At 44.5% G+C, this 287,248-nt stretch overlaps 5 protein-coding genes across 14 annotated transcripts; 3 read left to right on the top strand and 2 right to left on the bottom strand.

Annotated features, from left to right (window-relative positions):
• The first annotated feature begins 32,791 nt into the window (after positions 1-32,791).
• Positions 32,792-84,922, top strand: RLF (RLF zinc finger). Of its 3 annotated transcripts, XM_074894174.1 has the most exons (8): positions 32,792-32,994; positions 38,362-38,516; positions 44,227-44,308; positions 54,203-54,335; positions 64,300-64,502; positions 70,583-70,719; positions 77,029-77,170; positions 79,600-84,922. In XM_074894174.1, the coding sequence occupies exons 1-8, from the start codon at positions 32,842-32,844 to the stop codon at positions 84,337-84,339; spliced, it is 5,745 nt and encodes a 1,914-aa protein (XP_074750275.1). In that variant the 5' UTR covers positions 32,792-32,841; the 3' UTR covers positions 84,340-84,922. The 3 variants fall into 3 exon arrangements, with proteins under 3 accessions (XP_074750275.1, XP_074750276.1, XP_074750277.1); XM_074894175.1 differs by lacking the exons at positions 32,792-32,994; positions 38,362-38,516; positions 54,203-54,335 and having other exon boundaries at positions 44,229-44,308; XM_074894176.1 differs by lacking the exons at positions 32,792-32,994; positions 38,362-38,516; positions 44,227-44,308 and having other exon boundaries at positions 54,248-54,335; positions 64,341-64,502.
• A 6,534-nt stretch (positions 84,923-91,456) lies between these two features.
• On the top strand, positions 91,457-117,302 carry ZMPSTE24 (zinc metallopeptidase STE24). Its single transcript, XM_074894689.1, has 10 exons — positions 91,457-91,621; positions 93,237-93,383; positions 99,911-99,997; positions 100,657-100,773; positions 104,859-105,011; positions 109,010-109,151; positions 111,438-111,595; positions 113,044-113,148; positions 115,011-115,154; positions 115,460-117,302. The coding sequence occupies exons 1-10, from the start codon at positions 91,505-91,507 to the stop codon at positions 115,682-115,684; spliced, it is 1,395 nt and encodes a 464-aa protein (XP_074750790.1). The 5' UTR covers positions 91,457-91,504; the 3' UTR covers positions 115,685-117,302.
• A 274-nt stretch (positions 117,303-117,576) lies between these two features.
• Positions 117,577-167,472, top strand: KDM1A (lysine demethylase 1A). 3 transcript variants are annotated; one of them, XM_074894688.1, is made up of 20 exons: positions 117,577-117,864; positions 123,469-123,634; positions 128,464-128,523; positions 132,160-132,293; positions 136,448-136,526; positions 137,567-137,659; positions 138,426-138,532; positions 140,528-140,609; positions 142,876-142,970; positions 151,105-151,247; positions 151,786-151,876; positions 152,589-152,723; positions 153,994-154,067; positions 154,728-154,839; positions 155,217-155,349; positions 156,112-156,299; positions 156,727-156,841; positions 161,261-161,388; positions 164,464-164,610; positions 165,115-167,472. In XM_074894688.1, the coding sequence occupies exons 2-20, from the start codon at positions 123,484-123,486 to the stop codon at positions 165,298-165,300; spliced, it is 2,253 nt and encodes a 750-aa protein (XP_074750789.1). In that variant the 5' UTR covers positions 117,577-117,864; positions 123,469-123,483; the 3' UTR covers positions 165,301-167,472. The 3 variants fall into 3 exon arrangements, with proteins under 3 accessions (XP_074750789.1, XP_074750787.1, XP_074750788.1); XM_074894686.1 differs by lacking the exon at positions 117,577-117,864 and adding an exon at positions 119,572-119,899; XM_074894687.1 differs by lacking the exons at positions 117,577-117,864; positions 128,464-128,523 and adding an exon at positions 119,572-119,899.
• Positions 167,473-175,604: 8,132 nt separating this feature from the next.
• LUZP1 (leucine zipper protein 1) lies at positions 175,605-220,029 on the bottom strand. Of its 3 annotated transcripts, XM_074894335.1 has the most exons (4): positions 219,907-220,029; positions 187,556-190,828; positions 182,737-182,901; positions 175,605-180,423 (listed from the first exon to the last, which is right to left on the bottom strand). In XM_074894335.1, the coding sequence occupies exons 2-4, from the start codon at positions 190,709-190,711 to the stop codon at positions 180,385-180,387; spliced, it is 3,360 nt and encodes a 1,119-aa protein (XP_074750436.1). In that variant the 5' UTR covers positions 190,712-190,828; positions 219,907-220,029; the 3' UTR covers positions 175,605-180,384. The 3 variants fall into 3 exon arrangements, with proteins under 3 accessions (XP_074750436.1, XP_074750434.1, XP_074750435.1); XM_074894333.1 differs by lacking the exon at positions 175,605-180,423 and having other exon boundaries at positions 182,538-182,901; XM_074894334.1 differs by lacking the exons at positions 175,605-180,423; positions 219,907-220,029 and adding an exon at positions 213,450-213,589 and having other exon boundaries at positions 182,538-182,901.
• A 13,664-nt stretch (positions 220,030-233,693) lies between these two features.
• Positions 233,694-250,325, bottom strand: HTR1D (5-hydroxytryptamine receptor 1D). 4 transcript variants are annotated; one of them, XM_074894230.1, is made up of 6 exons: positions 250,215-250,249; positions 240,748-240,870; positions 239,937-239,979; positions 238,570-238,623; positions 236,626-236,791; positions 233,694-236,409 (listed from the first exon to the last, which is right to left on the bottom strand). In XM_074894230.1, exon 6 carries the CDS (start codon positions 235,546-235,548, stop codon positions 234,412-234,414), a length of 1,137 nt encoding a protein of 378 aa, XP_074750331.1. In that variant the 5' UTR covers positions 235,549-236,409; positions 236,626-236,791; positions 238,570-238,623; positions 239,937-239,979; positions 240,748-240,870; positions 250,215-250,249; the 3' UTR covers positions 233,694-234,411. The 4 variants fall into 4 exon arrangements, 3 of the variants coding, with proteins under 3 accessions (XP_074750331.1, XP_074750332.1, XP_074750333.1); XM_074894231.1 differs by having other exon boundaries at positions 236,626-236,825; XM_074894232.1 differs by lacking the exon at positions 240,748-240,870 and having other exon boundaries at positions 250,215-250,325.
• Between the last annotated feature and the right edge of the window lie 36,923 nt (positions 250,326-287,248).

Below are 287,248 nucleotides of genomic sequence, written 5' to 3' on the forward strand. Positions count from 1 at the left end.
CCGTGGGAACTGGGCTAAAGTTATCATATTGTTGTGCTGTGTAACACTGGTTTATGATATGACCAAAAGACTAATCTGGTATTTGTACTTGGCATTGCCATCACCTCTATACTGCAGGAGCCATTTATGGGAAACTATTAATAATTACACCTTTTACCTTCTCTCCTCGGAGACCCCACCTGTGAAGGAGATATCCTCCCAGATCCTCCCCTTCTCCACCAGGCTAATTACAATAGTGTTTGGAAAACTGAAAAATTTTTAATATCCTTGACATGTTGAAACCAGCACAGTCCTATTGCTAGTAACCCTGAATGTGGTTCAGGTCCCGTTTAGAGTTAAACATCAGTACAGATGAGAGTGTTGTGTGGCTACTCCAACTCCTGTGACAAGCACTGCAGCTGCTCAAACCGCCGTGACAGGCACTGTGACTACTGAGACCCCAGTGATGGGTGATGCAGCTGAACCAGGGATTCAACCAGTGCCAGTATCGGTCACCCCCATACAGAAGAAACGGACAGAAAAGTCAGCATGTTTATAAAGGGATAAAGATGCTACTCCTAGGAAGGAAAAGGAGGAAGATGAGATGGTAATCAGCACCACCCGATCTCTATCCCTGAGTGAGTTGTGGGATAGACAAAAAGATTTCAGCCATCATCAAGGTGAGCACATTGTCACTTGGCTGCTCAGATGCTGGGTTAACAGGGCCAATAGCTTGGATATAGAGGGTAAAGAAGCCAGGCAGCTGGGGTCCCTTGCTAAGTAAGGGGGCATTGATAAAGCGATTGGAAAAGGGGCACAAGCCCACAGCCTCTGAAAGTGGCTCTTGTCAGGTGTGAGGGGAAGAAATGCCTTCGAGGGAGAGATTACATGTAATCCAGGCAAGTGGGCCAATACAGAGAGAGGTATCCAGTACCTGAGGGAACTAGCTCTGCTGGAGCTGATTTATTATGACCCAAAAACCACACAGTTACCAGACAACTCCAGTGACATCCCATGCTCACAACTCATATGGTGTACAGAGTACACTATCATTGTATGCCAGCTCATGGCAGTACTGGATTTAGGAGGAGGCGATGAGGCACCAACCGTGAGTGAAGTGGCTACCTGACTCCAGCAATTTGAAGAGAGTCAGTCTTCCTCCCTACATGCCTGCATCTCAGCTCTGGAGAAACTGCCAGACATCCTGGAGAAACACGTGGAGAAACTGTCCTGAGAGTTCCAGCGATTCAAGTGTAAATTCTGCCCCACAACCTGCACAGACCAATATCTCAGCTATTAGGAACAAGCACTGCCCCTACTCAAGAGACCCAGTACACACCACAGGGGAAGCTGTGGTTTTGCCTGTGTGACCATGGAGAAGACATGAAATAATGGGATGGAAAACCTAACACAATCCTAGAAGAGTGGGTACGTGAATTGCAAGGAAAAACAATTACAAATGGCATTCTTTCAGGAGAATTGCTGCTCCAGTTTCCAGTAATCAGTTGCCCAAACAGAGTAGAAGGGTTGATTTTACTCCCGATACTATGAAAACTTCTGATTCGTATTCATGAAGAGTAACTAAGATGAGATTGAGAGCCACGCTTACCATGCTAACCCATTTACTGATGCCCGGCATTACACAGAATCACAGAATCACGGAATCATCACGGTTAGAAAGGACCTTGAAGATCATCCAGTCCAACCGTTAACCCAGCACTGCCAGTTCCCAACTACACCAGATCCCTCAGTGCTATGTCGACCCTACTCTTAAACACCTCCAGGGATGGGGACTCCACCACCTCCCTGGGCAGCCCATTCCAACACCTAACAACCCATTCTGGAAAGAAATGCTTCCTAATATCCAGTCTAAACCTTCCCTGGTGCCACTTGAGGCCATTCCCTCTTGTCTTATCGCTCATTACTTGGTTAAAGAGGCTCATCCCCAGCTCTCTGCACCCTCCTTTCAGGGAGTTGGAGAGGGCCATGAGGTCTCCCCTCAGCCTCCTCTTCTCCAGACTAAACCCCCCCAGGTCCCTCAGCCGCTCCCCATCAGACCTGTGCTCCAGACCCTGCACCAGCTCCGTTGCCCTTCTCTGGACACGCTCGAGTCATTCAATGGCCTTTTTGGAGTGAGGGGCCCAAAACTGAACCCAGGAATCGAGGGGTGGCCTTACCAGTGCCGAGTACAGGGGCAAGATCCCTTCCCTGTCCCTGCTGGCCACGCTAGTGCTGATACAGGCCAGGATGCCATTGGCCTTCTTGGCCACCTGGGCACACTGCTGGCTCATGTTCAGCTGGCTGTCAATCAACACCCCCAGGTCCCTCTCTGACTGGCAGCTCTCCAGCCACTCCTCCCCAAGCCTGTAGTGCTGTTGGGGGTTGTTGTGGCCCAAGTGCAGCACCCGGCATTTGGCCTTATTGAACCTTGTACAGTTGGCCTTAGAGGGGCCCTGCCTCCAGCCAGGTGGAGGACAGGGACAACTGAGTTCATTGGACTGTGGATTCGATGGCCTGGCACATCTGACCACCAGGGGTATGAGGCTCTAGTGGACACTGGTGCCCGATGCACCCTAATGCCATCAAATTATAAAGGGGCAGAACCCATTTGCATTTCAGGAGTGACGGAGGGGGGTCTCAACAGCTGACTGAATTGGAGACCAAAGTGAGCCTGACTGGGAATGAGTGGCAAAAGCAGCCCATTGTGACTGGCCCAGAAGCTCCATGCATTCTTGGTATAGAATATCTCAGGAGAGGGTACTTCAAGAACCCAAAAGTGTACTGGTGGGCTTTTGGTATAGCTGCTTTGGAAATGGAGGAAATCAAAGACCTGTCTGCATTGCCCAGTCTCTCAGAGGACCCTTTAGTTGTGGGGTTGCTGAGGGTTGGAGAACAACCGGTGCTGAGCACTAGTACAACTGTGCACCAACGGCAATACCGCACCGAGACTCCATAATTCCTATACATAAACTGATTAGCTGACTAGAGACCCAAGAGTGATCAGCAAGACTCACTCACCCTTTAACAGCCCCATGTGGCCCGTGTGAAAGTGTAATGGAGAGTGGAGATTGACAGGAGACTATCATGGCCTGAACGAAGTCACACCACCGCTGAGTGCTGCCACACCAGACATGACAGAGCTTCATTACAAACTGGAGTAAAAACCAACCCAGGGGTATCGCCAAGGCCTTTTTCTCAATTCCTTTGGCAGCAGAGTGCAGGACTCAAGTTTGCTTTCACTTGAAAAGGCATCAAATACACCTGAATCGACTGCCTCAGGGGTGGAAACACAGCCCCACCATTTGCATGGACTGATCCAGACTGCACTGGAACAGGGTGAAGCCCCAGAACATTTACAGTACATTGATGACATCATCATATGGGGTAATACGGCAGAAGAAGTGTTTGAGAAAGGGAAGAAAATAATCCAAATCCTTCTGAGAGCCAGTTTTGCCATAAAGCAAAGTAAGGTCAAGGGACTGCACAGGAGATTCAGTTTTTAGGAATAAAATGGCAAGTTGGACGTCATCAGATTCTGATGGAGGTGATTAATAACAGCTACATCTCCACCAACTAGCAAAAAGGAAACACAAACTTTCTTAGGCATTGTGGGTTTCTGGAGAACGCACATTCCAAATTACAGTTAGATTGTAAGCCCTCTCTATCAAGTGACCCAAAAAAAGAATGATTTTACATGGGGCCCTGAGCAACGACAAGCCTTTGAATAAATTAAATGGGAAATAGTTCATGCAGTAGCCCTTGGACCAGCCCGGGAAGAACAAGATGTTAAAAATGTGCTGTACACCACAGCCAGGGAGAATGACCCTATCCGGACTCTCTAGCAAAAAGCACCATGGGAGACTCGAGGTTGGCCCCTAGAGTTTTAGAGCTGGTTATAGAGGATCTGAAACCCACTATGCCCCAATGGAAGAAGATCTATTAGCAGCATATGGAGAAAACTCATCAGGCAGCAGCTGTGTCTGGCTGCGTAGGTTTTGAACTAGTCCTGGTGAAAAATCTGACCAGCAGATTGTCACTGGAGGATACTCAGGCTGCAAGGGTATAGCATCTTCCAGTGTTCACCTACCTGGAGGGAAGTCTGCTTTGACAGCCCGTGTGACCAAATAGTGCAAACTCAGCTGATTGATAAATATGTATTAAACATGCTTGCACGGGAGTTCTCATGTACATATATTCAGAAGTGAATGGTAACTGGCAATATCATGGCCAAAGCCAGTAGGGTGTGTAGATTGTAAAAATGAATATGTGAATAGCCGAGAGGTACCTTTATGGGCCAGCAATAAAAAGGGGTTTTTAGCTAGTGTGAATTTCTGCTGCCTTCTCTCTAGTACACACACACAAACTAGAAGAGAAGTAAAATACAAGCAAATCCATTTCAGTAACAGTTTGGTGACACACGTGGGACTCTGCGGGTTCCCGGCCTGGCGAGTGTGGCTACCACATAACACAGCCAGCACCAGGTGAGTTCACCTGATTGTCCTTACAGGACCTGCATTTGCTGGGAAGGCACTAAAACTGGAGGCAGCAGAAGTCACAGGGGGCTCAATAGATAAGGTAAAACAGGGTTCACCGCTGGCGGAAATTCTGGGAAATGAAGAAAGCTGACAGTATGTCAGGACTCAGCAAAGCTCGAGCTATCTGTCAGGATGAGCGGCCAGCTGGGACTCAAGAGGAGATGCCCTCTGAGCACTGTCCCCTTGAAGGTTCATTTGATATGAGCAATTGACCTTCTGGTGTCAACACTTGGAGGATCGGAAACCTCAGCAGATGGACTACTGGTTTGTCTTGGATAACTGGGCTTTTAAATGACATGGGGGATACGGGGATGCGGCTGAGGTAAGACAGAAGCTAGTGCAACAAATGCAGGGAGGCTCAAGACTAAACGCGACCCCTGCTCTGCTTTACCCTGCGCCTGTGTGTGCTACTCCTCAGATCCTATGCTGTACCCGCTGCTTCCTCCTGAAAATCACACTGCTGCTTTGAAGTTCCTACGATTGGGATGGTGGTGGCTGATCCAGCTGCAGGAATGCCTTTGGCAGCAGGACAGAAACCCCCCTCTCCTGTATTACATCCCTATATTTATCAGCCATGGGCTCCCACAGATTTGACTCAATGGGCACCACACATGTCCCAGGTGTGAGAGGATCCAGAAATGACTGCCCAACTATTCCCTACAATATGAGAAGGACATCACCCTGTTGAGATGAATGTTCAAGCGCTGTTGCAGCACATATTTTGGTTGGGAGATAGAGATCAGATATTGGAAAAAGATAATTATCAAATTGTGATGGAAACAGCCAGCCTTGGCCAGGAACAGACCCAAACTGGGATTATAATAATGCAAACGACTGAGCTGCCTGGTCATGGCAAAATAGGCTGCAGAAAAACCCAGTGGTAGCTGGGAAAGAGTTCAGGAAGTGAGGCAAAGATGAGATGAACACCCAAGCAACTTTTGGAATCACTTGAGATGAGCATTATTGTGATATGGAGGAATGACTTGGGATGATTTTAACGATAGATTGGCAGCGAGTGTATTCACTCAACAGACTGCCCCAGTCGTTCATAAATGCTTTGTAAAGCATGCTGCAGGGTGGGGGGAATCTACAGACAATACTGTCTCTGGCAGCATATGTATATGATGGCAGGTCAGAGACAGAAAACAAAGAAACGGAATGAAGAATGAGAGAGGAAGTGAATATGTTGGCAGTAGCATTGGGAAGAACTCTGGCGTTGAAAGGCAGAGGAATGAATATGATAGGACAAGGATGAGGAGGAAGGGGTGTGCGAACAGCAGGAGAAACGGGAAGAGGACAATTAGACCCACACTGTTGTGCATACTGTAAGAAAGAAGGCCACTGGAAGACAAGACTGTCCAGTTTGACCACAAATAACCAGAGGATTTGGGAATGCCCCTGTTTGGAAACTGCCAAGCAGAGAAAATGCTGAGGAGCCAGCAGAATTCCCTCAGTATGAATCTCAGTGACAGGAGGTGGGAGAGCCCAGAACACTCGCAGCCTGCAGACTAGTGGTCGGAGATCATGCTTGAATCACGATAGAAGTCCATAACCACACTTCAGCATTTCTGATAGACACGAGTGCGACCCACTCCATGATAAATCAAGTGAATTAAGTCAAGAGAAAGTTTAGATGCTAGGAATTGAGGGGCACCCTGTGACAATGAGGATAACAATCCCTTTATTAGAAGTAGGTTCACATTTATTGTACCATCAGTGTGTGATAAAGAAAGGAAGGCCAAGTAATTTATTTGGATTATGTCATTTTTATTTATTATGTCGTTAGTTAGTAATCATCTCACTTGCTACATTTAAAGCAGTTTTCACCATCCAGTTTCTGAGGTTTCACAAAGACTTCCAGAGCTGTGGTGACAGATGAGGCTGCCTGAAGGAGTGAGAAAGGAGAGCCCCGAGCTCAGGGAAATGTCCCCTCCTGAACACTTACTAGGAGTTTACACAAAGACCCAGGTAGCTGAGTCTGAGACAACCCACCATGAACCCACAAGCAGTGTCCAGGGGGAGGCAGACAGAGGGTATTCTGCTGAACATTTCCCCCATTTCCTGGTGCTATCAAGAGCTGCCTCTGTGGCACTGCAGAGTCATCAATAATGAAAATACAACCCATCAGCCTAGAAGCCAGATGGGTATTGAGGGAATCAAAAGGAAGAAGGATGAAAGTATGTCAAGGGTGCAGAAAGGACAATGCATGCTTGTGCAGGTTAAATGCAGCACCTACAGGCAGACCACTGCCATGGCCTCTCCAGAAAGACACCGTCCATTCCACATCCCACCAACCATCAAATTCTCTTGTGTTCACCGTATACATTTTTAAGTCAGCTGTGTGGATTCTGGAAAGCTACAGGGGCCCTGGGATGTCTCGAAGCACAATTACAAACCCTCTTACATTTTTATATCCAAAGGAACATCCAGGAAGGCTTTGCAGCTCAAGCACGAGACTGGAATGCTGAAAAGCTCAACACCAGGGGACATCAACTGGTTTCCATCCTTCATACCTACTACTCCAGTCACACGATCAGCTGTTTATCACAGGCAGACAGAAGGGCACAGACAATTGCAAGTTTAGAAACAGTTGTGGAAAAGTTCCTCTGGATCTCAGAAAGCCCCCAAATATGTGATGCACAATGGTAGTTTCTTCAGAAGAGGCGTCCAAGCTGGAAATAAATGGTAATCAGAGCTCAGAAGTAGAGCAGAGATATGTCCTCCAAGAGTTTTGCCTTGTTTCTGTCCTGGTTTCCATTCCATTGTCTTTCTACAATTACTTATCTATGATGCCAGATAACGACAGGGATTCACAAATGTGTCAGAGAGGCCAGGATGCTGGAATTACCTCAGTAGTCCAGGGGTATCCTTTCTCCCTTAGGGTGGGGACTGTCCTTCTCCTTGCAATGAGCCAGGGTCCTTTAGTCATATTTATTGAACCATGGCTATGCAGTATCCAATGTAAACTGCATAGATATCTTAAGTTCATACAATTTCATAGTATAAAGACTAATTGGTACAGTTAGTTTCTTTTGACTGTCAGGGTCACACTATATTACACTATTCGTTATTTTAGTCCTAAGTCAAATGCATAAGGTAATACAGTGCTGTAAGCACATATATATAATTACAAAGCAAAACAAGAGAGTGAATATAACCCCCCAAAACCTTTTAGTTCAGTCCTCTGCCTAAGTCTGGGAGTCAAGAGGTTAAAAACCCAAATAGATTTAGGGTACATCCTTGGTTTACTTCATGTGAAAAAATTTAAAAGAGTCTTTCTCTTCTTTCTATCAGTTTCATTTTTCTGGTTTTCATTTACATAAAAAGCCCAGCAGCTATTCTTCAGTAATGCACATACTCTGTCCTGTGCTGCTAAAAGGTACTCTAGGGCTAATAGAGTCTGTATTAACATTTGTGACAATAATTTGATTTCTTCCTGTAGGACTAGAATACTATCTGCTGTTTCACTAATGGCTTTTTCCAATTCTTTTGAAACAGTTGACAAACAGTTCTTTCTAGTTTTGCAACCCCAAATCATGGGCTAAAAGCTGTTACAGATAGGTGGAACTTAGTGCCACATCTTAACACATTTTAACACTTTTTCCTGTAAGTATCAGCAGTTAGAAGCTACAAAGGCAGAAGAGATCCTGGTCCTAACCTGTGTGGATGGTATTAATGCACTTAGAATGCACTTTTCAGCTCAGGTTGAGGGTAAATACTCAAATGTCCTTTCTCCACCTACCCAATATTGCCCTGGTAGTTGTGTAAATAGGATAGTAAAATCTTCAAGTAAGTCTGTATCATGTAAGGTATTTCCTGTAAAAGGGTTAGCATGTGCCAGATTTGGTTGTTTAGATAAACCAGCAAGGTTCAGACCCAGAGTAGATGACTCAGAGCCATCAGGATCCTACAGGCCTGTAGTGGCAACCACACTTTTAACATTATCTTTAGTTTGATTATGGCTTCCTGCAGAATACCAAGTTAATCTATCTGTGACATTGTCCCAGAGCCTGCAGGGCCTGATAAACTGCATCCAGGGACAAGTTACAGCACGATGGCCTGTTAGAATAGGTTTTATGTCAGAGCTTCTGCAGACTCTCACGCTCAGAGGCTGTGGTATATAGCAAGGTTTTGGAGGAATGTGTGGAGTAGTACCAACTGCCTTTAGGCATAGCAACAATCTATGCAACATTCCAGGCATAAGACTCTCCTTTTTACCTGTATAGTCCTAAGATCTGAACTGTCCATTTCCATTCATTTAATTAATTTTAGTATTATCAATTTTTATTCATTTTAATTCTATTAATATATGCTCATTTCCAGTTCCCAGTCCCCACAGAGTCAGTACGTTTGTCAATAGGTTTGCTCTCCAAGCATACCCGGGGTCTCCTTTCAGACTAGTGACAAACCCTTCTTGGTAGAAGGGCGGGATCCTTCCTTTCTTCAGTGAAAATTCCTAATGTATGTGCCCATCCTTGTACCACTGAGAATTCAATGGGACAGATACCCAGGAGACTTGATTTCCAGGAGAGGATGGGCTTCCAGTGCATAGCCAACAGTCAGGCTGCCTCTGCTGCTGTAGTTTGGACTGTTGCTATGGCCGAACTATGGAATGAATATGTATAATCCACCTTCCACCACAGGCTTGTAAGAAAGGCTACAATACTGAGATCTTGGCTTCCAAATCACTGTTAACAGGAAAAACAAGCAGACACAAATAGCAAAAATAACCATCCCTTGGTTGGACTCTTGCTCTGAGTAGGGGTATGGTTGAATCCATGTGCAAGTCGTAAGTATCAGATTACTTTCCACTTCCCTGCTGTTGAATTCTTACACATCAGTGGTTTCACAGACAATCCACTGGCTCTGCATAAGTTCCCAGCTGCAGGTGAATCAGTCTCTGCAGTGGTGGATGCTCCCTTAGTGGCAGGAGGGTTTCCTGGTTCTACCTCCAGACTGGCTACAGCTTTTAGGTGGGAGTGATGGATTCGAGTCAATTTTTCTTCCACCTTTACTAATGAGAAAGGTTAGCAATACCAAAAATGGTCCCTCCCATGAAGGACACAAATTATCCTTTCTTTTATGTACTTTTACCCAAATGTCATTCCCTAGATTGAAGGGGTGCAGAGTCCCCTCTAGAGGCATTGCTTGTATTAGCTGTGCAAGGGCCTGACTGCATTTTAATAATTGATGAACCTTTAAAATAGACTGGGTTACATTTTAATTTCCTGCTAATAAAATTACATGATCAGGTACATCAGTTCCAGGGAGTTGTGTTAGTCTTTCAAGTAGGATTTCTTAGGGAGAGAGTTTTGTTGTTTGTTGAGGTCTTTGCTAAACATTCATGAAGGCTGAAGGCAGTGCATGCAAGACACAGTTATTTATTTGGCTGCAGCATAAATTCCTGGCACCAGTCAATTCTTCAGCACTGTCTGGGCTAGTGCAGCAGTCCCAAAATGCCCTAGATGGTGATGCATTTTTGCTATGGCAATCAGGTATTGCTCAAGCATAATAGGAAGGGTTTGGATACCTGCTGTCCATATTCCCTGGGAGTCTTTGGTCACTTGTACATTTTCCAAGAGTCAATTTCTTCAGCAAGAACAAACATCTCTTTCAGGAGCAGGCAACAACAGGCCAAACCACTGGGCTTATAAGCCCAGTGGATGTACGGCGGTTGTGCTGTGGCTTCAGCAGCAATATCTGTCAGACTACTTCTTACTTCTTATTTTGTCCTTCCGCTGGTCTGGGCTGGCTGATGGATGATGATGGGACACTGGCACCTGAGGGGGAAGAAGATGCAGAACAGGGAGTGGAAACTGTTCTTATAACTTCAAGACTTCCATAAGGTTTTATGTTGCTATGGATATTTTGCTAAGCTGAGAAGTTTCCTTCCCTTTCTCCCTCCCTCTGTCCCTTTCTTCAGGTCGCCAGCAAGGCTTCTGCATGATGTGTGTAATGGAAATGCACATCTGCAAGGTCCTGCATTTCTCTGCCAGTGCCATCCAGCCTTGGGCTGTCAGCAGTGTCCTCACACATAAGCCATTTCAGGTGCTTTTCCATGTAAGTCACTTCAGGTGGCTTTATTTTTAGAAAGTGTTTGATTTTCAAAGAGCCCTTTGTGTAAACACCTTTGAGAGTTTAACTTTAAGGAGATCTCTTAGGAAGGAATGATTTCTTCCCTTCTTACCTGCCTGTAATAAACAGATCATGTGTAGTAGGTATGAATGACATAAACTGGCACAGTTGGTTGACTTCCCCTATCGCTGAGCATCTCGATTTGCAGCAGAATCCCACCTGGGCTCTGGCTAGGGTGAGGGGTAGGTGAGGGGTAGGTAGTAGAGCAAGTGCAGACCCCAGTGTTGGTGGTGTAGGGGCTGCCAAGGAAAGGTGACAGTGACCGACAGCTTTCACTCCTGGCCAGTTCTGTGTTTGAGCCTTAGGTGGTGCTGTTTCGTTTTAGACCTGGGCTCTGGTGAGGGTGAGAGGGTTTTTTCACCAACAGCATGACCATTTCTAACCTCTTTCGGCATTTTCCACACCTTTGGCCCATATAACTTTGTCACAGATTTCTTCCTTTTCACTTTTGTTTTAACTAAGCTTAATACTCTTGAATGTTGTGTTCTTAGCTTCTTTCATTACGATCTAACAGTTGAAAAGGTCAAACTTGGGAATATACAGGACATGGACATGGACCTGCCTCCAACATCAACAAAACACCTCGAGTGGCTTCCCTGGAGGAGTCTGAGGCTGCTACCTCTGAAATTCAGCTGTCTCCCAGGAAGCCCAAAACGTTCTGGAACTGCCTGGACAGCACCAGAGGAGTTACCAGGCATGGACCTGCCTCTATTATCAATAAAACTCCTCAGGTAGCTACCTTGAAGATGTCTGGGGCTGCTATCTGGAAATTCAGCTATCTCCAGAGGAGGCCAACACCTCCTCAAGATGGCTAGGAGAACTCCTGCAGACCTACTGGGCACAGACCTTCCCCAAACATACACAATGCTGTTCAGGAATTCCCTGGTCTCCAGAAGAAACGAAAATGCTGCTGGAGATGCCTGCAAGAAGTCCTGGGGTGCCACCAGGCATGGACCTGCCTCCAACATGAACAAAACTCTTAAGGCCTAGGAGTCATATGCGGCTTTTACCCAGGACTTCAGCTGTCTCCAGGCAAGGCAAAAACATTCCAAGAGCTGCCTGGGAGAGCTCCAGAGGAGCTACCGGGCATGGACCTGCCTCTAACATTGACTAAACATCAATAAAGGTTGCTACCTTGGAGGAGTCTGGTACCTGCAGAATTCAGCTGTCTCCAGCAGAGGCCAACACAGTCCTGGAGATGTCTGGGAGAATGTCCAGAGGGCTACGGGACATGGACCTGCCTCCAAAATACACAATGGTATCTTAGGATAGCCTGGGGCTGCTGGAATTCACTTGTCTCCAGAAGAAACCAAAATGCTCCTTGACATGCCTGGGAGGAGTCCTGGGGAGCTAATGGGAATGGACCTGCCTCTAACATCAACAAAACCCCTCAGATACCTACTGTGGAGCAGTCTAGGGCTTCTACCTGTGAATTCACCTGCCTCCAGGAGAGGTCAGCGCACTCCTGGATATGCACAGGAGAATTCCTGGGGGCTTGCAGGGCAAGGACCTGCCTCCAACACGAACAAAACTCCTCAGATTGCTACCCTGGAGGAGTCTGGGGCTGCTACCTGTGAAATTCAGCTGTCTCCAGGGGAGGTCAACACAGTCTTGGAGATTCCTGAGAGAATTTCCAGACACCTACTGGTCATGGACTTTCCCCAAACATACACAATGCTTTTTGGGGTTAGCTTAGAAGAGTCAGGGACTGCTGCCAGGGAATTCACCTGTCTGCGGGAGAAACCAAAATGCTGCTGGAGATGCCTGTGAGCAGTCCTGGCACGGACCTGCCTCCAACATGAGCAGAACTCTTCAGGTAACTGCCTAGGAGTTGTATGCAGCTTCTACCCAGGACTTCAGCTGTCTCCAGGGAAGGGCAAAACACTGCAGAGCCACCTGGGAGGACTCCCAGCAAGATACAGAGAATGGACCTGGCTCCAATATACACAAAACTTCCTAGGTAGCTTCCGTGGAGGAGTCTGTGGCTGCTACCTGGGACTTGAGCTATATCCAGGAAAGGCCAAAACAATCCAAATCTGCCTGATTGGAGTCCGAGAGAGCTACAGGACATGGACCTACCTCCAACATACACAAAACTCCTCAGATGGCTTTCTTGGAGGAGTCTGGGGCTGCTACCTGGGAATTCATTCATCTCCAGAGGAGGCCAAAACACTTCTGAAGATGCCTGGGAGATTTCTTAGAGAGCTACTGCTGGGCATGGACCTTCCTCTAACATACACAATGTTCTTTGGGTAGCTACCTAAAAACATCTGGGACATCTACCTGAGAATTCACCTGGCTCCAGAAGAAACTCAAATTCTCCTGGAGATGCCTCCAAGGAGTCCTAGAGAGCTACAGGGCAGGGACCTAACTTCAACATACACAAAACACCTTGGGTAAATACCTTGGAGAAGTCTGGGCTGCTACCTGAGAAATTCAGCTTTCTCCAGGGAGGTGAAAACATTCTGGAGATGGCTGCGAGGAGTCCTGGGTAGCTACTGGGCATAGACCTGCCTCCAGCATGAAGACAGCTCTTCAACTAACTAACTACAAAAAGTATGGTGCTGCTACCTGGGACTTCAGCTGTCTGCAAAGAAAATCAAAACACTCCAGCAGATGAATGGGAAAAGTCCTGAAAACAGGAATGTACCTGGCCCCCAACATACACAATGCTCTTTGGGTAGCTACCTTAGGAGACTTGGGGGCGACTACCTGGGAATCCACCTGTCTCCAGAGGAAACCAGAAGACTTCAGGAAATTCCTTCAAGGAATTCCAGAGAGCTACCAGGCATGGACCCACCTCCAACATACAAAAAAACTCTTCAGGTAGCTCTGGACTGCTAACTGGGACTTCAGCTCCCATCACAGCAGGACAAAACACTTTGTGAGATGCCTGTGAGGAGTCCTGGGGAGCTACAGGGCACTGACCTGCTTCCCATTCTTATTAGCAAACAATGATACAGTATCAATCAATAGTATGGCAGTAGCCAGTATGAGCAGCAATCAACCATATAGCAACAAGCAATCTTTTAGCAATAATCAATAGAACAGCAACAACCAAGGAGGTTACTGCAAACTTATCATTACTGAGCAATCCTATCCTTGATATAGCAGCAGATATTCTTGTGATAGATTATTCATACGGATATATAATACTGGTATAAAGTGAATTAGACAGATTTCAGAAATGGCCAAAGCATCCCAGAGGAGAGGACAAATCCATCCCAGAGGACCCAGCCATCCCAGGCATGGGTGCATGAACCTATCTGACTCCAAAAGTGAGCCCAAAGCGGGATCAACAAAGTAACATATGGAGTGTCACCTCAGATGATCCATGTCACAGAGTCTGGAGTCCCCGGTGGGAGTCTGAGATCCTGCAGAAAGTTCTTGTGGAGAGTTCAATCTGTTTAGGAAAGGAAAAGTTCATGCAGCATGGGATGTTCTCAGAGAGGCTCTATTTTGGATAAAAATTAAGTCCTTTTTATATCATAGTGACATCAGACAGCATAGAACATCACCACTTTGAGCAGCCCATAGGTGTTGTTAATTTCAATTTTCCACCAACAGCCAAGAGATGATGCTTCTGTTTATTCAGACCAATTTACATTTCCTAGACTGTTTTCACTTTTTCTGATGATAATGGTCATTAACTTTTCTTGGTTTTCTGATCATTGATGGAATTTCAGGAGGTGTCCTGTTTCTTGGTACCTAACTGGGCTTCACAGAGGCCAGATCCATGTTTCAAGGACGCTTCTGGTCCCCAGGCTCACAGCTCCCCGGATGGCAGGAACATTCTGCTCAGTGATTTTGCCTTCTAACCAGCCGCCTTTATGGCTGCTCACACCTGCCCTATCAGCTGCTCAGACACCAGTGACACCACAAGCATCTGCACAGCAGGAGTGGCTTCACTTCCAACACTCCGTTTTTCACACCTCCACCTCCACCTTTATCTCTCCTCTCCCCCAGGCACCTTTCTCATGCACTCCACAACCTCTCAGTGCCTCTGTCTGCCTTTGTGTGGCAGATGCTACCTCAGTAGCGTTGGCCCAGAGAGGTCACCTGCAGCTCTTTCTCTCCTCCCTTTGCTGTCATCATGACTGCACCAGCTGTCTGATGCACTTTTTGATCTCAGAGGCCCTTCCATCCTGTTTCCCATCTGCTGTTAAATCCTGTTCCTGCAAGAGAAATCACAATCAGTCGGCGTCCCCTCTGTGGCATCTTACCTGCATCTTCCCAAGCTGGACAGCTGGTGGGAACTGTCACCACCAGCCCCAGCTGTGCCTGAAGTCTTCTCCCAGCACAGGCGCAGCTCTGGAGGCACCATGTTTCCTGAAGGAGACCAGCAACACTCAGAAGTTTCTCCTGGGCAAAGTCCTGCTGAGAGATGATTTGAAAGCAGGTTTGATGCAGGTCCCAAGGCTGGTCCAGGGGTTATCCCTGTCCCCCAGCTCGGTCACAGGTCCCACATCTGGCTCCTTCCAGCAGGATTTTGGAAAGCCCATTCCCAGCTGTGAGCACCAGGCCAAGGGCGTGGGGCAGAAACAGGCCCCCAGCCAGCCTCTTCTCCAACTACTAAAACTTCCAAACAGACTCTCCCTCTAACTGAATTATATTCAGTTGTAGGAAAAGGAACGACATGCTTACGGATTAGGTAGTGTGACTAAGACTGTTAGAGGGCGAACTGGGCTTCAGCTCCAGAACAACAGAATTTGCATTACAGAATCTCAACCACCACCTCCACGATTGTCATCAGTGATCCACAAATGTTGCGTTGTAACAAAATCTAACATCTAATAAAAACTATCCTCTCTTCCCTCCCAAATCTTTGTTTTTCTCATTCCCTCAGACTACCACAGTAATTATTATACTGTTACTCTGTAATTACCACTGATCTGAAACCCCTCCAAAGCATTATTTACTGACATGACTGACAGCACTGCTGATAAGGGAGAACCATCACTAACCACGCACCAACCCATTAGTCTTTTTGCCTCTGTGACTGAGCCATTCCACATGGATATCTCTGCCTGACAGAAGATTGGCCCAAAAAAGGGCCAGTCTTGGCCAATGTCTTGGCTCTAGTGAAAGCAAACAATTTATGACAGTGATACAAATAAGTTTAAGGGAAAGCAGGATAGTAGAAGAGGTGGAAAATGCAATATGTCTCACCCACCTCTATATTTCAGAGGAAGTTTCAAGGGTGGTATTTTGTGTGTGGGTTTGTTTGGTTTTTTTTTAATTTGCACTGCAAAAAAACAGGTATATACCTGTTTTTCAAGGAGAACCAAAAACTACAAGAGTAAAACTACTGAGTCTGTGTAATTACTTTTCTTTGCAGGTACATCTGACATTTTTTTTATGTAAGTTCGGTTATGGAAACAGCAAAACGTCCTCTGCAAATCTTTTAAAAGAACAGTACATAGAAGTAAAACTGTCCATATAAACTGTAAATGACACATTTCTGCTGTCAAATGCTTTATACAATGCTTCTGAGTATCTTTGCTGTCTTCCTCTTGTCTTCACTTTCTTCTGATGACACTACAACTACTGTATCTCAACATAACATTAAATTGTTCAAATGCTCTTGCAAATTACACTAAATCCAAAATGCCCTCACAGATGCCTATTGGGTTTGCTATTACCATCACATTAACGACAAAAGAGATCCTGCCAAACCTATAACCTGCAAAACCTGAAGACCAATTTATTATAGAATCACAGAATGGTTTGGGTTTGAGTAGACTTTTAAAGGCCACCTAGTCCAGCACCCTGCAATGAGCAGGGATATCTCCAACTAGGTCAGCTTGCTCAGGGCCCCATCCAACCTGACCTTGAATGTTTCTAGGGATGGGCCATCTACAACTTCTTTGAGCAACCCGTTCCAGTGTTTCACCACCCTCATCATAAAAAATTTTGTCCTTATATCTAGACTGAATCTACCTTCTTTTAGTTTAAAACCATTACCCCTTGTCCTATTTAGTAGGGCTACTGGCCCTACTAAAAAGTCTGTTCCCATCTTTCTTATAAGCCTCCTTTAAATGTAGAAAGGTTGCAGTAAGGTCTCCCTGCAGACTCCCTCTTCTCTAGGCTGAACAACCCCAACTCTCTCACAGCCTTTCCTCACAGGAGAGGTGTTCCATCCATCTGATCTTGTTCGTGGCTTCCTCTGGACCCTCTCCAACAGGTCCCTGTCTTTCCTGTAACTGAGGACTCCAGAGCTGGGCACAGCACTGCAGGTGAGGTCTCACCAGAGCGGAGCAGAGGGCCAGAATTACTTCCCTCCACCTTCTGGCCACACTTCTTTTGATGCAGCCCAGGATACAGTTGGCTTTCTGGGCTGCGAGTGCACATTGCCAGCTCATGTCCAGCTTTTCACCCACCAGTACCCCCAAATCCTTCTCTGCAGAGCTGCTCTCAATCCCTTCATCCCTGAGCCCACATTGATACTGAGGGTTGCCCTGACCCAGGTGCAGGACCTTGCACTTCACCTTGTGGAACTCTGTGAGGTTCACATGGGCCCACGTCCTCCAAAGTCCCTCTGAATGGCATCCTGTCCCTCAAACACATCAACCACACCACTCAGCTTGGTGTCATCTGCAAATCTGCTGAGGGTGCACTCAATCCCATTGTCTATGTCATTAATGAAGATGTTAAACAGTACTGGTCCCAATACACACCCCTGAGGGACACCAATCATCACTGATCTCCCTCCAGACCCTGAGCCGATAACCACTACTCTCTGGCTGCAACCATCCAGCCAATTTCTTATCCACCAAATAGTCCATCTACCCAATTAATCTCTCTCCACTTCAGAGAGAAGGATGTTGTGGGAGACTGTGTCAAAGACCTTACAGAAGTCCAGATAGATGACATCCATAGCTCTTCCCACTGATGTAGCCATAGATAGCCACTAGGTTAGTCAGGTAAGACTTGCCCTTGAAAAAAACAAATGGAAAGTGGGAGAAGATAACTTTTTTAAAGTATTATGGCTGCTCCAGGAAAGCAGCCAAGAGCTGCTTGAAGCTTTGTCTTGAATGATTCCACAGCGTAGCAATCCTTGGATTTAATTTACCAGAATGGTTCATCTCAGCTGTTAGAGCTGGTTTTGCTGGAGGAATTGTCACAGGAATATATACAACCAATTCTCCAGAGGCCTGCCACTACATTGCTTCTGACAGCAAAACCAATATAATGGTTGTGGAAAATTGGAAACAATTGGACAAGATAATGCAGTTTTGTTTTATATGTGATTTGGAGGGAGAGAGATTTTTATAAGTATTCTGGAAAAACATACAATCAGACAAGCCTTCTTGAAGTGTCATTGACTAAATACCAGGCTATGCTGTCATGAATGTGGAGAGAATACAAATTGAAGAACTTGAGGGATTTGATTCATACACATTTCTCTCTAGAAAAAGAAAAGACAGCTTTACCCAGCTGAGAGGTTTTTGAAATTTTTTTTTTTTTAATTTGAAAAAAATAAAATATGCAAGACACATTTCAGCACTTCTCACACCTTTCCCCTCCCTTTCCCATCCAGCTTTCCAGACTGTGGGGGGAGTCCTCTGAGGGACAAGAGAAAGTGCCCCTTGCTGAACCGCCACGATTTCCTCCACCAAAACCACCCCGGGTCAGCACACAAAGACATATGGCAGTGGCAGCAGTTCACTCCCATTCTGCTCCCTACATACCCCCTTGATGACTTGAATGAAGTCTGCTCCCGGGATCTTCCTCGTGCCCACACCAGCCTCTTTGCAGAAGTCCACCACTGGCCACTTCTATCTGTGCAGGAGGTTATGCAGTTCAACAAGAGCCTGGGACGCACAAAGAAGGCGGGGGGGACAGGTTGAGATACCCTTCCTCCAGGGCTGGCAACTCTCTGGTGGTGAGCACTGGAAAAGGTTAGAAAACACCCTGCGAGCGCCTGTATCCAGAGTCACTGTGCCAGGAGGTGTGACACCAGCTGAGTAAGGCAGCATAACTCTTTCTCTCATCCTCCCCTTCTCCAAGCAAGGAGAGGGAAGAAAGGACTTGGCAAATTGCAGAATAGACAGAACTCAATTAGACAAACAATCATCTTCTCCTAGGACGGAAAGCAAAACACCCCAGAGGAGAACAGTAACAACAGCAATAACAGGGAAGTGGGGCAGGAGTGCTTTCAAGGAAGGTACCCTCTGTCTAGGGGGGCTTGCTTTGGAGAGCAGCAGTCTACAGTTTCCACAGTTCAAGGAGGAGACCAGACACTCTTCAGTGAGCCAGCAGAGGCTGCTTTGCTAATGCTCACGATCACTGAGCCAGACCCAGCTCACTTGCAGGCAGTCCAGCCTTTGGGACCACCAGGGCCTTGAGGAAGCTGCTGTTGCCTCCCACCACAAAACACTGTCCAGAGCTACTCCTCACTTCAGCCCACCACTGCATGTGGGACATGGATTTTCACTTCTGGCGACGGGAGTATTTCAGTAGGCAACTTCACAGCTAGGAACACTGACCACCTCCAGGGCAGACAATAGCAGGAATAAAATTTTCATGTGAGCTAGTGCCTGCACTTCTCAAAGCTCTTCACAGATTCAAACAGAAGGAAAAAAAAGTACTTGCTTGGAAACAAATACATTATTAGTTTTAGATGATTTGTGTGTAGAGGGAGAGGGGGAAAGCTGTCTCTTGACCGTGTTTCTATATTAAGTCAAAAGATAACTGCTGCTCCAAGACATGGAAAACCTTAACCCAGTATCTATATATATAGATATCTTCTATACTATGAAGATGTCATTCATAATAATCTTATTTGCTGCATTTATAGCCATTTCCACCAGCCAGCTGCTCAGGTTTGTGAATGGCAAGATGCTAACTGCAATATGACTGGCTTACAAGAAAGAATGCTACCTGAGACTACAAGCTTTTACCTCAGGGTCAGTGTGACCTGATGACTCAACCTAAGCCAGCTCTTGGCAACTGAAAACACCCCAGACCAATGACAGAACAACAGAAGATTTACCCTTCAGTGAAACCAGGCATATAACCACAGCCAGAAACACAATTGACCAGAATCCAGGATAACCTCCTCACTTGCACAGGACATCAGTTTAGAACAATAAAGACGAACACACCACTGATGAACTGTACGGCCACACCACCTGCACAGGACAAGCACACACCGATCCTGGGACAAGCACGTACCGATACAAGTGAGCAATAGTGACTGATTAGCCCAACCCTTGAGTGATTTGACTGGTCTACACAACTGTCCTGGAACACATATAAACCCTGCTTTTCTCTGTAGCAGGGTCCCCTATGCATTAGGCTGGGGCACCACTATGCACACAGCTCAAGTATTAAAGAATAAATTCCCTTGGTCATTCTATGCTAAGCATCCTTGTCTCGCTCCTTGGTCAGTGAAGGATTGACTGTTACAGGTTTGACAAAGTCTTCCAGAGCTCCATTAACAGATGAGGCATCCTGGGTGAGGAAGAAAGGACAGCAGTAAGTGCCTGCAAACTCAACAGCCCAATAAACACTGGGGTACCAGAGTTTTCTGTGGTGTGGTATTGGGTCTGCGGGGATGGAGTTACCTTTCCCCACAGTGGCCCTCATAGCGTTGTGCTTTGTATTTGTAGCTAGAAAAATGTTGATAAAACAGCACTGTTTTGCCTACAGCTAAACAGTGCTCACAGCATCAAGGCTCTCTCCAACCACCCCCCCAAAAGGCCAGTAGGCTGGGAGTGGGCAAGAGGCTGGGGGGGCACAAGGCCAGGATAGCTGACCCCAACTGACCAAAGAGATATTCCATACCATATGATGTCATGTTCAGCAATAAAAGCTAAGAGGAATGAGGGGGGCATTCATTATTAATGTGTTTGTCTTCTGAAGCAACAGCTGCATGTACTGAGGCCTTACTTCCCAGACTGTGGCCGGACATTACCTACTGATGGGACATTACCTACTGATGGGACATTACCTACTGATGGGAAGCAGAGGATAATTTTTTTTTTTTTCTTCTACTGCCAGGCACAGCCTTTGCTTTTCTTTATTAAACTGTCTTTATCTTGACCCATGAGTTCTTCATCTTATTTTCTCTACCCTGTCCCGCTGAGGAGGGGAGTGATGGAGCTGCTTGGTGGGCACCTGGGGCCAGCCAAGGACAACCCACTACATTTTGGAACTAATTTCAAGTAACTTTAAGCTTTCAATAACCGCTGCAAGCATCCTCACCTATCCTTCAGCTGTGCATTCTCTTCTCTACACGAAGATTCTCATCTTTCCCAAGTTGAAAAATAATTTCTCTGAAAATGTTTTCAAGTATTTTGGAATTTCTCTGACCTCTGAAGAATGGCTCCTAACAGTTCAGTCAGTTCACAGTGGTTTTACTTTTTTCAGGCTCACCTAATCTGAATACACTTCATTTTCAGAGATGCTCTGTCGTTTCCTAAGTTTTTCACCTCCTATTGTACAAAGTTTTCCTCTTTTCTTAATATCATTTATTTAGTTAAATGGAGCGCAGTTGTGGTTTTTATTTAGTGGAGCCTGAAACACAATGGCATTAAGCATTTGATTCTTATGGGAACCATATCAATGTTTCACCAGAAATAGCAGACTAACATTAATCCTAAACTCCCTGCAATTAATACACTTACAAAATGATTTCTGGTTCTTGCTGGGCTTTGGGACCTGTGCTCCATCCCATGCTTTTAGCTGATTCTGTGTTTTTATCTGATTTCTTCCTTACTTGTAGCAGTTTCTTCTAAGACCCACCATTAGGAATTTACTTACCTTGCAGTATTTAGCTACTTCCTTCTGCTGTTGAAGCCAACTAAAGCTACAAGAACATTCAGTTTTACATAGATAACCTTCAATTAACTGCTCCCACTCGTACAAAAGCAGTGCAGTGGGGACCACAGGCAAACATGCATCTCACACAGCCCAGGGTGAAATTTCACTTGGCTTCTCAGTCACTGGGGATTAGCAAAAGGTGCTGCATTATTGAGAGGAGAACTGGTTCTGTGTCGGCATCCTTCACAGGACATGGAATACTTCACTGAGATTGGTGAAGAATGGACCAAGGATAAAGCAGCTCTCTGGGCAGACATTTGGGTGCTCTGCCTCCTGTCTCATCCCTACCCCAGGCAAGGAAGCTCTTCAGGCTCTGATCTTACAAATGAGCTATTGACACTGGATGGGGAAGAAATGGTGCAGGACTTCTAATTGAAGGAGTCCCCTCCAGGCACACACCAGAGGCACAGCCCTTCTCATAGCTCCCTTCATCAGGCCTCTGCCTCCTGCAGCGATGGGCAAGGAGAGGCTGCTGGCAGGTCACTCACCACAGTCCCACAGCACAGAGAGCTTTGTCTCCCTGCCTGCCACCCCACACTCTTTGGGTGAGCACCCCCTCTCGCATGATCATCCTTTTGGATCTTCTGCCCAATACTCCTATTCTCTCTTTCCCCTAAAAATATTTGTCTTACATGTCACCCTCACAGCTGAAAAGAACAAAGCTACTTTATAACAAAATGAGAAACAAAAATGGGAAACAAAACACCTTTGAAAACCAGAGAATTTCAGAATTTTTTCTTTCCTACTGATTGTAAGCAAAGGCACAAGAAGGAACATGGAAAATTTGTTAACTTAGGTTCATACTTATTTTAAAGAATAATTTTAAGTAAGAACAGCAGCAAATTGGCTGCAGTACTGCAGCGAAGCAGCACTGGACACACATGCAGCCACCAAAACACTTAGGAGGCCACCACCCTTAGCTCTTGGGCTGGATGTCACAGACAACAGCAGAGACTTTCTTCCAAGGCAACTTTCTTTAAAGCCTCTCACTTCCTATATTAAAAATGACCCTGAGATTCCCCTTCTACTTTCTGATGAGACAGTTCAGTGCCCCAAGGAATTTTAACAGAAGTGACTGTAAAGAGTCCAGGTGCCACTTCCTGGGGGCAGGGATGAAAATGTTTCAGTCTGAGTCTCTCACTCACAAGGAGTGCCCCACAGTTAGCAGGGCAGCAGGATGTTCTTTTCTCATTTCTTTACTCTTGCCTACCCCATCCCAAAGCCCTGTCTGAACTACCAGCTGCCTCCTCCACTTTCCAGACTGAAATGAGACCCATGTCCCGAGGTTTAGTTAGTAGAGTCTGAGGATGGCATGTCTTTGGGAACTGGTGACTAGTTAGCCGGTCACCCTTCTAACCAGGGTCACAACTGTGAGCAGCTGCAGCACAGTATGGGTGTTGGGGCACATCCCATGCTATGGCTGTGGGATGGCTTCTCTCTGTGCAGGGGGAAAAGTCTGTTAGAAACTGCTGTTCTCCTCAGATTCACACACCGAAAGGGACTGATGAAAATACTCCAGAATTATATTTCTGCAAATCAGACATTGTTTCACATGTCCTCTGGGGGCCATCTCCAAAAAGCACAGAAATGTCACCTGCATCATGCTGCCCAGGAGGCAAACCACAGCTTGCCAGTCTAAAGGCCAGTCTAAACAGAGGCACCCAACAAGCTGTGGCCCACACAGTATCAAATCACTGGGGCTAGTTCTGCCTGCTGTCACTCACAAGCTCCAAGTGTCATCTGCAGACCAACCTCTCTCCCAGGGTGCAGTACCAGCCCTGCCCTTACCCACTCCCTTATCCTTTAGGCAGAGTCCAATCCAGCATGCAAAATTTTATAACTACAGTCCAATGACAGCAAGATGTCAGGGTTCACCTGCATCCTGACTTAAGGGGTAACCACATCGTCCTGCCCCTGCCAAAAACCCTAACCCTAACATCCGCACACATCCACCCTTCCAAAAGATAGGAGGACTATGGAAATTTCTGTCTGAAATCACATGCCTGGTAGCACAAAGGGCTTGGATATGTGTGCGTTTCCTGTTCGGGTAAAGATGGCAGTTCCAGCCATCCTTTCACCTGGGTTTGAGCTGAGAAACCCTCTAGGAAGGTCAGCTTTCCCACACCCATCCACAGCCCAGCAAATAGCAAAAGAATATCCCATCTGAGTATGAGTACCATTTAGACGAATCCTTGGCTCTTCAGAGTCTTCCCCACACTGTTCTTCAAATATATCCAATTGCAGTTTCAGGTCCTTTTTTTCCAGTGTTCGCAACTCCTGTCAAGGACATAAGCACACCCAAAAACACACAATGAAAACCGATGGTGTTGCAGTATTGAGAAAGTATCAAGCAGGCTACAGGCTAAGGCCTCTGAAGTGCATTGTTTGAAGATGACAAGGTATCAGAGTTCACAGTAAACCTTTAAGTAACATGGTCTGGATCAGGTATATCGATAATATTCCTACAGGTTTGAATAAGACCCTAGGAAGAGCATATAATCACATAGCTGAGCCCAGGAACAGACCCAGAAGGGAGGGCAAACTGCACATTCACAAGTAGAGATCATCATCCCAGGTTTCCAGTAAAAAGCACTACCACTGTTTAACAAAAACCCATGCTTGAAGCTGAATGTCCCTGCAAGCATGAGCAGCTAGAAAGACACTGAAAGGACTGCAATATGGCATGTCTCATCGCAGCAGCAGATCTCAGATCAGCTTCGCTTTGTGTCTGCTAGAAACACAGTATTTCTAGGTGTTTTCACACTGAAAACAGCTCTGCTACAGTTGTGGGGCCATCATACTCCACGGGTAAACAGGGAAGACAGCAGCTCCTTACCTTGAGGATGCGCTGAAGTCCAGAATGCATCAGCTCAGTACAAATCTGAACTCCCAAGTCAAGCTCACCAGCAGGACAGATCATGGTGCATACATGCCACCTGAAAACAAACCACACACACGAGAAAGCTTTTGAGCATGGACTGTGTGGGAATACAACAGAAGATTGGCGAGGAGGATTGCAAATACACTCAAGTGACTTGCAGCTGGGGTGCTGAAAAACAGACATATCACACTAATTGTTGCTTAGCCCCATGTGCTTGATGGGTAGAATGTCTGCGTTTAGATAACACAGGCCTGTGAGAGATTCAGAGGCACCTTATCAAACACCTTTGAGATTCCTGCCCTGCTGTGGGAAAGATTAAAGCACAGTGGAAAAGTATGCCTGCAAAAATCCCTGATATATACAGGCAATAGCAGCAGGTTAGAGATCTTTTTCTCTCTTTGCCTCTTTCTGGCTAGCAAGGAGCAAGCCCCACAGTGCCAGCATCCCCACTTGCGTGCCTCTGCCTGGGTGTTGCTGCAGAGATCCCCTGGGTCGTGTGGTAACAGGAATAAATTTACTCTTTGCATTTCATCCATGGTTTTGTGGTTGTTCCTGCATCCTGCCTGTGCCAGTTCACAGTCTGAGATGAGGCCAGCTCTAAAGAAAAGTCCAATGGGAATATCTCAGGATTGAGAGTGCTCTGAGGAATAACCATGAGAAAACACTTGACCCAAAATCTTGTCCAACTATCTTACCCTTGTTTCTGATGGGACAGAGAAGTGACAAGAAAGGGACTGACACATCTCAAACCACACGCTGCCAGCAAGAGAAAGGCTTTCAGCAACACTTAAGACGCCAGAAGCCACTGAAGGAATGTGTGGACTTGAGAGGAAACAGAGAGTCTCCATTTACCCAAGGAGAGCGGGGAAGAGCACATACAGGGACAAGGAAGTGCCCCAGCTCATTCACAGCGAAGGGAAAACAGGTACCCACTGCACAGGAGTGTACAGGAATAAAAATAAAAACCCCACAGATGCAGAGAAAGAGGAAAAAACACTGAAGCACATCAAGCTCTCATAGATAGGTTAAGATACTCAGAGAGGAGCAGAGTAAGCCATGGAAGAGGACAGAGCAGCTGAAGTCTCACAGGCCTGGATGAACAGATGTAAAGTATTCTGTAAGTCTCAGAAAAAGTACATGATGTGACAGTAACAGGAAATGTACAGCAGGGGAAAAAGCAGAACAAGCAATGTAATGATAGCAAGGATTTACAAAAGAGCAGGAAACTTCCACCAGCATTTTCCCTGCCTGTTCCAACAACTGTCCCAAGACATCTGGGCAGACACCAGGCAGCTGGAGCTGTGGCTTGTGTGAGGTCATCTTCAGACACTGGACAAGGCTTTTGCCTCATTGCATGTAAAAGCCTTCAGGCATCAAATGGTCCCTTGACTGCCCTGTGTACCATATGAACTGTGAGGAAGAAAATCAGCAAGCTGACAAACTTTTGGAACAAGACACTTCCCCTCTCTCCTCCAGAGAGTGTTCCGATTAGCCTGTGAGAACTTCAGCTCCAACAGTCACACTGAGGTTCCACCTTAACTGACTCTTCCCTCCAAAAGACAGTAGAAAAAGCTGTTTATGCAGGAAACCACCAGACTGAATTCCAATACAGCCAATATTCACACTGCTATCAATTGCTCTGCCTACTCACAAGAATCCCTCAGCTCAGTCCCAAACACCTCCCTTGCCAGCTCCATCTCAGAATAGATCTTTTAAACCCCCAAACAAACAACTGCCTCATCCCCACATGAGAAACATGCCCTGATCCTCCTTCCTTTCCCCTCCTTCCCTGACTGTACCACACTGAATTGACATTTTGTTCCATCCTCACACAATCAGGCCCCATACAGACACAGTAATAATCCTGCCCATGAAAAATGCGTGGTTACCAGGGACCAGTCTTCCCCAGCCTCACCACAGTGTTGCAGTGTGCATCACTGATGTGGTCATGACCCATTTTCCTAACACCCTGGGACAGGATAGCCACTCTGCAGAACACACAGGGAGAACGATCACATGGGAAGGAAAAGGGTTGCCATCAGACCGTGGAAAAGTCCAGGTCTGAACCAGGTTCTCCAGGCGCTACAGTTCTTGGCCTGATCCCAGGAGTAACCAGTCCTGAGGAGCTACGTGGCAAAGTGTAACTACTATCTGGTGGTCAGTTATTGCAGTATGCGTGTTCTGTGTGATTATAGTAGTTAAATTCAAACTCGGTAATATGGAAAGAGACAGGAAGATTAAGAACACCTGAAACAGAGATGGATGCACAGCTCCACATCTGTGGGCTGTGCTAGGAGAGGCAGGAAAAGCATGGAGAAGCAATAAGCCTTGTGGCTTTTCAGACACTGGCAGACACTCAGCAATGATGCCCCCTCGATCAGCTCCTCACCCTGCAGCATCTTTTTCTCCTCCTGGAGGCTCTTAAGATCTCCAGAAAGGCATGAAGCTGTCAGGACCAAAGCTCTGCATGCAGCTGTCGGGAACAGACAAAATCATCAGCACACACAAAAACCCCAAGCAGTTTCACATGCCCCCACCCTCCCTCACCTCTACTCAGCCACAGCGCAGTTCCCAAGGTCAAAGCTCCCAGTTTCTCATTGATAGCCCCAGTTTTGTCCAGAGTCCCACCCTTTCCAGCCTCACCTGACAGGATCGCTGCTCAACCACACTCACAGAGACTCCCAACAGCCCAGCAGCTGCCATGTCCCCTTTCACCTCCTGGACACACATCACCGCTGGCTTCCAGCTCTCTGCCTGGCTAGTGCCCTGCACCGGGGAGGAAGAAAGGTCCTGCATCAGCAAACTGCAGCTGCAGTGCCCGCACACTGGGAGAGAGCTGTAACGAGGATTTTAATGGGCACTAAATACAAGCAACTTGCACATGTTTCAGCCAGTGCCTGCTCCAGGGTCTGTGAGGCAGGCGGTGCTCCGAGGGGCTCTTTACAGGAGCTGTCTGTGGGTTTACACAAGGGTTACCTGAAAGAGGGAGCGGAGCCACGTCTGTCACTGTTTTACAGGACGTCCTCTTTTGCCTCTAGCATGGCTGTGCTGGTGTCATGCTGCACAGTACAGCACCTTCACACCCTTACTGTAAGCAAAGTATCACTCTGTCCAAAAGACCCATTCTTCTTAACTTTTATATTTAACCATGTGAGGTATTTAAATCACATATGGAAAGGACTATGGTCCTTTTGTAGCTAGAAAAAGGGCTTCATGGTGTGTTCAGAGAAATCAATCTTATATTCTGCTTCCAACAGCTGTGATCTGGGCCAGTCTACGGCTTTAGTTAAAAACTAGCACAGCTACATGTCCTAAATTGTCACAGATGCCCAAATCACTCTAATCTTTTCTTTTTTTCTTTTTTTTTTCTCCTGAAAACCACAAAGTACTTTTGATAATAATGAAAGATGTGTAACAATTTCTCTGTCAAGATTAGAAGCCAGTACTTGTCCATCTCCCGGTATTCTTCCAATGAGTTTCTGTTTAACACAAAGGTCTTCCTCAAGTATGAGGAATGATGTCTGTCTCCTTTAAAGGAAGAGAAGTTGCTGCACTATGCCTGCGTGTCTCAGCATTGGCTCTGCATCCCTGAAAGCAAACATGGAAAATCCTTAAGTAATGATGCACTGAACCCCAAACCCTGAAAAAAAGAAAATACATGCTTCTGGAACAGTGAAAGAGAAAAACACCTGCCTACCCGAGATGATACCCAGCATGAGCAGCTACTGAACAGGACCCAAAAGCTGTGACCTGTAATGCAGGAGTCACATTAAGAGACAAAGTCCCAGACAAAGCCCCACTTCCAGCCAGTAACTGAAACCTCTCTCTGACTCCAGACACCATCACCCAAGTCCCTGGCTGGCAGGCCTTGCTCTGCTTCATGAACTGGTAGCATCAGTCACCTTTGGTGTGAAGCAGCGAGCCCCATGAATGAGATACACAGGGCATTTTGAAAATAGGCTGTGCCAGATCTCCAACCCATGACCCTGAATGGGCTCCTGGGACAAGAACACTAACTAGAGAGCTGCTTGCATGGGCTTTTCTCATCCTGTAGACACTATGAGCCAGAAGCAGCCCTCAGATTGCTCCAGAGCCACTTCAGACCTGGCTATTGTTGCAGATGCTGGGGCTAGCAGTAGCTGTGTCAGGTTTAGAAAGGATGTGTTCAACAACATTTCCAACACCCTTGGATAGCTGGAACATGCCACATCCAGCAATGTATTCGTACTCCCTTGCTCCACAAACAGCAAGTTTAGAATCAGCTTTGCCATTTAAGCCTCTGCTTCCTCTTGTGCTCTTCCTCATCCCAGAGAGCTCACCGATAGCAGGGCGTTTGTTCAAGTTTAGCCCAGGCAGCCAGCACGATGAGCCAGGGAGAAGGCACTATGGCACTGAAAGAACCTACGTGCAGTCATTTTTAAAGCTGGGAAGTCAGGAGCCAGGTCTGCAAAGAAACAATACAGAGAAGCCAGCCAGGACTCCACTAGCCACGGGGTGAAGTCAGCTCTCGTCCTGCCTCCTCCATAACAGGACAAAACCATACTGCCAAAATTTACTGTTCTGACACATACAGTATTTTCTCCAGTAACACTGCAAAGAGCTCTTGCTTCTACAGGGGCAGGTATCTGCAAGTCCTGCTTCCTGACCCTCACCTCACCCAGCCTTGGCAGCACCTCGCCAAAGCTCACAGCTCCAATTGCATATGCCCTGCACTATGGGAAACTGCCACTAACTTTGCCTGCGTCGCCTTCTGCACTAAGGGAAATCAGAAGCGCCTTCACAGATGAAGGCAGGTGGGCAAAAAACAAAACTGCACAAAATTTTGTGGGCCCTGTGACTTTTTACATGGATCTCAAAGTGAAGAGTCAGAGCTCATATCCTGGAACCTCAATTTCCATGTCCCACCTTCAGAAACTGGGGGTCCAGAAGTCGGATGGTCAGGTTTAATTAACTGAGCACACTTACACCACAAAAAGACAGGGGTGAGAAGAAAAAAGGTGTGGTGTCTTCATGAACACAGCACCACACTGAAATTGGGAATCTTAGCACCTTCCAGAAATCTTGTGGAGAAAAAATGATGGGATCCCAAGACAGCAAGTCAACCCCAAGAACTGCAGGACAGAGGGATGTGTGACTATCATCAGCTGCCACTAAAAACGAAACAGCCTAAGGGATGGGGTGGCAGAAGCAGCAAGAGGAGAGGAAGCACTTGCAGGAACCAAGATTACACCCAAAGCAGGGACTGTCTGCTGGACTCAAACGCAGGACAAAAGGGCTGAGCTGTAACCTGTTAAAACAGAGCTTATAAAGGAAGAGAGTAAAGAGGGGGTGGGCGAGTTGAAAACAGCCAAGTAAGTGAAGAGGGTCAAGAAAGCAGATATTTCGTCCAGTAGCATATAAATACTTAGCTCTCAAATGCAACACCTCAATGCAAACTGCTCAGAGAGACTATCAAAAAAACCACCAAGTGAAATTTCAGAGAGGATACACCCAATAGCTTAGTCCTCAACTTCAAGATACTTGAGAATTACACCAGAAATCTTGTTCCAAGACACCTTTTTTTTTCCTCCCTGCCTCTAAAAATGATCTCTGGCTAAAGTTTTGAAAGGGTATCGCAGCAGTCAAGGCTTAATCCGGTTTATGGCATAGGATATTTGCATGCAGACAGCAGATGGCTTCACCCAAATGATAACGTGTGCCAGCAGGCTTGTCATCGGACTTTCCATTTCTTTTTTTTTTCTAATATATAAAAGCTACTTAATATCTAAAAAACTTTTAAAATACTGAAATTTGAGTTTCAAGAAGCAGAATTAGAAGAACCTGAATTAAATTAGCTTGCTTTTTTTGAGGGGTGCAGGGGTGAAATAGCCAGCAGAACAGAAAGCAATGTTTCCAATGGTGCCTTTAATGTTTCTCCAGGGTAAAGGAAAAGGTTTATCTTCCAGCTACTTCAATGGCTCTCATACACTTATAGAAATATAAACAGGCATTTTATCTACCCATATATATGTGTTCATTTAAACATGCATAACTAACATATACGTCTGAAGGTGTACAACACCTCTGTTACACACACCATACACATGTAACCGCACACTGCCATCGTCCACCACGCCCGAGCCGTGCAGTGTCTGCCATTCGCCTGCAGGTGTACTCAGATCCCCACTTTTTCCCTCTACGTGTCTTCAGTGCTCTGTCCTGCTGCTGGAGGATGAAATGAAGAGGCTTTCGTCTGCCCCAGCCTCCCTCCAACAGCAGAGCAGAATCAAGACCCGGGGAGAGGGGAGAAGGTTAAAAACACCAGAGAGGAGGGATGGAAAAGAGGCCTTTCTGCAAGGATCTGTCGTCCTCCTCCCTTCTTTCCTAGTAGCTGCTGGAGACATACAAGGCTCAAAGCCCTACATACTGGCTCTCACGTTGGCTCCTCGCTGCAGGCACTCCGTTTAACAGACGTCCTGCACGATAATGCAGCTGGCTGCTCTGCCCCAGTGCCCAGGAGTTGTCGGCATGCAGAGAGCCTGGCAGCAGGCTATGGTGGCCTATGGCTAACAGCGAGTCCCAGGTGCCTGGCAGGCTGCTGTGATTCTCTCCCAAGCATGGGGTGAGAAAGAAACCAAGGACTAACATTCCCCAGGGACCATCACAAGCCAGCCAGCTCTACCAACTGATCTGATGACCTGGTCACTCTTTATTGACTTTGGATCTGCCATGAGTCATCCATTCTGGCCTCCTCCCACTGCCAAAAGAGGTGTTGGCATGGACAGTGAAGGCCTGGGAGATGTCCCTTGCCTCTTCCAGCTGAGAGGAAGCACAGCGGGACATGAGCAAGGTCAGAGGGAAGGACGATAACCTCTCTGGCCACGTGCTCACCTTCTTGGGCTCCTGGCCCAGGACCCTTCTCTTAGTTTTCACTCACCTCTCCAAACGTTAAGCGTTCCACTTGCTTTGTACCACAAAGCTATGAGCTGAAATCGTACAACTTGCCTGCAACTAGGGAAAGCTTCCCAAATGGTTCCATGCCAATTCACCCTGGGTCTTCCTGATTTCTCTACTCTTCTCTCTTTCTCATTCGCCTTGCAGAGACTGAGGTGGAAAAAAGCAGGTAACTCTTACCAGGTGGACAGAGACATGTTTCCCTCTCACTGTTCATGCTCAATTAGGCAGAGTATGGAAAGGAAAAAGAGAGATTCCCATCTCATTGGATGGTAGAAACCCCCAACCATATGCTCGTAAGCAAGCCAGAGATGCCCCTGGCCTAAAAAGGAAATAGCACACCCAAACTAAAACAAAAGGAAAATGTTCCATTTGTTAGTTTTTGGTTGTGGGGTTTTTGTGTTTGGCTTTTTTTTTTTTCCCTGCAGAAGGAGCTAGAACTTCACTTCCTCTCCTTCCTAAGCAAGACAAATGAAGGAAGCCAAAAGGCCTGTCAGCAGATTTCTGGCCTGGAAGCTCCAGATGACTGTGTGCCATCTCAGCCTCTATTTCTGAGTGGACTTCAGGGATTCCCTCCAATGTCAGATGTGGTAAAAGCAAGCCTTACTAGCACTGATCGCTTCCTGTAAAGTTTCATGACCTCCACTGCTGGCCTTGCCCTCCTGTTTTTCTGCTCTGGCAGAGAGCTTGGCAACGCACTGCGGAGCTTCCTGGCCCATGGGAGTGCCATCTTATTTCACAGGACATGCTCCAGTTTGCAAGTTCTTTGCAAACATTATTTACCATTCTCCTGGTTCCTGTGTTTGGCTGGGCATCAGACCCTCCAGGACTTTCCTTAACTCACACGTGTTCTGCTTTCACCATGCCTTTAAACAAAAGATTAAAACAAGCACAATCTAAGTTAAAAAGTTGACTCTCTAGAGCGTCCATCATTGTTTTTCGGGTAATCTTGCTCTGCAATTAGCTTTATAATACACGGGTACTTAATGGTGCTAGTTCTGGGACCAGCAGCAGGCTGAAAACTTCCAGCCCCTCTCGGTCACCTTCTCCCAAGCGCCGGAGGAACCGGGGCCAACACCCGCCGGGGTGGTGCCGCATTTCCGCGCCGCAGCGGGGGCAGTTGGAGCGCCTGGGGAGACGCCCCATGGCACAGACCAGGCAGAGAGCCAGGCCCAAGCCACGGCCGGGCTCGCCCGCGCCCTGCCCACACCGGCCCGGCTGCCGCCCCGCTCCTCCCCTGCGCTCCCGCCCGCGCAGGACAGCCGGGGCCGGGGCCGGGGCCAGGGCCGGGGCCGGGAGCGCTGAGGCGGCCTCAGGACCGCTGAGGCAGGAGAGGGGCGTCCCCGCCCCCCAGGGCCCCGCGCGCACGCGCCGAGCTCCCGTCGCGCCCCTCGGCAGGAGGCGGCCGCGCGCGGCCCCCGAGGGCGGGTCGCGCGGACAGCGACGCGCGCGCCGTGTCACGTGTGCGTCACGTGACGCCGTCCCGGGACGATGAGGTCAGTGGCTGCGCGTCACGTGATCCTTGCCTACGCGCAGTGGGGCCGGGTGCAGATGGCGGACGCTGAGGCCGAGGCGGCTCCGCGGCCCGAGATGCAGCGGCTCGTGGCGGCGCTCCGGGCCCGCCTCTGGCAGCTGCAGACGGAGCTGCGTGAGCAGGAGGTGTCGGAGGCTTCGTCCCGGGCTTACTGCCGCGGCTTCTGCCAGGTAGGGGCCAGGCAGGGCTGGGCCGCGGCGCGGGGTTGCCAGGCCGGGTTGCTGGGGTGGGCCCGGCGGGCCTCAACCGCCGCGGGGCGCCCCCAGCGCTGCCGGCAGCAAGGGGCTCCCGCTCCGGGGGCTCTGCTCGCTCCTGTGGAGCTGCCGCGGCGCGGGGCTCGCGGCGGTGTGCGCGGCCGTTGAGCGGGGACGTGCGCGCCCTGCCCGAGGGGTGCCCCCGTGGGCGCTCAGCTGCCAGTCGGGGGCCGGGCCCGCTACACCGAGGGGGCCGCTCGCCTTTCGGCTCTGGCAGCGCCTTGGGCCTGGACAGCTGGTAGCCCTTGGGAGGTTTTCTGGGGCAGGCCGGCCCCACCGCGTTTCCTCAGTGAGGACTTGGCTCGGTTCCTAGGCCTCTGCTTTTCTGTTCTTTACCTGCCTTGGGATCAGAGCTGTGTGTTCCGCCTTAATCGAGATCTGCCGTGGAATAAGCAGCGCTTGCTGGATTGTGAAGGCCTGCAGTTCGCTTAAGTCACTGAATGAGCTTCTGTGGCTCAGTGATCTTGTTTGAATACTTGCCTAATGCAGCTCAGGCTAAGGATCAGCAATTCCTGAATCGAGCCACAAACTTCCAGAAGAAGAGCTGAACTTGATTAAAGTTACAGTGATGGGGATAACTTATTTTTAAATAAACTCTTTCAATGGTTAATTAGTTTTTTCCTTCCCCACAGCATCATCAACTGTGAGCTCTAAGCTTGAATAATTGTTGTTAGGTTGCTGGGTTGGAGAGCTGTCCCTGTTGAATCTGAAGAGATTGTGGTCTCTAAAAGAAAAAATAAAAATAAAAAAATCTGGTTTACAAGATAGTTTAACCATACCTCAGCTGTATTTGAATGGTGAATTGAAAAATTGGATGCCAAATGAGACAAAAATTCCTACTGATTCATTATAGATAAATGATATTAGCCTTCACAGTCTTCCATTTTACGTCCACAGGTTGTGTACTTTGCCATACCATTCTGGGAGGATGCTTAGCTCATCACTTACTGAAACAACAGAAGTTTATTTGTTAGGTTTCAAAACTCTGGCTTCTCCAACTGCAGGATGCTGCTGGTTCATGCTGTTATGTATGTCCCAAGTTCAGCAGACTGTTAAGATCTGTGACCTTGCATTTACACAGAGCCCAGTGTGATACTTTCCTTCATGTTTCAGGTTTTGCTAAAATTGTTACTAGTGTCATTCATTGCATCAGAACATTGAAACAAATATTAAGGTAACATTTAGTAGAGGTTGTTAAGATGATCAGAATATGTAGATGTCCAGTCACCCAGATTAGTTTGGTGCAGATAAAGCTTTAGAGGTACTTGATCAGAGAAATTTGATGGAAGACTGTTCTGTTGTCTAAAAGCCAAACAAAAAAACCCTCTAAACCCCATCCCACAAAAAATGTAGACCTCTCTAGATCTTTGTGGTGTCATTGAATGGAATTTTGTTTTAGAACACTGTGATAGTACAGATGAAAATGTAAAAGATCTTTCTTGGGTTGCCATCAGTTTGTGAGACTTGTGATTGTCATGACTGTATACCAAGAGCTACAGTAGAAAACATGAAAGTGCTAGTCTGTCATGCAGCAACTTCAGCGGAGTATGAGTTTGTGATGTCATTGTGCAGGCAAACCACTGGTTAGAATATGATTTTACATCTTGCTTTCTCCTTCTGAATGGGGATGTTTGTGAATGTTACACAGAGTTTGAGCGATAAAACTTAAAAATAATTTAAGGTCTACCCCTAAGTGAAATTTAAGGAGCTCAACTTAATTTTTTTTATTAACGACTTGATACCGCTGATATCCTGTCACAAGCTTATTAAGCTACAGCAGAACATGCCTAGGAAGAAGCTGAATTTAACTGGCCTTAAATATTGGGAATTGACTGCAATGAAGGTAACTGAAATGTTTTAGGGCAGCGCTGGATTTGCCATCCTGTGTGTACATCTGTGACACGGTGCTGAAAGATGCTCTGTTTCGCCGTGAAAGTTGCTGAGGCTGTTGGGACACAACAAACTGTGGACCAAATCAGTAGCTTTCCTGTGCTTTGAGCTGTCTGGATGCTGTGTTTTACTGCATGTAAACTTGTGCTGCCGTGTGGAGCTTTCCAGTAGCTCTTCCTGGAAGTGATGCTGTTGTGTGTGATTTCCTTGAAGCTCCCCATTTTTGAGCAGGGGATTAAGATTGGTGTCCAGGATAACACAATAAAGAAATTCATGAAGCCTAAATAGTGGATTGACTCTGCAACTTTATATTGTACAAGTGTGAATGCTTTGCATATTCACCTTAGAAAAAACATGTCTGTTGGGGAGCTTGATATATATGCAAACAGCCAACTGGAATGAACAGTGTGTGTGTGTTTGAGGTTGCGCTGTTGTAAATATGAAGAACAGTCACCAGTGAAGCAGAGGTGGTAGGACATCAGAGCATCCCATCTGCCAATACCCAGCACCTGTTGGCTTCCTGGAATTATTAAAGGTGACACAGTTGAGGACTGTCAGTCAAAAAAACTGGAAGATTTTTCTTAGAGAGACTTAAAGCTGTAATAACAGGTCAGGTGACTTGGACATGTTTAAGTTGGTTCTGAGCAAAAAATTGATGCTTCCGAGGAAATGCAGCTAAGCAGGTATTCCAGCATTGCTGCACACGGGAATCTACGCAGTGTTGAGGACTGAGGCTGGTCTGTAGGTTACACAGCAGGTAGATGTGCGTGGCCTCTGCTCTTCTCACCCCACGCCAGTTAGATGTGTTACTGCAGTCAGAGGAAGGAGGACAGAATAAAGTGTAAATGGATGTGTGTTAACCAGACTAAAAGATTTGAATAATCTCTTCAGGTAACTAGACTGTAAGGTGGTAATTGCTTATAAAATTGTTACTTGACTGTTTGTTAAGCATGTAGATTACATATTTCTGACAAGTTAAAAATATGTCAAATTTTACCTTGTATATAGACTGCCAGAAAAAGTCTCTAGTGGATACTAAAACTTCTGCGTATATTGCTTGTGAAACAGCAGAAGGGCATTTAAGAGCCTCTGTAATACTGTGTTTTGCTTATTTGTCAGTATGCTAATACTGATAGCATAATAATGTTCAAAAATACATATCTCTTGAATTCAAGTTATTAATAAGTCTCTTGCCTTGAATCTGTCTTATATGCTGAAACCATCATTGCTCATCTATTTGGGGACAAATTTCTGATTAACGGCTGCTTGATGAGTTGTTAGTACTAGCTGAAGGACTTTGATCTCAACGCTAGGATTGCACTCAGGCAAGGGTGCAGTGTTTTCTACTTTTTTTTTTAAAGTTAAGATTAAATAAGTTTACTTAATCTTAAGAAATATTCCACCATGTTTTATGGTTTGCACAAACCAGGTAGTTTATCTAAGTGTTTGTCAAAATAATTGAGTACTAAATTTGTCTTTTTAAATAGATTGGTTTTAATAGATATGTTTTTAGAAAAGTTTGGAGATTTGCATGTTTGATCTTCTATTTCTGTAGTCACTATAATGATAGTGTTACTGCTGGGTTTACTAAACAGATGACTTTGATAGTCATCGATTGAGCATCTCCAGGGATTGCAGCTTGACAGCCTTTGAATGTAATTTAATGCTTCTAATGCCATATATAATTTGAGTTATGTTCTCAAATCCTTCATTAATCTGTTAGAGAAGCATTTAGACTGGTTAGTCATTCATTGCTTCTGATAATGATCTTTCTGATAATGATCTGCTGTGTTTAAGGATGATTTCTGTAAACTTCCAATCTTCCCTTCCACACCCCCCTTATGTCTTTATTAATATTGTGTGGTTTTTTGGAGAGTTTGTAACTTTGATTCACCTAGGAGTTACATTACTGATACTGAATTCTGGGAGAATAATCTATGAAATGGTCTTGATTTTTATTGATTCTTAGATGTATTTTTTTATAGATTTTTTTTTCCCTTAAATATCACACATTGTTGTGCCAGTTTAGTGGATGTCTGCTTTTTTTTTTTTTCCCTAGGACTAGTATTGTGTAGTTAGATCATTGACATAACACTGGACAGTCCACAAAATAGCGTGTAGCTGGCCACTTATTTCTTGCTGTGTTGGAAGTTAGGCTTCATCTTAAAAGTTTCTGGCCATTATAATGACTGCACTTGGGTTTAGTAAGCTCCTCATAGGGTCTCTTCAGCAGTGTCCTCCTTCCAGTCATAATCTGATATGATTATGTGTTTAAGGTATTAAAATAAATTGGTTGTCTCAGAGTTCCAACTTGAAGTGATTTGAATCCTGATATCATCTGATCATCCTTGTAGGACATTTTGGCTTCTATTGAATTATAGGGTGGGGTGCTCTGAACTTTTTTTCCATACAGTCTTGGCCCTCAGAGTTTCACAAAGCAATCTTTTTCATTGGTTTTTGTTTTCTTCGCAGTGGGCCTTAATCAAGATTGGTACCTTGTTTGGTCTAGGGAGGGTGCAACATGAGAGAGGGATTGTAACTGGTAAGAGCACAAACATGACTGGTCTGGAGTTGTAGGAGGGCGTGCATACAAAGAAGGGATGTTACTTGTGAAGCAAGCTCTACGTAGAGCTACGGTGTCCTTAGTTCAGTGCCCCGCTTGCTCTCAGTATTACTTTATAACCTGTAGGAAAATAACATGGTAGCATAGTGAAGTTTTTAAAAGGTTGGGAGATACTACTGTTGTGCCTGTGTTGATTTCTGAAACTTATTTTGATTTCTCTTAAAACTGGCTAGATTTTACTTTGCTTCTGCAGTACTGTGCCTGGATAATGTAGGATTGCTATGGTCAAGTTATAAAATCTAGAGTAATTTTGCATTTGAAAAATGACTGCGTAACGGTCTGATCTGGGTTTTGTAGCCCCTTCTAATACCATCATGTTTGGTGTATGGGTAATGCATGTATCTTTAAAATACTACAGCTGGAATACTGTTCTTAATCTTGAACTTTTTGCCTATTTTCCTGCATTCTCACTAGTAATAAAGATTCCAGTGTTACATATGTGGTTCTGTCTACATGGCAGTTGGACAAAAGAAGCAGAGTGCAGAACTTCTCCCTGAATTTTTAATTTAACAGTTCATGTTTCTGCCAATTGCATCTAGCTTGCTCCCCAGTAGCAATTCTGATAAATTTATCAAAATAATAAAATACATGAAAATATTTTTTAATAAAAGGGAGAACTTCTGTTGAGGAAAAAAGCTACCATTTTTAAATCTCCTTCAGAGTAAAAACTTCTCACTTCCATGGTATATGCTTGATATTGCATATTGATATTTGTTTTTTAGACAAAACTGTGTTATGGGAACTTCTAATGATAATTTATTTTCTTTCAGACGCTACTTCAGTATGCTGGCAGTCGGGGTGCATCGGAACATATTTTACCTTTTTTGGAAGTATATCGAATCTCCATCCAAAGCTTTGCTAATGCACGACCTTACTTGACTACAGAATGTGAAGATGTTCTTTTGGTACTTGGCAGGCTAGTGCTGTAAGTTTTAAGTTGGTACATTAATATTTTTTTTTTTTAAAACCCTGTATTTTATAAATGAAAGGGCAAGTTGTTGAAATGGTATAATGCTTAATTTGACAACTGTATTGATGATTTATTATCTAGTAAATGTGTTTAGTACTCTTTTAATTATACCACAAAAGTGTACTTGAGCATTTTGTTAATTAATGTGAATAAGCGGTAAGGCTTTGTTCTTCTGTAGTTGGATAATCGTGCAGGTATTGGGAAGGTTCTGTTCTTTCTTAAACATTCTGAAAATTATTATTTTCTGTAGAAGAAGCTTAGTGTGGTCCTCATTAAACAGAAGCTTTAATATTAGATGTTCATGCATGGATTGATAAACATGTATCACTTGCTCTGCAGTTGCTGCTTTGGTGTGTCCTCTCACCTGTAAGTAATGCAAGGTAGTTCTGAACACTCCCTTTCTGAAAAGGATAAGCTGTTTTATATTCATGGCAATCTTTTTTCGTGTGGGCTGTTGCTGTAGGATAGCAAACCAGAGTACTTCAACCTGAGCTCTTTGACAAGCATCTGTAGAGGTGACTTAAAGCACAGCAATTTTTGAACAAAAGAGAGAACTGTTTTATAGTCCATCAGCTAAGTTGGAATAACTTGTAGTTCCTCAAAGTCTGTTTTAAGTGCAAAGCAGCTATTTGTAATTGAAGAGTGAAGCCTGAGGGCTTTCACAGACATTGGAGTATAATCAGTTACTACCCTTAGCCTGAGAAGGATAACTTGATGCGCTGGTCATTCCTTGCTGGTAATGTTTCATTCGAGGGGGAAGGGTGACGATCTAGGTCCTTGAATATGGATATCATCATAGAATAGAAGTAATTCTGTGGCAGTTTTTCAGTGGGCTATTTTTTATCAGTAGCTTCCTTGCTTTGTGGTTTGGAGTCAAGTGTTCTTTTCAAGAAGGGGTTTGCAATTAAGTCCTTGGTCAGATGCTTTTTTTGTAATGTACTAACTTGCAATGTAAATCAACTGCTCAGAACCAGATATCTCCATGTGATGCCTTGAAATTTTTTTTTTGGATTTGAGAAATATGTGAAGTGACTTTTTTTCTTTTTTCTTTTTTTAACCTTCTGTCAAGAAGGGAAAACATATGACATCAGGAAAAGTCTGTCTTAACTTCTTAATATGGAAACTGAACGCTTAAACTGCTAAATCATTTACCTGGTACATAACACATATTTTTGGCAAAATATCTTATTTGCTTTTGCAGACTGTCCCTCTATGGATAGAGTATTCTCTTCTTCATTGTATTATCATTAATTAGCTTATGTATTCTGCTGTTTCCTACTCATGTTGCTTAAAAAGTTTGTCTTTCAGTGTCTTTGTATGCAGGTCATCCATACTTGGAGTACTTTCTATATATTTTGCCACTGTTACATACTTCAGGGCAGGAATCCCAATTCTGTGTCAAAATGGCTTTTCTATTGAGAAAAATCAGAATATTCTGCTTCTGCTGTTTTCTTCCATCTTTCAGTACGAGGAGTTTGTTTGCTGTTGCTTGTATATTCAGAAAACTTTGTGGTGGGACAGTAGAGAGGCTGACTTGCTGCAATCTCCCCTGTTCTTGTTATGATTACATTTGAGAGGTATCTAAAGAATGAGAAAAACAATGAGTGATGTCACAGATAGGATGAGGTAAATAGCATACCTAACTCAATTCTCCCACATTTTTCTTTAACATAAGAGTTTCCAAGGGAGGGAGAGAGAAGTTAGAACAGGGAATTAAATACAAAAGTTAAGTTCCATAACGGAGGAGGACTGTACAGGGACATGAAAGTGTACTGTCCCCTGTAACTGTAATTTTTGGGGAGACAGTGGGTTACCCACAGCTGTTATACATGCTGTGTATTTTCAGACTTGAACCCTGATGAGAACTGAAATAAGCAGTTCCTGTTCTGAAGCAGAAGTGCTCTACTTAGTATTGAAATCCTCCTTCCCTTCCAACATCCCTCCTGGAGAAGGGGCAAAGAATCCTCAGCAGGGTGAGCCAGTAACAGCAAAACTCCATATAGCGTGGCTTTCCCTGCCACCTGAGCAGGTCAGCTGCGTGTTCACAGTACACCTGACATGCCAGAGAAACTGTACCCCCCATGAGAAACCGTTGCAGTGTGAGACCTTGTTGGTTCACTGTCTAGCCTTAGGAAATAAAAGGAAAGCTTGAAGTGATTGCTCTTGCGGTTTACAGATTTGGCAAATGATTGTGGGGGAATGGGGATGTTCTCTCTGGCCATGGCCGTGAAGGGCCATGCCTGCTTTGGTCAAGTAGAACTCAACACTGCTTGCTTCTACAGGCACAAAGCACAACACGTTCCCCTTACCCTCCAATATTACTATACCAAAGGTGTTGCCTCTATAGAAGAATTCATGAAGAATTAGCCATATCAAAGGTGTCTGTCTTTCACTGAGATTTGGTTAGCTGTCTATCTTCATGAATCTTAGGAAGCCCCTGAAGCTGATTGTTCTATCAAGCTTCTGTGAGTACTCTTTCTCTGAGGATACTGTGTGAGGGGGAAGATGCCATTCATGTTACCATCAGTATGAAGATTTTACTTCCATATGAAAATTGTTTATATGGTCCTAAGATTAATAGATTAAACTTTTAAAAAGTAGCAAGACTTGTTCCTAGTTCACATTGTTTGCCAGTAGCTAATATTTGACTGCTTTCTACTTTTTCCTCTTTGCTGTAATGGCACTGGTTTGAAAAGGAGTTTACCATTTCTACATCTTGGAGGTGTTCTTATGCTTTTTCAACCATAAAAAGAAAAAGGAGATCTGAATGTCATCTTGTCTAAGTTGCAAAACTGGTTTCAACTGATAAGACCAGTCTATCTTGAACTTCTTGAGCTGTATCTCACTGACTGGTTGTACCTACTGAGTCTAACACATTGCTTTCAGGAAGAGTGCTTGCTTTCTGTAACACCTCTGTGAGGAGGTACATGTGACGATTCACTGCTCTGTCTGAGAAAGCATTTCTCAACCTAATAAGCTGTTGTAGTTTGATTCACTAACTTGCATTTACCACTCTGCTGTCATTAAGAGCTAACTCAGTTCTTAACAAATGCAGGGTAATTCCTGGCGACAAGTGAACTATTCCTGTTGATCATCTGATGTATAATTAGTCATCTTTTTAACTCTCAGAAGCTTAAGATAAGAAAAGTTTTCTAATACAATCTAAAGATTAACACAATTCTTAAAGTTTTTTAAATTTACTTTTTAAAGTTTGTCTTAAAATAAATGAATGAGATATAAAGTGATTACAGAATAATTATATGCAAATAATGTGTTGATTCTTGCCTAAAGTTATTCCTTCCAAAATAAAGAAATTCAAACCTAGGAGGCCTTCTAAAATATATTCTGAAGTTGAGTGTTTTGAGATGAATGGGTTTTTTTTAGTAGTGGAATCATTCAAGCACCCATTACATTTTATTTGCAAAAATTTGGCTAAAATTTGGAATTTAGTTTTGTGTAGGTAGATGTTGTGGTGGTACTGGTAGAGCTGGGTGGAAAGACTTGACTTCATGACGTGATCCTGGTATTTTGATTTGTGGCCTTGGCAATGATACCTAAATTCCATTTAGTTCCATTACAATAAAGAAGGAAATGGACTTTCAGGGATAGAGGTGCATTTTGATGTATTGTATAATAAGGACCAAAAGGAAGAATTAAGCTAAATGGCCATTCCTCACCCTTGCCAGTAGGGAAGGCTGGCTAGTCTTTATGTAGCTATGTGTTTGAGTCAGTTCTTACAGCAAAAACTTAGGCAAGTAGCTTAGAATTCTAATTATTTTTCTGGCAAGGAAATTGTAATTGGAATATCCTGGATGTTAGTTTTGCAGTTGTGCTGTAAGTTGTTTTATGTGGTGGCTTATACACCCAGAGCTCCAGATTTCTTAGGATTTCCAAACTAGAGTGCTTGATGTTAGGATCCTGAGGAAGACTTAAGGACTCACAACAAAAGAATTTTCAGTTCTTGGTTCAGCTCAGTCCTGTGTCACTGCAACAGACAATAACTCTTGAGGCATAAATTCAGCCCTCTTGTCCTCATAGACTGTCATCTCACTCTGTATACGCAATGCTTTGAAAATCTAATTTCAGATTTTTTTCACTGTCCAAGTAGTACCCCAGGGGTTAAGTACATAAAAATTATTTATGAAACCTTGCTTTGCCATTTTGTTTAAACCTGATATTTTATGTAACCAATATGGCATGTATGAAAAAGTAATATTCTAGAAAAAATATTTCCAGGAATTAAGAGTGGAAGTAGACAGGATTGGTTGACTTCAAGTCTGAAAATGAGGTGTACATTAAAAGACTTTTCAAAAGCACATTGTCCATGAAGTTTGCAAATATTTTCTTTGATGAAAAGAGTCTCTGTATGACATGCATGTAAATTGGACACATACCTAGAGATGTTTTTAGTTGGTGTGGTTTTTGTGGGTTTTTTTATGTTAAAATAGAGTTCAGCTGCTGTGAGCCTTTGTGAAGTTGTTTTTGATAGTCTAGTCAAGACCCAGGTGGTTACTACGTTTGGACTAGGGGATTAATTTGTATTGCCAAGCTTGAGTACAAGGGAAAAGTCCTGATTATTTTATAATATTGTGACCTATGACAGATCTGGTGATCCTATTGCCTGCTTTTTCGTGGGCATAGTAATGACTGACATTCTAGTGTCTGATGTGAATAATTACTGAATGACTCAATGAAGGCTATCATATTTTCTGCCTGTCTAATAGAAATCTATTTAAAGGAACAGGTTTGGGCAGTGAAGGCAAACTTCTGAAATGTGAAAAGAATGGCTAGATGTTAATTCAGTATTTGTCCATTTGATCTTGTTTATGCATGTGACTACTGAGTCTGGCTAAAGACTGATTAGGCACAGCATTTTGCAGGTAACTGTTCAATGTATTTGTCAAAAGTCAGGAGGAAGAGGGAAAGGAAAGCCATTCTATTTGGGTACTAAGCAGTTTTGAAACTCAAGTTTGCTTTACGCTCATCTCTTCCTTTTCCCCTTCCCCAAACTCAGCTCTTCTATCTATGACTGCATGTGTTGTCCTGTCGTTCTGCTATTTAATATTCAGGAGTGGAGGTTTTGAAGAAAGAATAGCATGAGGTGGAACTGTGTAACAATGTAGGTGTAGTTTATAGCAATTATTCAGTATATTTATTGTATGTGGAGTCTTAGACCAGTTTTCTTACCTTATATTGTCATGAGAATGTTTTTGCTGTGCATAAATCTTGTGAATATCTAGACAGTGTCACAGTTAACACATTTAGTTTGATTAGGTCAGATTGTTCTGTGCAGCAGTTGTATGTCCTGTACCAGCTTGGATAGCCCCTGCCATTGCTTTGTCTCCTAGAAAACAGTGATTGTTGTTCTTCAAGACTTTTTCCTGAAATTAGATGGAAGTGCTAAATACATTCAGTTGTATCCTTTTTGTTTCTGAAAGGGGATAACATTGACCTGATGGTCTAAATGGGGGAATATCAAGTAGGTTTTGCTTTCCCCCCTTTCTGTTTTTGGAATTTGAACTTAACTGATCTGTGCAGTCCAACATGTTTCAATGCTATTGTGATTTCTTATCTGAATGATAAGTAATATGTGCCGCAAATGTTATTTAACGTAACAACAAGAGTGTGTTCAGGTAGCTTGCTTACTTGCCTCTTACTTTTCCAGGAGTTGTTTTGAGCTACTGCTTTCAGTTCCTGAAAGTGAATTGCCGCATGAGGTGTGGTTAGGATTCCATCAGTCCATACAGGTAAGTGTTCTGAATTTCTCTTTTCAATTTACTTTTTTTTAAAAAAAGCCAAACAAAAAAACCAAAACCAAACTGCTGTTGTGCTCCTCTTCTTCTACCTTCCCCTGAATTGCACCTGTCCTGCATTGCTGTTATCCAGGCAATGAGAGTTTCTGAGCAGCAGAAGGCTGACTGCAACAACAGTATTGGCAGCCTTAGGCCCAACAACAGATTTATAACTACACAACCAATGGCAACTACGGCAAGAGAACTGCAGCAGATCTTGATCTATCTAATGATTTGTGTGAGAGAAAGATTGAGTTAGATGGAGTGGTGTAACAGCTCTGAGGTATTACTTTGAAGACAACTAAAAAAGCTTTTGTTGAGATCTGAGTGGCAAGTTAGTGTCTATACCTGATTTGAGGGGGATGAAAATAGTAGGACAGGTCTTTAGTCCAGATGATTCCTAGAAGTGTTTCTTCTGAGTGTGGCATGTGCTTGGTAGTAGAAAGAAGTGCAGTAGGTACAGTTTTGATCCTATGGTCTTAGTGGTGTCAAAGATTTGTCCTTTAGTTTGAGTGCTGGTACATAGTCCTGTGAATCCCTTACTGACTATGGCAGATTATAATGGACATTGCAGCACTCCAGAACCAAGTTTGAAGGTATATCAGTTTATTTTGACAATTCCCAGCTATGCCATCTATTAGACGTAGTCTGTAGCTATTAGTCATGGTGTTGCAGAGGTTAGGTCTATTTTCCCAACCCATTCATTTGTGGGGATGCCCCAAATAAGGGTAGTGAGCCACAGGTTCGTCTTTTGTGTTTGGGCTGATCGAAGAAGTTGAAACGTACAGTTTCCAGGGTAGCCCTTAAATTCATTAACCAGTCATCATTGGATAAAGAGGAGTGACTCATAGAATCCCAGGTTGGAAGCGACCTCAAGTCTGGTCCAACCTTTCTTGGCAAAAGCACGGTCTAGACAAGATGGCCCAGCACCCTGTCCAGCTAAATCTTAGCAGTGCCCAATGTTGGGGAATCTACCACTTCCCTGGGGAATTATTCCAGTGGCTGATTGTTCTCATTGTGAAAAACTTTCCTCTTGTGCCAATTGGAATGTCCCCAGGAGTAACTTGTATTCATTAGCCCTTGTCCTTTCAATGTGACTCCTTGTAAAAAGGGAATCTCCATTTTCTTTGTAGCCACCCTTTAAATACTGAAACATAGTGATAAGCTCTTCCCTCAGCTTTATGAGCTTGTCATACACTAAAAGGCATACAGTAAGTTTGTATCTGAGATGGCCTAGACCTGAAACAAGATGTTCTCTCATATTCAGAGTATGGGAGGGCATATATAGGCTTTTTCCCCTTATAGCAGAGCTATAAAGCAGCTCTAAGAATGACTAGCTTTTCACTGGAGGGATCTGCAAGGAGAATTGTTGTTACCAAGGAGAATCATTTCTGTGATCTAACAAGCATGTGTTTCTAGGTTTCTGAAGCAAGTGATTGAGCTTTGATACTACTGTCAACAGAGCGCAAGTTTTTAGTCAGATGAAATTACTTTATTCAGGCTGAGTATGTTGGAAGGGAACTGTTAAATTCCAGGGGTAGAAGAGTGACACAAGCCCAGATATCTCATGTCAACTTTTAGAACTAAGGGAAAATTCAAGATGATTACTGCACTGCCAGGTGTAGTAATATACTTGGCGTTTTGAAACTGGCATCCAAGTTTAGCACTCATCTAATGCTTCCCATAGTTCAAACATTCAAAGATTTGGGCAAAGCTTATTAAACATGGTAGTACTCTGAAACCTTGCTGAACGGGTTTGTGGACTTTTACAAACAGGTGCTTTTAATGAGATTTTGAAGTAGCACTCTTGCAAAAATACAAGAATGAGAATGTTCGTACCCTGCCCTGGAATACAATAGGAATCCACTCTTCATCAGAGAAGAGGAGGGTAACAGAGGAGGAGTATGCAGTCGTACAGAGGGCAGTATAGACCTTTAGACAGGAATCACTTGTAGGCTCTCATGTCAGGACTTGTACATTTAAAGTCTGTGATGATGTTAATGCACCAATCTCCAGGCAAATCCAGTAGCAAAGCACCGCAAAATTATATATTCGCACATGCCCCAGATTGACAGATGTGAGTGTGCTTATTCCTTTCCTAACAAAAGGGGTAAGTGTGGCTGATGAGGAATATAACTCCAAATGTAACTGGTGGTTGCAGCAAATGTGGGACAGAAGTATTTCTTTCAGATCTGCCTGCATTAATTGTTGCTCTGTAACAATCTGCATAGGTAGTGAGAGTCAGTGAAACTTCAAATACCTTTTTCACTCCTGGGGTGAAAATTTAAGGGCTTGCATTTCAGAGCAGCAAGGTGTAGGGACTTTTCTGAAACTGAAAATGGAGTGTCACTGACATCAAGCTTATATACAAAATGCTATCAGAAGATTTATTTGGTGTCTGAACCTGTTTGTTCTAACAGTAGTTATACCCTGCAGTCCCCCATGAGTGCAGTTTTCCTTATCTCTAAGCAAGACCAGAGGCAGCCTGTGCAAAATGAAAACAAGTTGTGAGATTGTATGGCAGAAGTCTCAGCACAGATTTTATAGAGTGTCAACACGCAAAAGGATGTGGATGCAGGTGGGGAAGTGCTGTAAAATACGAGTGAAAGGATTGGGGCAGAATTACAATGGGACCCTTGTTACAGGCAAACTCAATTAATCTGGGGGATGAACTCAGTGGAGAGGTACTGTGGGGATGGATGTCATCTGGCCAGTTAAGGAAGATAAAACAGTGCATTCAAAGGTTGTTTTAGTGGAGGCAGAGATGTATTGTCATGGGAATTGAATACAGATTATGGAACAGTGTTCCCTTCAAGCCTTACAAAGAGCATAAATGCTTTCTTTAGAGAAGTTATGTATTGAGGATGTGCATAAAACAAAAACTTTTGTGACACTGTAGTAGTTGCTGATTGCCAGCACTGAAAAATCCTGGTATCTTCAGTAACTGTTCAAAGGATTGTGTTTTCTCTTTAACTTTGTCCATAGGCTCTTACTATATTATCCTTTCCTGACTTCATCTAGAATGAAATGCTTTGTGTCCCTCTCTTAAGGACCTATTTATGGTGTTGTCTTAACTTAATGAGATCTGTATACTTAAATTTTGCATTAGGTTTCTTCAAAGACTTTTGAAGTATTCGTAGTAGATTTTTGTAAATATTTCCATTAATAATCAAAAATTTTCCCTTAATAATTCTTCACCAGGTCCAATAAGAAAAGGTTTAGCTAAGCATCTAGAATAGAAGTGTCTTGTCAGTAGTTAGTTACTTATGCTACATCTGTTGGTGAATTTCATATTTGATATTTCAGTATTGATACCCTCAATCTCAAACACAGTGCTGACCCAGCAAATCAGGTGACATGTATAATAGGCCTCTTTTTTCTCACCTTCTAAAGTTATTCTTTCAGCCCTTAATGCAAAGGTGCTGAAATGTGAACGATCCTCAAAACTGAACTGGGCTCTGCTAGCTCGGTACTGCATCCCAAAGCCCTCACAGCGGGGAAGAGTGGCTGTTGGGAAAACATTATTTACATTGGATGTCTGGATCACTGAATGTCATAATCTGAGGAGTGGCAGTCTTTTCAGTAGTAGTACCTCACCCTTGTCCAAACTTTGATGATTAATTTTTGTCAGCTACTGTTATGGCCAGGAGAGTTGTAAAGATTCTGTGATCTGCTCAGGTTAAACTAAGGTGAAACAACACCAGACAAACACTTAAAATGTTTTACTTGTGGTAGAAATAGCTTAAACTTGGAAAAGGATAGTAAGCAATGTCGTCTTTTACAAATCTGTAAGAAAAAAAAAAAGGGGGAAGAGAAAGGAGAGGAAGAGTCAAATCTGTATCACCACTCCAGGTTCCAGTGTTGTCTCACGTCTGGTAATCTTGAGTAGTGGGTGCACACCCAGCAAAGTTTTCTGCAGCCTTCTAAGTTCATCTTATCAGCTGATTAGCATACTAGATCAAGAGAGGCAGGTATTCCATGAACTCCTTTCCATGAGAGACAAGGAAAAAAGGTGGAGCATGGGTTTGGTGGTCATGCTTGCCCTCCTCCCCTTTTTTTTTCCTCATTTTTTTGCTTAGGTCCATCTGGTGCTGGTTATTTATCTCTTATCAGTCTTTTAGCTCTTCTTCGAGGCTATAGTCGTAAATTAAGGTGCAGACATTAACCCAAACATATGGTTTTACTCCGTCTATGCCTCCCTGCTTCAAGGCTTATCTAAGGAATTTGGCTATAAAACTGCAAGGGAGTGGAGCTGTGCACCCTTCAATACACTCTGCGCTTCCCTAGGCAGATAATTCATTCCTCAGACCAACCACAAAGGCCACAATTTGTCCTTGAGGCTTTTCGTGTTGTTGAATGTTTGACCTGTTAATTCCTTCAGTTCCTCACAGCTATGTCATTCTGTTGGTGGCAGCAGATAAATGGTCTGTTTTGTCTTTCTCTGAGGCAGTGGCTTCTACCTCCTCAGAACATGCAGCTCAGCAGCAGAGGGACTTGGGATAAGTGTCACTAAGAGGCAATGAATCTCAGCCAGTGTAATGTGTGGTCTTTGGCACTTGTTGATTGGCAAGTGCTTGCTGGGGCCAGGATGGGTATAACCCTGCCCTATCAATACAGAGGGTGAATTCATACAACGAGGTGTTTCCCTCTCTCTGCCCTTCAGAACTGCACAGAGCTGAAAATCCTGTTTGTAGTTCAATCTTCTTCACTAATAAATATCTTGAAGTTGCTAGAACAGATATTTGGGTGACACCGCTATATGTAATACCTGCTCAGAGCTCTCTGTGGCTTCCTTAAAGCTCTTGCAGTACTGCAGTACATTTAAGTACAGTAAGGCACTGATAATTTAAGAGGTAATGCTTTGTCTCATGTTTGTTAAATTATTCCTCAACAGTAAGAGCTGGGAATGTCCAAGTTATATGCTTTTATTCAAATGATGCCAGGAAGTGGTATAAATTCTCAAGACTTGCAGTAAGATTGTTAATTTTTTATTGATATTAATGCTTTGTTGAAGCTCTTTGTGAATAATCTGAACATATAAACAGTACCCTCAAAGGAAGTGTAGGCAGATTACCAAAGGTCTTCTGATAACAAGAACTCTTCTGATTCGGCTGTTGTTGTGAGCTCAGTAAAGTTCATTGAGTTCAGTCTTCCAGGTGAAATTCGAAGTCATAGGCTGCTGTTAAATGCTGATGGGTTTTTGGACTTGGTCTTTGACCTGTTCTACACTTGAGACTGATAGAGGTTAAAGCTGTAATGTTAGTATATGGTAGGGGAATGCACAATGGATGTTTTGGCAACTTACTGTGTTGAAAAAACTTAATGTGTGTGCTGTACAGTTGAGAGAGGTCAAAAGTAGGGGTTGTCAAAATGGGCTTGTATTTATTTTGTGGGTAAGATACAGTATCCCTTCAACCTGCACACCCGTAACTGTTTTCTTAATCACCCAAGTCTGAGGATAAAATTACATACATAGACTTTCTATATGATCGTAACTGCCACTTTCAGAAACTCCAGACTGTGGTTACATACTTCATAGATCTAAATTTAGATCAGTTTGTTGTTTCCCACTGACATTTTTAAAGCTGTCCTGAGGCTATAACTTGAGCATCTTTTGGCAGCAGCACAGACTTAAGCATTAAGTCTGTCATTCACCTGCCTGATTCTACTGGCATGCCATTTAGCTGTGTGTAAAGTGGGGAAATTATCATGCTTTAATTTTTAAAAACGAAACAAAAAACTTACACTCCTCCCCTGAGGCTCTTTCTGTTGAATTTAGTTTCCTGATCCAGCTTGCACAGGAAGGAAAGACTTGAGAGGAGAACAGCTGTGTAAGCATAAGGGTTGCTTAAGTGCTGTTTTCAAATGCTTAAATACAGCCTGAAACCTTTGTGTGTTGTAACTCCTGTGTAGCTCATCATTCTAAGCCTCATACTTGGCTGTCTTTGCATCTGCAAATCAGCACCAACTCTTCTACTGATACCAACAACTGATTTTGAGGTGGTCTCACCGATAGCTCACTTGCTAGTTTCACTTTCTTTATAATAATTTTTAGAAGTAGCTTAGTCCTTTAATAATTGTTTGTACTTAGCAAGTATGCTAGGAACTAAGAGTTGGAACAGTTACAGCAGTTATCTAAAAATAAAATCACCATTGAGGCAATATTTACAGAAAATCTTGGGCATTGCTAAGGAAGATGAGATGATTGAAGTTATCAAAACTGCTTGATTGTTGCATTCAGCTATGAGGCTTTCAACTTTAGTGCTCCTTAGAAGGTGGAAGTCTGCACTATAGTTCTGCGTTTGGAAAGAACTCCTAATGTGTGTTCACTTCTGATGTTTGGTTTTGTTCTTGCAGTCAGAGAAGAACTAGTGTAGGGCAGAAGCACTGACTCCCACTAAGTGTGCTTTCAGTATGTCCGGTAATCCTCTGAATATGCAGTCCTCGGACTGCATTGAATATGCAGACTATTGTGGAAGAGTCATGAGGTAGCTGGAGCTGGAAGGTAGCTGAAGTTATCTGATCCACCTGTTCACTCAGAGTAAGGGCTATCTTGAATCAGGTTGCTTAGGATCCTGCCCCACCAAGTTTTAAGTGTCTGTAAGAATGGAGATTGCACAAACTTTGGGTAGTCCTTTCAAAGTGAGGGTATTTAAACATTGATACACACACCCCTCCCCCCTGTACAGAATTTCCCTTTGTGACTTGTCTGTTGACTCACTCACTAGACAGAGAGTCCAGCTCCAACTACCTCCTGGGGAGCATAGCAAAGATAAAGCCAGCTCAGAAATTTTCCTCTTAACCCACTCTTCCTAAGATTGTATAGGCCTTCTGGTGGCTTTTGCTGGACTTGCTCCACTCTGGCAGATGAGCAGTACAGGACAGCCACAACTGAGTGTTGTACCCCAGTGGAGTCTCAACAGTACCAAACAGATGGGAATAAACACTTCACCAACCTCCTGGTTATGTTCTGTTTGAAACCAGCATAGTCTGTCTTGTTTGCAGTAAGGGCTCACTGCTGACCTACACTTAAATTACAGACCCTAGAGGCCTGTTGTGCCGAATTGGTCACCAACCTCTGTTGATACTTGGGGTTGTGCCAGGTGCAGCACTTTGCGTTTGCCTGTGTTGAACTTCAGTGAGTCCCTGTCAGCGATGTTCTGTGACCTGTTGAATGTCTTTCTGAACGGCAGCCCTGCCCTCCAGTGTCAGCTGCTTCTTACATTAAAGACTGGTTATAGCTGGAAATCCTGTTTATTTAAGTCAGCACATCATGTTACTTTAATGTCATGACTAGTGTAGGAAGAAGATCAGCCTAGCCTTGGAGTACAGTAATACCAGTTTCTGGAATCAGGAATGCATTTTGTGCTCTTACCAGCTTAAACGGAAACATGCAAAATGTGCTTTACTTTTCCTTGACTTCCTCATGCTTCTTGTAACAGCAACATCTCCTACAGGTACTCAACTCCTGTGTTGCAGAACACCAGTCCGTGTTCTTGCTCATTCTCTAAAGTTTCACAATTCATTGTGTGCTACATGAGCAAGCAGGAAGGTGGTTGCTGTAACGAGCTTTGCAGGAGTATATGCATCTTCCTGTGGTCCCCTTTCGATTGTTGGAATCTTCACTTGGTACTTACCTGGGTTCTCACCTCAGTGACAGAATGCCCCAAAGTCATCTGGATGCACAGACTCCTTGAAGAGCCCCATACTCTTTGTTTCCTATTCTAGAGACTGACAGGCTCTCCAGGAGCTGGATGGATCCCTATAAACTTGCCAATGGACACAGACTTCAGGGGTAGAGTTTGTTCCATAGAGTGTACAAGTATGCTGTGGTATACTTGGAGCGGATACATGTAATTGGGGAGTGAGGAGGGAAGGGTGCTGTGTTAGCTATACTTTAATTTGGGATCTACTAAGTAGCATGTCTGGTACTATGGGTTCATAGTTATTCAAGAGGAGTCCTTTAAGAAACTTGAGACTATTACTTATGACAGCTATGGATCAATGTAAATGAACCCTTCCCAGCAAGAATGTAATTTTCCCTTTGTGAATCTTTTGCTGGAAATAAAGCTTCACTCCTTAGAGTGTAGGTGCTTTACCCAAGTTCTCCATGCACAGACTTACGGAGTGCAGTTTGCAGTATTAGAAAGGACATAGTTATATCAAGAAATTGAAGTTGGTCTGAAATTAGCAACTGATACTCAACATCAATATCTGATTTATTAAATGGCATCTAATCATTAAATGCAGAGATGCCTTTTACTGTGAATGGTTAATGGGAAAGTCTTGGGTGCTTTCATAGCAGATTCACTTGAAAAACATGTGTTGCAATGTGGAATGTAGTTTATTGCTGTCTTTTGACAGCTCATGATACAAGGCTGTTTGGTTACTCTGGTATTCCCAGTGGTCATAGCATTAGCCCCATTTAATTCTTATAATTTAGGACATGGAATTGATTCTGATATATATATATATAGAGAGAGAGATATAGAGATATATATATGGGATACAACAGAGGCTATTGAAAGCAAACCTGAAGTTAATAATAGTGTTAAAAGTACTGCCAACTAAAACACAGCTCATTAGAACTATGGGACATTGTCACATATCAAACTAAGTCTTAAACTTAAGATGTATTGTGACTGAGAAGCATTTTTACTGAATGTGTAGCCACAAATTGCCTACAGTTGGTTGGCCTCTGTGAGCGTTAGGAAATTCTGTGCAGTGATATTAATTGTTTTAGTCCAAGTCACCCTAGATTGGTTTTCCTGCTAGGGACATTAAGTGCTGGAATCTGTTTCCAGTTGCTTTTTCTTCTGTGTTAGACTCTAGACTTCTTTCCATGTGTAATCGTTTTCTTCCCTCCTTCACTCAGATTTCCAGAAGTGGTAGGGCCTTTATCACTCTGAGTATTGTGCTATGCATGAAGGTTTTGGTGGACGAACTTCAGCTGGAGACCTGTTTGGTGTGGAGGGTCTCTGGGTCAACCGTCACAGTATCCAAACTCTCAGGATTGGAAATTCCTGGATCTTAGAGTAAATGTACTGGACATGGGTTAGTTTCTAAGGAAATGGTGTATCTGTATCCAGTAGAAGGATACATGTTCATGATCCAGTCTGGACTGTGAGTGTTGTACAGCAGTCTCTACTGTGTGTGTCGTGCTCTGCTTTCTCTTTCTTAAGTTCCCTGAGACTTCTTGCATCTCTAACCACCAGGAAACGTGCATCTTCATATGACCCTAGCCTCACCCTTTTGGTAAATGAGAGGAGTCCTTTCTGAGCCTCTCCTATTGCATTGCTTCTTGTGTAGCTTAAGGATGTTTCCCCCTGCCACTTTCCTCAGACTAGTGGGTCACCGCTTTAATAATTCTCAGAGAAGTGAATTGACTGACTCATCTCCCTAGTGTTAACACTAAATGTAAAATTTTACCCTTTTGGCATTTTGTTAATCATTCTGAAAACTATTTAGTCTTCATTCCGGTTTCTTAGATGGCACTAAATGTTTTGATACAGAATAGTCCTTTGTCTTTTATACAATAATTTCTGTAATTTTATTTATATGTACACATGTACACGGAGAAACATAAAAATTGTGGAAAAGTTACAACTGCAGAATAGGCTTTTTGAATTAACTTTCAGTACTTTGAAATTGGAAAGTTTTGCTGTAGGATTAGAGAAGTGAAAGGACATTGTACTGTTAAAATCCCAGTGCAAACATGTCACAACAGTATTGACTTGGAAGAATGGTGAGAAACCATTAGAATACAGTCAAATATTAGAACATATAATGTAAAATTACATTGATTTAATTTTTAGCAAATACTTTTAATGACTCTTTTACATTTTGTAGGATTCACATGATGCTTTATTGGAATTTGGGAATAACAACCTCCAAGTATTGGTGGATATCACAAGGGAAGGAGTATGGAAAAATCCAGTTCTTCTTAAAATTCTATCCCAGCAACCAGTAGAAACTGAGGAAGGTAAGAATATGATTTTAGAGATGGTATGTGGTTATTAAGAAATTACTTGGTGCAGATTTGGTGGGGAACCAGTGATTTGAAGTCAGAAGGGACTTGTATTTTAAATTGCCTTGTGCAGTAGTATTCATGTGTTGCTAAATGATATTTATGATGAAACTGTCTCACTGGCACGCTGAACAATGTGTCCTTGCTAATGCATCTCGGGCTATACTATCCATCGGTTTGAATATTTTGAAACTCCATTTTTAAAAGTAATTACTTCATTTCCCATCATAAAAATACAGAAATTTTGCTCCCTGAGGTGATTTGAAACTCTGTTTTTAAATGTTTTCCTGAATGCCTCACAGGGAGGAGTTCTATGTCCACACCTTTCAGAGGCATAAAAGATGCATATGGAGGGGCAACATGAGTGTGGAAGTTTCCTTTTATTAAGTTCTGGGCTGGGAATCTCATTATGGAAATAAGATCTTGAATCAGAAAATGTTGAGAGGTGAGGGGAAAAGGAGTTTTTAGTGTAACTTCATATAATTTTTTTAATGTCTTCTCTTAAACTCTCCTGTACTCGCTGAAATTTTTTCATACCTATTAGTGGTACTATGAAGTACTTGCAGGTATTTCTTTTAACTCTTCCAACTGTGAGATCACAGTTTATCTTGGTGGTAATCTAAAGTTAAAAATATTATAGAGGGGAAGAAGAGCTTAAAATATTTTTTCTTAAAAATAAAGGAGCACAAAAAGGGATTTTAAATCAAGCTTTCTTCCGTAGCAGAATCCTTCTTTCTGGCTTTCAGTAGCCTCTCTTTGAGTTGTGTTAAGTTAGTACTTTTTAATAAACAAGAAAGCACATTAAGGTTATTCAGAGGTGTTGCGTTTAAGGTAATGAAATAATTTGGTAAGAGATGAATCCCCTTGCGTTCTAGCTGGTCCTCAGAGATTAGAGGGGCTGGGGGCGGCTGGATTTATCTCTTAATAGCTGTGCCAACTGAGGCCATAACTATAGGCCTGACACCAGCTGCACGAACAGCCCCTATGCTGTAGGTCCGGCTGCATTCAAGGGAAGCAGTCAGGGTCACGAATAGTACAGTTTATTCTTATGCAACATCTACAGATTCTTTAAGATTGCCTACAATAAATGCACAAACTGCAGGCTGGCTCTATAGCACTGCACACAAAAAACCCTCGATTGCAATCACACACACTTAATTCCCAGGTAATCACTTGGCGTAGCCGAGGGCCCAAATCTTACCAGAAGGCGTCCCTTTGCGGCGGGGGGTGAGGAACACAAACCCGTTGGTCTGTCCCTCTGATTTGGTATCAGATTATCGTCCTTCCGAGTTAGATACAAACTCTGGGTAGTGTTTATCTAAGTCTGCATGTGTGTGAGTGGGTGGGACTGTGGTCAACCCATTGTTTGAGTAATGACACAGCACATTCCTTGGTGCAAGGTGTGTGCTGTTTTTCGTGGGAGAAGAGGAAGAGTGAGAGATAAGGTCTGCAGAGTACTGCAAAACAGCCCTTGAGAGAAGGGGAGGAGCAGGAGATAAATCTGCATAGTCATGTCAAATGTTCCTCGAGATAAGTGGAAGAACTGGACCACGCAGCCTCCACCTCACTTCACATTCCTCTCCATCCAGTCCTGTGTTTCTTCTGGGCACCATGTGTTAAGGAAATGTGTGTTTTGCAGATTTTTCACTGTTTTGCCGTTCCCACACTTCCAACAAGAGGATATGTAGCTTCCCTGTGCTAGAAAGCATTAAAAAGAAAAAGGCAGCCAAGGGTGGACTGCAGTCTTTGCTAGCATTCACTTCAGGTATTCAATAGTTTGGCATTTAAATTCCAAACAGCATTTAATCCCATCTCCAACATGTCTTGGAAAGAATTGCATTCCATGCTAAGGTCCTGTCTTGCAGTTGTTTGTTTATAGTATTGTTGGGCCATCCAGTTGCACAGCTGCTGCTCTTAGTGTACTTCTACTCAAGAGGACTTGCATTTCAAAATTGGTCAATATTACTGAAAACCTTCAGCTGTTGAAGTATCCCTTACTTGGACAGTGAGGGCTAGTGGTTAGCTAGCTTTGCAAACTCCCTTTACCTGTCACAAGCCAAGAGTTGTTCTGGAGGACTGGTATGAATTCTAGTAGGAGCAATTTCCTCTTATGTATCTGTGTGGGCTCCATGATAGATTAATTTTCTTCTTACACACGTGACTGGTTTTATCAGTGGCTATATTACTAAATGCTGCTACATTTGTTCATTCCTATGCAGGAGGACCTTGACGTGGTTCAGACTATCTCTTGACTTCAGCAGTAATAGCATAGAACTAGTTTGTGCACTCCTTTGGCTTTTAATTTGAGTTGAAGTTTCTGTTGAGAAGCTGATTGACTGACACATCTCTGACCATGTTGAGTTGGGCTGAGTGTAGGTTCCCGTTTCTGAGGTCACTTGGCAACCCTGAAACTATTGATTTCTTAGTGTTCTTTATTGAGTACATATTTGTCTGTTTAGCCAGATCTGAATACAGGCCCAGAAGAATGTCCTCACTGATCTTTCTTGCATGTGATGCTGTTACCGAAAACTTGGAATAAAGAATTTATCAACACCTATTTGATGAGGATAAGCAGACACTTCTTTATTGACGGCCGGGTGCGCAAGTGAGTGCTCTCACTAACAACGCACCACCAAGCACCAGAATCATACAACTTATATAGAACCTATTCATACATATTCATTAAATATTCATGCATAAACATACTATTTCCTGGAAATCATTAACATATTCTCCTCCTATTTCCAATTCTGTGCGGTAGAACCCAGAAACATCTAGAAATGAGTCTGGGGTGTAATTTGGGTCAGTGGTCAATGAGTCGGTGGTCGCGATCTGCCCCTGCCAGAATTACCTTTTGCCTAGTTTCTCTGTTTCTTGGCAGGAACTTACAAGTTGCTTCAGTCGACTTTCCCCAGTTCCCATTAATTCTGGATTCTGACATTTCTATGCATTACTTTAGGTCATAAAATACCTTATAAGTAAACACTATATCCAAATTATCTTGAATCTTAAGCCTCTTATCTAAAGTTCTAAATGTTCCTACTAGGTGATTTTGACCAATTCCTTCGGCCTTGGTACAGGGCTGTACAGGGGATTTCGTAGTAGCATTGGTTGCTGTATAATGTGCAAATGCAGAATAAATGTAAGCATATCATTCCCACTAAATATCTCCTATAATTCTAGTCAATAACAAATCAGTAACAATGCAAGCAGAGGCAACAGGACATTCATTGGAGCTCTTCCGGAAATTTTGTAACTGCTCAAGTGCATTGTCATATAGTCTGGTGTAGTCCACAGGCATACTTCAACAGTCTGAATATGACTTTGGAATCCCTTGTTAGACCACTCTGTCAAAGGAAGGTTTCTCAGGTAAATCACAGGGTAAAGAGTTAGACATTTCAAATAAAGGTCAATTCTAAGAAGCCAAATACCTGCCTAAAGTGTCGCTTCTTACCAAGTGTCTTGATTTTTGTGGCAATCTTGGAAATCTTGGTTTGGTGGTTTTGCTTGCTTTCAGGGTATTGAAGAGCAGATAAACTGAGAAAAGTGTCGTCCTTGTGGCCTGTTGACATGCAACATAGTCCCTTAGGCATATCTAAAAAATCTTTCTACCATCTTTCCAAGCTATTTGAATGTGTCATCTTAGCACCTATCAAGATGCTGGTTGAGTGCTTTCAGCTGAATGCAGGGAACAGTAGATAGTAGTAGAGCTTGCATGGTATCTGTCAACGTGTAGAAAGACAGTGAGGGCACCACATGAGAGTGCTCTCCTGTTCCTGCTGTTCTGGTTTGCAGCAAATACTGTGAAAGTGGTAAATGAAAGTAGTAGCATTATTAGTAATGGAAATGGGAAAAAAGGAAGAGAGGGAATGGGGATATTCAATACCTACAAATACTATAAAGTAATGCTTCAGTAGTCAAATAATTCTGTATCCTTACAGATGATGAAGGGTTTTTTACCTGGTTGGTTTTGTTCTTGTTAGTGTCTTGGGAGACTAAGAGCATGTTGAACAGGTATTGAAGATTTGCAGGGAATTGTAGGAGAGAACGTAAGGCCGGGAAAGAGGACACAGAGCATAGGATTCAGTCTCCTGTAATTGTTGCCAGCTATTCAATAACATTTCAAAGAAATCAAAATGATGCATATCGTGAGTCACTGAGTCATAAAACTATAAAATGTTACAGGAAGAGAGAAGTAGATTGAGGGCATATGTAAAGTTTACTCTTTTCTCAGAAGGCAAGATGAATGTGCCAGATTTGTATACTGTACATTGTGGTGCAAGGCACAATGAAAACTTAAAGAAATCATGTTCACCATGCCAACAAATTATGGCATGGAAAATATTCTGACTTCTAAATTTTGCTGCTAATGTAACTGGTTTATCTTCTTGACATCATCAGACAAGTGTAATTCAGTGACTACAGAAGTTACAACTGAAATACCAACTGATCCATGAAGCTGTATCACACCATGTGTTATGATTAGTAAAATCTTGTTATTGTGTTTTACTTTCATTTCTTTGTTCAGTCCCTTCTTTTTTCTGCGCCAGGAAGTCAGATGCTGCTGTAATACTGTTTGGCTTGCAGAAAGTCTGTCTGGATAGCTGGAATTACTCTTTTGGCCTTCTGTAGGACATGGTTGGAGCTAGAATTAAGCAACTATCTCCAGATGTCTATTGGATTAACTTAATTGTTTTTTGCCTTCAGAATCATATCAAGTAAATACTTGTATCAGAGATCTTAAGTCAGTGATTAGTTATCATGTTTGTCTTCCTTCTTGTGTGACTTCTTTGCTCTGTGTGATGTTCTCTTCTGGCTACTGGGCTCCATTTGATAGAAGTAGCAGGAATCAAAATGCACTTTACAGGTCACAGCAGGGATGACAATTCTACTGTTGGGCATGTTGAGTAAGGGGCTGCAGAAAGAGCTCTAGCTCAATGGTTTTTCAGTTGGTTTAGTCAAACTACTATTTTATTCTTCAGTACAACAACAGTTTCACAAGGCTATCTTCTGAAGTGTTGTTGTAAATGGATGCTGTTTCAGTTATTTAAAACTTAGTTTCTTGTATGTCATGCTTTTTGGGTCTTCGTGGTGTGTGTCTGAAAAGCATTCGTAGTTCTTGCGCTTGGGGGCCTCTGATAAGCCAGATGTAGAGTAGTTCAACATGCCCAGCTGGAGCTTTGTTTTGTAAACTGGTAGTTCATATTAATAATCATCAGATACTTACTTGAATCAAAGATCCTGAAAATGTGACATGTTCTTTTCTCTTTTGATCAGAGTTCTTAATTATTTTTTTAACTCACTGGCCCTGAAAAGGAACTGACATCAGCTGTAAATACAGCTTACCAAATTTGTTCCAGCAAAAGTTTCATAGCAGCTTAGGTTCTGTCTGCTGCTAGGGTGGTTGTTGCTGTTTTGTACTGTCAGCTGGCTCAAGATGCTTGTTTTGGGCAAAAATATTTGCTTGAGGAAAGGGCCACAAAAAAATCATTGCTGCTTATACCTAAATGATATGAGTATCCCAAAGTGAACATAATAGATGCTGTTCAGCAGTATGGACCTCCAGCATTTTTCTATGCCTAAGGAAGTGAGTTTTAATACTCTTATTTCAAGATTTTTTTTTTTTGCCTTAACAAATAGTATCATTCAGGAAGAACAAAGAGGTTAGGGTGAGTGTGCAGCAGATGAATACCAACATCTTGGTATGGCTCTATGGACATGAGCTGGTTTGTAGGAAAGCTGGGAGAACTCTCTACCACACTGCTACTGTAAAATATACAGACCTCAGTGTTGTTTGTGCATACTTAGCATACTTTACTGCGCTTTAGCAGACTGTTGTTCTGTTCCAGAGGTACTTCCAGTGGAAATGCTCACCTAAGATGCTGTTTCTGTTGAACATTTCTGATAGTGACCGCAGGCTCTTTTCATGCTTTAGTGCCATCCATGCTTCATAAAGGCTGTATTCATAATATTGTGGTATAATTTAAATTCATCTTATACTACAAGTGTTTTGGGTGAGAGGGGAATGTCTTATCCTTACTTTTTGGTCCTGAAATAAAAGAGCCCTTCAGATATGTGTAGAGATTTTTTATAGCAAGCTGTTTTAGTCCTGAGATGCTTGGTAGAACACTGGGATAGAACAGACAACAGCAGGCAGTCTAGGAAGAGAAGGAACAGAAAATCTGTTCTTGGACACGTTTGGAAACATAACAGATTTAGGATTGAGTACAGAATTAGGTTCTGTGAGGGGAAAACAACTGTTCTGAGGAATAGGCAGCAAAATGAGGTTTTGTTCCCTTTTCAGGGAAAGGGTTGTTGTTGCAGGCAGGCTGTTGGAAAGAAATAGACACCTCAGAGGAAAACTAGGTGCTAAGGTAGAAATAAATCACGAGTCAGGTATCAGACTTTTGCTCCTACCTTCACCACTTACATCTGCATGACAGAGGAGCCCAGTTTGTCATCTACATCCTTTGCAGAGCTCGATCCAGACTTGCTGAGGTGTGGTGGAATCAGCCCAGGAGCACAGATCTTCCCCCCGGGGGGCCGGGGGCGGGGACGTGCTTACGGGCCACTCCCAGAGATTGCAGCAAATTGAGACCCTCTTGTTCATACCAGCAGTGAATCCACCTCCTGTATTTCATCAGCAAGTTTCTCTCATCTGGGCTTAAAGATAAAAGTGTGAATGTTAACCTGAAAACATTGAATTTTTCTGGGTGACTGCAGATACTCTTAAAACACTTCCAATGTCTTGACTAACTGGTTCTGATATATCAGTAAAAACTTAATTTGAGCAATTGTGAAGTGCATGTCTATCTGTGTAATAAGGAACAAGAGGAATCTAAATCATTCTTAGAGCAGGTAAATAGAATATCTTTTTTTTTCCTAGTATTTCTCTTACTCTTCTCATGGATCTGAATTTTTTTTTAATTCTTCTGTGAGCCAAGAGCTGTAGGAACAGGGACTACATAACTGCTTTGACTGCTTGTGGGCACTGAAAACTATTACTGACGTGCCCATGAATGTATGCTTCACCTAGATAGGTCCCTTTGTTCTGAGTAAGCAAGCCTTCTTAGCATTCTTAACAGGGATCTCTTGGCCACCTTGTTGTGGTAGCAGTCTCTTACATCAAATAGGATGGGTACTGAAGCAGTGTTAAAATTTATCCTTGATAAATTTTCAAGCACAGTGTCGTATACAGATGTAATTTTTAAGAAAGAGAGGAGGCTTGTTTCCTAGCAACTGGAGATCTTACCGCAGACTCTCTCTTGGTCAGACAGCTTTTTTTACCTTCTCCACTGAAGTTGCTTTAATGTGAAGTGTCAGTGTCAGCTATGTCAAGAGTTTGCTGCTCAGAGGTTTTTCCTGTGAAAAATGGAAACCAGTACCGTAGACTTGAATCTTAAAATGACCTCTTATGTGCCACTGGGCAAACTTCTGCTGAGTACGAGTCAGTCTCACTACAAGCATGTAGTGTGCACTTGGCCCCCGAAATGAGTGTTCTGTTTAGATGCACATTGTAAGCCTTCTGCCAACTAGTGTAGTGTCTGTTAGAGAATGTTTTTTTTCTCTTTGGGTAATAATTTAAGTGCAGAAAGCATGAGAATTTTCTTGTTTTGTATTATGTACGGTCCTCTTTTTCAGAAATTTATATACTATTGGTTTCTTGGCTACCTGTCTCACAGAGTAATAATAAGATATTAACATAGTGAAAATATTTTCATGCAATGGCTCTTCCACTAAGTTGTCATTCGAAAGCAAACTTTCTTTTTTGACTAATCCAGAGTCTCTTGCAGGCTTTACAGGTAGCTGGTTGACTACAGCTGCTGCAGAACACTGGTTCTAATACATGTTTTATCAGAATGTCTCAGGCATTTCCATGATTTCTTCTGCAAATCATCAGACAGTTTGTTCCTTGGTTGATGTGTATTATTGCATGCAGTACAAGAATATATCTACTCCTCTTAATTCTCAAAGGTCTTTTGCAATACATACAGATCTGGAGACTAGTATCAAGCCTTTCTGTAAATGTTTGCTGAGCTGGAAATAGCACCATAGCTGTCTTGAAGCATACTATTTCATCAGCTTAGTCAAAGTGCATGTACCTTTACCAGAGCTTTTGATGCTGTCTCTCACAATATCCCTCTGGATAAGATGTCCACCATTCAGCTGGACAAGTCCATAGGACTCAAAGAATTATGGTAAATGAGGTTACATCAGGCTGGCAGCCAGTCACCAGTGGGGTTCCCCAGGCCTCAATTTTAGGGCCAGTGCTCTTTAATGTTTTTATAAATGATCTGGGTGCAGGCATTGAATATACATTAAGTAAGTTTGCTGATCATACTACATTAGGAGGAGCTGTGGACTCCCTCAAGGATAGAGAGGCCTTACAGAGAGATCTGGATGGACTAGAGACCTGGGCAATCACCAACCATATGAAATTTAACAAGACCAAGTGCTGGATTCTTCACCTGGAACAGGGTAGTCCTAGTTACACGTGCAAATTGGGGGATGAGAGGCTGGAGAGCAGCCCCATGGAAAGAGATCTGGGGGTTTGGGTTGATGGCAAATTGAATATGAGTCAACAGTGTTCCCTGGCAGTGAAAGGGGCCAACCATGTCCTGGGGCGCATCGAGCACAGCGTAGCCAGCCGGTCGAGGGGGGGGATTGTCCCACTCTACACTGCCCTGGTGCGGCTCTATCTCAAGTGTTGTGTGCACTTTTGGGCACCTCAATGTAGGACATACAGGACACCTCATATAGGACTTATCCATATAGAGGAGGGCGACCAAGATGGTGAAATGCCTCGAAGGAGGAATTAGAAGGAGCAGTTGAGGTCACTTGGTTTGTTCAGCTTGGAGAAGAGAAAGCTGAGGGGTGGCTTCATCGCAGTCTACAACTTTCTCAAGGGGGGCAGCAGAGGGAGAGGTGCTGGTCTCTCTCTGGTGACCAGCGACAGAGTGCAAGGACGTGGAATGGAGCTGCATCAGGGGAAGCTCAGATCAGACATTAGGAATAGGCTCTTCACTGAGAGGGTGGTTGGTCCCTGGAACAGGCTCCCCAGGGAAGTGGTCACAGTGCCAAGCCTGTCAGAGTTCAAGGAGCATCTGGATGATGCTCTTAGTCTTATGGCTTAGTTTTAGGTAGCCCTGCAAGGGTCAGGGATTTGGATTCAATGATCCTTATGGGTCCCTTCCAACTTGAGATATTCTGATAAGTACCTGGGGAGAGAGTCAAACTAAATCTGTCAAGTTTTTAACAGATTAAGTAAATTTTGCTAACTGCTTACAAAAATAATCTGAAATTACATTTTTACTGTTGAATTAGTTCATCAAGTCTCATAATGATTAGTTGTATTTGATCTAGAGCATAAGCCTAGAATGTCTTAAACACAGTTCTTCCAAAGTACCACAAAGATAACATTTTCACCCTCAATTTCATTTTGTATATTTTGGCATTATGTGGGGTTTTAACAACTTGGGTGGAAAAATCTCAGGTTCAAAAGTATGTAATGCTTTGTTTGAAATATTTTTGGTTCTTTAGAATATGAAGCTACAATTAAAAGTTGAAGATTTTGAATCTCAGCAAGACTACTGGTTTCTCATTCAATATAGTGCATGGTCTGATGGGTGTCCTTTAGGCACTGCTGTGGCATGCTTATTGCATTGATGGATGCTATCATTTGGTTGTGGGGGGTGTCTGTTTTCTATAGCCCAGTATTCTCTCTCTACATAGTTGGTCTGAATTTGTTTGGGAGAAAATATTCCATTTATTGCTGTCACTTTTTATCACACCTAGAGTTTCCTAGGAAAGCTGACCATACTTACACAAGTTTGTAATAAAGTGTGAATGCAGTGGGACAATTGCAGTTAACTGTCAGCTGTAAATTGGTGTATTCTCAAAGGCTTTTTTCTTTTCCTAGCTAATAAATTGATTACACGAGAAGGGCCTTCCTTTCTACAGATGCGAATAAAACATTTGATGAAGTCAAACTGCATCCCACAAGCTACTTTCTTGTCAAAATTGTGTGCAGATTCTCCAGAAATTGCAAATGTTTCATCTTTTCGCCAAGCCTACATCACATGTGTGTGTTCTATGCTGCCTAATGAAGACTCCATTAAGGAGGTTAGTAATCTATAGTCCCTTTTTAATGTATATTTATCAAGCATTCTAGAATGTATTTCTGCAGTACTAAGAACTGAAGCTGAAGAGTGAAACTGGTGCAGCAGAGTTCCAAAAGAGAAATTATCTGTTGCAGGCTGCAGTAGGAAAGAACGTTTGTACCAGCTGCTGTTGTAGATGAGTATGTATTATATGCTTGCCTTCAAGGTTAGATGTGTTTGAAAGCTTAAAAGTTGTAACTTCAGTTCCCCTTGTAAGCAAAATATAATTGGAAAGCTGTCTTTTCTGACTGGAATACTAGTACTAGAGCAGTTACTTCTCTGCTAGTTGTTCTGACCTAGGAAAGAAAAATTAAAAACAAAACCAAAACAAACAAAAAGCCACAAAACAAACCAACCCCTTTAGAGTCGTTGCTCCAGAACTCTAAACTCGTTTTTAGCAGTTAGTCTTCCTCTTACAGTAACAATCAGTAACGATTTCGCATTGCAATTGTAACAGCAGTCATACAACTCTTGCCTTGATCTCACACATCTTATTTTATCAGTCTCGCTGTTCTTGTTAGAGTTGTATGGGTTTGTAGTTTTAAAAGTGAAACTTGAACATTTTGAGTAAGCCTCTGTGAAACTGGGGGAAGCTTCACATATGAAAAAAAAAAAAGCACCTCTAATGTGTGCCCTTCCTGAGTGAGTGGCAGGCAGACTTGTTTGGAGTGTTCTTGTTATACATGTAAACTATTTAAAAAGTGTTCCTTTAAAAATACTTATTTTGAAAAATAAATGTTTGGATAGGCGTACCCTCCGACAGTTCAGTTCTGAGCCAGATTCCCCCCAGTTTGCTGTACTGTAGCAGCAATGAATGCATTCAGCAGCTCACTGCAGGCACGATCTGCGTACTGAAGGCGTTGGGGATATATGGGTAACTTGCAACATGTTCTTTAATGGGATTGACTACTAATGATGAAAGGCATAGAAATCACATTAAATTGTGTTCAGTGTTTAGTTTTGTTTAAGAGTTGTGAAGTGTAGTTTACCTGTTTTACCTAGATACTCAGAAAAATCTTTACTTGCCAGTCAAGTATTAAAACTAGAACACGGATTGATGAATTGAATCAAATTATGGTAATCACTTAATTAAGCCTTTTATGGAAAGATGAATCCACTAAGCATCAAAGCAGTATCTTAAAACAGTATGGTTTATTGGCATAACTAGACCTGTAGCCAACACTGTGAAAAGCGTAAAGTCAGTGGTGTTACAGTGCCAGAAGGTTGACACCAATAATTGGCGGTAGGAGGATTTGCATGTAAGGTTTCTCTGCATGCTTGGTCACAGGTATTGCGTAGTTGGCACTCTTTACAGAATTGCTGAAATCTGAGACTTCTAAAAGACTTTTGTTTCAACCTTTGTTTTCAGAAGGCAAGGATTGTGTTACATCTTTGTCTTCCTTACCTATGATCTTCCTTGTGTGGAAAGTTATCAGCTGGAAAGCTTCATTGTCTTTCCCTCTTCCTCTTTTAAACATACAACCCAAGAACAATTCCTTATTCTGTAGGCAGTGTCTGGAGAGGGCCTCCAAAACATGACTGTTCTTCAGCTTCCCAGTTGAATTTTTTTATGAATGGGATAATAGGCATTTGCTTAAATTCAGACTTCAAGTGCTTTACTCTCAGATTTCTGAATGGTCTTTCCCAAAGAAAGTCCAGACTAAAGCAAACCCTACTTTAACAAGTGGGGAAAAGAAATGGAAAAAAGATGAAAGATAAAGAGCTCAAAGAATGGCAGCTGTTAGAATGAGAGGTGGCAATGACCAAAAACCCAGTGGGGTGAAGAGGGAATTAACTATAATAAAAGAAACAAGGGTTAAGTGACGTTTCAGAGGAAGATGGGGTAGATGGAGGAACAGGGCTTGGATAAGAAAGTAGATGTTACAAAAAGGGTGAATATGAGTAAAGATAGCTTCGGGAGGGTTGGAGATACAGAATTTGTTTTGGAATATTAGGATATGGTCATCCCTTCCCAGGATGGAAGTGATTGGAATGGCTAGGTCAGGCTTGGAAGTTAACTTGCTGAGCTTCTTAAAGTTAAGGCTGGTGAACTACTTCTCTCTATATCTATAGGCAATAACATACATATATATGTGTGTGTGTATATACATGTACACACAGGCACTATAGATACATGTGAGTATTTGTGGTTATAACTCTGTGTATATACATTATATATAAAGTTGTCTATTGCATTTCCGATACCTTGGACTGATCCTAAGGCACACATGTAGCGAATAATATGACTGTAATTATTCACCAGAATCTCATGCTGCTCTGTGAGAAACTTAGTAACAGAACTAAGAATTGCTTTCTGGCTTGCTGATTCCAGTGTTTGGCTTGAATTTGCCAATTTTATTGAACCAATTAAAACACTAATTAAAGAGGTTCTCCTACACAGTAGTTAACAAGTAGTTAATGACCCTGTTTACTATTGCAAAAAGCATGAAGCCTCCAGTGTTTCATAATCTAAGATGGCTTTCTCTGCAAGGCAGGTGCTAGCCACATGTAGCAATAAATCAGGGGTTTCAAATGAAATAACCAGTTAAAATTAAAGCCAGATTGTTTCAATTGTAACTGGTCATCTCTGTAGGATGTCAGTGTGATTGTTTGCTAGGTTGCATCTGCGTTCCATATGGCCATCTTTTATCATCAAAGTAAGGGGTTTTTTTTAGTTTGGACTTTCTTTGGGAAAGACCATTCAGAAATCTGAGAGTAAAGCACTTGAAGTCTGAATTTAAGCAAATGCCTATTATCCCATTCATAAAAAAATTCAACTGGGAAGCTGAAGAACAGTCATGTTTTGGGAGGCCCTCTCCAGACACTGCCTACAGAGTAAGGAATTGTTCTTGGGCTGTATGCTTAAGAGCAAGAGGGAAACACAATGAAGCTTGTTAAAACAGTGGGGAAGGATAGCTGCTCATCATGAGTTTGCTTGCAAAGATATTCTTAGTTACTGTGTTTCCATTGTGAAGTTAAACCAAGTCTTACCCCTGTAATTTCCAATTTGCTTGGAAGATTGCAAGAACTTAGCTTAAGTCTTCCTTGCCCTGCAAACTGTCTATGCTGAATTAAATACTTTTGATATAAAGCATGTTCTTTTATTAAATGTTGAGGCAGCAGCTTCCAAATTCTTGCAGCTGTAGCAGCATTATTTAATGTAAATAATTTAATATGCTGCAGAAGAGTAACCTGCATTTGCAGACGCAAGAGTACGTTGTCCCAACTCGGCTAGGCGGGGATTTACAGTCTCTGAACTGAAACTAAATAGCTTTCAGTCAGTTCATGGTATATCTCTAGCTCCTGAAAGGAGGGTAAGTCTCCCTAGATAAGCAGATTGGGTGTCCCTTTTTTTATTAACATGATGTCCTACTAAAAAACTGGTAGAAGGCTTAAGTTAGTAGTAGGAAATTTTTATGATGACATAAGGAATCAAATATCTTTGTAATATTAAAACTTTTTCTTCAAACTAAAATGACATGGAAGACAAAGACAAGATAAATACTACATGGTTATATGTTCCATGGAATAACTTTGAGGGGTAAACTGGCATCCTTCTTGTTAACAGAACGTGAGGAGGATGACAGCATTTTTCAACAATTCTAGTTTAAAATATTTTAGTACTCTTCATTCTGTAGTCCCTGAACTTTCATTCAGCTGTTGGTCCTGTTGGGTTTCTAACAGAATAACAGAAGCACTAGTCAGCATTCCAGATTTAGTAAAGACACTTTCATTTAGTGTCTGGTTTGTCACTTAAGTAAGTGACTGGATATTGTTGGATGATTTCAAGCTGTGCATTTGGACTTTTTGCCTTAAGTGTTATTTTAAACAAAACAAAAAAAACCCCAAGGTCTGAAAAGAGATGGATCATTAACAAAGTCTGAAATAAACAGGACTTGAAAACAAATTGCCTTGTTGCTTACTGAGTAGTTAATGTCCTGAATATGAGTGAGTCTGGCCAAAAAGAATCAAATCTTTGTGAGAAGGAGAGCAAATCCACTGTGCTGTGTGACCCCAGGCTGCTCCAAGCGCCAGACATGCCTGTTGCTGGAGCTGTTTGTGCTGTTCTGCTGGTCCAGCGTGTAGCAGAAGTTCCCCAGGTCTTGTTGCAGTGTGAGTCTGAGTGAGGAGTAACTGATGGCTGTTAGAAATGTGCTTTTTACCATTTTGCAGCCTAAGAAACCTTGGTAAATTAGGTTTTAAGTTTATGGTTTTTAAAACAGTGGTAGTGTGGTTCAGTGATTTTTTTTCCTTTAATGGAACTGGGAAGCTGAGCATGGTTCCTGTCAAGTGATGCCTGGCCAAGTAGATCACAGATAGGCTGCCATGTCGTCTTCAGGTTTGTGGAGGAAACATATCCCATATTTACATGCACTGACAATTTTTGTTTTTCTAAAAACCAAAACCTGGAAGATCAGGCTTGTATCAAAGCACTGTGTGCAGCCTCTTGCATTATTTAAGAATGTTTGCTGCAGTATTGAGGAGATTATCAAAGGCAAAATTTGGGTCACGTAGCTTTGTTTTTCTAATTTGCTTTATAAAACGTGCTGATGGAAATTGTAATCTAAAAAGAATAGGAATAACTGAGTGGGAAGAGGTAGTAGAATACTGAGAGAAGACTGGAGCTGCCCAGCTATCAGACACGTATTCAGCTAAACTTCGCACACAAGCTGAAAGCCTGTGTGCCTGTAGGTACCAAAGGTAGATGAGAACATAAAGGTACTGCTGGCAAAGGATGCTGGAGGGAGATGGTATGCAGCATTATCCTTTTTTTTAAAAAAAAATCTGTAATCTAGAACAGTGGTGTAATTTCCTGTGCAGTGATGAACACCAGAATTCTTTAATGTGGCCATTGGTTTGGGCTTGCTTTTCCATCTTCCCCAACCTGATGGAGGTGGCACTTGATTTGCAGATATTGTCAGTGCTTATTATCTCTGACATGCAAGGAGCAATGAGGTCTGTCCCCTTAGCAAAGCATTGTCACTTAATACAGTTCTGAAGGTTTCTCTCTTGCCAGAGATGAGTCAGGGACAACCCCACCACCACCAAAATAATCTGCTACATTTTGCTCTTTTTCAAATGCAAAACTGACACATCTGCAAGTACTTAAAGCTTGTGAATTGCTCTAAAAATGTCTGCTGCAGAAGATCAGTCATGGGTCTCCAGTGGAACACCAACAGTCAGGGGACCCTAGAAAATGTTGACGTTTGCTCAGTGAACTAGTGTCAAGCCTGTATGGAAAACTGGGGTAATGTAGCTGCTTCTGCTTTTCCTGCTGAATGAGATGTCTGTGAAAATTAGTTTGATACATTTTAACTTCCTTTTGTTCTTTCTGTATCATTTCTCATGATTAAGAAGAGACTTGAATTGTTTATAGTAGCAACAGCTGATTAAAATAGATGTTGCTTGAGTACAGCTTGTAAATTGGAATAGATTCAGTGGAAAAATGTATTCAAAATAGTATTGTCTTAATAGTAAAAGCACTTCATAATTACTGCTTGTGGTCTAAAATACGTGTCTTATAACCTGTTTTGATGCACAGATAGCCTTTAATAAAGTAGGCTTTCTAGAACTTCCATGGGCTTTGTCTCTCCTCTAAACACTTCTATTTTTTACATCATGCTTTGGAATGTGATTGCTCAAAATCGGCACTTATGGACAAAGAGGACAAGAGACTGGCTTTTTCACATCTCTTGACTTTTTTGGACCTGGGTTTTAATTTTCAAAAGGAGGATGGGGATGCCTGCAAGTGCAGAGAAGGAATGGGAAGTTTTAGATAGACTGTTGCCTGTATGTATTTTGATAAGCTGCCCAAAGTGGAAGATGATCCCAAAGAAAATGAATACTGAAAAGGGATCAGAATGTGAATTCTCGTGCCATTCTGTAGCTGAAAGGTGTGATATGAACACTGGGTATTAAAACAAGACATAGTGTTTTGTTCATGTGTTTGTGAGACCCGTTCCTGTGATGCAGTAAACATGCATTTCTTCTGCAAACATGCTGAGAATAAAGTGCCTTTTCGTTTTTTTTTTTTTCTTTAAGATTGCAAAGGTGGATTGCAAAGAAGTACTGGACATCATATGTAATCTGGAATCTGAGGGACAAGAAAACACTGCATTTATTCTTTGTACAACATACCTTACTCACCAGCTTCAAACAGCAAATGTGTATTGCTCTTGGTAAGTAATAAGTATTACTGCTACTCTTAACTGTTCCTCACTGGCTTCACTGTAAGACAATTGAGCTAATAGAGTACAAAAATATGTAGAGAAAGAAGATACGTCTTTAAATTGAGAAGTGTGTCAGACTGAAGTACTTTCTAGATAATTTGTGAAAAGATAAATAAGGACTCATTACAGCAACAGAGCAGTTGAACAAAAGTAATGTTTAAATCATTTTAAAATGAAGCAGCACTCATATTGTTGGCGTTAACAGTAATGCTTCGACAGTATAGTAGCTCTGTAAGTAGTGCTGGATCAGTGCTGTCTGGGTTGATACTAAACCCCTAAGCTCTGTGGTTCCATGAAGTATGTTGTAATTCAGTTCTTCCCTCTTGAATACTTAGACCCATGAAAGTTTTGTGCCTTTTTTCACTTCTTCCACAGAGATGTAAGTAGTAGGAGTGTGCAGAGACAGCACCCTTTACCTCCCCCCTGCCCCTGAGAACCTTTTTATATTTTTTGTAATTTCTGTAACTGAGAACTGTAGTCCTAGATCTTGGCCAAATTGTGACTATAAAACTTCTCTGCCCTCTTAAGTGGCTGGAGATACAAAGCTTTTTGCATCTCTGTTTCAGCAGTGGCAAACTGGTAGATCCAAAGCAGGGAAGCTCTTTTCTGCCCCTTACAAAATGGATTTGTAGTTTTGGCTTTCAGGTGTAGTTTTCTCCTGTTTAAATGCTGATCTGGATAAAACTTTGTTACCAGACATCTTGAGTATATCATGGGGATATGGATTCTCTCAGCTGTGGCATTGTTCATTTACTCCACATTTTAAAGCCATTAAGTTCTCATAGCACTTAAGTGTCAGCAGGATGATTGATAGTTTAGCCTGGTCAGTGTGTACCAAAAGGCCAGAAGTGTTTACATATTGCTTCTGTTTCAGGCCAGAAATGTCTTTTTGAGCAAAAGCATACCTTGTAGTGAGAAACAAACTTGTGGAAGACTCAAGAGGAGAGAGTCCACCGCACTTGGAAGTTCTAAAGGCTGACTGTTTCTCACTACTGAAATGTGTCATTAGAGCCGTGTCCAAAGAGATACGAGGCTGAAGTCCACCCCATGGTCTCTTTTAAAAGAAAAAACAAAACATACAAAAAAGCAACAACAACAAAAAATCCCCAACAACTAACATTCTTTCAGGGTGAACTCAATGATTTGCTGTTGTCCAAGGAAACTTTATAAGTAGTTCTATCTGAAAGCTGTATCCCTAGGGTGAAAATGAAGAGAGTTGGACTTCATGTGTAGCTGAGACTTTTAAACTATTGGGACTGGAGAACAGACTTCAGTGATGTAGCATTTATTGTTCCAGAATAACACCTCTCTTTTTGTGACAACTGTGGGTAGATTTGTGGCTTGCAGTATGAAGACTGAACTGAAACTAGTTAGAATTTGAATGAAACTTTCAGGTCCTGTAACTTGTGTAACTCGTCTAACCTGCGTTTTCTCCTGACTAGTGAGTCAGGAGAGATCAGTTAGAGCTGTAGGTTTCTCATCCCCATGTCAGTCTCGGCTGTGATGGGGCCTACCTAAGGCTATGTCTACACAAAACATGGTGCAGCTGTAACATGAGTAGGTACTTCCACATCAGCTTTAAAACTGGCTAGTCTAGGTGACAAGCACTGAAGGCTTGAAGATACAAATGTTAGTAGACTCTAGTAACAGGTATTTTCCTACTTAGAGAAGGCGTTAGCAGGTGTGTGTCACTCATGCTGAAGTCACATCTTTATGTCTACACTGCTGTTCATAGTGGTTGTTAGATGGAAGGTGCTGGTTCAAACAGTGCTGCTATGTCTATGCATGCCACAGTTGCCCCCCCTGCTGCTGTCTGGACAAACTCCTCAAGTTCCAGCTGCCTTCCCCCAGGGACGAGACAGGAAAATGAAGTCTTCTGTCTAACACTGAAATTGTATAGGTGTATAAATTCAAATTCTAGTACCGTGCATAGCACTCCTTGTATGACAGAATTGCACACAAAGTGGTCTGTACCCACTGAAGAGCAAAGCTTCCAGGGTGCTGGAGCCCAGATTGAAGTTCGCTTTCTGATGGACTCCTGTCCTGTGAAACTAGTGTAATACTTCTTGACTATCAGATTACTTTCTCCCTTTGAGGCTGTACCTTTAAGTCTGTTTAAAAAGTCCTGTTGCTTGAAAATAAGGATACCTTGCTGGTCTAATGGTGAACTGCTGTTTGATGGAGCAGCCTTTTTATTGACCTGCACTTACTTTCCTTGTGGCAGATGCAGATCTAGTGATTATTTAGCCACAAGGTAGATGAATTCAAGTGGCTGATAATGACATAAAACTTTTAATTTGGAGGATTACTTTTGTTAGATCAGCCAGTTGAACTGATGAGGTGTGAGATTACACATTACAGATGTAGTGGATATTATGGCTCACAAAAAGGAAGAGGCCTCTGCTCCATACAAACTGTGGTGATTACTGAAATCATTGCAGAGCTGATTTGAATCAGTACCCTGGAAAAGAGATAAGGTAATGTTGCTTTCTCTGCATCAGTAAATTGAGTTCAGTCAAAAGCATGACAAATGTCAGAGCTGGCTGGAAGGCCAGGCAATGTTGAGATGGACTTGCTGCAATATGTGTATTTAGCCTAATCCTACAGCTAAAACTAATGTGGAGGAATCACGTGCTGGAGGTTGCTTGCTAGCCATTATATAGGCTTAAGTACAGCATAAACATACACTTAAAATACTTAGTAAAATTGAATACATAAGCTGTGACATACTCCTTTCTGTGACCAACTGCTGGTTTTAAGGGGCAGCAATTGCTTAATTCACTTCAAAGAAGGTCCTGTCTGGTTCAGAAAGACAGGATTGTAGTTGAAAGGTCATTTTATTCTGCGATGCTTGATCTACTGAGGATTTGGACTCTACTTACAATTTTTCTAGCAATGTCATTAACACCTTTTGGATTTTGATTGTTAATAACAAAATGTAACTTTTTGTTGTGTATTTAATCGTAGGCCTGCATAATTATGTTTCAAGTCAATAAATTATTTACATTTTAATGAATTTTCATAGTATACTTCTAATGAGCTATGTAATTTGATAGACCAGAACTGAATGGTGACTAAAACATTTACTAAAGATCTTTGAGAGGAGAGCAGGGAGTAAGAAGACCAGAGACCCTCTGGTACAGTGTTGTTTGCAGGTCAGCTTCCCTTTGTGCTGTTAGATTCGGTCCAACAGACAAGCCCTAGCTTCCAAGTACTTGGAAGTGTTCTGCTTATCTGTAGGATCCTTAAATAAAATTGTTTCCTGCAGAATTTTCTGGATCATGTCCTTGATTTTTAGAGTAGCAATACACTGATGAAACATTTTCTGCTAGCCCCTGGCTGGCCTTTAACAGGCACTGTAAGCAAGCAGTGTTGTCTAATGCAGTCCTGCTTGCTGCCAGCCAACCATTCCTATTATTCTGCTCCATACCTTGCTTTTTGCATGACGAGTGAGGCAGTGTAAGTGATCCAGACTGAAAGTATTCGAGTTTAGACAAAGAAAATAACCTGTTAACAGCTGTGAACAGCAGGTGAAAGTGAGGATGCTTTTGAGGCTCTGTTAGCCTGGATGAGTGGCTTACATGAAGATGGAGCTTTAGTGCCATACTCATACTTGAGCCAGTCCTAACAATTTTCTGCTGCCAAAAAGCAGAAGATAAATTCTAGCCATATTGTAGTGCACAAGTCTGCCTTGTCTGTTGTTCTGGCTCTGGGGCCAGCTACCTGTAGTGAACACATTCAGTCTAACCCAGCCAACACTGTGTATAGCTTTCTACAGATTAATGCTTGATTAGTTTACCACGTGGTCAGACAAGTTCTAGCAAAGAAGTGCAACACTGGTGCTTCTGGAAGCTGTAAGCTGTTAAATCTGTTCAGCTGCAACATGACTGTCAGTCTAGAAAGGGAAAATCTACCTCCCTTCCCTCCTGTCCTCACTAGCATCAGGCACATGCCTGATGGCACAGGGCTAATTCTCCAACCCAGCACAAACCTGTTATTACTGCATATTTGGAGAGGTTATGCTATTTCATTAGCTTAGCTCAGCTCATCCTGTGGCCTCAAGACTGTACCTCCAAGAGAAGATTAGTAAACTATATATATATATATGAGTTAGTGCTCTTGATGTGAAGCTTCATTTCACAGCTGAAGATGAAAGCAAACTTAGGTTTTTATTTTTATTCCTAATGAAAATTGGAAGATTTTGCAATGATTGTTTTTGGTAATCATAAGATAATGTGTAATAAAGTATTTGCTGTGTTTGGAACTTGATCTAAGAAGTAGTGCTGCTCTGGGCAGTAGTTCTGAGCTAGCCAATTGTCTTAGTCTCCAAGGAGTCAGGCAGTTCATCAATCCATAAAATAATGTAATCTTTAGCATTAACACAAGTGGCATTAAGTATGAATTGTAGCTAGGCACAACTTCAAAAAAACTTCTTTCCAGTCTGATACACCAGTAAGATTTTTTTTATTTTTTTTTTTTTTTTTACTTCTAAGCATTACTAGATAGATGTCTGTCTGGAGTTCTTTCTGTGCTCTGCACTGCCTCACATCCATTTTGAAATGGAAAATTGCCCAGGTACTGTGAGTTGTCCTTTCTTGCCTTTCACCATCCTTGAGGACCCCTTCCAACAACATACTTCAACTTTGCAGAAAGAAGGAGTGGGATGAGAAAGAGAACAGGGCAAACACTAAAAGCTTTTTGGTCTGCCAAAAACTCTAAGGAGTAAGGGATTATCCAGAGTGAAGCCCTTGTCTCACTATTCTTCCAACGCTCATCTATGTAAATGTACTGAATAGATACACAAAATGACTGATGCCTTGATAAACTATTTTTCAAATTTGTTTTGCTTCTGTTGTGATGCTGAGTTAAATCTTTTTGTAATACTTTTTTTTATATATATCCTATGCTTTCCTTGCATAAGCTTCCCTTTATACAGTTCTTCCATGTTAGTCATCCTGATGTTCAGTCAAATTTTACATTTTGTCAGCTTCATGGAACTGAAGGGCAGAAGAAAAAGTTGCTGATACTCTGGGTGTATACCTTTTTTTTTTCCTCTCTAGTTCTGTTTTATGATTTAAAATTAAAACACCTTGAATTATACTGCTTGTACATTAGTTTCTTGTAGGCCTATCTAGCTTTTCAGCTCTCTCTTCCTGACTATGAAAGGCTGTTAATTGAATTTCTAGGCCTTTAAACAAAACAAGCAAAAACCCCCAAACAAACCTCCACCTCAAAATGTTACCAGGAAATATTGTCCATTTTTGTGCAATAAATGTATCCCTGGTCAGATCCATAACAAGGCCTCATTCCCTTTCACTTGGCTTAGGGTTCAAGAGTAGGATTGCAATAATTCAAAGGAAGAACCTTGCCAATATTCAGCGTGAAGTTTGCTTAGGTGTGTTTTTCTTGATTTTTGGTTTTAGAGGTTATGACTGACCTTGCATCTAGAAACTGATATGTATAATTTGATGGACGGGGTGGTTAAGTTAGTAAAGGTGAAGTTTGTTCTACTAAAGGAACAGAAGAAGAACTTTTCTCAAGTGACATAAATCCATATCCTGTCACTCTGCTGCTTTTCTGTGTCTGTGGCACTTGTGATGGCAAAGCAATGCAAAGTGACAGATTGCATCATCCAGTGGCTGTGTTGCCTTGGTTATAATAAATTGCTTAACAGAACAGCTCTGTGCTCAAATGGTACAAGCAGTAAAGCACAACTGTGCAAAGACAGTAGACAAAGCCCTCACCTTACATACCCCTCATGTAACGCTTCACAAAGTGTGTTCTGTTACAGGTATCTTAAAGTGCTGAGTGGCAGGTACACCATTTGGATGCAGGTATCAGCATCTAAGCTACTGTGCTATTGGGGGAGAGGTGGCTACTTTACATTACAATCCATCTTACCTATTTTGAATTTCCATATGAAGTTAAGGCTCTGCAAGTGTGGTGTTTTTTTCTTGTCTAGAAAGGAAGTCTGTGCAGCTATAGATGCCTGCTTTAAGCGAGAGAAATCCCATTGCCAGTGTCTTTCCCCATTAAATAACAGGAGATACACTGTGTTTTGGTCCGATGCCTTTTTAGGAATAAGGCACAGTAGCAGTTCTCTTCAGAAACTCTTGGAGGTGGAGACCTGATTGAAGCGTGTGCTGGTTTTTAATAACACTTAAATTGTTGTGGTGTCGACTCTGAACTAAAGTATGTAGACTCTGGACATTGTGTATATCTGCAGTGTTCTTACATTCTGCTTTCAACTCTTTGCAGGGAACTGACACTTTTCTGGAGCAAACTGCAGAGAAGAATAGATCCTTCTTTAGATTCCTTTTTGGAGAGATGTCGTCAGTTTGGCATCATTGCCAAGACACTACAGCATTTATTTTTCTTGATAAGAGTCATACAATCTGAAGTAAGTAAGCTGCAGTCCAGAGTCTTTGGACACAGCTAGAACTGTTTACATGAATTTATGCTTTTCTTAATTCTACTGAACTGGTATGAAATATAGCTTGTTTCGATATTCATACTTTCTGATTAGGTGCCTAATAACTTGCTAATAAAAATCTCTGAAAAATGCCTGCCATCGTAAATTTGTGTCAGCTTGACACATTAAAGTGACCTTCAATCAATGTGGAATGGTTTGTTTGTTACTCTGAAAATACAGTATGACAGTATTTTGCAAACAAAGCATAGCTGTGTTTTCATCTGGTGCCTGTTTAGCACTGAGGCACAGCAGCAATTTTCTGCAGCATCTCTAAGAGATGTAGACTTGGCTGAAATGTCTCATGTTTTTGTATTCTGAGAAAATACCTTTTCCTCAAAATATATGATGCAATCACATCTGGACTTCTACCTTCTATTCTGATGTGTATCTTCAGAAAGTTGCAGAAAGGTCCAAGAGATGCTTAACAGTAATTATTATAAATTTATAATCTCTGTTTGGGGAGTAATGGAAAGTCTTTAACTGATCCATCTAGCCAGGAGGTAAATCCAGCATGCTCTTCATAAGCCGAGCAGAAGGGATAGCTGTCGTTAATCTGGGGAGTTGCTCAATAGGATGTTTCCGTCTTCCTTTGACGGCTACTCTGACACTTGGAATTGGTTAGACTGAAATTTGCTGTCTGGTCACTATATGAGAGTAGATTTGTAGAGGGCAATTATGAATGAAAATTAATCAGGTGCACTTTCATGGAGGAAAAATAAGATAGCTGATAATAACAGGGTTTTAACTGTTTTAGTAATAGTATTACACAGATCACAGACCTTAAATTAGCTACAGGATTTTCTCTTAGGAATGTTGCCATTTCCAAAAGATTTCAGATGTTTCTTCCTGGAAAAACAGCATAGTTCTGCACATGTAGAGCAGAGTTTGCCACATGAACTTGTTTTATGAATGTTTCAATGAACGGTGCCCTCCCAGATTTGCTCATCTTTTTGCATTCTTATATGGACATGAGTCAATTCAGAGTTAAGGCATCAAATGGCTTATGGATAAAACAGTCGAGGGGCCTTTTCTTAATTAAATTTCTATCCAGCTTCACACTTGTTTGCCTGGGAGTCTCTTTCACTGACTGGAGTTAATCCTGGGAACCACTTTGAGTTATCAAGTGTGATTTAAAAAGAGAAGAGCAAATATCAGCCCTGTTTTAGAGTCAAAGTAGAGATCAGAAAGGCTACATGATTGTCCTTTTTGACAGATCAGAGAGGAGAGTCTGGGACTCTAGTTTGGCAAAGGTGAATTCTGGTAGTGATTGCACAGAGAAATGTTTGATCCTCGTTTCTCTAAAGTTAGCCTATTTCTACTTTTAAAACATGCGTGAATGTGTGCTTTATATATAAAAGCATAGTACATTGTTAATTATATACCGGTTCTTTCTGTGTTTCCCTATTAAAATTTCTTGTGGGAAAATAGCCTTTTTTTATTGCAATCTAGCAAATTAACACTGTTATGAACTAAAGTAGTATTGCATGACTTCCAAGAGGTGGTACACAGCGAGTATGAGCTTACTAATTCTTTTAACTTGTTCTTAGTTCTTTTGGATCTTTACCATCTGAGGTGGTGTGGATGGGGTTGTATTAGCCACATTTCACCTCTCTGTGCTACTCAACTGTTACTTCTCTGTACTAATAATGACTAAATAGTTACTTCATGCGTTCAGATTCTTTATGCTGAAAAGTATGCTTTTGGAACAAGGTAACTTTCAATTTGGTCCATGTAGAATTTGGAATATATAATTTTTTTTTAAATCAGCATGTAAATAATATTTGTAGATATCTTCCTGATACTATTGAGCAGCACCTCAAAGTTGCATAGATTCCTCAGAAAATGTTTGGAAGTAAAATGCCAGTTATCTTCATCAGGAATAATTTCTGCTACTGTACTGCTTATGTTGCTGAAGGTTATTTTGTTTCAGGTTATTTAATTTCCTTATTACAGAGTACTGCATGTTCTGAATTAATATCCTGTGTGGATGATGTGGGAGAAATGTATATGGAAGATTTACACCATTTTCTTTTACACATCTGGCTTAGTTACCATCTAGTGCCTCAACTAGTTCGTGTGACTCCTCCCCAGAGTGCACTAAATGTGCAGTGGCTCCCCTCACTTGAGAAGTAGAAGAGGTTCCTCACATAAAATAAGCTACAGCTTCTTAGAATACGCTCAGTGACTCAGGCACTTAACACTCAGAAGCCTGAATATGTTCTGAATGGGCTGTAGTCTATGGGGTGTTCTCATTGCATGTTTTTTTTCATAGAATAGTTCTAGAGAGAATATATGTATCAAAGAAAAGTAACATTTGTTTTGTAGCTGTTTGTTTATGTTTGGTTTTTTTTAAACAGGCAGAAGAAGCAGGACTTGCTGTATCTGTTTTGTTATGTGTGAGAGCCCTTCAGATCAGATCAAACGGAAGTGATGAAATGAAGACGTCAGTATGTAAAACAATTGCATGCCTTTTACCAGAAGACCTTGAAGTTAGAAGAGCTTGTCAGCTCACAGAATTCTTACTTGAGCCAACTTTGAGTGGATTTAATGTGTTGGAAGAGCTCTATATGCAACCAGATCAAAAATTTGATGAAGAAAATGCACTGGTTCCAAATTCACTCCGCTGTGAGCTGCTGTTAGCTTTAAAAGCATATTGGCCATTTGATCCTGAATTTTGGGACTGGAAGACTTTAAAGCGACATTGCCTTAAACTGTTAGGGAAAGTAGCTTCTGATTCTGAGGATGATGCAAGTTGTAATATGTCAATCAATGAAACCGACATGTTAGAAACATTCTTTAGTGACTATGATGAGACAAAAGAACATAAATATTATGATGGAAAAGACACAGTGAGCCACCCTAAAGAAAAAGCAAGAGTTAAAAAACCAATTGGTTCGTCAGAAAGATACCAGAGATGGCTTCAATACAAATTTTTTTGTGTCCTCTGCAAAAGGGAGTGTATAGAGGCTAGAATACTGCATCATTCTAAAATGCATATGGAAGATGGTGTTTATACGTGTCCAGTGTGTACAAAAAAGTTCAAGAGAAAGGAAATTTTTGTACCACATGTAATGGAGCATGTTAAAATGCCACCTAGTAGAACACACAGACCTAAAAAGAAAATAATACTGAAAAAAGAGAGATCACCACAAAAGACAACATCTTCCAGCAGCCCACCCCCAGTGTTTCAGGAAAAGTCACATCAGCCGCAGCTGCCTGAAAGCTTTGAAAATGACACACATGAATATGTCACATTCAGCCAACTGGAAAACTGCCAGCTGCAAGACAGAGACATCTACCCATGTCCCGGAACAGATTGTTCTAGAGTCTTTAAACAGTTTAAATACTTAAGTGTACATCTGAAAGCTGAACATCAAAACAACGATGAGAATGCGAAACACTACTTGGATATGAAAAACAGGAGAGAGAAGTGTGCTTTCTGTCGCCGACACTTCATGACATCCTTTCACCTGCGGGAGCACGAGCGTGTGCACTGTGGACCTCAGCCTTATATGTGTGTGTCGATGGATTGCTATGCCAGGTTTGGGTCAGTTAATGAGCTTCTCAATCACAAACAAACACACGATGATCTTCGTTATAAGTGTGAGCTAAATGGCTGTAATATTGTTTTCAGTGACTTAGGGCAACTTTACCATCACGAGGCACAGCACTTCAGAGATGCGTCATACACCTGCAACTTCTTTGGTTGCAAAAAGTTTTATTATTCAAAAACTGAATTTCAGAATCACCTTGCAGTGCATAATATTGAAGTGTCAAATGGGGAAGTGAAGCAAACACTAAAACTTGAAGAGTCGGTTTCAAAAGACAAACGCAGTTATCTTCCAGAGTCCCAACTGCGTGAACAATCTGAAAATTCCAATCTGAATAACTTGGATCCCTCAGGCTCTCAGGGAATTCCACAGATTAAGGAAGAAGCTCTCTCTGACAGTGAAGACCTAGACAGTGAAAGTAACTGCAGTCTTCATGGTGGGGACCACAGCACAGATGCTGCAGTAAACCAAGGCCAGGTGTCTCCTCTACTGATTGAAACAATGGCTCACAATCAGTCTGTTCCAGGCTTTCGCATGTCCCAGGAGGGAGTCTTCCATCCAGCAGATGTGAAACAACAGTGTTCCAATGTGGCAGTTTGCTTCGATGAAAAAAAACTTTCCTGTGGTTTTGAAGGCTGCTGTTCCACACACAAAAATTCCAGAAGTATGCAAAAACACCTTCGCAGGGCCCATCCATATAGCTTTAAAGGTAGAAAAAATATGGAAATGAAAACTAAAGACTTTCTCGATCTGTTGAGTGATGCTCAGGACAGTAAATCCCCTACAGATATTAGTACAGAGTTAGGTCATAATTCAGATACAAATGTTGACTCTCCAGAAAGCTTGTATTGTACTATAGATGCTAAAGGCAGCAATGGCCTGAAGGAAGAAACCTGTCCTTCCTCCCCAGAAACATCATTTCATGATAGTTCTAAAGATTCAAATATTGAAGATAACATGTTGGAACTAATGTTAGGCTTGAAACATCTAAGCTTAAAAAATTCTAACATTCAGAATTCTTCAAGACACAAGCCTTTTTTGGGCTCTTTACAGTCCTATTCATCTAGGGATGCCAAGTGCCCTGAGTCAGTAGATGAAACTACCTCAAAATTTCAGCTTCAAGAGCAAGATAATTTACCCAGCCAGTATCTTACTCAGCTGGCAGCTAAACCATTTTTCTGTGAATGTCAAGGATGTACGTGTGAGTTTGTGACCAGAGAAGCTCTCTTAATGCATTATGTGAAAAAGCATAACTATTCAAAGGAAATGGTTCTTCAGTTAAATATGTTCCAGCATCGGTACTCACCATTTAAGTGTCATATTTGCCAAAGATCATTTACAAGAAAAACACACCTTAGAATTCACTATAGAAACAAACATCAAATTGGCTGTGAGAGGGCAGCTCACAAGGTATGTTCTAATGAAAAATTTGATCATGTAGGTTTATGTACAGATGACATGCATAAAAATAGCACTGTTCCAACACCTGTCTGTGCAACCAACACTGAATTCAGTGAACATTCAGACCACTCTGAACAGCTGTGTCATCCTAAAAAGGAAGACTGTAGTTCCGAGACAGATTTGGAGTCCAGTGAAGAGACAGACAATAATGTAACAGGAAAAACATCTAACATAGCTTCTCTGGACAGTCATAGGGAAGAACTGGAAGCAAGACAGGGAAGAGGAAGCAAAAGAACAGTTGCGAAAGGAAACTTATGTTATATATTGCATAAGTACCACAAACCATTTCATTGTATACATAAAAGTTGCAACTCAGCATTTACCAACCAGAAAGGTTTGATTCGCCATTATAGGACTGTTCACCAGTATAACAAAGAACAGCTCTGCTTAGAAAAAGACAAGGCAAGAACAAAAAGGGAACTTGTCAAATGTAAAAAAATATTTGCATGCACATACAAGGAGTGTGGTAAGCGTTTTCTATGTTCTAAAGCTCTTGCTAAGCATTGTAGTGACTTCCACAATGAACACTTAGATGATCAAAAACTGCTTTCTGAAGCTGAATCTGCAAGATTTGCTTGTAACCAAGCCCATTGCCCTGCTGTATTTTATACCTTTAATAAGCTTAAACAGCACCTAATAGAAGAACATGCCAATGAAGAAAAAGTAAACAAAGATTTTGAAATCCATTGTGACCTTAATGGCTGTGATCGAATTTTCACAAATTACAGTCACTACTCTCAACATGTGTATTTCCGACATAGTGAATATTATGATAGTCTCTTTGGAAATCAGAAAGAGGAGGAAGATAACCAAGATAAAGATAAAAATGAACAAAGTTATGTGAAAGACAGTATTGACATAAGCAAGCAGAATGGGAAGCAGTCAAAAGAAAAACCTAAAAGAATTAGCAGGAGTAGAGAAAAACATTTGATGAATTTCAAAACAAAAGAGGAGGCCCTACAAATGTGCAAAGAGAAGTCTAACCAGACCCAGTACCCTTGCATGGTTCAGGGATGTCTGTCTGTTGTCAAACTGGAAAGCAGCATAGTGAGGCACTACAAGCGCACCCATCAGATGACCAGTATGTACATAGAGCAGCGGCTTCAGAAACTCGTGGTTTGTGTTAAATGTGGCATCATGATTGAAAAACAGTCCTGCTCCGAACCAGCTACAGACTTGAATAAAAAAGGTGTAAAAGTTAAAGAGGATAAATCGGCTAATCCTGAGTCTGTGCAGGAAAGTGAAAAACCTCTTGTTCCAAATACTGACTGTGATCCTCAAGATGTAAGCAATGAAGACCAAAAAAGATGTCCATCGAGTAGTGGGAGTTTTGATGGCAGTGCCTTTATGTATTCAGGCACTTTAAAATATAACCACAGTTCAAAGAACACCTCTTTTGAAGAGCATAGCATCAGGGAGACAGATACGTGTAAAACTGAAGATTTTTCTGAAAATAGTGAAAAAGAGAATAGCTCTTATTTCCCTAGTTTACAATTAGAGTTGCCAAGAGAGAAAGACCCAGAAGGATGTCAACATAGCGCAGTTAGTCAAAATGCAAAAAGAAACGTACTTTGTGCTACGAAAGACAAATTTCAGAAGCCTCCAGTGTCAAAACCGTTTGATTTAAAGACATATAAACCAATGGGATTTGAGTCTTCATTTTTAAAATTTATTCAGGAAAGTGAGGGGAAGGATGATGATGACGATGATGATTTTGATGAAGTAGTAGAATGGGAGTCTCCTGAGCAGTTGCCGGTAGATAAAACCTTGCAAAAAGAGGGAGACAGTCAAGGGGATGCACCAGTAAACAACTTTGTAAATGACAAAAATGTAATCATAACCCAAAATAATCACGGGCAGCTAACAGAAATCCAGCCCTTGTTGTCAGAATCGTCATCTGCCCCTTCTTTAGAAAATTTGAGGGCAATCTTGGACAAGGCGCTAACGGACTGTGGAGACCTTGCCTTAAAACAGCTTCATTACTTAAGACCAGTAGTTGTTCTTGAAAGATCCAAGTTTTCCACACCCCTCATAGACTTATTTCCGACAAAAAAGGCAGATGAGCTTTGTGTAGGAAGTACGTAAGTAGTTTTGCTTAGAGCAGATTGCCTCCACTACTGCTATATGGGGAGAACTTCAAATTAGAACAGTAATTGTTACAGTACACACTGCTTAGGTTAGTTTAGACTGTTTAATTCCATGAATGTATAATATCTGTCAAAAGTATTGGCCAAGTTAATTTAGCTCCCCACTTTTTTCAATGGACTATGCTGATTTTGGTGCTATTTAACACATCAGAATTCTGGGGGCTTCCTCTTGAAGGGTAAATGTGCATGATTGTATATGGAACAAGTACTAGGGTACCAGGGTTTGGGGGGCGATGGAGTTATTACTTGACTTGAATGTGCACCCTAGGGTGCTTTGTGTAACATATTGTACACTACAGCATCTTATATTTTTTGAGTTATGAGTTTCAATAAATTACAGTTTTTCACCCATTTGTTTACTGTACAGTAAATCTTTAATGTGGTTTACTTGTAATTGAATTTGGGACCATTCTGAGTGTGTTGGACAATGTTGCTTAAGTTTTATGCATTTGTAGATAATTTATCAGACTGATGAAACAGTATAGATACAGAAAAGTAAAGTATTACATTTTATTTTATAATATTCTCTGTGCTTTTTTCAGACTTGAAAGAATTATAATTAGTACAGGCAGAAAACACTTGCCACTTAGAGATGAAAATGTCCTAGTTACCTTTCCCTTTAAAGGAAGAAGGTGCTTCTGAGAGTGTGTGGTACAGCATAAGTGTTGGAAGAGCATTGCCAGACTTCTGAGAGTGTTGTGTCACATGAAAGTATCAGTGCACATTTTGGGTTCCATGCTTAGCTCTTTTGAGAATGAATAAAACCTAGCTGGAAGATTCACCAGAGGAGTAATCCAATATTTTAATATCTGTTTCTTGTTCTTCTGTGTCTCATTTCTTGCCATACTTCTGGATACATCACGAGGCCCAGAATCTGTTTCCCCTGTGAGTGGCATTTCCCAGTCTCCATGAGGATGTTAATGAGCAAGGAGCAGTCACAGCTGCTTATTGATTGAGGACTTGGGTTTTATACTGTGATCTGAAAAGTAGCAGTTGAAATGTAGAAAAGTTGGGGAAATGTTGTTTAAAACAGACCATGAATATTGGCTGGGTGCAGGATTGAAGAAGGCTGTCTAAAAATCTGTCTGGAGAACTGTTATGACCAAAACTAGGCAGAAATGGCATCTTCATACTACACTTACAAACATTATTTGGGCATCCTTAAAATAAAAGTTAAATTAAAAGTTGTACACCAAGCAGAAGTTGCATATCCTTCCCTGTTACTTCCTTTCTCTAAACTATTAAGCTTCTTTTGATGAAAAGAATATGGTGCATGAATATTCTCACTAGCTTTTAAAAATGGAAGCTCGGGTCAAGAGGTTAAATACTGCAACAGGGTCAGACACCTGAAGTAGCCAAAGAGTTATCCAAACTGATTTTTGTCTCTTTTAAAAAAAAAAAAAAGTGTCTTCCTTTAATGTCAAGTTTCAGGTTCAAACATACTTGCATCTTCAGGATCTCAAAACAAAACGAGATTAACTTGTTAATTTAATAAACATGACAACTACTTCAGGTAAGGTGCCTAGAGAGATACTGGCACACTACTGGGTTTTTTGAGTATCCCACAAAGCAATCTGTCCCCTCCCGTGCCTAGAGAAAGAAAACTGGTCAGCAGGAATATTAAATTCATTGAGGTTTTGAGTCTTCAGTTTTGGGTCAAGCAGCTGTATTTCCACTAAATAACCAGAGCTTCAACTATGACAGTATTAAACAATTCAAGCATTTAAAATACTTACTTTGAATGAGAGAACTTAGATGAGAATTCAGGAATGAAATGAGACAGAAAATATGTATGTATGCCACAGACCAGACAGGGGGTGAGACAAAGGCAGTGTGCAAGGTTTTGCTTTGTCTGGTCCTAATCTTTTAAAAAGGAGTTTTGATGTCACTGATGGCTTCCTACAACTTAAAATGCTGTGAGTAGAGTCAGGAAAATGGAAACGATTAAATGCACAACTGATGCTTCATGTGGTGCTAAATTAGCTGAGTCATAAGAGACCAGTAAAGGACTTTCTGCATGGGGAATAGCAGAGAAATGGATTCCACCAAAGCAAGTGTCTACAGACTTAAAAGGTAGGAGGCAGTTTTGTGACGACTCCTGAGGCTAGCTGTGCCCTCTTTGAAGGGAACGGAAGGCTGCGTTCCTGAGAGAATCGCATCGGATCTGATGCTGCCGCTCCCATCCATGAGCACACGCTGATGGACGTTACTCTGTGCAAGGACCTGAAGTTCTCGAGTGGCCCGAGGGCAACTCTGTTTTCATAAGAAATTTGCCAGGTAGTACTTCTACATGTTTATACCAGCCAGAAACCAGAAGAAAACTTAAAAATGGGATTTATTTCCAAGGTGCTGCTTTATGATGTAGATGCAGCTTTTGGTAGATGGGGTATTTAAGGTGGTATGTTGCAAGTAACGTAATCTTAGGGGTTTTTTACAGTAGTTTTGGAGTAGTTACAATGTCTTTGCAAACCTGAAGGCATTTTCATTGGGGTAGTTGACAGTTGCTTAGCTGACAGGTGGAAATCTGTTAACTGGGCTAACAGTTGAGTGTGATCTTTCTGCCTACATATACAAGAAAACTTTTCAGAGAAGATTGCATTTATTCTTTTAGACTTCATTCATACATCATTCACTAGATGTTCCTCTAACGAATACTTGAGGCTCTTGGAGAATAGAGACGTTGATGGTTTTAGAAATGCTACAAACGGCACAGCTCCACCTGCAGCTCTGAGCTGCTCCCCCCATTGCCCATGCTCTATTTTGCACATGCTGTAACCTGAAGCTGGCTGACATTTCCCTTTGACTCCCAGACCAGTTTCCTTCTCTTTACACTTGACTGATACTCAAGTTTGATTGTACTTTAAGAAAGTTTAAGTTGTTTTCTTTCTTTTCTGTTGTTGCTCAATAGGAAGCTATGATCACAGATTCACACCTCATGGAGTTTGTGAGTTAATTATTTTTATAATTAAAAATGTTTTGGGACCACAGAAGTTGTCCAGAAATAAGGAACAAAGGAGTTTCCGCCTGGCATGGGTGAAGCTTTTCTGTGTAAAAGATAAAAACTTCACAGGCTTTTGCCTAGGCCTGCTGGATAAATTGCCCCATGAATGAAGGTTTATTGCCAATGTCCATCTTCTCCAGTGTCACTCCCAGTGCATCTGTCTGCCTGTTCTGACACGAACACAGGACTGCATTCACTTACCATTGACTGCCAAAAGCAGCCATTCAAAATGCAGGTTGCTTGGAGGTACCGTGTGACCAACAAACAAAATACAGAGTGGTGCAGCTGTGCAGAGCTCTCCCTTTGGAGCGCAGCTTCCACCTTCCTTCTGTCAAGCTCCCAAATTCTGGGTCATTTTAAAACCATGACTTTGTTTGCGTTTCTTGTGTACTGCTCATATAAGCTCTGCTGCGAACTTGCCACCAAAGAACTCTACAAAATACAAAATTACCTTTATGCAATCCTGCTGTGTTTAAGCTGTGTATTAAAGTTCTTCAGTGTTCAGAGAAGAGGGGAGACAAATGAAACCACCTTGCCTTTGTCTGGCCCTGTCACATATTAAACCTGTTCTCCCCTCAAGTTTACAGCTGGTGCCTTTGAGCCCTTCTGCTCTCCTGACTCCCCACAGCAGTATTCCCCCAATTTTTTTTCCCTATGCCCACATGCATTTGGAGGGGGTGAGGGTGGGATGGGAGAGCTGTTGCTCTTCCTTGAAAATGTCTTAAGATTTATGATTATAGGGCAGGAAGTAGGTAAGGGATTAGTCGGGCTGCAGTGCAGTGCCGGGGGCGGGGGGGGGGATCTGGCTTGGCCAGCTTCAGTGAATCGCTGGAGCTTCCTCTAGGAAAGGAGAACAGTGACAGCTCCCCGAGAGGAGCACTGACTGCCTTGTCGTCTGTGGCAGGTGGAGTATTTCTTCTGGGAGGACATAGCAGCTTACAGAAGAGATAAGGCTGGTTTTTCTTTTATTTGACAGGTCATTCTGCTCAATAGTCACAAATGGTCACTGATAGAAAATGAGAAGATTAAGTTGGTGTTATTTTATTAAAAGTCAATGATTAAAAATCCACAGACAAGTTCTGTTATACTTTAGACTGGTAGAAATAAGATGAATGACTGATACTGTTATTTTAAGAATTAGCTAAAAAGAGCATTCCTGAACACCCTTACTGTGTCTCTGTCACGTTAACAGAGCTGTGCTCGGCGGGGTGTGTGTGTCCCCAGTACGGCTGTGGCAAGCTCTGCACATCTCAGCAGCACCTGGGGTGTCTTCACTTAACGTTACAGGTATGAATTTGAAGAGAGTGTTTTGGCTCTATATAAATATCTGTTTCCTTGTAGGGCTCTGTAACTTTATACTTCCCAAAACATTTTTGGTTTATTCTGGTTCAGAAAGGCGACCAGCTTACCTTCAGCATGAACTGGGTTAGGCATAAGAAAGGCTTAAAGTATTTTAACACTGAGTTCTTCAGTCCTTACTACAAAACCACGTAAATGTGTGGGCACAGGAAGGGAGAGGGGGAGAGCAGGGGATTGGTGCTCTGCTTTTGATGGCAGTGCTGATACAAGGCAGCTTCAAATGCTCACAGAGGTGAGTGAGGCAGTAAATGTCTCATGGGTACCTAAAGGAGTCTCTGCTGCTCTGTTCCCAGCTGTGATCCCCTGCTGCTTCCTTTGTGCCAGCTCTGGGGCTTCTGTGAATTTCTTTAACTCTTTGAAATGTTAGAAAACAAACCAAGCAAAACCAGCATACAGTTAAGTACCTTCCTACCATAACAGCGCAAGGAAATAGGGCTGCAACTCGAAGATAGAAGTTACCAATGCTGTTGGGGCTACAGTTAGTGTGAGTTAATGTGATTTGTACCCAGCCCACTGACGCCCTTGCTTCCTTGCTCAGGCCTGCTCTTCACTTGAAGTATCATGGCATCTCGCACCTCGATTTCCCAAACTCCATATCCCAGTCCTCTAAGCAGGCTTCCCCTCTTCTATACTCTGGTCTCTGTACTCCTGTTTTCTTCCTGTGCTGTAATTCACCTCGTCTTCCTTCACTAGAAAACTCAGGCTTCATCTCCTTACACAGAAGTGCAGGTCCTGCCCTTTGCTTACTCAGTGAGAATGGAATTGCCAAAAAATAGCAGCTCAGACTCTGCAGTCAGAGCCTTCCCGATGTGAACACGCCTGGCTGTGCTCTGCAGTGGTCCCCTCTACCCGCAGTTTCTTCCACTATAAGCTGTCACGGTCTTTCACAGGAGTAAATTACTGTTGTGTGCCAAGTTATTGCTGTCTCCGGGATGGTCTGTAGCGGCTGCTTATCTCAGTGGCAGATCTTGGTGGCTTGGCCAGAAGGGGCAAATTACCTTGAATTCTTCCTTTTTTTAAAAAGAACCCACAGATTTATAGTTCTAGGAGGAACAAAACTAGGCAAAGATGAAACTGTGCAGCTACTATACACCTATCTGTGATGAGCACAAGGTGCTGCACAAGTGTCAGCACTGCCCGGGAGTCTCGGGAGCACCTGAGCAACCAAGTGTTGCCCAACAGTGCAGACAGGGTGGGTTTTCTCTGGGGCCCTGTGCGCCTCCTCCTTCAAAAGGGAGGGTGTTGTGTCGTGTCCCTGCAGCACATACACCGTGCTCCAGTCACTGAGCTCGGCTCTCTCCAAGAGTATAATGATCCTGCTTTTCCCCAGCCTATTTATTTCTTCTGGGCTGCCAAGGTTATACCAGGTCACCTGCTGGATCTTTGGGACTGTGAGAAAACTTGATTAATTAACCTGATTAACGCCTGTGCCCTGACGCCAGGCCCAGAAGTGCCCTTCCAACTATGCTTTCCTTGATGGTCTGGTTAACATTATGTTGATGGATTTCAAACTGATGCAAAGGGAGTAAGGCACCCTTTCTCTCTGGAGTTCACTTGCCAGATCTCTGAGAATGGGCTCCCCGTGGTCACGGAATCATTTAGGTTGGAAGAGGCCTGTTGAGATCATCTCCCTCGCCCCTACCTGCTGCTCAAGCAGGGTCAGCCAAAGCAGGTTGCCCAGGACCACGTCCAGACAGCTCCTGACTATCTCCAGAGATGGAATATCTCTGCAACCTCTCTGGACAACCTGTCCCAGTATTTGACCACTCTCACAGTAAAAAAGTGTTTTCTTGTGTTCAGATGGAGTTTACTCTTGTCCTGCCAGTGGGCACTGCTGAGAAGAATCTGGCTCCCTCATCTTCATTCTCTCCCATTAGATATTTATACACAGTGATAAGGTCCCCCTGAGCCTTCTCCAGGCTGAACAGTCTCAGCTCTCAGCCTTTCTTCATATGAAAGATGCTCCAGTCCCTTCATCATCTTCATGGCCCTTCACTGGACTCACTCCAGTAGCTCCATCCCCCTCGTACTGGGGAGCCCAGCCCAAGAGGGCCACTCCAGGTGTGGCCCCCCCAGAGGGGAAGGATCACCTCCCTCGACCTGCTGCCAACACAGACCCCTGTAGATGTAACTCCCTCTCGCTGTGGCTGAGCTCGGGATCCCTCCCGTGTACGTGCACTAACAACTCTCCAGACACCAGCTGGCACCACCGGGACTGAGCGATGCACCAGCCGGGATTTCCCCGACACCAGCCCCCTCCCCCTCTGCACCCGGGGAGAGGCCTCTGGGCAGCGCCGGGCCCCACACGACCAGGCTGCCGGGTTCGCTCCTCGCTGCCCCCCGACACCGCCCGCAGCCCCCCGCAGCTCGCCCCCGCCTTGGCCAAGCGCCGCGGGACCAGCGGGGCCGCCCGGGCTACCGCGGGGCCTCTCCTGGCCGGGGCCTCTCCTGGCCGGGCCCCCCCGCCCCGCCCCAGCGACCCCAGCAGCGGGCTGGGCCCAGGCCCGCGGCCTTCCGGCGGCGGCGACCGCCTCAGCTCCCTCCCGCCGCTCCCGGGGCGAGGAGGCGGCCCCGGCCGCTTGCCCTGCCCGCGGCGGGGCCTCCGTTCGCCCGCCCGGCCCTCCCCGGCCCCCCCCGGCCCCCCCCGGCCCTCCCCGGCCCTCAGCGCCCGCCCCCCTCGCGCGGCTCCTCCAGCCGCCAGGTGGCGCCGCAGCGGGGCCGGAAGCGCGGACGGGCGCGGGCCATGGCGCTGCCCGCGGAGCTGTGGGCAGAGCTGCCGGCCGAGGGGCGCATCTTCTGCTCCGTGCTGCTCTTCTCCTGGGCCGTGTACCTCTGGGAGGCCTTCCTGGCGCACCGGCAGGTCGGCGGGGCGGGCGCCCGGGGACGGCGGCTGGGCCGGGCCAGGCCTCACGCGGCGGGCGGCGGGCCGGGCGCGGAGCGGGGCGAGGCGGCGCGGCCCCAGGGCCGGGGCCGAGCGGCGCGGGGACCGGCTCGGGCTGTCGCCTGCCTGGGGAGGGCTCGGCCCTGTCCCCGAGGCGGCGGGGTCGGGCCGGGCCGTGTCAGCCCCACTGGCCGCAGCCGGCGCGGGGGAGCGCGGTCGGAGCGGGGGAAGGGACTCGCCGTGTCGGTCGGTGCCCCCGCGGGGGCTGGGGGGGTCGGAGCCGGACGGCCGAGCCCGGCAGCTCCGCCGAGCGGGGTCCTGCCCCCCCGGCGCCTGCTCTGCTCACGCTGGGCCCTGCTCCGGGCCGCGGGGGATTGCTGCCACCGGCCGCCCCCCCGGGTGAGCCCAGGGACCTTCCCGCGGGACACGCGGCGGTGAGTCCGGGAGGGTCTGAAGAGGGCGGGTGCGGCGGGGTAACCGGCAGCCCAGCACCCACCCGCAGCCCGATCGTCCTCTCCCAGGGCAGGTGAGAGAGCAGGAGGAGCAAAAATGAGAAAACTCCTGAGTCAAAGTGAGAACAGTTTAATGAGAGAAGGAAAGGGGAAAAAATACCCGCAAGTGCTGCAGAGGCAGTCGCTCCCCACCTCCCAGGAGCAGGCTGATGCCTGGCCTTGGAAGTCAAACCCTCCCTCCCCTTCCTTTTTTCTTCTATTTCAGTTTTTATTGCCGAGGATAACGTAATACAGCATGGAGTAGCCCTCTGGCCAGCTCGGCTGGCCTGGCTCTGTCCCCTTTTAGCCTCTTGCCCACCACCAGCCTGCTCAGGGGCAGGGAGAGGGAGAAAGCCAGGACACTGGCTAGCGGTAGCCACAACACCGGTGTGTTATCGGCACTGCCTTGGCTCAAATGCAACGCACACCACCATGCAGACTGCTGTGAAAAAATTAACTCCAGCCCAGGCAGAGCCTGCCCAGCCGGGAGGGCAGGAAGCAATGCTGGAGGCTCCTCAGCCTTAGCTCAGCTCAGCCTGGTACTCCGGTCAGAGGAGGAATGTATTTTGGAGTGACAGAGGGTGGGAGTTTTCCCTTCGAGAAGGGATAAATACACTGAAACAAGATAAGGCAGTGGATGGAATAAGGGCTTTCAGCCTTTAAAAATTTTTAAGTGGTGAGTTCTCCACCAAAAATGAAATAGCAGCTCATTTATGCAGTCACGTCATAGCTATGTTTTGTAGTGAAGTGGCATGGTTTGCAGGGGAGGATCTGGGGTTTAGTTTCAAACTCTGCTTGGTCATTATTGTGCAGTAAGTCACATCCTGTGGAAAAATGAGTTCGAGAAAAATGAGAAAAATGAATAAGGCAGCAACCCAGTTTCTGGTTATAACATAATCATTATGCTTCATTTTTATATTTGGAACTGGATAGAAAACAGGAATTTAGGAATATTTGTAATTTTGTGAGTTGGGTTTTGTTGTTTGTTTTTTTTTAACTTTCTGTGGTGGCCCATGGGATCATGTTGTATGTTATTTTTAAATCTTATTTATCTCCCTAAAAATATTGGAGGTAGACTTTAAGTTTCTTTTTCAATTTTTCAGAGGCGGGTGTATAGAACAACAACGCATGTACCACGGGAGTTGGGACAGATCATGGATTCAGAAACATTTGAAAAATCTCGTCTGTATCAACTGGACAAAAGTACTTTCAGCTTTTGGTCAGGCCTGTATTCAGAGGTTGAGGGCACTGTAAGTACCTGAGCAGCTCTAGCATTCATATGATACTTTTAATATACTTAAAATGTGAAATACTTTGATTCTTAGTGATCCTGTGCAGCTGCACTGTTGGCATTCTGGTGTCTTACACTGAAATTTGGAAGGCCTGGGATTCTGTGTTTCTTGTTTGTGCCTGGATTTGCCATATAAAAAGGAGTAATTATTCAGAGAGCACATCATTTCTCTGTGCAGTGCTGAGTCATACTGCACAACTACAATGTATATTATAGTATTATGTTTTAGTGGCACAGCTGACCTATTATGGTTTCCCCTGCCAAATAATTAAGCAATATTATAATTATTTTAAATTATTACAAATACAGACCTTTTTCTGTGTTTGGAGGGATGCAACTACTTTCATTTTTAGATAAAATATAAGTAGAAGGAAAAGCCTGTGAGAACAGGAAGAGCACCAGTGGATACTTCTTAAGTGTAAGAACAATTATACTGGGTGAGTAATGTTTGCGTGTATCAAAAAACAGAGCCATTGAGTTAGAACAGAGTATTGACGTGTGTGATACACAAACAGTTTTCCGAGGAACCTTTTCTGCTGAAATGCACAGCTGGGTCAAAAAGGAATCCTGAAATGCCTGGCATTGCAAAATATAATTAGAGTATGATCTACGACATGATGAACTTGAGGAAGCAAAAAGGTCAATTACAAAAGATAATGAAAACAGTATTGTAAAAGAGTGTAAGTCATGTATCTGTACAGCTGTGATGTGAAACCAGCGCTTCAGAATTGTGGCCCCTCTTAACTTCCACATTTCCTGATCCCTTTGTGCAGCCTAACCTGTACATTGTTTCATTATGTGTGAACTTATGAAAATGTTGTTATACATGTGTCAGTACAGCTGTTACACTCTTCTTGTTGGGCTTTTTGGTATGCTGAGTAGAACTCAAGACAATTTTTGTGTGAATTTGAAAAACTTCTGGTTTTGACTGACTTTAGAGGCAGTATTTAATTTGAAAAATGAAGCTGTCCTCCAACGGTGGATTAGTGGACAGAGTGAGATGGTGCCACCTAGCAAGTGCAACAAGTCAAAAGGTTCTGAGGCTTTATCTTGATTCCAAGAGTGTTAGCCAGAACAGCTTCCCTTGTTTTTAAGGGAAATATACACGATTGGAATGAGCCTCTTTTGCCACTGAATTTAGTGCCCTGCTAAACAAAGAGCCATATCAGCAGTCTGTGCTTATCTTCACCCACTATTGTTGTGGTCCCCCATAACATTCTGGGGGCTAAATCGGAAGGATACGGGTATGACAGATAGACTGTTAGATGGATAAAGAACTGCCTGGATGGCTGCGTCCAGGGAGTTACAGCCAATGGCTCAATGTTCAAGTGGAGACCAGTGGTGTCCCTCAGGGGTCCATAGTTGGATTAATACTATTTAATATCTTCATCAACAACAGAGACAGTGGGACTGAGTCCACCCTCAGCAAGTTTGCAGGTGACACGAAGCTCAGTGGTGCAGTTGATACGCAGGAGGGAAGGGATGCTGTCCAGGGTGACCTTGACAGGCTGGAGGAGTGGGCCTGTGCAAACCTCTTGATATTCAACAAGGCCAAGTGCAAGATCCTGCACCCGGGTCAGGGCAATCCCCAGTATCAGTACAGACCTGGGGAGGAATGGACTGAGATCAGCTCTGCAGGGGAGGACTCAGGGGTACTGGTGGACAAAAAATTGGGTATGAGCTGGCAATGTGCACTCACAGCCCAGAAAGCCAACCATATTCTGGGCTGCATCAAGAGAAGTGTGGCCAGCAGGTCGAGGGAGGGGATTCTCCCCCTCTACTCTCATGAGAGCCCACCTGGAGTACTGTGTCCAGCTTTGGTGTCTCCAGTACAAGAAAGACATGGGCCTGTCAGAGCACGTCCAGAGGAGGCCACAAAAATGGTCAGCGGGCTGGAACACCTCTCCTGTGAAGAAAAACTGAGAGAGTTGGGGTGGTTCAGCCTGGAGAAGAAAAGGCTCTGGGGAGACCTTCTTGTGGCCTTTCAATACTTAAAGGAGGCTTATAAAAAAGATGGAGAGAGACTGTTTACTAAGGCCTGTAACAACAGGACAAGGTGCAATGGTCTCAAACTAAAGAGGGTAGGTTTAGATTGGACATAAGGAAGAAATTTTATACCATGAGGGTGGTGAGACACTGGCACAGGTTGCCCAGAGAAGCTGTGGCTGCCTCGTCCCTGGCAGGGTTCAAGGCCAGGTTGGACGGGGCTTTGGGCAACCTGGGCTAGTGGAAGGTGTCCCTGCCTGGGGCAAGGGGGTTGGACCAGATGATTTTTGAGGGTCCCTTCCAATCAGACCATTCTGTGCTTCTGTGATTGTGCCAGTGTAGGAAAAGCACCGCCTTTGCTTTCTCTTGTGACCTTTTCTTTCTGTTCTGTCCCTGTTACTGTAATAACAGGTCCACAATGATTTTGGCAGCTGATGGATCTGTTAAAGGAGTTAGTGCATCCAGCTGTCTTCCACAAAGAGCTGGATGGGTTTTGTGAGCCACAAAACCCTGGTGCTTCCTAAGCAGCAGTCAAAACCAGTTGCTAAGTCATCCTAGATTGTGTTGTTCCACTGTTTCTGATGGTGATAAACAGCAGGGAAACAGTTGTGTCTCAAGCTGCTGCTGCTGTTACCGAATTGATTGTGGTGTTCTGCTTTTTGTGTGGCAGTGACACTGATGAACAAAAGCCAAGGCAAAAAACATAGAATATGTGAGTTAAAGCTTCCAGCTAATGAATTGAGCATGGGCCTGAAAAAGCACGTCTCAGAGCAGTCAGCTGAGATATTGTATGCCCCATTCTACTGGTATCACCAGTCATTTTCATCTTCTGAAGGAGAAGTTAGTGTCCCTGCTTTGACTTGGTGGGTTGTGGTCTTGGGATTCTGTATCCCTGAACTTGTGGAATTTGGGATTGTCCCAGGAGGGTTGCTGATGGGCCTGCAAGCTATTGGACGTCCCAGCTTTGCCTGCGTTCGCAGATTTGCTACAGAGGTTGCAGAGCTTCGTAGAAGCAAGGTAACGCTTGCAAGTCCAGTGGCTCCTACAGCTCATTTCTTCATTATGGCTCCATTAATAAAAGTTTTGCTTAGCTAGAGCTAAATAATCTACAACTATATAGCTTCCCTGATACCCAGTCACCACTGCAGAAGGGTTTCTTCATCAAGTTCTGTAGATCGTTTTACATGACTTCTCTTGGTGCTGGGCATTCGCTGGGCACTTCCTTCTTTGCAGCATTGCCATGGACTTTTGAAAGGCTGACACTTGTATAGTTTTCTTAAGGAATTTTATGCTAAAGTTGCAAAATTTGTGTTTGAACACTCAGGTCCCATTTGGAAGATGTAAGGGAAGTATATCATAGCCAGCTGTGAGCTTTGGAAGCTCTCCACAGCTAGTCCTCTCTGCTGCCCTTGTGTTTAGAACTCCTGTCATTTAAAACTGTGTTCCTTGTTAACACACTTCTTATCTTCCCTTCTCCCTAGGAAAGCACACCCTCAGGTTTCTCTGATTATTTTGTTCCTGCAAAGGGAAAATTACACTTGAATGGAAATTCCAACCCCCCACACCCACCCATTATCATCCCAGGACAAGAGGTTTTCTTGGAAAACTGACAGTTGGAAAACATCCTTATGGTACCTTTTTTTGGTATGTTTTAAAGATCAGAAAAAAAATCTAGGTAATAGCACTTTACAAACTGCACTAACTGGTCTAAAAAAATAGGCAATCTTGGAGGCATATAAAGCTGCTTCTGGTCAGTAATGTCAAGTACACACTGAAAAGCTTGGAATAAAGTTCAGAGCTGAATTAGCAGCTAGAGCACTCGGAGTGATAAAGTAGTCATTACCTTTGGAGTAGCCCAAATGGTAGGGACAGAGAACTAGCGTGATTGTCTTTTGAGATAATAGCTTGTGAAACATTGAGAACTTCCAGCTGTGTACAATGGATTTAGCAGAGACACTGGGTATCCAGCTCACATTAACCTTCTGTCTGCTGCTGCTGGCGACACCTTTAGGCTTGATACACGTCTTCTTGGATTTTGAGAAGTTATTCTCAGTTCTGCTGAATTCTACTGGCTTCACTTCAGACTTGAAAGAGAGCTTGTGTTTCCAAAAAAAGCTGCCTGCTTGTTCCACTTACTGTGATCAACCTAAGAAAAAAAAAGTCATAAATATACAAACCTTTTCCTGCATCCCCTTATGCTGTCATGGCTGCAGCGTATTTCCGAATAGGGAAAATACCTCCAGTCCGAAGGCTGCAGCAGTGGTATTGTAACTAAGGCCATTATTGCTCATTAGGTTTCGGACAGCTTCTTCATACCTTCCTCATTCCTGAGGCCAATTGTATGAGGCTCAACAAGGCTCAGGGCCGGGTCCTGCACTTGGGTCACAACAACCCCAGCGGTGCTACAGGCTGGGGGCAGAGTGGCTGGAAAACTGCCCAGAGGAAAAGGACCGACAGCCGCCTGAATATGAGCCAGCAGTGTGCCCAGGTGGCCAAGAAGGCCAACAGCACCCTGGCTTGTGTCAGGAATAGTGTGGCCAGCAGGACTGGGGCAGGGATCGTCCCCTGTACTCGGCACTGGTGGGGCCGCACCTTGAATTCTCTGCTCAGTTTTGGGCCCCTCACTGCAAGACAGACATTGAGGTGCTGGAGCACGTCCAGAGAAGAGCAGCTGGTGAAGTTGGTGAAGGGTCTGGAGCACAAGTCTTGTGCGGGGCGGCTGAGGGAACTGGGGGTGTTTAGTCTGGAGAAGAGGAGGCTCAGGGGAGACCTTATTGCTCTCTACAACTAACTGAAAGGAGGTTGTAGCGAGGTGGGTGTTGGTCTCTTCTGCCAAGTAACAATCTATCCAACAAGAGGAAATGGCCTCAAGTTGCACCAGGGGAGGTTTAGGTTGGATATTAGGAAAAATTTCATCACTGAAACAGTTGTCAAGCATTGGAACAGGCTGCCCAGGGAAGTAGTTGAGGCACCATCCCTGGGGGTATTAAAAAGATGTGTAGATGTGGCACTTGGGGACATGGTTTAGTGGTGGACTTGGCAGTATTGGGTTAACGGTTGGACTTGATGATCTTAAGGGTCTTTTCCAACCTAAATGATTCTATGATTCTATTGTACAATCAAGCTGATACCCGCCCTGATGTGTAGGGTACTTGCAGCTTCTTCTCAACGTATATGTTCTCCTTTCTGTGATGTTGAGCTGTGTCTTTCTGTTTCTCAGAATCTGCCGTGGGTTTATCAGATTACAGCAGAGGTAAAGCGAGGTGGCCTCTGCTGTCTGGGTTTGCCACTTCCGTAGAACATAAACTGCATCCTTTATTGGCTTTGGGAACTGCCTGAACTTGAAAGAGGCTGTCATGGCCAAAGCTGATGAAACTGGATGACAGTTTTTCAACATTTTGCTTTTAGTAGGTAGAAGTATGATTCATTAACCTAGCAAGTTAATTGAAGGGAAGATGCTGTGTTAGAATTACTAGTATGCTTTATTTCAGACTTTAAGTATGTGGGTTTCTTTTTAACTAGTAAGTTTTATCACCTTCATGCTAATAGCTGTCTTGGTTCAGGGATTGGTACTTCTGGGATTTCCAGCTCTGAAACTTACAGGTTACAGCCTGCAAAGGAGAAGCAAGCTTGCTTTGGTCCCTTCCATCTCCTGCTGGCTCTCAAAATGCACCCTAATAGTTATGTTATAACAGTAAGCCTTTTAAAAATAAGTAAGTAAATAAAAACCTGGTACTGTCCCTACTGGAACGCTGCCTACTTGGAAATGATTTTTATATATATAGTGATGTATCACTTGCTAAAAAAGTACATGTGAAGCATTTGGAAGTCAAGCCGTTTAACAAACGCTACCAGCCCCTGCCTTGAACTGCAGTTGGCACTTGCTTCAGTAGCTCTGCCTCAAGCGTTTGTGTCCCGACTCATCTGCAGGTTCCTTGGCAGCCTCTGTGGCAGGAGGCATTGAGCAGGGCACAGGGAGGAAAGCGTGAAGCTTCTCTTAAAATGGTTGAAGCAGCACTAATACTGAAAGTGAAATTACAGCCTTGTTCTGAACGCCTTTCTTTCAGCAGGGAGTGCAGGCGAGACTGCCCCAGTGCAGTCAAGTTGCTGCATCTTGCATACTCCTCCTAGAGGTGGTATATTACACAACCATAGGGCAAATGAGTTTTAAGGTCTTCTGAAAAATACACCTTATGTCTGAGTCAATGTAGGAGCAAAGTCTGCAGTAAATAGGCTTCGAAACATTCTAGTATTTCCCAGCAAAAAAACCCCAAAACAACCTTGACCTGATCTCTACTTCTGTAAAGTAAAAATGAACCATTGACAAATAAATATTCCAGGCTTTCTTTTTGCACTGCTAAGATCAGAGTGGGACAAAAATCCTAATCGTAAAACTTTTCTCATTCATCCTTGAAAGGTCCTTACCATGCTGAAATTTTAGTAGAATACGATGACAGTCTGTTTCATGCTGCCTCTGTGGTATGTGTTTTTGTTTTCAAGATGATTCTTCTCTCTGGAGGAATTCCTTTTCTGTGGAATCTGTCTGGTCGGATCTCTGGTCGTGCTGGGTTTGGACCAGAATATGAGGTAAGCAGTCTTGAAATTTTAGTGAAAACAGTTGGTCCACTAACTGTGCTGATGTAATAATTTTTATTTTTAAGCTTGCATTTACTTAAAGTGGGATTTAGCTAGAGGTACAAATAGTAAAACCAACATATTTTCTGGTGAACACATTGGGTGAGTTTGAGAGCTGATAACAGTATGTGACTTTTAAATTAGCTTACTAATGTTAAAACATATGGATTTTAATGTTAAAAACATGCAAGTCTCAAAGCTGCTTGAGTCAAGTGAGGATGTGTGTTAGATTTTGGGGGGGGTTTTGTTTGGTTGTGTTTTTACTAATCCTACATGTGATCTTCCTGCACAGTAGAAGAGCAAGAAATTTGAGGCTACTGTTCAAGTTGTCTTTGTGCTGTGGATGAGGCATCTATCCAAATTCTTGTCCCAAATCTTTAGTTTTTATTTAAATCTGTTTCATCAGTATATTTTTTTCTTTAACATAGTAAACTATTCCAGTGATGGGTAATCTAATCATCACAAGCATGTTATTTCTGCGAATTTATCTAGCTTCATCTTCTAACCAGTTTCAGTTAAACCACTGAAATAAAATCTATTTTTAGCACCCAGAATATTAATGTTAGTACAGGTCAGTAAATATCAGATTATTTTTATATTTTTTTTTTTAGATTGTTCAGTCATTGGTGTTTCTGCTGCTCGCAACACTCTTCAGTGCAGTGACTGGTCTCCCATGGAGTTTATATAACACGTTTGTCATAGAAGAGAAACATGGCTTCAATCAACAGGTATTGCAGATAGCACTTATACTCACCGAGCGTCTTCAGTAGGTTTGGTTGCTTAGATGGATTGGTATGTCCATATCTCTGTCAAAGATCGTTAGTTTTAGGAACATTTCTACTCTCACTGCATAAAAATAAGAGCAGTGACAGTTTGTGACTGTTGCAGAAATACCCGTGCTGCTCCAGACTGTCTCTGCATGAGCCCATGCCTCTGAGCAAAGAGAAGTGTGTATTCTAGCCGTGAAACAAAGAACTCTTCATACCTCAGCTGTTCATTTTTGGATGGACTATTCTTTGCCCTTCATATGCCCTTCATGGGAAGTCTGGATCACTGCTTGACAGAGGCAGTTCTGATTCATGGACACCAAACAGCTGAAACAAACCTGAGAAATTACGTTCCTCCTCATTTTGCTTTGCTTATTGATTTCTCTTCCTAAGTTAGAGGATTCAGCTCTTTCATTTGTACTTCTGGTAGGTACTCACTTAATACCAGCCCTGGCTTTCTTAATTTCTCCACCAACTTAGTTTAACCTGTTTCAGTATCAGTTTCTCATGAGATGAGGTTTTTGTTTTGAGAGGAACCTCAATCTGGGACACATCAGTAGCCATTTCATGCCAGGGCATAAGACTTGTTTTCTGCTTTTGGACCTAGCTAGTGTTGTCTACAGTAGTTTTGGTTCCAAGTCTACTAGGAAGTGATCTTTTTACGGTAGAATGAAATTTGGGTGGGTGGCAGTTGTTGGATAAAGCTGTTTGGCTCAATTTAATAACGGTAGAGATGCTCTGGTATTTGCCAGGTTCATCTTCCAGTTTCTATGGAGGCAGGACCTAAAGAAGTGGAATCAGTTTGTTTCTAAACTCAGTATATTCCTGGTAAATTGATAAATTGATATTTCTTATTCCCTTTTATAAAACAAGTGAGAAAATAAGTAAGAGAAAAGGCTCTGAATGCAGTGATCCAGTGTGCAGCCTCTCTCAGTCATTTTTCAAACAAACGTGTAGATCCTGACACATCCTGTATTATTTTGGTTCATGTCAATTATTTAGTGGCATACTGTTTTCTTTCCAGGGAAGCCCAACTACGAAAATTCTCACTACACAGTTTTGCCTTGACATCTGTGTGTATTCCTGGAAACTGCAAAGCTTCTTTGGTTCCCTTCCCCCACCCCACCCCGATGTTGTTCTAGTTAGTCATAAGCCTTGAGCTTGTGACCAACTCAGAACTCTTTTTATACTCCATCTAGCTCTCTAGTCTTATAAAAAAACCTTGTGCTTCTAAAAACATGTGTAACTCCTAAAAATCACTTTTTTCTCTCACCAGCAAGTAAATATTTGTGGGAATGATGACACACATGGCTATTCATATCCTAGGTGATTTTGAGCCATAGTCCTGGAGATCCCCTCTCTCCTGCAGACTTTACAGTCATCATACTGGCAAACTAACATCCTGCTCCTATCAAGGGAGGAAGGAATCTTCCCATGTTTCCAGAGCATGAGTCAACCGACCTTTTCTTCGGGGAAATACCTGTTTGATGTATTTTGTTTGTTCTCTGGATGTCACTTCTGTTCTGTAGTCCTCAAAATTGTAAGGGCTGGCAAAGTCTCAATTCTTGCAATGTGCTTATGCCCTGGTCTGGCCTAGCCATCCTTTTGACATTCAGAATCTTTAAATATGCATCAATAGCCATCTTTCAGTGTTTTCTCTCATGTCAATCCTGACTAGTTGCATCAGGCCTGCACCTTGATTGTCCCCCCTGCCTTAGTGAGGAATAAGTTCCATCTTGGTGCCAGATCTGCAAGCCCTTTATGTCCAGGACACAGAACTCCAAAGACTGTCAGTATTGAGACTTGTAAAGCACTAGAATTGGGGCAAACTGGCAGACTAGCTGATGGATGGAGAGCTTGACTTGATCAGGCCCTACCTCTGCAGAAGCAGCAGAGGGTCAAACACTGAACAGCCCAGGCTTCTTTACAACTGTCTTGAAGAGCTTGCAGAATCCATGTGGTTTCTTTGTGGGTTTTAAGGAGGATCCTGGGTATATCCTCTGAACATTTTCTCCTTGGAGCTGTGCTCTCTGGGTGCTTCACTGTTGTCAGTGTAAGCATTGTGCCTAATCAAATGAGAAAAGGAAGGCCTGGCACTGACACCCGTGGGGGGTGTTAAGTGCTTGACGGAGCCATCTGCATGATGTCTCTAACAAGATTTTTTTCACTGCAGTGGTCCTCATGCCAAGAACTGAAGGCTGAGTCCAGATCCAATCCAATTTGAGGTACCAAATGTCTTATGAACAGAGTCAAATCTCCATCTTTCATTTCAGAGTGATGGGCTAGGTTCTTTAGTGAATGAGCCAAATTCACACCTGGTTCCAGCCCAGACTTTGGAATTTCCAACGATGATTCTCAGATGATCTTCAGGTACTCTTTTCTTCCATGGGAGTAGCTTGCTGAAAATGAGGATTTCTCTTGAAGTCACATCTGCCTTAGAAAGCAGGAAAGAGGTGGGGCAAAGATGAAAGACACCATGCAGTTTTATAGCTCTACTCCTCCTAGACTGTGGGGCTGGAAGTAAAGAAAGAGTTAAAATGAGAACTTGAACTAAATGGATTGTAGCTGATGTGTTTCAGGAAGTCTGGTGGAAACAGCACTGTCAGCACGCTTCTGTTCTTGTAGGTTATATTAAGTGACTGTTTCTTCAGCTGTTTACTAAGCTAAAAAATGAAAAAGCTATGCAACGGGCCTTTTGCTGCCTGAGCTATGAAAGTAATAAAGGAAGAACACACCGTTTTGTATTTTGTTTTCTCTCTCTTGGATTGTACCAGTTTAAGAGTCTTGATCAAATGGAAACATTTTTTCCTTTGTCCAGGATGACCCACAGAGTTTTTCATGCTTCTCCGTACCGTTTTCAGGAAAGAAGCACTGCTTAGTGTGAATGAGAGCCACCAGTCTTGCTTTTCTAGTTACAGAACTGTTGGGAATATTAAAGGCAGGCAAGGAACAGGATCTTCTGGAGTGCTCTGTTTGTGTGGGCATGTGTTTATACAGTTGATAAACTGCTGATACTACTGGTCGCTCAGCAGGAAGGAATCACCCGAGCGCTCACTGTGTCATCAGAGTGAATATGGCTACATACAGAATAGTCTAAAATTGTGGGTTTATGTCTGATTTGTGTCTCCAATAGTCATAGAAGTCTGAGGTGCCTATCCAAATTCTTGCCCCAAATCCTTAGTTTTTATTTAAATCTGTTTCACCAGTATTTTTTTTTCTTTCCAGACGAGTTCCATATCTTTAACGTAGTATGGGCTTTTTAATACAACCTTGTTGGGAAGGATCTTTACATAATAACCCCCTCACTTCTGTGCCTTGCAGATAGCTGTAAGTACTGAAGTAACAATTCCAGAAACAGCTAGTTGGGTGTCTGATCATGTTGCAGAGTCACTAGATAAGATTCATTGAGGTAGAGGTTTGAAATTTCTGTTGCTTCTATTAAAGTTATGCTAATTTTAAACCCTGAGACAGCTACATCAGTAGTAACTGTATGTCAGTGAAAGCTTGGACTAAAATGTCTAATTTATATCTAAAAATCTTTAACAGGACTTCTGTATATTTCCAGTGAAGACAATCAGCTTCACTGAAGGTGAAGATGAATGGAGGCAACTGTTCAGAGACAAAATATTTTACAGTAACCATGTTTCTTTAAGAGTTTCCTATTCTCTGAAAATCCCATCAAGTCTAGAATGTAGATTGACAAAGGAATTAAGGGACAGATAAGCTTAAATTTTTCTTTCCTCCTTTAATGAAGTACATATGTGTAACACAAAGCAAGGGTTTGGGTCAGATCTTACTAAGGAAGAGTGCATCTGCGTGGGCTTGGAGTCCGTGTGGATGTAAAGAGCCACAGCTACCAGGAGAGCAGGTGAAAAGGTTCTTCTGCCTTTTCTGAACTGACTCTTGATATCCTGATCATATCGGTCTTGCTGTTTTGCAATTTGTCTTACTTTGTTTCTGTGCATCCACTGAAGGGATCAGTTCATTAACCACTGTGGCACATCAGTATTTATATTGAAAATATCACTGATATCCTTTCTTTACAGACGCTGGGATTTTTTTTTAAGGATGCTATCAAGAAGTTTATCGTGACTCAGTGTATTCTGTTGCCAGTGACATCCCTTCTGCTTTACATTATTAAAATAGGGGGAGACTACTTCTTCATCTATGCCTGGCTCTTCACGTTAGTTGTTTCCTTGGTGAGTATGACAATATGTTTGGGTTTCTTCCAAATGCTAGCTTGCTTGCATGGCTCAGTGTGCTGAGGTTTAAAAACATAACTGAAAGGAAATGGAGAAAAATCTAAATCTCCTGGGAATTTTAGTGTCTACAAACTGTCTTGCTCTCAGTGTACTTGCTCAGGAATTGTCCATATTGTTCATATTAATTGTCCACATTAATGTGATACCTTATATTTTATCTATTTAATACTTGAATATCTTCATCACTTGAAAAATAAGCATTCAAAAAGCTTTAGAATAGATACTGGAAATACAGCAGTATGTGGTGGTAGGTTTTCCTTTTTCTTAAATCTAGAAAGGGCACAAAGACAACTGCCAGCAGTTTGACAAGACAGAACGTGCTTTGGTCAGTAATGTTTCTGTTGGGCTTTTCTTAGAGGTTATCAAACACCAGTCCTCATTGCATGGCTTTGTATTGAGTCGAGGAGCAATTTTCCATTTCTGGTTCTGCTTATACAGCTGCTTTTATACACTGAATCGACTGAACTGACACTTTTATACACATTTTTGGGGCTTACATTAAAAGGATCTTTTTTTATGCATCATAAGAATTTGATGTTTTCTATTGTTACGATAAGATCCAAAGTCTATTTTTTTTCTATTTCAACATAGTGCTGTCTTTTTGCTCAGTATGCTAATTGTTGTTCACCCAAGGAAGAAATTGCAGAAGTACTGTGTAATATATTCATTCATTTTTAGATTAAAAGAGCACCTTAACAAGTAAAAGAATTGTTACATTACAGTAATGTAATAAAGCCTGCCACATTAGCTTAACAATAAATTTGGGTCAATCAGTTCCTAATTCTCATGTCAAGTTCAGACTTTCTGGTTGAACTGAAGTGCATCATCAAGACAATTTTTAGGAATACCTGGGTAGGAAATCATGATTGTTTTCTTTCATGTCTTAAGTAAGCATTGCTTTTTATTTTTCTCTTTTCCTTTCCTTCTCCCTAGATTCAGACCACTTTTCTTATTGGACTTTCAATTTGTCAGCTTTCTTGCTAAAGCACAGGCATTGGCTGGCCACATTTGTACAAAAACGTGATCGTAATGCTACATGGGAGGCCATTGCAATTAACGCAGGAAGATCTTATTTCCCTCTTTATTTCCCAGTAGCTGCACTGACTTTCTCAGACATGGCAATGTAGAAGGAATTGCTCAGTTTAAATCATGACTGCAGAGTCTTTCCATGATCCTGTTTTTATGGGATACAGATCTCATTATCTGAGTTGTATTTCTTGCTTACTTGTATTTTTGCTTCATTGATGCCTTACATGTAAGTGAAGTAAAACCTGGTGGGTTAATGGATTTCTCTATGGCCACTAATTCTGGCATAGTGCAGTTACCAGGGATGTGTTTCTGAGGAACTCCATGACAATAGTAGGGGAGCAGAAGTGCCCCATTTAGGTGGTAACTCTAGCTTACAGTTGCTACTTTGGGTTCTTTCAAGCTTTTTTTGTTTGTTGGCTTAATTATACCGTGTCTCCTGTTGTTTTGTAGTGCTGGCTCCTGCTTTCTGTAGTCGAGGCATCCTTATGCTCTGACATCTTCCCTTTTTTTGTCTCTGAATGTATTCTGGAAAATCAAGTGTTAGGTCTCAAAAGTATCAGTTCACGTGTATTGAAATGACTGTTACAGAAAGATTTGTGCAGACTCTGATCAATACTTCTTAAAAAATTGTTCTTTTTCTTTCAAGCTTTGATCAGGAGTATACTCTTAAATCATATTTCAGCATTTGAGCTACTGCTCTGTCAACCTGAGTGAAACAGTCCATACTTAAAATTATTCTTCTGTAGCCTTATTTGCAAAATTGGGGAGATAGTTCCTCATGTGATATCCAGTTCGTATTTTAAGTCTTTAGTCTGAAAGGCGTTAAAGACTTGCTTTTTCACAGAAGGATTAAGCTGAAATTAAAAAAAAAAAATTGGTAGTTTGATTGAAAAGAATTGAAAAGGATTGAAAGAAGATACAGGATTTTCTGAAATGGCCTGCCCTCATTTGTACACTGAAAGTGGAAAATTTTTTCCTTAGCTTCCTTTATACCAGTCATTGACTGCTTTTATTCCTGCCATCTTTTCTTTGAAATATATATTGTAAAAAAAGTTGTATGATCTCATATGAGAAACTTTCTGAACATCCATTTTATAGTCTTTATCGAGCAAGTTTAGTAGGAAGAAGAGATGTAGGTGAGTAGTACCTGGCACTAAACTTCAAGGTGAGAAGCAGAACATACTCAGCTGATACCACATTCCTTTCTCCGTCACTTTCCTATCATGAACTAGTAGTTCAGTTTTGCTTTGTCTCCCCCTTCCAGCTGAGCTGTCCATGTAGATTTTTCTTCCTGAGATCCTACAGATACTTTAGAAACTGATAAAACAGGGGTTGGCCTATCCTTTACACTGCATCAGAGCTACAGACTTCTGTACTGAAAGATGATGTAGCAAGACCAAATGGCTCTTTTTGTTTTGTGGGGTTTTTTTTTCCTTCCCCCTCTCCTTTTTTTTTTTTTTTTTCCTGAGGATTAAGTTCATGCTCAGACAGTTGGTGCTTTTCAGACAATTGGCGTTTTCAGGTGTCTTGCAACCTCATAATGTCGTTGCAGCTTTACAGGGTGCTGATCATGGTTTGAGGCCTTATGTGTGGGTTTGAACAGTCTTTGACATGCAAAATAAACCTTAAGAGGTGTTAGATTTATCATTTAGAGTTTGGTTTAGGGAAAAATTCCAGTTGTAATCACATTCCATAACTCTGTAACTATAGTTAGAGTTGCATCCTTCTACCAGTCTGTTACGCCTGCTAATATCAAGGGTTTACACAAAGATCAGAGATGAAAACTTAAAATTAGTCCACACGTACTGCATGGTCTGAGACGTGTCTGGACTGAAACAGACAGCTGATTTCTGCTCTATAAAATACCCTCTTACACTTGCTGCAAAATATTTGCAGAGGTTTAAACCCTTGTCTTAACAGTTACAGTAACGAAAATAACTTATTTTCTAATGGTGTTTCATATTGATGCCTTCACTTGCTATGACTCTGGAAAAGTCAGTTTCCCTAGTTTCAGATTTTATTGGACTGTTTCAACAGAACAGATACTTTCAAAAGTAAAGGTACTTGTTTTCAGTGGAAAAAAACCTGTCAAGGTAACTTCGAAGTTAATGTTGATGTCCATTTACCTCTTATGTTCTGTTCCTTTTACACTAACCAGAATTTAAACTTTTCTTCAGTCCTTTTCTTTAAAATAAATACATAAAAATCATTTTGTGAAGGTTCAGAGTGTGAGGGAAGGGAGTTCAGCTTTCCTTCTCATCACAGTGTTATTCCAGTTCTGACTTTCTTATCTGGGCTGCATCTGCTGCCAGTTTGAAGAGCTGCAGGTGTGTTGTAGTGATTTTTGGGACATGGTTTTTAATTGTTGTGGACCAGAAGCATCGGGCAGTTCCTTAGCCCTGCTTACAACTGTAAGAAGGGGAAGAAAATAGGGGACGTGACATTTCTTGTCTGTTTTAGACTGTGGCTATGCAAGTTTGCAGAAATTTGAAGAAGTGGGACTTACCTCCTGGTCTTCTGCTCATTATGAAACACCTCAGAGCTTTCCAGAACTGGTGAAGTGGGTGGAAGTGACAACCTGTCACTGATAAGACCACTGCTTCTGTGGTTTGATGAACTGTCAGAGCAAAAGCACCATTTACACGAGTTCTGCTGAGGACTGTAGATTGTAGATTAATCTGCCCACACCCCCATCTTGCTGTTGAGTTGCTGACTGTCAACGGAGTAAGTAGTTGTCTTCATAGATGGGATGACCCATAGAGAGCCCTGGTATAGATCACACTTCATACAGGAATCTGCTTTATCAAGTGTTTTTTCTGAAATCATGCTCTTTTTGTACTCATGCTCCACCTTTAGTACTAAACACATTTATATGCCTTGTTGTTAATATCTGAATGTGTTTGCAGGTGCTTGTTACAATCTATGCAGACTATATTGCACCTTTGTTTGATAAATTCATTCCACTTCCTGAGGGAGAGCTCAAGCAACAAATTGAAACAATGGCAAAGAGCATTGACTTCCCATTGACTAAGGTGTATGTTGTTGAAGGTGAGATTTTTTTAATAACAAGACTTTGTAACTTTGAATTTGTGGATTTTTAGCTTTGACTGTGGGTGCTGTAATAGGGCAGTTGCTTATGTTCCTCAGCTAGTGTAATACTTGTCAATGCCTGTACCATTTTCCTTCTTTTGCCTTGAGGTCAGGAAAGCGAAGCTGAATGTACAGCCTTAACTCAGCATCTTGTTGGAAATGTTGTCTTGGCTCTGTGGGATGGAAATACATAGCACAGTCAGAAATGGAAGCAGCAATCAAGATTCCATGTTTAGAACTTTAAACCAGAGGGAAAAGGGGTTTGTTTTTTTAATCTGTTCTAGTCTCCGTTTAGCATTAATTGTCTCAAACTCCTCGTCCTCTTCTCTTAGGTCATGGAGTACAACATGGAGCATGCCAGCTGCCATGTCACTTCCTCTCCACTTCCATGTTCATGGAGCACTTTATTGTTTGACATTTCCACTGTTACTCATTTTGCTCCCTTTTGAATTTGATTTCAGGGACCTTCCCACATTTTCTTTTGGTTTTGTGCCCCACCTGTGAGGATCCAAGGTGTTTTTATTGCCTTGGTGGAAGCAGTATGAGATGGCATAAAGAGTTGAAATGGTAGAATTTTGCGGTAAGAGAGGGTGAGGAAGGCTTTATCTAGCTGGAAGCTGTGGCTTTCAAAACTTAGGGCTGGCCAGATCCAGCCAGTGCTCTGCCTCAGTGCAGCCAGGAACTACTACTATTGACATACTTGGGGCCCAAGAAACTCCTCTCTTTCCTAGCGAAGTTGAAGCTTTTCAAGCTTGAGAGGCAGTACAGAGGCTTGCCAAATAGGTAAGTTTTTCCCATATGCGTTGCTGGCTGTATCCTTGCTTTTAACCATGGTGAAAGTCCTGTGAGCCAATTGTTGGTACTCTGGCACCTGTGTAGTGTGCTACTGCACTGGCTTCTTCAGCTCTTCTGCCTTTAGTGGCAGTGATCTGCAGTGGAGGGAGGCTGCCAAACCCCCATTTTCTTTCCTGCCATCCTTACGAGTGTTGAGCCAGCACCATTCCCTTCTGACATGGAGGACTGGATGTGTGAACATCTTTTTGCCAGTGTTTTTCTGCACTCTGTCTTGGCTCTTTGCACTCCAGAACTGACTTATTAGTAACTTGTGCAACCAAGTCCTTTTAATTTCAGGGTTCATTCAGTAACGGGCAGATTACAAAGGTTGCTTCTCTACCCACACTTAGTGAAGGATGAAGTTTTTGGATACGCAGATGACAGAGAACATTGCTACCCTGTGGCTGTTCAGATTTCTTCACTGAGAGGGGACTGGATACTGAGGCTTCATACTCTGACCAGCCTCTCCCTCTGTTGGTCTGTCTTGGTTTGGTGCTGAAGGTTGCCATGACCATACCATGGGTTGGCTTCCAATGGAACAGTGGATATTTTGTGCCCTAAGAAGTTCATGCAGCTCATACATTTATAATGAGAGTTGAAGGCAAATGCCTTCAACTTGAAGTATCTTTCTTTTATTACAAAAACTAAAGAAATCCACCTCTTCTCTCATAGAGACCTCTTTCAGTCCTGATGTTGCAACAGCTCCTGTCCATAGGCAAAAATAGGCAAAGTTTTAACAGCTGCTTTGATCTAGACATATTTTTAATCAACTGTAACAGTCCATGTTCCATGCAAGGAGATGAGTTTCTTGGCCCCAAGTATATTGATAGTGGAAACAGTCCATGATTCACTTGATCTAGATAAAAGTAGCTGTAAAAAATTGCCTATTTCAAACAAAAATAATTTTGAGGGACTGCCCGATATCAGTAGTTCATCTCTTCATCATCTTCTTATCTGTTTCTAACATATTCATCCCTATCTGTTTCAAATCATCTTTGCTGGCACATTAGAAGAATTCTAACCCTATTCATGACAGGTCCTTTGCCAGGAGGGCAGCACATGTTCTATGCAGAATGCTCTTTCCACTCTGAACCTGAAATGGCAGTAGAAATTGCTTTTCTTCTGGATATTAGATGTTCAGTTAACTGCTCTTATGTTTTTAGTGATTTTAGTGATTACATGTTACAGATTGAAAAAATTTGGTATTGGAGTCAGTAAATGAGATCATCATTACTTAGATCATTTTAAAATACGCTTCAACCTGCGAACTCATTTGCTTGAGTTTGTCTACCGTTCATTTGGGGACTTTGAGAATTCCTTTGGAAGAATCTGCTCTGTGTAATATTGGATAGTCTTCAGTGCATGGGATTATTCAAAACATGGTCTTTTAATGTACATTTTCCCCATCAGGTTCTAAGCGTTCCTCTCACAGCAATGCTTATTTCTATGGATTCTTCAAGAATAAGCGGATAGTACTCTTCGACACCCTCCTGGAAGATTATTCTGCATTGAACAAAGAGCCAGCAGAAGAAGACGGTGAGAATGAAGAGACAAAGTCTAAACCAAAAGTGAGTTCATCTTTGTTCATCATCATGTTATTTACATTAACTTCTTTGTGAGATATTCCCTTGTGTTTTCTGAATGTGTTTTAAAGGTCCTGACTGAGATGCTAAAACCCCAAACCTAATGATTTCAGCACAGAAGTATCCCTGAGCTGCTAATTGGAATTTCTGGTGCTGTGTGAGTGGTGCAGATAGCACCAAAGGGACTGTAGAAATCCACAGGGGTTTAGCGAAACATTGGTTCCCTGCACATAAAACATAGGCCCTCCTTGTAATTGTTTGAATAAGGGATCTGTTCAGGGTTTTAGCTCGTGTTCCTTCTCTTGGGACTGCCACGCTGAAGCTTCCCTTTGAAAGAAATGTTTTGACTATCAGTGTGTCGTTTGTCTGCCTTTTACTACATGCAAGAATTTTGGTGCAAGAGGCACGAGGTGCACACACACGTGTACAGATTCCACATGTGCATCCTCCTCCACCCTGGTCAAGAACAGGGTGATGGCCTTTCATTGTCCTTTCTGTTGATGTGTGGAGAGTCTGCCAATGGCTTTCTGCTCTTGGCTTCAGGAGAGTGTAGGCGTGGTTAAAACTGATGGAATACTTTCTGAAGAGCCTGAAGGAGTAATTCTGAGAAGAAAGACTTGCCTCCTGCAGCCTAGGGTTAGGCCAATGTATAGATTGTTGTTCAGTCCACGTTCTGTTTCTTGTAACCATGTTGGTGGTGGAATTCTTTTCATCCATGGTTGGTGGGTGGGTGATGAGGGGAGGGGATTTTGGGCTCACCTGCTCTAGTCATAATGAGAATCATTTGTTCCATTTCAAGAGGTTCATCAGCTATGTTCTCAGTACACAAGCCCACGTGCTTGCTTCTGACTTGCTAATGTACCTTTGAAGGTACAGCTGTCCATCCTTCCTAAAAATAGCTTTAAGGCTGTCATAGGTTTTGTTGCGGAGGACAGGGACGTTGTCGTTAGTTTTTAAAGGAACAGTAGTGCCTTCAGAGGAAGGCTACGTGCTGAGTGTTGAAGGAAGTAGGGAGAGGACTTTGCTCTCAATTCTCCACTGGAAGTCTGTGGCTCTGAATGTCTGCTTCCATTGTAGTGCCTTTTCTTGAGTAAAGAAACAGGATGAGGTCAAGGGATGGTAGGAGAGAGTTTGGAAGGCAAATCTTCCAGCGTTCTTCCAGGTTTGCGTAGGCATGTCTGCATACATAGAAATAAGAGAGCACCAACTCATGGTAGAAAGCTTGTTGAACTTAAAAGTTTGTGGGTTCTTTTGTTAGTATCTTCTTGAAAAAGGCTTAATAAGAAATTATATGTGTGTAGCTGCTGGTAGAAGGGAACAGCCTGATCTAGGGACACTTAAGTGCCCGAAGGAAAAACAAACTAATAAGTAAGAAACATATTCAGTTGTGTTCAGTCATACCTGATACAACTTCTGCTTTGTTATTCCCTCAGAATAAGAAACAAGGATGTAAAAATGAAGAAGTTCTGGCTGTACTTGGTCATGAATTGGGTCACTGGAAACTAGGACACACTGTCAAAAATATTATCATCAGCCAGGTAAGTTATGAGACTGGTGTTTTCCTTGACCATTCTGTAATTACTGCTGTTTTTAAATGCCTGCTTCCAGATTTGTAAGTGTACGTTCACACAGGAAGTTGGTTTGATTTTTTTTCTTTGGTGTATCTACAGTGAACACACACTAGTGCCTTCTGTCCCCTCCTTGCTCCATCTGTTTGGTAGAAAGTATGTGTGCTGCCATTTTAATTCATCTCAGCAGCCTTGTGAAGTTGGGACGTATTTTTCTTGCTCTATAACACTACTTCCTTGTCTGAATCTCAGGCTCTTCTCTGAAGGTCCCTGCCTGTGTTAGGGATAGGATTGGATGGATCCTGTCTCCTGGCCTGCGCTGTTTGTCAGTGTCTCTGAGAAAGCTGTGTCTGAGCTTTTCCATCAGTCTTGTTCCTTGGAAAGCTGAGAAGGAGTGTGACTGAGCATTATGAAATCTGACACAGGAGGGCATTCTTACTTATTTAGATTGTATTCTCATACCTTGTGCACTGGTAAATGTGCCATTCTGGGTACATGCCCAAACGGGGGTGAACATTGAAGCAATCCCTAGAGATTGCCCAACCTTGCCTTTGAAGAAAAGGATCTGGTGGTGTGTTTACTCGTGTATGTGCCTCTGGGTATTGCACAATACAAGGGAATTCCCCCCCCCGCCCCCCAAACCTCCCACTTCAAATTCTTTTCTTTGCAAGGCACAACTATGTGCCTTCTGTTAAATTACTGTCAGCAGTCTACTATATGCTTTGGTGTAGATCTGTCTTGTTCCCTGGGTATTGCTCATGTTTCTCTTCTCAAAGTTCCCAGCCCTTATTTTTTGTTGTTTGTTTCTCTTAGCTGCCCTCCTATGCACCATCTGTAACTCCATCACGTCTTTCTTGAGATGTGTGCACCATTCCAGGAATGCTCTTCTGTTCTTTTTTTTAAGGCTATTCACAAGCTTTTCAGGCTGTAAACATCACTGTCAAGCTCCTGTTTAAGAAAATCTCTCTTTCCATTTCCACATTGGCTTTTGCTTACCTATGCAGCTGAACACTTCAGGGAGGTCCATCTCACTTTCTGCTTTAAGGCAGTTACTTTCCAACTTCTGACATCAGTGTTGATCCCTACTAACCAGCAAGTATCATGATGCTTTTGCCACTCTGCTAACTCAAGTAACTTTTGTCTTTGGGTCCGCTTTCTAGATACTATTATTTTGCTGGAATAAGTAGATTTTTATCTTCACTTCCAGAAATTTTCACAAATTTTTCTGCAATGCCTTCTACTTTTTCTCTTGTTTGTTTGCGGTCGCAGCCATCCCTCTTTTTTCTGTCTTGTGTGTTTCGATAACAAACAATAATCAGGCACCTTCCACATTACTCTAAAAAGACCAAACAGCCACTTGAATGGGTTGAAAAGTTACTAATCACCTTCTATAGAAAACTTGTAAGGCACCCAGGCAAGCACAGCAACGTACCCAGCGATGCATGGCTTAGATGGAAGGTAGATTGTTTCCAGAAATAGAAGCATGACACAGCACAACACGTTTTGTTTGGTTTTAAACTTTTTGGAACCTATACTTAATTCCAAGGAGATAGATTCTACCCTGTACTCCCTTTTCACTTATCTTACTATTTCATCTTCTTTCACTACTTAGACCTTTTTTTTAGCTCACTGACAGAAAATAGTGTTTCTTTACTGGATGCATTTACAGAGAGCGGGTAAAGGCCAGCTGTTTGTTCCTTTTTGTATATTCGTTCTAAAGTAATCTATTTGGGGTTTTTTAGTGGCATTTCTATGCAAATCTGTAATATGAATAGGCCATGTTTTAGACAAAAAACCTCATCTTAATCACAAATGTTGTTTCCTTTCTCTAGATGAATTCCTTCCTCTGCTTCTTCTTGTTTGCTGTGTTAATTGGTCGAAAAGAACTCTTTGCTGCATTTGGTTTCTATGACACCCAGCCTACCCTGATAGGCTTGATGATTATTTTCCAGTTCATTTTTTCACCTTACAATGAGGTAAACTTTTTTCAAGACATAGATGCTGAAGTATCACCCTATTTAAATGATGATTTTATCCTGACTGGGGGGAAAGTTTGTAGGGGCTCTACTTGGTATCTCATTTTAATAAATAGCCTTAGTGCTCCGTGTTGGGCAAGACTCCCAGTGGAGTGGTGTGGCCTGGATAAACCTTAGTGAGATCATTCTACAGCCACAGTGATGCGTGGATGTGGGAAGGTAGATACAGTAGTATTTACTGATGCTGTAAGGAACTTGCAGAGAGCTGAGTTTTAAAATAATTTTTAATACCTTTCTCTCCACAGGTTCTCTCATTTTGTTTGACTGTATTAAGCCGACGGTTTGAGTTTCAAGCAGATGCATTTGCCAAGGAACTTGGGAAGGCTAAAGACCTATATTCTGCTTTGATCAAGCTAAACAAAGATAATTTAGGATTCCCTGTTTCTGACTGGATATTTTCAATGTGGCATTACTCCCATCCGCCCCTTTTAGAAAGACTTCAGGCCTTGAAAGATGCAAAGCAAGAGTGACAGGAATCATTGCTGGTTCAGAGACAGTGCTTCCATCTCAGAAGCAAAGTTCAGAGCTGCTTTTTAATTTCTTTTTAAAAATGGAGAATGCCAATTAAGTGCGATGTTAACAGCACCACAGATCTGAGAATCCTGAAACAGGTATTAAATTATAAATTACTTTTTTAAACAGAAATAAAACTGTGGAACTTAATTTAGCAAAAGTACTGGGTGAAGACCTTCCCCTCGCCACTGGCTTTTATCTCCATATCATAGTATAGACTTGTAAAGGGAGGAAAACAAAATTACAGACTTCAAAGCACCTATTTCTTCAGTTTGTGTATGCCTTGAACATTGCTTTTGATCCTTTTCCCATTCTCAGCATTCTGTGAACCTTCCCAGTCTCAACCCTCTTCACAATGAAGAGGGTTTGAGCGACTTGATTTCCTGTATATTAATACTTGTACTCGCCAGTCACTGTTTTGTGTTTTAAAAAGCTGAATGGAAGTACAGGCCTTTCTCCTGGAGCCACGTCTGTCGTAATTGAAAATGTAACTTAATAAAACCTCCTCTCTCTGAAGTGTGGGAAGAAGGATGAATTACAGCTGAGGAAACGTACCATGGCTTCCTTGAAAATGAGCATTTGTCAGTATTTAGAGGCATTGTAGTGGGATTAGGCTCCTCTTCCACTGTGCTGCTGGGCGTGTGGAAGGATGTTATGGAGAATCAGGACAGGACTCACATATTAGAAAGTTGCTAAGTATCTGTTCTTCTCCCTTTTGCCTGTGAGCAGAATGGTTAACAGCTTTTCCACACCTCAGTTCCTCCATTTCTGTTGTGCTTTGGCTAAATTTTTTGTGTGTATGGAAGTGTCCAGTTGCTCAGACAGTGTATCAGAGCCAAACTTTCATTCTGAGGGGGTTTGTCCTCCACTCCATGGAGAGTTTTCCATTAATATGAATCCAGCTGAAATAGCAGTGCTGGAATACGTAGAAAATATTCCTCGTTGTTCTGATATAAATAGCCCAAGACACAGTTTGTTCATATAGGTTAGTGAAGGACAAAGTGAATAATGGCAGCAATGGCTTCTGCACTGATTATCTCAGATGCTTCTGATTAAAGGTGGAATTAAATTTAGTTTTGTGGAAATAAAGATAAAATTGAAATATAAGTTTGTATGTGCCGTACAAATGTTCTGGACCAGGCTGAATGCACATACTTCATATAAAAACCAGATTTTATATCTGCAATAAATTAAAAAGCTCTGTTCAGCTCTGTACAAAAAGAAAAAAATCAAAGTAAATTCTCATTGTTTCAAATGTCAGAGTATTCTCAGAGACTTTACTGTTAGCTTACATTTCCTTTTCTGATCATGGGGAAAAATGCCCTATGAGATGATGTCTCAGGTGCAATAAGACACGTTGCTGGAAGCCCTTTGTATGTCTTATTCTAATTGTGTTTATACTCTAGTGAATACGCAGCTATACTGTAGATATGGACTTAGGAGACAGTTTTACAAAATGGGGAGCCTATATTTGTCATGGTAACTGCATTTCATAAATGGCCCTTAAAAATAAAAGGATTAACTTGAATCTGTCAATTCAGTGGAGTAAATAAATGTGTCACGTTTTGAGTTTGAGATGTTGGTTGGTGTAAAACTATGGAAAACGTGTTAAATGTGCTCTGAGAGAAACATTTGTCTCACCCATTAGGTAAAACTCAAAAATGAATTTTGTGGCTATTTCAGAAATTTGGTTAAACACAAACAAAAGGAGAATAAAGTGGGATAATGAAGTATATGCCAGTTCCTATGGAAGCATAAAATACTTGGGCTTATGGGTGAAGACAGTGTTGTTATGGCAATTGCCTGTTGCTTCCTTTTCTTCCCTGTCACTGTTTGGAGCTGATCTCCGCAGTTCTCCCAGCTGGATTTCGTCATCTGACTCCTCTGAACAAGAGTTCAGAGTAGGTTCCAGCCTGCTCCAGTCCCTTCTCATCCCTGGCATTGTCAGTGTGTGCTGTGCAGACATCTGGAATGCATCGGCTACGTTTTGCAGACCTCCTACAGCCTCTAGTTGCTACCTCTGTTCCTGAGAATGGTCGAAATCACTGTGCAGCTGCTGCCTTCCCAGGTATCTGAATCCTCCTACAGCATCCACACTGCTGCATGACCAGCAAATACAAACCAGCTTGATGACAAGGTACGTCTAGTAGGATCAGCCACACATCCCTTCTGATTAATGACCAGTTTTGAGGTGAGAGGCAAGAAGATTACCAAGAGTGGGCTTTTGTTTTGTTACCTTTAGCTAATGATGTTCAAATATTCAAGGCAAGGGAACCCAGAGCAAAACATCTGTGGCAGTACGCTCCGCACAGGTGTCCATGGGGCTGGTGGGCACCGATCAGCAGTGTCCTGCCCAACGGCTGAGAGCTCCAGCTTCCCATTCCCTGCCTCACCAGCTTTTTCTGGTGCTGTAAGTAGAAGCTTGAGAGAGGACGGGTGAGGAAAAGCCCTGGACCTTGGAAGGAGACAGTAATAGTACTAAAATGAGAATGATTTATGGAAATTCAGCAGTCTTGGCACATTTCAGGGCACTCTGTGAGTCATGCTGTGGACATACTTGCATGCACACAGGACTGCTATGGCCACAGAGCTTGCTTTTCTTGGTCACAAACAGGGTCTGCCACTTTGGATTAAATGTGTAGGCAGGGAGACTGGGGGAGAGGTGTGTGCACAGGTCAGTTTGTCTGCTGGGCCTTGTTTCAGCTTCCTAAAGTCATCTAAATGGAGACGCTGGGGAGGCCTGCAGGACTCACACATGGGGATGAGCTTGGCCAGGTAACAGGGGCTCCCCTGGAACATGTCTGAGAAGAATTTGTGAACTCAAGGCAACCATTATGTGTAGGAACAGCGCGGGCTGGGGCACGCAGGCACGGCCTCCAGGGAGGCTGAGACACGGCTCTTGTGGCCTCCATCTCTGGGAGCCCTGGCACCATCCCAGGAGATGCAGGTCGGAGGTGATCTTGTTACCAAAAACAGTATAAAGAACTTATCAACACCGATGTGATGTAGATAAGCAGACACTCCTTCATTAGCGGCGCTGGGTGCGTAGGGGAGCCGTCTCACCAACAACGCACACCTAATTCGTATAACACGCTGATTATATAGAATACAGTAATACATATTAATCAAGTGCTCATACATAAACATGTTAATTCCTGTAACTCATTTTAATATCCACACCTCTTTCCGGTCATGCGCACTGGAGTCCTGAAATGAGTCTGGGGCTGCTTTTGTGAGCACCAGAGACTGTGACCCCTCAGAAAAGACCCCCCCATGTCCCTGACTCAAGGACTTTGGCTCACGTTGCAGCTTTAACATGCTTCAAGGCTCTCTTACAATATAGCCCCTAGTCTATCAGACAATAAATCACTTTTACCAAGCAGTCTAACGACAGTACTTTGACAACATAATTATCTAACTAATGATTAGTACCGGGCTGTGCAGCCTTGGTCTGGGGCTTTACAAAGGAGCTCATAGCAGCATAACTGATTGCACGGTTACACAATATTTCCATGGTTACTTAATATACAATTATTCTCTAAGTTTTATAGAACTAATATTCTTATAAAATTCTATTTGGTTATTTAGTAATGATCATTTTTATCATAAACCCCAAAATCAACTTAATAACAAATCAATGACGATCAGTACCAATCTCACAGCCGGTGCGTCGCTTCGGCGGCCGAGCCGCTCCAGCGGGGCTTCTCCCTCCTCCCGCCGCGCCGGCAGCCGGCCCGCCTCTGGGAGCGGCCCCCGGCGGAGGCGGCCCCGCCCCGGCCGCGCACGCGCGCCGGTGACCCGGAGGTGACGTCCGGAGGCGGCGCTGTCAGCCCCCGGCGCTCTCCTTTGTGCGGGCGGCGCGGCGCGGCGCGGCCGGGGTGATGCTGGCGGGGGGGAAGAAGGCCGCGGAGGCGGCGGCGGCGGCGGGCGGCGAGGGCGGGCCTGAGGCGCCGGTGCCTCCGCCCGCCGCCGCGGGGGCCCTGGGCCCCTCCGGTGAGAGCGGCGGGGCTGCGGAGCGCACTCCCCGCAAGAAGGAGCCGCCGCGGGCCTCGCCCCCGGGCGGTCTGTCCGAGCCGCCGGCCGCCGGTGCCGCCCCTGCACCCGGCGCCGAAACCACCGGCATCGCCGAGACCCCCGAGGGCCGCAGGACCAGCCGCCGCAAGCGGGCCAAAGTAGGTGCGGGGGGGGTGTGCTCGGGCGGCGGGCCCGGCCCCGCCCCGCCAGACCCCGCCGGCCTGGAGGCGCGGCCGCGGTGCGGCTCTGGCGGGCGCCGCGGCCTCGGGCGGGACGTGCCCCGGCCGTGGGGCTGCCGGGCCCCGCCCTGCTCCGGGCAGCTCGCGTGGCCCGGGACGGTCCCCTGGGGAGGGGCCGGTGGGGCGGGTGGGGGGCCGGGGCCCCCGGGCCCGCTCCGTGCCTGGGAGACGCCGAGCTGACCGGGCTCTCCGGCCTGAGGGGGCGTTACTGGGCGGCGTTGGCGGGTGGGGTGCGGGTGCTGCCCCGGGGAGGGGAGTCCCCCCCAGGATAAGGTGCAGATGTGCAGGAGCCAGTGCGGGTCAAGGTGTCGCAGTGTCACCGCTCGCTGCTGTGAGGGCTGCGCAGAACTCGGGCGCTTTCACAAAGGAGAGCGTCTGCAGCGGTCCTTGGAACCGCGCGGGGCTTCCTGGTCAGATACCGAGCAGTAAAAACCCCCAGAAACCGCTTACATTGCATCTCAGTTCTTACCATCCTGTATTTTCATGAGCACATTCATGTTGTTACTGGGGGTATGTGGGTGCAGCTTCTCTCGAGGCTGATGCGCCTGGAACGCTGCTGTAGCACAAGGTTAGAAAGCTGATGGTGGCACTTAGTGCTGTTCTTCAGCTCCTCCTTGGAGGGTTGAGCCAACGCTGTGTTAAGGATGAGGTTTAGGAATGAAATCTAAAGGCCTTAAATCTAAAAGGCCTTAAAAAAAAGAGGGACCTGGGAGTGTTGATTGCCAGCGGCTGAACATGAGCCAGCAGTGTGCCCAGGTGGCCAAGAAGGCCCATGGCATCCTGGCTTGTATCAGCCATAGCGTGACCAGCAGGGACAGGGAAGGGATCTGACCCCTGTGCTCGGCACTGGTGAGGCCGCCCCTCGATGAGTGGGTTCAGTTTTGGGCCCCTCACTCCAAAAAGGCCATTGAATGACTCGAGAGTGTCCAGAGAAGGGCAACGGAGCTGGTGCAGGGTCTGGAGCACAGGTGTGATGGGGAGCGGCTGAGGGAACTGGGGGGGTTTAGTCTGGAGAAGAGGAGGCTGAGGGGAGACCTCCTGGCCCTCTGCAACTCCCTGAAAGGAGGGTGCAGAGAGGGGGATGAGTCTCTTGAGCCAAGGAACCAGCGCCAGGACAAGAGGGAATGGCCTCAAGCTGCGCCAGGGCAGGGTCAGACTGGCTCTTAGGAAGGATTTCTTTGCAGAAGGGGTTGTTGGGCGTTGGAATGGGCTGCCCAGGGCAGGGGGGGAGTCCCCATCCCTGGAGGTGTTGAAGAGGCAGGTGGACATAGCACTGAGGGATCTGGTGGAGTTGGGATCTGTCAGTGCTGGGTTAACAGTTGGACTGGATGATCTTCAAGGTCCTTTCTAACCTAGATGATTCTGTGATTCTGTGAAACAGCTTCCAGTAATTCAGGACTGTGGTATGTAATGTTATGTTATGTTAATGTTATGTTACATGTTATTCTGAACATCTGAGAACATTACCCTTTTTTTGGTGAAACTTTCTTGGAAATCTTGTTGCAGAAGACTTTGAAGATCTTGGCTGTGCCCAGAGCTGGTTGTGTTTGACACAGAAGCTGAAATTGCCTTTAGGACCTCTGTTGTAGTGTAGCTGTGGCATGGAATGTCTCGCTCTTCAGAGTCCTTATTTGACGTGATAGCTGGACTTTGTGTGTAGGAGCTGTTGGGTAGGTCAGTCTGGTGCATCTTTTAAACTGAAAGAGGGTAGATTAGATATAAGGAAGAAGTTATTTAATCAGAAGGTGGTGAGGCCCTGGCACAGGTTGCCCAGAGACTCTGTGGCTGCCCCCTCCCTGGAAGGGTTCAAGGCCAGGTTGGACGGGGCTTTGGGCCACCTGGGCTAGTGGAAGGTGTCCCTGCCCAGGGCAGGGGGGTTGGAACTCAATGGTCTTTAAGGTCCCTTCCAGCCCAAACCCTTCTGAGATTCTGCGATCTTCAGAGGCAGCATACCTGGGGTTTACTTGCTTTATAGTGGCCTGTTAACAGGTAGGAGTTAGCGCACTGTCTGTGCGTTGTTTTTCAGTGATGTTTCTCTGCGCTGACGATACCCATTTGCCAGGGGCATTGATGACTTTTAACACAGTATATTGCCGTGGTCAATTTGGGCTAGCACAAGGTCACCTTACTGCAAAATGTTTGTGGTGTGAACTCGGTTGGGGAGGGTATCCAGGTTGAAAATAAACTTAGGGAAAAGTTTTCTTTCATTTTTTATTGGACTTGATTGTTTTCTGAAAGTTGTGGAAGCTCAAAGAGGGTGGGAAACTGCAGAGGCCTTAGCGCAGAACGAGTGTGTGTTGGTTTCAAATGCCTGTAATACTGTACTTATGGTGCTGTGGCATCACTGTGACTTGATTCAGAGTGGAAGTTCACAGAAGATCCTGGTGGTGCCATATTTGCTCAAAAGTGTGAAAAACTGAATGTGCTGGACAGGATGGAATGTAAATTTTTTTAAAAGATGGTGGAGTGTGATAGTGTTTTACTGAATTTTAGGCTTTCCTATGCACAGGCTTCCCAATGCTACTTTGAATCATGCCCGTTATTCCCTTTCTTAATGACTGAACTCTGACTGTGGAGGATTTGTCATTCTGTTGATGAGAAGTGCAGAGTTGCTTTTGTCACCTCGTGGTAGAAGCTGACCTGTAGGATGTTGGAGGATCAGTAGCTGCTTTCTTTTTATTTTTCCTGTGGCTGTGTATTGTGAGAAGTGCTTTTTTCCTTTCCAATAGGTAGTGAAGTTTATTAGCAATATACAAAGCTTTCTTACTTTGGAAAAACATTTGGTTTATTAAACAGTATGAGATGCATCCCTTCTAGGTTAGTTCTTGGGATTTCCGTGTTCCTTTAAGTTGGAACGAGTCTTTTTAGCTGGTCATATTATTTATTTTTATTGGAGAACAGAACAAAACATATATGGCAATAAAGATTTACTGGGTTTTTATGTCTTATGTTGAGCCACTAGTGTGACCATCCTGGAGAGGAGGTAAATGTCATCCACTGTACCAGGGCAGGATTTCCAGTAAATGGGAGACTATCTTTGCAAGATACATCTCTGTACAAGGACACGGGTGGGATTTCCTCAGGAGTTCTTGTGTACAGTTCTGGTCACCCTTGTTTGACAGATGAATTCAAGTTGGAACATACGGATTGGACACAGAGGCAATTTGTTATCCTTGAGTTTGACAGGGAGGGGAAGGAAGGGAAGAAAACTAGAGAGGTTAAATGATGATATAACAAATACACATGAACTGGGCTCGATATGAGTAGAAGGATCCTATTATTGGATGGTTGGGTGCTGAAGACATTTTTTTTTTTTAGTGGAGGTAAAACACGTGGAACTTGTTAGGCTGTTGAAGATTTTATAACATGGTAGCTGTAATAAGACTGTGGACAAGGTAACTCAGGTCTTTTCTCTGAGCTGTAAGCAATTTTATTGCTTGCAATGTTCATTTTAATAGTGACACTTACAGATGTTGTGTTTTTTACAGGTGGAGTATAGAGAGATGGATGAGAGTCTTGCGAACCTGTCAGAAGATGAGTATTACTCTGAAGAAGAGAGAAATGCTAAAGCTGAGAAAGAGAAAAAACTACCACCACCACCTCCACCAGCTCCTGCAGAAGAAGAGAATGAAAGTGAGCCGGAGGAGCCATCTGGTGAGTAAAGAGAGACCTTCTCTGATGCTACTTACCTGTTTTACTGCCAGAAATTAAGCTGGGTCAGGTGCAGCATCATGAATCCTGTGTCTGGTTTTGAATGATTGTTCTACAGTGTTTTCTTTGCTGGCCCCATATGTGGAAGGAGGGGAAAAACACAGAAGAGCAGCCTGATAAAGATGGGAATATGCCAAACCTCTCATACTAGGTTCTCATGATCCTTACTGACTTGTCTTTGGAAGCTCTTAGCTGCCACACCTGCTTGTGTACCAACATTCACTTATTCCTCTGAGAGAAAAGAGGTTAGATGTACTGGGGGGGTTGATGTGCAGGAGAACAGATTTAATCAACTGTCATTCCTTTGGCTTTAAACTATGACTCTAATCTTAAATTCCGGTTGGATACCATTTGCTTAAACTTCAGTGCTTTCCTCGTACATTTGACAGAGTTGTAAAAGTTCGCTTTACATTGGGAAGTGTTTTAGTCTTGTTCAGGAAGCAGCTTTTGAAATTTATGGCATTAGCAGTACCCTATTCCTTCTCTACGTCTGCTGTGTTTACAGCTACCACCATTAGTTAGGTCTGGTGTTGGTATCACTCTACTAGCTACACAATCATGCTTTTGCAAAGTTTAGCTGTTGGAGAGATTTCACAAGATGATGTGTGTGCTGGTTGGTTTTAGAGAGTATCTGAAATCTAGTAGTTGAACTCTTGCTGGTTCATCACTGGTGTGAATAACTGTTAGTAGTCAGGTCTACTGCTCTTAATTGGCTTCTTTTCGGCGGACAGGTTTGAGAATGTAGACAACAGGACTGATGTCAGTTTGGGGATACTCACCTTTTATTGCTTAGAATTTGCCCCTGTAATCTCTCTGCAGTTGTGGATGTTGGCTTCTGGCTTGATACAGGAATACTATAGCTCATACACTTGTCTGAAATACTTGCAATGGTAAAAATCCTCCCTGCCCCAATTGTAGCTGGTCTATCAAAAATGGAATTTTAATAGTTGTAATTAAGCAAGTATCTTAAGTTTGCTATTTAATTTAGCTTAGACTTTGGATTTAATCCTTGAGACCTAATATTAATACACTTTTGGTATTTCTCATTTTGTGCCTCTAAGATTGATTATTGAAATCAGTTTGAGGCATAATCAGTGAAGTACAGTGTTTTACCCATGAAGGAAGAAACATGGAAGGAAGGCAGTGATAGGCTCATGCTATCCTATACACACAACAGTCTTTTAAGCAGTTAATTCTGCAAGTAGTGTATTTAGTCCTCTAACTACAAGCAATTTTAAAACAGGCTATATCTAGCTGCCTAGAGATAAGTAGATTTCAGGTCATTATATCCTTTCCCCATTCTTAGAAATCCTGGGATATGCATGAAGCAGTGATGTAGGAAGATGACACATTTCAGTTGTCATTCCATAGCTAGTCTTGCTGTATTTTTAAAGGCTTCTGAAACTGTATGCATTGGTGGATCTCTCTGTCTTTGTCTTTACTAATGCAGGCGTCAAGAGCATCAGGTCATCTTATGCTGGCTGTTAAAATGCATTGAAACTTCTAATTCAAACAACTGTTAGGAGGAAGAGGCATGGAGGCTGCTGTATATAGAAGCAATGTCTATAATTGAGGTTTTCTCTCTCTGTCACTTCTTCGAAGCAAAAATATGTGTTTAATAAATACTAAGTAGGACAATAATACTAGAGCAGGATTGGATATTGAGAATTTAACAAAACACAAAACATTAGCTTGTGTATTTCTGTTCATTTATTCTCATTGCAGACCTTAATAATTTCCTTTGTAAGTTTAAAGCCTGCAAAAACATAGGTAATGCAGTAGAGGTGTAAAGCTGTCATGTTACGACCTTTTGCGTTGGAAAGTCTGGTTGTGCAAACTTAAAAATGTAATAGTGACAATAGCTGGTATTTCACTATGTCCTCGCAGACAGTTCACAGCAGAAGGAGGCTATTAAGTATTGCAGTTTAGGTGACAGCGAAATGCTGGTCTTATTTGAGGTGGGTTCCATCAATGTGTTCAGCTGTGGGGAATTCCAGATGTTTTGGCTATGCAGATTGTTATAGTCTGGATTTGCAAGACTTACTGCATGTTATTGCAGAGCAATTTTAAAAGGCATATATTTCATTATTATTTCCTTAAAGTATCTCTCCTCTTTTTTACTTGAAAAATATTGTCTGATAGCAAAACGCTTCCAAACTCACTTTCAGTGCTTTGTGTTCTTGTTTGCCAATATCCCTTTTGAAATTAAGGAGCTTGCTGCTTCTGCTTTTCTCCTCTAAGGATCTTTTTTGTTTGCCCTCACCAAATTGGATTTTCACTTTTATAGCTTCCTGAAGATTTTCTTTACCAGCTCCTGTCTTTTTAGTTTTGTCAGTGCTCTTACTTTCTGGCAATCTTGTTTCTAGCTGCTGTTTTCCAAGGAGGCGAGAGACTGAATATGATCCAGATTAACGTCAGGTCAAACTTAGTGGAGCTCTGTCTCTGTCTTTCATCTGACTTGTCTGTTTTCCTAATTAAACTCAGTACTTAGTGGTAATTGTGTGCTGTTATTCTTTACTTGAAGACAGTGGATGATTGTATGGAGAGGACTCCTTTGTAGACCTTCTTCCTGATTGCAGTTCAGCTTGTGGTCCGTTATTCTGTTGCCTTGAGACTTTCAGCAGAGTCTGCTCCTGCACAGGTTGTGTTCAGCTACAATAACTTGGTGTTAACGTGGATCAGCAGTTAGATTGCTGCTTTGTTCCTTTGCAGCTGGAACACGACTTTCTCATGGGGAAGGAGAGGCAATCTGCACTAGCAGGCCTTGTTTCCACATTTCTGTACAAAGACTGGGTATCGTTTAGAATTGTGTCCAAACACGCAGTAATAGTGATGCTTTTTTTCACCTAACATTGAAAATGGTTTAGCTATTATTATTAGGAGAGGGAAATACTGATTTCTTTTTGTAAGTAAACTGAGAGCGATTTTGTCCCCTCTCCTCATTGTTAGTGCTAATTCAGGGATAATAATGCCACAGCCTGATATGAGCATCTTTTCAATTTCTTAACTTACAGAAGGCACAAGTGTAACTTTTCCTGCAAATTAATGATCTATGCTGGAGTGTAAATGTTCATGTTTGAGTTATGTTAGTCGCTTCCAGAATGGAAGCAGGTCTTGTAATGTTCCCAGCAAAATAATGTATTTACAGTGTAGGTGAAGTGAGGAATTTTCTCTTGCTATTGCAGACACGTATGTTCATATAATCCTGACTTTGGGACTTCTGAGGCCTGTCAAAATGCAGTTTTGTTGTGGTCTCTCTTGTGAGTGTCTGAACTTCCCTGCTGGTAGACTGTATATAAAAGTACTGACTATTGCTCCTCTACTCTAGCTGAGTGAAAATGTCTGTCTTGTTCCAGTTCCTATTTTATCTGTAGATGTGTAATGTTACAATATTCCAGATGTTATCCAGGTTATTGAAGTATGGAAACATTGGTTCACTTTCTGTGTCTTGCTTTAGGGGTTAAATTTGTAGTTCAGATGAAATTCTTTTTTAAGTTAGTGTATCCCCCAAGAGCCTCAAATTGCATTCTGGCAAAATTGTCCACCCAATCCCAAACTCTAAAGAGTAATCTTAACAATTGTGTGTTCAGCTTCAGGTTAGACCTTACTCTTACGTGTTTGGAGATGACACCTTGAGCGGTTGTGCTCTAGGAAGTGACTGTTCCATTTGCTCCCTTGACCTCAGCAGTTTGTTTCAGTGGGGGGTGGTTTGAACTTTAGAAAGCCAGCAATTTGCTGACTATTGAAGCACTTGGTTGGAAGGAGCCTTGGTACAGGGGCAGCTAGCTGAACAGTGCTTCCTGCTCTCTGGAGGTGACGACTTCAGGCAAACATCTGACAGCGGAAGAATATCGCTTACGAGCTAAACTCAGAGCTAGTGTCTCCTGTGAAGATTAGCAGTGTGTGAGGTGACCTGTGTTAGCTTGGTTCCTGCAGACATCCCAGCTGTACTCATCTCTGGTCTAGAAGCACTCTGTTCCTGGGTGTGTTGTAGTCCTGTCAAGGCTGCTATTTAGGACTTACACGAAGGCTAAGGTAATTTAGAGACTTTTTCAGATCTTTGAGATGAGTGCTTTGCCTTTCCTTATGTTTCCAGCCCTGCGTACGTTGAAAGACCAATGTCTTTCAGTGCTGGGTATTGATCACGTTGCTGATCAATGGTATTGACATATACTCAGCTTCAAAGCTGGTCTTAGCGTGTTAGAACAGTTGGTGTATCAAGGGCGCTGTAAGTGGTCCGAGCCTTTCAAAAACAATTTCATTGTTCAAGGAAGGGTTTATGGCAAAAAAACCCCAAGGAATAGGCTCTCTTGAAAGTAAGATGCTTTTCAGAATGGTTCAAACTGTCACCTTGCATATGGGGAGACTTGGGACTACCAAGGCCAAGGTTACCAAATTCTTACAGTTTGAGATCCATAGATTCTGATGGTATCCACCTACCAGATCTCAGCAGTAAGAAATGTAATCTTATTCAAATCCTAGCCATTAACGAAGTTGATCATAAGTATTTAGCCAGCAGGAATGCTACATATTGTGTACTTCTTTATTTCCCATAAAGTCTGATGTAAAGCGTTCCAGTAACATGGATAACACTTTAGAAGACCACAGAGTTTGGTGCCCTGAACCTAGGTTCCAGAAGATGGATTTCTCAGAAAATGGGTTTAGTTAGTTGGTGAAATTTAATACATAAAACGCCAACTGCCGGGCCTTTATGTCCAGTATGGTTTAACGTATGGAGTAAGGTCCCTGAGTTCTCCTCTTTCCTTCCACAGGGCAAGCAGGAGGACTTCAAGACGACAATTCTGGAGGGTATGGAGACGGCCAAGCATCAGGTGAGGGTGGCGTTTGATGCTTGCCACTTAGTAGCAAGAGCCGCCAAGTTAGGGATTGATGCTTGCACGTGCGCATGGGTGTGGTTGTCCAGAATTTAGCAAGGGATACAGGAGTTGTTTACTCACCTGTTGAAAAAGTGAGGGGTATTTTCAAATTTCAGTTGAGGTCTGTACCAGCTGCAGAAAAGGACGCTAACCTATGTTGAAATGCCTCAGGCCGATCTCTCATCCCTCCACTCCTCTCCATGTTCAGAGGAGTCCAAATGTGCAAAAAGATATTTCTTACCTAGCCAGTTTCTACCACCTAGAGTGACGCAGAAAGCCCTGGGCTTCAGCACAGTAGACCTTTTTTTCAAATTTGCTGAAGAAACGTAGCCTGGAGTACCTTTTTGCTCCTTTGTTTTTTCTTCTGAAAGCGTTTGTGTTTGAGCTGTGTGCCAGTGGTTATCCCAGGAGGTTTATCTGTTGGGGAGATTCATAGTCTGCTTCTCAGTGGACTGGACTGTGAATTGCATTCACCACTTGACCTAAGTACTGGTGCTAGCAGTATGCACTTATTGTGTAATTCACTGGTGTCTTTGCTCTTAAGTACTTAGAGTGCTACTGAAAATCTTCCTCCAACTCTGCCACTTTCACTCTCACTTAAGGATTGAGAATTAGGGTTTTAAGCAAAGGGGTGGAAGGCTCCAGAACCTATTCTGTACCTCCAAGTTGCTCTTTTTGAAGCAAATATAACTTCAAGATATAATCTGAGAGTGCATCCTTGCTGTTCGAAGTAAAGGAGCCTTGTTGTGTTTTGGATCTTACCACTTGCACAGAATTTCTGACTATTATAGATTGTGGGCTTAAGAATGCATTGCCTATTTCATTTTTAGGCAGGCATTGGCTGTTTGGAAATTCTGCATATTTTGCATTTTATATATATATGCTGAGGGTATGTTTTAGCAGTTGTCCAATTCAGCAGCCAAACACTCCTTCAGAGTGTTTTTCATCTGCAGATGTTTCAGTAGGTCTTTAAATGAGCAGCATCCCTCAAGATTTCTTCTGTGGGGAAGAAGATAATCAGAACTTCAGCACATCGTTTGCTGATGCTGAATGTCAGGAAGGGGCAAGTGTGTGTGTGAATGTGTGTGAAGAGGAGATGAGGATCCAGTCTAGGCAGCCCCATTCCTACAGTCATTAAAGAGTTGCCTGCCCCAAGGAAAGGGTGTGTAGTTCTGAACTGGTCCTCCCTTTAATGTGTTGCTTTCATGAACCGCAAGCAGTGTGGGTGTGGGATGGGGGGGATTCAATCAGCCTGAAGTTGATCTGAGTCTGAGCTGTGTAGTTGCAGAAGTAAGTTCAAGGACATTTAGTTCTTACAAGATCTTCTGGTGGTTGGGCCAAATAAAACTATATATTCACTAATAATAGCTAGGCTTCTTCTAAATTCTGGTGTCAAACCCTGTTGTGTTTGTGTTGTTTGGTTTTTTTTCTAAATACCAGTGCTCATCTGGAGCTATTCTAACAGTTTTAAAGTTTGGGTATTGCCATAAAAGACATGTGGCCTTAAAAAACAGCCACAGAAAAGCCCACCTTGGGAGCTCTTTCCAAGACTGTTAGGAGCGCCAGTTTCTCTGACTTCTCACTTTGAAGAAATAAATCACAAAGCTTTTCAAGAAACTGGCAAGTTGCCTTAAATCCACATGTCTGAGAGTTTCTTGGTAGTTGATCGCTGCATGACATCAACGCTTTTTGGCAAATATCTGGCGAAGGCACACTCATTTTAGCACAAGCCTGGAAGAGGGAGTCAGGTTCAACATTTCGTATCTTTTAACTGGTCATTCTCTGAGAATTGTACTGCAGAGCTTTTTGCTAACACTTGATGATCTAGAACCTTTATTAAGATTTGTTAACATTAATAAAGTATCAGGTAATTGGTAACTTTGGTTTGATTTACATGCACAGTTTTAGAGAGTTCATAGTTTAGTATTTGCATTCATATGTAGATGTTTGCACAGTTGGTCCAGTGTTAGACTGAAGGACAAGGAAAAGGCTGGGGGATGTTTATTGCTGGAGAAGTTGAGTTCTGGCAGAGCTATGGGGTTCTAGTCCGTAGCTAAATATTACTGTCAAGAAGTATTGTGGGTGTGTCAACTTTTCCTATTGTTTATTTCATTTTACTTTCTTGCAGTGCTCTCTGGCCTCTGTTACTAATTTCCTCTTGTTGTAAAATTTCTGTAAGTGATTATAGACAGTTTTCTTTACCTTGAGTCATCACACAGTTAGATCTTCTAATCTTTGCTTGTGAATGAATTTTTTTAGCTTCACAACCGTTTCCCTGCTTAAATTTTTTTCTTCACCTTTGGGATGTAAAAATGCTTGGAAGTTAAAGGTGTGTGTGGTTGCACCAGAGTTGAAAGAAGAGAATTCTTCTCTGCAATCCAGTGACATGTGTACCTCTGCACAACTTCAAACTTTCGAACAGTTGTCTTGGTTAAATGTAACACACTGCAAGCTTATATTTTCTTTGATATTTATTATAATCTTTTGAACAATTCCAGTTTCAGCAAATGATCTTAATCTTGCTGCATTACTTGTGTGTTTTTTTCCCCTTGGGATATATTGGCTTATATCTTTTCAGATTGAATGTCCTCTCCTCTCTCTGTCCTGATCTTAGTCACTTCCTAGGACATACAAGATTTATATTGTTCTTGCTGTATTTCACATCTCAGTATTTCATTTTGCTCGCTGTGCCTGCAAGATTCGCTTTCTGCATTCTACTTGTGCTGTAACACTTTAGGCAGCTGTGTCTTGGTTTGTTACTTTATATATAGTGTGACATTCAGGATTGAGGATTGTAGAGTACCTAACTGTATTATTCATTGCCAGAGTTTGAACTGATAGAAGTACAGGTGCCTGTATGAATGAAGTATCTCCATAGAGAAAATGTCTCCTGTGTATGTTCAACATCAGTCTTTTACATGTGGAGCATTTAGAAGGAAAAGTCAGAAATCTGTAGGTATTGATTGTAGGCAGCACTTGGGGAGGGGACACAGGAGAAATGTAAGTAGGATTGTATTTCTTTGCACTGCCTGTTGTGAATATATAAAACCTGCAAAAAGAGAGGTCAAGATGGGTTCCTCTGTCTTGAGGAGTTCAGTACAAATGAAACCTTGAAATACAGGTGAGAGGGAACTGTAGGCATTGTGTATCTTGTAGATCTTTTGGCTTTGAAGGGGTTCCAAAATGTTTTTTCATATTCTGGTAGAAACTGGAAACCACACAAATGAAGGACAGCATCTAAAGCAGTTATGTTTTATTCATATTATGATATATATGTATTATCTAGACTATATATAATATTATATATTAGATTGGTATGTGCCTCTGCCCCCCTTATTTTTCAGTTCCCCCCTGCCCTGTAGTATAGCTTTTTCACTAACCCTAGATGATACCTGTACTTCTAAGAACTGTTGACTTGGGAACCTGCAGGTCTTGCAGAAGTAAATAAAGGATTAAATGAAAGCATGACGTGAAATTGGCCACCGTGTCACCTCATGGCTAGATGGACTGGCTAGGAGAAGGGTAGTGTTAAAATACTTGTTTAACCGTTCCTTTTGCAGTGCCTGTAGACAACTTGTCTTTTTATTGTAGGTGTGGAGGGTGCAGCTTTCCAGAGTAGACTTCCACATGACCGTATGACATCTCAAGAAGCTGCCTGCTTCCCTGATATAATCAGTGGGCCACAGCAGACTCAGAAGGTGTTTCTGTACATCAGGAACCGCACCGTAAGTTTATTGTAAAAGTATTGATGAAAAAAGGGTAGGACATTTGTATACCTTGCAAAGACTTTTGGCAGTTACCATGTCTAACAGTTGGTAGATTTTTTGTTTGTTTGTTTTTGAGATGGTGGGGTTTCATTTCTGGCATCCTATCATGCTCTGAGTTGCTAAGGAAGGTGTTATCCAGCTCTTGATTGAGGCAATGCTTTGAAGCAGCATAAAGAATCTGTGGTATATTTACAGTATCTAAAACGTAGTCATAGCAGCAATGAAAACTACATGATTCAGCTAATACATCTTTTAAAAAGTAAGGAGAAAGCTGGTGCAAATGTTCAATTACTTGATCTCAGTTTAAAGAAGTGTCTGTAGAATACTTAAAAATAATAATCAAATACGTTGTTGCTTTAAAAAAAGCAAACCTCTCAGCTTTTATTTTTTTACTTTGCTTATCATTCAGTTGCTGTAATACTGAGACATCAAGCTGGTCGTGTGGCTTATTCTCAGAACAGAATACTTTGCCAGCTTTGATTTCATAAAAGAAATTGTAACACTGAAGAAATGAAACTCTGCTTCTGAATGTTTGTAGCATTTCTGCCCAGTTCAAAAGTTCCATGCAACTTAAAATCTAGAAAGAAGGGGCAATATTCAAATAATTCATTGGGGAGATCATTCACTTGACTCAGGCAAAAGTGCATGAAGTTTAAACCTTAAAAAACCTTAAACCTTTAAACCTTAATAAAACTTAAACAGTAGTACTGTGTTTTGCAGATCATGCTTTTAAACTGTGACAATGCTTTTAGGTTCCTCAGCACACAAACAGGGTTCAGGGCTTCATCCTGTACTTACGAAAGAGTGTTTTAGAAAACTTAAGTCATGTTAGAAAAATTAGCAGTAGGAAAGCAAGATATATTTTGAAAATTGCTTTGTTACCATAGTTAAGAGAGAAAACACCTTATGCACCGTTCTTTTCACAGACTGAAGATGATCAAGTGGCATCACAGTGTATTAACCGTGGTAGCATCCAATGCTTAATACTTAAAGTTATTTGAAATCTATGCATGTTATATATCTTCATGCTAAGAGCATGACTTTTGCTATTCCTGTGAAATCTCCCTCTAATTAACCTAAGTTGTAACTTTTGGGAAGTCATGAGATGTATAAAAACAGAGCAAGGCAAGTCAAAAAGTTTGAAACACAGTTTGCTCAAAACGTATAGTGAGTAATCCTTTTACAAACGCATTGGAAGCAAAAAAAACCTTCCACTGAAACGAAGAAATGACTGGGATTTAAAGGAATGCTTGGAAGGGGTGTTTGCAGGATTGCACTAGAAAAGCTGCATTGCTGGTGTTTGGTCCTTATTCGCTATGGAGGAACTCAGAGCAGTTCCTAAGCAGGAATCCCTCTCTGAGGAAGACTTGAGAGAGGATCTCCTCCAGTCAGGATAGCAGAGGTTCTAGAACAGCAAGGGAAGCAAATAGTAATACAAACCCAGTGCCCAGCAGAGCTGGGGAAGAGCTGTGAACAGCAGTGTGCATCCTCTTACTCAGAGCTGGCACTGTACCAAGGGGTTTGAAAGTACTGAAGAGGGCATGAACACCCAGAGTTCCTGCAGGATAGAGGAGTCAGACTAGTAAGTCTGCTATTTCCAATTTGCCTAGTAACAAACGGAATGAAGAATTGAATGGATGACCTGGTAAGTAAAAATGTGTTTTGGAAGGCTCAAAGTAGCTTTTATAAAGGGAAATCATCATTTACAGTCCATCTGAGTTATTCAAAGGACTGAGAAAGTGAACAAAAGAGATCCACTTCTTGTGGTGAATCCCCTCTACACCAAAACACCCATCCCCCCCCAACCCACCAACCAATGAAAAGGAAAAACCCAGAACAGTAAAAGCTCTTGTTCAATTACTGTTGGTTAAAGCAGATCATGAACATTTACAAAGCAGAATGTAGGATAAGTGATCTGTTGTGGTAGTGCTGGGCAGTTGTGATTTGAAACCTGTAAAATCTTAAGGCCTGGACTGTTCTGTATATTCATAGAGTGTCTAAAAATCAGGATTTGTAAAGAAATGGTCATTTGCTGCACATGCGAAGTTATTTTAGGTAGTAAAATGAGGACTAGAAACACTGCAAAAGATGAAGACTCTTCTGAGTAACTGGGTGTTAACATAGCAGATTAACTTAATTGTAAGTAAAAGTAAACTAATGTGAATAATGGAAGTAATAGTGTATATATGTACATATGGAGGTTTATATACATACATGGAGATGAACCTTAAGAAGTTCAACAAAGACAAGTGTAAGGTCTTGCACCTGGGAAAACATCATCCAGGAGTGCAGCACAGGCTGGGATCTACCCGGCTGGGGAGCAGCTCTGTGAAAGGGGCCTGGGGGTCCTGGTGGACAAGCAGCTCCATGTGAGCGAACAGTGAGCTGCAGCGGCAAAGAAAGCCAACGGGCTGCTGGGTTACATCAACAAGGGCATCACCAGCAGAGATAAAGAAATCATCATCCACTCTACTCAGCGCTTGTCAGGCCACGCCTGGAATACTGTGTTCAGTTTTGGTCCCCACTATACAAAAAAGATGTGGGTAGGCTGGAGAGGGCCCAGAGAAGGGTCACAAAGATGATCAAGGGACTGGGAAGCCTGGCATGTGAGGAAAGGCTGAGAGAGTTGGGTTGGTTGAGCCTTGAGAAGAGGAGGCTTAGGAGAGACCTTATCACCGTGTTCCAGTATTTGAAGGGTGGCTATAAAGAAAATGGAGACTCTCCTTTTACAAGGAGTCACATGGAAAAGGTGAGGGGTCATGGGTACAAGTTACCCCTGGGGACATCGTGTTTGGACACAAGAGGACAATTTTTCACAATGAGACCAGTCAGCCACTGGAATAATTCCCCAGGGAAGTGGTGGATTCCCCAACATTGGGCACTGCTAAGATTCAGCTGGACAGGGTGCTGGGCCATCTTGTCTAGACCGTGCTTATGCCAAGAAAGGTTGGACCAGATGGCCCTTGATGTCCCTTCCAACCTGGGATTCTATGATAGATATTTATATATAAAAATATAGATTATGGGCTTTGTACTCTTCCACTGGAGAACGGAATCTTAGCGTTACAGTACGTAGTACTACAGAATGGTTAGTTCCACACTCAGAAATGATCAGAAAGAACATTGTTAAAAATTACTTGGAAAACAAGTGGAAGAAAGTACTATGCTAAAGATGAAATCTGCCTCAGATGGCCTCCCAAATTATATGGAAATCCTTAACTTTTCCTATTCATTACACTTGTATGATTTCCACTTTAATTTGGTATCTGTGAGGATCTGTGAAGTTCAGTAGTGCAATTGTACAGAAATACCCAAATAAATTACTAATTCTGAAATATAAAATGGTGTGGAGATGCTACGTATGACCTAGATCTAGGCATTGAACAGTAAAATGTTATTTATTAACTATTGCCACCCTTGCCATGAAGCAGGAGTTCTGTTGGGAAAATAGTTGTGATTCTATTACTCTGTGCTTTTTTTTCTAACATGAAGTGACATAATTATTACTTCACAGGCAGCTCTTCTTGCTTGGTTTTTGAACTGTGACTGTCCTCTAAATGTTCTTTCTTGTGTATATGTGGCCAGTGTAGTCCATGGTAGTGTTTTATATCAGTGAGGATGGATTAGGTGATTAGAGGTCTGAGAGAAATAAACTTCACAAGGTGATAAGTACTTCTGTAGCTTTTACAAAAATAACGTGACAAGTGATGCTGAAAAGTCAGATGCTGGCTGCTGTTGCATGCCCAGTGAAAACATCACACATATCACACTTGCCATGCAGGTGGGAGGCAGGCTGTACGAATAAGCATTCTGGCGCTTCCATTTTGTAGCTTTTGTTCTTTCAGTGTATGTTTTCTTCTGTGTGTGAATAGCAGATCGCTAACTCGATGCATTTCTAGTTACTTGAAGTGGTGTGGGAAGTTAAAACTGACTGTATTGCACCTCCCAAGAACACTGGAAGGCAAAGTTCAGTGCTGCTTGGATAGCACTGCCAAAGTTTAACTCGTTAGAGGGTTTCATCTTCTAACTGTATTTGGTAACAAACGCACACATGGAAAACACCTCTTTTGTATTGCTTAATGTAATGTGTCTTATTGTTTCTTTAAATACAGCTGCAGCTCTGGTTGGATAACCCAAAGATTCAGTTGACATTTGAGGCAACTATCCAACAGTTAGAAGCACCTTATAATAGTAAGTCAAGTCTTTTATTGTAGGTGTCATTGCTATTAGAAACACCTTATAATAGTAAGTCAAGTCTTTTACTGTAGGTGTCATTGCTGTTCTTTTTCAGTTTTGGTTGGGGAAAAGCTGCTCAGAATCAAGAGAGGGCTTCAGATGGGTCCTTTTGTTAGTGGAGCTCCCTGAGTGTTCGTGCACAGAATGAGATATCGCAGTATGCTCATGTTTCAGGTTTGTTAGGGTTCATTTGTCTGGTAAAGAAATATATCCCTAGCAGAATTCAAAAAAGCTGGTAAAAAGATGGGTTGTTACAGAAGTTTCCTGCAAGTGAATTCACATGCAGCTTTTAAGGTTTGCTACAATTTAATGGTGGTTTGCAGCTGTGAGATTTTCTTAATCATAAGGTTTCTGGGAGACATTAAAAAGTTGTGTAAGACTTGAATAGGTTTGCCTTGATGAAAGAAGGCAGTAAAAGAACAAGGAGTTACTGCTTGCAAATGCAGGCCATTCCACCCCTCTCAAAAAAGATCCTAATAAACCAGAAAAGGGTGGAGGGGAGCCATAAAGAAAAAGTAATTAAAGAAGAAAATAATGGTGAAATGAACACAGATACGCTGTCAAGTATTGCAAAATAGTGAATTATTGTGTTTATATAAATAAAAGTGATGAATCAGTGCTTCAGTAATGGGTTGGCTTAATACTGACAAATCTGTGTAAAGATCTCTGGATTTCTGCAGTCAGTTTCAGAAAAGGTGTTCTTCCACACTAGATAAATAGAAGCATTTAATGTCCTGGTCAGCTTTTCAGGCAGTATTCAAAACTGCAGTATAGCATGGAAAACAGCTTGCAGCTTCCAGAAAACTTTAACCTCAGACTTCTTCAGGAAGATGGGTTCTTCAGCAGGGCAGCTGGGGGGTGCAGAAGGGCACGTGTTCACTGTGACTTTGCTCGGTTGCTGCTGTGATAGGTTTGCTTGTGAAATGTTTTCAGTATGTAGGTGCTATGAACATACTCTGCTGCGAAGAATAATTTTAAAACATTACGATTTTTAGGTGATACGGTGCTCGTTCACAGAGTACACAGCTATCTGGAGAGACACGGTCTAATCAACTTTGGTATCTACAAAAGAGTGAAGCCCCTTCCAAGTAAGAAACTTAAAATTGCTGGAGTTTTGTTTTATTGTTCTGTGATTTTTTTTTTTTTAGGATAAATTTTTGAGTGATTTTTTTTTTTTTAGGATTGCAGTGTTGAAAAAATAAAAAAAAAAGGCTGGAAAACCATCTGGCTCTAGATGTTCATGTTTTTTGTTTTGGCAGGGAGAAGCCATGTTTTTAAGTAAATCACCTTAAGAAGGAAAATGTTTGCAAATCTTCTGTAGATAATTCAGTGGTTGTCACTGTTCAATTAGTTATTTTTGTTCCTCATTTGAATAACAAAAGACAGAAACATGGTACTGTACTTACATCTGTTACATGCTTATATGGTGCTTGAATTTACAAGTGAACTTGTCTGTCCTTTCTAGGTTTTACTTTTCTGGGGCAGAAAGAAATAAAACTATGATACTTTATCCCACAGTACTTAATAAGAATCAGTTTCTTCTTCAAACAGTTGTCCTTCAGAAGTATTTTTCTTCCTGTTTTCTTCCTTGTCACAGATGCACTACTGGTGTATTTTTCTTGTATGTAACTCATTAAAAAAAATTGTGAAGTGTGTTACTGTTACCATATTATGCACATAATTACTTCAATTTTCTTTATGTGGCTATTTTTGTTGAAGAGTTTGTTCTGTCAGAACTACCCATGAGAAGGAAGCTGCTTTTTGTTCTTGGTATCTCTTAAATGCAACTTTAACGTGACTGTTTCCAATGTATTACACATACAGAGCCTGTAGCTTATTTTTCCCTTTCTTTAGCCAAGAAGACGGGAAAGGTGATCATTATTGGTTCTGGAGTCTCTGGGTTGGCAGCAGCTCGCCAGTTGCAGAGTTTCGGAATGGATGTCACGGTTCTGGAAGCCAGGGTATAAATTTTCATTCTGTTTTACTTCTATACAGAAACTTAAGCAGAAACCACATTCAGTACTAGCATAAGGCGAAGCATCCCAGCAGCATGGCCAAGCTTCTGTGTAGGTAACAGTCAGCTGGGATGTGTTATTGAGTACTAAACCTGTCTCATTAGGAAACAAATGTGTCTGTTCTCACTGGGAGTTGGCCAATGCTTTCTCAGGGTTGGACTGTACAGCAGGTGCTAGTGTCATACACTTACACCAGTGACAACAGGCTGGAATCTTCTTCCTTTCATGATTAGGAGATGATTTTTCACTGGAAAACAGAATGCAAGTCTGTATTTCAAGAACTTGCCCATTAAATAGAATCATTGTTTGGAATTGCCATACAACATCAGGCAGGATATTTTTCTTGCACCTTTTAAGTCCATGTTACTTCTTTCCTTGTTTATTACTGTGTGCTTAACAGAGGCTTTAAACTTACCGAGCTACGTTTTGTGCTGCGTGAACTAGCTGATAGTTCTTCCAGTAATAAGGTATTCTCTTATATCCAGCCCTAAGTAGAATCTTTTTTTAAAAGTTGGAGTTTTTTTCATACAGCTGAGTCAGTTGAGAACAGCTTGATGCTCATTGAAAATAAATAAATCCATTGGCCAGTTAAATTGGAATTTATCTTATGTTTTACTTTCTGAATTCCTTTTCTTTGTATATTTACTTCTGACACTTTTCTAGCACAGATTAAAATAATCAGCTTAAGTTTTTTATTAGAGTAATGTATCAAGATGTTAATTTTGCTAACTACTGCTCTTGCTGCTAGGGAGCAATGCTGGCTCTGTGCTTCGCAGGTTCCATACCACCAGTGCAAAGGAGCGAACAACAGTCTAATTGTTTAGGAATCTCTTGCTCACCTGAATGTATTGTTGGTTTTTCTTGTTTGTTTGGTTTGGTTTTTTGGTTGGTTTTTTTTTTTTTTGAAGCTGGAAGAGAGAGATCTGTGCTGTATCCTGGTTTTGTTCTATGCATCTTTGTTATAACCCGTATGTAGATCTGGCAAGAGGCTATTTAAAAATAATGCACAGTATTTTTCAGTCATTGTTCTCTAGACTGCTGCATCTCTTCTTGAGTAGTCTGGGGTTTTTTTATTTTGTAAGGCTGTGTGGTGTTTTCTTGCATTATGATTTCAGTGATTCAGGTGGTAGTTTCTTTGCACCCATTCATTTTCTGTAACTTTAGACTATTAGTTTACATGCTTCTGAGTTGCTGATTTAATTACTAAAAATTAAACTTTACATTTTTATGTGAATTGGTAGCTGTTTGGGATCTTTGCCCAATGTAATTGTTAATTCTATCTGATATCATCTTGCCAGCTGGACTGAGAATAGGGAATGGTGGCTTTTTTTTTTTCCTTACTAAATTTAAAATGGTAGGAAAACAAGTGTCAGCCTTAAGTCAGGAGTATGTGTCAAGAATCAAAAACTTATTCCTGCTTCTAAAATGGACTGTGAACTTGTGGTTTATCTTCTTGATTGATAGCTGGCTCTTCTGTGGAAAATAGATGGGAATAATTGGATGATGGTTTTTCTAACACTAAAATTTAGTTTTCTCAAGCATAGCTGAATCATTTCCTATAGGGCTATTGGATTTTGTGGTAGGGAGGAGTAAATCTAGTGTGTAACTTAATCTACCCATGGACGATGAAGGATTGGTTTTTAGACTCACAGTAGATTCTACTGTAGATATATATGTAAATCTGTCCAAATCAGGTTAGGCATGTTTTTTCTTTTACTTTTTTTTTCTTTTAAATGCAACTTAAATATTTTATTCCTTAACTTAGGCAAATTAATTGAGATCAAGTGTTTGCTTGCAGAGGTTCTTGGAAAATTGTACATTCTATTAATCTGTGGATAAGAGAATACTTACACCACTTTCTGTAGAAGTTTCAGTGATTATATTTAAGTGAGATGTATTGTTGAATGTTACCAGAGGTTTAATATATTGTGCTTTTAAAAGGACCGAGTAGGAGGAAGAGTTGCTACCTTTCGCAAAGGGAACTATGTTGCTGATCTAGGAGCAATGGTGGTAACAGGACTTGGTGAGTTTTTCAAAATAAAAAGGAATGGGGAAGAAAATTGTGGGACAAGATGTTACAAATCTGAAACCTTATGCTATTTCATGGCCAAAATAATTGGGTATTTTTAACTATTAAAAAACAGATGTTCTAGTTCAGCCTCTTGGGCAGTTAGCATTTTTCATCAGTGACTCTTCAGAACAGATGGCAGCCCACACTAAAAGCCAAGATTTTTCTTGGTGCCTGGCTCTCATTGGTCACTGAAGTCATACAGGTGTTTGTCGTGTCATCAAACTGTTGTAGATCCATTTTTTTACAGTTTGCTTGTGCTTAGTGGAATTCTTTGCTCTTCCCTTAGCACGCTGTCCTTTTGTGTGTCTGTTCATTTGCCCAGTTCCTTTAAGGTGGTCTCTGCACTGGGTTCACTGCACTTGCTGAGCAAGTGTTTGTAAAGTTGCTTTACCCAACTGCCAGTGGCCTCTGAGCTCAGGTCTGCAGACTGAATTTCATAGTAACTGTCTTAGTTGTTCCCTTGGATCTTCCAAAGTATATGCTGAAATCGAACATGGAGAAGTAGGAACGTAGTGAGGGGATTAGTTGAGTAGCTAAGAGCAAAGTAAGTAAGAGCAAATAAATAGCAAAGTTATAAGGTGGGAGAGACCCCAAAGAGATGGAATATGTTTTTTCATTTAGATGGGAAAAAAGGGAGGAGGGGGAATGAAGAGCAGAGCCATTCTAAAGTGAAAAGTCCTCTTAGAGAAGTCAGGATTTAAACCCCAAAAGCCCTTTCCCTTAAGTGATTTCAAAAATAGTTGTAAAAATAATGGCAAACAAGCCCTGTTTCTTCCTATTTAATGCTGGTTTACGGGATGTCATCAGTTATTGATGCTGGTTACTCTGCTAAGATGATAGGCAGGTGTTCAGTGTGGAATACCCTTCAGTAATGCAATGAAATGATAAAATATTATAAAACCTGTAATAAAACCTAACTGAGTTTTGCGGACTGCCAAAACTTGGTGTCTGTCTTATGGCTAGTCTTTTATAAAATTGCATTCAGAAGGTGTATGTACTGAAGTTGCACATTCCTGGTAAAACAGATTTAAGGTTGCCTAGTGAAAGACTCTAATATTTTTATACTTAATTCATCATGGGTGTTTCTTTTCCAAAAGAATCTACCCTTTGCCTTGAATGAGGCACCATATGCTATGGAGAAAGGAAGATTCTTGTAGTGAAGAAGATGGTTTGAAGAGCATCCTTCGTATTTCTGAATCTGGAAGAGATGTGAGGAGGGAAGACTGCTGAAGGGGTTGAGCTTGTGGTTCGGGACAGTGATGGACCGAAGTTATGGGATCTCTTCTGGTTTTGTTAGTAAACTATGGAAGAACTGAGTCTTTAGTAGGCTGTTGAACTTGAAACATGAACTTATTTAGACCTACTTCAGAACTCTGTTCTGCTTGTTCAGTCACCTCTAAAGACAAGAAGGTATTAGGATGGCTAAACTTCCCCCTCTATTTTGAGCCAAGGCTCTGGGTTTGTTTGGATTGCAGAATCAGAGAACATTGGGAAGCTAAATACGAAAAACTTTTCCCGAAGTTAATTTTGTGGAGGAAGCCCATGTTGCCTCTCCTCTCTGCCATTTTCCATTTCTGCCCCTTCATTTCATTTCCTCTGCTGTACTTCCAGAGAGGCTTTGATGTTTAGTGAATCTGGATGCTTAAAGTTGATGCTCTCTGCCTTTCTTGTGTTTTTATGTGGAATCTCCTAGATTGTGTTCTAATGTGTTTAGTTGCATATCTTCCAGGTACAGTTGGTGTACGTGGTTCACCTTCATAGATAGTATTCGCTTGTTGGAGTTCCACCAAGTTTTTAGGGACTGAATTCTTTGGGTTCCATCTCCATGTCACCACATTTTCAAAAGCTCCTGAAGTTACTGTGCAGATGTAGGAGCTTTCCTTGACTTTTCAAATACTCTGCTCGCAAACTTTCTGAAGATGTGTTTATAGCTATAAACTCTTAATCATACGGAGGTTTCTGCTGCCCTAGGACTCTGTTTTATAATCAGTTCTATTTACATACTGTCCTTTAAGTGTTGGTGGCAGGCTTTTTTTTTCACCACTTTGTTGCAAGAATTGCAGTACCACCTTTGGCAGTGTTATAGTACCTCACTGGTATGCATTTTGCACTGCACTTGGTGTTTTTAGTCTCTGAAATAGCTTCAACTGTGGAGTTTTCATTTAATTGCAGACAAATTTGCAGGAGTACTCTGCTAACTGTACAAAATGTTTTCCAGGAGGAAATCCCATGGCTGTGGTCAGCAAACAAGTGAATATGGAATTGGCTAAGATCAAACAAAAATGCCCGCTTTATGAAGCAAATGGACAAGCTGTAAGTCTGATACTGTTTTCTTGAACCTTTTAAAAAAAATAGTATCTCAAATGTTTTTGTTACCAGGCTGTTGGTCTAGCAGGAGATAGCTCTAGGGAGAGGGAGTAATGAAAGTGTGTGTCCATTTTTAGGCAGTGTAGTAATATTGTAGCATATCTGCACTTACTCTTTTAAAACCTGTTCTTTCCACATGAGTTTTTAACTTGGAATTTCAGAGGTTTTATGGAAGCTGAGTTCCTGTTTGTTCTTTCCAAAATCACTTCTGTTTTTCCTTAAACAGTTGTCTGTCTCACTCCTCTTTGAAGCAATTGTCTGCTGTGCTGGTACTCTAGCTTTTGTTGTTGCTGCCACTCCTTTTCCCTGAAATTAGCTCATTCTGGCTGTTCTTCTTACCTGTTGCTTTTTAAAGAATTGATTAACCAGTGCCAGCTGGTTGAATGCATGCAATGGTTCAGCACTAATACACTAGAGCTGGGATTCACAAACTTTAATGAGCTTTATTTCTTTCCACTGTAGTGTCAAGGAGTGCTGTTAGAGGTAGAAGTGATAGATCCTAGTTTAGTGCTGAATCTCACACATGTATTGACTGGAAGTGTTTTTACCTCCTGAATCTTAAAACATGGTACTAAACATAACTTCTGAAAGAAGGCACATGAGGATACTGGGCTTGCTAGAGGACTGCAGAAGCGGTCCCTGGCACAAACCTGTTGCAACCTGGCACCTGCAGCTTTTCTTACTGCACACGAGTGAATAGGGTGTTCTAATAAACTTAGGGAAAGCTACTAAGGCATTGTAGGCAGTTCCAGCAGTCAGTCTGCTCTCGTGTTGTGAAGCCAGTCCTGCATGTAACATGCTTGCACCTGCACTGCTGTGTTCCCCCTCTCCCAGCTGTTTTCAGCATCTGCCCAAGTAATGCTTTGCTATCTCGAAGTGGGGCACATGTATCCCTGTGCAATTTGAAGAGACTGCCTCTGTTTACACCACCCAATAAGACACACGGTTCAGCTACTTTGAGCTCTAGACTGTGCTTTTATTGTCTCGGTAAGCACTGTGATACCTGGAGCTTGAGCACGCAGCTTTCCTTTCTGTTCACAGTATGCGGCAACTCGATCGCTTATATCCAGCGAAGCCCCTCAGGCATATGCAGCTCCTGGGGTCTAGGAATTTCTCTTGCCCATCAGATAGGCACTTAGAGAAGAAGCCAGTGGGAGTGGAGCGTTGGTCTGAAAAGGAATATTCCTTCCAATTACCTTGTAGTGTTTGCTGTATTGCATTCAAATGCTGCTCATCCTACGAGACCCTGTCAGGATGGAAACGGGCAGTGTGGCTGCGTGCTGCCAAGCACTGGGGTGGGGAGGAATCCCTGAGCACAGACAAGGTTCTTGCTGATCCTTTGGCTAACCTGATGGGACAGGTAACATCACCTCCTTGTGTTCAAAGGTGGTTGCTGCAGCAAGAAATCGGTGCTGTTTAGATGTGTGCATTTATTAGTGTAATGACAGGAAGTTTGTAACACTTGTCATATTTTAAAAAGGCACATCACAAAATTTGTCAGCTTACCTGACAAGCTGCAAACAAAGCTTGGTATGTGTAACTGGATATTTTTCCAGACCAAATTTTATCACTTCTTGTGTTCAGTGTTGTCTTAGTGACTACATAATGAATCAGAGTGCTCCTCCTTGGTTTAAAAATAAATAAATAAGATGGCACCTGTGTGCTGCTTGTTTCCTAGATGACTGTCATGTATAGCTTCTGGAACATCTGACTAAACTATCTAATCTGAAGCCATTTAACTATGACAGATAATTAAGAAAAGAAATGGTGGTGTGAGTAATGATGACCGGTATTTTAATCTTCTACCACCCAGATACCATAAATGCCAATACCGTCTTGATTATGTGACACTCAGTGTCTGTGCGTGTATCTGTGATCATATCTCTGTATTGTCTGTAGCTCATGATCATCTAAATGGTTCAAGGTTGTTACTGTATGTGATAAAGAGTAAGTAAATGAAAATGGAAGCTCTAGAAAGAAAATTTGAATTTGCTTGCTCAGATGTGGTGCGGTTGTACCTGGAAAGCTGTGTGTTTTGACGTGTACTGCTCACTTTAGCTTTCTCTTGTTTTACCTTAATATACTCCATGATGCTGCTTTCACCAAGGCAGTTATTTTATTAATCCTTTTTTAATGTTGCCACACTTTGTCCTTTGATTATTAGCACTGTGAAAAATTAAATGCTGCTTTTCAATTTCTGCGATGTTTTCACATCTTAGTACTCTGATTTTCACCCCGCTGTGTAGAGCTTATCCTGAACTAGCTGTCAGGCTACTTAGGTTGTATTTCTTTTTGCTGCAGTTGAAAGGACGCTGTCAAGGTACTGCTTTATAAACAGTGAAAAATAAGTTTAGTTTAAGCTGAAGTAACTTTCTACAGGATATCCTTCTTCCAAAGGTGCATTCACATTGGGTTACTAACGAGTATTGGGCAAGTAACTTCTAAGTACCTTCTGGGAGCAAAAGTTTTTCTCACCCTGCCAATAGAAAGTACTAACTTGATAGTGTCCCTTTACCTTTTTCTTTCAGCTTATCCCTGAGCCCAAGTCCATTGGCCCACTCCTCAAAACCTCAAGCTGTGTTCACCATAACAGCCAAGAGCACAGCCTTTCTTGTCTCAGATAAGAGCGCTAATGTTCCACCTCTCCCTCTGGCATTTTGGTAAACATGGTGCTTGACAGAAGGCAAGTTGTAGCTTTTAAATTAGCTAATTCCCCAGCCATCTGAGGAAGTGTAAAAAAAAAATCTCCTTGGAAAACATTATACATCAGATAATTCAGATACCTAAAGCGGGGAATACATCTAGAAGTCTAGGGACAAGTAATAATTGGATGCCCTTCCTACCTTGGATACTGTCTTGACAGCTTTCCACATCTACACAAGTATCTTTTCAAAGGTTAGCTGTTCCTGCCGGTCTGTTTATGCCTTTTTCTCCACTATCTGCATTTTACTGAAGGGCAAAGTACATAAGAGTTATACACTGAGTGTACATCCTCATCGTTAAGCTCTGCACTGAAGGCATAAATCTCTCTTGCTGCTTACAACTGCATGATGACCCAAGACTGAGCAGTTTTATACCTCCAATTACCATTCCTCTACAGTGTGGTTATTATTTTAGTCTTTGCCATGGTATTACCTAATTAAGAAAGACTTCTCTCTGAACAAGTGAAGATGGAATCAAGTTCTCTGCATATAGGATGGGCTCTTAACGATTGCAAGTTTCAGATTATTCATGGTGAGTTGGTTTCCTCCAAAAAATTTACTGATTTAGAAGTTCTGAATAGTCTTTGGGAAGTTCTACTGCCTGCACAGCTGCCTAAGCTTGTGAATGGGGCACTGGATGTCAGCTGTGAAAAGGCAGGCAATGTGAATATCAGAATGTCGCTTCTCTTCCCTTTCTTCGTGCTACCTTTACGTTGCTGGGAAGTGTGCATTTTCTAATGCTATCTTCAATTTGTTGTCCACCATGATCCCCACATCCTTTTCTTCAGAGCTAATACCCAACAGTCAGTCCTCAGCCAGTTTCAAGGCTTTGCCTTTGAATTTCATGAGGTTTTTGTCAGCCCATTCATAGAATCATGGAATAGCATAGGTTGGGTTGAAAGGGACGTTAAAGATCATCTAATTCCAACCCCCTGCCCCGGGCGGGGACACCTTCCACTAGCCCAGGTTGCCCAAAGCCCCGTCCAACCTGGCCTTGAACCCTTCCAGGGAGGGGGCAGCCACAGCTTCTCTGGGCAACCTGTGCCAGGGCCTCACCACCCTCACAGGGAAGAATTTCTTTCTCATATCTAATCTAAATCTCCCCTCTGTCAGTTTAAAACTCTTACCCCTCATCCTATCCCTACATTCCTGATCAAGATTCCCTCCCCCCTTTCCTGTAGCCCCTTTAAGTCCTGGGAGGCCACTCTAAGGTCTCCCCGGAGCCTTCTCTTCTCCAGCTGAACCCCCCCAACTCTCCCAGCCTGTCCTCACAGGGGGGTGCTCCAGCCCCTGAGCATCTCTGTGGCCTCCTCTGGCCCTGCTCAAGCAGGTCTGTGTCCTTCTGCTGTTGGTGCCCCCAGAGCTGGACCCAGCACTGCAGGGGGGTCTCACGAGAGCGGAGCAGAGGGGGAGAATCCCCGCCCTCGCCCTGCTGCCCACACTGCTCTGGGTGCAGCCCAGCACACGGGTGGCTTTCTGGGCTGCGGGCGGACGTTGACGGCTCACAGTCAGTTTTCCATCCACTAACACCTCCAAGTCCTTCTCCTCAGGGCTGCTCTCAATCCACTCGTCGCCCAGCCTGGATTTGTGCTGGGGATTGCCCCGACCCATGGGCAGGACCTTGCCCTTGGCCTTGTTGAACTGCAGGAGGTTTGCACAGGCCCATCTCTCCAGCCTGTCCAGCTCCCTCTGGATGGCACATCCCTTCCCTCCAGCGTGTGACTGCAGCGCACAGCCTGGTGTCGTTGGTGAACTTGCTGAGGGTGCACTTGATCCCACTGTCCATGTCACCAACAAAGCTGTTAAACAGCGCCGGTGCCAACACCAACCCCTGAGGGCACCACTCATCACTGCTCTCCACTTGGTCATGGAGCTGTTGACCACAACTCTTCAAGTGTGACCATCCAGCCCATTCCTCATCCACCCAGTGGTCCATCCACCAAATCCACGTCTCTCCAGTTTAGAGACAAGGATGTCAGATGCTTTGCACAAGTCCAGGTAGATGATGTCAGTTGCTCTTCCCTTGTCCCCCAACACTGTAACCCCATCATAGAAGGCCACCAAATTAGTCAGGCACAATTTGCCCTTAGTGAAGCCATGTTGGCTGTCACCAGTCACCTCCTTATTCTCCATGTGCCCTAGCATAGTTTCCAGGAGGATCTGCTCCATGAGGTTGCTGGGCACAGAGGCAAGACTGACTGGCCTGTAGTTCCCCAGGTCCTCCAACTTGTTCAGATTACACTGAGAGGAGAAGAGATTGGTGAGGCCTGAGAGCAGACCTGACCCATAAAGTCTGAGGCAAAGAGGAGTTTAGTGCTTTAGCCTTTTCCATATCCATTACCATAGGTTCAGCAGCAGGTCTGCAGTCTGCATTATCCCTCCTTTTTTGCTGCTGCTGTGCATGTAGAGAGCCCTTCTTGCCCTATTACATCCAGCATCTCAGTTTCAACTCTGGCTGTCTTCTGGTTTTCCTAATGCCATATCTGCATGCTTGGGCAATGCTTATTCATTCATCGCAGATGACTTATGGTGTAATAATAGATGCTCAAGCTGAAACTTGAAAGATGAAAGTTAAATGATAAAAGTGATTACCATCAGTTTTTTTGAACTGGCGTGCTAATTTTAATTTTTCAACCTTCAGCAGAGCCATCCTACACCTGTTTATCCAGAAGAGATCTTAAAAATCTGATTGTTCAGTGGAGCCTGCCCTGTGGCTCTGGAGAGCCTCTGCTCAGTCTTGAGGCAGTGCTTAGTAATGGCAAGTCCTCAGTTTTCCACTGAGACTTCTAATGAGGACGTGTACCAAGTTCTGTCCCTCTGGAGACGGGGTTTTTACTTAAGCCAGAAGCTGCAGCATCCTGTTCATCCCCAGGGTCTTGTCTTCAGAGGAAGAATCACTTACCCATGGATTGACTGTAAGGAAGTATCCTAGAAACCAAGTCATTTATATCATGCCTTTTCGTTTCCAGCTCTTCCTTTTTCATGATTAAAAAAACTAAAAAAGCACAGTAATATGTACCCATGCTGTTAAAGTAGTTCCTAGTGTGCAGGTGTGGTACAAGAATGCAAAGGTTAAGTCTTTGCATTAAGGGGTGAGCGTTGTCACTGGAATGTGACAAAAAAGTTTGCATTTGGGAAATGCCATTTGAAGCTTTCCTTATGCTTCTGCTATGCTCAGTAGCCTTGTTGAAGCTTTGTGGTACACATAGGAAAATAGTCTCATAATTGTGAAATACGTGTTCTACTTAGTGTAAAATCCAAATATTTTTGATTATCATGGGTACAAATTACGTTGTTACATAGGGACAGGGTTATATAATTGTTATCAAATGTGACTGGCAGCAGCTACTGTAGAGGATGACACAAGAATCTTAAGTACAGATCTGACTAAAGAGGAATAAATTTCAGCGTGTCATTCTGAAGGGGAGCAGTGTCGATCAGGGAAGGTGATACAGGTCTTTGGGACAGATTTTCAATTTTTACATGAATGAGCAGAAATGTAAGCATGCATCTACATCTTGAAATTGTAGGTTGGACAAGACTGGATATAGGGAAAGCTTGAAATACCCTCATATATAGTTAAAAAAATAATAATCTTTAGCTACGTGCTCTAGTCATCATATAATCTGTGTCTTCTCTAGTGCTGTTGTCTATAATATTCCAACCTTTGAGCTGATAGTATCTCAAAACTTTTATTATGTTTTAAAGCACATAACCTTGAGAAATAAATAGTGGATATAGTATAAAATATAGTAGTGTCAAAAATGAGATTATTCACTTCTGAGACCTAATAACCTTGAGTGATAGGAGAATTTCAGTAATAATCAACAAAAAAGGAGAACCTTGCACTGATTGCAGAGTAGGGGGTCGCTAATCTTTGGCAGCTGTGAGGTGGGGGAAGTATCTTCATTCTTCAGATCCTCTCAAAAAGGTAGATCCATCAGAAATAGGGAAATTCGTTTCATGATGCAGTAAGACTCCAGGGAGGTGCCACCTCCAGAACAGTGTGGGATTCTAAGAGATTTCCTGCAAGAACAGTGAAGAATCAGCATCTTAGTATAGGCAGTTGGAAAAGTTGGCTTGTTAAGCTTATGATGTGTACCCAGAGGTGAAGTATGACTATTAACTGTTCCAGTCGGGGAAAATGCCAGACAAGAAATTTCTACAGAGCTAAAAGATAACCGTTGGCACAAGAATAAGTGTCCAGCTGTAAAATGGAAGAGGAATCCTAATTAGAGCAATGAGATACTAATACAACTTCCTAGTCAACACAGGGTATGCTTTGAGTTAGGGGTGAGTAACAGCTGGAAAAGAGCCATCTGATAAGAGTTACAGGGATAGGTTTAGCACTGTTAACAGCATCTCTCAAGCTACTTTTGTTCTGGTTAGCAGTCATCCAGGAGCTTTCCTAGTCTTTCTGAAGTGTATGCTATTTTCTCCTCCTCCTGCTGATCTTTCCATTATACTCATCAGTGTTTTCTCTCTATCCTTTGATTAACATAGACTGGGTTTAACAGATGTTAATACCATGTGATGCTTGCTCTTCTCAGCACACGCAGCTGTCATCACCTAACAGGTATTTCCACAGTGGCAGCAGCACACACTATTTAAGTGAGTGTCTTCACTACAGTCAAATGTCACCATTCTGGAAGTGTCCTCCATCATCTTAGAAAAGCTGGATTCGTAGTTCTTAGTCATGCTGACCACTCCAAACGAGAAGTTGTTGCCTGTCCACTGAGCTATGCTAAGCCTTCTAAAGCCTTGTGATTGCATAGAGCCATCCTACCCTCAGAGTGGTCTTTTGTCCCATGGCAAGCTTCTGGAGCTTTGATGAACACACCTTCAATAAGGAAGTCCTCATGTGCCCGTAAATGGGCTGACTTTCCTCGTGCAAGAGATGTTGGTTGTCACTGTGATTTGCCAGCTCTTCTTGTGCTCTTTGGCCAGACATCCTGGCAAAGTGACTTTGTATTGTACAGACCTTGGGGTCTGACCATTTGAGAGAGCTAAGGGTATTAAATTTCTTCTTACAAGGGCTGTTCTCAGCAACTTTTTTGTTGTACTCTTGAAGTGGTGACTCTAGTTTAGGGTATGTGATACCTTTTTTTTTTTTTTGACCAGTGCTGTAAGAATTTATCTGCACCCTGCCTTTCTCATTCCTCTGATTTGGAGAATGGTAGCATTCCGAGTTTGTTACAAGGTGTTGTGAATTTAGACTGCAGTAGAGAAAGTCATCTTTGCTATGGTTTCTTTTAAAATTTTCTCTATGCTACTCGAGTGTCTTGTCTCTGAGACTTTGAAGTTTGGTGACCTATATTTTTTTTCTTTTTATTTATGAAGGGGTTATTAAGAAGAAAGTTTGTTCTTTTGGCTTGTAGGTTCCAAAAGAGAAAGATGAAATGGTGGAGCAAGAATTTAATCGTCTGCTGGAAGCCACATCCTATCTCAGTCATCAGCTGGATTTTAATGTTCTCAATAATAAGCCTGTCTCCCTAGGTCAGGCTCTGGAGGTTGTCATACAGTAAGTGACTTCTTCGTGGTAGACTTTCCTATTTTGTGGAGGATTTTCCAAAAGATACCTGAAACAATTGTGGTGCTCCTAGGGTAAGCATTGCCCACTTCATACAGCTGTTTGGTCTCTGTTGAGTTCTCATCTGTCGATGTGTTTCTTGTTTATTGAAGCAAAATATGCCAAAGATGGTTAAAGGAGCAAATATCTTTTCTTAAAAGCTTCATGAAAATCACTGCTACATAACTGATAGTGGATAATTGACTTAGTAAATTGGTGTACATACAGCCCACTTACGCTACTTGAAAGCTAACGGCATTTGTAATATGCCTTTTAATAATAGTAGCTAACTTCAGACTCATGTTTTAGCAAGTCAAATACCCCTTATTTACAGAAACTTGTATTAATTTTCTAATTGCCATTTGAGTGTTTACTAAAATATCCCATGACATGTGCTTTTATTGCATTACATTAATTAGGTTGCGATAATGAGTTTTCTCAGTAACACAAGGATTTTATGCTGAACTGACTCACTTCTCACCTTTTCCAGATTGCAGGAGAAGCATGTGAAGGATGAGCAGATTGAACACTGGAAAAAAATTGTGAAAACACAGGAGGAATTGAAAGATCTTCTTAACAAGGTCAGATGATGACTTTTAGAACAAGAAGATAGCATTGTGTTCCTCAGAGTGGCAAAATGTATAAAAACTTCCGTGGAAAAAGATCAGGAAGTTGCCCGTTAATGCTGTTCTTCAACGTATCTGTTAATTTAAGACCTGCCTAGAAGCACTGTTATGACAAAGGAGTCTCCGTTTTTGAGGAGGAACACAGAAGCGATTAGGCAGAAGACTGTAAAACATAAATATGAGAAAAGAGACGGAGAGGACAGACATGATACACAATGTTGTGTCATAGCTTCCTTTAGAGATGTTGATAATGTCTGAGGCTTTTTGGGGGGTATTTTAAAATGTTTACTTTCTTTACCACAAATCTGATTTGTAGTGTAGAAACAGTGTTTTAGGCCAACTTACAGTGGTTTTGGTTGTGGTAGATGACATCTTTACTTGTCCATGGAAGTTTCTCAAATTAAAAATGTCTAAGTACAGCTCTGGTATCCTAAGTTATTTGCAACATATTTTGTGAGAAATCAATCATATTGGGTTTAAGCCATGTTGTTTTGGGGTTGGTGGTATTTATTGTGGTTTCTTGAAGGTAGAATTGCATATAAGTAACATCTGCCAAAACCAGGAAATCTCTTTGGTATAATGGCATAGTTCGAGTGCATGAAATCTACCTTCCCTCATATTTTTTTTTCCCCTTCTTTTTTCCCTTTTCCTGCTCCACCTGAAAAAGATGGTCAATTTAAAAGAAAAGATTAAAGAACTTCATCAACAGTATAAGGAAGCATCAGAAGTGAAGCCACCTCGGGATATTACAGCAGAGTTCCTTGTGAAAAGCAAACACAGAGATCTGACTGCACTTTGCAAGGTAAAGAATGACATACATGCAGCACTTCAGTCAGTGGTTTCTAAGGACTTCAGCAGCCAAATAAAATTAGCCAATATGAATGCTTCCACATCTCTCACTCTGATTCAACACTCTCAAGAGAACATGACTGATGGTCACTCTGGGTTGTAATATTGGTAACAGGGCTGCATTAAGCACCTTTATGTACCCATCTTTCATGGGTCGTGATGGAGAGTATTAACATGTTGAATGCTCAGTAACAGTGTGCTGGCTCATGTCAGACACCAGTTATGGTTTTGAAGGCTAAATTTTAGGTGAGACTTGGTCTTTACTACTGCCAGGTCTCACTACAGTCTGGAAATAAAATCTGCATTTGAAGAGAGATGCTCTTTCTCTAAGATGAAAAAGGCAGTTTCCTAAATAAAAGACTTCTTTTTATCCAAAGATTATAATTTACAGAGCTCTATCTTGACAAGCTGAGTTCGTTTCCCCCTCTGTATATATCTTGATGAGGAAACATGCCTTAAAAAGGAAACCTTAAAAATTGTTCTTTCTATGACAGCAAAAGACACCTTGCTAAGCCATGTCAGATAGAGCCAAGGGTCATTTTTCAGCTACTTCTTCAACAGAAGATGCATACCTTTATTTGGAAGCTCAGTGTGTTTGTGTATACATAAGTAGTAGCTCTTCTATTTTGTCACCCATGAACAGCTTTCTGCTCTTGTTGCCGTTATTGGACACTCCAAATTATTCTGCCTTAAAGGAAAATGATTGTTGCCTTCATACCTAATTCTACTAATGTTTTTTAAAATAAGAAAAAAAAACCCAAAACCCTCTGAAAGAAGCTTGAATTAGATCATGTCTTTGCCTTTTGCATGACTGCTTCTGCTTTGGAAATCTCTTGTGTTCACTATTAACTATAATCTTTTAAAAGAGAAAGAAGAATTGAAATAACATTTTGTGCAGTATGAAAAAGCTGTCAGTACCATAGGAACCTTTAAAATACCAGGACTGTAATGGACCTTCATGTTCTTCAGATCTGAGTGTTTAAATTCCTGAAATATTAGCATACTAATCTTTTCTGCAGTGTGGCATACGCTGCTGTATATTCGCAGAAGGGCAAAATATGCTGGATTGAATGTTGAAAAACTAAAGAACTTGATTTAGATTCCACTAAAACCATGAATATTCCACTGATTTCTCTTAAGATTAGGTTTAGTCTGGTGCTACATGATGCCCTTAAGTCCTTTTACATGTAAACTGATTTTAATGTTAGCTTTAATCTTATTAGGAGTATGATGAATTGGCAGAGACACAAGGAAAGCTGGAAGAGAAGTTACAAGAACTTGAAGCCAATCCACCAAGGTAAAGATACAGACTATAAAAATGAATACTCAGGGAAGCAGTGTTTTGGGTTTTTTTACTGCTGCTTTTCACTGAGTTTTGAAAATGCTATGGTATGCTTTCTTTTAATTATGGCAGCTCAAGGCATTAGGAAGGTACAAACATGAACTTTGAGCTCCCTCAGCTTTAGAAGTTACCTTCCTAGGTTTTAGAGGACAAAATATGGTTCTTAGCTAAGGTGCATTTTGGTAGAAATCCTTACTGTAACCAGTGCCTGATCTCAGGAAGCCTTTGAGATTTGAAATCCCCATGAATAACGATAGCATACCAATGCTGCTTGTTTTGGCAGAATATTATTATTTTGTGCTCTGTGTGATTATGCTAGGCTCTTGGTTGTCATCTTATGCATGTTACTTAAGCCATTGTTTATGTAACTTTTTTCTATTTCTAAAGTTAAGTTTCTAGCTTCACTTAGAATATTTTACATCAACTCTACTTTGACAATGTGAATTTGCTGGGTTTTGATATTCAGCTTTCATGAAGGAGGTTCGAATGTTTGGAACAGAGTTTGCTTGTGTTCTTTTTTAAAGTTTTTTATTTCTCCACTATGGAGCAATGCATTTGCAACATCCTACTCTAGCAAACTAAATGTGTTTGTATTATGTTTGGTTTTTTTTCTAGTGATGTTTATCTGTCATCAAGAGACAGGCAAATACTCGACTGGCATTTTGCAAACCTAGAATTTGCTAATGCTACACCCCTGTCTACACTTTCACTGAAGCACTGGGACCAGGTAGCTAATTAATGTGTTCATTCAGCAAACTGAAGCTATATTTATTTCATTATTGTGGAAGCTTCTCTATGTTAACAGTTTCTAAACACTTAAGTGCTATCTGCTCTTAGCAGATACTGAGCTCTTACATGATTAGTATTTGCTGATGAAATTCCAGACAGCTTTTTGTTAGTGACAAAACAATCTCTAATGATACTGTCTACTGAAAGTTTCTATACTTATTACTTGACTAATAAACAGAAAGGATTTGAAATTCGAGTCACTCTTTGAAAAAAAGATTTTGAACATTTTTTTCCGTTGTGTAGAGTTGCTGTTTATTTTCTGTTGAATTATACGATTTCACTATAATTCATGCTTTTTATGCATCTTCATTTTAGGATGATGACTTTGAATTCACAGGCAGTCACTTGACTGTGAGGAATGGATATTCCTGTGTGCCTGTAGCCTTGGCGGAAGGGTTGGATATTAAATTGAACACAGCAGTTCGACAGGTTCGCTATACAGCATCAGGTAAATGAAGCCACCTGCTCTGGAAAACTGCACTGCGGGAGTATGGTCATAGAGATTAGCTTTCAGTGCTTCTGGAAGCAGCTGTGAAGATTGATCTCGTAAAAACCCTCCCATTATATATTTTGGGTTAGATAAACAGCCACATTTCTTACTGTGATTAATGGTGTAGGAAGCTGTTAGAAATTTATTAATCTTTTAACGGTTTTTGCTTATTGCTGTGACTGCTTTGACACTATCCTTTGTAGTTGTATTTACTGATTCACAAGTTCACATTCATTCTCCCATTTCTTCACTTCATTGTTTGAAGTGTTTGGAGTAAGAGGGCTTGCACTGCTGAAGAATTGGTGCCCAGGATCTGGTATTAGAAGTATAAATGAATGTAATATAGACTCACAGGGAAGGAATATCTTTTATTGTTCTTCAAAACGTTGGGCTTGAGAAACTGTCAGCTGGGGGAGCAACTCAATGAGAGGCTCAATCTCTACTTGCTATTTAGTTATGCATATATTTAAATGTAATTTAGTGGCCTAAATGAACCTTTAGGCTTATCCCAGTATGGCCTTTTTCAGATGCTGTGTAAAGTACACTTTCTGGAAGCATTCACTTGCATCCAAGTTAAGTAGTTGCTAGTGTAAAGCTGTCTCCGTAAACGAAATGTTTTCTAATGTGGATATGTTTTTATGGTAGTTTCTTTAGTTTCTATTCCGATGCTCTTGCCTCCTGGCCTATTAGATGATTGATTTTTTTTTTTTGCCTTTCTAGGCTGTGAAGTGATAGCTGTAAATACCCGCTCTACTAGTCAGACTTTCATTTACAAATGTGATGCTGTGCTGTGTACTCTCCCCTTGGGAGTGTTGAAGCAGCAGCCTCCAGCGGTGCAGTTTGTGCCGCCTCTTCCTGAGTGGAAAACTTCTGCAGTGCAGCGTATGGGATTTGGCAACCTTAACAAGGTGACTTGGGCACGGGGGGACCTGCAGCAGACCAGGGTTTGCAGGAGGTAGAATCTGAAATGTGTATGGAACAGGTATGGTGGGTGAGAGGAAGAACTTTTTGCACTGCTGTTTTGCTAGATTTCAGTGCTGAAAATTATCAGAAAAGAACTGTAAGGACCTCTTCTCTATTTCCTCCACAATTTTTAATTAGTTAACTTTCAGAAGTAGGTTGACTCAGTGTGTCTGCTGTAGCTCATTAACCAGCAAATCTGTAGACTGAGAGAGCATGCTAACCTATGGAAGGCAGCATGGCGATACACCTTTGTGTTCTGTGTATGCAGTATATATTCACCAGATTTTCCTTTCCGGTGATAAACATTAATGAGTGTAGTTGTCTTTATTTTTTCTGTGCACTGTTCCTAACCTTTGAGTCTTTTTGTTTTAGGTTGTGTTGTGTTTTGATCGTGTCTTCTGGGATCCAAGTGTCAATTTGTTTGGTCATGTTGGTAGCACTACTGCAAGCAGAGGAGAACTTTTCCTGTTTTGGAACCTGTACAAAGGTAGCTGTGGTGCATGTCTACTTTTGCCAGTGTCTTTATTTGTATAGTTTCAGATCTAGAAAAGAGCACTTTTTAAGATGCTGTTAGTTAGTTAAGATGCTGTTAGATGGATATGGTAAGAAGATAGTATTTGTAGGAAGACAAATGGAAGCAGAGAGTACCACTGACTTGCAAACAGTTCTGTAGTAAATCAGGGCAGAACATGGGTGAGTATGGGTTTACTAATGCTGAATCCCAGGCTATGTCTGTTAAATTGCATTGCTGCCAATCTGCTGTAACACTTGCATTTTTATAGGCTACTTTATTGTCTTGCACCTTGGTGAAGTTGTCCTGTAATTTAGTGTTACTGTGGTTGCTTCTCTTAAGCACCTCTTTAGTTGCCACTGGTATTCTGAAAAACTGAACTTTTTTGGTTTTTATTGTGCTGTATTAAGAAAAAAAAAAAAAACAAAACCTGGTCTAACATGTTCATAGTATTTCAGAAATACAGAAAATAATGTGTTCTGTTTGCAAAAGAGCAGTGTTGTCTTAATCTACTTTATCGTAATGTATTGAGTTCTCCAAGGAAAGGGTGATTTATCTCTGCAGCATTTCTGAATTAAAAGCGTTTCTTAGTTCATAAGTCTCTTTGAAATCATGCAGATGGGACTGGCATCCAATTTAGTCTTAGTTTTGAAAACCTCAGCTTCCTGGTGCTTTTGAACTGCCAGTTTGAAGGCAGACCTCTTTCATTGGGCTGTTTAATCTGGAATTATTTGATAACTGTAGATGAGCCCCTTTCATCTGTCATCTTAAATCCTTTCTGGTACAGGTGACTTTGCTGCCCAGGATTTCAAACTTAAGTGTCTAGGAACTAACCAAGATAAATTACATTTTTTTTCAGATGTAAGGGGTGCTGTTGACTTGTGTATTCTCTTATGGGGCTGAGTTGCAGAACTCTATGCTTGCAGGTTATTCTGCTTTGATTTCGCAGGGGGGTGCAGTGCAGCCTTTACAGAGTACTGAACACTCAGGTTCCAGGGGAGCAGCCTGGACTCTTCATGATAGCTCCATCCCCCCTTGCTGAGCATTGCTGTTCCAGCCTGATGAGCTGCAGGCCCGTCCGTATAGTTGCCGTATATATGCAGTGTGCCCTGCAGGAAGGGCAAGATGTGGTGTCTCTGATTTGTTGAATGAACGACTTTGTTTCCTATTTTGAGCATCAAAGCGTCTATGGCTGTAGACTGTGGGTCTCAGACTGACAGGTAACTTTAGAATTCCTCTTTAGAAAATGCTTAAGTAGGCAAAAGGTATTGCTCTGCCTGTTTCTACAGCTGGACTTTGCCATTAGTAGTTTTATCTGCAGCTGGTGTTTGCCACAAGAGGTTGTCAGAAGATACTTTTAGTAATCATACAGGTTTTGTTCATTGCTGTTTATCATACTAAAACCAAAGGTGTATATACAGTGAGCACTACTCAATGAGTTATTCTTCTTGCAGGTGACTGTTTAAAGTACCAGTGGGTTTTCTTCCACTCTATCATGGACAGACTAGGTTTTTCTTTTAACTGGAGAAAATTGCTGCGCAAAGAAGGTGCCTTCCTAGGGCATTTAATTGTTAAAATGTTTGATAAGACTTGACAGGAGAAATACAAGTAATGAGCCTCGGATAACAAGGCTGTTCATATATCTGCTTTTGTGGCTTTAAGGTGGCTCTGTTACAGACTTAACAAGTAGTGTTGGGGTTTTGATTTAGGTGGAAAGACCGTCTGACATACAAAGGTTTTGCTGCTAGATGCAAAACCTTTCTCATGAAAATAGGCAGAGCAAATAGAAATAAAATAGCAAAGCTGTAAAAGCCTATGCTAAAGCACAAGTCAGATGGCTGAAGTAAAAAAATCAGTTACTGTGGTTGTGGATAGTTAGATGGCAGTTAATGAGATTACACTGTGAAATATTAGACTGGGCTGAACTTGTGAAGCTGTTGTTCTGTCATATTCTGTATTTCTGTAGCCATAGCATTTTGGTCAGAGACTATTTAAACTGAACAGATTGAAGAGCAATTATTAATCCAGAAACAAAAAAACCTGGAAGTATCACAGCACATGCTGTATGACCTCTGTGGAAGTTCTTTAAAGGTCTTGTGTTGCAGAGGCCAGCTGGTCTCTGACGAGTGTTTAAAGGTAAGTGGGTGAATGGAGTGAAACTCAGATGAAAAGGCAGCACGTGTTTGTACTGCTGTTGGGTGACTGCTTGGAGCTCTGACAGGAGTCCCCCCAGTGGTTTAAGTCTAGTTCAGGTTATGATGGCTGAGAAGACCTGTACCCTCCAGAATGCCGTGTGTGTCCCAGAGCAGCTGGCCTGTGCTGTTGGGGCCTCTTGCTCTGCCATGCTGCTGGATTATTGTTGGAGCCGTGTACACTCACTTTAAGATGGAGATACTCCAGCAGCACAGGGCAGAGGAATTCCTGGAAGAAACACTCAGGGTTTTCAGGAAGTCCTGTGACACTTAGTCTCTGTTTTCTTGCCTGGCTCTTTTGTTTTTCCTAGAGACATGTGATGAAAAAGATGAGGCCTTTTCTCTGTCATAGTTTTGTGGTTACTCACCGATCTCTGGCTAAACCCTGTTCCCTGCTTGCTGTTTGGTATTAAGGCTCCATAAACATCACTGCCTCAAGGAGAGAACTTTTTGTGGGGCAGTGACACGTGCTCATCATGCAAGAAGCTTTTCTGAGCAGCACTTTGGTATTTGTGTAGCAAAATAGTCACTGTTCTGCTCCAGTCTTCTGGCTTACTGTTACAGCTCTGAATTAATTCAGGTAACTCAATAGCAACACTTTCAAGTCTGGATAAATGCTTACAAAACAGGGTCTCTTGCCTGGAAAGGCAGGATTTTCAGAAAAATATTTTGGGATTGTCTGAATACAGGTTTTCATGACCAAATTTATGGAAGCTGAATTTCAAATATGTAGTTTTTCCATCAAGAAAAAAATACGTTGACTGAATAATTGCTGAAAAGTTCGTTAATCTCAGTTGTCAAGGATGGCAAACTAGGGAAAACTTTGCTGCTGAAATAACCAAAAAATATTTCCCAGTGCCTATGGATGATAGGAAACCAGTTTTTTGTACTTCCTTCAATTGTTTGAAAGACTAGGCTACTCTTTCAGAAAATGGAGTTTAACTAGAGGAGCAATCCTGTATCTTTTTTCTCTAATAAGCTGCTTCTAGTCCCAGAGGTCCTGCATGCTGAAGTGTCTTAATCGTATCTTGAGTAGTGTAATTATCTTTGTAATAATAACAGCCTTACTGGTCTAACTTCTTCAGAATTTTAAAAACTTTTGTTTTTAACTGGAATATATTACTGAGTCTTCCAGCCAGTGTATTGCAACTGAACTTCAGCCAGTTTTATTTAAAGAGCAGTAACTTGATGGGAATGTGTACCAGGAGATCTCCATATATATCAGGACATAAGGAATTCAGTAATCATTTTGGAAACCTGTACGAAAGTTAAAGCCAAATTTTTAACAAGGACTTCATTTCCCATTTCAATATGCTTGACATCTGTTTCTAGCTGTAGTATTTTCTTTGCTAAATTTAGGAGTTCATAAATATCTCCAGGAGGAGAAAGATCAACACAGAGATTTTTTACTAAGTAACTGCCTGGGTCTGAGTCACTTCTTGTAAATGCATGTTTCTTGCCATTGGGTTATTTTGGTAGCTCTTCAATACTTACCTAAGATTTTCCTTGAATTTGTGACTACCAAAAATGTATGTCTTACTATAGGTGGTCAGAGGTAAAATGACCTCATCTATCTGTTTGTATATCCTACAATCACATTAACTTTTCACCACAGCATCACATGGGCAGCTGAGTTATTTGATATTTGTCCATTTGAATTCTTCTCAGAATTGCTGCTTTTCTGGATATTGTTCTACTGTTCCTAGTTTCCATCTCCTCCACTGAGATTGTTCAATGTGAATGTGCATGAAGAGATCTAGATACTTAATATGAGAGAAATACTTATACAGGCAACTTAACTGCTATGCTGATGTTAATCATACCTAAATTAGATTGTTTGGAAGGTACCGAGTTCCCTTAAATGTAACGCAGATGATTGTTAAGTCTCAGTGGAACCTCCTATGTCAAACAAGTGATGTCTTCACTAAGGAAAACTTTTTCCTCTTCTGCATGTTGTACTTCCTAATGTGCGTATTTAATTTTTAATACCTCAGGTCTCCTGATAATTTTAAATAGTACTATATTAATTAATTTTCCTTTTGGTAATTTGACAAGATCTTGGAAGATTTCGGACCACTTCTGTTGGGTTTGTTTAGTTTTTAATCTCATGATTTAGCTGCCTATTCAAGTCCAACTTGTCTGATTAAAAAGTTTGATTTCAGTAATTCAGTTGTTTTTTCTCTCTCCTTCCCCACCCCCCCAGCACCAATTTTGTTGGCTTTGGTAGCAGGAGAAGCAGCCGGGATCATGGAAAATATCAGTGATGATGTCATTGTTGGACGGTGCCTTGCTATCCTCAAAGGCATATTTGGTAGCAGCGCGGTGCCCCAGGTTAGTGCAGACGGCATTTTTGGGTAACTTCTCTGCTTTTCAGAAGGCACTGCAATTCTCAGTAGCTTGGCTGCGGTATTGAGCTGTTTGGTATATGCACCACCTTTTGTTCAGGGTGTTTGGGGAGGAGAGGTTCTTTGTGGGTTTGGGTTTTTTGGGGTGGGCTAGGGTGGGGTTTTGGGGGGTTTTCTGGGGGTTGGGGTTTGTGGGGTTTTTTGAGAAGGTTGTTTTAGACTGAATAAAACTCCGACTTTTCCAGAGTATCAAATACTTCAGTTAATTTTCTACCTTTTACATTTCTGGGGTAAATAAATAGCTCTCCTCCAGTGGGATTTCTTTGTAGTAAAGTAATAGAAAAAATACATGGTAACTTTAATATACCAGTCTTCTCTGAACATTTGGCCAGGTGTAAATTGCTGACTTGTTTGCTATTTCATGTGAGGAACAGATTCACCTAATTGTCTTTACTGCAGAATAGTTGTAGAGCTCTTTTTGAACACGGCTTTCTCATCCCCAGTACCCTACAGCTTTGTGTAATGAACAAATCCTCAGAGCTGACTGCAAGCATGGATTTTTAGTTAATGAGTAGATGTCATGTTTTGGAAATGGTCGATTAGTTTGATTTTACGTCTCATACTGGAGAATGCAAGAGAAGGAGACCCCAGGCTTGCCTTTCTCATAAATCCACAGCTCCTTCACTGAACTCTCAGAAGACAATTTCACTTCCTAATGAGAGCTCTCTCTGAGAGGAGCTCTGAGACTCTTCTGTCTACAGGTGCTGTAGAAATCACGTAGTGTGTAGAAATCAGCCTAGAGTGAACCAAGAGCGAAGTGTTGTACTGCAGCTGTCTCTAGTAGGGTTTTGAGGTGAGAAAAACACACACTAGCAAATTGCAGAATCTTGAGAAATATGGATTCTACTGTAGATAAACATCAAATTGAGAGAACTTATTTGAACTTTTAAAATATTTCAGTGCATTAACTAATAATCCCCTGTTATGGAATGACTCCATATCTGGTCAGTCTTTCAAAAGAGAAAGCAGTTCTCAGTTGTGAAGGCAAGATGTCTGAGTGAGTCTCTCTTAATGTACTCACAGTTCACCTGCTTATGTACTATGAGCACTTGATAGTGGAGAGATTTGCTGGGGCTGTCTTCTGGACAGCCGTTATCGGTCTGGATAAACTCCACTCTCATCCCTTGTGCTGGGTGAACAGCTATAGACCAAGTGGGGCTTGCTGTGCAAGTGCCGTTCCCTGGATCTGTCCAGAACAGGGAAGTAGGAAAGTTAAACAAAAGTAACACTTATGTGAGCCATCCTCCTTGTTCCTGTGCTGCTTCTTGTTCCTGTCATATTTTCTTTTTCCAGTTTGGTTTTTCATTTCCTGATGATAGATATAACCACTTTTTCCCCTGCTGTTCTTCAACACATGGAAACTTTCAGCCTTGCTGTACAGCTAACCTCTGCCAGCGTCGTGCCCTCTGTAGAGCAGGATCCCAGTTTTGTACCACTTCCAGTGTAGTACATGTTTTGTGCTCTAACCATGCTTCTCCCTGTTCAAAGGGAATCCTAATTACAGTATTTCCTTGTCAGGGTGAAAACAGATGTTGACTCCTGCCCATACGTGGGTGTGTGGGCACATGAACACCACGGTTGCAGTTTGTACTGGTGCAGTTTCAGTACTGGGGAACTGGTACTTTTGTATCATGCTCCTCAGTTGTGTCTGGGTTAGCCAGACCTTCAAAACTGTCTCAGTGAAGTTAAATTTCTGTCGGGCTTTATTCCCTGTTAGACTGCAATGGTTACAATTAAAAAGTCTATGAAATGCCTCAAAGTTTTCTTTCTCAGACATACATGTGAAAACATAGAGTGCCATCGCAGTGGTCTCCATCCCACAAGGATGAAATGTGAGGTTACTTTTTTCTCAAGAAGCAGTCAGTGTATGAGGGCTGGCTCATTGCCCAGTTTTTTACCTTTTGGATAAAAAAGTGCTGAAAATTGTGGTGAAGAATTTTCTTAGTTAAGTCATCAGACCATGTAGGGAAATGTGATCTCCAGCCCCCAGTGGTGTCTTACACCTTGGAACATAGCCCCAGTCCTCCTGCCTCAGCAGAAGGCATCAGATATAGCCCAGCTGAAGCCAGCCTCAGAGACATCAGCTCAGATCTGTGGGTGTTGGGGTCCAGGAGACTTCCCGTGCCATGATGGGGTACAGTGCCTGCTGGACTGGTTTCTGGATAACGCCCTTGCTGGACAGAGCCTCTTTCCCTTCCTTTGTGGGAAGGTCTGTTCAATTAGAACCAATTCCATGAAATATCTTCCTGCCCAAGGAGAGGAGATGAGGTTTCTATCTTGATGTTTGCATTTTTACAGGGTATGATTCCTGTTAAAACTCAGTTACCCATTTGGACAGAGTCGGGGCTGCTTTAAGATTCACACCCATCACTTTTCACTGGCATGTCTGCAAGGTTATGAAGATGTCCCATTTTCTATTGACTGCTGTTATCCCTTAGAGGGATAGTAGTTTGAGCCCTGGTGATGCTCTTACTGTCACATCTTTCAGTGGAATATCTTTCATCATGACTGTTACCTTGGCAAACCAGATGGATTGGAGAAATACAGAGGTGTTTGTGCAGGTGCCCTTCATGTGGTCCTTTTCCCAGATGAGTTGCAGACCTTATATAAGCCTACATCATAGTCAAATCAGAAGAGATCTTCAGATGAGCTGTTGCTGAAAGTAAAGGAGTACAAAGTGTGTGTTGTCATTATGTTGATAATCAGAGAAGAAACAGAGCAAACAGTACATGGTGTGCAGGTCCAGCTGACCACAAAGCCGGAGTTCCAGTGCAGGAGTGATGTGCAGTAGGCTCTGGTGATGGAAGGAATTAAGGTATTGCCAGCAAAGACAAGTTACCTACTTAGTATGTGTTATCATGGAATATGAACTTGGAGTTCCACCGTTAACGTTAGCCTGAAGACTTTGTGTCTTTTATTCTTGCAATTTGCATCTTTTATATTTTGCACTAACTGTAGAACTTGCACTCTGTCAACAACTGAAGCTTCTGTCTTGTCTCAGCCTAAAGAGACTGTGGTGTCCCGCTGGCGTGCTGACCCGTGGGCCCGGGGATCATACTCCTATGTAGCCGCTGGATCTTCTGGAAATGACTATGACTTGATGGCTCAGCCGATTACTCCAGGGCCAGCCATTCCAGGTGCTCCTCAGGTGAGAGATGTCTTGATTCTTTTTAGAAAAAATGCCAACCAGGATGACTTTTCTAAGTAATTGCATACATATTCAAATGCAAGTTTAGATAACTTGCATCTTCTGATGAATGATTGAAACCTGTAAAATAATTCTGTTTTCCATCCATGAATTCTGCATTCCCAGGTTTGGTGTCATTTGTTTACTACAAAAAGAGCTCTTTTTATGCAGAAAGTCAATTTGGTAATGTCTGAACAGAGTATTGTAATATTTTACATTTATTGTGTAATATTTCCTCATATTACAAACATGAAACTCTCCTGTCAAATGAAATGTGTATATAAAGATTTTCTTGGTAATTTTTAGGACGGATTACAATATTTTTAATGTGGACTATTTTGTATGCACCACCCTGGTGTTAATGGTGTGATTAGAGGACTTTGTAACATTCTTCTTAAAACATCTGTTTGCTGCAGAATCTGAAAGAAGGTGAACCACCCTTACCAGTGTTCTCTGTTCCCTCAGCCTATTCCTCGCCTGTTTTTTGCGGGAGAACACACAATTCGCAACTACCCTGCAACTGTTCATGGTGCTCTGCTGAGTGGACTGAGAGAAGCAGGTCGCATTGCAGACCAGTTTCTTGGGGCCATGTACACTTTGCCTCGGCAGCCTACGCCTGGGGTCCCCCCACAACAAGCTGCCAGCATGTAAGAAAAGGAGTGACATCAGGAGTGACGAGACCACGGTGCTGCTGTTGTGGACTCTTTGGGATGAAGATACTCACGTAGTCTGGAACAGCATCTGCTGAAAGGACTCAGCCATGAGTTACTGTATAATATTTCCATTAGAATGGCCTTACAAAAACTTACCTAACCTTGGGCTTGGCATCCTTTTACAAGATCTCTTACAGCTACTTGAACTGTCAGTGTACACAGAACCTTTACTGCCAAGCTGGTCAGGGACCTTTTTGACTCCGCAGATACTTTTTGAAAGTCAAGCTTATAGCTGGAGGTTTTTTAGTTGTTTTTTTTCCTACCTATATGTGTATTTACAGTTTGGTAATTGCACAAGGCCCTCTAGAAGCTGGTTGCTACGAATAGTAGCTTAGTGTAGAATTTGTGTAAACTTCCTTGGGTTTTTTTAATTTTTATTGTATTGAAGAATATATTTTTCGACCAATTCTATCAGGCATTTGGGAATTTGGTGCAACTGTTTCCCTACCAGTAACAGCAAATCACACCCTTCCAAAATGGTCCATTGGCTGCCACACCATATGCATCCTGTTTTAGAAAGAAAGCTGATATTACCAAGAGTGTGCTAAGAATACTGTTTTATTAAATACTTTCAACAAAAGAAATCATCACAATCGGATATTTTAAAGTTAAAAACTAGAAATATTATTCGTATTCATTTATATAGAAACAGAGTTGCCTAGATGGTAAGTTAGCTGACAGACCTAATCTTGACTTCTGCGTGCCGCATTAGGCATTCTGTGTACCTGTTGATTTAATTTCTGCTGGGTTGATGAGGTGATGTTGCAGCTGCTGCTGTTGTGCTCTGAGAATGGCTTTGGTTTGGCTGCTTTTCCAAATATTTTCCTTACTAATCCCGTGCATAGAGCCTTCCTTTCATTGCACAGAGCAGTCTTACTTAAACATTTAGGTCCTTTTTCCCTTTCCTCCTTTCCCCATTTAGCATTAGACTTTTCTTATTTCTTCCAAGTTTTCTCACCCTCCTCTTTCTACAGTTTATTTCTGTCTTATCAAACCATGGTCTCTGTTCACACTGTTTTTTCTACTTTTCAGTTTCTCTGATCTCACTCTCTCTGAGCCCACATCTGTACATGTGCAGTCTGTCCCAACTTCCCTCTGTCCTGCACCTTCTGCTCTGCTGGAGGATCAGTACCTCCTCTGGCTCCATGCTCATCCCTCTACAATTGCATTGCCCACACTTCTTCCTGAAGAAAACACACACAACTGCAGCCCCTGGTTGTTTATAGCTGTATTGTCTTTGGCCAGAGACTCTCCATCTTCTAACATCGTTGCTTCTGCAGTTTTCTTGTGTCTCTGGAGCTCATTGCTCCTCCTGACTCTGTTGTCTTCTGGTGCCTTTCTCTGTAGATGTTGAAGGCTGTGAGGGGGTATCTCCACGGGCAGTTCTGACAAGCTGTGAGAAAGAGGAGGGCTCTGATGTGGCAGGGGTAACAGTCTGTGAGGGGGCACAGACTTTGTGTCAAGGACTAAGCCCGTTTGAAGCGGCTGGAGTTGGTGCCATGGGGGGGGACCCTCTATCCCAAAACTGTCTAAATTAGCACTACCTTCCCCATATCTCTAACTGCAAATGTTGTTGCTACTTGAGCCATTCGTTGGAAGGGGTAATCCTCAGCAACACTGCTCATCCTCGCTTTCCCTTCTAGGGAACAAGACAGACTACTTTGTGATGGTTGGTCAGAAAACTGCCAGTGAAGTGGGGCAGGAATTGGAAGTCCAGCAGGGCATGGAGGAGGGGTGTCCAGAGGGTGGCTGAGAGTAAATAGTGAGTAATCAGAGACTCAAGACTCCCTGCCTCATGTTCAGGTAAAAACCTATCGGCACTGCTACCCAGAGAAGTCCCGTTCCAGGATGAGAGGTGTGACAGGCCCTTAAAGTCCAACCACTGATCCAGTCTCTTGGCTAGTCTGGCTGAAGATGGGAAAAGGGTCTGGGAATTGGGGTGCTATGTTCTGCGACCAGGCTTCCAGCCCCTATGGATCTCTGTATTTGGGGTGTGGGTTGCTATGGGGATGGTGCTGTCTCTTGCCATGAGGACTGTCATTGCTCTAGTGAAGTGTCAAAAACTCAGACATTTCTGGCCCACTGGAAAATAAAATAGTCCTCAACCTAACATAGCCAAATGGTGTCTTTTCCAGACAAATAACCAGTCACTTCTGCATCAGCCTGTTAATGTTATCTTCAGCTGCTTTGTTCTGCTTTATGTTTATTCTGACTGAGACGTAGCAGATTATTCAGCAGACTAATTCTGTCAAGCAGCACGCAATAATTTGTCGAAGACATTCAGATGTAAACAAACTTCCTCTTGCACGTTGCCATTGGTCTGACTGAGCGGGGCTAACCTGTCACCTGACAACCAGACTGCCCTGTTTGCCCTTTCACACAGAGCTATGGAAGCTCTGGTGACCACTGAAACAAGAAGGTGGAGACGGAGCCCTGACAGTTCCCACCCTTTTTGAAGATGTGCAAGGAGTTGGTGGGTGTTAGCTGGTGCTGGTGTTGGGCATGAGAAAGGACTAGGAATGCCAGGAGATGACGAGAAGGCCCTGTGATTTGATGTAGCCTGTTCGTTGCTTTCTGAGTCTTCGCTGGAGTATCTGTGGCCTGCTGCTCCCTGCCCTCTTCATTATCTCTGGGGGCTCTGGAGCTATTCCTCAGCTGGTCCCTGCTAACAAGCAGGTATTAGTGAACAGCTCAGAGTACTTACAGCTCTTAAGGGTGTTTGAAGCTCAGTGAAGACACAGGTAAGAAGGGCAACGAAGCTGGTGAAGGGTCTGGAGCACATGTTGTACGAGGAGCGGCCGAGGGAACTGGGGAGGTTTAGTCTGGAGAAGAGGAGGCTGAGGGGAGACCTCATGGCCCTCTGCAACTCCCTGAAAGGAGGGTGCAGAGAGGGGGGATGAGCCTCTTTAACCAAGTAACAAGCGATAAGACAAGAGGTAATGGCCTCAAGTTGCACCAGGGAAGGTTTAGACTGGATATTAGGAAGCGTTTCTTTCCAGAAGGGGTTGTTGGGCGTTGGAATGGGCTGCCCAGGGAGGTGGTGGAGTCCCCATCCCTGGAGGGGTTGAAGAGTCGGGTTGACCCAGCGCTGAGGGATCTGGTGGAGTTGGGATCTGTCAGTGCTGGGTTAACGGTTGGACTGGATGATCTTCAAGGTCCCTTCCAACCGAGATGATTCTGTGACTCTGTGGTAAGGCTCAGCTAGTTGCTGAACGCCTCAGAGGCGCTGTGCTGGAGCTCCTGCCCTGCATCGCCCAGTTTCTCATGGTCAGTGGAACTGGTTGCAGAGGGGAGCAGTGGTTGTGTGAAGGTCAGACTGTTCCCTTTGTTCTGGTTGTATCCTGTGGAATTGCTGGGATGGAGGGGGGAGCCTGGGGGGAAGCACTTATCATCCCAAGGCCAGCTGGAGCTTGCAGACCTGGAAAAGATGACCTGAGCACATAGTGATGAGTCAGCTTAGTGTTGGGGTTCAGCTCTGCCAGGCCACACGGTGAAACTTTCATTGTCTACCCAGGAGCAGGATGGTCTCACACTCTTGATCAGGGGGTGTAGGGATAGGACAAGGGGTAACAGGTTTAAACTGACAGAGGGGAGATTTAGATTAGATGTGATGAAGAAATTCTTCCCTGTGAGGGGGGTGAGGCCCTGGCACAGGTTGCCCAGAGAAGCTGTGGCTGCCCCCTCCCTGGAAGGGTTCAAGGCCAGGTTGGACGGGGCTTTGGGCAACCTGGGCTAGTGGGAGGTGTCCCTGCCCGGGGCAGGGGAGTGGGAACTAGATGATCTTTAAGGTCCCTTCCAACCCAAACCATCCTGTGATTCTGTGATTCTCCAGGTGCCTGTGTTTTTGTCAGGTGCTAGCGTCTACTTTGCAGTTGTCATGGTTTGAGCTCAGAGGGCAACTGAACACCACACAGCTACTCTTTTTTTTTTTTTTTTTTTTATTATGAATCTTTTAATCCAACTAGGTCTCTTGCTGTATTTCTAAAAAAGTTCAGCTGAGGGTATTATGGTCATCAAGGTGCTCAGAGTTCACCTTGTAGTCTTTAAACTATAAAATGGCTCCATAAAGTGAGGTGACTAAACTTAATTTATTTGTATACTTCAGATTCTTTTTAAAGGTGGTGATAATTCCATGAGCTACTTTTTCAAAAAATGCTTACCAAAAGAGGATTAGATGTTTTCAAGTTTGATGCTCTTACAAATGTTTTTTTGCAATTTCCCATGTGTCTCATTTCTGAAGGTGCAATTTTTTGTTCATTTGGAAGGAATATTGAAATGTAGGAAATGCTTACACTGACATTCTTCCCCAAAGCACACAGATACTACAGAACTATTGGCACATTTCCAGGCCTTATGTTCTGGGTGTTACCAGCATCAGCTGGATAAATACTCAAAAAACCCACAAGAAGTCACCTTTAGAAGGTCAGAGGAGAGTGAAAGCATCCCTTTAATTACCTGTGCATATCAGTCATGGAGTGTGTCCTATCCAAAGAACAAATTATCTTAAAATTAGGTTCTTTTCAGGTTTGCTGATTTGTCTGCTGTAAGCTGTGGCTTCTCTACAAAGTCTGTTGGCAAAGCTCCTCCAGGACTCGTGGAGTCTGTCCGTTACTTCCAGGTGCTAACAGGTGTCAAGTCAACGTGGTGTTTAGAAATTCCCTGGGAAACACCAATCACGGAGGCTGAGAAATGCAGTAAAACATCCAATGCAAGTATCCACATTAGGAATGCAGCCCAGGTTTCAGAGTCCTGCACTTCTGTGCGTGCAGTGTCACCACACTCTTACCTATGCACGTAGATACGGGCAGAGTGACTGACCAGACTCTCTGTCACACAGGTCTCTTCCCCATTTCCAGCCAACCAAAGTCTGTGGTGATGTGGTACTGGGAGCTTCCAGTCTGATGAAATGTGACGGTGCTTCAAAGAAACACAAAGCAGACACGTTTTCACTGGAGCTGTAGATTGAACCTTTGTGTCTCTTGCCCCGATGAATCGCTGGCCTTGCCTCAGTGATACTGTTAATGGGCCTGTTCTTGCACTGATATACTCAGAGCAATTTTTGTAGTTTCTAATGCAAATATTGTCTAGTGTAGTAAATGCTTCATGAAATAACATGCAAAAAAATAGCAGCAGTGTGACTTGTTCACAAGCATCCAGAAGTGCTTTAGAGCTGGAGAAATCACTTGTCATATTCACGCTGTATAAGAGTGTTAGAGCTGGACTCAGCTGCACAAGTGCAAACTTCAGACCGCTGCCAAATAAAAGATGTGCAAAGACATTTCATGGAAGATTTTGCAGAAATAATTATGATAATGTTTGAAGTATCTACTTAGGGTGGGGTTTATCTCATTTCCTCTGCGCTAGTTGTCTCCAGCCACACTTCTCTAAAGAAAACTTTATTATGTCCCTCAGTCCAAATAGTTTCAGGACCTTTGAGGCTGTTAATTAGGGCTTTGAGATCTGGTAATGCAGGACCTACACCCAATCTTTAGTATGTGGCCCAGCGTGCCACGCTTGCAGACCGCAGGCGTTGAGAGTGCAGTTACATACTGGCAGCTCAAGGACCTTCTGGAGATGGTTTCCATTTACACTTCCATGTTCCAGACCCAGCTCGCAGCTTCCCACTCACAGAAACTGCTTTGGATACACCCTGTGCTTGGGGGTCGCTGTCTCGTGGGGCCAAAAGTTTGGATCTCTTGTTTTATTTAAATTGTTTGTGTAGTGTTAATTACACCTCTCCATGAAGGGACTTATCCTATTACTCTTGTTCTCTTTTCTAGACACTATATTACCACACCCCAATAGTTTTAAGGCTATTTCACCTGAATAAGGGTAGATTACTCATTTTTTTACACTTCATGCTTAAAAGACAGAGATATCTTGTCCTGCCAGCCCAGCCTGGATGATAAAGTATCTTTTCCATCTATAGGTTCCTGCCTTTCAGAAGCTCCTGAATGCATTTACCTTGTTTGTGGAGAGGTCCCAGGTACAGGGCTCTGCAGAGACCATCTGTTTGGACAACCACTCCTCGTAGGTTGCAGTTATCTGAGCGTAGTCCCTGTCTGTAAGCGCCTCAGGGCAGGGCACTGTAACCCCTGGTAGTGGTGCTGGGCATGTCCATCCTTCTGCACAGCTTCGGCAGTGTTCTCACACCTGCACCGAATGCTGCTCCTCTGCTCGAGATCTGGTAAGACGTGCTAGATTTTGCAAACGGTGAAATTACTGTTTGCTTTGCTTCCAAACCACCCCTGGGCAGCTGCACTGATGTGGAATTGTGTTTGGAGTTACCCGAGGTTAGAATAGACACATGGACCACAACCACCTGAAAATGGAAGTCACTCACCTAGGTGCTGTATGACGTAGGTACTGCACATACTCCGTACTTATGCTGCTTCTTCCTCATAGTCCCACATACCTTTTCTTCAGATTTTTTGTTAAAAAATGTGTGCTCGTGGCATAACACATGGGGAGGTTCAAATCTCAGCCATGATCCACTTATAGGACAGAAATGTCTCCAATCTCAAGTTCTTGGGCAGCGTCAGAACTGATGTTTGGACAACATGCTCCTGTTCTTAGTAACTTTTCCTCACTCAGAGAATCGTATCCTCACTTCTGAATACCACGTAAAGCTTGTCAAACTCCTCAGTTTTAATGTTTTTTTTCTGATTCACTGAAGATACTTCAGCTTGGTGGTCTCAGGTAAGCATGAAAAAATACTACTGCAACTAGCAATGTATGTATCAGACCACTGCATTCCTGTTCGCTACAGAAGCCAACTTTTTCTGTCAGTGATGATGTAATTTAGAACTGAGTGGGACTGGAGTACTCCATGTACTCCACTGGCCTTCACTAAGCCTTATGTCCTACCCAGTGTTTCATGTGTGCCCCTTAGGTCAGAGGGGCTGGAAGTCTCCCCATCTCCTCAGGACTGGAGGCAGTACACTGCTGTGCTCCAGGGTGCGCTTTGGTTTGGGTCAGCACAGGGGGGAATGTGCTTTGTGAGTGGACGAGGATTTAGGACACTATTTTACTCGGGCTTCAGGGTATTCTGGTGGGTATGCTCCACCCAGCATTTCCTCGTAGCTGAAGTGTGAAGAGTTTGGGCACTGTGCCTGTTTTTAGCAGCAGTTGAGATGCTGCAGCTTTTGAAGAAAACAAGATTCCCATTTATTGGCAACTCGGCACAGTTCTGGAGGTGGCTGGTCCATTCGAGGAGGCAGGATAGCCCTCCTGCCCCTGGAATTGGGCCTGGGATGGGAAGGGCTGCAGCTGGTAAGATCTTGGTGGGCCTGAAGGCACCTGGAAAAACTCGAGCTGAGAAAACTGAGCTAACGCAGATGTTTCATAAAGGAAACAGTAAGGGATGATCTTGTCCTAGCCTTCACCTCCCTCCGGTTGTCGTATTCAGCCGGCTTGTTTTTATTACATGGCTTACCCTGTACAATCCCAGCTTTGTTGGATGCACCACAGGAGCATCCTGGATGGGAGGTTGAAGTTAATGGCTTCAGCTTCACGGCTAATCCAGACCTTGTTCTGTCATTGCTCAGAGGATGTTGGTTTATTCTCCACAAGCACCATAACTGGAGTGATTAGCCCCAAGTATCCATGGTGCACCAGAGAAGGGAGGGCAGTGCTGGGCCCTAGCCTGGGTCACTAAGAGTTAATGCCAAGGATGTTCACTGACAGCCAGTGTCAGAGCTTCCTGTGCAGAAGGAAACAGCTTGTGCTGCCAGTAATATGGTGTTTTTTAAAGAAGATCAGAGGAGTCCTGGGTGCCCAAGTAGGGAGTGTCGCTAACGATGAGGGAAGGCGTTTGGCTGTGGCCATCCCGTTAGGTGGCCAGGGGGAAGTGTTTGCCTTCATGGTTGTGGTACAGGGAGGTGATGGGCTCACGGGCTGTGGTAGGAGCCACATGATGCATCCTGGCCTTGAAGTCCTAAGAGAGGCTTAGAGCTGAGCTAGTGCAAATGAGTCCAGGGAGGCCTTGGCCCACGTTGGGCGATTCTCCTCCCAGCTGAGCTGTGCAGTGGCAAAGCCTCAGCCTCCTACTTATTCATTCATTTCCTCCTGACTCGGCTGCACACTTGTGCCATGACTGCTGCTGCAGGAGGTTCCCTCCGCCCCTCTCCCTCCTTGCTTTACCCTGGTCTGACAGATGTTGGCTTGAATCCTCAGCAAGCTGAGGGGAATGAACAGAGACCTTCCCTTTCGTGTGGTGTCTAGGCCACCAAGAGATACAAAATGCAACTGCTTTATCTGGTGGTGGTTTTGAAAGGAAATAGCTGTGGCTGCTGTGCCTGACTTTGTGCCATCTGTGTGCTTGGACAGTGTGTAACAAAATGTCTTCGGGGACTGAAGGGTCTAGGTATCCTTAAACCTCGTTTCCATAACCTGTGACAGCTACACAGAATTCCAGTTCAAGTTGAATGTAGAGAACTTGAAAACAATTGTGTGTGCGCGTCTGTGCAGATGCCAAAAGCAAGGAAGAAAGTCTGGGATTAAGAAGCATGTTAATACGGGTATTAAGAAGGCTAAGCCCAGCGGGAAGCGGAGGGAAGGCAGGCTGTGGGTGGGTGACAGGCAGGCAGCGCGCCCTGTGCCAGGGCAGTGATGGTGCACGCTGGAGGCAGCTGGGGTGAGGGACTGGCTCCAGAGCTGGGTTCCCTCCCTGTCTACAAGGGCATGAGCAGCAGCGCTGTTCCCTCTGCAGGGGCGGTGATGGTGGGTAGCAGATCAGTTTGCAAGGTCAGGAAACACAGGCAAGGGGAGCTGTCAGCTCCCTCTCTAGCCTGGGTAAGTACTGCCTCGGTTGTGATGCCAGAGTTACAACACAAGGTGCTGCTTCGACCTCTGTGAGTGGCTGATTGGGAACCCAGGGAGGAGAAGCAACGCTTGGTCCGGACACGGGCAGCACACACCATCTGGCTCAAAATCTCACCAATAAAGATGATTTAGAGCAGCAACTTTCTCACAAGTACAACTAAAGCAGAAAGATTTGCAGCTGGAGTAATGAGAGTATCCTTGTCTGTGGGCAACACGAGGACTATTTAAACCCACCAAAGCAAGTTGACATGACTGATCATAAAGAACAGAGTGAAAAAAGGCTTCAGAAAAAGAGTGAAGTTTCATGGCTCAGCCGCAGTGCTGTGGTAGGTGGGCCATTAGTACATGTACTCTAATACCCTCATGTAACACATGGGCCTGGACTTGAATCACAAACAAGGCAAAGCAGCACCCTGTGGTACGTGCTGAAGGTGTTGGCAGGGGAGAGACTTCGAGCAGATGGGGAAGCTATGGACAGTAACTCTTCACTTAACACGTTTACAGATCTCTGCTGTCCTCAGCAAGCCAGACTCAGCAGCATTTGTGTTGTAGCTACAGTTATGGTTAAGAGGTGAAGAACCACCTCTCCAGTGATGTTCAGTAGCTGCCTACATGAACTGGGACAGAAAGGGGTCTCAGCCAAGCCAGAAGTCAGTTTTCTTAGACAATTATTTAAGAGGGAATCTTTCTAGGACCTCACCTCTAGTTAATGAGCTCTACCAGGGAGTAGCAGCTGAAGTGACAGCTAGGGATGGCTCCTAAAATATCAGTCAGCGCTAACAACCCATTTAATAGAGCCTCTGGAAATGCATCCAGTTTTACAAATAGAATAAAGGAAAAGAGCTTTGTCTAATATAAAGTGTGGTGCCTCTTACCCATCACTGTACTTCTCTCCAAACACCGTGGTTATGTTCACAGGGGCTCACCCTGCATGTGATGGCTGCTAATTGTGCTGGCATGTTGCAGAACGTTGGGAAGTGTGAAGGAGACTTTGCCCCTTGTACTGACCTCTGTATCCTCCAGCTTCTTCCAGGAGCCATCCATCGGATCTGTGTCCCAGCACAGACTGCACTGGCTGAGTGAAGGAAATCTAATGGAGCGGTGGCTCATTTCCCCTGTGAGAACGCCCTTCCTCCAACCCGCCCTCACCAGTGACACGGCCGGGCCACTCGGTCTAAGTGGAGAGTGGCCGTGTTCACCCTGATTTGCCATGTTTGCCTGCACTGTCCGTGCCTCGGAGTGGATGTATGAGCTCTGTCTGGATACAGGCAGAGAACTAAGGACGAGGCAGACTCGGCACTAACGCCCAGTGCTGCAGACTGGAGCTGCCTCAGCACCTCACCGAGGGGCATCAGCTCCTCTGAGAAACGGACACTGCAGGGATTCATCCGGAGCTACAAACACCACATCACAAACATGTAAAAAGAGAAGAGTTTTTATTGGTTATATACTGTAGAGCTGACAGTGTTCGAGTCAGGAGAGACATGCAGATAAAGTGTGTGTTTACATTTGGCATGCAGACTAAGAGCACTGTGTAACTGGAAGGAGGTGAGCACCATCTGTATCCACTGCATGGGCAGCCTGGAGAGGAAAGAGCTGGCTTCCCTCTACTAAGCATGCTGAGACAGGGAGAGTTTTGAGAGGGTGAAACAGTGCTGATAGCTTATTGGACACAAAGTTTGTTTTAGGGAAATAGGCAAATTGGCTTAACTTGGATGAGTCTGTGATTATGAAAAGATTTCTTGTATTATTTGTCTTCTAACTAAGCTGCCCTAGCCCAAATATATGTCTGCAAATACAAAAAAATAGATTTATTCTCTTAAAAATACATTCCATGCAGCCTGGAGTTCTGCTTCCCCAAGGCAGGAGCCTGCACTGCACGCTGGGCAGCCCAGGAACATGATCCTTTGGGTCCTCAGGTCACTGACCAACAATGGCTTCGCGTTCCATCACCTCCAGAGCGGCGCGGGAGGCTGGCCCTGGCGCAGCGCCCCGACGCCTGCGGCGGGTGCAAGGGGGGGCAGGGGTGAGGGCTGCTGTATGGGAGGTGACCCCAATGGGACTATTGCTTCGCTCTGTGGCTAGGAAACTGCTCGTGTCAAGTGCCTCTTGAAGCACCAAGGTGCGCCACCCTGCCCTGTGCTTCCTGCCCTTCTCCCTCCCTGGAGGCCCTGGCTGCAGGATGGCGGGGGATGGCAGCCCCTGATCCCCTCCTTGGTGGCCCCGGAGCTGCAGCCTGACACGGCCAAGCTCTCACCCTGCCACGCTGCCCGAGCACTGGAGGGTTGCTCTGCGTGCTCAGGGTGTTCTGGACACAAAGGAAGCTGCTCGGTGAAGCAGCAAGCTGCTGGGCCCTCAGGCTGGTGCCAGCCGCTCTGGGGAAAGCTGCTGGCTCTCCGAAAGGGACCAGCATCTCCGTCTCCTTGGGAAAAGTGAGCACTGACACACTTCCTCTGTACAGCAAATACATTTACAACTTTGGGATTACCCGAGTGCTTGATGCACAGCCTCATGGCATCATCAAGCCCACTGAAAAGCCTGTTATATTTATATGCTAAAATTACAAATATTTCTTCAGTGATGGCAATATTTACACATAGACTATTTTACAGCTGTTCAAAAAAAGTGTGCAAGTTGAGTAAAACACATTGTGTTTCCTGAAGTCATTGCTATAAGTTTAATAATACAATCAGCTCCTATTGCACTCATGATTACAGGGCATGGCCCCTTTCAATTTTAAGGAGGGTTTTCTTTCTCAGATTTAATCTCGGTTGTGGTAAAAACAACCCAGTGTACAGTTACTGACTGACATCTGTGTTCGTTATTTACAAGCAGTGAGACTGAGTCTAAAGCAAGATTTCAAGGTATGTGCTCTAAAATACTGAACAAAACACTGAGGCAGCTGGAGAAAGGAGAGACGTTGCCTGTGAGAAGCACCTGAGGAGAGCAGTCAGTGCCAGGGGAGCTGCACTGCTGGGTCAGTAGCTGGGGCTCCTGCTGTGCGCCGCGAGCTGCCGAGCAGCAGGGTGAAGCCCTCCAGTTGCCCATGGCTAAGGAAGAGCCTGGTCCTGGCTGGCAGAAGGGTAAAACCAACAGTTCTTGCTGCTGGTGGTTTCTCCCCTGCACTTCAGACATGGGGTTGTGTTATTGAGGTGGGCCGTGGGGTTGACGAGCCGGTGGGTCAGTCAGAGTTTTGTGGGTCGGTAGAGGGAAGCCTGTGTTAACCCAGCGTGTCGTATCGTCAGGACTCAGAGCTTTCCTGGGCAGGACTGAAACCAGTTCCCTTGGAAGGAGCTTTGGGAGCACCACGCTAAGCTGGATCCATGCCAAGAACATGAGGAGAGGGCTGGTGGATGTGTCCGGTGGGGTGTGGGCCGCTGTCCTGCAGCAGACAGGAGGAGCCCCGCAGCGGCTTCTCAAAGCCGTCCTGGGCCCCTCCAGCGCGTGCGCGGGCCGGCTGCTGGGAAAACTCGGCTGCAAGTCCTGGGCAGCAGCGACGTGGGGTGGGGGGGGAGGCTCCCTAAATATGCTGCTGCTCTGTGAGACAAGTGTGAGGCCAAGCAGGTTGTCAGCAGCAGTTCTATATTGTAGAGCTGGAGAGCTGCTTAGCAGCAGGGTTGGGGATGTCAATGGAGGCCAATAACGCCTGTGCTGCCTGCAGAGGCAGGGACACGCCGAGAACACCCCCGAGATGCAAATCCCAGGTTAAGCAGCAGGTACTGCAGGAGGCGTTCGGGCCACTCGCTGCAGAGCAGCTGCACTGGCTCGGAGGGGTTTTTGCAACAGCGTCTCCCATGCAACAGATGGAAGAGGACCTGAGGCAGCATATTTAGTTTTGAAGGCAAATGTTTTCTTTAACATGAAAACAAGGGGCAGAGAGTCAGAGCGCAGCATCCTGAGGCTGGCACAAGCAAGCCAGCCCCGTGAGAGCGCTGCTGAGACGTGGCACTTGCTTCTAGTCAGGCTGCAATTCTGCTTATCAGCTGTGGCAAGCCTGCAAGCTCGCCCAGCCAGGCCAGGGAAGCTGCTGCTGTTCAAACAACCCATCTCGGTAATGTCTTTTTTTGTGTGGTGGTGGGGGTGATCCTGCCAGACAGTTAACCTCTGACAAAGCAGGGTGCTCAGGGTGGATATTGTAATTTCACAGGCTTATTTTTAAAAAAAATAATCTGTTGAGATTTCAGATTGCAAAATACGCACTGATTTTCAATACTTCCTGATAAACATGGGGCAGAGGGAGGCATTTCAGAAATCTGAATTTAACTTCAGAATTTCAGTTTCTTTCACTTTTGGTTTGAATTTCGAGTTTAAAAATATTTTCCCATTATACTTGATCTATTTATCCCATTCTCTATTAACACTACCATGACATGAAATGGTAAGAGATAGCAGTTGATATAATTTATTTTAATATAATTTAATTTAAAGATTGAGCTGCCACTTAGTACTAATTTAAAAGCATTATCTTTTTGTCTTGTTATGCAACTTGACATTTATACATGTCATGAAATACAAAAGAATAAAATGAAGGGTTAAAAATATAAATTTGAGAAACCATCTAAAAATTGCAAAAGGAAACACTTTTTTCAAAAATAATTTTTCCCTTCCTCCAAACAATCTTTATTTTAAAAAAATCATGTTATTGAAACACTTTCCTTTTTATATAAATGCTTTCATAGATATTTTCCAACCAGCTCTGTTTTTTTGATTGGTTTGCCTCTCAGAATTGAGGCATATAATTCCACAGGACAGGGAGGAGGTATGGTGTAGAGCTGTGCATGTATGGATCCTGTGGAAGCTGCTCGCCTGGGAGGGGGGAGGTGGGATGAGTGTGAGGTGCAGCTCTGACACGGCAGCTGCTGGGTTGCAGCTGTTCCCACCGCACCCCCAAAGCAGAGAAGGGACTTGTCCCTCCGCAGAGAGGGGTGTCTGTTCCCAACAGGCAGCAGAAAGCCCTGGGGGAGGTCAGTGGTGGTTGTGTGCAGGGCGGGACAGCTGGGGGGCAGCCCTGCAGCTAAGGAGGGACTGGCCAGGCTCTGGCTGTGCCGTCACTTTGCTCAGGGCTGATGCTCCAACGCCTGAGCACCTCTCGGAGCTGTGGGAGTCGTGTCCCCCCAGCAGCGATGCCGCCTGCGCTCGGTGGGCACCGACAGGGGACCGTGCCTCTGTGTCTGAAGCAGCCTCTGACCAGCCCGGGGCCCAGACACGGCAGATGGTCTGAAGAGGGGCACAGACAGAGGCTGCCCAGGCAGCTACACGGGAGCTCATCTTACGGTCCAATCCTGCTGTCTCCACCCTGGTTTTGGAAGGAAGAAGGACATTCTGCCTGTCTGCGAGGTTCTTTTTCCCTTAAGAGCTCAACTGCTGAGAGCGAGCAGCAGAGCTGTTGCCTGCAGAGCATGATGGTCATAAAGCTTCAGCTAAAAAAGCAACCCCAGTCCAAGTCAGGAGGAAGTTTCACTGCTGCCTGAACTGCCGTTGGTTTGGCTCAGTGGATGACTTCTTGGTGCAAGAGCTCAGTTGGCAATGAGTAGGTCATGCAAAGCTTGTTGCGGAGACTGAGAGCAATAGCGAAGAAACTACTTCTAAACAACATTTTCTGCTCTCCTTCCCTCTTAATGTGTAAAGCAACCAGTGGGGAATGGTTTCCTCCTGCCTAGAGACAGAGGCTGCTGGGAACACAGGTACTGAGGTGACCACAACCCAGGCCAACAAGGGTGTATTAGGAGAATGCCAACTCTCCCTAGGAACTGAAAGTTTTCAGTTGTGGAGCCGTGTAGGACAGCTGTCATGGGCTGGTGGACTGTAGTCACAGGGATACTTCTGGGATCTTGTCTAAATGCAAGTGATTAACAAGAAGTTCTCTCTTGTCCAGGGAGTACCATCATTCAGTGTCTATGCAGTCAAGATTTCCATATGGAGACAGACCTATCATCCTATGGAGAGGATCAAGATTGCAGATACAGAGATGAGAAGTGGGAGTCCCCTGAGCAAAGTCTCTGCAGCTGCCTCTTCAGCAATGAAGAAAAATAATTCACTGGTAAAGCTCCTGTACCTTGCAAATTGCATTAGAAAACTGGTTTCAGGCTAGCTGAAGCCTCTGGTGAGGTTACAAACAGGTGTGACGCCCATGAGCTTGGTACTATCCTGCCTCTTGCTCCACTGTGCAGCGTGTTCATTGAGTGGAAGGCAATACAACTCATCTCCGAGATGTTGTCCAGCAGGCACGGGGAGTACCCTGTAAGAGACAACCCTGCAGCATCACAGACAGGCCAGGACCTGCAGCTGCCTCTGGCAGCATTTTTGCTCTTGGGGAGAGTATCAGGATTGCCCTTAGGCTGCCATCCTAAAGCCCATCAGGATCCTAGCCCGATGGTGGGGCAGGGGAGGGCAGTGGCAGGATCAGTTTGCAAGATACAGGCTCTGTCAGTGTTTACAGAGGAGTAAGCCCAAAGCAGAATGCCCCGGCCCTGCCCCACAGAGCCAGGGCCTATTATCTTTTTTTTATGCTGTAGCATACCCTGCGCCACTTCCACATCCGGCATGTGGATACTGAGAGTGAGACACACGACACCTGACAGCACAGAGGAGATGGAGCTCATCTAACGTCAGAGCACATCTCCATGTGCGCGGTGTTCAGGCTCCTGTTACAGTTGCTGGAGGTCTGGGCAAGACAGAAGATCCAAACGATGGTGTGTAAGTTACAGGGACCTGACTTTACCCAAGTTTTTATCTGGCGTTGCCCCAGTCTGTGCACACAAAGGAGGCTCAGCACAGCACGGCTTCGGGTACAGGAGCCTGCACCTGGCCAGATGAACGTCGCTGTGGGTAACACCTCCTGGTGACCACACAGAGCATCGCTGCAGTGTCCCTTTCCTCAGCTACCAGCAAGGACAGTGTCAGTTCACTAATCTCTACTGCAAACATTACCTATCTCTAAATGCCAGTCTGCAAAGCTCAGCTGGGACTACGTCTCTCTGGGCTTCACAAGAGGTATGACTGTGTAGGGCTCTCAGCTGCCTCACTGCAGTCCTGCTGCTCTCACATCAAGACTCAGCAACTCCTGTGCACACTGACAACAGGTTTGAGGCCTTAAGATATTTTCTGCTCTGGGTGATCCATAAATGGCAAGATGCACTTTGCTCCGGGCACCTACATGGGCAAAGAGGGCACGACAGGAGGAAAAGCAAGTCTTTTGTACAGACTAACCCCCAACAGCACTACAGGCTTGGGGAGGAGTGGCTGGAGAGCTGCCAGTCAGAGAGGGACCTGGGGGTGTTGATTGACAGCTGGCTGAACATGAGCCAGCAGTGTGCCCAGGTGGCCAAGAAGGCCAATGGCATCCTGGCCTGTATTAGAAATAGCGTGGCCAGCAGGGACAGGGAAGGGATCTTACCCCTGTGCTCGGCACTGGTGAGGCTGCACCTTGATTACTGTGTTCAGTTTTGGGCCCCTCACTCCAAAAAGGCCATTGAATGACTCGAGCGTGTCCAGAGAAGGGCAACGGAGCTGGTGCAGGGTCTGGAGCACAGGTGTGATGGGGAGCGGCTGAGGGAACTGGGGGGGTTTAGTCTGGAGAAGAGGAGGCTGAGGGGAGACCTCATGGCCCTCTACAACTCCCTGAAAGGAGGGTGCAGAGAACTGGGGATGAGCCTCTTTAACCAAGTAATGAGCGATAAGACAAGAGGGAATGGCCTCAAGTTGCACCAGGGAAGGTTTAGACTGGATACTAGGAAGTATTTCTTTACAGAAGGGGTTGTTAGGTGTTGGAATGGGCTGCCCAGGGAGGTCGTGGAGTCCCCATCCCTGGAGGTGTTTAAGAGTTGGGTCGACATAGCGCTGAGGGATCTGGTGTAGGTGGAAACTGCCAATGCTAGGTTAAAGGTTGGACTAGATGATCTTCAAGGTCCTTTCCAACCTAGACGATTCTGTGATTCTGTGACATAAGTACGGCTGTACACCTAGAAATTAAAGTCTGCCTGGACCCTATCTCCTCAGAAGGGAGAGGCTGGAATACACATTTTTTCATATTTCAGGCTATAAGTCATATTCACTACAATGTGGGCTGTTTTCCACTTCTTTGTGTGTCCAGGAAGATGTGGTTTAGAAGGCAGAGCAGCAGGTATGTAGCAGCAGACAAGCACCCCAGTACTACAGCAGCCAGCTGAAGCAGGTAAATCAGGGGCTCTGACTTTGTCTCTCCAAATGTTTTTTTCTTCCATCCCTGATTGTCCAATGTGTGCCAGAGGATGACTAGATGCAGTGCCTCTTACTCCCTGGAGAATGTTTTTAGCCATTAAGCTAGCTGAAACAAGTTTAGAACAGAAAAATAAGGTAGTACTTTTTTACCGGTAATGAGTAGAATAATTTACTGAGGCAATACAGTAGACACTCCACCTCTGGGCAGTGCTAATTTGAGCCTGGATTTCTCCTAAAAGGTAGGTAATTCATTTTGCACAAGTTCTCTAAGTTACGTTACTGGGAGGTTGGTTCAGATATTGGCTTCTTGCCTTGTAACTCTCTTTTCTGGATGGTCCTTGAACTCACATACCTGCTCCTCCACTTGGAGACCCAGTGGTGCGTGGGGGTTGGATTCAGGGTCCTGCAGCTCCGTCTTGGTGGCTGGCCTTTTCCCTGGGGTGTCAACCTGGGAGAGGTACTCAGAAGAGCCGTATTGTTTTCTTCTAGAACTGGGCACAAAATCTTTGCTTTCATCCTGTGTGAAGGAAAATAAAGAGGGTTGGGACTCGGGGACTATGAAGGGGTCTGGAATAGCACTAAGTTCCTGGTCCTGGGTTGGCAGTGTGAGGTGCTGGCTTGAGTCCCTTTGGCAAGGGGCCACTTGGGCCATCAGGCCAGCTCTGGCACTTCCTCACTTATGTGCTATTTCATAAAGATTTTTTTGTTAAAACCATCTAGTAATTTTAATCCAAGTTATGGATGTGGAGTCTTCTGTTCAGCTGAACGACCTGTGCACAAATCTGTACTCAGCCTGCGTGGCTCGCTGGGCCCAGAGTGCTTGTATCCATGAGGGACTATCAGCAGAAAATCCCACGATTTAGTGACTGAAGCAGTTTCTTAGAAGTATTAACTCTGAGTTTTAACTACCATGGGTGGGGGGTGGCCAGCAACCCGAATCTCTGATTTTCTTGGCAATGAGGATGTGATGTGGGAGTGTCCTACACTGTTTTCCTGCTGTAGGCATCTACAAGGCACTTTTAAACTCACTAATGTTTTCCTGAATGTCTGCAGAGTCACTTCTGGGATCATACCCTGGGATTCAGAGGCCTACGGTCTGCCTCAGGGCTGGCTGGGGCACCGGGTGTTTTACTGAGGCTGCACCCTGCTGTGAGTCGCGGGGTGAGGAGTCCCTGTCACCCTCCAGCTCCCCGGGAAGATGGCAGTGCTTTTACTGTTGCTGTCACTGCAAAAACCTCCTTATCCACCAGTTCCAGCACACTGTAAGACACCATCACTTCAACAGCAGAAACAAAGCAAATCATTACAATGGTGATCTTACAATTGCAATAATCTAATCAGCTACTGGGCAAAGTGCAATGGCTGCACTGCACTGCTGAAGGCTTTACCAGAGCTGCTCACTTTGGGGATGGCATCATGGCCTCTGAGGGGGCTGTGGGCACCGGTGGAACAGATTTGGTCCCTGCCCTTTGGCAGGGAAGGGAGAGGCAGCATGTGCCTCGCAGAAAAGCATCTCTGAGATGGACTCCAGGCTTTGATGGGCTCTTAGAAAGAAGCTGTGACATCTGGTGGGTCTGGACGGGCAAACATCTGCCCTGAGCTGGCCCCACTGTGGATGACATACAGCAAACACTAGACCTGACCTCCCCCTTGTGATCCAGGCCCCACAGCTCAAGTGAGATGGCAGCAGCAGCACCTTGGTGAATAGGCACAACACAGGCAGAAGTCCCCCAGGGACCTCCAACCAGCCATGGGTGAGAGATAACCATGGTGGGCCAGGCTACTCATAAAAGCAAGGGGATAATTTTAATTTAATGAATGTCAATCATCTTGATGGACCTGGACAGCTTAGCAAGGGCTAGGCACATCTAGCAGGCACATTCTGATACAGTAGTTGTCTTTAGAGGTGAGGCCACTGGGTGAGCATATAGGAGTTCCATTCCCTTGGGCGTCTGACAGCGTCAGTCCTTCTCGGCTGCCAGGCAGCATGAATTTATGACTATCAACCCAAATACACTGGTCTCAAAGAGTTTTGTAGGTAAAGAGGTGAGTCAGGGCCATCAGGCTGGCCACCTCCATGTGTTGGTGATGTAGACCAGTACCCCCAGAGCCGGGTCAGTGCAGAGCTCAGCACCCCAGAGGACAGTCAGCTGGTCACTGACAAGCACCTGGGAAGCTGCTCTGAACAGAATGTGACCCCCAGGATTTGCACAAAACAGGATGGAACTCTTGGACAAAGTTACTGAGGTCCACGCCACTGATGCGGCATGGCTGACTGCTTAAGTAGAAGCTTATGTGGAGTCAGCCAGGGTGAAATGGTGATGGATGCACTTTATATTAGTCCCTGAAGCAGAGGAGAGAAGGGGCAAGAGGTAGCACATCCCTGGATACTGTCAGGGAGACTTTTCCATGAGACCCACCCACCATGAGAAGGTAAGCATAGCTTCACTTGAAGAAAAGCCTACCTTTAGGTTTTCACCTAATTTATGCAGCACACGGCCCAGCTCCAGTCATATTAATGTCACAGCCACAAGAAAAACTAATTAAGTGCATTCATGTTGCATTGCTGCCTGCTCGCCTGCTCACCTGCTCACCTGCCTTTGGGCTAATTCGGGCATTGCAAATGTTCAGCAGTCAAACATCCCACCAAATACCGACTTCATTATCTGAAACACGAAGCTCAACAGAACGACTGCTCGAGGTCTTGCATCTCCTCAGGTCTTCTGTGGGAGCCCGAGAAAGGCTGGCTGCGAGCACTAGAGGGAGCTGGGCCTCGGGCTGCAGCATCCATCCACCAGCACCCATCGCTTTCTGGGGCTCCCCAAGCAGCGCTCGAGGAGCTGCTGCTTCTGTACCACAAGTATTGCTAAGAGCAGCTGACACCTCCTGCAGCTTTATTAGGTTCATTTGCCTATATCAGCGGTACAAAACCAGAAGGCTGAAATTACACCTTGTGCCTTGGCATCTCCTTATTTCCAGGTGCTCAGTTTGGGTCTGTCCTGAGGGACAGGCTGGGGCAGGGGCCGAGCCTCCAGCTTGCTTTAGCCTCCTGCTGCGCTGCAGCAAATGGTCAGATGTCAGGAGTGTTCCATGGAGGAGAGGAAGATGTATTGTGGCAAAACCAGCACAGACCCCGTGTTTCTCAAACAGGATTCTTAAGGCAATCTCAGAGTTTGGATAGCGGAGCTTGGGAAGAGATGGCAGCACAGCTGAATGTGCAAAGTTAGCAGAGATCAGTGCCAAGCCTTCTGCCAGAGAAACAGCTACATCTTGAACTGAAACTCAAATCCCAGCAGAAACAGACTGCTTGTGACATGAGGCATATTATAAGCCTAAAGATACCCTTCAAAGGCAGAGATTTTGGGTTTTTTCCAAGGGCATATGCAATAATTTGAGCTGCTCAAATACATAAAATCTGGTATATCTGTGTATCTGCAGTCTTTCTGGGTAACTTCATGCTCCTCATTTACAAGCTAAAAATATACTTAATTTATGACCAAGAATTCAGATTTGTGACTATGTCAGGGTGATTTTATTTCAAAGTATGATGCAGAGAGATACCTAACTCAATACTCAACAGCCCTGTGTGAACTAACCACGCAGTCGCTTTCCTGACTGCTGTCACTGCAGACACAGGCAAGGCTGGAAGCCAGTGAATTCATCAGGGATACCCAGGATGACCACGCAGAGGTCAAGTTGCTCTGTCAGGTACACTTCAACTGTGTCGTAGGCACACCGCATAGCTAGCAAATGACAGTGACCCTGAGACCACTGGCAGAATGTACTGCAGAGCTGTACTCAGCCCTGGGTGGGGGGAAGATGGGAAAGAAATACGAGTGCCCACTCTTTAGGGGTCCATGACTGACCACACATGAGCCCAGCTGCAAGTGGAGACCTCTTCAGCTGTGAGACTCAAGGCTCTAAGTGCTGTGAATTCAAACTCCTGGGATAAAGGGAGGCTCAGGGGTGGGTCTCCCATTTCTCAAGCTCCTATTATGCAGAAGTCATGTCAGTCCTGCCTAGATTCATGAAAGAGAAGCACAGACTGCCTGTGACTCACAAGTGACCCTGGCCAAGGAGACAATGTATTCTCAGTGTCCAAAGGTAGCTGGAAGGCCAACGTGCACTTTGTAACACCAGGCAATAGACTCTGCAAAGCAAAGCAATGGTGCAAATTCTTCTGTGCGTCTCATTGCAGAGAAGTGGAAGAGAAGTTTTGCAAATGTAAAACTCCTTTCACAAGTTCACCACCTCACCCTTGTCAATGCCAGAGTCATTTGGCTATGAATCTGTCCCCTCTGTCACCAGCACTGTCAGCTTACTCGGGTGGGTTCCTCCTGGAGACTGGCAATGGCAGCACCTGCTTAGAGCAGCTCTAAGAGCAGAGGCAGGAGCTGCAGCAGGAACCGGCATGTGGTTTAATGGACTCAAGGGGCACTTGGTGCCAGTGAACTCACTTGAAATAATACGCTGGAGCCTGCAGCTCTGGTGGCAAGTATAGCTCACCAAACCAACTGTCTGTGTGTGTCAGCCCTGCTTTGAGGGACTCCCCTCACTGGTACCAGCCAAATCAACAGGAAAATTGCACAGCCATCCCCATGGCTCTTGCTTCTTTTCAGGTGGCATACTGACACAGACCAAGGAGAGAGCAGCCCTGTGTAACCAGCCACCACTCATCTGTTTAGGAGATGCCTGGGAAGCATTTCCAGACCAGAGTCTGATTTCACATGGGGAAACCATGCAGCTCTTACCAAAAGGAGCTGTATCTCTACAGCTGCCGTTAGAGCTATAACCCTGCCTGAGGCACAACCCTATTAAAATCTGCTCATTTCTACCATTTTTTCATTACTACTCCAAGTTGACAGTGCCATGCAAAGCCACTCTGAAAAGTATACCATGCCCTACATAAGGTGTGACTATATCTTCTCTGATCTTGGCAAGACCAAATGCTACTATATAGTTATAGACCCAAGCAGATGGATCTAATTTCAAGAAGTCTAAATTGGGTATTTCACATATGAGATGCTCCACTGAAGATAACAGGAGGTGGGAGAGGGCAGCACTTCAGGAAATAAGCTGTAAGAATTTCATATCAGGCACCCTACAACTAACAGACAACTTGGAAAACCTCATCAACTGAAAGACAAGAGTGTTTAACGTAGGATACTTACAGGTAGCGTGGTCCGGTGCCAAGCAGCAGCCGTTGTGGGATCACTTGCATAGCTCCTGCGTGTTAGCAGTTCAGATGCACTTAAGTTACTTTTGGTCCTTCGGGAGCCCAGTTCAGGGGCACTCCAGGAATTAGCCGCGGCACTGGTTCTTGCTGAGTTCTGCTCCAGGGAGTTTGTTCTTGCACTGTTCCCTTCCACTTCTGAGAGGTCCACTGAGGACCTACACGTGTTTGTAGTACTGGAAGCTGCACTTTTTTCCACTTTGGTTTGAGAGTCCTCCAGGGAATGTAAGCCTTGTCTTGTTATCCAGGAACTTCTCACAGTGACATGTTTTGTTTCAGATGAAGCTGCATCTGAAGAGCCATGGCTCTTCCAACTGACTGTCTCTGAAGGCAGCTCAGTGTTCCTCTCCGTGAGTTCAGAAGTCTTTATCACAATGCTGCTTCTGGAAACCACTGTTTCTGCTTTACTTCTCAGCGCTGCCTCTCCAACTCTATCCACCTCAGATAATTTCAGAGCACTTTTATTAATTGATATCTCAAAGGGTGTGGGGAGATTGTTTGTTATTGGTGAAGGCTCATTTGGAGCAACTCTGATGTTGCTGGTGGTAACATGCCTTTCCTTTGCTGCTAGATCTGCACTGGTCCTTGGAGCTGTTGGCTCAGAAGGGAAGATTGTGATGCTGCTTGTCATTTTATTTGTTACTGTTTTAAAAACAGACTTCTGTTTTTCTGACTCTGCCTCAGAAACAGTCCCTCCCATGACTGCCTTCATATCCTTTTCAACAATTGCAGGTTTAATGACAGCTTTTGATCTCAGAGCTTCTCTCGGGCTGAACGACCTTCTGGATTTAAATCCTCCAGTGCTGGCATCTGATGGTTTTATACACTTGGTGGAGTCTTCATCATTTACAGTGGTTTTGTCATTTTCAAAAAGTGATGTTCTAAAAACCCTGGAATTGGAGTACTGCTTGGAACTGACTTTCTTTCTTGTCTCAAAATCTGACTGAGTGGTTGGTTTTTTGCTTCTTCCCGATTCCTCATCTGAATTAAGTTTTTCCTGGTTACTCTGGATGGTTTTGGAGTCCATTTTTAAGCCAGCATTTACAAGATCTGTTGCTGAAGTTGAAGACTGCTCCGTGTCTTCTTTATCAAGACCTGTGAGAATCTGCAGAATGTCTTCCTGACTTCTGGAGCGATGGGAATGCTTTGCTAGTGTTGAAGGCTTTGCACTTTCAAGTGATGGGTCTGCAAATTCTTTTTCCTGGGAGATTATTGCTCTTTTAGCCCTCCCCTCCGAGGGCTGTCTGTGTGATGCAGCAAAAGCGTTCACTGCTTCTGCTTTAGAGCCAGTGGAGTCCGACGCTGACACATGGGAGGAGAGGTGGTACCTGTATGCCGAAGCTGTGCCGTTGGAAGAGGCGTGACTGCCCCTGGCGAGCAGCACGTCCCCCGAGCAGTCACTGACTTCTGCCTGGCTTGTTTTCAGCTTCTCGGCCAAAGAAGCCACTGATTCTCCTTTGCCTGACTTTTCATCCCGTGTGTCGGCACTGGTTTGGCAGTTGCTACGGAGCACCTGAGATGGCTTTTCAGCCTTGGATCTCAGGCCTGTGTCACCAACAGGTTTGGAAGGTGCTTTCCAAGATTTCTGCTCCTGTGCAGCAGGAGGGTATCGGCTGAGGACAGATGGCTGCTCTTTTGATCTCTTCCCCTCATTCTGATTGACGCAGCCTTCCTTTTGACCAGAAGAAAAAGAGGAAACTGAAGATTTCTCTTCCAGTCTTTTTGTATCTGTCACAGCAGTGTCTGAAAGGGCAGATGCACCAGATGCTTTTCCTGTTTTTCTGTTCATTAAGCTTGGACTGGGCACCTGCTTACCACTGTGGCTGTAGCTGTCATTACTGACAGAGAAATCCCTGTTCCTCACTCTTTCCCGGCGCTGCTGCGGTGAGAGCTCCCTTGGCTTGTGCTTGGCCGCTGTCAAATCACCTGTGACACCTCTGTATTTAGGTCTGTCATGTTTTCCCCTGCTAGAAAAGCTCGTATCTTCATTTTCAACCTCTCCATTCTCCAGATCTTTCTGTTTCTTTATTTGCATTTTCATTTCTTCTAGCTGACCTGTTAAGAGTTTGTTTTTATTCTGTTCACTCAAGTAACTGTCTTGCAGGTCACTGTTTTTCGCTCTCATTTTTTTAAGTTCTTCCTCTAAAGATTCAAAACGTTTCATCTGAGTTCTAAGTTTCTCAATTTCTTGGGTGAGATCTTTCACTTTGTTGTCTTCCTGATTTTTATTCTTTTGGTTTTCTGATTTATTCCTGGTTTCATTTTCTACATGTTTCAGGTAATCCACACTTCCCTTCTTCCTGGTCTCCTTCGAGGGCAATGCAGAAGTCAAGTCATCTTCAATTCTCAAATCATTTCTGTCCAGAAGATTATTTGATGACCTTTCTAGCAAGTTGGACGCATTTCTAGTTTGATCTGCCCTAGTTAGCTTATTGTTTTGTTCTAGTTTCTGTGTTAGCTCCTGGATTATTTTTTCATTCTGCTTTTCTCTTTCATTAAAATGTTTTCTTTCAGTGATAAAGCTCAGCGCTAAGGATTTCAGTTTTTCTAACTCACCCGTTAAGCTCTGCTCTGTTTTATCCAGCCTGTCCTCAGATGCTTCCAGTTCTTTCACCTTCACTCTAAGTATTTCTAATTCTGTAGATATCTTTTTGGTCAAGTTCTTTTCTTCATTGAGGCTAAGACACAGCTGCGTACAGTCATTCTTGCTCCTGCTGAAGGCCTCCTCCAGCTTCTCCAGCTCTGCCATTCTCCTCTGAAGGTGTTCAATTTCTGACTTCAGCTCTCGGGTGAGGCTCTCTTCCTCTTCAAGTTTTTCTTTCATTAACCGGCAAAGCTCTTCAGCCTTCCTGATTTCTTCATCCTTGCCTTCGATCTTCAGCACTCTTTTCCGCAGGGCTTCGACATCAGCCAGCATGGTGGAGTTGCTGCCTTCTGCCTGGATAACTTTGTCCTGGAGGTCAAGCAGCTCATCCTCTGCTTTCTGCAGATTTTTGGTTGCTTCCTCCAGTTCATCAAGGCGGCGACTAAGACTCTGCAATTTGAATCGTAGGTGCCGATTTGAGGTTTCCTTGTAACCTGTAAATTCTGCCATGTTGATTTTTTATTCCTTTTAACTGAAAGCTTTGCTTAGTCTGGGTGAACGGTGTGGTCTTTAACACCTTGTGTATTCTTAGTACGTACTGTTTCTTTGAACAGAGGCAATCTCACCCTGAAAGAAAAAATGCTTAAAATCAATATAAAAGCTCAGAATAAATATTCTCACTGTATAAGTTAGACTATAAATGTTTACTTAAATAACTTTTTAATTAAACACACTTCTAAATGCTAAATTAGGAGAGATGAAACTGCAGATAAGAGCCACAGTCCATTTACTTTGGGTTTCCAAAAATAGTCTGTTCTCAACCGCTGAGGGAAGGAAGTGCCCTCTTCTGCTGGTCTGCACGGGCGGTGTGTGCACAACCGGTGGGCCCTTACCCCAGTGTCAGCTCAGTGTCAGCACAAGCTGCCCACGTGCAAGCTCTTGGGCTGCAGAGGTTCCTGCAGGTACAGGACCCAGGTCCCTGTACACGGACATGCCCACGCAGCAGACACCCCTCTTCAGCACTACACCAGTCTCCTGAAGATGCCTTAAGAGATGAAGATTCAGGAACCATAAACAAGACCTGGGAACTAGAAAATGCAACCCCCAGCCATTTGGTGGCCACTGAGGAGGGGGAGGGGACAAGCCCCCACACACCTGGCTCGCTGGTGTGACAGCTGCTGCCAGTCACCAGTGCCCATTGTTGCCGGTATTTCTCCTGCAGCCCAGGCTGCTTGGTTGAAATTTTCAGCTGGGTTGTAGTCACATCCTGAGGACACCGTGCTAGTGGAGTTTTAAGTTTCTCTCTCCTGTTTCAAAAGCTGTCATTGCCCTCGGCTGCCACCCACTCGCCCACCCAGGAGATGAGCAGTTGCGAACGCTCACGCCTCTCCTCGCCGCTGACACTGAGCCGTGATTGTAACACATGGGCACGCTCTCACGCACTGACTGCAGATCTCTTCCCAGCTCAGCTCAGAGGTGGCAGGGCTTTTTTTAAACAGCCCCTCTGTGCTCGGCAGGGAGTAGCAGGGAGGGGCACCTGAGCAGGCCAGAACGGCTGCTGGGAGGATCTGAAGTCTCTCTGGTGCTCAGCATTAGCATCATCCTGTCCTGGGCCCGAGGCACGTCCCCAACCTGTGCGAGGGCTACTGCAAACTTGAGTGGAGGGGGGTGACTGCAGCTTTCTGACCTGCACCCTTACTCAGGCTGTCTGCCTTGAAGCAGGACTTGGCTTCCAGCATTTTTGTGGAGCTCCCTGCAGAGGAAACACTCAGGAGTTTCCTGTTTTACAGCGCCAAGAAGCAAAGAGCAGGATGTGGGGAGGAGACAGTGCCAGTAAGGGAGACTGCAGCACCCCGACGTGAAGCCTTTGACTGAAGGTGATTCACTTCCTGCTGGGAATGGGGGCCCCGGCTGCCAACAGGCACCCGCCGTGCACACCGGGCACCCTGCGAGCCCTCTCCCGAGGGACCTCCCTCACTCTGGGAGGGGGTCACCAACCTATCTGCTTGGTCTCACGCACCTCAGGCAGCTGAAAGGAGCACCCCAAAAAGCACCCAGAGAGGAACCTCTGCACCCCCTGCGCAGCGGTGTGCCTGGCCACAGCCACACGCCTGTCCCCTCCCTCACCACCACGATGCCATCCCGCTCCCGTGCCACCCCGCCTCACGCTGCCCACAGATCCTAAAGGCCACGCAGACCCCGGTCCTGCTGCGTGGCTGGCTGCAGGCAGGAAAGGCTATTCAGACCCGGCAGGATCCCCCTCAGAAACGTCACCAGAGCGTCACAGGAAAGGCAAAGCAAGCTGTGCCCTGAAAACAAAGCCCTGTCCCCGGCAGGCCTCAGAGCAGGGAGTTAATGGTTAACCTGGCATTGGCCACTGGCTGGGAAGTGAGAGCAGCCTCTTCCCCAGGACACAGCTGGCGGAGCGTGATGCCGGGCATGCTGGGCAGCACTGGTTTTCAGGCCACAGCTCCTGCAGGTTGTTAGTGCAGAGCTCAGGGGACAGGGCTGTGCGTGGCCCATGAGCGTCACAGCAGCCTGGAAGGGGGCAGCTCTGGCTCCCCAGTGACAGGCTCCTTGCCACAGTGAGACCAGGCTCTGCCCATGGGATCAGTCCCACAGCCCTCTTCATGGGAAGGGGTGGAAAATGGAGAGCTACCGCCACAGCTGGGTGGGCAGAGGGGTGAGGCTGAGGGGCTGCTCTTCCCTTTCCTCCATCTTCTTCTACATCCCAAATATTCCTGCAGCATCAGCTGCCCCTTGGATGGAGTAGGAGACGCGCCCCTCACACACTCAGCACCCTGGGGAAGCCCCACTGTGGAGGCCAGTAGAGGCTCACACTCAGTGAGCAACTGGGTGCAGAGAGGTGACCTTGCCCTGAAGACAACAGGCTTCTGCAGACAGAAGAAACAATCACCCCAGGAGGGGACCTGGGGTGGTCCAATGCAGTATCCACCAGGAAGGAAGGGGGTTATGGGCACAGATCCCTGTGAAGGGACCCAGTACTGCTGGTGAACTACCCACCTTGTTGCTCCACCAAATCACGCTGCTAAAGTTGGTTCCTACAGAGTCTGGAACGTGACTAGTAACACACCTTTATGTCTGCACAGGACAATGCTGGGTGGAGAGCTCAGCGTGAGCCACGAGTCAGGATTTAGACCCTCCGGCTACACTGTCACAGCTCATGGGTCATAAAGAGCAGGAGAGGGATGTTGGGACTGAGTCACTGATCTCCTCTGTGGACGTCAGAGGCTGCTCAGAGGCCCAGAGGAGAACCTGATTTAGGAGGAAACACTCAAATCTTTGAATGAAGTAGAAAATCGAACTAAGCAATTAATTGCACAAATGAATTACTAGTGTCCCTCAGGGGCTAATGATGTTTAATGTCTTTATTAACAACAAAGATCATAGGATGGAGCATGCTCTCAGAAGGTTCATGGATGATACGCTGGAGGGTAGGGCTCCTTGGCAGGATGGAGAAAGGGGTGGACAGCATCCTCAGCAAAAAGAAGCCCGAGTCCTGCTCCTGTGGCACCAGGACACACTAGGGATGATGGCTAGAAAGCAGCTTCACAGAAAAGGATCTGGGGAGTCCTGGAGGATGAAAAGTTGAACAGAGGTCAGCAGTGTGTCCTTGTAGCTAAGGCGGCCAACCACAGACTGGGCTGTGTCAGCAAGTGTGCAGCCAGCAGGTCAAGGGAGGTGATCCTTCCTCTCTGATTGCCTCTTGTGAGGCCACATCTAGAGTGCAGTGTTTGAGACTGCCCGGTACCAGAAAGACACAGATGTACTGGGCTGAGTCCAAAAGAGGCCACCAAGATGGCCATGGGCTGGAGCAGTGGACATACAAGGAGACACTGAAGGAACTGGAATTACTCAGCCTGAAGAAGAGAAGGCAAAGACATCTTGGTGCCTGCAGCTACTGAACAGGAGGGTGTTGAGAAGACTGAGTCAGGCTCCGAGGCACACAGTGAAAGAAGCAAAAGATACAAGCTGAAGAAGAAAAATTCCAAGTAGATATTATGACTTTTTTCCTTCCCCCCCACTGTGAGAGTGGACAAACACTGACACAGGGTTCCAGAGAGACTGTGGGACCTTCATCCATGGAGATACTCAGAACTCTTAGCAGAGGCAGCCCTAGAACTTCCCAATACCTCCCCAGCTGATGTGATTTACCCCAAGACATGAAAGAGGCTCAATCTAATAAGCTAATAAGGAGAAGAAGCAGACGTAAAGCAACACCTTCTACAAACAAGTATGTTGAAATTATTCACGAGAAGTCTTCCAGCAGAAGGTCCGTTAACTTCTTGGCATAGCCAGATCTAACCCCAATGCTTGGAAACAGAAGCTAAACAAATTAGTATTACAAATAAAGTGCACATTTATAAGATTGAGGGAAATCAGCCAGTATAAAATATTATCTTCGATGTAGAGGCTGCTTTAAGCTGGTCATGCTTTGAGTGAGGGCTTGGACCAGAGACCTCCAGGGGCACTTCCAATCTAAATTACTCTGTCTGTTCATGACTGTTCTTCTCCAAGCTGTATCAGAAGGAATGGTGCAGGATTCAAACACTGGCACTACTACTAATGCTAATTAATATTGTTGAGGGATGTTTAAACAGAACTTGTTAAACAAATCTGATAAGGCAATAACTTGCTTCACTTGTAAAGGTACTGAACAATCTGACATGGACGTATGGACTTCAGATTTTTCTCTCTCTCTTTTTGGAAAGTGAGCAGTTCTCATCCTAGCTCCATTTTACATTTTTAGCAAAAAAAGGAAGAAAAGATGATGATAATTTTCACAAATAGCAAAAAAACTGTGGCAGTAGCAAATATAATAATAATGATAGTTCAGTTAAACAGAGACGTCTGAGTAAATGATAAAGTGAGATCAAAGACTCCGAAGGGCTGTATCCTGGAAACACTGAAAAGGCTTAGATGGTCACAGCAGAAATCTCACCTACAGAGGCAGCTGATGTACTGCTGCAGTTCAGAGGCAGACCTTCTTGGCTGTATCAGCAGGAAATAGAGTAGAAGTATGACAGTAGAAATCCCATTATTTTGTGTGCAGTACTGGACTGTGTGTTTACACACCCAAGTCTGACACATCTCAGTTTGCTTTAGTAGTGACACAGAGAAAGAGACACCTACTAGTTGCTCTTGAGTCTTCTAGATTCAAAGAGAAAAAGATGCTCAAGTGTCTTCATCTGACCTTCCCAAGGAGACAGGACTTTGCAGAGGAGGAGAGGAATCACCCTTTGAGGGACTGTATTCTGCCCACTGACAATGAAGGGAACCTCGACACGGGCTCAGGCACAGATAGCTGGATGGCAGCCGTCTCCCCTAGGAACGATGCCCCTCTCTCTCCAGGAGCCATGCATCAAAAACACAAGCTTTGGGAGAAGCTCAGAAAAGTAGTAATGAGTGCTTTGTTATCCTTTAAAACTCTAAGAAACCACTGATGTCACCTGAACAACATCGGCAATCCTGCATTAAGCCAAGAGCCACAATAACATGTTTGGATTTGAGTTCTTGAAAAAATGCCCTTCCGATGAGGCATGTGGGAAGCCTGGGGAATCTCAAACTATCTGTTATTTAAAGCAAATATCAAGGCAAAATGTGTGGCTGGTAAATACCTAAAGGGAGAAAAGATTTTGTCTGATCTAAAAGGTTCATTATTATAGCACATTAAGCCAAAACTCAATTTTCATAAGAGAAACATGGCACACAATTTAACTGATTCAAAGTAGTAACTTAGTACCAAACTGCAGTGAATTTACCAGGATTCACTATTTAAATGACTCATTCTGATTCTACTTTTCCGCATGGATTTGCCATGGGGTTTTCTGGTCTTCCTCAATAAATGCATGTACCTCCTAACTTTATTTACATTTATCATTATCAGTTGCATCCTCCCCCAGTTTAGTACAGATTGTCTTTCAGGGGTCTTCTGACTCTGCATGGTTTTGGCCACAGCATCCTGTTAAACAGCTGTCAGAATTCAGAATTTGGGACATGTACTAGAGTACTTTCATAACTGTCAATTACTTTTCATGTTCTTAAATTTAATTTTTTCTGCACACTCAGTTTTACTCATCATTATCTACAGTTTTATGAAAACATTTCTTCAGCAGCATCATTGGATATAACCTCCCACTGGGATGACGTTACCTTGTCAGCTCACAGCTGTGCACGGAGGCAAATAACCTCTAGCTAGAAACATTTGTGCTGGCTGAAACACTTTACGAATTGGGAGATAACCATCTTTTATTCCAGGAACAGCAATTAAATGACTACTAGTTGAGACCTACGTAGATAATCTCTGCCAGAAGTCCTTACAACCATGATGCTGTTCCTCTCCAGATGCACAGAAGCACCTTACCCTACATGTCATGTTCCTTGCTCTGATTTGGTTGTTGGTCAGAGTCCCACAAGCACCCGCTGTTCTGGGTTTCAGGATGTCCCCAACACGCCCATGTGGGAATAGCCGTTGGGCCCCACTCCTCCTGTGCTCTCTGCTATGACAAGACAAAAATGCTGCCAGCTGCCATGCGTGTCTGTCAAGTGCTAGAAGACTCTGCTATCTCTCAAGAGCATATTTTGCACTTAATCTTTGGTTTTTTATCCTTTTGCTTGTGCTTTTAAACTGATAATGAAACATCCCTCACTGTGGTTGGGGGAGCCCAGGCCTCCAGTGACAACAGACCCATTATCAAAAGGGTAACATCACACAATATATGTTAAGTTTCAGCCTTACCCAATCCTAAAGATAAAAGAGAATTATTGATGCCTTGGCCTACAGCCACTTTTTATTCATTTCTTCATTTGCTCCTGAAGCTCTAGGGGTTTCCAGCAGACCCTGGAGAGCAGCACTCACCACAGGCAATAGAAAATCAACAGACTCGGACACAGTTATAATCATAGAATGGTTTGGGACCTTTAAGGGATCTTAAAGATCATGTAATTCCAAACCCTGCCCCTGGCAGGGACACCTTCCACTAGCCCAGGTTGCCCAAAGCCCCGTCCAACCTGGCCTTGAACCCTGCCAGGGAGGGGGCAGCCACAGCTTCTCTGGGCAACCTGTGCCAGTGTCTCACCACCCTCACAGGGAAGAATTTCTTCCTCATATCTAATCTAAATCTCCCCTCTGTCAGTTTAAAACCATTACCCCTTGTCCTATCCCTACCCCTCTCATAAAGAGTCCCTCCCCCCTTTCCTGTAGCCCCTTTAAGCACTGGAAGGCCACTAGAAGGTCTCCCTGGAGCCTTCTCTTCTCTGGGCTGAACCCCCCCAACTCTCCCAGCCTGTCCTCACAGCGGGGTGCTCCAGCCCCTGAGCATCTCTGTGGCCTCCTCTGGCCCCGCTCAAGCAGGTCCACATCTTTCTTATGTTAGGGGCCTCAGAGCTGGACCAGCACTGCAGGGGGGGGGTCTCATGAGAGCAGAGCAGAGCAGAGGGGGAGAATCCCCTCCCTCACCCTGCTGCCCACACTGCTCTGGGTGCAGCCCAGCACACGGGTGGCTTTCTGGGTTGCAGGCGGACGTTGACGGCTCACAGTCAGTTTTCCACCCACTAACACCTCCAAGTCCTTCTCCTTGGGGCTGCTCTCAATCCACTCGTCGCCCAGCCTTGATTTGTGCTGGGGATTGCCCCGACCCATGGGCAGGACCTTGCCCTTGGCCTTGTTGAACTGCAGGAGGTTTGCACAGGCCCATCTCTCCAGCCTGTCCAGCTCCCTCTGGATGGCACATCCCTTCCCTCCAGCGTGTGACTGCAGCACACAGCCTGGTGTCGTTGGTGAACTTGCTGAGGGTGCACTTGATCCCACTGTCCATGTCACCAACAAAGCTGTTAAACAGCGCCGGTGCCAACACCAACCCCTGAGGGCACCACTCATCACTGCTCTCCACTTGGTCATGGAGCTGTTGACCACAACTCTTCAAGTGTGACCATCCAGCCCATTCCTCATCCACCCAGTGGTCCATCCACCAAATCCACGTCTCTCCAGCTTAGAGACAAGGATGTCAGATGCTTTGCACAAGTCCAGGTAGATGATGTCAGTTGCTCTTCCCTTGTCCCCCAACACTGTAACCCCATCATAGAAGGCCACCAAATTAGTCAGGCACAATTTGCCCTTAGTGAAGCCATGTTGGCTGTCACCAATCGCCTCCTTATTTTCAATGTGCCCTAGCATAGTTTCCAGGAGGATCTGCTCCGTGATCTTTCACAATCAAAGATAAGAATAGCAATTTGCACCATTGTAGTTGGAGTCCTTGGGGTCCTCTCCACTGTCAAATCCACACAGGCTAAGAGCTCTGCATTCCTCAGCAGATAGGTGGTCTAGTTCCAGGGGAGGAGCAAAGTGGGGCTATTGTCCATGCTCTTGTGGATGGGGCATACATCTGGTACTACTCCTTCCACCTCCCCAAATGCTGGGCTGAGCTTAGCTCCTCCCTGTTCTGTTTTCTGCTAAATTATTACTCGGACTATCCGTGGGAACTGTATTTTTGCACTGAGCACACTGCTGGGAGTGTTTGTGCACACCTGGGGAAAGGGAGCCTTAGGCAAAACTGTGTATTCAAATTGCATTAGGAGGCTGACAGTCACTTCAGGCATAAGGACAGCTCTAGAGACATACATCAGCAAAACCCGGGGTAGCAAGGGGGTTCCTCTATCAGTCCCAGATGGCCAAGCAGGTCAGGAAGGAGTTGATTACGCTCTGGTTCTAGCGCATACTCTTCCACCTGAAGTATAGGTTAGGCGTGTTTGTTGGGCTCTGCCCTGTGTGCATATACACCTGCAGTTCTAATTAAAGGCTTTCTGGCGGTGCACACGTATCCAAGGGAGCGTGAACATGTCATGCTCAAATGCGGTAATGCTGCTGACGATTCATGCTTGTATCACAGCTCAACGTGGTGAGAGCATCAGCAGGATTTTTCTTCCCTGCCCCAGGGTGGAATGGGCTGGGAGGAGTCCAGCATGTCATTCTTCATTTGTAAAGCAAAATTTCTCTGCCATTTGTATAGAAAAAGGACATGGGTGTCACAAATTGCAGCAGATGAGGACACTGCAGCCAGAGCCTTCAGTCAGATAAAGAGAGACGGAAGGAAAGTTTTTCTTAATTTGATTTTGCCTTTCATGAGCTCCTTCCAGCACCTGGTTCTTGACCTCACACAATGATACATAGTCGTGGGAACAGGAGAAAAATACTCCAGAAAAAAAAAAAAAAGGATATAAACCAAGATATTCAGACTAAATAAGAGCCTGAGTCTACTACATGTCATCAACCCTGCATGCCACCTGCAGGCACCTAACAACCTCCCGGGGCAGCTGAAGAGAGGCAGGCGACGTGTTTGCTTACTCAGGGCATGGAAAGGGGCACCCTGACCCCACTGAACACAAAGGCAAAATGCCAAGTGACTTTTAGGGATGTCTGTATTTTGAGGGATGAACTGTCTCAGAAACATCTGCATCTAGTGGGAGAGGAAATTCTCTAAGTCAGAACAAGCTAAACAATCTGGAAGTGGTTTGAGTATTGACTAATACAATGCTAGACTAGAGACATGTGAAATAATGAGACAGCAGCCAAAAATAACCACAGCAACCACAATGTTCAAGGAGACTAAAACAAAGACACCAAACAGCATCTACAGCAAGTGTGGGAGACTGCAGCAGGCTCTGCAGATGCAGGAGAGGATGTGGCATGTCACCGAGTCACACCGACCCTACACCAACACTCCGATTACCCACCGAACCCCTCAGTGCTGCTCTGCTCCTGGCAGAGTTTCTCTACATGGAGCTGGCAGGGCCAATGTGAAAGAAGCAGAGGATGAAGTTGCTCACAGCAGATGCTTTGAGCAGCACTGGGGGTTTGAGCAGACCCAGTCACTGTTGCTTTACTGTGCACAACAGATTTTTCTCTTCTTTACAAAGCTGCTATTGCTCTCCTCTGGCTCCCCTCCGAAATCACTGCTTGCCTCGCACTAGAAAGACTCCCAAGTAAAGGCTCACTGAGACCAGGTCTGGGCATTCGGTGACTAGGTGCAGCATCTTCCTTCCAGCAATACACAATGGTGTTGACCTGCACAAGCGCTAAACAGAGCCCTGCAGGTGGTGGAATCCTTGCCCTAGGAACCCCATGGCAAGGAGGATGTTACCTGTAATCTGGAGCTCCTGATCAGAAATGGATTGATACTTTCAGTGCGCCTCAGCATGCTGCTCCTATCTGCCAGGTATCAAAAGATACCTTGTACATGCCGCAGACAAGTTACTTATTTTGACAAGTTCTACATTTGCTTTATATTTGAATTCAGCAACACATTTTTATGTATTGTAGGCAAGCAGAAGAGTTGGTGGGACAGCTAGGGACTTCATCACATCATAGACCTCAAGAATGACCTTCCTGTCTTCATGCTGTTTCAAGAAAAATGCCCCATCCTGCACTGGAATCAAAGCTGAGGAAGATATTTTTCTTCTCTGACTCATGTCTCATGCTGCTACTTGTACTGTCCTCAGAAACAGATTTTACTGTCACATTTGATTTCACAAATACTATGCAAGTCACAAACTTGGCAGCATCCCGCAGATGGCATGGGAAAAGCATCCCCAGCTCAGTGGTGCCTTTGTAATATTTATTGGACTTGGAGGTCTTCCACCTCCTTCACCCCTCCATCCTCCCTCCCACCTCCGGCAGGCTCAGCATGGCAAAGGCTTCAGGGACCACGGCTGTCACCATCACTTCTCTTCACCCCCATAACATCTGCTAGCGTCAAGGTGCCACCTGGAGCTGAACAATCCATGGGCTGGCTGAAAGCCACAGGATCCAAAGTTCAGGAGAGCTTTAGACTAACTGAAATTTCCCAACTGTCCTGCCACAAGGCCAACATTTTGTCTGTTGCTACTGTCTACTTTGTACTCAGTTGTCATTGGTTTTTATCTGCAACTCTCCAGCATTGCCCCTTTTGAGGAAAGGGGCCTTGGACTCAGGGATACTGCAGTATTTGTGAAGACACTGGTTCAATGTTAATAGCAGTACAAAACCCAGAGTATTAGAGGAGGAATGTAAACAAGGAGGGAAAACTACTGCTCTGTCTCAAGTGCTGTGGGCTTCTGGCTTGTCTATCTCAGAAAGGCGGCGTGTAAGGAGACTGCCCAGGATCAGCCCCTCCAGCCTGAAACAGAGACAGCTGGTGGGGGAAGGACATACTAATACAGAGCCATAAAAATCAGGAGAGGAGTAGAGGAAGTTGATGTTTGCTGCCATCCATAAAACACAAACTGATGTGTATCAGCTGGAATGACTGCAGGGAGGTTCAGAGCAAACAGCGAAGCCATGGAAATCACTACTTGCAGGGTATTGTAGGTGCCAAAGTTTATACAGATCCGGAAAATTATTAGAAAAATTCATGGAAGAAAGTTTCAAAGATTATTGAATGCAAAGAACACGAAGTCCTATGACTCAGGAAATCCCTGGAAGTGGGCGGGGGGAAATCATACTGTATTTTAGCTATTCTCATGCTCCTCCCCAACATCTGCTTTTGGCCTCTGGTGCAGGTAGGATGCTGAGGACGGGCAAGTTAGTCTCACCTACAGTGCCCTCTCCTCTGTTCCTTTTCTTCTCTCCCGCACCACTTCAGTCTACCTCTTTCCACTTCTCAAACTTCCATTTTCCCCAGATATTTAGCACAAGGTAAAACACCTTCTCAGACCTACCTTCCACACTGTCCCTTTAACAAGCTTGCCTCCTACACTTGCTCTTCTGACCTCTTCATCTGGTCACCACAAATCTTGCCCTTCAAGCACAGCTCTATTCCCTCCACCTTCTTCTGTCATGCTTGTGCTGAAGGCTGGGACAGTCATACCGGCTCCAGTTCCTGCTGGTGTTTTCACTCCCTCTTCCCATCCTGTTGCCTTCTCGTCTCTGGTTGGGCTCACTCTGATCAACACTCTGCTTCTGCTTCTATGTGGTGTTACATTGGTAACTTGCTGCAGGATGTTGTGGAAGCTAAAAGTCCTCATGGATTCATAAAGCAGCAACTAGACAAATTCACGGAAGAAAAATCCCTCAAGGTCATACATACAGGGACAGGGACCTAGCTCAGCAAGTCTCTGAGCCAAAACTTGGAGATTGGGAGAATTGTTTGGCCTGCATTGTTGCATACTTCCCCTATGCCTATCCTCCTTCCTGGGAGTCCATTTCTAGCCATTGCTGGAGATGGGATACATTGGTAAACCATTGCTCTCATCCAGTAGAGCTCTTCTCATCTTCTTGGGCTCCTGTATTGTCCTGTCCCAAACACCTATCCAGGTCAGGCAGGACTAACACTGCACATCTGACAAGCATCACACTACAAATGGGCTAAGTAGGCAAAAGCATAAATCCACACAATTGATAATCCAGCAACACCTGCAGAGCTGGCAAAGGCATCCCTGGTACAATACACCTAGTAAGATCAGCTTCAAGCACTCATAACCATCTCTGAATCATTTTGCTCATTAGGCGTAGGCAGCTTTAACCTGCACATTCATCCTAGCATTATACCTGAGAGCCACATGGGCACTGATACATCCCTGTTGGCATGAAAATGATAGGGTACTGTGTGTTTCTTTGCACCCCATCTGATACAGGGTATGCTCCGCTCTCCTAACAGAACGGTGGAAGGACATCGGAGCCAGCTTCTTTGCAGGAAGAGTCCTGTGACTGCTGTGAGCCTTCCTGGCCAAAAGCCTGGCTCAGCCATTCAGATGTTTCCACATGGATCCCTACAAACCCTGCAAAAATGGGGATTGCTCCAAAAGCCCTCCCAAAAAAATGAGCTCATGGACCCGGTAGCACAGAAAAATGGTTATTCTTGCAACCTTCTTCCTGGAAGAACTCAATCAATGAAGTTTGTAAGTGCTAAAACGAAAGCTTTCTAGCTCCCTTACACCAATCACAAGAACAGCTTGGGGAGTTACCATAGCTACTGACTGCCCTGAACTACTACAGCTACTGAACCATCTGTTTTCTGCCTTGGACAGGCAGAAAATGAAAGGACAGGCAGGCAACCAGTCTGTGTGTGGGTGCCTGCCCAGCCTTGGCACAGAAATGCAATTCAGCAAACTCCCAGCAGATCTGAACAGCTGGGACAGAGCAGAGTTTCAGAAAAAGGAAGCTTACAGGCCCAAAAGCAGCTACACTTCACGCCTGCACCAGAGCCAGGAGGCCAAGACAGCAGTGTGGCTGCAGGGCAAAGCCATGTGGGGAGACTAAGCAGAAAACCACCACCTAACATCTGGCGTGCTGTTCAACAGTGCAATTAGAGAACAAGGGGATGCACCTCTCAACCCCCCCCACAGGCCCAGCTATCCCCAGTGTGACAGTGTGCACTCCTAGCTGTCCAACGCATGCCCCAATTTCATTCACCCAGAAAAGGCTGTAGGCATCACACTGAACCCCAACCCACTGCTATCTGGCTTCCCCAGCAGCCCTGACTGGTCTTTTGATGCACTGTGGCACAGCTAGTCCCATGGCCTATTTTCAACATTGTTTTGGACATCCCATCAAAATAAAGCAGCATTTGAAAAATCCGTTGCCACAGCAATGGTTCTCTGGCCCTCAGACCATACGATAACACTCCAGAAAGAAGCTGGCACTTTCCAGGTTTTTTGAGCTAGTCTACCTGAGCAGGTACCCTTTGACAGTATTTGTTCAAGGATTCCCCCAGGTCCTCTTTCTTCTGCTACCCACTTGCCACAAGGTTTACAAGCTGTCTTTCTCGAGGCCCGTGCTCTGATGAAAACACAAGTATCCTTGCTTGTGTTGCAATTTGGATTCCTACACTTTGCTCTGCTTCAGCCATTTAAACAAGTACTGGGTCTGTCGCTGCTTGCTCAGAGATGTCCCAAACAGTCCTACCACTGCAGCTGCTGGAGCAGTGCGTACTGGCTGAGCTGGATCTGATGCCTTCTAACTCCCACCTGCACATTCCCCCCTGCTATGCACTCTCACACACTCCCATCCCAAGCATTCATGCAGGACTTACCTAACTAACCTCATTAAGGTAAGAAATAGTGGACAGAAAAATGTTTGGCCCAGCACAAAGGAGTACAAGGTATGAACAAGGGCAAAAGTGGAGCAAGGAAGGAAGAGGCAGAAGGAGGCACCATTTCTCCATCAGTGAGACTTGTGACTGCACACAGGTGCCAGGAGCATTTCTTAAGGAAAATGGTGAAAAAGCTCTTATTAGCTTCCACCTACATAAGCACTTCAGCAGAAATGGGTTTCTCTCCAGAAAGCTTCCTAGATCTGCGCTTCAACTTTGCACTCACACCTTCCTGGAGAAGCCTGTTCCCCCACGTGCCACCGGCAATGCAGGACCTGCCCTCGCTGCCACCCTGCATCAACGCATTCTTCTGCGTTAGTGAAAGCAGCTGAAGACACTCTGAGCTCAGGGTCACAGAGGCAAAGGCTAACTCTGAAGATCTACAGAAGGACCTCCAAGTCTCATCAGGGAAATGACAGATGACATTCAGTGTAGATCAGCATTAAGTTACAGACATGGAAAAAAACATCCTAGCTTTATATGTAAAATAACAACCAGTCAGGAAAATACCAGCTCATTGTTCCACAGTGGTCAAAAATCAAGTCTATTACTATGAGTTACTAGGAAATAAGTACAGCACAAAAAAAAGAACACATTAATTTGCCACTGTATCAACCCATAGTGTGCCAGCATCTCCAAAGCTGTTTGCAATTCTGGTCCCATCTCAGCCTCTGCTGCCAGCTAGAAAAGATATGCAACAAAGATGGTCAAAAGTATGATTTCTGCAGAGGAAATCACTGACAAACAAGAACTACTCAACCTGGAAAATGAAATGACTCAGGAGAAATATGACAGATCTATAAAATTATGAATAGTTTGGAGAAGAGGGATATGATCAAATGTTTACTGTCTCTGCAGTCACAACAAACAAGGAGAGATGCTGCTCCTCATGACATGCAGATAAGCTGCTGGACTCTGCCACAGGACACTGTGGACACTGAATGGGTTTCCATGGGTTTGGGGCAAACAGATAAAGTAACACCATGGATGTCTTTTGAGGGTTAGTAAATCCACAGAAGCCACATTCAGCTCTGTGTGTGTGCCACAAGGGGCCAGAGGCTGGGAGAGCACACAGGAACTATTTACTGCATGTTTTCCCTGCTTCTACTCTCCTCCCTAGGGCCCTGTTCTTGGCCACTGTAAAAATACTGGGCTAGATACACTTGTGGTCTGATCCAGGACAAACGTAATGGCCTTGGGTAGGAAAGTCGAACCTAGCTTACAATCACAAAAGAAGGAAAAGATCTGTCCTGCTACATTTGCATCAGGAGCTGGGTGAAACAAGGACTATGGCAGAGATGGAAACCACCGATAGCAGCTCTTCATTGACAGGTCTCTGCCCCCTCTGGCAGGCCAGGCAAAGCAGCAGCTATGATTTGCTTTATGTCTTTGACCAGATGTAAAGACCTTGGATCCCACATTACACAGCGGCGTGGCTTAACAGTAAGGGTAAAGAATGGGTTCACCTCATCCACATGGCAGCCTTCAGCACGCTGCTGGCGGCGGGCAGAGCTGTAAGGTGAAGCCACAGCAAACCCGCATCCAGGTCTGCTGGTAAATCCTCTGATCCTGAAGCTGACACACAGGTGACTGGCTCCCGTCCTTGGCATTTTCAATCCCAAGAGGACTGTGCACACCTAAGCAACTCAAACACACGGTCTGGGGTTGGACATGGGTAGCTCCGAGCTCGCTTCCGTGTTCAGCGTCTGCTGTTTCACAAGGGCTTTGACTCCACATATGCCTGGAGGTGGAGGCCCTGCAAGGTGGTGGCAACACATAATTTCACAGAGGGAATGTTCTGGTCTCGTGTCACAACCCAAGACAGAGCTGTCAACATATTATTTAACAACCTAATTTGCATATTTTTTTAAGTAGGTAGTTTTGTGCCAGTCTCAATGAACAAGACTGCTCATCATCAAGAGCAGCACATATTCCTGCTAAGTAGCCTAAACTCTGATAAAGGAGACTGATCCCAGGTTAGGGAGGTTCTTATCTCTAAAACCAAGCTGAAGGCAGAGTCTGAAGTATGAAGAACATAAGTTTGTGAAAATGGAGAAAGAACTGGGACATTCAAATTCATAGCTGTGCTGGAAACTACTTTAACCTTTGTTAAACTGGGTAAGAGTCACACTTGAACAGCTGAAGCAGCAGTAGATAGAAGGTATCTTGACTTTATTAAGGCTTCTGACACTGTCTGCCACGTGGATTCCCATAAGCAGAGTAGGGAAACACATGTCTAGCTGAAACCACAATGAGCCAGAGAGCCCAGGACTCTCTGAAACTGTCCCCTGATTCAGTGTGAAAATGAGAAGCCTTTTCAATAAAAGAGAGAGATGGTAAGAACTCCTATGGGAGGTCAGAAAAAGGTCTGTGCAGCCCAAAATCTGTCTCTGAACATTGCCAGCAATGGTTGTTGGGGGAAGAATATAATAAATGTGACAGACAGTGATCTTTCTTACGTTTTCCTAGCACAGTCCCTCCACTGGGTCTGTTGAGCAGTCTCATTAGCAGCACGGGTAGCAGAGCCTAAAGGAGACTGAGACAATGTAGAGATGCCACCAAACTGAGAGCAACGGTGAGCCCAGAAGAGAGAATAATCCTGACACACAGGAAAAATACTTCAGAACCCAAACCAAAACTCACCCCAGGCAAGTGAACCAGAGAATGGGCGGACTCAGAGCAGAAAACAAATACAGATGTAGGAGTGAGCTTCCACCTACCTACAAGGGCATCTTTTGTGAAAAAGGCAAGTCGTACTCTGGACACCGAGAGAAGAGCTGTACACACAGCAGGTGAAGTAACTTTTCTGAGGACTTTGGAGCCTGAGACTGTCTTCAGGGCTTGGCTACAGGGCTGCACTCTGGAATACATGGCCACACAAAGGGATCACCAAGGCATCGCCGTGTTATCCAGGAACGGGTCAGAGATAGCAGGCAGCTCCCTGCTGCACTGAAGATGCAACCGCAGCGCAGCGCAGGGCTCAGAGGCTCAGCTCTCCTCACAAGCCGCCCGTGCTGCTCCTTGCTGGCTCGCTCCCACCTCCTGCTCAGAGCCCAGCTGTGTGCAGGGCTCAGGCAGCCCTGGCAGGGAGCACAACCTCAGCACCAAGCGCCCAGCTCAGCTGCAGCACACACCGTCGCAGGCAGCCAAGCAGGTGCTGAAAACCAAAGGTGAGCAGGGCAGTCCTTAGGCATCCCTTCTAGCTCTCCTGCACTGGGAAATCCAACTGCCTGCCTCAAGGTCCTACCCAGCCCTACCTTTGTATGGTCCGAGGAAAGAACCTGGCTTAGTTCTCAGCTTGAACAGTCCATCTCCTTGGACAGTGCCTGTGTCCCCAAAATTTAGCCTTCCAAAGCTCTGCATTCGCTCCAAGAGTCCAGGCACCCTCCACAGATAAAAAAAAGAAATTGGACAGCACTGTCAGATAATTCTTCACCTGATCCCAGTTTGCTGCCTAAGGCTGGGTGGATAAATGGCCCCTTGGAGGCTGCACTGTCATCCTGCTGACCAAAGAGAACATTTAAGGGTACACCTATATCAGTACTAAGCCTCGCTTAGGTCCATCCTCTGCCCCAAGGCCAACTAGTATGGAGCGAGCTGCCCTGCCCTGCTCCCTGCTTCGCCTCCAAACAGGACAGTCCTTGCTAAATCCTGAGCCATTACCAGGAGACGTCTGGGAAGGTCCAGGCCATGCCATGCCAAGAACTCTATAAACACAAAGCAGCGTTGATAATGGTGATCCATGGCTCAGGATTGTCCTCTAGCACTCCTTAGTACAAGTAGGGAAAAATCTTTTGGGAACAGCTTAGACAAACAGCCAACTTTTAGCTACATTTTGGGAAAGGCACCCTGTCCTCTCCGCACACCTTGCCCTGCACCTCCTTCCACTCCGTGCACACAGGAACTCGTTCTGAGCAGGCCTGGCAGGCACCGGCAGACCCTCAGAGAGTTGGCACGGCAGCCCAAGGAAATAAAATGTGACCCGAATTAAAAATGATCATTCAGATTTAAATAAATGTCTAAATTTTAATTTTTCATTAATCTTTACTAATAGCTCTTCAACTCAATAACCCTCAGCGGACATCTAGGACTAATTATTCTGATAAAATTAAATATTCAAGCATAAGCCCAGTTCTAACTGCTCTCTTGTAGGTCCAATTTATAAACCATTAGCATTGCTATCCACCCACTGAACAGAACAGCCCTGCCACTAGAAAAAAAACCATTATCATCAAAATCCCCAAATTCAGTAAAAGTTTTACCCCAAGTCTCTGGAAAGTTGCTCTTGCTGGGGGGATCCCTCTTCAGGGTATGCTGCTCATCTGCGAGAAGCTTGCCCTGGCCTAGCTGACATCTGACACAGCCCCCCCGAGGCAAATTCAACACTTGTCCTGCTTAGTGCAGATGCAAAAGATGAAATTGCTGGCACCATTATGGATGGATGGACAGCAGGGCTTCTGCAGGTGTGCTCAGCAGCCTGCCCTGCCCTGCGCTTGCAGCCAAAACGCACAGGGCTGAATGAAGGCTGCAATTAGTAGCAATTCAGACTTGTGGACGGGCCCCCAAGGAAGCCAGGGAAGATGAATCAGGTTACAGGTGCCACTGCTTTTGCTTCCAGAGTAAACCAGGGTTTAGACTTGAACTGCAGACTTCCAGTGACAGGCTGTGTCTTTCCGGGAGCCTGCAGAGCGCTGTGTGCATGCATGCTGGCAGTGGCAGGGCTGCAGCAGCTGACACGCGTGCTGGAGCCCAGTGCAACTGCAGCTTTTGGACAACAGAGACGGGAGAGACTAGCAGCACCCTTCAGCTCAGCTGGCTGGGGAACATCAGGGGTTAACGCTGCTGGCATGAAATGCCTCTGGCATGAAGGCCTGGGGCTCCAAGTGAACCTGAACCTTTTGGTGCAGGGAGGAGACTGTCTCCTATCTGCTCTTTTTGCCATCCATGAAATCCACACTCTGCTCTAAAGCAAGACCTTGGGTGCTGTTACTAAACCAAGGCTCCATCTCCAGCTCGGGGTCTCCCCCAGAGGTGCCCGGGGTGCTCTGCGGGGAGCAGCCAGCTGAGGAGCAGGAGCTGGCAGGCAAGACGAGGCACGAAGCGCGGCAGGAAGGCTGCCGCTACCCCACCCACGGCTCGCCCTGACTCACAGGCAGGCAGCAACGCAGCCAAAGCCTCTGTGATTTCCCCCCGAAGTCATTGGAACTAGGTGGACCTCAGGTACAGCGTTTCACAAGGACTTGCACAGATAAATGAAGACTGGCAGTCTGGCTAAGGCACTGCCAGTAATCTCCACATGCTTCATGGCCTCCCAGCATAAACTCTTGGCAGCCCTGTCCCCTGGCTGTACCACAGATATTGTGATCTTCGACTCCCTTATAACAAAATGCATTTTTTTCCCTCCAAGCTCTCACCCTGCAGCTTCAGAATATATCTTTTTTGTTCACTGGCAAGCGTGGAATCAAATGAAAGGAGGTATTCAGGAGCTATGTCACTCTCTTAAATGTGATTTACTCAATGAAGACAGCTGAGTGGACTGAAAGACTCTAACAGAGACTTTTGTGTTCAATTTATTGCTGAAAATACCCTCAGGTAACAAAAAAGTAAATCAAATAACATTTACAAACAGATCACAACCTGGATCTTTAAGTAACACGCTGCCTTTCTGAGAGCACACTTGTAGCTGTGGGGACTTAATCACATTAACCTCAAAATTAATGCTCCATGGACATTGGGGAGGCTCCAAGACAAGCTGCCAGGATGGTGTTATGACACTGTGCAGTTGTGCCACTGAAAACAGCCCACTCAAAAGCTGTGATGAATTTATGGACATAATACTTTCACCCGCAGGCTGAGCCTCTCAGGAGAACAATGGGCATTTCACACATGACATACAGCATTGCACCAGAAGCTGGACAAAGGGGCCAAAAAGGTGAGCAGGTCTCACCGCACTGCAGGCAGAGACCAGTCCCATGCACTGCACTACAGACTCTGCTCTGGGCTAAGAGCTGTGAGGAGTGACTTGATGAGTTAGAGGTCCAAGGTCCGGTGACTGGCCACCATTGGGATTCTCCTTAATGCAGAAAGAGATGGCAGAGGGACACCTGGTCTCTGCTGCCTCTTCCCAGAAACAGGCCAAAGTTGCATAAAGTGACTCCTTTGACTAGGGTAGGCACTGACACAGCAGAACAGCCATAGCTTCCCAGGGAGAAGATCGTCCTGAGCATCCAGCTGCCTCCTTCAGTACACAGCTAAGTTGTCTGGGGTCAGAAGTGTGGGACAGGATTGCCAGCAGGAAGGTGCTCAGCAGTACTCCTCCCACTGACAGAACATCACCAACTTCAAAGTTTAGCCAGTTCCTACCAGCATCTTGTCCATAGGGCACAAAAGAGTTAAAAGATGCCCACTAACTCATGACTATCATGGGAAAACTTTAATCCAAATACTCAGTTTCATGCTCTAGAAAACCAACAATCTTGAAATACCCTATATTAACAAGAGGCAGTTCTACTGGGCAGCCTGCATTTGCTTTTAAGTCCACTGCTATCTAACAGCCAACGGACAACAGGTACTCTGGACAGAAGGCAAACAAATTCTATTGCTCTTGAAGCACATGTATTCCTGCAAGTATTACACAAGATGGTAATGAGGAGATCTGCAGGCTTAATGCCAAACATTAATTTATCTGAATCCCATCCTAAATGAAAATCGGAGACAAGAGGGCATATGCTTTTCTTACAGCACATTTAAGAAGTAGAGAGTGAAAAATTGAGCATAAGCCACAAACAGCAGCAGCAGGTGCCCCTCCAGCACTTTTCCAGGGCATGGCTGGCTAACCTCGCTCCCTCATGTTATTTATGTGCCCTTTTTCCCCTTGTACTCCCTGGACTGAAGGAAGGAAGGATGTTTCACAGGAAGGAAGGACTGGCTCGGTTGTACTGAGACAGGACCACACTGCTTCTCCCACCAAGCTGTTCCTTTCTACAGAGGAGGGAACGAGTGAGAAATCCACATTTTCTGTCTCATCCTGGATGCCAGTAAGGGGATGAAGTTAACACCAAGTGTCACAGAACCTAATCCAGCTCTCACTTCAAGCATGGTTAGTGTCAAAAGCTGGAGCGGGTTGCTCAGAACTGCATCAAGTTGTGAAAATCTCCCATGTTGGAGATGCCACAACCCCTGAGGCCCTGTTCCCATGTGACGCCAATCTCACAGCAAAAATTATTTTCCTTTACATCCAGCCAGAATGTTGCAACTTCCTGCACCTGGGTCAGGGCAATCCCCAGTATCAGTACAGACCAGGGGAGGAATGGACTGAGATCAGCTCTGCAGGGGAGGACTCAGGGGTACTGGTGGACAAAAAAATTGGGTATGAGCTGGCAATGTGCACTCACAGCCCAGAAAGTCAACCATATTCTGGGTTGCATCAAGAGAAGTGTGGCCAGCAGGTCGAGGGAGGGGATTCTCCCCCTCTACTCTGCTCTGGGGAGACCCCCCCCTGCAGTGCTGTGTCCAGCTCTGGGGCCCCCAGAAAGATTAGAGTGCGTCCACAGGAGGCCACAAAAATGATCCAAGGGATGGAACACCTCTCCTGTGAAAGCCTCGGAGAGTTGGAGCTGTGCTGCCTGGAGAAGAGAAGGCCCTGGGGAGACCTTATTGGGGCCTTTTAATATATGAAGGGGGTTTATAAGAAAGACCGAGAGAGACTTTTTACCATGACCTGTAGTGACAGGATGAGGTGCAATGGTTTCCAACTGAAAGAGGGTAGGTTTAGATTGGACATAGAGAACATATTTTTTATGATGAGGGTGGCGAGACACCGGAACAGATTGCCCAGAGAAGATGTGGATGCCCCATCATTGGAAGTGTTCAGGGTCAGGCTGGACAGGGCTTTGAGCAACCTATTCCAGTGAAAGATCCACCCAACTTTCACGACACTTGACACCACCTCACTAGTACTAGGGAGAACAACCTTCTCCCCTGACCTGCCCTCGGTGCTGTTATTCATGCACCCCCCATGCAGTCACTGTCATGTCCCTGATGCTTTGCTGACCCCGTCCAGCCTGTTGCCGCCAGACCTGCCTTTGCAGAGATGTGCTCTGTGTGCCCCACCAGCTCACACACAGAGCACAGCTGGGCTCCAAGGCAAGGACTGTGCTGAGCACTCTCAGCCACATGCTCCAGCAGCCACAGCAGTCACTGGAGTCACACAGGGTAGAGATCTCTAAAAAAAAAGAGAAAAAAACCCCAAAAAAACCAAGAGCCCCACTCTGCAAATCAGCTTAAAATGTAGGCAGCAGAGGAAAAAGTGAATGGAGATGATCTGTGGGTAAGGGCTTGGGAGTACATTTCTGTTGTAAGACAGGGAAAGAAAGCTAGAGAATGGGGCTTGCCACTACTGCTGCTCAGGGGAGATGCAGGGAAGGTGACCCAGGCTCAAGGAGTGCCACACCGCAATGAAGGTGCCACACGGCAATCAAGGCAGTCAACAGGGCACAATCGTTTTTCTGCACTCAGCAGTTGCTGTGCCTAGAGCCAGCCTCAGATCCGTAGCTATTTAACACTCGGCTATCAGGAGCTCCTTTGCTGTCTAGGCTCTGCAGAGACTAAGCACCCAAAAAGCCCTCCACATCTTCCAATCACAGCAGGAAAACGGTCCCTCCGCCTCCACAGCATTGCTCCCGCATTCACCTTCAAACACAGCTTCACAGCTTTCCCAAATACTCGCTCTCTCCTTCACAGTACCTCTGTGACAGTTCATTTCAGACAAAAAGAAATGACCTATTCCAAACTCTGCTTCTTGTTACTACACTCTGCCCAATGCAAAAAGCTACCTGAAGGCAACATCCAGAGAATTAAAGAGCATATGCAAGCAGTTTATAATATACTACAGCCAAATCTCACACAGAAACATCAACATCCACATGTTACACAGGATACCTTTATGCTAAGACATTAATCAACACTCAACAACACTAAAAACAACCCCAACCAGCAGCTATACAGAATGGTATACAAACAGTGGAGGGAGAAGCTTCACTAGGATTTCTCGACTGCTCCAAGTTCAAATTCTCACCACAACGCAGTACTAACAGTTATTATCACACAGGAATTATTGCTCTCCAGTAAAAACAGACATATTTCCAAATGATTCACACTACCTGAGGAATTAATGTTTTTGCAGCTCTGTTCCAGATCCTAGGTCAGGAATCTCCTTTCTATTCTGGTAAATTCCACTAAGATATCACATGTAACAACAAGTTCTTGAAGCAGTTTCATCAGATTTTCCCTTTAAGGTAACCCACTGCACTCCCACGTGAGGCACAGGCACCTCAAAGGCACAAGCAGCTGAAAGTGCTGCAGTGGAATCAGATGATCAGCACAAGCTTGAAGCCTCTGCAGCCTCCTTTCAGCTTTGGAAACATACCCTGTGATTTTCAAACCAACCTAACAGGGAAGGCACAAGCCAGCGCTGTAGCATAAAACCCACATAACGCATATAAAAGCGATTTATATAAAAACAGTTCTGAGAACAAAGGTGAAAAAGTCTGACAGATTCTGCTGCAACACATAAGGAGGGTGCAGCACTGCAGCAAAATCTGTCATTCCCAGCCGTACGATGCCGTGCTGCATGCAGCACGGTGTGGCAGAGCTGACGACACCAGGAAGCAGAGCTACGCTGCCAGGAGCTCACGCTCACAGCCTTGAGCTGGTTTACCTTTCTGCGAGCATCTGGATGGCATGAGACAACAGAGGCAAACGCAAAAGTAAACATTCTTGGTAAAGAGAGACATAGATAATTAAAGAGTTGCTTGAGTTTATGTTCACTATAATCAGTCACGCAGAAATGCACATTTTCAGATTAGGATGAAGCTACCACTTTAGAGGTCAATGAGAACACTGCAACACATATACGGGAAGTATGGACAGAGGCCTGACCATGTCACACAACAACATGCTCACTGTCGTCCCTACCCCGCCCTTTCCTACCATGACACTTACACTTCCAGCACAGCGTGCCTGCTGTGGCCCGCGCCTGCACCCCTGGAGTAGACGTGAGCACGTGATGCACAGGATGACCTGCTACATGTCGCCTGTTGGCTGCCAGGGTGGGAGAGGTGGTGCCCTGCAGCAGAGGTGCTGTGCCACCAGAAAGCACATCTCCCACCCGCCCAGTGGGGCTACTGTGCTCTGCTGCAGGTCAGGCAACCCTCTCGCATCACCTGCCTACAGAAGCAGATGCTTTTCTCTCCTACCGTGCACCCTGACACATGAGCCCCAAGCTTCAGGAGTTTTGTAATATTAACCACCAAGCCGATTCCTACCAGGGCTAAGAAAGCCTCAGTTCTCATCTCCTCCTGCTGCTCTGCTTTTTCAGATCAAGGATGTGTTCCTGGTCTTGGCCACAACGCCGTTTGCAGGGTGTCCAAATGAAATCCGTCCTGCTACTTCTAAGCCAAATGATCACAAATCCAACCAAGGAACATGGGTTTTCATGGCAAAAAAAAATTATTTATATTCACCAACGCCCCCTCAACCATCAAGTTTGCAATTTGAAATCACAAACCTCAAAAATGGCTAAGTTAATGAGTTAATTTGATACTAAGTGAGGTTTGAAACTATGGCCTGAGCTGTACGGCAAGTCAAACTATGACTTAACCTATGACTTAAAAACCAATTAGCTAAATAAATTCAGAACTATAAATGTTTACATGCAGTGGCTAGTCCATGCAGTACTGATTCAAATCGTTAAAGCCTACACCTTCCCCTTCGTGACTGGAAGGGGCAAAACCACCACACATTCCTCCCAAACCAGGACAGGTGGCAAGGGGCTGGTGAGGAAGCACCCATGCTTGCCCACGCATGTCCCCCCCCGCTTCATCCTGGAGCACCCAGAAGATCATCTGTGAGAAGTGGGATCTACCCACAGAGCCAGGCCAGCCTGCCCACGCCTGCTGCCAAGGGAGGACAGGGACTGGCACCGAGCATGGCTGGACAAGTCGTTCCCCAAGAGCCAGGGCAGCACAGGGAATGAGGCCCCTCAGGATGTCTGGTGTTACACTGCGGGGGGCCAAGGAGCAGAAATACTGAAGTTTCCAGCTCACACAAATTATTAACAGTGCATTTTGCTGGTTCAATACAGCTGATCAGAGCCTGGATGATACGGCTCAGAAGTTACTTTGAGAAGAAGGTATTTGAGGTTTACCCAATCTAGGGAGGCTCTGGCAAACAGGGCCAAAATTGTTGGGACTTCATAAATACAGGAACTTTTCCACTGAAGTCCTCTAAATGTGGCGTCTGTACTCCTGCTGCCCAAACCTGGGCAGCGTTTTGTGCGAGCAGGAACTCTGCAAGGGCAGCACATCCAAAGTCACCATGAAAGCAAGGCAGTGGCAGAGATACAAACACAGGCGGCGATGCTATCACTGCACAAGTGACCTCACAGACTTTGGACCAGATCCTCAGACTGAAGTTTTACAGTCTTTTTTAGGTAGCCCTGCACTGGACTTGCCCCCTTCTAGCCCTGCACTCCCCTGTCCTGGCCAGACAAAAGCAACCCTGCAGCCAGGCTGGGAATCAGGCACCGTTAAAGGCGGTGGGAGGGAGGCCGATGGTTAATTTGCACCCAGATCACCTCCCTCCACATGGCTGCACGGAGTTTGTGTCAGCTGGGGTAGGGCTGGAAAAGGTTCCCAGAGGAAAAAGCATCCAGGACCAGGGGAAAGGCAAACCCACCTCCTTCAGTCACAGTGTCCTGCACTGACTAGTGCTTCCCAAAACTGTGACTGAGAGGATGTGAAAATCCCTGTTTCTCATCCAAGTTGACAGAGTTGCAGCAACTCTCATCTGCCTGCTGTCACACAGAAACAAACTTATCAGCTGATGTTTCCTTATACTTTATAGCTGTGTATTTTGGCAACTTTGTTCCTAAGCGAATAAATGACCCATTTCATTCCTGGGGCTATCAGTGTGGATCCTAACGGGTTCCACCATCAGCAGAGCTTATCCAGCTCTCATGGCAAAAGGCTGCATAGGAGGCTGACTGCAAAGTATAACACTAAAACTCGTATTTTCTAAACATCCTCTCTCCTTTCAGCCCTTTACTGTAACAGTGCATTCACCTTTCTGGACTGCGTTTCTGTGAGAATCTCAAACGTTCAGGAATGCAAACATTAAATTTGCTGCACAACCACTGCAAGAAAGCACCAAAATAGTCTCAGCTGTTTTACAGAGAAGGAAACAGAAACTGCGCACACATGGTGGTTATGCTCCTGTGCATACTGCCAGCGTGCTTAGGTAAGGCTGCTTGTTGCACCTGAGTATCTTACTCCACCCTGGTGAGGGTTAAAGAACACAGGGCTGAACTGTGCCTTACAACCCCTTATCTGCTGAGATTAGAGCCTCAGCAGGGGAACATCTCTGCCAAAACCTAGGAAGACAAAGCCAGAGACACAGAAAGATTAAGGCCTAAACTGCCACATTTTGGTGGCTGACATCCAATGCCACACTTCATATTTGATCATCTAAAAAAGCGCTCTGATTTTCAGGCTGCTGAATCAAACCCAAACACCACCAACTCTGCAGGAATGGCACGCCCCCAGTGCCTCCTCAGAGTCAGGGTGGTTATGAAGTCTCCCAAATCTGGACAATTAAAGGCAAACGGTTTGTGGGTTTTCCACCAAACTGGTTCTGTCACCAGCTCTAAACCCTCAAATCCAGAGAGCTGTGACTGTCCACAGTGCCTGCAGTAGGTGGCCACAGTCACCACCAAGGGAAGGCTGCCCTCCCCTGTTACCCTGGCAAACAGCTGAGCTTGGACAGGAGGATGAATCCCACCTTTGGTGACTACGGAGAAAAGAGATCAGATTAAAGGACTCAAAGCCCTCCAAAGATTCAGTGGAGGGAAAAACAGTATGGAAGGATGAAGCCCACCAGCAGCACCAGGAATGCAGGAAGTGCTGGCAAGCAACACTTGCCCATCAGCTGTCACCAAGTATTTGAAAACACTCGTGCTTTTCTACTTCACATGTGCAGATCCAAACATCACCCAAGGCAAAAAGACTGTACACCAGGCCTTAGACTTGCGAAGATGTAACTAACGAAGCCGTAACCACCACCAGTGCTCTCCCTTCCAATGTGCTTTAAGGGTTCCTATGACCTGCATTGCACTAGTTAGTGCAAAACATATTACTGCTACTGATCAACACCATCATGTGAGTCTTTCAATCCAAATGGCCTCCTGAAAAGATTATTTGCTTCATTTTAGTGTGACAATTGTATCAAAATCATACTATTTTGTCATTTGGCTCAGTTACGTCAGCCACACTTTCTGAAAACCTTCCATGAGGAAGGAGGCACATACCATCTGGTTCCTCACCAACCACAGCCCTCGGTGGGAAGGAAAGGTTTTGCGGAGGACAAGCATGACCTCAGAGTGCCTGTGTAGAATACTATGGTAAGGTCATGCTCAAAGATGTAATCACCAACCCATTTTAACAAACAAAATAACGTGGTCTAGATTGTAAGGCATACCAGGCTTTTAAACATTACCATTTCTGGTAATAGCCACATTTGAAAGTACTCTTTTTTAGCAAGAGCTATTTTTGTCTACACTTCCTAACTCACATTAAATAAATAAATTCAGTAACTTATTCTCAGTTGGGCCAGATTTTCAGAGCACAGAGAAAGCCAGAGGGCTAGTGAAGAGCCCACATTGTTATAACTTATTTTGACTTCCTAGAAGTAGAAAGTAGTCAGATTGCCCTGTCCTGGAGTAAAGAAACTTTACCATTTATAGGATTATGGGGAAGCTGAGGCTGAAGGGCTGCTCAGACTAGAATAGAGGCATAGGGGTTAGTTAATGGAGACCTGCCTGCTCCTGAATTGCTGTTCTCCCACACCCCCTTACCCTGATTCACTCCTGCCCACAAGAACTTTCAGCCATATGTCCAAAAGAAACACATCAACCAGCTCTCCGCGTCCTGCTCCTCCCTGCAGTGCCTGGCCTGACACAGCGGGCTGGCTGTCCCGACCAGCCCCGGCTGCCAAGGTGCAATCCCAGCACGGGGACCCCAGGCCCGAGAGGGGTCCTGCACCATCCTGACCATCGCTCCCTTGGGCCTCTCGGCACCCTGGGGTGGGGAGGGGTCAGCCTGGCAGGCAAAGCTGATAGTTTTCTGCTGTCCTTACCGCTGCGGAGCTGACACAATGGAGGAATCATGCTTCTGTGAGTGCCACGGACGCAGAACGGGCACAGAGGACGCTGCCCCTGCTGAAGCACCTAGCTGGCCAAGGGCTGCATTAACTGACCAGAGCACAACGCTGTCGGTTTTGTACTCACACAGAGAACAGAAGCACTGAGTAACACTGTCCCTCCTCACTATCCAGCAGGCCAGGAGATGCGTATCTCTGCCAAGAGACTGTAGGCATGTGGTAAGTAACTGCATTTTTTCCCTAAACTCTGAATGCCTGAGACTACTCCAGGGTTGTAAAAATACTTCCCTCTTTCACTGTCATCGCTGCGTGGTACCACTTGGAGAGGCGCTCGCCCGCCCAGGCGGCTCTCAGCTAGAGACTTGATAAGAAACAACCCCAACGCACGCTGCAACGGCTAGCACTCCTTCCTGTGATTTTTGTGGAAGATTTTAACAGAATTAACGCACCAATTAAAATCTAATCCCACTGTGCCTAACTTGAATGTGGTGATTAGTTGGGACGGTCACTTTAACTTGTGTTTAATTGGTTTAAAGGCTTCAGATGTAGCATTAGAAGAAGAAAAAAAAAATGCAGATTTGCAGTGAAAGCCTGGTCACCAAGGACAACCACCAAAGATCTGCTATTCCACTTGTTTCGCATACCAGCACGTGGGACACCTGGCAAAGCCAAATGCGGTACTTTTAAGAAATTTTATGAAGAGAAAAAGAAAAGTTTCGCAACGTTCCATCAATGAATTCCCTCACGACGGGGGAGCAAAGAAGGCTAAAGTGATTAACAAAGGCAGAGCATCGGAAAAGCTCACATATAAAAGCGAGACCATTATTAATTATACAATAAATGTGGGTGGGCTGGGGAAAGAAGGGGGAATTCTGAAAAAATAAGCAACAGGAAAGGGAGTATGTGGCTGCAACAAGGGAAAAAAAAAAAAAAACAAACCAAAAGTTATTCACGGAAATCCCATGCTTTCAGCGCCTGGAAGCCTCCAAAACCTCAACTACACCAAAAGCAACGCTGCACACCGGCGGGTTGAAGACCTTCCCCGAAGGCGGCTGGCAGCAGCCCCGGAGGGACCGTGCCCTTCCCGGGCGGGGACCGGGCGCTGGCGGGGCCGCTCTCCGGTCAGGAAAGCGGCTGTTCCGGTCACGTCGGAAGGAGCCCGACGGCGGCTCCATTTCCGAGCGGGAGCCGAGGCCCCGGCGGGCGCCGCAGGGCCGGGGCGCCCGCGGGGACCCCGCCGCCGCCACACCGCGGGCGCCCCGGCCCTGCGGCGCCCGCCCGGGCAGGGCAGGCGGTCCGTGGTCCGCGGAGACAAAGCGGATGCCTCGAATTCCTCCCCGCCCCGCCGGTCTGGCGGGGCTGCGGCACCCCCCGCCCGCACCCTCGTCGCCCACCTCTGCCTACCTGGGCAGCGGGAGCGGCCGGGCCTGCCTCCCGCCCGCGGCGCGCTCCAGCCGGCGGGACAGCCCGGGCTCGGGCAGCCGCAGCCCGCGGGGGGCTCCGGGCTCGGGCGGCGGGTGCGGGCGCTGACAATGAGGGGAGGGACGCGGTACCGGGCGGTGCTTGACGTCAACGGGAGCGGGGCGGGGGCTGCCGGGCCCGGCCCGGACGCGGTGCGGCTCCGCGGCGCCCTCCCCCGGCTCTCGGAAAGGGCGGGGAGGGGCCGTCGGCCATTTTGGGGGGGAACGGGCCGGGCCGCGCTGGGCGGGCGGGGGCGGTGACCGTGCGGTAGCGCCCGGGGGCCGCCGCCTCCTCAAGGGCTCCCCGGGGGGGAACGGGGAGGGGGCGAGCGGCTCGCCGGGGGTGGGCGTCGTGGGGCGGCGGCGGGGCGGAGCGCAGGGGGCAGGGGACGGTCTCTGAGGAGGGGTCCCGCGGCGGTTCCACCGGCCCGGGCTCTGCCACCGCCTCAGGGCTCTGAGGGGCCGGTGGCGGGGTGGGCGCTGCCGGTGCCTTCACAGACGCTCCCTCCCTGCCCTTGAACGCGAGCGACCCGTCACCTCCCTAAAAACCGGGCAGAGGGCCGCATGCCAGGCGGCGCGGAGAGGTTTGTCCTGCAGGGCCTTAGTTGCAAGTGGCCTTCTGTGTTCATCTCGGCGAGTCTGGGACTTGGCGTTGAATCAAGTAGGGACTGTGGTTGTTTCCACCTCTGGTATGTGCAGCCCAAAGATGTTTAGATGGAGACAAGAGACTTTTCAGCACTAACTGGGGAGAGCTGCTCGAGGTGTTACTGGGCTGTAAGCAAAGCCCCAACACTCAGGTGATGGTGACCTGGCGGGTGGGACAGTGACAGCCCCGAGCAGCGACGGCTCAGGGCTGCGGTGAGCTCGGGGCTGCAGCTGCCCGGCTGAGTCACCAGAGGATCCAGTCAGCAGCCGGGGAGCACTTCCAGCCTTCTGGCCGTGCAGCTGGACGCGGCAGCCTTAAAATGCATCGTCCCCTTTTGCCAGGAGGTACATTTGCTAAAATTGTATGTCCAACGCTGTTTTATTTCAGACAATGCCAAAGGAAGATGCTTCGAGCACTGGGTGATTGGGCTGGTAATGCTCTGATGGAATATTGTCCATGCTGTCATACTGAGCTAAAATATTACTCTTTGATCCCGTTTCCATAGGACAAGAAATATACTTGTTCTGAATGAAGTATAAACACTTCAATTTTATAGGTTTACAGCTAAAATCCAAGCTCACACAAAGATACAGAATGCACAAGACCTTACCTGTAGGCAAACTGAGAAAGGCTTGTGTACAGTCATTCTAACAGGGGAAGAAGGTATTTGCTTTCCTGAAACTCCACCTGCACACCAGGATTCAGCAGTGGAGGCACATGTTACATGCGCTCTGCGGTGCAGCCACGTTCAGCAGGTTTTTTGTTCTCTGCTTTACAGATACTACTTCTAATTTCCAAAGTAGTATGAGGGAGGTTTGCTAGTACAACGCTCGCTCTTGAAATCCATCTAGCAATGGCATAGCTGGGTGTAACTGGGAGATGAAATGGGAAAAAAAATGTTCTTTATTTCAGCATGTACTAAATGCTCCAAGCTTGCCAGGAGTTGTGTACGTTAGAGCCCAGGGTGCCTTCCATGTGCTTCTTGGATTTGCTGTGCTGGGAGAGGAATGGGGCTCTGCTTGGATACTTTTTTGTAGAGAGTTTACAGTGAAACTTTGCAGCATGATATTGGCACCAAAGGTTTGTAAGTGTTTCCAAAAAATATGAAACAAATGAGGGGAAGAAAATTCTGTCAGGAGCTGCCAAGGGATCACAACGATGCCTCCTCTGACTAAAGAAGAGCCTGGAGAGGTTTTAGGAAAGTTATATGTTTGGCTTCTTTTTATACCCTTAGGCATAATCTACTTGTGGTTGTCCTCATTGGTTTGCACAGTGAAAACAGCTGAAAGTGTATCAAAAGCCTGAATGCCCTCCTGAATATGGATGGGTGCAGCCAAATAGAGAACATCCAACTCCGTATCAAGTTCTCAATATGGAGAACATGAAGGAGTTTAGAGCACCAAGATGTTTGGGGGCCAAAACCTCTTGTTATGAGGCCAGAGGTGAAGGTGGCTCGGGTGGCATTGCTCCTGCACAACCTGGGAGCAAAATAGGGGATGTGAGACTCATCTTCTGGATCGATTAGTTGAGATACTGTGGGTGGACCGCCCCATATGCAAAGTCAGCATAATGGGATCTACTTGATCTGTCTGAGTGTAGTTCAGGAGGTATGCAGTGTTGCTGACACTGGCCAGGTCCAGCGTCAGTCTTCCAGGGACAACCACCACTTGTCTATGAAGGTAGGATTTTATAATGGGGATTTTTCAAGAAAATCTCTCCATCCCATTTTGTGGCTGTAGTAAAACTGGACCTGAAGAGTACTTCAGCATTCTGAGGAGGTCTGAAAGGATGGGTTCTTGGGACAGGTCTTTCAGGTGGATGCAAAATGTCTGCCAGGCTCTGGCGTGTGGTTAAAGAAAAGCATACACCAGCATGCTCCATCCAGGCTGTCTGCAGCACGTAGATGTTTATGGCAGTGTCTGAAAGTGTAGACCTGATGGTGACTGCAAACACAGCCTTAGTGAGCCCTGGTCAGAAAAAATCCAGCATTTTCTTGCTGAATAGAAAGAGCAGTGTGCAAAGCTCATGATTTTCAATGGCTTTAAGTGCCAAGAGATGGCACCTGTCTGGCCTGAGGTTACAGCAGCCTTTGTGGGCACCAGGTGGGGCCCATGACACAAGCCACCCTTACACTAGGGCGGTTCAAACATCTGCAAGATGTTTAAACTTAAAACTCCAGTTGGTAGAAAATGGATGTGTTTCTCTCCATCCAAACACAGGTGTTCAAGTCTGGTTAGGCCAACGTGCCTCAGAGAGCAGTCAGCCATGAGAGATCCTGAGTGTGCAGGGGCTGAGCATTTCTCCCCCAGTACAGTTCTGTTGACTCACCCTGATAAAACCCCTGTGCAGGTTCCATGTGGATCCAAACATCTGTGGAAGGTGGACACCTGCTGAAGCGCATGTACCATGGGCCTAGCATTGAGGTGCAGGTGTGTAAATAACAGCACAACTTTGTCCCTAGGTGTGAGGAAAACATGTTCTCCACAGAGATTTTGGTGCAAGTGGCTTCTCTCACCCTCTAGCCTTCCCCTTGTAGGCTCAGGAGCAGCACTGACATTGGTGTCCTGCAGGATTGCACTGCTGAGAACATGATAGTGATGGGACATATCTTGTTAGTACAAAGAATCGCCTGAGACTCTGAGGTGTTTAGTGACGTTGGTTTTTGACATTTCACGTGACCAGGAAAACCATTCAGTGATCTGAACCATTCCCCAAGGGCAAGGAAGGCGTTGTGAAAGCTGTGTGCCTGCTGCTCCCTGCCAGCATGCCCTGTGTTGGCTCTCTGCTGGTGGTGGGGTGAGGGGGATCCATCCAGGCTAGGACAGGGGCTGGGCAAAGGGCCTGTCTGCCACCAGGCTCAGCACCACCATTGCGTGTACCAGGTGTAGAAGGCTGTATGGAATGAGCAGGACCAGCAGCAGGGCTTGGTTGTCACCCTTAACCATTGGCAGGCTCAGCTGATATGTGCTGGATGCTCACTAATACGCTTCACCATTCAGGGACATCCTAAAGGCCCAGAGCTCTGCTCTTGGGCCCTGGCTGCACTATCAGAAGTTCCCCTGGTTGGCAGAGGTCAGACTGGAAATGGCAGCTCAGTCACTGCTCCTGAAGAGCCTGGGGGTGAACCCTGTTCCAGCACTCACCAAGGATTTGGAGACCTCCTGCTCCATGGCCTCCAGGAGGGCGAGGACAGTGACCTCCTCACAGCTGCTCTCCTGATACACTGTGGAGGAAGCCTTATCCCAGGGCAGAAGGGAGTCATGGGTCTCACGGTGCACATTCATCATCCTTGGTCATAGTTCAGCCCCATCATTATGAAGATGGAAGTTTGGGCACTGGGATGGACTCAGGGGCTCCAGGGGACAACATTCAGGGGAGGATGAGATGAGAAGGGACAGAAAATGTGTCTCCCCAAGGCAGGCCATCTTGATGTATCCTCCATACCGTCTGTGTGGATCCCACCGGATCGCTGTCAGTAGCAGTGTCTGCTGGCTGCAGCAGTCTGTGCAGGGCTTTTCCTGGCACCCACGTGGGCTCCTCAGCAGCCATTGAGGGGACATCTGGGGAAGACAAGTTTCTACCAGTGGTGCTTTGGGTTTTGGAAACCCAGCACCCATCCTTCCAAGCCAAGAGAGAGCCGTTGCGACCATGGCCCAGGCCTTGCCGAGAACTCATCATGCAGTAATGCCCTCAGGAGTGGAATGCTCACTATGGTCTGTGAAGGAGGCTCCTCAGGCTCCTGTGCCACAAGATGCCAGCAGCTTTTGGACAACGAACTGCTGCTGGAAGGAAGGCACAAGGCAGAGAGTAAAGTCCTTATCACCCGGCACGAGTGATGGGAGGCAGATGAGGGAGGTGTTGAGGAACAAACTATGCTGAGGGGAAATAAAGGGGGAGAAAGAAGCCCTTCACCAAGGCGGCATCTGATCCAACTTTGAGGGGGGAACTCCAGTGTGAGGAAGAGAGAGTGAGTGGAAAACAGGGAATGACAAATGCCAGACCTCGGGATCCATGTGGGACACCCCCCCCTGCTGTGGGTGGTGGAAGTGGCATGGCTGCAGCTGTGGCAACAGGGCTGCAGCTGCCTAGGCAGATATCTCAGAGAAAAAAGCTTAGTGTTGTGAGGTTAGAGAATTAGAAAGTTCTGTCCTGGAAAAGGAAATGTGATACATAACCTAGAGGAAGAGGAGAAATAAAGAAGGGGAAGGAGGAATTTTTTTGTTTTTTATTCATGGGGACTTAGTGCAGTCAGTGGGAGCACCTGACAAAAGGACAGAAAGGGACAAGTGGAATGGGGGATGTACCAAGGTGAGGAGGCAAACCCAGCTCTTGGCTGGACTGGGGAGGTGCTGAACAAAAGGTGTAGGATTGGCGAGGAAGATGGGAGCGAAGTAGGGGAGTCCAACTCACCCTGAAGAGTAAAGGGGACCAGGAGGGGGGAAAACTACACAGGGGCTGGAATGGGAAGAGGGAGCAGAGGCACAGGGGAGCAGAGGAGGAGGTGTGCCAGGTGTTACACTGCTGGTGGTGTCCACTTGCTTAGGGTGGGCTTGTGAGCAGATGTGAATGGGTGGGTTAAAGCTGGGAGGGAAGCAGCGACCTCTTTCTTTCCTGGAAGACTATCACTGCAGAATGGCAGCTTCCTCTTCTTATGGTACTTGATAGAAAAGGTTGTTACGTTCCAAGGGTGCAGGGTGTAAGTCATATGGGCAGATGTGACCAGAGATGACGGGGGGAGGGGAGATGACAAACACCCATAAAATCATGAATAATATGGGGAAGCAACAGAAGCTGTCAGCATGTCAGACAACAGAGGACCTATATGGGTGTAGTAGGTTTAAGCAAACAAAAGTAGCTCATGCAGTTTATGCACAGCTTGATAACATGAGAAGTGGATGGCCGCAGGATTCCACGAACACTAGAGGCATGAGGCTGAAAAGGGATTAGACAAGCTCACAGAGAACAGATTTCTCAGTGGCTATTAAAATGTCTATCATCTGAGTCATCTTCCAGTTCATGAAGTCCCTGAACTGGCTCTTCAGATATTCTTGCTATTCTATACTTGCTCTGTTTCTATGGTGAATTTAAATGAGGTGTCTAAGTTGGTCTAACAGCTTGCTGCTGCTGATACATGCAGTTCTGCTTCCCTCCTTCTGAAACTACTCGTGAGTCTGTGCTGCTTCTGTTGCACCAGGTCTGGCATTTGTTCAGTTCATTAAACTGGCATAAAATTAACACAGAGTGAATACTTTTCTGCCAGTTTAGTGAGTTCAATCAGCCCACTGTTTTCTGAGCCAGTGGTATCCATCAAATCAAAATTTCTTTCTTCTCTCTACAAAGACTAGAATTTTTTTTTAAATGGAAGTGGAGATTCTCCTGTTATTACCTGATTCCAGGTATTCAAACTTTAAGTATTTATAACATCAGAGTCATGATAAGATCCTGATATTTACTGAATTAGTTTCTAAAAGCTCCTGGCAGAACTGGAGCTTTGGCTGTGCTACGTGCCACGCAGAGTTTAGGAATGTTATTAAACACAGTAAGCAGGAAAAAAGAAACAAATGGATGCTTGTGTGGGCAGCAGTGCTGCATACCTTGCTAGTCTTACGTCATTATCAGCGCTCTATATGGCAATCAACATAAGTTTTGTTGAGTTTGTTTGTGTGTGTGTGTGTACGTGTAACTGTTTCTTGTTCCTAGGATCAGTAAAATACCACCGTTCCCTCCCCGAGGAGCCTGCAGCCTTATCAAGGTACAGTAACAAAGGCACTGAGAAGCAAGCAGCAACGTCAGAAGTGGGTCAATGTCTTATTCAGTTCATACTGCTGCCATCTTCCTCTTGGTCAAAAAGCAGATGCTGTGGCATTACAGTGAGAGGGTTGTGTCCTCCTCAGACCGAGGATCTTCATATACTCTCTTCACCAGCTTCATAAGGAGTCAGAACCTGACATATCTGGAGAACACCAGGATGGGGAGTGGCAGTTGCTGGGAATAATAAACAAGATTTGCACACAATGAGAGAAGGGTTTGTCTGAATACATTAGACATCTCCACTATAGATTCTTCCATACAAGTCTCATTTCAGTCTTCCTTCCTAGATAGTGGAAATATTGTCATTAAAGAGTTTAGGGGGTGTTTTGCCCCTTCCTGGAGCACATGTCTTAAAAATGTCAGCTGAATTAGGCCTACACATGGGACCAGAAGGGTTGCATTTGAGGGTGCCAAGGGTGCTTGCCAATGTAGTTTCAAGATTGCTTTCTATCATCTTTGAAAGGTCGTGTTGATTGGGAAAAGTTCCTGATGATTGAAAAAAGACAAATGTCATACCTGTCATCAAGAATGGCAAGAATGAGGATCCAGGCAACTATGAGCTGGTCAGCCTCAGCTCAGTCCCTGGGAAGACCGGACAGCACATCCTCCTGGAAGCTATTTCTGAGCACAGGAAGGACAAGAAAGTGACTGGGAGCAGCCAGCAGGGACTTACGAAGGGCAAGTTGCACCTGAACAACCTGATTACCTTCTACAATGAGACAACAGCCTGTGTGGACAGCAGGAGGGCACTGGATGTTGTAGTGATTATCAAGGCCTTTGACATGATCTCCCACGGTCTACTTGTAGGCAAGCTGGTGAGATTTGGTCTAGATAAGTGGAGTGGGAAGTGAATGAAAACCTGGCTGGACAGTTGGGCTGAAGGGGTCATGTCCACAGTATGAAGTCCAGCTGGCAACTGGTTACTAGGGACATCCTAGGGGATGCACACTGATAGGTTGATAGTGTTTAATGTCTTTATTAATGGCCTGGAGAATGAGCTGTCTTGCACTCTGAGCAGGTTTGCAGACAATACCAAATTGGGGAGAGCTATTGCCATGCTGTAGGGCAAGGCTGCTACTCAGAGGGACCTCAGCAGGCTGGGCAAAAGGGCCTCCCTCTCAGTGACAGATGCTGGCAGCACAACTGTGAAAATGTGACTGTTGTCACCAGAAGCTGGAGATGACGTGTACGTGAACAGGGCGGCTTAGGGGGAATCTGGGTGAGAGGGCTCTTAACTTCACTACCTACTAACCTACATTTCTTCCTTCTGTTTCACCAGTGATGAAATATAAATGCAAAATCTGTTATTGACCACAAGTGTATGTCATATGTGTCGGTCACTGGCATTTTCAACAGAAGCATCTTGGCTGTATTGAAACAGAATTCAGAAAAGTTAAATGAATTTTGCTGAAGCTGTTGGGAATTCCTCATCTCTGAGTGACAAGAGCTACTGAGCACCTGTAACCAGATTGTCATAAAGGAAATTGCAGGGGAACCATAACTACAGCCATCCCTTGTGACATTCCTTCAAGGGCTCTCAAGGTTTACTGCAGAGGAAGAGCCTTACACATACAGCATTTGTTCCTCCCTACCCTCACTCACAAGGTAAGCATGGCAGCACTGCTTCAACGCACACACTTTCCATGACCATCTTCCCTTCACATTGCAAGATTCAGGCTTCTCCTGGTAGGAATAACCTGCACGGAAATTTAATTGCAGGGTACTGCAGCAAACATACATGCTTTGACTTTTATTTAGCTATTTCTTCTGTTTTGAATAAATTCCACATTATCATTGAAATAACTGTCTGTGGGGACAACCACAACATGTACTTCTATACAAATAAAAAAAATGTGTTTTAACTTACTGGTGTGCTCAATATTGCAAGAGCTTCACTGAAGAAACACTTAGAAATCATGCAGCCCTCATGTACCTTCTGTGAAATGCATTGGTGTACTCTCGACTGCGATCCACAGAGCATTAATGACATGGTAAATATGGACATTGATCTCTGTGACATGATAGCTTCCTCCTTTCAACTCAGAGGCTATGGGGTGTTAATTTATCTTTCATTTATGATCCTCAGCTAGTGTTTTCCTGTGCCACTTCCATATCATTGCTTTTTCCAAGTTGAGTTCCTTCAGGACTGTATCAAATATTTACCAGCATTAAGAATGGTGTAATACTAGACCATGTGCCTTTTTAAATTAGCCTATAATCTAATCAAAGAAAGAGCCTAGTTTGTTTGCCCTTGAATTAAAGTGTCTTATAAAAGCCCAAAGAATAGTAGTGGATCATCATATGCTGTATTTTGCCATTCTGTTCATCATTGGAAATCTTCAAGAGTAGGCAAGACAGGAAAAGGACAAAAGCATAGTCGAGCCAGATAGAGCAATGGGAGTGGACTAGCAGGTCTCTCAAAGGCCCTTCCAGGACCATTATCTGGGGTTTCATGATTCACATTGGGCAGGTGAACCATCAGGAGAATTCTGTGGAGACGTTTGTCCTCCATATCCCTGTGCACAAGTACTTACTGCCCCAGGATTCTCAGCTGGGAACTTTCCTTGGTTTTGGGTACTGATGCCACCCCAGCTCTTTGCTGGAGATGCGAACTCCTTAAGTCAGTGACCAGGATACTCTGCTGGGAAGCCTGTTTTTAAACAATGTCACTCCCCTATATGGAGGACAAAGTTCACAGTTTCACCTGCTGAAGTAATTCTGTTGTGCATAAACCATCTACGACTTACTAGAGAACAGACTTGACCCTGTGTCTTCTGCTTTCTAGGTGTGTTCTAACTACTGCACTGTACTGTCAAGGTCTTACTCTCCTTTCCCTCTTCCCAGCTTCATTAGTGTATATAGGAAGAGGGCAAAATTTTCTAACTAGGAACTGTCATAGGGCTGGGGAAAGTCAAGCAGCTCATGATGCAGGAGTTATGGGAAGGATGGTGGGTAGAAAGGTTCCAAATGCCCATCTGAATAGTGGGAAGAAACAGAGGACACCAGGCCCTTCACAAAGAGCAGGCTCAGGACATTGGCATGGAAGCAGAGATAATATCCCTCCATCCAAAGGGGTGAGATGAAGAGGAAGCCTTTTTCCCCTTAAGGACTTCCCTAAGACTTGGGTTTCCACATACCCTACCTCCATTTGCCCATTGTTCTTTAATCCATTTGAGCCATCTTCTCTGGGACTGTTTGCAGTAGTGAAGGAATCTCCATCAACTGGGCACTTAGAACCAGCAAGGAAATATTATCTATTAGAATCCTCACATCATAGCAGACATAAACCATGTGCTCCCCTCCTTGTCTTGGTCTCTGAGACACTTTTCCCTGTGGTCTGTGGTCTAAGCTACAAGCTGCTGCAGAGATCACTCAGACTGACCTTTCAGGCTCCTACTTCTGTGCCATCCTGCCCAGGGATTTTTTCTAACCAATCCTGCAACATAGTCTGAAAAAGAATGACAAAGTTGCAGCCTTCAGTACTGCCGTGGGAGGCTGGATCTGAGCAAGAGCATAGTGCAGAAGAAGGTGAACGGTCAGCATGGATTTGCAAAGAGTAAATCATGCCTGACCAGTCTGATTGCCTTGTATGATACATTTACTGGATTTGTGCATGAGCTGAGAGGACAATAATTTACCTTGACTTTAGCAAAGCTTTCAACACTAACTCCCACAATATCCTTGTATCCCATTTGGGGTGTTGTGGTCTGGATGGGGGGACAGCCTGATAACAAGCAGAGTACTGGAGGGGGCTATTGCAGAACCTGTCCTGTTTAACATCAGTGGCTGGGAGGAGGTGACAGAGTTCACTCAAGTCTGCAGATGGCACTGAGCTGGGGGTTCCGTGCATATGCTCAGGGACAGAGCTGCTATTCAGAGTGACCTAGACAGGCTGAAGGAAGGGCCTAACAGGAACCTTATGAAATTCAACAAGGACAAATGCAAAATCCTGCACCAGGGATGGAAAACCCCTTTGCAGTGATACAGGTTGAGGACTGGCTGGCTGGGTAGCAGCTCTTCTGGAAAAGACCTGGGGGTCTTGGTACACAGCGAGCTGAACAGGAGCCAACAGTGTGTCCTGGCAGCAGAGAAGGCTATATTAGCAGAAGCATAACTAATAAATCAAGGGAAGTGATTATCCTGCTCTACTCAGCCCTTGTTAGACCACATCTAGAATACTGTGTCCAGTTTTGGGCCTCTTAGTACAAGAAAGACATATCTAAACAAGAGTGAGGTCACTGTATGGACACCAAAATGGTCAGGAGTCTGGAGAACTTGCCCCAGGAACAGAGAGGGAGAAACTGAACAAACTGGGCTTGCTCAGCCTGGAGAAGAGAATGCTGTGGGGGAACCAGCTCCCCGGGATCTATGAGGAAGTGATTGGTGGGAGGCTGCGAGACAACAGACAGAAGTGAAAAAAGAGAGGTTCAAACTGCATATAAAGAAAATCTTTTTCACCATGAGGACAGTCAGGCACTGGAACAGGTTACTCAGAGAGGTTGTGCATCCTTATTCTTGGAATGCTGAAGAAAATCTTGAGTAACCTTGTCTGATGTCACAGCTGGCCCTGCTTTGAGCAGGATTTTGGACTAGTGACCTGCAGAGGTCCTTTCCAACCTGAATTACTCTGATTCTACTACTGATTCTATGTATTGCATGTCCCCAGATCTGAGCAAGGACTGACACACTTGCTATCATTGCCTCTCTCAATATTTCTAACAAGGTGTTGGCATCAGCTGCTCTGAGGCTCTGATTTCAAGGTCAGAACCAGGCATCAGGCCACCTGAAGGACACTGTGGAGAAGCTCTGAAGTGAAATGCAGGCCAAAATTCAGCATCGTTTGGACAACCAAGTGACAGCCTTGCTGCCAAGTTTTTGCAGGAACACTGTGGCTCTCAGCAGAGGCACCAGCACTATGCTGGCCAGGCAGCTGGAGGAGAGGCAGAGAAACCATCTTCGATTCTCTTATTCTAGTCCCTGGAGAACCCAGACATTTGTTCTGGGCTCTGACTCTGACCTTGACTATTGTTTACTTGGTTTGTCCTTTATCCATTTGCCCTAGTGGGGTCTTTTTTTTTCAAGATGTAAAACAGGTATGTTTGTGCAGTTTAAGCTGTGACAGGGCTGTGCCAGATGAGCACAGTAGACAAAGGGAACAGGGTGCAGGCAGAATGGAGAGCATCAAAAGGCATCTGGGGAAAAGGAGGGGGAACTGCAGAGACACCCAAACCTTTGCCTGTAGTGTGGAAAAGGAAGTCTGCAGAGATCCCATGACTTCTGGAAGTACACACTCTTCTGGCTGTGACTGTCTGCTAGGTTAAATTGTTGGGGGACAGGAAGGATTCCTGAGGGGATGAGGGGCTGTCATATCATAGGCACTCTTACACTAGTGCTTATGCTATATGGCTGCAGGAAACTTTCCAGGGTGCTCTTTGTTCTGGGGGTCAGCCCCTGCTGGCAGTGCTGCTGGGACATTTTAAAAGCAATCTTGTCTTGCTGTGTCAATGTTGAACCGAAAGGCTCCTCCAAATCCTTGTACAGCTGGTAGAGGATGCAAAGAGCTCCAGTGATCGGGACCCAATAGCATAAAGCCTATCTTTAAACATCAGCTCTTTAAACACATGAGCTTAATGGCTGAAACTCTGATGTGGGACACTACTGTCCAGGAAGACCTGTGTCACCCAGAACCACAATGAAAAAGTTTATTCTAAAATAACACAGACTGTGTCCTCTGAGGAGGAATTGGCTGTTTGTCTGTCTCCTTTAGAAGATGCCAGTGTTCTGGAATATGCAAAATCCTGTGTTAAGCTAGGAGACAATCCTGCAGTCTCCACAATGGTTCTTTGAGTGACAAGACCCTGCAGAATCCTGGAGTTGTATCTCTTTGAATTCATGTAGTCACATAGGTCCCCTGCCACAGGCCCAATATGAGACTGTATATCCCATTATTCTAGCAGAGGTGGTTATACCAACCTTTTGTGATGCCTACATACTTCAGCTACCACCAGACCAACACTGGACTGGCGGTGCCATACCATCTGTTCCACTATGGTAGAAGCTGTGAGTGGCCTGGACACTGCCCAGAAGGCAGCCTGGAGCCCCAAGTTGTACACTACCTCTTCACACAGGTTATGTCTCTAACAGAAAATTAAATAGGCCCTGGCCTGGCCTCAGGCGTGAGAACTCAGTTGTCCACACTAGTTAATGGTTCATGCCTTCCCCAGTGTGGCTGTGGCCCGTGTCAGCTCACACACCCTCAGGCAACGCACCAGCTCAGTTCAGGAGTGAGCACAGGCAAGAGAACCACCACTGCCAGTGGGCACTCAGGACACGCTCTGGAAGCAGTCTGTGTGGACATGGACAGGTGGTGCCACCTTCAAAATCTCTTCAGCTGGAGTGAGCTAGCTCAGCTCACTCTTGGGAGGGGAGAGGAGCTGTGTCCCAACCAGGGCAGTCTTAATTGCCCTCGGTGTGTATTGTGGGAGGACTACAATTCTGTGACCTACACAACGGCTCTGCCTGATTCTGCAGCGTGTGGGTGGTCCTAGGGCATTACTTCATGGTCCAGTCCTCAGCAGAGGCACCAGCAACAGGAAGAAGCTGCATGACTGCAGCAAATGCAAAGGAGAGGCTGAAGAGCTGTGGTGGACCTGGGCTGTGGTGGAGTGTGTTGGGATGGCCACAGCAGTGGGTGGTGGAGATGAATTTGGGCAGGCTGAGAGATGGCAGGGCAGTCAGAAGGATGATGGGATAACTCTTCCAAAGCAATGCATGCTGTTCACATGCAGTATGAACATGACCCTTCTGCTGTAAAATGCCCAGAGACTAAAAGTTGAATGAAATTTGGGTGACACCACTTGGTGTACTGTCCTGTCTGAGACTTCAACCAAGACCTCCATGTGCCAGCTTCCCACCTTGCCAAACGGGGGAAATAATCCCAGAGACAGAGAAGTGCAGGTTAGAGGGGACCTGCTCCACTGTCCACAGCCCCAGCGGGAGGGTTCTGACATTGTGATCTCTGACAGATGTTTGTCTGACCAGTTCTTAAAGACTTTCAGAGACAGTGATGTCACATCCACCTCAACAACCTTAACTACTGAGAAAGTTTTCCATGATATGTCACTTCATTGCTAACTCCCCATTTCTTTCACCAAGGAGTGAACCTTCTGGGTCTTTTTTGAGGTCCCAGTCATTCCACACTGGCACTAAACATATTTTCCTATTTCAGTTTGTGCATGAAAAAAATTAAATAACAGAAATGTAAGATCAAGGTATTTTCAATAATTTTCATGCTCTTTATTTGGTAGTATTTCTGCACTGGCTAGTCTATTAATGATAAAATGTGTAAAAGTTATTTCAGATAAATTGTCGTCTTTCTATGGTTCACCAAAAGCATAGCTTCAAAGGCAGTATTCGTGAAACATCCACAGAACTCACATATGCACTATGTCTTCTGTGCCCTGCTGCTAATGGTCAGGCTGTGTCACACAACTTCTGAAGATGTTAGAGGTTTTATCAATTTCAAAAGGATAGAATACATGCCATAGAAAATGTAGACATCAGATCCTGTTCTCCAGAAACTTTCGCAGCCTACATAAATTGTTAATAATATACAGCAGAAATACTGATGTGCTGCAAATAGGCCCTCATTTTCCTCCCATCAGTTACAAAGGCATGACAGAGTTGCGTAATACGTGTCATCTCAGCATACAAACTCATCTCACTGGTTCATACTCCTTCACTCGTTACAAAGCTTCATGTGTTGATCTTACATACACAAACGATCACTGTAGAGACCACAGACAAGTTCTGTTATGGGATATAGAATTCCAGACAGAAAGTACCAAATTGGCAAGAAGTCCCCAGTTACATGCACAGCACAGGGTAGCAGCGGAGATGGCAATTACCACTCCATACTTGGGAATAAAAGCACAGGAAGTTTCCAGGTAGGCTGCAGGATTGCACAGGGGTCAGTAACACAACAGGAGAGGCTCAAGACAAACACTTTTTGAAATGTATTAGTTTTTGGAAAGCCTGTTTAAATTCTTCATTAAAAGCTGTGTAAATGACTGGATTGATCAATGAGTTTAAGTAACCTAACCATGTGAAAAAGTCCAGCAGGATGGGATGAAACCAACAAGCATCTTGGCAGATCGGTAGGACTAGGGACATGACAAAAAAAGGCAGCCAGCAGAAAATGAAAGCTCCCAGAATAATGCCTAAAGTTTTGGTGGCTTTTCTTTCTCTTGCAGCAGAAATTCTTTTCCTTTCCAGGACACTGTCTGCAAGTTTTATTTTAACATGATTGATAAATATTGGGGATCCCCCTGAATGGGAATGCCCCTCTTGAAGGCTAGCATTAATGGAGCAGAGGGAAGACCCAGCAGAGCCGGTAATCAGATGTGCAGTAGTAAAACGTTTCCCGTATAATGAGGGTGGCTTCAGAATCCTGGATCGAGCTGCTGCATAAATTCTACCATATAATATCAGGAGGAGCACAGTTGGGATGTAGAAAGCTCCACAAGTGGAATAAATTGTGTAGGAAATTTGATCTGTGTTGACAGTACACTTTGCAATTTCTTCATGAGCTTTCACTTGCCTCCAGAAAAATGGTGGCACAGAAATACTAATAGATATCATCCAGACCACGGCAATCATGAGTGCTGCTCGGCCAGCAGTCCGGCGTTTGGCATATTCCAAAGCATCTGTGATAGCCCAGTATCTGTCCAGTGCAATAACACAGAGGTGTAGGATTGAGGCTGTGCAGCACGTGATGTCTGAGGATAACCAGATATCACACAACACTTGGCCGAAGGCCCATGTGTGGGTGACAGTGTAAGCAATACTGATGGGCATTACTAGGACAGACACCAAAAGATCAGTCACTGCCAAGGAGCCAATGAGGTAATTCGCAGGTGTGTGGAGCTTTCTAGTCAGAAAAATTGTAATAACAACAAAAATGTTTGCAAGGATTGTTGCCAAAGTTATAACAGACAGAAGGACTGACAGTGAAATCTTCAGCCCTAGTAGGGTCCTTTCATCCAAAGCCAGTGGTGTTTCAGTGAAATTTAATGACTTATTTGCTGAGCTCTGGAGAGAGAGCTCTGCTGAATGGTTATACTGAGTCATCCTCTGCTCTGATTTCACTTTTCACTTTCCAGTGTAATCTTTCTGGGACAATGAAGAAAGATGCTTACTTTTTTGCTGAAATAGAACTTTTCAAACTAGAGTCCAACACTGAAGAAATATTAACTTGTTGAAAACTTCAGCTTACACAGTAGATGAGGTATTCTCCTAAGCTAGATCTTCCATCACATCAATGACTTCATTGTTAAAGCAAAATGTTAACATAATCATCCAGACACGATTCTGGTGTATGGCAATACAAGCAGTACTGTAAGTGGTGGGAATTTAGGTGTTTTACATTTTCCTCTTGTGGATGACTAAATCATTCTTTATTATCTTTTATTCACACCTCCTTTCTGAACTAATCTCTTGCAAAGCTGCATAAATCAATACTGAAGAGTGAGAGGCCTAAAAAGAAACATCTGGGCATGTAATTGATGCCCCAGTGCCTGGGACAAAGCTGTCCTCAAGAGTATTTTCCCTTCCTCTCTAATATCTGAATGTCATGTTTTTGATATTTATAAGGGACACTTTATTAGTAGAGTGCCCAAGATATAAACCAACACTGTCTGGATTCCTTCTGTAAACATAATTTCTGCCAGAGTTGTAAATCAAGACCTCTTTTTGAAAAGCGCAGAGCTCTCTTTTCATTTATTCCTCCAGACCATTCAGGTTTTCGATTCAACATTCAGCCTTCAAATGCTGAAGTCAGGTGTTGGGCACCAGAATTCAATGCACGGGTGCTGAAGCTCACAGCACGTTCCAAGTACTGAGACGTTCCTGATCGTGCACATGGTGAATGATTGTCACGACTTAGGGAGTGGTGATTCCCTCAAGAGAGGAAGTATAGACTGGTTCAGGGATCTGGAAAAAGAAAGCGAATGTTTTAGTCCAGAATGGTGATACAAGAGTTGTGGAAGTTGAGGTATCACAGTACACAATCTACAGGCTTTCCATGCATTTCTTTAGATTCACTTAGTGTAACCTGAAATCTTTACAAACCTGAATAAAACATCCTAAGAGAGATTTTCTTGAGACCTTTCACTCGGATCCACCCACGAGTACCAGAATGTCACTTACATTATGCCAGCCCAAGTTTTCTTGAAAGGGATCCTGAATACGGGTCATGAATGGCTTTGAAGCATGCTGCGAGGGCTAAGAGAGACGCCAAACTTCTCCAAGAAGATAGTCACCAGGCCAGCCTCCTCCCAACCACCAAGGAAAAACTGGTACAGTTTCATGCCATCTGACACAGAACCGAGAGTCATTTGGTTAGGAATCTGTGGAGCAAGAGCATTGTATATTCTAGGTGAAACACTAACACTTTGGTGTCAAACAGCCTCTCTTGAGCTCCTGAATCCTAACACAAGAAACAACACTTTTCAGTTTTGCATGTTTGATTTTTTTATGAACATTCACCACCTGTGAGTCAAACTCATTTTTAGAGATGCTTTTTCTTTTGAGGTGTATTTTTCCAGTAAGGCAACCTAGAAGAATCTTGTATTTCACACTAGACTATTACTTTCTTGATTTTATTTTTCCAGAAAGGCTAACCTCTCTTCCTAATGACTATTTTTGTGACACTGAGCAAAGGTTCAACTTACAAGAATTTTTGAACATAAGAATGGCCATAGTGACCGAAGGCCATCAGATCCAGTCACCTGTCTCCGACAATGACCCACACATTCAGCTCAACCCTGTGGCCTTTTTCTGATGCTTTCCCAACTCTGATACATTCTTTTTGAGACAGAGGGACCAGAACCACAAACAGTGCTGAGGATGTGGATACACCATAGGTTTATACTGCAGCATAATGGTATTTTCTGTTCTCTTCTCAATTTCTTTCCTAATAATTCCTGAGATTTACTTTGCTTTTTTAATCATTACATAGCCCTGATCTGACATTTCCACAGCACAGTCCCAATTAATATAATTCTGAAGCCATGAATGGTAACGTCAGCATTTTTTCCTATTTGATCACTTTTTGCATCTGTCCGTATTGTATTCCTTCTCCCACTTTTTAACTAAGGTTCTTTGCAACTCTGCACAGTCAGTCCTTGTCTTTATTACCCTGAAGAGCTTTGTTTCATCAGCAGATGTCATCACCCCGCTATTCATGTACTTTCCAGATCACTTAATACGTTGGGTAGTATGAGCCTTCTTTATTTACCTTCTTTAAGAGTCTCTGACAAAGGGCCTTGTCAAAAGTCTGTTGAGAGCCCTAGTAATTATATCAGTTGGACTTCACCCAATCCATATACTCATCAGCTTTTCTTAATTACTTCAACAGATTTGTGATGCAGAACTTATCACTGTACTATGTGTACAGTGATACTGTTTATTATAATTTCTGCAAACTGGCTAGGTACAGACAGCAGGCTTATGGATAGGCAGTTGCACAGATCCCTTTGGAAATTGGTATCACAGCAGCTTGCAGTTGGCAAGTGCAAAGGGAGTTTTAAGTAGAGGTTGACTGACAGCCCCTGCTGACTCCGCTGTGCTTTGGATCTTGTGTTGCATCAAACTCTTTAGCTGAGCACTGTCTGATAGTGAAGATTTGTTGTTCACTTTGGCCAGAAACAAAGGTTCCACTTGTAAACATCCTCCAAAATCTCTTTTGTGAACAGGGATGCTAAAGTTAATCTAGTTTACCCATGAGAAATTTCCTTTATCTTCTCCAGGGTTTTCCCATCCCCTTCCCATCCCTTTAACTCTCTGACTCAGTAATAGCTCACTTCAGAGCTGTCACTTTTAGAGTCTAAGAAATCTCTTTACCTGAACACTGAGCTGATCACACATTCCACGCAGGCGAAAATCTAAACCAAAACCACCAGACAGACTGATTAGCAATATTAAAGACAATGACTGTATTACTTAAAAACTGAAGCCAAGTCCAGTCTTGATTTCAGTTACTGAGAAAAGTCACATTGAGCCTTTCCCATATGTTGCAAGTATCGGCCATTGCTCAGCATTAGAACAATTCCAGCAATGTGAAATAAAACAAAGTGCACATCATGCACCCACCTGTATACGAACAAGCCCATTAGTAGTCCTGTTGCTTCCAACAGCTGTCAGTCACTGTGGAAAAAAAATCTGATGTGAAACATGGTATTTGCAGTGAAATGAACTAGTCTAGAGTTCAAATAAGTTATTAATCTTCAACATAGCAGTAAACAGGACAGCCTGACACTGGGAGAAAGTCTTACTGAAACCAAACAATGAGTCAACTGAATTAATTTTTATATACTTTTATATATAAATGATGCTTTCCTCTGATGTGATCACCAAAGGAAAAGAACCATTTTTTTACAAAAATGCTCCAAGTCAGGTGTTTATCATGTGCTCAGAAAGAGTGCATTGGCTGTTTCCTGCCCTACAAATAAGGCTACCATGACTGAAAGTCATTTTCAAAAGTAACTCCAGGTCAGGTTTCTGAACCCCACGACAGACGTATCTTGTAGGATTTCTGCTGGGGTCCTCAAAACCTTAAGTAGCATATATTAAGTTTAATAAAATCCTGCACTTGTGCATACATACAAAGTCTTTTGATTCTGGGTCTTTCACCATGAAATACATACAGCACACTGAGCAGCTGTGATCCATTCTGACTGGCAGGGCGGCGTCTATCAGAGATGTATCAACAGTCGTGCAAGGCAGCTAGTCAGTATTGCTCATTGTTTTCAGAATAAAACAAATTATGAGAGTGTGTGGGCCTAACAGAATTTTTGTTCCCTGTTTAGAGCTTTATCCTGTGCTGACATTAACATATATTCCCCATGTGCTAAATTATCACCAGGGGCTATATACTTACGCAGAATAAATAGTCAAAATAATCCTTCCCTTACAAGCAGTAAGGTGTCACTATGCAGTATAATATATGGAACTGTAAAATATATGTGCATAATTTAAAAAAACTAAACACAATGTAGTATCTAACCAGAACTGTGAGCCACTTCAGCTTGGTTAGAAGCTCTTGGGCTCTGTGAACAAAACCTGCAGGCAGCGCTCTGCTTCGGGATGTGCAGGAGGTCAGACAGGATGGTCACAAATGGTTCTTAAAATCTATAGCTCCTCTCTTGCAATGATATAATTTCATATACTATAAATAACCATTAAATTCAATGGACTATGGAAAACACACAGTTACATGCTTACATATGTGTTTAGGAATCAGGGACTCAATCTACTTTTAAAAGTCTCTCTGAATGTACTTCCCTGCGATGCCGGTTCCAGACACTGTTACTGTGTGAGTTGGTGACCACTACCATTGACATAATAAAAAAAAATTAGTAATGGGACTCCAGTTAGAATTAGTATATAAGGATGTAATGAATCTTAGTTACCATCTAGCTAAAATGAATGCCTTCCCAATAATTTTTCAATTAAGTTACCTTTTACTCAAGAAAAATTCCTGAATAGAGGTAAATGATTTTCCTGTTGAAAAAAAGAAAAAAAAAATCATTTGCTTAAACTACACACACTGAAGAAAAATAACATTAAATCTCAAACAGTCATTAAATCACATCAGGTACAAGGTCATATATATAGTTACATATTAAGGAAAACAGAACGCAGATGCACAGGCATACCCATCCTGGAACACTGGGAGCCCAGGAGGAGGAAGAGGCCACCCGGCATGCTCAGCTGCGAGCAGCCTCCCCAGGGGACGTGTTGCCCAGGCGGGGTTTGCATGATCTCCGGAACAGGAGGAGTACTGGGTAGAACCCCATGATGTTATCACCTCTAGATATTATTGTCGACTTCAGTATGTGCAATTTACAGTCTGGGGAACTGCAGGCCACAGCTGTGGTGCCTGAAGTTATGTTTACAGTGCTGAAGGCAGCAGCCTGCTGATGCCTCTGGCCCCCCAGCAGGCAGGACATGGTTGGGTTTTCACCCACACTTCTCAAGGTGGAAATCCCCTCAGGCGAGTTGGCTGCATCAGCAGTGCCCTTGGCCTGTCTCTTCTTGGGCTTCACCTGGTGCCCTTGGCCATGGGCTGTGGGTATTTTTGCAGTTCAAAGTGCCTGAAATAAATTGAAGGTGATGTCACAGTCTACCAGAGCGAGGTTTTCAGCGCACAGCATGTGTGACACACAGTGCTCAGCTCGGGGCAAACCGCAGGGCTGTGCTGGGTGCTCGCAGGCAAGGCTTCCTGCAAGAGCAGTTGGGAACAGCAGAGAGGAAAGGAGGAGGCCAAACCTGTCCTTGGTTTATCCACGCCACTGTCCCCAGAGCGGTGCGCGGGTTTGGATGTCGAGGGAGGATGGGGCAAACGTAGACCCGTGCAGTGAGGATGATGAGAAACCGAGGCACAGAGTGACCCTGGAGTGAAGATATTTGACAGTGATGCTACAACCACAGCAAAGAGCACAGCCACCAGAGCCTCTTCTGTAGCCAGTGGAGAGCGACCAGCTCTGAGCTGCAGGACCAGCAGAGCCCAGGACTCTGCCACAGCCTCTCTCCTGCACCCCAGGTGTGATCGGGGCTGGCCGGGTCAGTTCCTGTGTCCACACCTTCCTGGGAAAGTCCAGGAGGTGAGATGTGAATAATGTCTTGATACCCTGGAGAGATTGGAGACATTCTTTTTCATTCATCAAAACGAATGAAAATTAATTTAATCACAGGAAAGAGTATTTCAATGGAGAGACAATTTGAGGCAGTGCAGTGCTGTTTCACTTAGCAGAAAGCTCAGTTCAGGTCTGGAAGATGAAGCGAGGCACGTATTCAATGTGAAAAGAGAACACGCTTTAGCTGTTGGTGATAAGCACTGGGACGGCTTCACACTTCTGGGTCCTTACTTAGAACCAGTACTTCTTTGGAAAAGATGCTTTGCGTTCCAGCTCTGCAGTTAAACTAACGCAGCAAGGGCGAGGCAGCAGGGGAGGGTCTCTAGCCTGGTTAAGTTGGAGGAGAAACCAAGCCCAGAACTGTGCCAAGGCAGGTAAAGCGGCAGCAGGAGCTGCCTTAGGCCAGGGTGCCATCCTGTGGGCTCTGCGGGTGCGGAGCTGCGCCCTGCACCGAGACACCCCAGGGCTGCCAGGGACACTCAGGCCAGCGTGTAAACGAAGTCATGACACCTTTCCATCCCTTCTGGAGCACAGCTACCATCTCTGGAGAACAGGGTGATGATTCTTGCTGACAGCAATTTTATGGTGCAGCTGACAACAGTTTCTGACAATGCTCAGCTGCAAGGAGAACGCTTCGGTGCAGCCCTGCAGATCTGTGCTGAAGTGAGGTAAATGGGGCACACAAAAATGAATACGTTGAAATGAAAATACAGAATTTGCTCTTTCACCGAATAGAACAGGAAAACAGAAGAACAAGATGAAATGTCTTTTAGTAAGTTGAATGTTTCCTTTACATTCACACTGGAGTTTGAGGACTTAGGGAATTCATTCTGTCCCCTTGTAGCTGGGTAACAACCAGGGGAATTGCAAAGGGATGGCTGAGAACAGAGCTAAATTTCAGCCAACTACTGAAAACCCATTTGCTCTCCCATCTTTTTGTAACTGATTCTAATTTTTCATTTGAATGTAGAAACTGCTATCTTGCCTAAATAAAGCAGGTATATTCTATCATGCTGAAACCCTGACCAGTAATGAAGCTACTCCCTGTGTGAGCTGACAAACACCAGATGGCACTAACAGGAATCACACCTTTGAAAGATACATTTCATAGAACTCAAAAAAGGGGGAAATTTTTTAATAAGTTCTTGCATATTTGGGACAATTGACTCAAGCATGCAGCATAAGAGTAACTGCGGAGTCCAATCTGGAGACGAGAACCCTGTTCAAACATCATGAGACACATTTAGAATAAGCTAGAGGAATTCGCCAGTCTGTAGATCATAATCAAGCCAGGATGCAGCTCCTGGGAGAAAAACAAGACAATGCAATAGTGGGTTGCACTGAAAGCAATGAGATCCACAGAGAAGGTACAGTCTGTGGAAAAATCAAAAAATTGGTAAAATCTGTAAAATGTAATGCGAGTAGGTTTGTATGCATCAGTATAAAGTACTGGATATGCTGCAAAAGTAACCATAGTCCTAACCAGTTTCCGAGCTTTGGATTAAGCTGCCTGAAATACATAACGTTTTGCAAAAGCTATAAATAAAACAGAATAAACCTGACAGGAAATAAAATATGCATGTGCCTTGCACAATAAAGTAGGATCAGGCTGCACTATGTACTGAAAAGACTGTCATGTTGCCATCACAAAAAAAGAATAAAAATTAGGGGGGGGGGGGGGTGTTTAGTTTAAGAACCATAATGGGAGCTTGGTACTTGCTGTGCATATGCCTGAACTAAGGTGCCATTGGAACTTACAGTCAGCACCTGACCGCAAAGCAGAGTCACATATACAGAAGCAAGTGTCCTCACGTGATGAGGAGATGATTCCAACATTGGCTACACAAGCTAAACTCAGAGCAAACCATGGGGAATCTACAGAAGTGTCCCTGTTGGGAGAGAGGGATGAGCACAACCGCAAGGGCTCATTTGTCTTCTGCGAGGATGGCGAGCTGGGGGGACGCCACGGGTTTGGGGAGAAGCCAAGAGCACCTGCAGGAAGCAGCAACCCTCAAGGCCCAGGAAAGCCACGCAGCACCTGCGGCCAGGTCTTTACTTGCTCCTCTGCTCTCACCCACTGGTGTGCATGGCAGAGCGATGGGTCCTACACCTCTGCTCCAGCTCCTCCACCGTCCCATGCTCCAGCCGAGGAGGACTGAGCAAGGCTCAGCTTTGCAGAGTGCAGAACCGCGTTTGCTGGCAGGAGGAAACAGGTACTGCTGGCAGTCTCAGCCTGCCCTCCCTCTGCCACGGGCTGGAGCCAGGGCTGTGTGCTCGGGGCTGACAGCTCAGGGCCCTGCTGGAGGTGAATTCCCACCACCCACGTCCCAGGCACTGCAGGCACCGGCCAGTGTAGGCGTGTGCATCCAGACACATCCCCAGCCCTGCTCACACCTCTGTGCATCTGGGGAGGGATTTTCACTTACTGATTTGACCCTGACATTCTACACAGGATCCTGATTCCTGATTTTTGCAGACACCTGTGTTAGGAGAATAAACGATTAAAAATTCTTCAGACTCTGAGCTGAATCAATAAGACCATGAGTTTGCACCTGAATTTCTCAGGTGTTTAGGGAGTAGCAAGGCCACTGTTACCGGCCAGACTGGTTATTCTGATTATTCAAGATGCTTTTGAGATCTCAGGTGTACTTCGCATCATCACCAAACAACTTTTTAGTACTGGAACATATTTCAAGAAACAGAGCTCTAATACTCCAGTCATAGCTAGTTTGCACCCTCCTGACCTTTGCCCCGAGATGTCTTCACTGGTATTTCTGAAGTCAGCGGGCTGTTGCACTTAATGAGTTGTCCAGCCAATGCAGGGAAATTACAAACCTCAAATACCATAAATATAGATTAACTGTTGATCAATAACACTGCATTGTGTTGGTCATAATACAATGAACTGTACATTTTCTAAGCTTTTTATTAGAAAAAAGTGTTTTATTTGCTTTATTACGTTAGATCTATACTGATGTATGACTTCTGTTTGCTACGGATATAACATTTTCCACTGGTTATAAAATCAGTAATATGAGCACTGTTTTCAACATTCCTCTCCTTGCCCCCTATCACAAAATAAGAAAGTTAAGGCAGGATTCATCACAGTCCACTCAGACATCTAAAACTCAGTCAGAGCTGGTGAGCCCTGACAGGCAGCTGAGCCCTTCAGGCTGAGCATCTCTCTTCACTGACTGTAAGGGGAGCTGGTACAAAAGAGTTCATGTTTCTAGAGGAGCATACATGACACTGCCGATGTTCACTCCAGCATGGCTCATGCAGCACCACTAAATCTCTAATGCTAGGATTACCGTGACTCTTTCAAAACAGATATGTCCACTTTGTTTCTTTGATATAGAGAACAGTACTCTACATGAAATTGTATACAAAACATTTCCCATTTTAAACAAGCAACTGTGATAACTGACAAGCAAATATTGGCAATATTTAACAACTTCTCTCCCTTCTCCCCACCTTCTATTTTTGCTCAGCTTTCAACTAAGTATTGATATTTTTTCTCTCTTGCCCTTATAGATAGCCAACATGTATTAGCTATCCAACCCATTGCTAACTACCAAGTTACAACTTCTGTTACACCTTATAACTAAGTATTACTTACCAAAGAGAAAGGTTGGGATTTAGTGGGCAGTGATGCTGGCAAATACTACACTGCAAAAATACACCCTACAGTATGGTATCAGTAATTTCTCTGGAGGAAGCAGGGGCTAGAGCACTTAGCTCTGGCATTGCTTAGACTCCCTCAGCCGTAAAGTTTCTGATGACAAACATGCACAATGCAGAATCTCCAATAAACTTTTTCTTTCTCATATTTCCTCTCCCATTATTATTCGATGTCATACAGTAAGTGGAATTGTAAGGGCCAATGAAATACAGTGGGGTGTGAGATTGTAGTGCAGACTGTGTCCAGGTGCCTGCGGGGTGGGATCTGGGACAACCAGAGTGACACTGACTCTGATCTGGATGGTCTAACTGATGCAGAAGGCCTGACCTGGCACGTCTGACATTTGAAGAGTAGTTAATCATCTCAGGCTCCCTCTATGGAAATTACTTTCCCCTCCTGTCCTAGAAGCCTGGTTTAGGTGGTGCCCATTTCTCTCCGTTACCCGCAAAGGAAGCCTGCAGTGACTCTGGCACTTAAAAGCCCAACTCGAACCCAGCAGCCTTGCTGGAGTCTGGAGGCAGTGCTGGACAGCAGGAGAGCTGGAGCAGGGATGGGAGATCGGCCAGGGGTGGCCGGAGTACCTGCCCCAAAGTACTGGAGCCCGTTTAGAAAAGGATGGGGAATCACTGTTACAGCTTCCTACAGAGTGCCTCTAGACTGCTTTCAGACTCAGGGACTCTTCCAAGTGTTTAATGATGTTCTAATTCCTTTATTTTTAAGTCAACAAAATGTTAGCTTTCATTCAATGGAGCAATGGGAATTAGACTCATACTGAGGGCTCTGGAAAAGCCCAGTGCATTCAAAGAAGTCCACAGTGCTCAAACCCTGACACTTTCAAAATCAGCTGGAATCTCTAATGATAAATGCTGGAAAGAGATCCAGAGAGGGAAGAGTTCTTGCAGGTCTCATCCAAACTATTCTTGCTCAGTTCAGCACTACACTGTGCTCTGCAGATCACCCATTGATGCTTTATTTAACTTGGTTTCAGTGTGCTCAGCCATTCCCATGAGACTTCACCTCTGAGCACAGTGGTCCACTAGAATTTCCCAAGGCCACCAAGTTTCACTTTTACACTTTAGCCATTTTTCCTTGCCTGACCTTTCCCCCAGTCCAGAAGTCAGTAAGAATTACATATTTTCTGAAAAGTGTCCTACAGCTTTGTCTGTAGAGGGATTTGGAAAGCATTGGTTGATATGCTAATACTTGCACTTAAACAGTCAAGCCTTAAAAATACAAGCTATGATGGTAGAATTGATCTGCCCAACTACAGACCTTTGGTTAAATGAGCATATCCCCTTATCGCCAACATAGAGAATGAGGTAGCTTCAAGCACATTGGCCTGTCATGCAGCACTTCCTCACCTGCTAAATAAATTCAAAATGCACATTTGCAGAAACATGGTCTTACACTTCCTGGAAGAAGCACTCACCCACCCTGCTTCACCTTACCCTCTGTCCTGGAGATGTTTCAGGAAGAAACTGGGAACAACTTTTGCTTGAATGACCTCGAGGTGGCAGCCAGATGTGTCAGAGAGCACACAGGGGTTTAATCTACACACAACCAGAATGAAACACGCAGCAATTCTACTGTGATGGGAACAAGGAGGCCCAGTGGTTTCAGTAATGGTTTGGGTGATGAAGTGGATGGCATGCTTCATCCAGTAAAATGACACCGGAGGGGTTTCAGCATACTAGGGAACAGGATAAAGAAGGTTAAAACTCGAGTTTAAGAACATGTTCAAGGAATTTAGTTCAGGTAGAAACGAGCAGCTTCCCTATTGTGTGATGGAGAGTAACCAGCGAGGTAAAAGCTTTGCACCGTGTAGGACCAACATGCGCTGTCAGCAGTGTCAGTGATATTGCACCTTGGCAAAATGGCCAAGACGCTGGCAGGGTGGAACTAGGAGTAAGACCTCAAACAGATCTTGTTCCATTTACCTTGGACAAGGCCAAATGGGAGCCCTGCGTTCAGCTTCGGGCACAGTTCCCAAGAAGATACCGACCACACAGAAAGAGATCAGAGGAAAGCGGTGAGAATCATCTGAAAAGTGAATGTATGGGAATAAACTGAATGAACAGCGATGTCTGGGCTAAAAAGGACACAGCTGAGGGAGATGTTCAACAGCCTTTATATGCATGAAAGCCTGCTGCGGAACAGGAAGGAACAATCCGTTCCCCATGGCTGTGACTAATATCACTGAAAGGAGAGGGATTTAACTGCATCGAGGAAGAATGAGCCATTAGGAAAACCTTGCAGATGGTAAGGGTAGTGAACCTCGCAAAGTATCGCTTGGGGACACTGTGACATCTCCATCCCAGAAAGCCTTTAAGGACAGGTCAAACAATCTTTCCGGAATGTGATTTCCAATAACCAATTCAGCACTGGGGAAGCAAAATGAATTAGACGAGTCTACCCTGTGTAAAATGGTACAAAAGACAGGAATTTTTTTCGACTGAAATACAGTGTAAACTTAGCCAATTCAAAATGAGCAAAAACCCAAGACAGTGCAAGCTTTGTAGAACATAACATCACAGCTCAGATCTGGAACTGGCTCAGGACTCAGCATTGTGGTACTGTGGTGCTCTACACGGGCAGAGGAATTAAGACAATTTTCATTGCCTTCAAGCACAGACTGGTGAGGAATGACACAGCTGCTTATAACAACTGTCACTGGGTGTCAGTGGGGCACCAGAGCCCCCAGCCTCCACCATTTCAGAGCATGAGCAGGAGGAAGGAACTCCCCATGACTGTGCCAGGTAGGAGCACTGGACCAAAATGTTCTCTTGATAGACTACTGCATCAAGCCCAGCAGCGTTCTTCACAACCCCCTGGCTTTCTGAGTGTTGCTCCCTACTAATTCTCTACCCCCCTCTCTCGCTGCACTCTGAACTTTGTTATACTCCTCTGCCTTCTTACTCACTTTCTAGGATACAAACATAAGATCCCCTGAGACACAATGCTTTTTCCTTTTATTCCTGAACATTTGTAAGGCGCTATGAAGTAGCATCCCCATATATGACCTGTTAAGAGCTCTCCAGCTATAGAAACCTGGGCAAATAAGCTGAACAGTTATTGCTCTGACTACAGTGATTATGGCAATGATGCTGCTTATTTTTTCCCTGGTTTAGAATAAACTCCCCTAGCCACCTCGATTTCAGTGAGGTCAGAGATGGTGAAATTTCTAAATTCTCCTCTGCACAACGTTTTTGTGCTCATATAGGGTTGGTAATGGACAGGTTGGGAACTGGCAGGACGGACAGAAGGAACATCTCAGACGAGTCCTGCACTGCAGCTCTGGGGATCACGGAGGGGGGATCACAACTTGTATGCACTCTGAAGGATGTCTCTCATTACACGCATCTGAGTGCATCGCCAAGGGGGCAGAAAGGGATCTTTACTCAAAAGGCAGAGGAAAAATCAGTCAATTTTTTATGCTAACTTTTTATATCAGGATGGTTCCTCTCAGAGCTGTATGTAGGACAACTCTAGCTAGGCAAACGGCTCCAAGACGACTGCATCGCCTTGCTGCGTACATGCCAGAAGAGAGTGATCTTTGCCACTGGATTTTGTTCTGCATTTAGGTGAGGACAATGCACAGCCATCACGCTTACTGTGTGTTAGACACTGAAAGAGCCAGGCCCCTCACATCTTCCTGCATTTTGATATGTCTCAATTTAAGAAATATTCTTCCCAGATTTCTGAGAAAGCTGCAAACCAGCATTGTTCACACCACAGAGAAGGTTTGGGATTTTTTTCCATTTCCTTATTCTCTGCCATTTACTCACACGTCTGCATTACACATGCTCAATTTTTATCTCCTCCCAGCCCACAGGGAGTGACCATCAGCTGCAAAGGAGACAGAACAATCTGTGATTTCAGGAGAAATGGATGAGTGATGACTGGTGAGGATGGTGGTCTGAGACCATCAGCATCTGGGGGTAAATGGGAAAACCTGAAAATGTTACAAGCAACATGAAAAACAATGGATTGACAATTTTTTTGATATTTGTCATTTTAATATTTGAGAAGCATGCATGATGTACAGCCTGAATCCTTCGCTATGATGCCACCTTAACTTTGGGAAGAACAAAAGCAAATTTGTCTTGAGAAACCTCACAGATCTCAGCCACTGCTTCCTGGAATAATCTGTTTAACACTCCTTCGACAGAAGTTCCTGTGATGAGGAAGTTACAATTACTGGCAAGCTATTCCCACCACTCTGAGGTCCGTTGTCCACTTAGTTATGTGAAGGAAGTTTCTTCCTTGGGGTTTACATCAGGCTCACAACTGGGAAAGGGACTGTCTTTGTCCTCTGGGGAAACGTTATTCTCCTTGAAGTCCTTGTTCAAGTCTCACACATTGCTGCCCAACAGTATCCTGGAAACACCAGGACCACCTCATGATCTCGGGGCAATGCTGGCAGTCCTTGTCCTTGAGTGGCTCCTGCTCTTTGCTGCAGGATGAAAGCTCATCCCCAACGTGTTTCACATTCGTCATTTGCTGCCACACATGACATGATGGCAGCGCATCGGCTACAAGCGAGAGAACGGTGTGCTTTGCCCTGGAAATCCTGGCATTCACCCCAGCAGGTACATAAGCACGGAAGGGTGAGGGCTCCAGGAGTACAACATTACAGTGGAGGCTCCTGGCTTTGTGTGAGCACCTAAACGGAGGTGACATTTGGTCACCATCATAACTGAAGCAGGAGTGAGGAAGAAGCCAGGCAGCGGGGTCACTGTGGCACACAAACCAGGATGCTTCGGGATGATGCTGGGACAACCACAAGACAAATTGCAGAGCCGTGGTCACCCAAAGCTTTCCCCAGAGCAATCCACATACATTTACACCTTTAAAGTGGTCTCTTCATTTAACCAATACCACCTGGGGGAAGAGACCTGCAATATCCATTTAAACCCCTGAATTCCCTGGGCCAGCAAAGCCTCCCCCTTCAAGACGAACGCGCACGAGAAACGCCCGTGTCCGGCGCCGCTGGGACCCGGCTCCCCGCGCTCAGCCAGGGCTCGGGAGGGCGATGCCCACGAGGGAGCTTTGCTCGCCACATCCACCGGCGCCAGCGGGCCGGGGCGATGCCACCGCAGGCCCCGGCCTCCACCTCCCGCCCCCCGCCCCGTTCCCCGCGCTGGCACCGGCCTCCGGCGGCGGGTCCCGGGGCGGCGACCAGCCTGTGCCCGGAGCCGCCGGGGCGCGGGCTCGGCCTCGGCCGCAGCGTCGGGGCGACCGGCGGGGCAGGACCCGAGCGCCCCTTCCCCCCCGGCGGGGCGGCGGCACAAACTTCCGCCGGGACCCCGCGGGCGCCCCCCCCGCCCGGCCGGGCCAAGCGGCGGCGGGAGCCCGCCCCGTCGGCGCGGAGGCAGCGCCCGGCACCCCCCGGCCTCGCCCCGGCGGCCCCCACTCACCGGCCGTCCCGTCGCCGCCGTCCCGCTCCCGCCCGGCTCTGCCAGCGCCCGCCCTAAATACCGGCGGCCCCGGCTGGGCTCGGCTGCGCCGCCGCCGCCGCGCGTCCCGCTCCGCTCCGCGCCGCTCCGCTCCCCCGCGGGGCCCGGCCGCTCCTCGGGCGCGGCGGCGGCGGCGGCGTCTCGCTCAGCCGCGGGGGCCGGGCCGGGGCTGAGCCCGTCGGGCTGGGTCGGGGCGAGGGGCCCCCGCGCCCGGGACGCGCCCGCCGCCGCCTGCCGGGGGAGCGCCGGGGGTGGGGAGGGGGCTCGCACCCTCCTCCGGGGTGGTCCCGGCACCGGACCCCGCTCCGCCAGCCCGGGCCTTGTCCCCGGTGCCGGGAGACATCGCTCCGGCAGCCGGCGGGGCCGCAGCCCCTCGCGTTATTTCGGGCGATGTGGAGAGAACGGGGATGCCCTGAAAGGCACCGCAGGCACCAGCCCTGGCCAAGGGGGGGCTGAGCTGGGCAGGATGGGCTCCACCGGGCAGCGGCAGGGACACCCGCACCGGGCCACCGCCGAGCCGGGGCTCCTGGCCCCCCGGCAGCACCGACCCAAACCCGGGAGAGCCGCAGCGCCAATTCCGGCTCTTCTGAGAGGGGCACTTAGTGGGTTTTAACTGGTTTTAGTCGCTAATGAGAAATAAAAGCTGTTTTTTCGGAGAAGCAGTCACTGTGCACACTGGACAAAACATTTATATAAAAGCGACTCAACTAGAGCCAAGGTCTTGAAGGAGCAGTGCTGAAGTCACAGCCCCTCTGCGGTATCGTTTAGCCTTACATAGATTTTTAATTAGCCATTGCCAACCAGCTGTCTCCATTCCCCTCTGGCAGCTAATTTACACGTTGGATTATTTTCAAAAACCAGATAATCTCCTGATTTCTGAACAGTTAGGACCACTGATAGCCAGGCTCTGCCGGCTGCACCACGTCGTTCTCTGTGTGATGGGCTGAAACTCATTTGTGGCTGCGCCTGGGTCTGCCCTGAGGTCAGCCTCGGAAGAAATTTCATGCTCTCTCCAAATATTTCAGAGGGTTTTGTCCCAAATTCCAACACCTCAAATAGCTGGCTACTCCCAGGAGCAGCAGCATTTCAGCTATTCTCCATTGCCATTTAGGACTTAGAACAAGTTTTTGAAACCGAAGGAGCTGAGTATTGTGTAGGTCACAAAGCTACAGCCTCACTTAATAATGAGGGGAAAATGGGGGCTTTTTAAACTGCTCCACCAAGGTGTGAGTCTTACACAAAAAATAATAATTCCCTGCAGCATCCTTTCACTTCCAGGCTGGGAGAGGACATGTGAATCTTTAGAGCCTCCAGAATTTCCTAGAGACAGAATAAGACAAGTGTAGCTACAATAGATTTTCTTCGAAAGTCTAGAGAAGAGGCCTCTCAGTTTATTTTCCTTCCAAACAATGTGGGTGTTGTTTCGTGGGTGGAAATGTGTTTGGTGTGATACAATGTGCAAGGAAAGAGGTTGGCTCCAACTGAGGAATAAATTCCACCCTCAGGGCAAGAGATACTTCAGGGAATCTTGTAGAGCTTTGCAACAGAGAGCACAAGTCTGAGGTCTGCGGCCAGCCCTGGCCAGCCCCGGCTGTCCCGCCAGTCCCCCAGCAGGAGCGGGGAACGCGCAGGCCGTAGGCTGAGACCAGATTCCTCAGAGCACAGGAAAAACATTTGCTGTAAAGCTGTTGTTCTCCCATGCCAGGGCTTCACAGGTGTTAGGTATTTTTCAGAAACATTAATTCCACGCAGAAGAAGGAAGTGTCTGGTGGCTTTCCTTAAGCTGACTGGGAAATCCAGAGAGTATTATGAGGTGCAAACTGATCTTCAGATATTTAAAAACAAGAAAAAATAAATTTTTCTTCTCCTTCTGACTTTGATCATCCAGACACTTTCTTGCCTAATAACAGCTATGGCTCATTTCACTCACGCTTTATAAGGTCAAAATTAGTATTGTATTTAATATCCTGTGTTGAATGTCCTGCTTAGAAAAATAACGCAACTATTATTTTTTTGAGATATGTTATCTTTTGGGGGGGTGGGGGGTGGGGTGGGGTGGGGTGGGTGCACAGAGATAATTTGTGCACATGCCCAGAGACAGTATGAACATGCACCAGCAAGACAGGCAGATCTACAGATAAAGGAGCCTTTGAAATGACTCTGTTCTTCAATTTAAAACTAGGAAAAAAATCCAGTTGCGTTGGCAAGGTTGACAGAGTCACAAGAAGTGTGGTGGTGATGCTCAGCCTCAGACTCCCGTGTTGGAGCAGTTGTAGCTGTACGTCAGCTGTAGCTCAGGTACATTTGCAACCACTTGGTGCTGAGGCAGGTCCTTTGCAGAAGATCTGGGCTTCACGCACAGCTCGTAGTGAGTTTCTTCCTTGCATCCATTTATTTGGCTTTCACAAAGCTGATTCCACTTTTCAAACTGAGCCCATCTCAGCAGTCCTACCTCTCTAAGTTGGTTTCCTATCACGCATGACTCTGCTGAATTTCTCACTGCTGTTTCTCACAGCTTAATAATTTCCTCAGCAGTCTGAGCCAAAGTTATGATGCAGCTGAGCCTTGGGTCCCTGGGACACTGGGAGGGGATAAAGGTCACAGACATGTACAAGGAGAATTAAACCTCATTCTTCAGAATCTCAAGTGAATGCCTCACCAGTACTGGCTAGGCTGCCGATTGCTCTAAGAGGTTAAGTGGATGTTTGATTTCAAAGGGGTCAGGTTTTTATTCCCTTGCTGCAGAAGAAAGGCTGAGAACTTGAGATTTTCACAGCGTGGGAAACAGTTTCCTTCCTTGGTGTAGCTGGAAGGCAATCAAAGACAAAACAGATGCTTTCCTTCCCAAGGGTAGGAGAGTATTTGCTGTCCGGTCTTAGGAGTGAGCCCAGGATCTTTGGTTCTGAGCCCTGCTCTGGTCTATCTAGCTCAAGACCAAACAAATATGTTAGAGTGATGTTGCTTCCCCTACTGTGACTACTGTGACTCCCCAGGGAAGTGAGATGATGATTAATTATTTAACTTTTCCAGACATGCTAGGGGAGTGTTTTCACTTGTTTGAGCTGACAGGAGGGGTGGCAATTGGTAATAAAGAGCTCTGCTGCGCTCTGCATATACACAAACGAAGCTGTTCCTGGTTTGCTTAGAGACTGCTGTGTTACACTGAACACCAGCACCACTCACACAAATTGAGACAAAATCTATGAGATTTTTTTGCTGCCCTAGTCGAAGCTCTCCAAGAGCTGGAAGCTGTCATGGTCCCATCGCCCAGCAGGTGGGCGGGTCAGCGGACAGAGCAATTCCAGTGAATTCTGAACAGCAGGAAAACTGCCACCTGAATTCATCCTCCTCAGGAGAAGGGAAATTCCATGAAAATGGCTACGGCCTGGATGATGTCCAAGCAAAAATACCTTCTCCCTCATCAGTGGGGCCCCCCCGTGAATGCAGCACAGTCAGATCCATTGCTTATGTGGACAGAGGTAGTGCTTTTTTCCTCTGTAAATCTTGCCAAGCCCAGACTAGAGAAGGATGGGGGGTGCTGACATCATCCTGAGAACTACAATAAGTACCTCAAAACTGCTTTTGCTCACTGTTAAACTATGGTCAGAAGACTAATACATAGGACGCTCCTAATTTTCAGCCTAATTTTACCCATTGCTAATTCATATCTATTTCTTCTGTGTTCAGTGGTGTCCTTCCTTGAGGTTTACCCTTGTGATTAACCAACCATCTCTTCCGAGTCAACAAAATGTCCTGACTTCTTGCCAAAGAAATTTATTTTGGCTAAGGAAGACAGATGCATCAAGTGAGGTCCCTCCTTTCGGTTCAGAAATTATCTCTGCTCTTTGGTATTTGATGTCACCTCACTTTTAACACTGAAAACAGAATTAAAGATCCGGACATGCCAAAAAAGGAGGAAACTTACAGTACTTACTTTTCCTGCATGAGTCATTTTCCTCTGAATTCCACGTTTTTGTCACATTCCAAACCTCACAGACGCTGGCATATGGAGAACTCTTCAGACACTGCTTCTCTACAGAAGGTGTATTTTGGCTTTACAAAGCTTTTATTCTCAATCTTCTAAAGGACTATAGCCCAGAGCCCAATCGATTCTTCCTTCTCCTGAGGCTCCTCACTGTCCTCACTCTTTATCAAGCAGAGAAATGCTCAGGAATTGGTACAGTACCAAAATACAAAACCTATCTTATAATTGCTAAGGTAACTTGTACCAGAGCCTGGAACTGCTCTGCAGCTGCCTTCCCCAAATAGTTTCTTGGACCTCTTTAAAATTTCTGACTGATTCAGAAGATGGCTGAGGAAGGCAGCTGCAAGAAGTTGTATTTACTCACTGAAGCTCCACGAGGTCACAAGCCTTATTTACACATAAAAAATTAATTCTGTTACAGGTAAACAGTGATTTCCTTCCTCAGGGGAGAGGAAGTCTCTGTCAGCACTGTTCTTCCACTGATTTAGAGAAGTGTTTTTCTGGATGGAGTATATGGTACCGGCATCAGGGATGGAGACAACCCACTGGAGGGCACTAATGCAATCGGGGCGCTGGAGCACGTTGCTTGAGGAGAGGCTGGGCTTGTTCATCTTGGAAAAGATAAGTGAAAGGGGGATCTAGCTGCAGTCTTCAGCTAACTAATGGGGTTATGGAGAAGGTGAAGCCAGACTCTTCTCAGCTGTGCACAGTGAAAGGACGACAGACACTAGCTGCAACAAGGGAAATTCCAACTAGACGCTAAGGAGAGTGGCAGCTCCTGCTCGTCACACTGTCTCACTGGAAAATTTCCACTTGTTATAAAGGAATAAAACAATCAAAGATGTGAATTCATTACAGCTCTGAGAAGTGTCAGTTAGAGTGTCGTGAGGATGGAATGGTGCAGATCACCACTCGTTGAGCGATGGAAGCAGATATCTGGACTTGCAGGCGTGCTGCAGGTATCCTTATCTGTAACCAGCCTTGTGATAAACTGCAGCACTGCAGTCAGAGGAAGAAGAGCAGTAGCACTGCTTGGCATAGCAACAGCTTTGAATGATTCATGACATGAGAGCAGATTCATGAGCGAGCTCCCAGACAGGGTCCCTCTCTTGTGATTTCCAACAACTGCCTCTGCCAGTTGATTCTTCCGAGGCAAAGACAACCCACCTCGAAGCTCTCAGTACTGGCTAAAATGAAGACACACATGTCGCACTGTAAATGAAGAACTGTTCATTTTGATCCTGGCCATCTAGTGAGATTCACATAAGCTTTTCTGTTTGTCCTGTGGCTGATGTCCCGGGAGCAAAATGATACATGCCAAGTTCTGTAAAACACATCTGGCTGAGGGTCCGTGCTCTCATGTTCACACTTGAAAAATGGATATTAAAAAATTGGGAAATATTCTAAATAGTTTGAACTTGAACCAGGAGCTCTGGCGCTCACCTTGTCACAGACCTAGTAAAGAGACTCAGTCCATCTGATGTCAGAAAAAACAGCTTCATGTAAAAATAGGTTTTGCGAAGTACACTTTATTTCATTCTTTAGGGAGATGCCATAATTATCAGCACATCAGTAGGACACAGCATTTTCACTTTGCATGGTAGTTGCCTACAGCAGGGCTGTCCTGCAGTCATGTATCCCGGGAGCCTTCCCCAGGTTTCCTAGCCCTCATACTGCTGTGGGGAAGATGGACTGTCAGGTCTTGGTGTCCTTACTGAACTCCCAAGGTACACAGGTTCCTGTTTCCAGGTTAACAGGACTCAGGCACTGGCCTTCTGGCTGCCAAAGGTCAAGGCAGCAGCCGGCCAGGAATCAAAGACAAAGCACTCATCATTCACTGAACTGATACGTTTTAAAATGAAAACTGACACCAGCTGTAATTGCAACTACTGTTCCTCCTTAGGTAAAACCCATCCAGGAACAGAGCAGCACATCCTCTGCACCCCACGTTCAGTGGGACAGAAATTGCATATGGCATCCAGCGGGTTTCGCTCTGGAAGAGCTGTTGAGAACTGACTCAGAGGAGTACCCAGAGCCCAGAGCATGTCCACACAGTCTGGTTATTGCCGTATCCATTACTGGCTGGGTCTGGGCTCAGTCCACATAAAGCAATCATCAGTCACAGCATGGAAAGGAAAGGGCTATAAACAAGCTGAGTCAACATTTATTTCTTTTGACAGTGATCTGTGCATACAACAGCCAAGAATCTTGGATTTTGGGCTGACATTCAGCTCTGACGCTGTGGCAAATTCTCTGTGGAGGAAATGTCCATCTGCCCCAGGTGTTCATTAATGTGAATGCTATTGACTAAATATTTGTATTCTTGATTAAAAGTGATAGATCTGTGTCTGTTATTTGCCATCCTTCCCTTTGCCTTACAGGCTATTATGAAATTAAGTTTGTGAAGAGAAGAGCAAGAGAAAATACTGAATACTTAAGCACAATACACTTTGATTTTACTTACAAAATCACTTGTCCCTGTCAACTCCTATCATGTCCCTAACAATGTATTTTGCTAAGAGAAATTCAAGAATTCAAAGCTGTGAGAAAAAGCAGTCCATCAGAAGTGCATGTTCCATCGCTCTCTGATAAAGAGCTGAGCACGCGATACTGTGTGCCAGGCGACGTGACAGGGCACGTGGGCAAACAGCGGAGATGTCCTCTGTGGGGGTGGTATCTCAGCTCTGCTGATGTTTTCATCAATGTCAGAGGCTCTGAAATAGCCCCTGCATAAGGAACCACAAGCTGAATCGCAGAGTAACTGGAAGGGATCCCTGGAGGTCTCTAGTCCAACCTCCTGCTCAAAGCTGGACCAGCCTGAAAGCTCTAGATGAGGTTATTAAAGGCCTCACCCAGCTGAGGTCTGAAAGTCTCTGAGGATGGAGGTTCATAAAGAGGTAGATTCAAAGACTGCCATCTGCCATGATAGCAGGGGATGAAAAAGAGGAGGGAAGCATTGCCTCCCTGTGGAAGCAGTTCCCATGATGGCAAGCTACCAGTAATCCCAGTGGCCCCACTGGCACATACCAGGAGAGGGAATTCCTCCAACAGCACAGTGGGCAAGTGGCCAGCAAGGTGGCAGTTCTATGTACATAGACAGAGAAAGGAGACAAAACAGGTACCAAGGAATAACGCAGGAGAACAAATCAAGTGATGATGTCTTTAATGCGTGTTTCAAAGTTACGTATTTAATTGTTTCAGTGGCAAGAAAGTGGAGTAGAAAAAAAGAAGGCTCAACCTGGGAATGGAAGATCTGTGATCTTCTGGTTTATGATTCACCCAGAAGAATCTGGCCTTGGTGGTTTTAGTCAGGAGAAAGACGGAATGTACGATGAGTAATTCCTCATAATTTGCAAATTTATAGGTAATTACAAATTAGAAACCATATCTGAAAAATAATGTAGGAAAAAAAATCCTAAAATAATTTCCATTCTGTACATTTGGAAAAAATACATTTTTTCCAAAATCTCATGAGATTTTTGAACATTTGGGTTTCTAAATTTTTGATTGGCTATTATTTTCTGTTTTCTTTTTTTTTTCCCAAAATTTTGAATGGATTTTTGTTACTTTTTGCTTCATCTTCTTCTCTTCCTTGTATTTTGGCATTGTCTTACTGTGGGGTTTTTGTGGGGGAACTGAAGAGTGAAAAAAAGAAACTATCTGTGCTGATATAAAATTACACTGGAAAAAGAAAATTTTAAAAGGGAGAAGATAAAACCCATCTGGGTGGAGTCTAGACTCATAAAGAAGAAGAGACAGAAAGAAACTTCTGGAGGCCCCTGGACCCACCTCCTGCTCTGAGCAGATCAGGTTGTTCAGGGCCTGGTCCAGCTGAGCAGGAGCCCACAACACCTCTAGGCTCCTGTTCCACTGTTTAACTACCTCCACAATGAAATTATTTCCTCATATCTCACTGAAATTGTCAGTGTTGCAGCTTGTGTCTCTTGCCTCTTGTCCTTTCATTGTGCACCTCCAAGCAGAGTCTGGCTATGCCTTCTCCCTTCCATTAGGTGCCTGCAGACAACAATGAGATCTTATTTTTGTCTTCTCTTCTCCAGGCTGAACAAACTGAGGTCTGTGAGAGCCTCCTCGTACACAATATGTTTCAGTGCCCTGATCATCCTGGTGGCCTCTGCTGAAGTCAGCATATCAGTGACTTTTAGTATATTTCTGCTGGAGTCAGTATATCAGTGTCATCAGTATATCAGTGTCTTTCTTGTACCAGAGGCAAGACTGGACACAGGGCTCCAAATATAGACTCAAAAGTGCCAAAGAGGGGAAGATTCTCTTTCCTCAACTTGCTGGCTCCAGAATCGCAAAAATCATTCAGGTTGGAGGGGACCTCATGAAATCATCTTGTCCAACACCCCTGCTCAAGCAGTGTCAGCTAGAACAGGTTGTCCAGGACCTTGTCAATTCAGGTTTTGAATATCTCCAAGGATGGACCACCCTCATAGTAAAGAACGTCCTCCTGAGCAACAACCATGCTCTACAAGGTGTCGACCGACCCACCCATCTATCATCCATGAGCTTGCTGAGAGTGTACTCTGTCCCATCATCTAGGTTGTTAATAAAGACACTAAAGAATGTTGGTCCCTGTATCCTTCCCTGAGGGACACCACTAGCAGCTTGTACTTAGTACAGCTTGGACTTAGTACAGCTGATCACAGCCCTTGGGGTCTGGCAATCCACCCAGTATTCCGTCTGCTTTATCACCCACTATCTCACCAACCTGACTGTTGTCTGACTGACAACGGGAGACTATAGAAACATAGAATCACAGAATAGTTTGGGTTGAAAGGGACCTTCAAAGATCATCTAGTCCAACCCCCCTCCCATGGGCAGGGACACCTTCCAGTAGATCAGGTTGCTCAAAGTCCCATCCAACCTGACCTTTCAGGGATGGGGCATCCACAGCTTCTCTGGGCAACCTGTTACAGTGTCTCAGTGCTCTTATACCTCATCTAAATCTACTCTCTTCTAGTTTAAAAGTTACCCCTCATCCTGTCACTGCAGGCCCTGGTAGAAAGTCTCTCTCCATCTTTCTTATAAGCCCCCCTTAAGTATTGAAAGATCTCCCTGGAACTTTCTCTTCTCCAGGCTGAACAATCCCAACTCTCTCGACTGTTCTTCATAGGAAAGATGTTCCAGCCCTCCAATCATTTTCATGGCTTACCTCTGGACCTGCTCTAACAGGTCCATGTCAAAGGCCTTGCTGGTGGTAAGGTGTAAAACACCTACTGCTTCCTCCCATGACAACATCTTGTCACAGAAGGCAGTCAATCAGCTTAGTTTGACACAATTTTCCCTTGGTAAATCCCTGCTTGTCTTTCACATGCCTGGATGGGAGAATTTCTCTATCAACTTCACAGGGACTGACTGACTGGTTCCCTGGTTTCCCCTTTTTGAAGATGGGTGTAACACTTGCCTTCAGGAATCTCCTCCAAATGACTTTTCAGAGATGATAGTGGCCTCACAATGATGTCAGCCAGTTGTCTGAGTCCTCTTGGAAAGAGCCATCCCATCAGACCCTATGGACCTGCATATGTCCAATTGGCTTGGATGCTCCCTAGCTCAATCTTCCTCTGCTGTGGAACACTCTTCACTCCCACAGACTTCAAGAAGGGTCAAGGACATGGGAGGCCTGAGGGAAAACCTTTGTAGTGAGAACTGAGGCAAAGAAGGTACAGAGTACCTCAACTCTTTCCATGTCCTTTGTCACCAGGTCCTCTGCCTGATTAAGCAAGGGGATGCAGTTTCTTTAGCCTCTGTTTTGCTGCCAGTGTACTTAGAGAAGTCCATCCTGTTGTTCTGCACATACCTCACTAGTTCCAGCTCCAGCAGTGAGGGCTCTGATGCAGTGTGGTTTTACAAGTTGTTGTGGTTTAAACCCAACCGGCAGCCAAACACCACACAGCTGCTTGCTCACCCTCCCCCAACCCCAGGGAACTGGGGAGACCGTTGGAGAGGTAAGGGTAAGGAGACTCGTAGGTTGAGATAAAAACAATGTAATAACCGAAATAAAATTAAAATAATAATGATAATAATAATAATAGTAATAATAGAAATTACAAATGAGTAATGCACAGTGTGACTGCGCACCAGCCGCTGACCAATGCCCAGCCTGTTCCCGGCTAGTGATCCCAGAGACGAGAGAATCCTGAAACCACCATCCCAAAAACCCGAGTGGAGCTTCCCGATCAACCCTCACCTATCCACTGAGCATGACATTAGATGATATGGAATATTCCATTGGCCAACTTGGGTCTGGTGCTCTGGCTCTGCTCCCTCCCGGCTTCTGGTGCACCTGCGTACTGGCAGGACATGAGAAGTTGAAAAGTCCTTGATTTCTTAGCAACAACTAAAAATATAAGTACATTATCAACATTCTTCTCATCAAATCCCATACTGAATTGAAAACACAACACTATTCTAGCTAGTAATAAGGAAGGAAAAAACCCCCTCAATTAGCTCTATCCCAGATGAAACCAGGACGCAAGTCAGTGCTAAAGATGTGCCCTGGGCCATGTTGTGAGCATGTGTCAGGGTGCTGGGGGGTAAAAGGAAAAAGTACTGGGGAACAATGTGAGGTGTAGGGAGCCAAAATTATTTGGCTTTTCTTTTGGTACCTACTTCCCAGTTTCCAGGCACAGCTTAACCAGACCTTAAGACACCGTCAAACTGGAAAATGTGACTGTCTGAGTGACGTAGTTCCTGAAAAAAACTGGCATACTGTTGAGGGACTGCATATTAAGGACACTTTACTGAAACTAATTAGTTAGCAATGGCTGTACAAAATGTGTAATGGAAAAACAATAGCTCTCCTGCTTCCCTGGCTCTAGGGATTTACTGGCTGCTAATTCCTTTCAAAATTAACCAAAGCCAACTAAGACACAGATGGCAAAAAGACAGCCTGGAAAGCCCCTCCAGAGGACCTCACCTCAAAAACTGTTTGCCCCAGTAGGAGATGAAAAATTGTGAGAGAATATTTGTGTATCACCCAATGGTCCATTTCCAATAGACCCAGTCAGCCAGAACAATATTCCTCCATGCAGATTTTAGACACCTACATCTTGCCATCCTGAGCTCCTTTTCCAGACACAAGTGGCTTTGGCCAGCAGGGTGTAGGGTGGTTTTTAGGGTCTGTGGCATCATTCATTAGCCTTGGGGACATCTGTCTGAGGATGAAATGAGCTCTGTGTTCTGTATCCTTCTCAGAACAGGGAGCAGATGTTGCTAATTGACTGTATTACTGACAAGAGAGCTTAATGTGGCTGCACAGCTAACACCTTCATTTATATCAATGAAACCCTCCTCGGAGCACCCAGATTGTTCCACACTGCCCAGTGCTGACCAGTGCAATTGGTCCCAGTCCCACCACCAGAGCACAAGCTCCTGGGGCTCTCTTCAGCACAAAGCCATCTGCCTGCTCATGGGTGACATGCTCGCTCGTGACTACGTGGCTACATGCAGACAATTTGTAGCCTTGGCTTTGTCCCAGTACTACAGAGCTGGCCAGATTTTGCTGGCAGCTGAGGAGGAAACGGTGCTTCCACATCACTAGAAGTCCCACAGAAGAACATGCAACAGAAATAAGGAGCATCAGCCCTCTCTCCTCTTCCAGTTCATGCTTCAAGACCCAGCAGTGGGCTATCTGTTCACATGCTTAGAAATGTGCCCATAATTAGAATATTTTTTAAAAGTCCCCTCCATCAAAAGCAAAATAAAGGAAAAACATAGGGCCATATGCCCAGCCAGAGTGGGACCAACATTTGGCAGCAGCAACTGTCCCTCCAGAGCCAGAGCAGTAGCCTCCAGGCATGGCATCACCCATAGCAGCAGGCCTCTTACTCCACTGGGAAACTGTACTGGGGCTGTCTGGCAACCAGAGTCCTTGCACCCTGAGGTAGACAGAGCTTTGTTCAGTTCATTGAACAAAGAGACGGTCAAAGCAATCAGGTTGTTTTTATTGTGGGGTGAGTGTTGACATAGGACAGCAGACTACTTATCGAGCTTTTGTGTTCTCTTTATATCATACCTCAGATAACATGAGTCTGGGCTGCTTTCTATTGTTCATGGATGTTAATGAGGGTTTTTTCTATTACTATCTCCCTTTTTATAACCAGGGAGCTACTTTCACTTTAATATTGTATTTAAAGTCTGTGCTTTCAAAATAATTGCTTCAGTATCTGGCGTTGTCATTAAAGTAAGGTATTTTGTATGTTCCCCCTGGGTCTGATCCAATTCTTTCCTGAGGAGTTTAGCAAGCGCACCCAGCTATACTGAGGCAGTTCACAATGGAGCTTTAGTGCCTAAGGAATTTAGCAATTTATTTCTTCTAAAATTCTAGCAGACAGCTAGAGTAGATAAATGCTTTTCTCATGAAGTTCAACAGATAAAGACATTGTTCATTTTCGTAACACTGGATTAAAATACCTCAGAAACCTTTAGGCATGAAAAAAAGAGCTAAGCATTAAAATAACATTTAAATATCAAATAAAGAAGCAGATACCATTTATTTTGCCTTAGGAATAAAACCACTTGGCCCACAGCTCCTCAGAAGGGTTGTGATGCCCTGTGATGGTAGCAGCCTGTCCCTGAAGAGCAGCACCCAGGCAGGCAAAGGTCTGCTCCTCTTGGAGAATCCAAAGACAAAGTTGACCCAAAGAAGCAGATCCAAACCCAGACCAATTCCAAACCCAGAGCACTCCATCTGTGCTGCCTAGTTCCCAGTCAGGGAATCAGCTACCACCAGGCAGGCAGAACTGCCCTGGGGCTGGGCTTTGCTAGAAAAAGGTGGGATCAGCACAGAGATGGGGCAAACACTAGCGCTGACCCATGGAGCAGGCAGTTCTCCTCCCCGCTCAAGTCACAGGCATGAAGGTAGGGACTGCTTTATATTACATGGGTCCAGAATAAGGTCTGCAGGTGCTCGTCTCAGAGAATTGCAGTTGCTGAGCTGAACCTGGCCCAATGGTTCCCCTGAATATTGCCCAGGAGCAAGGTGAAATCCACCAATCAAATCAGAGCAGGTAGCAGGTAGCATTGCCAGGTAAATGTCTAAAGGATATTTTCTAATTATTACTTCCTTCTTGTAGTTGTTCTGCCTGCCCTCACGCTCGCACATGCAGCAGACGCCTTACTAATGGCAAAATCCGCTGGAAAAGTGGGTAAGTTGAAATGGCACTGCAGCTGCCTGGGGGACTCAGCCACTCACCCATCACTCCCTCTTTGTGGGAATACTGAGGCTGCAGTCATGCATATTCAATGGCAGTGGGCTATATGCTATATTCCTAGAAAATGTTCTCTTTGAAAACGCTTCAGATCTTCTGTGATGCAGGAAAGCTCCTTAGCGGTTACCCGGCAGTCTGTAGACATTTCTGTTCTCACAGTGGAAGGATCCTGGCTCTTAGCAGGGCTTTCTCCCACAAGTTGCACAAATCAAAGAAAATAAGAGTGGTGCTCCATTTCCCTCCTGATTCCTGTTCCTAGCTAGGAACGGACCTTACAGCCAGTCTTCCTTTTAAAACAAGCACTGGCACATTGCTAGTTACTGCCCTGCATAGAGCACTGCTCTCGCTGCTGAGATTTTAATTCATCGTCCTTGCTGTGGGTGAAGTCACACCCTCTTTGCTTGTTTGTCTTCACTTGTTCTGCTCTCCCTTTTTTTAGCTTTTCTCATGAAGCAGGATTCACATCACTTGCTTTAAGCCTCTACATTGCAGCCATCTGAATGAGTCACCTAAACACCCTGGAAAGTCAGCGAGAAGTAGACTCTTCCAGGAAGTGACTGATCTGATCTAGGTCCTCCTTGGATTTGGGTAACTGCACTTCCAGTGAGTTCACTGCTAAGGGAGCTTTGGACCAGACAAAACCACCAGTTTCATCCACCATTTCCACCATGCAACTGGGGCATCCTCCAGTGTGCCTCTGTCCCCAGCATCTCCCCTGCAGAAGAGCAGAAAAAAAACCCCAGCCACCTTCCTTTGGAGCTCTGCATTTGCACCAGTGCTTTAATGTGCCAACTGGGAACCACAAACCAGGGAGGGGACACCCCCCAGAGCCCCAGTCCACCAACCATCCTTTGCATCACAGCAAGGGAGGATCGAGCCAGGATTGCTACCTTGAATGGGCTTCTCCCAATCTTTCTGATCCAGATCTACCAGCAAACACTGGCCACAGGAAAACACTGCAAGGCAGTAAGCAAACCTCCAGTGAGGAGGTTCAAGAACAGAGTGCCCATATGCTGCTCAGCCTGGAGCGTGGGTGGGCATTTGTCTGGCAAGCTGGACCTTCACCCTGTCCCTCTACTTCCTTTGCTAGCCTCTTATTCATGGTGTAAAAAGACCAGTCTGTTGTTCTCTCCTGCTCATGGCGAGAGAAGCCACAGTCACAGTCTTCTCAGACACCACCTCCCCGCTGGTCGTTCCATGGGAAGCAGGAGACTCCTGATGGAAGTTTCCCTTGGGCAGGGCAAAGCTGTGGCCAGTAAAGCCAACGGGATTCTGGTGTGGAAGCAGGTTCCTGGGCGGGGAAGGAATGGTGTGTGTGAGGAACAGAACTGGACCACAGCTCTCATTGAGTTAGAAATTCTGTGATGCCTGTGGACACAAGCTCTTTCTTGATGTCATGGTAACGCTGTGATTCCAAATATATGTGACACGAACACCACAGTTTGATTGGTGTTGATGCTTTCACAGTATCTGCCATACCAGTTGACTTCTCTGCTTTACGCTTCCTCACAGAGCTGCCACTAAATGTGTGACTCTGCTGTGATGCTGCCTTCACCCATGCCCTCTTCCAGGACAGGGACAATGAGTACTGTCCCACTGTGTCTCAGCTGGCAGTGGGTCTAGAGGCAGACTGGGCTTTCCCTCACCTTCTCTGATGTCCCAAACTAAACGTGCTTTTTCCAGTTCCCAGAAAAGTTCATGGAAAGAGGAGAGAAGAGTAGGGAGCAGGAGGGCAAGGCACAATGCAGCAGGTTTTGCTTGGACAGAGGTTCCAGTGCCTCCTGAGTGCAGGAGACTCAAAGCTACCTTGGCCCCATCGTGGAGCTTAGGGACAGGTTCCAGTCCTGTAACAGGAACAATTCATCTAAGAAGAAAATGATCAGAGGAAAGAAAGAGCCCACTGTCATCGTTTAAACCCAGCTGGCAGCTAAACACCACACAGCTGCTCACTTGCCCTCCCCTGCCCAGGGATGGGGCAGAGAATTGGAGGGATAAAGGTAAGGAGACTCATAGGTTGAGATAAAAACAGTGTAATAATTGAAATAAAATGAAACAATAATAGCAATGATAGAAAGTACAAACAAGTAATGCACAATGCAATTGCTCACCACCCACTGACTGATACCCAGCCCGTTCCTGGCTAGTGATCCCAAAAAACCGAGATCCTGAAACCACAACCCCAGAAGCAAGGGAGAACCCCCACCTTCCCAGCTGACCCACCTCTATATACTGAGCATGACGTTACATGATATGGAATATTCCATTGGCCAATTTGGGTCCAGTGCTCTGGCTATGCTCAATTCCAACTTCTTGTACACCTGTGTGCAGGCAGGACATGGGGAGTTGGAAAGTCCTTGATCTCTTAGTAACAGCTGAAAACCTCAGTGTATTATCAACATTCTTCGCATACCAAATCCCATGCTGAATCTGAAGCACAGCACTATTCTAGCTACTAAGAAGAAAAATGAACTCTACCCTGACCAAAACCAGGACACCCACACACCAGAGGCACTGGGACATGCCATCTCATTGATCTGTGCTTGCTTGTTCTCACTGCAGAGGTAATTGCTCAGGTGAAAAAGTCCTTGTCTGCTCCTGGTAGCTGTCCTGTGTCTGAGAAGCTGTGTTAAATGTTCAGGAGCAATTTGTCAGTTTGGGATTTCTTCCTGCTGTTGAACCCTCTCATTAACTTCTGCTTCACTGGAACTAGCTGGATCACTGACTTCTGTACATAATTACTGTGTTTGATACTCTGCATCCAGAATGGAAACAAAATCATGCTGGTATTATTCAGGCAATTAAAGACACACTGGCTTATGCTTTGCACACTTTCCATTGCTCCCTCAAAATTTCCAGTACAGAGATTTCTTGCTTTACAGTTAAGAGCACACCACAAGCCTGGTTTTGTTGCTCTCCGCTGAACAGTTATTCAATAAAATGCTTTTCTGGTTGTTCACACACAGAAAGGAGCAATAATCCATGTGAGCTGAGGAGACAGATGTGATGCCTTCCTGTATGACTGGTCTGAACATACTATCTACCAAAAACTTCCTTTGGCTCTCCAAATACAGTGGGAAAGTCTGCTTAGTTTTCCATTATCATCCCCAGGTCTGTTGGTCATGCTTGGGCTTTTCCTTGTCACTGGGGTCTTGATTTGGCTTTGCAGTTGGGTAGAGGTTGGGAGAACTTTGCAGTGAGGAAAGAAAAGATAGTAGTGGGAATATCACACAGGAAACATGGTGAGGGGAGACTGGGCACTTGTGTGCAGACCTGTCCAGGCCACAAAAAAAGTAATTTTATAGTTATATGATCCTTGCATCTATAAGAAGCATAAACCTGTCTCAGAGGCCATTTGGGTTTAGCTGAAGGCATAAATGCTTCTCTGCAGAAGGGGTGCTGTTTGCCTCCACCAGAGGAAAAGCTTTCTAAATCTCGGCTGATAGCAAAACAAAACTCCTCTCTGCAGAGCACTGGGTAATACTCTTCTGAGCTTCTTTCCCTACCTCTTCTTCAGACCTGCCTATGTGCAACTTTCCATGTTAATCTGCTGCCTCTGGAAATGACTTACCAGAAAAGGCTGCGCTAGTACTCTCTCAGGTCAGACTTACAGACGAATCACTGGAAACGAAAAGTTACTAAGAAAGCAAGTATAAAACACATCTCCAATCTTTGTTTCACAGTACGTCTCTCTGAGTGTTTCCATTTCTAGGATCCTTTAAAGGTGCCTTCCTGGCGAGACCTGGGCTCAGAGACCCAGCCTACCCTGCCAGCCATCTGCCAAACATGACTTTTCTAGTAGTTCACTTACAGGACTTTGGATATTTAGAACTGAAAATTTTGGGTAGTCATACCCTTCTCAGATCCACAGAGCTGCCCTCCAGCTCTGTCTGGGGCTCCTGGCTCACCTCTCAGCACCCATGGGGAAGAGCATGCCCCTTTGTTTGGATCCCAAAGGGACTGTGATGGAAAAGAGGCAACTCCCATTCAGGTCTAACCTCCAAGGAGGCACATGTTCATGCATTTCTTTTGTTTCATGGTTTCTCTTGGTAAAATCTGCAGAATCTGAACAAGGTGTGCAAATGAGACTGCTAATAACCAGCTTGCTGTTCATTTAGACACTCAAGCAATGGACCCGTGAGCTGATAATAATGGGTCAGAGAGTTGAGGACCTGTAGGAATTGCTTTGTCAGCATCCTCTTCTCCTGAAATATGGTTCCCCACAGCCTCCTCCTAGAGAAATGGTTGCGTTATAGTCTAGACAAGCAGTCTGTGCGGTGAGTGGAGAACTGACTGACAGACCACACCCACAGGGTGGTGGTAAATAGCTCTTTTTCAAATTGTCAACCTGTCACAAGTGGGGTCCCCCAGGGATCGATCTGGGGACAAACACTATGTAATATTTTCATAAGTGATCAGAATGATGGGATCAAGTGTACCCTGATGAAGTTTGCTGATGATACCAAACCGAATGGTGAAGTGGACACTTTGGAAGGGAGAGCCACCCTGAAGGACTACCTGGATAGACTGGAGGAGTGGGCTAGCAAGAACTTTGTGAAGTTCAACAAGGACAAGTGTAAGGTCTTGCACCTGGGAAAACATCATCCAGGAGTGCAGCACAGGCTGGGATCTACCCGGCTGGGGAGCAGCTCTGTGAAAGGGACCTGGGGGTCCTGGTGGACAAGCAGCTCCATGTGAGCGAACAGTGAGCTGCAGCGGCAAAGAAAGCCAACGGGCTGCTGGGTTACATCAACAAGGGCATCACCAGCAGAGATAAAGAAATCATCATCCACTCTACTCAGCACTTGTCAGGCCACGCCTGGAATACCGTGTTCAGTTTTGGTCCTCACTATACAAAAAAGATGTGGGTAGGCTGGAGAGGGCCCAGAGAAGGGTCACAAAGATGATCAAGGGACTGGGAAGCCTGGCATGTGAGGAAAGGCTGAGAGAGTTGGGTTGGTTGAGCCTTGAGAAGAGGAGGCTTAGGAGAGACCTTATCACCATGTTCCAGTATTTGAAGGGTGGCTATAAAGAAAATGGAGACTCTCCTTTTACAAGGAGTCACATGGAAAAGGTGAGGGGTCATGGGTACAAGTTACCCCTGGGGACATCGTGTTTGGACACAAGAGGACAATTTTTCACAATGAGACCAATCAGCCACTGGAATAAATCCCCAGGGAAGTGGTGGATTCCCCAACATTGGGCACTGCTAAGATTCAGCTGGACAGGGTGCTGGGCCATCTTGTCTAGACCGTGCTTATGCCAAGAAAGGTTGGACCAGATGGCCCTTGATGTCCCTTCCAACCTGGGATTCTATGATTCTATGAAATAAATCTTTCATAACTATAGCAGAGATTCTGACATAGTCATGCAGAAACCCCAGCCTGCAACAAGCCATGCCCATGCCAGAATCCTACTCTGTTTCAAGGAATCACAGTTCCAGTACAGGTATTTTCCAGGACAAGAAATTGCACAGAATGCTAGCCAAGAAGGGTGGAGATATGTCATTAGGGTGGGGAACTCCAGAGGTATTCTCAGCTTCTGAAGTCTATGGATACGTGACCAAGAGAAGAGTCAAGACAATCTTGCTGTTAGACAAGGGCTGTGTTTCTGTGCTAAGTGTGTCAGGTTCGCTTTCCTGAGCAGGCAGGGTGCTGTCACTTCAGATGTGTTAAAGAAAATGGAAGCTATTGGGGACAGACAGATTATGCCATCAGCTGTAGAAATCATCTGTGCTTGTCGAAGAAAACTTTCCTCTGAGGAGCAATTAGCAAGAAAATGCAAATCAATCTGTTTCGTGTTACATGCTCATTAGAACTAGAACAAGACTTAACAAAGCATGTAAATGCCACTGTAAGTAACTGATGGGTCTCTGCTGCATCAACTGCTGCTGCAGTGAAAGCAGTATTCCCACAATGACAAAGCATATTGCGAGACTTTTGTAAAACAGGTGATGCTATTCTGTATTTCACTGAATTTCTAAGAAGCTAGTTACACTTTTGCATTTGCAGTTCTTGATGTTTACTCTAAATATTTGCTCCTTGAGGTAACTTGTCAACATCTAGAGGAAGAGATCTCCAGTGAGCAAAGCAAATATCCTTCTGGAAGAAGAAAGGGGCTGCTCTTCCAGGCTGGATCCCTGGGGCATCAGACGGATCTCAAGCAGCACAGTTCTTAGAAAAAAGCTGTAACTTGAGCACCAGAAGCCTCTCATGATTGTGAGCTTCTCTGTAGTCCTTGGAAGAGGAGAAGCTGCCAGAGAAGTGAAGGACAATATGGAATGGGTCTGCTGTTCCTTGTCCAGCCAACACAGTGTTAGAGATAGCTAAGGGGTGATGTAACTGATAACCACTGAAAATAGGGTATTCAGCTGGAAACAATTCCTCCATGAGAGGAAAGATCTCAATTTTTGTATTGTAGCAATTTTTGTAGCAGAGCTGGAAAAAAATTGTTCCACAATTACTACTTCCTTTTCTTGTGCAAAGACCACCCTTTGAAAATACTGGGGGGAGTGGGGGAAGAAATGATGTACTGCTGTGACAGTGCATCTATATTAATAAATAGTTTCTTCTGGGATATAAACATTTTTCTCTTTTAAAAAAGTCCAGAAAAATGACCTGTGACAAACTCAGATGGACTCCAAAGCTGGACAATAAAATTTGAAAAGAATGGTAAAAGTGAGAAATGGTTAATTGAAGGTAGAGAGTTAAGGAAAAAAAAAAGAATGCACATCTGAAAGGGCAAAATTTAATCTCTCTCACCCATTAAAATCTTCTCTCTAATGCACGTTCCCGTGATCTCACCATCATGCCATGCTTCACTGGGAGAAGGAGGTAAGTGAACAATGTGTGATAACTCCTCTGCCAGAGAAGTTATAGACTGTGCTTTCTGTCTGGAAGCTGCAAGGCCATGGCAGAGTCCCTCTGCACAACCACAAACCACCCTCCCGGGCACACACTGGGCACAACCTCCAGCCGAACTCCTCCTACCCCCTTCACCTCAATCTTCTTCAACAAGACCAGAAGAAGCCACTTCCAGTCTGTAAGGATCACATTCCCAGGGCAATATTTTTTTTTTTCCTGCTGGCAGGAGAGTTCAAAGCTGCTTCCTAAAGAACAAAACCCACTTGACTCACAAGTAGTGGAGAAAGCTCAGTCCTTGCTGAGCTGCCACTAACACAGCATGTAAATTACTGAGAGGAACATCCATGGCAGCACAGCTGTCACCCTGGGAGGGTGGATGAGAGATCTGAATCATCAGCTGGAAGTACTCAGTCTCTCTCCAGTGCCCTAGCTAACTTAAGTACTGCAGTCAAGTGCCAGAGCAAATCCAGCCATAGAGGCTCTTGCTTTTGGTGCAGATGGTCCTTAAACTGTCCCTGATGTAACCCCGAGAAGCAGTGCAAGAGAAGGTCTTACCTCGGGCATCCAAGAGCCAGTTGTCTCAGTCTGAGCTAGTCTTCTGGGCTTGCTTTATTGTCAGCAGAAAGAAATATATCTGAGGGGGTTACTTGGACATTCAAAAGCAGTCAACTGAGCAACCCTCAGGAGGATGAGGTTGATCTGGTAATCAAGAGGATTATATAGAGTTACATGAGATCAATCCCACTTGCTTTAGGAGGTGTGAGGAACAGATTCCGTAAAGAATCATGTAGCTGTGTGATAAACCTCTGTCAAAATGATGCCTTTTGTCAAGACATTTGCTCTGCCTGACTCTGGAGTGACAAACCACAAAGGCTTAATATATTACATAGGGTTTCCTCCATGAGCAGATAGGAAAAATAATTTTTACGTATCTCAATTGTTTGGGGATAGTAGCATTCAAAATATCATTCTTCTGCACACACTCTCAATCCCTAGGCTGCATCGGAGCCTCACTCCCACAAAACTCTTTCTGATTCACTCTACTGACAGTGGGGTGTGAATATTTCCTATGCAGTGCAAACATGTTCCTGCAACAAGCCCATCCTTTGCTCTGACAGAGGGTAAAAAAGGGATGATCAGCTCAAGTTAAATGTCAAACTCTAGAGCATCTCACTCTGAAACCATCAGGCTGTGAACTCAGTAGAGAAGTAAATGAAAAGAAGGCACGGCCGTGATTGTTTCCCATAGCTCTAATTCCATGAAGAATTTAACTCTGGTTATCTGGCAGGTCTAGGTGCAGGCAAGTCAGAGCTGGATGTAACAGCCTGTGTTGAACAGAAGGACCATCCAAACCAGGGCGCTGGATGTGCTCCCTGCTCCCTGTGGCTGCTCCACAGGTACTTTCCCAGGAGAGAATTATCACTTCAATGGCTGTAAAGCCACTTGCACTTCTTTTATTTTGGAGCCTATTCAATAACTATTTTTAAAATTATTTTAATCAGTAAAAAAAAAGGCTTTTAACCAGAAAAAAATTGGTTTTGCCTGAAGTGTGATTCCTGAGCCATTGTGGGGCCTCATTATAAAGATCTTGTCCCTCATATTGATCAATAATGACACTTTATTTATAAAGGCAATAGTGAAGCCCATCAATAGCCGTGGGGTGTCCAAAGGCCACATCTTGATCTAGTTAGTGCTATTGTGTGATGACAAATGAGAGATGCAGTTCTTGGTACAGAAGGGAAGGTCTCACTGCAGCAACAGGAGGTGAACAAGTAAAGGTTCAAGACAAGAGCTTGTGGTGGAAGGAGCTCTGCCATTCAGTCCGCTCCCTCTGGGGACAGCCGTGGTTCGCCGCGGGCAAGCACTATGCATCAGCTCTCTTCCAGAGAAAAACATGTAAAATACCAATAACAGGACAGACACTGATGCTTTCCAAAGGCTGTGTCATCACAGCTTTTTTGGACATTCTTAATATCTGCCTCTGTGATAGCACATCCATCCTGGATCTGCCTTTCCGTAGTCCTGCTCAGCAAAGTATGTGCCTGTGGGGGCCCTGGCTGTGTCCCACCCGTCCTGGCCGTGTTGCACACACACCAGCCCCTATCGCAGTCCCATGAAGCCCACCTTGTCGGTACCACATGCCCTGCTGTGCTAATATCCCACCCACCTGTCAGCAGGGATTTCCTCCTACAGGAGAGAGGTCATTTAATCCTGCCTATATATCTACAAGGGGGATCTTTGCCTTGTCTAGACCCATGGTACGCTTCCTTTGCCGCCAGTGGAAATCTGGTCACTGCATCTGGAGAATGGGTCCTACAGAAACAGATAGCTGAGGTACGAGAGGTGAAGCCCATCCTGACCGTACATTTCTCTCCCTGGCTATGAAGGATGCCCAGGGTGCCTGTCGGCGCTGCGTGGGTTTCTGCTGTGTTCACCTGAAGTCAGATGATGTGCCTGCCACCGGCCAAGGACAGGGAGACAGTGGTGGGACGAGCTGACATTGCCCCCCAACACTGCATGAAAAATGCCTTCCCCTGGCTCTGCAGCAGCAGCAGGTCCTGCCTGGCCCAGGGGTGACAGGGAAGCACAGAAAGAAACTGGTGACACTGCATCAAAGCTGACCCATGTCCAGTAGGGCCCGTGGTGGTAAGTCTGCCGTGGCTATCAGCACAGTGTAGTCTGGGCTTCGAGTACCAAGGGTGGGCTCCTTTCACTTTAGACCTTTACAAGGGAATTGTCAGAGTAAGTAATCTGAGGTCCTTGTATAGTTGCTGGTTAGAAACAGACCACACAGACCTAGTCAGCAGTGTCAGGATGCCCTGGAAATTCCCATTTTTAGCCACACTGGCTGAGATACTAGTGGGTCCAAGCCCAAAGAATAAATAGAAAATTTATTTACCTGCTTTAAATAAAGAAAAACTGAAGCATAGGAGGATGTAGTAGACTCAAAAATCTCAGAGTGAGAGAGTTTGGTTGCAAAAGATGTCAGGGCATAGGATTATTATGAACTAAAAGAAAACATGCCTGGCATTATATGGCTAGAGACCACTTGGTGACTTGCAGGACCCACTCCTTTAGAGAACTCTCCTTCACTTGATTTAAAATTGCTCCCTATTCTTAGAGTTCATCAGAAGATGTCTGAGGAGAAAAGTGGGATTTTCACCTCTTTGTGAAACACAGCTGCAAGTAGAAATGTGCAGCTGGTAGACATGGAACTGTCCTTGCCTTATCCTGAGAGCTGTTGGTGACTTGGCAGGGAATTTGTACTTCTTTAACACAGGGGAATTTTTGCAACATCCAAATCACTGAATATTCCTGAGAACCCATTTATTTTTCACCTGTAGTTGTGCAGTCTTCTTCCTAATGTTAAATGGAAAGATGGAGATGACTGCATCTGTTATATTAAAAATACATTGACCTGAAGCTTCTAATTATACAATGACCAATTTACAGAAATGTTGTATTTTAATCACTCTTCTCTATGCCAGAAAAAATCATTTTTAAAAAGCAGTTCTAACTGCATTTTTTTGTCTGTGGGAGAAGTGCAAGCCAATGTTTTGTCAAATGTGCTAAGCTTCACGAGGAGGGAGCTGCATATAGCTTTAACTGAGGATAGTGTTTGAGGAAGGGACTGTGTGGAGAGGGCTCTGGCATAAAAGCAGTGAGTGATGGCAGTGCTTTTGGCCAGAACTACCAGGGGAAAAAAAACCATACAAAGCAATGTCCATCACAGCCTTGTATTCCTTCCAGTGCAACTCCTTGGGACTTCAGTTCAGATTGAATGACTGATTCATTACAGTTTTCTTTGATATTTGTTTATTAATTGCAGAATTACAGAATAATATAGATTGTAAGGGATTTCTGGGGGCCATCTGGTCCAACCAATCTCCCTAAAGCAGGGCCATTTTTGAAGTTGGATTAATTTTGAAATTAAATCAGATTGCTGAGGGCCTTGCACCTTGAATATCTTCAAGAATGGAGCCTCCACAACTTTACTGAGCTCCTCTTCCAGTGCTTGACCCCCCCTTAGTGTGGAAACATTTGGTAATTAGAAACCTGGAGATGATCATTCATATCCCTCTAACAGCCTGAGCATGCAAGTTCCAGCCTATTGGTTCTTTTACAGGACTGAAAATTTTGCAAGGGACTTGAAGTAGTTAATGAGATTAAAGCCTCCTGCTCCTTTAAAGCCTGTGAAAATCCCAATCAAACAAACAGCCCGTTTTCCTCATGTTTTGGAGTTTTTTTCAGCAAAAATCAGGTGGCATGCATCCAAATTATCAGAGTGAGTTTTCCTGGGCAGAACATATTAGCCTGCACTTCTTGCTGTGTTCTCTGGAGATGCCTGATACAGTCTTGAGTCCATGTGCTCTGACTCACTCGCTGGAAGAGGCTGGGGGAGCTCTCATAGTTAGCTGATTTGCAGTGTGCTTCACTTCTTTAATTTATCCTATCTGTCTGTGAGCATGTTGGTATGCAAGATAAGACATCTTCGATATGAGATCTAGTCTTATCACAGCTCTGCTGTGGCAAAGAACATCCCAGATGACCAAATAAAGTCAGATTCTGGTGTGTTACCCTTAGTGGCACCGAGTGCTTTGCACCCAGTGAGAGAGGCCCATCTGTCTAGCAGTTTAGGAGCAGACAGACAGTTTGTATCTTAGGAAGATCCAGTCACTGAAATCATGTTTGCAGACTCTGGGGTGTGTAGGTCTATCCATGTGCAAGGAACGAAAGCCCACAGTGGCTCCCACAGGATCTGGTTGACTGAGCTTTCATGGGAGCAGAGCAGTAGCTGGGAGTTGAAGCAGGCTCTGCACCAGGTTTTCCTGGAGCTGGTGGTGCCAACCCATCTCCTGGGATAGTATCTTCTTCTGGGGGAGCCACAAGACCATGCCACATCCATGTTGGCCCAGCTGCAGTATTTGTCTGCACAAGGTCCAGAGCAATTCCTAGTCCATGAGCTGGCGGGGAGAGGTGGGCAGCACTTACCAAGATTATCTGAGAGGATGAGGAGGCTGGAGTCAGAGTGTAACAGAGTCTCCCCTGCCACGTGGCATCTCCTCAGGTCTCTCTGTCCATCCCTGCCTGCTGTGCTGCCCTTTCATTCTGCTCCCTGCTCAGCACTGGGATCACTTGTGCAATGGCTCGTTTCACACTTGGACAGCCCAGTCTCTCTTTCTACTGAACTCTTCATGTAGTGCAGCCTTTGGGAGCTGCATCCCTTCACTGTCCTGTTTTCCTTCAACATCATGACTTATTTCTGACCATGGATGAGAGATATTCATCACAAACGGGGGAATTGTGGGTGTCTTCTTCAGGTGAAGGCAGAAGATGAGAATGCAAGATCAGTTGCAGAGGGACCCTTAAAACTGAGCACCACGGTCTGTGAACGTGAGGTGGCTTCTGGTAGTTCGAAGAAGGCCTCATCTACTCCATCATGATCAGGAGGTCTGTAGCAGATAGACACTACAGCAGCACCTGTGTTGGTCTGCCCACTAAACTTGACCCATAAACTCTCAACTGGTTCGTGACCCATCCCCAGGCAGAGCTCACTGCATTCCTGCTGCTCTCTCACATAAAGGGCAACCCCCTCCTCACCTTTCTGGCCTACCCTTCCTATAGAGCTTCTATCCATCCACTGCAGGACTCCAGTTGTGTGAGGCATCCCACCATGTCTCTGTGATCCCAAGAGCTCACAGCCCTGTAACTGCACACACACTTCCGATTCCACATCTGTGACCCCTGTGCTGCGTGCATTAGTGTAGAGACATTTCAGAGAGGCCCCCAAGCATGCTGATTCCCCAGTACAGGCTTGAGAGCTTTACTTATAGACCTTGATGGGTTTTTCCAAGTATTCATCTTTTATAGAACTGAAGACATTTGGCTGACGTTGATTCTTTCTGTGTCTGGCTGAACTGATAATCCTTTTCCCTCAGAAGGCTCCAGCTCAGGTTTGTGTATGCTGGTTTCTTTGGTTATAAGCTGATATTTTCAAGTCTAAGCCTTGTCCCAAGCCCAAACCCAGAAAATCAACTCAGCTATTTGGGAACTCTGTGAACTACGTGTGCTTGGGAGCGGTGATGCAAGTATTTTAACAAAGCAATGTGTTAGAGACAAGGAGAACAGGAAGATAGACATGGCACTCCGTGATGAGCAGCTCTTTATCTTGCAAAACGTAGCTGTAGCACTTAAAGCCTTTTTTTTTGGTTGATTTTTTGATTATGAAACTGATTGATTGGAGAAATAGCTGCTCCCCACATCCTACAGAGTCACCTTACTCATCATGGGTGACAATCTATGTGACTGCCTGTACCAGATACCAAGACCTTCTCACTGCTCTGACCCTGTGGTCCTTCTGAATGCTCCAAAGACCTAGACTTTAGTTTTAATTTCCCAGCACAAGGGGCCACACTCAGTCATTCCTAGCTCAGGAATGATTCTCAGATAAAACCTGCTCTTCTTCAGGTAGGAGATTTGCATCCCAACACCAATTAGGTTAGGGTGATCACTTGTCTCAGCAATTTCAAAAGCCTAATTTGTCTTTTTATATTATTAGAGCTTTAAAACTTTCTCACCTTTATTTTAAGAGATGTGACTCCAAATATCACAAAACAAAATGCAAATAATTGGTTTTAAACTCTTTTGAGTAGCCTAATGCTACACTGATGGTGGGTGGTGAGGACCTCTGAAAGGTCTCACAAAACCAACCTTGGGCAAATAAGTGACAGATGAGCTTAAGCCTGCCTAGATAAATATAAGGGAATTCATCTAGAGAAAAATAATCTAGACCATATTTACACAACACAGAACCAGGAGCAGATAGTTATAACTCAGTAAAGTGATAGGAACATCACTGATACCATCGATTCAGTGTGCAGTGACAGTGAAAGAAAAAATAACATCTTGAGCATTATCAGGAAGGGCACTGAGAACAGGACAGAAGACATCACCCTGCCCTGTATAAAGCCTTGTTGCACCCTTATTTCAATGCCTACACCCTGCAGTTTAGGTCTCTGCATGCCAAGAAGGAACAGAGAAAGGCAAAAATGGTCTAGAGAAGGGAGCAGTTGTCTTCCAAAGTCTAAAAGAGCTGGGACTCTTAGTCTGAAGAGGGAAATGCTAAGGAAGGTAGTGTGATCAAGGTTCACAAAATCCTGAAGGCAGGGGATGTGCTGAAAGTGGAGCTGCTTGCCCAATCCTTCCATACTAGGACTGAAGACACTTGGAAACTCATTGGAGATGGGTGTAAGACAACCAAGAAGCAGCAGGTCATGCGCTGCCCTGGGCGGCTGTGGGACCTGCCGACAGCTCCCAGTTCAGAGAGGGATGGGACAAATCCATGAGTGGATGCTGGAGGATGAGGCAGGGATGTCCCCTCTGCGGTGCCACACTTGTGGCTGCTGGAGGGGTGTGCGGGGGGCGGTGGAGGGTGGCCAGGCTCACGCGCTCCCCGCGGGTGTCATCTGCTGTTGCTGCTCTTGGAGATGGCTCTGGGCTGGGCTAGATGGACCAGTAGGGTGTTTCCAACGTTCTTATATTTTGGGCCTTCCCACTGGTCCCTTTCATTCATTTTCCACCTCTCCACAAAGAGAATACACCTTATTCTTCTTTCATAGATGCCTTGGGAGAGCCTGCTCATCTCCTTCAGGCCTCAGCCACAGGTTTACATCTGCCAGATCCTGCAGGTCTGAAGCACCTACATGGTACAACTAAGGTGTCGTTCCAGAAGCATTCTATTTGGCAGCAATGCCAGTGCAGGCAACACCACCCTCTCCCTTGGTTGCACCACAAACCCAGATTAAGAATAACCTATAAAGAAATCCCTCAGCCCACTTTATTGTATGACTGCTCTATACCAGCATTTCAGAAAAGGTGGTGTGATCATTTGTGTGAAAGGCTGAAAGGGAAAAGCTGCTTCAACTTGATGACCACTGGAGTGCTTATGCAATTAGGCTTTAAAATAGTATGTATTAAATATGTTTATTATTTAAAATTATAATTAGGGTGATTAAATTTTATCTTTTACATATTATTTCATTAATTGCATTTAATATGCAGACTAAATCCTAAGGCCACAAGAAGACAAACTAGGAAGGGTTTTGGTACAGAAATTTTATAAAGGAAAATATTCCACGTTTGCTTAGAAAAAACAGCTTTGTGTAAAAATGGACCCAATGTCTAATGCAAGTAATTAAAGTGAAAGGGCTAAATAATCCCAGAATACAAAGCTGAACATTTATTATTGGTTGAGAAAAATACACTAGGTTTACTCAAAAGTTTAAAATCTTCTTAAAATTTCTGCTTGATTTCTATCTGGGTTGGATTTTCTATGAGATGCTTGGATGGCCAACACAGTCAAAAATGTAATTCTGCGTGATGAGATCAAGGTGATGGTCACTCAGAGAGTTATGCAGGGTTGGATGTAGGCATGTTTGGGGGAATGATTGCGTTGACTCTTCTCTCTTGTGGGATGCAGCCACTGAGGGAACCAGACATTAGCACGAGTCTAGGATGTCTAGAAGGGATGACTCTGTAACACAGCCTATATTTGTCACAGTGGGTATGAGAGCACATACTGAAAAAGCAGTTGACACACACGACACATTTAGGTTTTCTATACATAGAGTGGATGAACTTTCCTATCTATGCACAAATATAGATCCAAATGCTGCATCACGGGGCTCTTTTCTGCTAGAAATCTGCTCTGCAAGACTCAACTGACACTCAGGAGTTAAGCAGCAAGAGTTTCACTGACAAATGTCTCTTGGAGACCTGTGGATACCTTTGGCCTTATCCTGACAGGGGCTGTATCCCTCTGAGTGCTTGGGCTTCTCTCACCCAGCCTAAACCTGCTCCAGAGGGCTCAGTGACCACGCTCTGGGATGGTGCAGTGTGGTGACAGGCGCGCAGGTCCGCTCAAGAGGAACTGAGGCAAGCTTTGCTGGCAGGTGGGACTGAGATCCCTTCTTTCTCAACCAGTAATTCACCCAGGCTAGAAATGCTGGGAGATTGACAAGATGAAGAGGCAACCAGCAGTCACTTTTTACCAGGTACATGTGCTGCCTTCACCCAGCCCCAAGTATCAAACTGTCTCTGGTACCAGGGTCGAAGTAGAAATGAGAAGTTTTGCAGCAGGCAAATATGAACAGGTGTGTGTGGTGCACGCTCCTTGTGTGGATGGAAGAGCCAGTGTACAGGCCTGCAGGGAGAGGAGCAGTTTGGAGAAAGAGAGAAGCTCTCGAGCACTGAAACCCTCCTGGGATCTCTAGATGCAGCTCTATACAGCCCGTGGGAGTAAGCTGCATATTCCTCTTTAGAGACCCTCTCACTTCCAAGGTTCAGCCCAAAGGCACATGGTTTGATCTGGTATGTCTGGGGCAGCACTGCTGTAAACAGGTTCCTGTACCTTTCTCTGAAACATCTGCTCCTGCACAGGGGAGAATGCAGATATTCTAGTTTCAGCAGCATGGAAACCCAGAAATGTTTCTTTTGGGAACAACAGAAAATATTCTGTTTGGTCTGAAATACAGTATTTGCCTTCTGCAGGAGTGGGGGAGTGGGAAGGATGCACAGGTGGAGGGGGGGAGGGGGTTTATTTGCCCATTTTTGTTGACACAGTTTGCTTTCCACTTAGATTGATTTTTAATTAAAGTATCATTTGAGTGCAAAAAATGGGGAAAAAAAGACATCATTCTGAAAATGTCAAAAAGAAATTCTTCTGTTTCAAAATGTCAAAAAAAATTACTTGTCATGCTGAGGCTCTGTTCCAAGGGAACCATTTATCTCTGTTTCAGAAGCTGTAAGAATTTGCTGCTTAATTTTCCATTTCAAGTGTCCAGTCTGAGCCCTGATCCAAGGGAAACAGCACAAACTCAAACGACCGTGCTGGGAAAGGAAAGACCCTGTTATGCACCTCATGCCACTGCTCAGAACAGGGTGCCTTGGAGCACCTCTACATACAGGACAGGCCAAGTAAATCTCATGTGAGAAGTGCAAGAGGCCTGTACCTGTAGAGAATACTTGGAGTAATCTTGGAGTAAACCAGCACAAGAGGTATTTCATGAATGAGCTCTTGGTGTGCAGGGAAAATATTCAGGAAGCCAGGACAAGTAGCATCTGCAAGGGCCACCAGTGTTGGGCAAGGTATCTGGCTGGAGGGGCAGCCCCTGGACTCCAGACCATCTCCAGCTCTGTCAGATGACAATCTTTCTACTATAGCCAAGGAATAGCTGCTATCTCCCAGCCTTGCCATGCAATCCCACCAACACAGTGCTCCCACCCAGGACATTGGCTGTACTGGCTCTGATTTTCCTGTTGCTGAGTGATATGGTCTTCTCGTTTTGAAAAATGATGAGACAAAACTCAGCTTGAGAGCTTTTTGAGGAGGGGGATTTAAATTTTGTTTAGCTTTTCTGAGTTGACTCTGCGTAGTCACTCTCACACCCATGCTGACAGGCACCAAGACGTGTCTCTCAAGGTTGTCTGGACAGGGTCGGTCATTCTGAGCCGGAGGGCAAGTGACACTATTACAGCCTGGCTGTGTCTCTCCTTTCTCCTTGATGGGCAACAGTGAATTAAGTTTTGGGCAATTCTTTCACACCCTTCAAGAGTAAACAGTTATTGTGCTGACTCCACTCTCCATATGTCTGTCAAAGTTGCTGCCCTTTCTTTGTGCTCCTTCATTTTGGCTATCTTATAGCAGCAGTCAGCATAACAGGAAGAGGAAAGGGATATGTGATGTGTGGTATCTTGTTGCCATCCTCCTGCTCTTGGAGTGCATGTGATCTGCTGAACTCATCTGCATCTTGTTTTGATACAAATGACACTTTTCCCAGTGCTAACTAATTTGATTGCTTGGTTATCAGTACGCTTGGCCCTTGCCCTGATTTTCTTCTGCTGCTTTCACGCACAGACATTCCCATTAATTCAGATCAAGCTCAGTATTTCAGTTACAAATCTCTAACCCAGCATGTATTGCACAGCTGCCCAGACCCAACGTTTTTAATGTCTTGCTAGTCTATTTACAATTACCAAAGGGCAAAAGCCTCTTAGCCAGGTTGGAAAGGGCCATGATCCTCTACTGGTGTTGCCAGTAGGTCTTCAGAAGAGTTTTGCTATTTGATTCAAAGCAGCCTTTACCCTTTGTGTCAGCGTTTATCATGTGTCTCTAATAGATGATGACAGGTGACTTTCAAGCACTTGGTCCTGGAGCAACTATTTGTACATTCCAGCAAGTTTTGCCTTCCTGTAAGTGAAAAAAGCAAGACTATTGTCTGTCTGCTGTGTTCCCTTGTCACTTCTGTTTACAGCTGTCTCTTTTAAAGCTTCAGCACGTAGCCTGCGTTTTATAGCTCAAAAAATAAAAAAATAGTCAAGGTAATCCCACTCTGATTCTCATGCCCTTCACTGGCCATGTAGGAAACACATGGAGAGCACTTTCAGACCTGAGTTAAAACCACTGTGAAGGTACAAGCACCACCCTGCTGTGTCTGACTTTGTAGTTTCCCTCAGCAGGAACCTGGGGACTTTTCTTGACATTAAGAGTTGCTCTGAGGACAATGGAGTTGGTGTCAGTGATTTCCTCGGCAAAGAAAATAACAAAACCATCACTGGTGCTGGAAGAGCATTAAGGAAAGGCTTTTCAAGGCATGTTCCTATAGTTTTGTTATTTTAAATGGTTGCTATAGCTATTGCCTTGGCTGTAACTCAGCAGTTGGTGTGCAGTGGAGGAAAGTTGTGGAAGGGCAGACAGAGCAGATAGCCTTCACTCAGCCTACGGCAGGTGTTCAGCATACCTGAACTCTGAGCAGAGGTGGAGGCACTGGTAGGACATACATCATCTCCTCTTGGAGTACTGTCTGTAGCTGATGTTGAGCTGTTGGCATTTATGTTATAGATGCTTAGGGCATCTACAGATTGAATCCTGTTTGCACAAGGTGATGTTGGAGACACAACACGATTAATATGGTACACTGTCTGCCTTCAGGGGAGCCCAAAGGGTTGCAGACTAATGAGCAAAGTCCAGCTGATTTCAGCAGTTCCACAGAGCTGCCAGTCAGTAAAACTGATAGGGCAACTCTGTAAGACTGTGTTTTCTTGGCATAGTAAGGTAAAACAGCTGAAGAAGTCAGAAACAGAAGAGGATCATATGAAATGTAGAAGTGGATGAAGAGATCCTAGAGTGCTTCTACCCGGAATCTGGGTGGAACTCTGTTGTGGTTATTGTGGGGATGATATCCAAGCTGCTGCCAAAGGCGTGAATTGGTGCTACCTTCCTTTGCAAAGCACTGCTCGTCTGATACACAGGGCTCTGTGAAAACCAAAGTTGTTTGCAAAACTGATGTCCTGTTTAGCCACCCACTGCCTCCATCAGCAAATACTCATATTCCTTCCTAGTAGCACAGACATCCTCCTACTCCCCTTTACATGCAAATCTTCCTATTGACATCCCCACTAAGTCAATATATTGCACTTGACTCTCAGAAAATAGGATCCTAGGAAGCCTGATGGTGTCCTTGGTGGACCTGTTCTTTTCTTTCTTGAGACTTTACAACCATATTTGGAGGAGTTCTCAAATGGCTTCAATAGGTAACATCATGGATTTTCTAGGGAAAGATTTCTCATGTGAAGCATTTTGATACGAGTCATTACATTAAATATATACCTTTAAATTTAGGCTGAAGATTGTAGAGTCAAAAATCACTGATTTTGGCTTGGATATGTGAAAGGCTTTCTCTGTCATTTGAGTGGCCACATAGATGGACTTGCCTCTCAAGAGGTCCCAGCTGGAAAAAGTCCCAAGCAAACTGTTGCAACTGGTCCCTTTCAGCTCCTTCCACTGTATAACACCCCGTGATTCCATGATCTATTAAACAACCCTTTACAGTTTGTGGAATTAACTGACAGACATTTTTGCTAGAGTTTCAAATGCAATGCCGAATTTTCAACAGCCAAATTCTCATTTAAGCAAGCTTAGTGAGTGCTCAGCAAAACAGGAACATTAAAACCTTGCAAGGAGAAAATGGAAAAAGACACAGAAAGCAAACCACGGGCGCTCAACTGAGGATGTACTGTATGAAAACAGTGAAAACAGAAAATAAAGTAGCACTCGGAATTTTCCACCCAAATGACGCAGGGCACCCAGTCAGCATTTTTGGAGCTGTTATTGCTCATCCTTGAAGCACTCCTCAAGGCAGTCCTGTCCGTTGGACTAAGGATGTGATGTGGTGCTTCAGACAGGCCAGCTAAACCTTGTGCCACCACCAAAGACGCTGCCTCTCTTTGCATTGACACAGGTGTTGGTCTGCTTCTGCCATGAGACAAGGCAGGAGCCCAACCTGCAGAAAATGGTTCAATCTTTTGTATAGACTTAACTCTCTGCGAGTCCAGCTGCCTGCTGTGTGTCCCTAGGGATCAGAAGAGCAGCAGTGCTGAGGGGGAAGCAGAAGGCGGGAGGGGAAATACCCAGCTCCACTCAGCATCACCCTCTCTGTAGCCTTCAGGAGTGCCTGGAGTGTTGCAAGTGCTGGAACATTTCCTGATATTATGAGTTTAAGAACGTGTCCAAAGACCCATGTCAAGGTAGGCTGCAGGGAGAGGAGGTCTCTACTTCTCACTGGGAGTTTGAGAGGTGAATAAAATCCTGAATCCCAAACCCCAGTGCTTCTAAGCCTCAGCCTCAGTCAAATGTTCCCACAAAGACTGCATTGTTAATTATCTGCTCCTGAGATGCTATACTACTAATAATAGGCATTGTCAGGAAAAGGAGAAACTAATTGAACAAAACATTGGCAGAGGATGAGGAGAGAGTGAGCTCTGTTGCCCTGGAGGTACTGCTGGTGTAAGAGAGGAGAGCATGCCACCGTGGGGACCACTGTCTGACCAGTACCTGAGTCACATTAGGAGACTCTCTTGATTAGCACTGAAGCTGTTGTCACTTGTCAGAAGATGAGAACAGAGCGTGGAAATCCTGTTCTTACCATATGACTCCCAGTGTCATTGTCCCCAATGAATTGTCAATAATTAGTGAATGTGCTAATGCCATCATTCCTGATACATGAGGGGTTCAAATGCATTTTTTGCTGTGTTTCATCAAGCAGCTAAATTTGACCTGAGGGCATGTGTGATGGTCTTCTACAGGTTGCTTCTCAACCCAGCTGCATTTCAGCTGGCAGAGCATGCTGAGCTCAAGTGCATGTCAGCATTATAACACAGAGCAGTGCATACATGCAGCACAGGACACCCAGTGCAGTACGATTGTGGGTGCCAAAATAAGTATCCTTCCAACTTTGGTCTGCCTTCCTCAACACTGAGGTGAGCATTCGGTGATCAGGACATGTGCCACTACAGTTCCATGGTGGCTGACCATTCTATGTTCAACATAGTGAGCCTGCCGAAGTAAAGGAAAGACACTTGGTACAAGCTGCAGTGGTTAATTTACTTTGATGGAAAGGCATAAATCCCTCACTCAGGTCTCTTGATAAATCCCTCACTCAGGTCTCTTGATAAATCCCTCACTCAGGACTCAAGTAGGTCACAAGGCCTCCAAGACCCATTCAGTCTTGACTCAGTCGACTTGCTCAGCCAGCTTTGTGGCCCATAGTCCTGGACTGCCTCTTACATCATTCTTATTACATTATTTCTGGCTTGAAAGTCTATATTTAATAATTTTCCCGAGCATGTAAAAAAAATTCAGAAGCTACTCTGCTACTGCTTGGACCTCTTCCCCAGCAGCATCTTGTCATAGGTCCCATAAAATTTATGTTGGGAGAAAGGAAGGGCTCACAAACAAGGTGAGAAAACTTGCTGGTGATGCGGAGTAACTGATGGTAATCCCAGGGAGGCAAGCTGAGAAACACTGCTGGAGCACATCACAACACAGAGTGACAGGTGATGAAAACAGCAGTTTTAATTGGCCGTGGATGCAGAAGTGACAATTCTGAAGATCTGCAATCAAGAGAAGTCGTCTACTCACACGTAGTTTGTGGGGGCAGTTTTCTGCAAAAAGCTTTGTGCTCAGCTATAGCTCAAAATCAAATTACGGAATTGCTAGTAGAAGAACAGAGAGCAAAATGCAACCGATGACACATGTCACCTCCCCTGGTGTGCACACACCTTCGCTGCTGGATGGAGTTCTGGTACTCCTATTTCAAAGGTGTACGAGGTCTTTGAAAGGAAGGAGAAAAGATCAGATGGGGAATAGTTTTGCAGTGAGAGGAGACTAAATAGCCTAGGATCCATCAGGTTGGAAGAAGGAGTAGAAGACCACAAATGCAGAGAAGACAAGGAAACAATCACTTACCTTCTCTCAATTCAAAGACTAGAGGCCTTACAGTAAAGTTACTCGGTAATTGGGTTAAAACCAGAAACAGGGTACACTGTCAATTTAGTTGTAAAACTTACTGCCCCAGAAAAAAAAAAAAAGTTAAATTAATGTTTCCATTAGATGTAAATAAATTCTGTAGCTGAATTTGGTCCCTTGTTCAGGGTGTTCTCAAAGCGCTAACTGCCAGAATCTTGGAAAGTATATATGGGATGAGATTACTCTCTCTGTACCCTGTTTCTTGTACTGTTCCCCACAAATATACGATGCTTGTCTTTGCCAAAGAGATTACTACCTAGTGGTCCTTAATGCCATTTTCATCTTCTTGCATACAGCCTCTTGCTGGTTTAGGCCTCTCTGGGCACGAAAATAACCCCTGACTCCTTCCTGGACTGGAAGAAAGGCTGTGTGGAAGCCAGACACCTGGAACCCAGTTTGGGGGCTTCTGTGCATCTCAACCAGCAGGGAGGCAGCAGCTCTCATACGCTAAAGCAGATGGCATTCTTAACATTCCAGGGCTGCTTCCCTGATGTGTTCAAGAAAGCAACCCAGGCAGCCAGAAAAGGAGTGATGGAGAAAGCTCCTTTGCTGGTGAGGGAGTCCGAGGCAGATCCCAGTGAAGAGCCGTGTGCTTACACTCAAGGTGCTGCACAGACCTGCGAGCTGACAAATGCAGACAAATAACACCCTGCTGGCAGCCAAAGGACACTCCCGGTAGGAAAAACTGAAAATAAGCAGACTCTGGTTGGTATTTACCCTGTGGGCCTCATGTCCATCTGCCCACCCTGAGTCACAGATCTGGCAAGAAAGAGAAAATTAATTCATGGTTAAATGTGATTCCAGTCCATAGGGCTCTGGGAAAACCCCTGTACAAGGTGTCTGTATCATCAGCAGGGTTAGAAACCTCCTCCCCAGAGACTCCTTTGCACTGAAGACTAGTGAACAACTCTACACTAACTGGGGGTCCTCAGCCATGCTTGTTTTTTCCTTTGACCAAACCACATCTGTTAGGAGAAAACCAATGAAGCTGAGACAACGGGACTTTTGCTGACTTTGTTGCCAAGTGAAAATAAATTATCACCATTTTTTTCTAGTCTTGAAGCCTGTGAATTACAGAGACCTTGATTAGAGTTAGCTCTTAGGGCTCTGTCTCTCAAGGTGGGTTTTTTGAGAAACGTGTGATTAATTTTCCATGTCCTGCTGTGCTGTGTAAGGGGAAGAGCAAGGTATTGGCTGAAGGCTGGGAAATGCTAGAAAGGTGATTATAACAAGGCGGTCTTGGCAAGTCACTTCAAGCTGTTCTAAAGACAAACTATCTATCAGCTAGTCATAATGCATTATCTTCTTCCAGTCTGGCAGCAGAACAAGTACTTATATTGTACAAAATGAACAGGCAGCATCACAGAGAGTGCATTAGGAGCAGATACTGGAGGTTTTTAATTCATCTGACAACATCGCCAACACAGGCTCTTACCTTTTTTTATGGAGCCAAGGCTTTTGGCTGAAACACTGGTCACTTCTGTCTCCTTAAAATCCATCTTGCTGGCAATCTGTAAGCAAACAGGATTCAATAAAGTTATATCTGATTCTTC

This window comes from Strix uralensis, chromosome 25 (assembly GCF_047716275.1).
Source record: "Strix uralensis isolate ZFMK-TIS-50842 chromosome 25, bStrUra1, whole genome shotgun sequence".
NCBI classification, from domain to species: Eukaryota; Metazoa; Chordata; class Aves; order Strigiformes; family Strigidae; genus Strix; species Strix uralensis.

Bases quoted from the DNA above. Each gene is read 5' to 3' on its own strand.
- RLF (XM_074894174.1), top strand. From the start codon at position 32,842: ATGGCGGACGCTGAGGCCGAGGCGGCTCCGCGGCCCGAGATGCAGCGG. The intron at 38,517-44,226 runs GTAAGTTTTAAG...TTACTTTTCCAG, and splicing joins GTACTTGGCAGGCTAGTGCT to GAGTTGTTTTGAGCTACTGC. The intron at 44,309-54,202 runs GTAAGTGTTCTG...TACATTTTGTAG, and splicing joins GATTCCATCAGTCCATACAG to GATTCACATGATGCTTTATT.
- ZMPSTE24 (XM_074894689.1), top strand. From the start codon at position 91,505: ATGGCGCTGCCCGCGGAGCTGTGGGCAGAGCTGCCGGCCGAGGGGCGC. The intron at 91,622-93,236 runs GTCGGCGGGGCG...TCAATTTTTCAG, and splicing joins CCTTCCTGGCGCACCGGCAG to AGGCGGGTGTATAGAACAAC. The intron at 115,155-115,459 runs GTAAACTTTTTT...TTCTCTCCACAG, and splicing joins TTTTTTCACCTTACAATGAG to GTTCTCTCATTTTGTTTGAC.
- KDM1A (XM_074894686.1), top strand. From the start codon at position 119,609: ATGCTGGCGGGGGGGAAGAAGGCCGCGGAGGCGGCGGCGGCGGCGGGC. The intron at 138,533-140,527 runs GTATAAATTTTC...TGCTTTTAAAAG, and splicing joins TCACGGTTCTGGAAGCCAGG to GACCGAGTAGGAGGAAGAGT. The intron at 151,877-152,588 runs GTCAGATGATGA...CACCTGAAAAAG, and splicing joins TGAAAGATCTTCTTAACAAG to ATGGTCAATTTAAAAGAAAA.
- LUZP1 (XM_074894333.1), bottom strand. From the start codon at position 190,711: ATGGCAGAATTTACAGGTTACAAGGAAACCTCAAATCGGCACCTACGA. The intron at 182,902-187,555 runs GTAAGTATCCTA...TCCTTCACACAG, and splicing joins GGCACCGGACCACGCTACCT to GATGAAAGCAAAGATTTTGT.
- HTR1D (XM_074894232.1), bottom strand. From the start codon at position 235,548: ATGACTCAGTATAACCATTCAGCAGAGCTCTCTCTCCAGAGCTCAGCA.